The 288,358-nt window shown below is 39.2% G+C and overlaps 8 protein-coding genes and 3 long non-coding RNA genes across 18 annotated transcripts; 6 read left to right on the top strand and 5 right to left on the bottom strand.

Moving 5' to 3' along the window:
• The first annotated feature begins 3,946 nt into the window (after positions 1-3,946).
• LOC121723344 lies at positions 3,947-5,145 on the top strand. Its single transcript, XR_006034927.1, has 2 exons — positions 3,947-4,181; positions 4,982-5,145. It is a non-coding gene; the product is annotated as an uncharacterized LOC121723344 (long non-coding RNA).
• A 15,643-nt stretch (positions 5,146-20,788) lies between these two features.
• Positions 20,789-49,457, top strand: snx22 (sorting nexin 22). Of its 3 annotated transcripts, none has more exons than XM_042108904.1 (6): positions 20,789-21,036; positions 35,916-35,999; positions 37,060-37,164; positions 39,508-39,614; positions 46,192-46,259; positions 48,988-49,457. In XM_042108904.1, exons 1-6 carry the CDS (start codon positions 20,947-20,949, stop codon positions 49,128-49,130), a joined length of 597 nt encoding a protein of 198 aa, XP_041964838.1. In that variant the 5' UTR covers positions 20,789-20,946; the 3' UTR covers positions 49,131-49,457. The 3 variants fall into 3 exon arrangements, with proteins under 3 accessions (XP_041964838.1, XP_041964837.1, XP_041964839.1); XM_042108903.1 differs by having other exon boundaries at positions 20,793-21,036; positions 39,505-39,614; XM_042108905.1 differs by having other exon boundaries at positions 20,798-21,036; positions 39,505-39,599.
• LOC121723342 lies at positions 21,794-23,379 on the bottom strand. Its single transcript, XR_006034925.1, has 3 exons — positions 23,293-23,379; positions 22,127-22,240; positions 21,794-21,914 (listed from the first exon to the last, which is right to left on the bottom strand). It is a non-coding gene; the product is annotated as an uncharacterized LOC121723342 (long non-coding RNA).
• Positions 49,458-61,897: 12,440 nt separating the features above from the next.
• Positions 61,898-63,211, bottom strand: LOC121723331. 2 transcript variants are annotated; one of them, XR_006034908.1, is made up of 3 exons: positions 62,912-63,211; positions 62,594-62,716; positions 61,898-62,083 (listed from the first exon to the last, which is right to left on the bottom strand). It is a non-coding gene; the product is annotated as an uncharacterized LOC121723331 (long non-coding RNA). The 2 variants fall into 2 exon arrangements; XR_006034909.1 differs by having other exon boundaries at positions 62,594-62,707.
• Positions 63,212-77,015: 13,804 nt separating this feature from the next.
• On the bottom strand, positions 77,016-80,225 carry ppib (peptidylprolyl isomerase B (cyclophilin B)). The gene is made up of 5 exons (XM_042108898.1): positions 79,893-80,225; positions 78,666-78,779; positions 78,453-78,546; positions 77,721-77,905; positions 77,016-77,584 (listed from the first exon to the last, which is right to left on the bottom strand). The coding sequence occupies exons 1-5, from the start codon at positions 80,025-80,027 to the stop codon at positions 77,462-77,464; spliced, it is 651 nt and encodes a 216-aa protein (XP_041964832.1). The 5' UTR covers positions 80,028-80,225; the 3' UTR covers positions 77,016-77,461.
• Positions 80,226-81,574: 1,349 nt separating this feature from the next.
• pclaf (PCNA clamp associated factor) lies at positions 81,575-92,236 on the top strand. Its single transcript, XM_042108937.1, has 4 exons — positions 81,575-81,714; positions 82,390-82,473; positions 82,598-82,769; positions 92,002-92,236. Exons 1-4 carry the CDS (start codon positions 81,669-81,671, stop codon positions 92,036-92,038), a joined length of 339 nt encoding a protein of 112 aa, XP_041964871.1. The 5' UTR covers positions 81,575-81,668; the 3' UTR covers positions 92,039-92,236.
• bbs4 (Bardet-Biedl syndrome 4) lies at positions 81,595-230,022 on the top strand. 2 transcript variants are annotated; one of them, XM_042108792.1, is made up of 16 exons: positions 81,595-81,714; positions 134,406-134,451; positions 158,653-158,732; positions 162,073-162,136; positions 181,039-181,150; positions 181,766-181,838; positions 185,225-185,278; positions 185,364-185,491; positions 196,837-196,891; positions 197,191-197,259; positions 197,348-197,500; positions 197,624-197,795; positions 201,795-201,864; positions 201,958-202,102; positions 213,017-213,224; positions 229,619-230,022. In XM_042108792.1, the coding sequence occupies exons 1-16, from the start codon at positions 81,688-81,690 to the stop codon at positions 229,744-229,746; spliced, it is 1,584 nt and encodes a 527-aa protein (XP_041964726.1). In that variant the 5' UTR covers positions 81,595-81,687; the 3' UTR covers positions 229,747-230,022. The 2 variants fall into 2 exon arrangements, with proteins under 2 accessions (XP_041964726.1, XP_041964727.1); XM_042108793.1 differs by lacking the exon at positions 81,595-81,714 and adding an exon at positions 96,813-96,992.
• An 18,337-nt stretch (positions 230,023-248,359) lies between these two features.
• Positions 248,360-253,809, top strand: LOC121723270. Of its 3 annotated transcripts, XM_042108825.1 has the most exons (11): positions 248,360-248,834; positions 250,075-250,164; positions 250,285-250,334; positions 250,701-250,908; positions 251,116-251,191; positions 251,945-252,222; positions 252,319-252,351; positions 252,433-252,509; positions 252,895-252,954; positions 253,383-253,578; positions 253,712-253,809. In XM_042108825.1, exons 1-10 carry the CDS (start codon positions 248,814-248,816, stop codon positions 253,546-253,548), a joined length of 1,059 nt encoding a protein of 352 aa, XP_041964759.1. In that variant the 5' UTR covers positions 248,360-248,813; the 3' UTR covers positions 253,549-253,578; positions 253,712-253,809. The 3 variants fall into 3 exon arrangements, 2 of the variants coding, with proteins under 2 accessions (XP_041964759.1, XP_041964758.1); XR_006034902.1 differs by having other exon boundaries at positions 250,075-250,334; positions 253,448-253,578; XM_042108824.1 differs by having other exon boundaries at positions 250,075-250,334.
• On the top strand, positions 253,606-256,336 carry LOC121723307. The gene is made up of 6 exons (XM_042108901.1): positions 253,606-253,814; positions 253,984-254,149; positions 254,597-254,700; positions 254,981-255,125; positions 255,612-255,736; positions 255,878-256,336. The coding sequence occupies exons 1-5, from the start codon at positions 253,672-253,674 to the stop codon at positions 255,675-255,677; spliced, it is 624 nt and encodes a 207-aa protein (XP_041964835.1). The 5' UTR covers positions 253,606-253,671; the 3' UTR covers positions 255,678-255,736; positions 255,878-256,336.
• Positions 256,337-260,205: 3,869 nt separating this feature from the next.
• Positions 260,206-265,385, bottom strand: LOC121723296. 2 transcript variants are annotated; one of them, XM_042108881.1, is made up of 8 exons: positions 264,914-265,385; positions 263,494-263,585; positions 262,912-263,406; positions 262,790-262,835; positions 262,542-262,633; positions 261,417-261,527; positions 261,009-261,279; positions 260,206-260,786 (listed from the first exon to the last, which is right to left on the bottom strand). In XM_042108881.1, the coding sequence occupies exons 4-8, from the start codon at positions 262,826-262,828 to the stop codon at positions 260,571-260,573; spliced, it is 729 nt and encodes a 242-aa protein (XP_041964815.1). In that variant the 5' UTR covers positions 262,829-262,835; positions 262,912-263,406; positions 263,494-263,585; positions 264,914-265,385; the 3' UTR covers positions 260,206-260,570. The 2 variants fall into 2 exon arrangements, with proteins under 2 accessions (XP_041964815.1, XP_041964814.1); XM_042108880.1 differs by lacking the exon at positions 262,912-263,406 and having other exon boundaries at positions 263,475-263,585.
• A 7,574-nt stretch (positions 265,386-272,959) lies between these two features.
• On the bottom strand, positions 272,960-284,600 carry LOC121724079 (carboxypeptidase A2-like). The gene is made up of 11 exons (XM_042110424.1): positions 284,530-284,600; positions 284,303-284,384; positions 283,994-284,128; positions 283,804-283,902; positions 282,401-282,502; positions 282,210-282,311; positions 278,171-278,281; positions 273,962-274,052; positions 273,671-273,870; positions 273,434-273,518; positions 272,960-273,213 (listed from the first exon to the last, which is right to left on the bottom strand). Exons 1-11 carry the CDS (start codon positions 284,598-284,600, stop codon positions 273,026-273,028), a joined length of 1,266 nt encoding a protein of 421 aa, XP_041966358.1. The 3' UTR covers positions 272,960-273,025.
• Positions 284,601-288,358: the final 3,758 nt, after the last annotated feature.

Raw genomic sequence — 288,358 nt, 5'->3', positions numbered from 1 at the left:
TGTAACTTTCATACTTTTTAAACTATTAATTAAAAACTACTCAAAAATTCCCCATAGACTTAACATGGGCTGATGACATCACAATGGACTAATTAACTTGATTTGCACCTGTATCATCTTCCAGCTGCTCATCTACTGTAGGCCCCATCAAAGAATCAGTTCAACTGATTGCACCTGTATCAACTGCTTTCTACTGAACTAGACCAACTCTCTCTGTGTTTCTCCATTCTACAAGGATATAAGACACATTTCATCCAACTTTCTATCCATTCATCCTCTTCAAACCATTCACTCATCCACCCATTAAACTATCCATCAACATCCATTAAACAATCTGCCTATCAACATCCATTCAACTTTCTGTCTATCAACATCCATTACACTATCTACATTTAACTTTTAAACTATATACTCTGTCTCAGGCTTTAAGCATACAATATGGCTCTACTAAGACTGCCGTTAACCAATTAGAATCCTAGGCCAGGTGGCCAGGCCACCTGCACCCTATCAGTTTCTCAGGCTAACCTTTTACACTATCCACCTATTTGACTGTTCAGTCATTCCAACTATATTAAACCTCATCTACCTAGTTCAGTCATTCCAACTATATTAAACATCATCTACCTAGCAAATAATTTAACCATTTAAACTATCCACCTATTTAACTGTTCAGTCATTCCAACTATATTAAACCTCATCTACCTAGCAAATAATTTAACCTTTTAAACTATCCACCTATTTAACTGTTCAGTCATTCCAACTATATTAAACCTCATCTACCTAGTTCAGTCATACCAACTATATTAAAGAGAAACTTGGCAGGATTTCCCCCTCTGCTGGAGAAATTGTGCATTATGCTATTTTAAACTGTGGGAAAAGGTAACGATAAAGCACATGGATTTGTTTACAAGCTAGCGAACGGCTAGCATACGTTTGGCATAACTATGTGGATGTTACAAGGTAAGAAACACGATTTAAAACGAGTTTATTGTTTCTCACTTCTCTTTCCGGGACGGTAGTCTCAATGTTGCAAGGTTGGTTTTCCGCCTGGGGACGCTAGGCGCAGCGGTGAAAGTCACCATTTTCACTGGAACAGGTCATTTAACCATCCAAATGATTTCTAAACGGGTTTATTACGTTGAAATAGTTGCCAAGTTCCCCTTTAAACATCATCTACCTAGCAAATAATTTAACCTTTTAAACCATCCACCTATTTAACTGTTCAGTCATTCCAACTATATTAAACCTCGTCTACCTAGTTCAGTCATTCCAACTACATTAAACCTCATCTACCTAGTAAATAATTTAACCTTTTAAACCATCCACCTATTTAACTGTTCAGTCATTCCAACTATATTAAACCTCATCTACCTAGTTCAGTCATTCCAACTACATTAAACCTCATCTACCTAGTAAATAATTTAACCTTTTTAACTATCCACCTATTTAACTGTCCAGTCATTCCAACTATATTAAACCTCATCTACCTAGCAAATAATTAAACCTTTTAAACTATCCACCTATTTAACTGTTCAGTCATCCCAACTATATTAAACCTCATCTACCTAGTTCAGTCATTCCAACTATATTAAACCTCACCATGTTGGTTGCCAATTAGAACATCATCTGTTTTAACAATATATTTCACACCATATGTTTTGCATTTTCATGCACTAGTAATTCCCTGGAATTGGAAAGCCTCACTAAACGAATCACCGTCATTTTCTGAAGGCAGATATTCCCCTTCAGAATCAGAGTCCGCGAATAGAAGACCCAACACTTCATTTCAGGTAAACTTTTTTGATGCCATTAGACGATAATCTAATGCAAATACTCGCTGACGTTGACAATATCGCTCTGATAAAGTAGCTCACACGCACACTAGCTCCGGTATTGCACGCACTGATTCACTGCAGCTGTAGCGCGAAAGTTTTGTTTAAAGCATGACTTTTTTTCGACTCAGGGATGACGTATGACATGTCTGCCATCTAGTGGAGTGGAGGTCGAACGAAATATGACACCCTATTTGACTAAATCGGCCGTTTTATTCAGTACCGCATCTTGTCGACTAAAGTCGACTGTGGCGCCTAGAGGGTTAAGCCTTTAAACTACTGAACTTTTTAACTGTTCAGCCATTGTAACTGTTACTTGTCATCAACTATGACTCCTACCCACTGTAGCTAGTTAGTTAAGTTAGCTAAGTAACATGGTTAGCATGCTAGTTAGCATTTTTAGCAAAACTGCTAAAGATGATTAGCTAAGTTAGCTAAGTAACATGGTTAGCATAGTTAGCATGCTAGTTAGCATAACTGTTAAAAATGATTAGCTAAGTTAGCTAAGTAACATGGTTAGTATGTTAGCATGCTAGTTAGCATTTTTAGCAAAACTACTAAAAATGATTAGCTAAGTAACATGGTTAGCATAGTTAGCATGCTAGTTAGCATTGCTAACATGCTAGTTAGCGTAACTACTAAATATGAAAACATTAACTAAGTTAAGTAACTTGGTTAACATTAACATCTTTGATTACATAGTTAGCATAACTGCTAGCAAACATTAGAGCCATTCCAACTGTCAGTTATCGTCAATTATCTACCTAAATAATTTAACCATTTAAATTATCCACCTATTTAACCGTACAATCATTCCAACTATATTAAACCTTATCTACCAAGCAAATCATTTAATTATATAAACTATCCACTTATTTAACTGTTCAGTCATTCCAACTATATTAAACCTCATCTACCTAGCAACCAATATAGTTTGTTTTTACTCTGTATGATATTTTACATCATATTTTTTGCATTTTCATGCACTGTATTTCCTTCAGGAAATGCTTTTCTAGTTTGTGAATGGGTTTTCCAACTCTCGGTCAGTCAATCTTACAGTTGTAGACCTATGGAACCGTTGTTTTTTTACGTGTATCGGTAGAGTAAATACATGTGTGTTTATTAACCTTTTCCTCAGTTTATAGCTAAGCGCCACGTTCATTAGTAGCCTCTGGTTTGTGGTCAACCATTTGCGCGTAAAGCGACGAGCTATTAGGACTTATGAATGGGTTTTCCTGTGGCCATCACTCGATCGATCTTACAGTTGTAGACCTATGAAATCGTTGGGTTTTTTTTCCGTGTATCGAGAGAGGAAATACAGATCGTATTGAAAGCATTTCCCATATCGTAGCTTACTAGTTCGCTCGCAACAGCAAAAATGAAACATGGAGAGTGGATGTCTCCGCAGAGACACCACTGTTACATTAGATGCGCACTCAATCGCAATTCGACGCAAGACAAAAAGCAACGACTGGTAGAAACGAATAACGAATTGGATTAAAGCAAAACTTGGCCAAAAACATTGTGTATGCACTTGCGGTGAGCCTAGTGAATAGCGGACTATAGCCTAACCAACAAAAGTAACGGAGATTTGCACCAAATAAAGGCAGTGTTGTGGGTTGTGTTTCTACAACATGTTGGCACCAAAGTTAATTTCTGTCATAAACGGAGTAAGCTAAGTGTTTTCTCCATTGTCCACTCGATTTTCGCATAGACCTCTGTACCAGGCAGCCACAGCACCACACTTTTGGGGGGCATGCTCATGAGCCCCCATGTTCATGCCCCCAAGACTCTAGTGCTGTGGCTGCCTTGTAACCTGCATATTGTTTTTATTTTTTCCCTATTATTAACACTATGATTTTCCGAAATAGTAAAGGGGAATTCCTGCAATTTTCGCATAGACCTCTTTACCAGGCAGCTACAGCCGTTACACTTACTGCCCATGTTCATGCCCCAAGACTGTAGCGCTGTGGCTGCCTGGTAACTCGAGCTAGGTGAAACCAACTGAAACAGAGATTTATGAGAATTATGTTTTAACCAAGGACTAAAAGCGTCAGCGAATACATTTTAATCATAAACATGATAACACATGAAAACTTCCTTTTCTAGTTCGATGTATGTTATACACAGCAGTGGTCATGCTTTTCTATGTATGTCCTTGTGAAGTTTGTATGTCCTTGTCAATGATTGTCCTAACTTTGTTTGTCCTTTGTTGTTCTTTGTTGTCCGTCAGGCCTCAACGAAAAAGACCACCTTCAGCATTCACTCCGCATTAGTCTGCATTAGCACACTGCAGAGTCAGGTGTCTTGTCCTACTAACACCCCACTCGTGGCCTGCACCTTGATGTGGTGAGTGGGCTTTCAACCGTCTCGTCATCGTCTCGTCTTAGTCATGGAAAAAAAGGTCGTTGACGAACATATTTCCTCTCGTCTCGTCTGACGAAATTAACACTAGTTTTTGATAGCTGTTGAAAACTGCATGGAACTGACAGAGATGTTTTTGTTTATTAATAAATAAATAAATAAAAATAACATTATGCTGATACCTTCTGCTTTTCCCAAATACAATGTAGCCTACAGGTGTAAGTGACCTTTCATCAATTCAGTTGCAATGGATGAACTGTGATGAACTGCCCTACTTGTGATTGTTTAGAGATTTTAAAGGTTTTATAACAATACTACAACTTTGGATTTTCTACAATCTATTCACCTTTGCAGCGCCAGTAGGCTACTTTCTGTGCAGCCGCACACAGGCACGCCAAACAAGCATACACAAAAGTTTCAAGAGTGGGGGATGGAATTGATCAGTGTGATTTATTTTCTCGGAACGGATGTACAGGACTGAGCGGCGGTCATATTTTGTACCGCTATGCGGTACATCTAGTTTAAAAAGCAACTGCAGCTACATTGTGCGTCTGCCCTGATTCTGATACCATGGCGGTATTAATTAAACCGTGGTGGGCCGCCATGCTGAAATAAACGTAGAGGAAACACTGTTATGAGACCTCTTTGCACAGAGATTAATAAACTACTAAAGAGACAAAAACCTTATTTCAGACTCGGTATTTATAGACCTTTAAGCTAAAGTTCTTCCACAGTTTTTAAAACCGGTTTAAAACACTGATTGTTTGTTGGTTTTATTTTCACAGGTTGACAGGCCTCAATGGACAGTGAGACGGTGATTTACCTTTGGACTGGCACCGACCAGACATGGACACTGAAACTTAATTTCTCATGAATATCTTTACAAGATGCAACACACATTGTGGAACACTTTAGACACTAATAAACATGTCCACTGTTTTCTCTGGAATTGTTTTGTTTGTCATTTGTGGTAATGGATTTCCAAATGTATGGACAAGCTTCATTTTACTGTTTATGTGTGTAATCAGCTGATATTAGAAATTATGTATTTTAGAAATGTATATTTAATTAGAAGCAAAGGTAGCCTAGACATCATATTACAAGAGTGGCGTGTTTAAACTTAAGAAAACATTGATTTAAACTAAAGGTACTTAAAATAAGATTCACAGAGATGAATTTAATTTCCTGCCCATTTTATTCACACATGTATAGCTCGTCAATTTCTTTAGCCTGATTTGGTTTTGTCAAGGGTTGGGTTAACAACGTCAAAACAACGTCGTTTTAACCTCATGTCAGGTAGGAGGGTTGTGCCCATAAAGATTCACTGACGAATGTTGTCGGGCTGTAAGCGATAATATAATATATATATATATATATATATATATAGGTGGCAGTGAAGGATAAGAAATAGAAGAGCCGTATATTATTAACAGGCTAGAAGTTTGCAATTTAGGAGCCTACTGCAACAAATGTTTTCTTTAAATTACAAACAGTAGGTAAGACTACATGTTTTGGTGGCTAGCTGGGTAGTTCTGTATTTCAAGGTTTGACAGGCTAGAAGTTCGCAATTCAAATTTCCACTGGAGCTCCAAGCGGATTTCTACACGTAGCCTTCAACACTGTTTACAGCTCTTTGAGTCACGGTAACATGTATTTTTTGGTACATAGCTAATTTAGATACACGTGTGGGTGCTTGTGTTTCTTTAGGAATCCGCCGTCTTGGTTTGTATAGAAATGAATATTAAGTGACACACGTAAGATGTTGGAAATACATACATGCATCGATGTTTGATGGCTAGCTATTAAGTGACATAGTCTACACCAGTTTCTCAAACTATTTCAGACCAAGGACCACTTAACCAATAAAAGAAAAACTCACGGACCAGTACACCTAGCTAAAAAAAAGAGTAGACCTACTTCAACAGTACATTATACAATAGGCCTACTCACTGAACCACCTTGCTTATTGTCTCAGACTAGGACCTTACTTAATGTGTCAGACTAGGATTCATATGATTTAAACTGGCATATTTTACATAGGCAGGGTTGCAGAACTTTTTGGATTTACATACAAGTTGGTTCAATACTGCAAACAACTCATCTATATTATATTTTACCACATCTGCTCGCGGACCACTTGGGATAGCTTGCGGACCACCAGTGGTCCCCGGACCACACTTTGAGAAACACTGGTCTACACTAAGAGGTTGGAAATAAGTTCCTATAAGTAAGACAGTACATCGATGTTTGGTGGCTAGCTGGTAGTTCTGTATTTCAAGGATTGACAGGCTAGAAGTTTGCAATTTAATACTGTAACTAATGTTTTATTTGTTTATATTACAAAAACGGTAGGTAGGCCTATCGGTGTTTGGGTGATTGGGCGGCTTGCCGGCTGCGATTTTTTTTTTTTTGTAGGGTGGTAGCTGAAGACTGTCTGTGATTGGCCAATACCGCCCTACTCTGTCTGTGATTGGCTGGGATATGCATGAGAATACGCCCTACTCTGTCTGTGATTGGCTGGGGTTATGCCTGATTGACAGTTGCTGCCTCTCTGGCTAAATCGAACGAGAACGTTAAAAAATCTAAAGACAAAACTGATGGGCTTCTATCACTAGTATCAGCCAGAAATTATAAAATATCCCACCTAAATGTCTGACTATGACATGTTTTAAGCCTGCAGCAAATATACAGTCCTAAACTCCTGTTAATAAATTATGGCAGTTCAATTTTATATTACCCTGATAACCTAGTTACCTTAATGCTATCCCTGTTATCTAGCTAACACTACAGGTTGCTATGCTAGTTGTCAGTTTGGTTGTGGCTCACCTCTGGGCTCACGAAGGATCCACTAGCTAATAGCTAGCGCTACCTATCAGTAGGGAATTTATAAAAATAAGTTGGGGGGAAACCCCCCAAACCCCCTTAAATACCGTAACACTTATTCATCATGTTGACAACATAGATGGTAAACAAGCTATTTTACAGTATTTGGTTGACAACTTCAACCCTAACCCTAATCAATGCAATCCTTGTTAGCAGGTTGTTATGCTAGTTGTCAGTTAGATTCTGGCTCACGAAGTTTAGATACTACCCATAGATATATATAGAACACCTATCAGTAGGGAATTTAAAAAAATAAGTTGATATAAATCAAATTAGTTGGGGGGAAACCCCCCAAACCCCCCCTAATACAAACAACCTATTTTACAGTCTTAGGTTGACAACTTCAACTATTTTAAAATTGTTCAACGTCCACGACCAGAATGATGATTTGATTACCACCGAGTACCGAGTACCGAGTAGGGCGGGACTCTTCCCCTACCACCCTACAAAAAAAAAAGCTTGCCGGCTAGTTCAATATTTCAAAGACACTTGCGTTCCTTCCTGTACATTGGGTCCTTCGACAGAAAACAATAAACTCAGGCGAATTATCGAACAGCAAACAACATTCTGACCAATGAAATTCTGGAAGTGCAACAGCTAATAGACCAATCAGAATGTATTTTATTTATTTTGTGACGTAATCATGCAGATCTGGTAACCCGTGCAGATCAGGTACCCACACTAATATTAGATATTACATGTATTTGATGTGTTGTTCAATAATAAAAATGGATTTAGGTTTCTGTTGTAAGGTTCCTCTTCTAACTTCTATGTGTACCAAGAATTTGGCTACAACATTGTTGTACAGTGATTTATTATATTCAGTGTCAAGCTGTTAGATTGACACCACTGTGCCACCTCATCAACCTGATCCAAGTAGAGCTGTTCATTGTTGTTACTAATCAGGCCCAAGATCACTGTGTCATCTGCAAACTTGATGATGGAGGTATGACTACTGTTGGCTTTGCAGTCATGTGTGTAGATGTTGTACAGCAGTGGACTCAAAACACAGCCTTGGGGATCACCAGTGCTGATGGTTAATGAGTCAGATGTCAGACCCCCCACTCTAACCACTTGTGAACGGTTAGTGAGGAAGTCAAATATCCAGTGACACAGGGTGGTGTTCAGTCCTAAGGCCTTCATCTTTGTGACCAAGGTGAGAGGTACTATCGTGTTGAATGCTGAACTAAAGTCAATGAACAGCATCCTCACATAATTCCCATTCCCCTCCTCCAGGTGAGTTAAGGTGGTGTGCATGAGGTTTGAGATGGCATTTTCTGTAGACCTGTTGGCTCTGTAAGCAAATTGGAGGGGGTAGAAGAAGGCAGGGAGGGATGAGCAGATAATGTTTTTCACAAGCTTCTCGAAACACTTCATCACTGTAGACATCAGGGCTACTAGGCGGTAGTCATTCAGACATGATGGACTTGTTTTTCGGTACTGGAACAATAACAGACTGCTTGAGGCAAGTAGGAACTGTCTCTTGAGCCAATGATGTGTTAAAGATATAAGTGAACACAGGAGCTAACTGAGCAGCGCAGGATTTCAAAACCCTGTTAGAAATTCCATCCGGTCCAGCAGCTTTTCTACAATTTACCCTCCTAAAGGCATTGCTCACATCGACCTCAGAGACACAGAAAGGTGCATCCTCATTTGCTTCACATGCTGCAGTTAGTGCAAGATAGTCTGTGTTTTTCATGTCAAAGCGAGCATAAAAAGCATTTAGTTCATCAGGGAGGGCTTTACTCACATTCATCATAGAAGGGGACTTTCTTTCAAAGCTAGTGATGGTTCGGAGTCCTTTCCACACTTGTGCTGAATAACCCTCCAAGTATATGAATGGAAACAAATTGAATCAGTTGATTTAAGAAGAAAATACAGCAATTTATGGTGACTAATTGACAGGGAATTATACAGTATGTAAATACAAATATCAACTTCACAATATCAAACACAATGCCAACTACTCTGTGCTTTAATCACCTGCCATTCATAATCACAATTGGGCATTTTGAATTTACCGGTAATCTATCACCTAGAGACCTAGCATAATTACTCTCAGGAGCGGCAGGTGGGGCAGCGAACTACCTGAAGCATCCTCCACAAAAAATAGTTCCTCAGTAAATCATTGCTCCAAGTCTACTTTTAATAATGTGATTGTCACATTAATTATCTGTAGTTTCTGTAGGCTTTCCAACTATTTTTGGTCTATTGACATCAACTTTTGGATGCATGGTGGCGATTCTCGTTGAGTTTAATGTGTCATGCAATGTTGGGGCAGGGCACCTCGACGATCGCATTCCTCAATAATTTATCGCATAACCCTGGCGGCTTCAATAAGGATTGCAATCCGCGCTAAAAGACGCCTGTATGGTCATAAAGTAGTCTGCCCCATGGTCATATTCTAGAACTGCTCAAATTATTCCGCCAGTTATAAATTAGGCCTATCGTTTCATTTCAAGATGCAGAAATGGCGAGTATTGCACCTGTTAACCGTGTTGAGTTTCTGTTAAAAAAAAAAAACAATTTGAGAGGTTGAAATTAGAAGATTCGTTAGCTAACCCTGGTGTTCTTCCTTGGTTTAGTAGCTAGCTTCTAGTGGATTTAATAGCATCTTTTGACAGCGCAAAAACGAGAAGGCAACAGTGTTCAAAGGTATGGCATAGGCTGCTGCATTCAGAATGAGCTATATAGCCTAGTTTCTACAGCGAGTGGTCAGACAATTATCCATAACACCCAACTGTCTTGAGTTGCAGTTATAAAACCCAACTACTTAAAAATATTAGATAGTTAGCAGGCCAGACAGAACACAAAAAAAATAGTTTTGTTTACCCATAGCAACGTTGCTATGCTTCGCTGGTTTAACGTGATGAGAACGGTGCAAACTTAACTGATGGGTTACTGATCTACAATTCTGACTGTGACATGATTTAAGCATACAGCAAAGTCCTGTAAAATATATAATTTTAATGTAGCCCAAAATGATAGGCTATTAAAAAAAAGTCAGACTATCTGCCCTACCAAAATGTATGGTCACCGCACGCTACTGATTACTCTTCTAGTTGATTAATTTATGGAAACCAAAAAAATGTTTAGTTAATTCTAGTTCATTTCACTCTTAATGATGTATATTGTTTTTAATTGTTTTCTAGCATATAGCTAAATATATCTCGGTGATGGTTTAGTCTGAGTTTTTGTAAGATTTCTGATGCTGCAACAGTTGGAACTGCCACTGAGAATAAAAGTGTGTTTAAAACCAGTTGAGTTTCACATCCCCATGTCTGTTCTCTGTTTCTCTTTTCCTTGAATAATTTCTTTCAGTGTGTCAGGAAAGTCACAGCGAGAGTGAAAATGTTCCTCTTATTTGTACGTTTTGCTTCTGTAAATGCACTATTGCAGTTTGATTGGGCCTAAGATTTCCTGTTGAGTGCATCACTGCAAGATATTCATTGCAGACATGATGTGAATCAGTTGTGTTTTTGCACATACAACTGCTAATTCACCTCACTGCAAAAACTGTTTCTCTAACCAAGTGTTGTTTATCTTCTGTTAAGATCAAAAATCTAATTGGTATTGTTTTTAGTATAAAGAGACTATGTTCTTGTAAAATCTAAAAACAATACCAACTAGATTTTTTAAGATGGTTAAACAAGCAGTTTGAAGTGTTCCAAGTTTAGGGGTTCAGGAAAAGGCCAGTCATTTGTCTGCTTAGCTGATATATATTGTCTTGGTGGACTTGACTTTCAGTGTGTGGCTTATACAACAGGGAAGTGACTACCTCTACTACCAAGCTTAGCCTGACTTGGGCACAAATTGTTTATGTTGATGTTTCTTAATAGATACTTTTGTCTTCAATAAACATTATATTAGCATTAGAATTAATAGTTTAAAGTGAAGTTTAAGTAGCCTACATTAGTAATAATAACTAGAAAATGTAATTCCAAGGAGTTTACAAAAACATACAGTGTTAAAACCATAGACTATATATAGAACTGGACAGTGTGGTTGCATTCAGCAGTGTTCTATGGAATTGAAGCCGCCGAGGCAACGCCATCTTGGAAAATTTGCAACCAATTTGAAGTGCGGCTGCGCAGCAGAAGTTGAAGCATGCGCAGTGAAGAGGAGTCGTGGTCAGGCACGCCCACTCAGCGAGTTAAACACGCCCCTTGTCGATAGAAACCCGCCCCCTTGTCCTTTCCACAACACAGGTCGATAATGAGGTCGACTCGGCGCCGAAGGCTAGCTGGCTGGATGAATTTAGCGGCTGTGAGTTAGCTAAACAGCACAAACAACAGTCTTCGGTTTGTTCTTTGCTGGTAAGTGTTGTGTATCAACTGAAACGTTTTTTTGTCTATTGTTGTTCTTAAATACGTCTAAGAGAGCTTATTATGTTGATTACAGACTGTGAGAAATTAGTATGGTGAATACTAATCAGTTAACAACAGAAATACGGACAGTGAATTACATGCTAACGTTAGCAGCTACATTAACGTTACTGTAAACTGTAGGCTAAGTTAGTTATTGAGGTGAAGATTAGCAAACAGCTCCCGTAAGAGTCGATGCATGTTTAGTCGGTTTTATTAGTTTTTGCTGTTTTCAAATATCTCAATCTGAATGTATGCCATCTCAACATGGAGTAACCATTGACTGTACATGGAGATTACACAGTCAGTACAGTTTATGATGTGATAAAGCAACGTAAGTTAACGTTATATGAATGTCATATTAATGTAACTACTAGCCAGTTTGCTAACGTTGCATTTTTTCTAACGTTAACAACAAAGACACCTCCGTTAGAGCTACATCTGTGACGGTAGGTCGGTAGTTGTAGACCGCATAAGTGAATGATCGATAAATGCAACGCCTGCATTAAACACTACGCCAAGAACCAGTCACAAATTCCCAGGGATATCGGTGAATATTAAGAAAGTAACACCTCAATTTGTCATCTAACGTCCATGATCAGTCATACTGATAACGTTATTTTTCAAGCTGACGCAAGTTGATAACATTCACATATTTAAATATAGAATTTAATATTAAAATCGCATGTTTAAACGTGTAGTTAACATTAGGTAGGCAGTGACATTTATTGCACACATATATTTAATTAATTGGTATTACTAGTGGTGTTGAGTGCCTCATTATATGCTTTGTAATATTGTAAAATTGTCTGACTAACTTTATTGTAACTTTCCTTTTTGCAGATAAGGTATGGGTGATGGCTGAATGTACTGGAGGTGGCGGCAAGGAGGTCTCCATTAGTCTGCAAGGGAATGCCTACGTGAAGTGGTTTGGCTGGGGTGGTCTGAGGTGGCATGTCCTCCCCCTTTCTCCAAGTTCCCAGACATTCATCTCCCTGACACCACCCACTGTCACTGGATCAACCTGAAGCCCCTTATACATGGGACAGGGCACAGCACCACTACGAAACACATGACTTTCAATAACTTGCGTGGCACCAAGATAGGTCTGCCGCTGCTCTGAACCTTCTGTTAACTTGACATCATTCATACTTGAGGCTGTACACATCACTTTGTTTCTATTTTCTTTATTGATGCCACCCAAACTTCAACTTTCTGTATGCCCCTGAACTCACACAAATTGTAAATTGCAATGCGCCATTTAACCAGTGGTGTAGTCTAGTTAGCTGTAGTGGTGGGTATACTGTGAGCAATCCTTGCCTATTTTAAATGGGTATACTGAGATGGTGATGCTTTTTAAGTGGGTTTACTGTGTAGTCCTGTGTATCACATAGACTATACCACTGCATTTAACTGCCTTGGTATTTAACAGTAGCCTACACACAGATGTAGAAGTTAGAAGAACATTAATATCAGAATAATTATTGGTTGATACTAAATCAATTTTGAATGTTTTTATTTATTTTGTTTGAAGTATCATTCAGAATGCCGCCTGGTCTTCAATCAGCCTAAGAGGACACATGTAACTCCTCTCCTAGTTACTCTCCGTTGGCTCCCTATAGTAGCCAGAATTAAATTTAAATCTCTCACTTTGGTCTATAGGACACCGACTGGATCTGCTTCTTGTTATTTTGATTCAACGATCAAGATGTACATCCCCAACCGCCCACTGCAGTCTTCTGTTGAGCGTCTGTTATGTCGACCAGTCTTAAACGCTAGGTCAAATTCAAGACTCTTTCCCTCAGTGGTTCCATGTTGGTGGAATGAGTTGCCCAGCGCTCTTCATTCCTGTAATAGTTTTTGGTCTTTTAAGAGTGGTCTAAAGGCATATCTGTTCAACATGCACTTAGTTCATTAAGCGCTTCTTAAGTGTTATGGTTTGTATAGTACTGTGTTATTTTCATTAGGCTGTTGATTAATTTGACATAGTTTTTTTATTGATATTCTCCTTAATGTAGTGTTACCATGTTATTGTTGGCATTGTTATTTATTATTCCCCCCCCCCCCCTCATTTTCATTGTTTATTTCATTAGGCTATTGATTGATCCCTGTTAAATGTAAGTATTATATTGTTTTGTATTTGTATGTGGCTTTGGACAAAAGTGTAACCTAGCCATCATAATGTGGTATTTTCTTATGCACTTGAAGCAAAAAATAAAAATATGTTTCTTTAAATGTAGTACCACTTTAAACACATGACTCACTGAACAGCAAAGTAGCTTCCTGATTATGTGTACAATGTCTACAGAGTATCCTGATGTAGTAGGTCTATGTTCTCATATTTTTACAGCTGACATGAAGGCTGCAATATTACAATTTTGATTTATAATGGAGCACCCTCTCTGGTGAAAGACTAGTACTAGCAACCCTGTGGTAGAGTCATACGATTACAGACATATTGAGAGAGCCTATGATGAGTTGTCACAGTTTTCAATTTAGACGTATTGAAATGGGGTACGTCTACGGGAGGATTTACACATCACTGGCAAGACCTGATCAAATCATACCAATGCAAAATGTTTCTCCAGCAGTGCAATCGCAGGTAACAACGATACCTTAACTCAGCATTTTCAGATACCGCTGTTATGAGCATACTAAGCAAATTGTCCATTTGTAACTTTGAATCCCTCCTCACGTTAAGCTATGGTCCAATATGTGTTCACTAAAAAACAAGTAACGTTATTTGTCTGGCTTATTAATAAATGGTCATACCGAGGTTGTCGACCTAGCAGGCTAGGTGACGTTTATTGCCATTTGTGCAAAACTAAGCAAGAGTTAACGTTAATGAAACTTAACATCGCCTTCTCCCAGTGACTTAAGTGTATTCAAATGAAGTTGCAACGGTGGTGGCGGCAACCACTGGTTACATTAAACCATTTGAAACAAGTAGGACTGTAAATGATTGTGACTATGGCTAACGTTACTTCGGATCAATATAGCAGAGCCCTTTTACTTTACCTATCAACTGGCTAATGCTAGCATGATTTAGCATGCTATAAGCTAATATACTTAGCATCTACGAAAGAACAGCACATGTTTTCACTAAGAATCTGTCACAACTAACAACGATGTCTCTTACAAACAATCACACAATGTATGACTATCAATATGTATTTAATCAGACTGTGATAAGATATAGCCTAATGATAATAACAGCAACACTTATTTAGGTTAGATTACGTGTCGATATCAGGTGTCGTTAAAATAAGGTAGCGACAAAGCGTCGAGTCTGCTGCCAGCCAGCTGTCAATCATAGGTGTAAACACGCCCTTTTTAGATTTGTTAAAATAACATTTAAAAAAATGATTTCAGCGAGAAAAGAAAAATAGTGTGTATTGAAGCATCTTGAAAACAATTTTTTCGAATAAAAAGTTGTAGATGCAAAAATAGTTTTAGGTGAGAAAAGTGACACGGAAAGTTGGCTACTTGCCCATTGAAATACATGGAGATGGGCGGAGTTACGCTTTGTACTGCAACCAGCCACAAGGGGGCTCTGGACTAGCGCTCGCATCACTCTTAACAGACGGCACACTGTCCAGTTCTATACACGGGTTTCCCGTTTACCAACAAAACTAGATGCGCGCGCAGCCATGAGGCAGAATACGCTTGTTGGCCGTCTACAACGTTATAAACTTAACCTAAATAGTCGGCTGCTGTAAGCTACAATCGGATTTTTTTGTATACCCCTGTTGTCTCAATGATAATAACATCTCATTTCAGACTATATTTCAAAGTTTGACGTTCATTTGAATGATTAATATAACATCGTATTTTGTCATTTTTGGCGAAGACATGCATTCCGTTAGGGATATTGAACATATTTAACATTCTCTAACCATCGTGATTTCGAATTGGTGCAGTTTTCAGCACAAACACTAATTTTATTCTTTTGCATTGCTCTATGCTGTTTTATGGTGCTTTCTGCCCCTTGGTTGCGCACGCATATTTTCATGACGTTCCATAGAAATCCATGTATACAGTCTATGGTTAAAACAGATAACGTAGAGATAGTTACAATGGTTTTGCTTAGATTGACATGGTTGTTGCAATGCTAAATAAAGCTGTTTATATGATGGTTGCTAGGGTAATCATGTTGGCTGCTATGGAAACTGACATAGATGCTTTATTTCAATGGTTGCTATGTTGGTTGCTAGGTAGGTGGTGGTTTAATATTAGCCTGGGTGTTCCCATGCTGCCTTGCGTGCGATTTGATTCACGCTGCTAAGGCAGCCTGGAGACCATGGAGCAAATTTTCGCCTGAGAGGGAACCAATCACAGAACAGGGGGGAAAGCAAGACGATGATGAGCTATGCACAGACACATTTGATAGACATCCGTGGCACCCAATAAACGGATCTGGGCATTTTTTTCAAATACGAGAAAATGAACGTTTGGTTCCCAGACCACGTCTCATTGAGAAGTGGTGGCGCTAGCCAGGCTAGTTTAATATAGTTGGCTAGAGGCATAGTTGATGATAACTGACAGTTGGAATGGCTGAACAGTTAAATAGTTGGATAGTTTAAATAGTTAAATTATTTAATAGTGAATTATAGTAGTGAAGACTTTTATTTTGAAACAGTTGTGGGCAGAGGAAACAGTTGAAAAGGATCTGTAGTCTTAAGAGAGCCAGATTGTATGCTTAAAGCCTGAGACAGATTAGATAGTTTAAAAGTGTAATGTATATAGTGTAATGGATGTTGATAGGCAGATTGTTTAATGGATGTTGATAGGGAAAAAAAGCTTGGTTTTGGTAATTTCTCAAAAAGTATTACGTTTACAAAAATGAAAAATACATTGCCTAAGTGTCCTTTTTTCAAGACCTACGTTACGTTAATTTTGAACGAAGTTTCTACGTTAAACGGTTGAAGCTGAATTGGACGCAAAAATTTTGGTTAGAAGAATAATAATAAAAAGAAGAAGGCGACGACTTCGGATAACAGAATAGTGCATTTTCATGCACTGTAATAACGATGATGATACTACTACTACTACTAATAATAATAATATCAAATCTTCATAATATCAGGAAACATAAACATGTATAAACCATGAAACTAAAGAAAAATAAGTATAAGAAGCTAATGAAGAGTAATTGTCACATGTGTCATTTCGGCTGATTAAAGACAAGTAGGTAAGAACCGGAATTGTACTGCATGAGGGTAAGGTCTGATTTTCCGAATATCAAACAGTGTAAATTTACATGACATGACTGATTCCACATGCTCAGAGAAATAGTGTGCAGATCATTTCTCTAATTGTCCATCCTCCCTCCCTCCTTCCTTCCTTCCTTCTGTTCTAGCCTCTCCTAATTCATTTTGTGAAGGAAATGATGAAGGAACAATAGGAGGATGGAGGAATGGAGAGGCAGATATGAGAAATGAGATGTCATGCTCACTCACGCATCACTTTTTAGAGACGTCAATTACTGATGATGCAGCGCATCACCTCTTCGGCTAGAATAAACAGACCATTTTACACACAAATTGTACTTAAACCACAGCCTAAAAATATCATATGAACATGGAGCATTCCCACTTGTTGACCCTGATAATGAGGTAATGTTTGAATTCATACTTAAATACAATAGGTGAACAAAACAGGCAACAACTTTTTTTGCATGGTAGTTCATGATAATTCGAGCTTATATAAAGGTCTTTACTGGGTCTATCTACTCATTAATTTGCCTTATTTACCTGGCGACCATTGTAAGCCAGAACGAGGCCACACTTGCCATCATACCTCAGTCCACCAGATGGTAGTAATGCACTCTGTTTGCAACCTGCCAAAACAAAAGCTCACAGAAAAAGAAGAAGGGTTCGCTGGCCTGCCAGAGTCATAGATATTAGAAAGCTAGATAGTGCATTGTCCGTCGAGTTCTATTAGGTGGCATACATGAACACGGCCGTCATATTGCTGGGGGCAAACACCTTACTGTCTATAATAATAATATATAATAATCTTTATTTATATAGCACTTTTCAAAACAAATAATATATACTAATTCAGTAGTTCTATGGGCAAAACTTGCCGGCAATCAGAGACACCTGTCTGATTTCCAATCAGGGACACCTGTTTCTCCATTGGCCTCCAGTGATCGTTGCCCCCACAAATATGGCGGCGCTATTTATGAACGTTCTGGAGCCCAATGCGGTATCTAGCTTTCTAATATCTATGGGCAGAGTAACCACCTTCTTTTTCAGTGAGTTTTTTTTTTTTTTTTTTGCAGTTTGCAAATGGAGTGCTTTACCACCATTTGCTGGACTGTGTGAAGGCAAGTGTACAATGTAGCCTCGTTCTGGCCGCCGGGTGAATAAAGCAAATTGTTGCAAATAATCGCTACAAACTTGTTTGAAACTGAAAGTCGACTGACGTGGGAGGGAATTTTTCACCTTGGCAGCTTGGACCTCTCCCCGTTCTCCCCTCCTTTGGTTGCTATTAGACAAATGAGACATCCCTGATGACGTCGAGCTGTGAACGATTTCCGGGGCACAAGCTCGAGGACCGAGGAGACAAGCCGCATGCAAATAGAGCTTGGGATGCACCCATAGTCGATCATCAATCATGGCGTCCAAATTATGTGCAGTGGCTGGGGGTCAATGAAGATGAATCAAGATGGATGTTGATATGTTGGGGAAGAGCTGGATTAGCTGGGAGTACCAGGGCCCAGTTGTTCAAAAATCTCATGTTTTACTATCCAGGATCAGGTAATTCATCTGACTTTTATGATGATTTTTTGGAAGGAATGTGGGATTGGATCAACCTGATCTAGATTTTTTTAAAATCAGGATTATGAAATTTGGATTAGGTACCAATGCCTGTAAATGGGACAAGGCCTACATATCACTATTTAGCCTTCTGTCTATGTAAGGAACAAGTTAGAATCAGCAGCATGAGTTGAATAGAATAGAAAAGGTCTTTATTGTCATTATCACAGGTACAACGAAAGTGCTAGTGTTACTTATTTAAGAATAAATATAAACTATAGAATATAAGAACTAGATGTACCGCAGAGCGGTACAAAATATGACCGCCGCCCAGTCCAGCAATTTTTTTCCACAAAAATAAGTCACGCTTGTCAAATTGTGTTAATTTCCTACTTTGTTCCTTTTTTGTGTGTTTGTAATTGAGTGTGTGCAGAGTGTGTGGTTGTTTTTGTGTATATGTGTTTTGTGTGTGTGTGTTTTTTGTATGTAGGTGTGTTTGTATGTGTGGGTGCATGTGTGTGAGGGTGTATGTGTGTTTGTGTGCATGTGCGTGTTTGTGCGTGTCGTGTGTGTGTGTGCATGTGTAGTGTGTGTGTGATTACGTGTCTTTGTGTGTGTGGGTGCATGTGTGTGAGGGTGTTTGTGTGCATGTGCGTGTCGTGTGTGTGTGATTACGTGTCTTTGTGTGTGTGTGTTTTTATGTGTGTGTGTGTGCATGTGTGTGTGTGTCTTTATGTATGTGTACATAAATAAAGCAAATCAGGGAACCACCTACTCTTTGCGATAAGTGCCATGGGATCTTTAACAACAATGGTGAGTCAGGACCTCAATTTAACATTCATGCAAAGGAAAACATCTCCTGCAGTACAGTGTCCCTGTCACTGCAATAGGACATTGGGATTGATATTTGTTTGGTGGCTTTTGGCCACAGGAAAGAGTGCCACCTACTGGCCAACCACCAACACCACTTCCAGCAGGAACCTATACTCTTCCAAGGAGGTTTCTTATCCAAGTACTAACTAAGCCTGCTTAGCTTCAGTAATTCAACAAAGTCAGGGTATCTGCTGGTCTGGCTGCTGGCTAAAAACAAAAGGTGAAAGGCATATATGATTCTAACTGTCTCACTGAATTGCATTATGCACACTCAATTCTCACTGGTATCTGCTAGACAACAAGTATCAAAACATGATTGGTTCATAGATTTCACATGTAAAATACATTTTATACAACCCCACCCCCATCTTGCTTGTTCATAATTGTGAGAAATTCTTGAAATGTGTACGTGTTTGTGTGTGTGCGTGCATGTGTTTCTAGGTGTGCCTGTGTGTGTGCATGTGTATGCATACGTACATATGCCTACTGTGTGTGTATGTGCCATACGTATGATTACTGTAAATGTATGTGTGTGTGTGTGTGTGTGTGAATATGCACATGTGTGCATATGGAATGGGTTAACATGACCCCTGGAGGCAAACATACGCAAAAAATTGGTCATCCTAAGCCCTACGGTTCTCAAGATATTCCACCATGTTGACAGCCGCTCCACCTCATCTCTGTAGGCAGACTCCCATCCATCAATCCATCTCTGTAGGCAGACTCCCATCCCTGGGGAATAAGTAGTATAAGTACATATACTCTTTTGATCCCGTGAGGGAAATTTGGTGGAGCAGTGAGGGGTTAGGTGCCTTGCTCAAGGGCACTTCAGCCGTGCCTACTGATCGGTGTTCGAACCGGCAACCCTCCGGTTACAGGTCCGAAGTGCTAACCAGTAGGCCACGGCTGCCCCCGAATACCGGTAGCCTACTGAGGCTTGGGCCGTGGATGTGTGGTGGCCCACTCTGACCCCTCTGTCTTAAGTGTGAAATATATTTACATTTATAACATGTAATGTAAAATGTATGACAAAATATATGGTCATAAAATGTTTAGCTTGCTAAAGGGTCGAAAATGTATTTTGATCATAGTAATTCCTCTACCTTTTCCCCTATACACAACAGTACCATATTTCACTACTGTATTATGACACAGCTATAATAAATACTACTTACATTTAAATGACTGCAATGTAAAATGACAGATGCTTTCCTAGGACTATTAGGCCATATTAGGTGGCACCTAACACTAAGTGCGATTATTAGATTTATTGTCTTGTTTCTTTGACATCTTTCCTTAAGTCGTTTTTTTTCCCTGAAGGTGTTTTTGATTGTTTTAATCTGAAGACACAGAAATCAGCAATATAAAAGAGAAATAGTCACAACTCACAACATCTTTATATATATATATATATATATATATATATATATATATATATAAACTTAATGTAGATAACTATATATAGAAACTCAATGTAGATAACTCAAAATGTCCAAAGAAATCCCAAGATATCCATGTTATGTCATCCAAAATAAATACACCAAGTGCAAAGGCTAAAAAAATATTGGCTATATTTGACCGTATCCATATGTTTTATCACATGCCTGAAATCGACCCTTCGATAGCCTAAACCCTATTTTTTGGATCAAAATGAATGAATCCCATTCGTACTGTCGGGGAGGAGCCTGACACGAACCTTGTGGTGTCGGCGTGATGGGAAGGGTTAGACTTTACGAGGAAATGCTGAGATTTGATTTGGAAAGGTCCTCACAGACCGACCCAACATAAAGTTGGCCGTCAGACATAAACTAACGCTAGGCTACGCGTAACGAAAGTTAGAATCTAGTTTGAGTTCGATTTTTTGCCATGTGGGAATGGGAATACTTTTATCCGATGGTAGAGGTGTCTATTCCGTCTTTGAAGAGAGAAATGGACATGTCCGGAAAAGAAAGAAAAGTAAGTCTTGAAAATGCAGGATCGGGAAACCCCACCGATGTCTTGCCTAGGCTACTGTGTCTATCATTATTTCTAGAATTCTATTAAGTTATAGTTAACGTTACGCCCAATTCAGGTTTGTAAATCATGATCGTTAACAAAGCCTGGCAACACCTGGACATACACATTTAAAGGGCCGTGGCCTAGAACACACCTGGAACGATATAGCATAACATTAATGGCCAAAACAACAGCTCTATTTCTTCAGTTTCTTTAATATTGTTCTAGTTCAACGCATAGCCGCCACACCGCATAGGCTACTATAACGATAACAACTTTCAGAACGATTTTAACCTGTTGAGGACGGTCACAAATTATGTGATTAGAATGTTTTGCGAACCGAGAATTCCGCATTATGATGCGACAATTACCCTCAGAGATTTTCCCCATAGACTGTATAAAGAACACTGGAACTATAGATCGTTTGCGTAGAATTCTAGAAGAAACCAGGAAAATAATTCACTCCTCAAAAGGTTAAGAATGCTAAAAAAAAAAGTTGACAGCCAATCAGAATCCAACAAATGTTTAGAGATCTACATGAGGAGAACCTTTACCGTTGTTGAATCTGGCCCCTAAATTTATACAAACAGTGTATGTTATTCAATTGAATACTGGAAATTATTTACAGGTCCAAGCTCAACTCCTAGTCACAGAGCATAAATATTGTGACTTTGTGGTTTGGGCCGCCAACTTCATGTTCGTTGAGAGAATTTATCCAGATGAACCTTTCATGAAGGATAAGCTACCAAAGGCCATATAATTTTTTGAAGAAGCACTACTTCCAGAGTTGGCAGCTAAATTTTATTCAAGAGCACCAAAGCCAACTGTTAATCCCCGACCTTCAACAGAAACAAAGAAACGGAGAGTGGATTGTGAAATTGAAATATGAAACAATAAAAACAATCAATTTTCATAGAATTAAATTAAATTCATTCTTGCACTGTAACAAAGTTGTGAGTCATTCAAATGGGACAACAGAGTTGCACATATTTGTTAAAGCGCAGCACACAGTCACAATTTTATCGAGTGTTGGCAAATTTGAACTGCACACCCTGGTGAAATCAATTGGAATGGTTGAACTCATTATGGAGAACTTGTTCCTGATGTTTCCGATGACTCTCTCCACATGAATTCTTAAGTTGGCTATCCTTCTGGTTTGCTCCACCTCAATCCCAGTCAACTGTGCCTTGCCTTTTGTGAATGCTGGCATTTTAACTGTGGCACAGTATAACCCTACTGACTCGCGGATGTCAAAACCTCGGACTGCCAGAATCAAATCACCTGGCAAAAGGTTTTCTAGCAACCCACTCTGCTCAGTCAGATGCTTGTCTGAAACCCGGCCACCCCATCCATCTGAGATGAAGCTTACTGTGCCCTGTGGAGTTATTCCAATCAAATACTTTACTGTGGTGTTTATATGACGAGTATGTTTGGACTCTAGCCAGTGGATTGGTGGGTAGCTCCAAGAAAATTTCAAAACAGTCAATGATTACGATACAATTTGGGGAATGCTTCCTAAAGTCCATAGGCATTGTTTTTTTCAGTTCTTCTCTTTCAGGCCAGATAATTAAGGGTTTGAGGCAATCATACAAGATATTCAAAACATGATTAAAAAGCTAATTGTTAGGCCTAGTATGTGCAGTATAATGCCACCCCCTTGTGGTAAAAGATATTATAGCTGTGTGAAAGTTGACTACTCCCCAGTTGACAAGTGATGCTCGATCTCCCTATAATTGCTAGTGTATGCCGCTCCTCTGAATCTCAGGTATGTCTCAATGTAACACAATGATACTATGTTTTGTGATACATTAATATGTTTCTTTTTCTAGAAGTCTAATGCTAGGGTTAGTTTGTATGTGATCTCTCAATAGCTAGTAGCTATCCGCTAACGTTAGCCTTCTAGCTAGTGCTACTTAATACCCATACATAAATGTGATATAGTTTAAGTCATGCTACTCATATTATGTCAAACTTGGGCTGGTAACAGATAATAGAGAATAAGTGAGGCTAAACATTGCTTAACTCTTGTGCTCTGAGTAGCCTATCAGTTAGTGCTGGCAAGTCGTCATACGAGGTGCTTGCTAACCAAAACATGATATCTATGAGTTTTACCCCCATTCAATAATCCAACATTTCATAGACGTCTTTTGTTTATATTTATTTACCATTAATAAGCATACAATGCATCGTGTTTCTTAGCCTAACATAGCCTATTACCTGAATGGTCACTACAGACTCGTAAGTGGTCAAGGCTTTTAGTGGAGTCCTCTCTTAAGAGATCTTCTCTCCTTATTTTTCTCAACCATCACCTTGTCCGAGGTACTTCCACCATATAGGTCACTGACGAAGGTAATAACTCCATAGGGAGCCACGCCAATCAGAGCTTTAAGTGTGGTGCGTCCTTTGTAATGACTGTACAGATGACTCTGGGTGTCCAATCTTTCTGTGTTGGAGACAGCCACTTCAGTGCAGTCAAGCACAATCCAACAGTCAGGAAATGGCTGGAAGCAATCTGGCAGGGATGTTTGGTTCTTGACTCTGGAGGGGATGTTGTTTTCCATCATGCCGACATACAAAATGTCGTACAGTGCACTGCTGATGGTGGTGAAGATGTTTGTGACTGTGGCACGGCAGCAATTGAACCTTGTTGCAAGGTCTAGGATGCCACAATTCAGTCGGAGCTTCATCAAAGTCAGGAGTAGCTGATCGATAAGGGGCATAATTTGTACATTCCAATCAAAATGATACTGGAGATCAAATTTGGAGAGAAGGGCTTCCAAAAAGAGGACAGTGGCAACATCTGGCAAGCCAGTGTAGTAACTGACTTTGTCAGGGTGGGAGGAGATTTGACTGAATGAAAATGTTTGTTTTTGTTTCTCCAATTCTTGTTTCAGTTGGTCATTTTCTTTTCTCAGCATATCATTTTCAATTTCAAGCACCACAACACTTGAAGTACCAGGGGTCTGTGTAGCAACGTCAAGGTGGTTTAGGGCTGGTCCAGCTGTTCCTTCTTCCTCCACGCTCACAGGGACCATTTCTTTTTTTTGTTTGGTGGGGATATGATCGGGGAAAGCCTTTCCATCGCTCCATCAAACCGCGTTGGCCCAGCTGCTTTTCCATCAGGAAAATGCCACCCACAAACTCTGGAGTTGTAGTTCGAGGTGAACTTGTCACGCCTACAAAAATAATTTTAAACGTCAATTAACATTTTATATCTCAGGCTCCCTCCAACTTGCAGAACCAACTTATATTATCAGATGTGTTGTTTAGCTAGGTCTACTAGAGTCAAAGTCAGTCTCACTTCAAAGTCTAGTGATTTTCTATGCAGCACAGACACTGGCTGTCTTCCTTAGCATACAGTACGCAACATTACTGGTAGCAGTTCAAGAACGATAACAATAACCTTAAAAGCACTTCAAAGTGCTGACAAAACAACTTGCAATAGCTAGTTGTAGCTGCTACCTAACTGGTAACGTTAGGCGAGCTAGTATCGCCTGTTATTGTTGTTATTATTATTATTATTATTATTATTATTATTATTATTAGTTCAAGAACGATAACAATAACATTGAAAGCACTTCGAAGTGCTGACAAAACAAACAAAGCTTGCAATAGCTAGTAGTAGCACTACCTAATATTAGCTAGTAACGTTAGGCTAGCTAGTAACCGTTAGCCTGTATTATTGTTATTATTGTTCATCATTTGAGATCCAACTTACCGTATCAACTTCAGCCATCTCTTCCTCTCTTTTTCGTCGAGGGGAAATCGGTAATACGATATAGTTTTGTTGACATCGTTTCTGTTGTTACAACACGGGACACAGCACTGCACCATTTTACTGCCATTCAGGTTGACAGAACACCATAATGAATATTAGCGTTGGACACGGAAGTGGCTTTTTGGATATGATGGCGTAGCGCCTAGCCATGCCCATTGGGGCCCTGTAATCAGTCCCACTTTTCCCACAGTCCGAGGCCCTTGGATCTTGTTTACAACTCCTTTACAAATAGAGTTTCTCTCTGAAACTCAACATGGGCCTGCCTGCCTCAGATGCTTTTCAGTTGTGCTGCATTACTGTTCACTGCAAATCGAGCAAGGATGAGCACAACTAACTTTGAAAATCAAAGACCCGCAACTCCAGCCATCATAATGCGAGGAATTCCTGCACATATTTTACAGCGCTGTCTGATAACGTTAATCTAATAATGGAGCGGCGTGAATGCGGGACCGGACGGACCAACTTCTGACTTGAACCGACACAGCACCACTTTGGAGGTGCGCTCTCTCTCTCTCTCTCGCAACAGGACTCATCACCGCTGAAGTCAAATTATGCTAGGTGCTTCTACATCAACTGCTAACTGAAAGAAAAAGAAAACGAAAGTTTAGCGATCAGGAACTGTCAGGAATTTGTTCTCCATTTGAAGAATATAATCGATTACGGACGTGCACAGACAGCTACACACGGAGCGCATTGTAGGCCTAGTAGACAGGTCATCTGCTGGAAACATTAGGCCTAGTTTTTGGTCAAAGTTTTCTCCATGGATTCCTGGTCAGAACCCCTATTGGAACAGATTAAATGGGGGCATCTTGGGGCATGTTGAATTTTGTCCAAAAATCCAATATGGCCACCGTATTCCAAAAAAGCATATTTTTACACGCTTTTTGCTATGCTATGGGGACATTTCAATGCATAGCAATTCTTCAAATTCTTCATTCATTCAAAGCATAGCAATTCTTCATTTCTGTCAAATACATAATTACAGAGGTTAACTGATGATTTTAAAACCCTAAGTATTTTTCTAACAATTTTAAATCATTAAAAGAAATTATAATTTTGTCAGATATTTGTCAAATATCAGAAATCATCAAATTTCCTTCAAACATAAACCTCTTACAGATTAAATACAGTTCAAATAACTTGGGTACCTTAACTTAAACAGATTAAAAAAAATAAATAAAAAAAACTCAATATAAATTCAATAACATGGCCCCAGCCTTGGCGCAACTGGCTGGGGCACCTGCACCGTACGCCGGCGACCCGGGTTCGATTCCCGCCCCGTGGTCCTTTCTGGATCCCACCCCAACTCTCTCTCCCCACTCACTTCCTGTCACTCTTCACTATCCTGTTGCATTAAAGGCATAAAAAAGCCCCAAAAAATAAATAAATTCAATAATATCCCCAAAATGTAGGATTTTGGAGCTAAACTATCACAGGAAGGAGAGCACTGGGCTACTCATTCCACCAACGAGTTACCACTGAGGAAAAGAGTCTTGAATTTGATCTAGCGTATGGCTGGTCGACACAACAGATGCTCATCAGATGACCCCAGTGAGTGGTTGGGGATGTACAGCTGGATCATAGAATTGAGATAGCCGTAAGCAGATCCAGTAAGTGTCCTATAGGCCAAGGTCTATTATAAGGAGTCAAGGTAGAGTAGGAGAGGAGTTACATGTGTCCTCTTTGGCTGATTGAAGACCCGGTGTGCTGCAGCATTCTGAATTATTTGCAACGATCTTACTACACAATCAGGCAGGCCAGCTAACAGTGAAATACAGTAGTCCAGTTTGGATATAACCATGGCCTGCACAAGAAGTTGTGTGGAATCTTGTATCAGATAAGGTCTGATCTTCCTAATGTTGTAAAGGACAAGCCAACACGATTTTGCAATTCAGGCTACATGCTCAAAGAAATTAAGTCGGTCATCAATTATGACGCCAAAGTTACGTGCCAATCTAGTTGGGGTCAGTGAAGAGTCAAGCTGGATGTTAATCTGTTGGGAATTAGCTGTTTTAGCTGGAAACACCAAAAGCTCAGTTTTTGAGAGATGAAGTTGAAGGTGTCGGCCTGTCATCCAGACTGAAATATCAGGCATGCAGAAATCTGATGGGAAACAGTCCTCAGGTGGTAAAGACAGGTAAAGCCGTCCGCATAGCAGTGAGTCAAATCCATGGGAGTGAATGGTCTCACCCAAGGAAGTGGTGTAAATAGTGCCCTAATACTGATCCCTATGGCACACCTGTGGTGAGGTCATGATACTTTGATACAAGACACACTGAAAGAACGGCCTTTAAGGTAGGATTCAAACCAAGATCTTTCCCAGAAATTCCCTGTTCAGACAGTGTAGAAAGGAGAATGTCACGGTTTACAGTATCAAAGGCTGCAGGTAAGTAGTAGAATTAATACTGATGACTGAGCAGACTCCTGATTTGAGGTGCTGCTGTTTACGGGTTTGAGTCTGGGCGTGTGCAGGGCTGAACCACGCAGGTTAAACAGTAACAGTAAATGTAAATAGGTTACATTAGCTACTTTCAATGCTTCAGTCACAGACAGAGCAATTTCAGTAGAATGACCACTCTTGAATGACGAAGTGACAGCAAAATAATAACTTCATATAGCTCGATTTACCTCACGTTTTTGTAGCAAAGCATGTTTATAATCCAACGCTATTGTGTGTTTCTCTATGGCAAAGAATGTTCATAATCCGGTTTTGAGATCCTACCAAATTCCTGCATGGCATCCAATTCAAGGCTCCAAGAAACACCTTTTTTTTGCCTTTACTTTGTTCATGGCAATGCAGTAAAAACTTGTAGAGAATCATGAGTGCAGGCACTATAGGCACACACACGTAAACTTGGGTCAAGTCAGGTCAGATCAGTTCGTGTCACAGATATGGAGCGCAGAAAGGTCATTTTTTTTTTTTTTTCATTTTTTTGTGGGGCTTTTATGCCTTTAATTGACAGGATAGTGCAGAATGACAGGAAGTGAGTGGGAGAGAGAGTCGGGGTGGGATCCGGAAAGGACCACGGGGCGGGAATTGAACCCGGGTCGCCGGCTTACGGTGCAGGTGCCCCAGCCAGTTGCGCCACGGCTGGGGCCAGAAAGGTCATTTTTAATCACTAAATAAAAAAATGGCATTTATTTCTGTAAGGCGCACACCACATATGTCTGTAAATTGCTCAGACCAGAGAACCTTTTTTCAGTGATGTACCCCCTGTGAAATATTTTTTTCAGCCAAGTACCCCCTAACCAGAGCAAAGCATTTTTAGTTGATAAAAAAATACTTAAAACAGAGCACTGTGACATCCATGTCTAACTTATTAAACTTTGGAACCACGACTCCATCCATAAACTTCAACCGCGACTCCATCGTTTGAGTTTTGACAGTGATTGACAGGTGATGGCGGATGGCATGTGACAGGTTGGGTCGAACCATCCTGGTATGGGGGGGACTCTGGGTTTTTAGGATAATGAATTTGAATAGCCTACTGAAATATAATTTTATTAACTTATATTTTCCTGAAATATTTATTAAATAATTGTTTTTAAAGTTTTTTTGCATGGATTCTACTTTTTAAATCTATGTATATTTTAACCATAAGCTCTTTTTAGGGCATTTTCACTACCTTTATTCATAAGGATTTATTCTGGTCATTGTAAGTGCCACACACTTACTGTATATATTGTTTGTTTTTTTTCAGCAGAGTCTAGGCTATCCACATCTGCAATCATTCCATGTATTAGTACTAGCATTGATTTTATTTATAAGAATTTAAAAATTCCTATATTTTGACATGCATCTCACCACAGCAAGCTCATAGCTCTACATGCATTTCATGTGTGTGTAGGGCAGATCTGGCAATATCATTGCCATGGTGGAGGGATTCTCTGGGGCTGAGCAATTTACAGACATATGTGGTGTGGGCCTTACAGAAATAAATGCCATTTTGGTGTCTGCACTCATGATTCTCTACAACTTTTTACTGCATTGCCATGAACAAAGTAAAGGCAAAAAAAGTTTCTTTGCTGAACAAATTGGGATGCAATGTGAGCCTTGAATTGGATGCCATGCAGGAATTTGGTAGGATCTCAAAACCGGATTATGAACATTCTTTGCCATAGAGAAACACACAATAGCGTTGGATTATAAACATGCTTTGCTACAAAAACAGACAAAAACGTGAGGTAAGTCGAGCTATATGAAGTTATTATTTTGCTGTATTTTACTTTAGATCATTATTTGCCAAGGTATGCTTATGCGTTTTGGAATGCCCTGGAAACTCCCAAAAATGCATACTGACAATAAAAGTATGCATTTCTGAGGTTTCTTGTAGACTATTTGGATTGTATGTCAGGTTCTGATATAGAATGACTAAACAAAATGGAATAATTACACAAAAGTCTCCATTTTTGCATTTTCTTTGTTGGCTTCATGGGTGTGTGTAAGATGGACTATATATCTGCACAACTAATATTGGATAAAACAACACAAATATTTAATTCCTATGGATTCCTGTGAATATTTCAAGACCAGGAATGTAGTGGTAAAATAAGAGGTGGGTAAACTATGAATTCTGTGATCATGGTAAGGTGGACTGCACCATGTGGTATCAGATTTTTAGAAAAGACATTTAGAACATGTTTGATGATGGTGGAGGTTATTGTCCAATGTTTATAACAATACAAATGGCATTAAGCGGTTCATAGTGTTGGTGAGTGTACATATTGTTATTGTGGATAATACAGTGTGATTTTTAAATGTTAACAGTTGTAATTGGTGAACAGGCCTAAACTCTTTTGAGAGGTGGATAAAGTCTAATAAGAGGTGGATAAACTGCGTTTACTTGCGTTTAGCCTCCACTACATCCCTGTTCAAGACCCAATGCTGCATACTTATTGCTAAGGATATAGGCTACACTGCAGCTAGAAGTTAGGGAAGCACCAAAGGCGAGGAGAGGAGGAGGGCATTTTTGACTAAACTTAATTGAGACATACTACTACGTGCTAACGTTAACGTTACTACCATCAAGCTGCAATGATTTGCCGCGAATGAATGCCGCCCAAATGAGTTGTTGATTGGCCCACATTGGTTGATTGTGGAAATCCCAAACTAGTCCTACTGTCCTGTAGGCTATTAACGTTTTTCATGTGACGTATTCTAGGTTCTACAGCTTTGTTTACATCCACCTGGTAGGCAAGGGACAAGTTGAACCCATTGAACATCGTTGTCTGCAGCTGCCTCTCAGTAGGCTACATCTCTGTATTTGGTTCATTGATCTGTATCGATAACGTTATGGGAGAACCTGCATGTAGCCTATGGTAACTTTTTTCTCTGAAAATTGACACAAAATCAAACAATATTTGATCATTTAACTTGAACTGAACAGCGACAGGTTTTGGTAGGCAGTACAGTCAGAATCATGTAACATTAATGTCGTTAATGAATCCTGTAACATATTATAACATATAACAGCGATGACTCATTCGAAGACGATCTGCATGGATATATAACCACCCAAAAAAACTCAGAATGTGAGTGATAAAGTTCATTAATTGTATGAAACTTTTTTACTAGTTCATTGCAGCATCGGCTATATTAGGCTGTTATGCTAGCTCAGCCTTTAAATATGCTGTTATTTTAGTCATGTGGACTTGATTAAACGGGTAAAGATAATTCATAAACTGCTTATTTCTTACATGACTGAAGCAGTAGCCTAGGTTCAACAGTGGTGTTTGAGGTTGCTGTGTGCAGCTCAAAAATCAGTTTATTTTGACATACGGGAGTTAGCCTAACTGAATTGTGGGCTATAGCACATAAGCCTATTCTGTTTTCATTTATTTTGTGATTATATAATCAAATGGCACTCATGATAACTTGAAATAGAAGGACAGAAGATAGGTGGTTGATGTCCAAGCACGAATTTCACGAGACAAATTAGAACAAACTGTTCCGGTAAAAATAATCTTGCCATGTTTAAAATGCTGCACTTTTTCCCTTCATAGCCTATCTCTGGCAATTCATTTTTGGATGACTGTAGATAGTTGTATTTTAGCCTACGTCTAAATACGTGTAGACAGTAGGCTACACCATTAGGCCATCTTGAGAATAAAAGGCTTCACAGCTGCTAAAGATCATCCTCCACAACCACGAGGATAGGTAGGCTAAACGGTCGTTCGTCGCCTTTTTGCTTCTTATTGTAAAACCAACTGTTAGGGCCTACGAGTGGTCGGCATCCCGGTCAATATTTGATATTAAAATTTCAATTTTGAAGCTATTTGTAACTATGTGTAGCCTATGCAACCCGACTGTTGTAGGCTTGCCTACCACTCTCTGCAGTGCCTTGCCTACCATAGACTGTATATATAGAACTGGACAGTGTGGCTGCATTCTGCAGTGTTCTATCAAAGATTCTATAGTTAACTAAGATGAATCATAAGACGATTCACCAATGGAACGAAATGGCACTAGTTCAGGACTCCTAAATAGGCGTGTCAAAACATAAACTTTTCTCTGAATAAGCAATAATAAAATATACATATAATTTTGTATACTATTTTACAGACATTGTTTGTGTGTGATGCCAATGAAACACTCTTTCAGACACGGAATGAATAATTTCATTTTGCCCCGTTAACCCAGCTAGCTAGCCGGAAAAAGAGAGAGATCAAAATGAGGGGGAAACAGCTGCTAAACTTCTTTCCAAAGAAAGGTGAGCACAAACGTTAAAACACGAAATCCCATGGTGTTAAACTGCTTGAATATCATCGCAATCGAATTTAGACAACCCATTGAAAGAGCGGAAAATACACTTTCCTAGGTTAGCCTACACAGGTAATCTGAGGTATCTCGTGATCCACCTCTATCTCCATCTCTTTCAGAAGGACTTGGAGCCAGGCGCCAGCTTGATTCATGCCCTATATGGCAAGCCATTTTAACATTTACCCGCTAGACTGGATATGTATTGCAGATATCTGTAATTCAGTTTTGCCTAGTCAAAACGAACATTTTAGATATCCGCAATTGAATTCTTCCTATCCATAATTGTCATTTCAGATATCCACAAAGACATTCTTCCTAGGACAAATCACGCTACATTTGCCATTCATTTCTATGGTATGGCAAGCGATTTTAACATTTACCCGCTAAGATTGACTATCTGGAATTAACATTGTAGATATCAACAACGTCTTTCTGACTAGTCGCAAATACATTTTGGATAGTTGGAATTGTCATTCAAGATATCTGTAACGTAATTGTGACTAGTCGAAACGTCAGATAGAGATATCTGTAATGTAGTTTTGACTAGGCAAAACTGAATTACAGATATCCGTCATCACGTCATTGAAAACAACATTCAACTCGTCACACATCTTAAATGACAATTGCAGATATCTTTAATTCAGTTTTGACTAGGCAGAATGAAAGGTGAAGATATCTCAAACGTCATTATGACTAGTGCAAATTATTGTGCAAGACGTTGCTCTTTAGATCCGTAGCAGAGGCTATGAGCAGAGCCCGTGTACTTATTAGACATTCTCCGTAGGCTAATTTCCCCTCCCCAACATAATCGAAGAAGAAGTGGGCTTATTTCCTTATTTCTATGAATGGAAGAAGAAGAAGCAGTCATGGCTGTAATGTCTTGTTGACATCTAAAATAACTAAAACTCAGGGACACCGTGTGGTTTATTAGACTCTCACGTTATCAACTGGCTTGATCTCTGTTTCGTAGCCTACATAAATTAGTAGGCCTAGGCTACTAAATGCACCAGCACCATCTACAGGAAACTCCATTCATAATGGTGTTGGCTGTAATCGAAAAAACCAAAGCAACATTGAATCATCAATTCTTGCTGCCAGCTCCTGTCTTGCATAGGCTGCAGCATTAAAAAGACGATTAAAAACTCCTTCGCCCTCTGGCTGCTCTGACATGGTGCTAATTAGTGCTAATTACAAAGTTACCAGTTAACAGGTGCTATGTGATTTGATGATTTGAATAACAACACGCTCTGCTCCCGCCTAAAGTGGGATCCGGGCCTAATTTGCATTGCAATACAGATATCTCTAACGTCATTTCGCCTAGTCAAAACTCTAATTCAAGATACCTATAATTAGATTTTCACTAGGCAGAATCAAAGTTATAGATATCTCCAATTTCAGATATCTCTAATCAAAACTCATTCAAGATATCTATAACTTGATAATAGATATCTACAATCAAATTATGACTATCCCTAACTTCAGTTTGAGATATCTACAACGTCATTTTGACTATTCATAATTCCATTTACAGATATCTACAATGTCATTTCGCCTAGTCAAAACTTAATTCAAGATATCTGAAAAGGAACATGTAGATTATCTTGAATTGAGGTGAATTAAAGATATCTTCAACTGGAGTAATGACTAGTCAGAATCAAATTGTAGATATCTCTAACTGGAATTGCAGATATCCGTAATTCACATAGTGGATATCTGCAACTGAATATGTATATTGTATTATATATTGTAGATATCCGTAATGATAAACCCCATGAAATGAATGCCAATTGTGGCGTCATTTGTCCTAGGAAGAATGTCTTTGTGGATATCTGAAATGACAATTATGGATAGGAAGAATTCAATTGCGGATATCTAAAATGTTCGTTTTGACTAGGCAAAACTGAATTATAAATATCTGCAATACATATCCAGTCTAGCGGGTAAATGTTAAAATCGCTTGCCATACTATGGGGTTTATCATTACGGATATCTACAATTCAGTTGCAGATATCATCTATGTGAATTACGGATATCTGCAATTGAATTGTAGATATCTGTATTTCCAGTTAGAGATATCTACAATTTGATTCTGACTAGTCATAACTCCAGGTGAAGATATCTTTAATTCACCTCAATTCAAGATATCTACATGTTCCTTTTCAGATATCTTGAATTAAGTTTTGACTAGGCGAAATGACATTGTAGATATCTGTAAATGGAATTATGACTAGTCAAAATGACGTTGTAGATATCTCAAACTGGAGTTAGTGATTGTACATAATTTGATTGTAGATATCTATTATCAAGTTATAGATATCTTGAATGAGTTTTGATTAGAGATATCTGAAATTGGAGATATCTATAACTTTCATTCTGCCTAGTCAAAATGTAATTATAGATATCTTGAATTAGAGTTTTGACTAGGCGAAATGACGTTAGAGATATCTGTATTGCTATGCAAATTAGTCCCGCATCTTACTTTAGGCGGAGACAGAATGTCTAATAACGGGGTCTGCTCATAGGCTCTGCTACGGATCTAAAGAGCAACGTCTTGCACAATAATTTGCACTAGTCATAATGACGTTTGAGATATCTTCACCTTTCATTCTGCCGAGTCAAAACTGAATTAAAGATATCTGCAATTGTCATTTAAGATGTACGACGAGTTGAATGTTGTTTTCAGTGACGTGATGACAGATATCTGTAATTCAGTTTTACCTAGTCAAAACTAAATTACAGATATCTCTATCTGACGTTTCGACTAGTCACAATTACGTTACAGATATCTTGAATGACAATTCCAACTATCCAAAATATAATTGCGACTAGTCAGAAAGACGTTGTTGATATCTACAATGTTAATTCCAGATAGTCAAATAAAAGTAAATGTTAAAATCGCTTGCCATATGCCCTATGGTAGGCTACATTAGGCAAATGAAAATTGAGCGGAAGTACGTAGGAGGGCGGAGCCAGGCTAAGGCTACATGCTGATGCCACTGTAGTGGTTCCGTGCGTAATTTTTTCCCTTCCTTTAGGTTGTCGTTAGTCTTACCTTTTTTTTTTTTTTTTTACTCAGTAACGGATGGGATTTGTGATGTAGCGAAGTACAATACTTCACTCAAAATATAATGTAAAAATACACAAAAAAAACTACTCAATACAGTAATGTGAGTAAATGTAATTTGTTACTTTCCGCCTCTGTGTGTAGGTAGCCCTTACAATAGCCATGTTTACATGGACAGTTTTTTTGTCATTCCGATTAAACTATTACGATTTAAAAATGTGTGCCATCTGTTTACATGGGGTACGTTCTATTCCGATCAGGTGCTCTCAAGCGCTTTAGAATCTTTGATCGGAATAGCCGTTGTTGCCTACTCTTCCTTGAGAAGATACAGCAGTCAATCCGAATGACTATATACATGGGTGTTCATTTGGAATAGGAGCGGGCTACACCACCTCTTTCATTCCGATTAAAATTCTGATTGGATCAGGCATTTTCATTCCGATTGAGGTGTTTATATGACAAATTTTATTCCGATTGAGCCATTATTCTGTTTCTAATCGGAATAGAAGTGTCCATGGAAACGTGGCTGCTGACTAAGATGAGAGCTCTAAATTAACCCTTAGAACTCCAGCCATTTTTTGCATTACGTAAGGGTATAGAACGTATGAATGTATAGAACGCCGGTCATTATTGGGAAAATAAGTCCCGACAGGGCGAACCGACACTATGATCCGACAGAACAACATAAATCAGCCAGTTTTAAAAAAACATCAGCACTTCTACCTCCACCTCAGTGGTAGTGGGGGAGGGGCATGAGAGTTGTAAACATTCAACATTTTGGCTAAGTGCCCTCAATCTGTCAGACTTGCCAACTGCAGCTTTAATTTTAAATGTGAATAATATAATGTGAACTTTCATATAAAGGTACAGTCAGCAATTGCACATAATGTTGTGTTTGTTTATGTTCATATTTAAATTTCTTAGCAGACACTTTTGTCCAAAACAATGCATATTGTATTTTAACCAAGGACCAGTTTTCAGAGCCATGGGCTGCCTAAAGAAGCCTTTTGTTTTTTTAACAATGTACTCACAGGATGGGCAGCTATTGGATCGTGAGGAGATATATGGGCTTAAAATTGCCTATGATCGCTGACTGCACCTTTAGTATTCTAGAAGTGTTTGGAAATTGCACTGCAATGTAATTAGCTGTATTATACCCTTGCACTGAATATGCCTACATTCATATTTGAATTTATGACTTTCTGTGATTAATATCTAATTATTTTCCCATTGTGTAGCTTTACAGAGTTGAAGTCTTATTCAATGGAAGGAAACATTATGTTCTTCGGCGCCACAGTGATTTCCAGAACCTCCACAGAAAGGTGACATACTCTTGGAACAAAACCTAAATTGTAGGGGATATGTAAGAAACTATGAAGCATTCAGGCTTGCACACCAAGGTTATTAAGCACCTCAGTGCATTATTTTCTACTTTCTGAATTCTGTGTTGTACTGCCCCTTGCACTGTGGTTGGAAGCTTCCTTATGTTAATGTGCAGATATTATTGACATACAGTATGTTCCAATATAAATGAAACTAAATATAACTTTTTTCTTTATTTTTTCTTCATAAATTGACCAATCGCTAAACCCTGCTCATAAGCTAATAGCAGTTCGCCACCAGCCACACTCGGACAACCTCAACCTCAGCCAAACTCCTATTGGATCATGTGCTTTCAATGGGTGGGGCTTAGCGATCAATTTTACAATGCAGGGATTTAAATATTTGCAGTAGACTACTATTATGTCTATCTCTGACTATCTCTGTCTCTGAACAGTCTGGTGTTGCACGGTGCACCAATACTACAAAAGAATTGCGATATCCTGAAATGAAAAATGTCACAATACCCAATTTTATTAGTAGCGATACTTTTAAGAATGGCCGTGTTCTTCTGAAGTAACATGCGTGTGTGCTAGGTATGCTTAGTGCCTCCCCTAGCCTGTGCGTCTTTTCTCCTCACACACGTTATTAGCAGTCGTGCCATAAACAGCAAGGCTAGTTAAAGTGATAGTGATAAATAATAGTCAAGTTGATTTGCTCTCTCAAGTTTGTGTTGCTAACCTACCTACTGTAGGCTATGGGATTTAGGTCATTTAGGCTTACTGTTGAGTTTAATGTCAGAAATAGGCTACGCAACCTTGGCAAACTTTTACATCTGGAGAGCTCCTTGCTTACTATCCCGCTAGCTCAGGTCATGTCTGTCGTTTGTATAGTGCTCACTAAAATCATAAATGAACATTGCAAGACACTTATCTCTTTCATGATCCCAGAAAGATTTTCTTCGACGTTAGTTTTTTGAACATGCATTTTATCTAATGACACAGAAATCTATCTATCTATCAGATTTCTCCAACTCATTTTGACCTTATGTTTTTTTGGCAGCTCAAGAAAATTCTGATGATTCCTGAGTTTCCAAGCAAAAGGAATCCTCACCTCAGAACCAAGCCCTTGGATCAAAGGAGACAGGAGCTAGAAATTTACATACAGGTATGGTATACGTAGGACGTAATGTAGGAATGCAGGCACATCTATATAGTGCAACAAGTGCCGGATACTAACAAATACAATGGAAAACAGGAGAAGAGATATCCGCACACTGTCTTCTTTGCTCCCAGTATAGTTTAATGAGTACAACATTTCGACTACTCAGGTCTATGTCTGGTACATCAACCAGAGCATATGATTGGTAAGGACTAGGGTTGGGCACCGAAACACGGTTCTAATATGGCACCGGTGCCGACACAAACGGTATAACTGCATCGAATAACAACGTGGATTTCGGTGCTTAAATAGCTTTTTTTTTTTTTTTATACGAAGCATCACTGCATGTCATGCGCCATCTCTAACGTCTTGCTCTGATAGCAACACATCCAGATACAGTTAGCTAACATATGATAAACACTGGATGTATAAACCAGAGGGGTGCACCACATAGGCGAGTGGACAGTATTTGACAGCTTGCGTGAGCCCAAGTAAAGCGGTATCGCGAGCTCCTGTCAAAATCTAGCAGTGGGCCTACACACAAGCAAAAGGCTATGAAACAACATCAACAGTAGGCTAGCCTATACGTTACACAATATCCTTGCTAATGCGCTAACTGACATTTATTTGAAATGTTATCAGCAAAGTTGTAAGGTGAAAACTTTATTTCAAGGTGTGTTAAACAACATAATGGCATGATATTAATCTTTCATGTGCATGAGGCCCATAGCATCACAATGAATATGAAGATCATGTTAAAAGTTAGCTGGCAAAAACATAAATATGTAGGTTACATACCTGATGTCACTGAGCTGTCAAAGAGGCTACGAAACCATCTCCGTACGTTATCGCTAATTAAACTCAGCTGACTGGTGTTAGCGCAATGCCATAGTTGCTGTTAAAATGCCTACTAGGCTAGCGCTGGGAATCTAAACACTTCAACACCGACATGTAGCCTAACATGTTCAAAACTACTGCGTGTTATGGGTTAAGACATGACATTTCTTGAAGCATTTGGGAACACACTGAATTAACTGGAAAGTAGAGTCCCTGTTAGATTAGCTTGCTTGCAAATGCCGTTGTCCATGACCTGGCAGTTTTCTGGCAAGCGGTTTTAACATACCTTATGGCAAACCGCCTACACTGGGTAAACTTGAAAGCAGAGCTTACCATTGTGTGTGCATGCATGGCAAGCTGTTTTAACATTTAAATGTATTATTCGTAGGAGCAATGAGATATTGATAGTAAATTGAATATAACAGTTCAATTTCATGTTCAATTTTGTCTTATCAATAAAAAAAAAGCAATTCATGCTTTAGACCATTTTAATTTAAAACATTTTAAAAACAAAGTACCGGTTCAGGCACCGTTTCGGCACCGGCACAGTTTTAAAATATCGATTTAGCACCGGTATCGGATAAAACCCAAATGATACCCAACCCTAGTAAGGACATATATGTAAGGAACTGGGTGGAGCCCCTAATCAATCAATCATCCCATCAGAGCGTCACACATAAGAGATAGAAGGTTATGTGGAATTCTTGACAAGTCACACTGAGACATACAGTACAACTAGGTAAAAGACAACACATTACACACTACAAAGAGGTTTAATATCAAACTCCTCATTCAAACCAAATGGGGCCAGAGTGTTAAAGGCATATGTGCTTCGTATTGTAGAAGTAACCGCTCATGGCGCAGCTGGTTGACAAATAGAACGCAAACAGCTCGTATTTTTACCACTGACTTGACGTCACTGACAAGCTCCGAGTTTGCTAAAAGACAAATAGAACGCAGCATAATTCGCTCTCTGGGGAACGCCACTGTCAAAGAATTCACTCCTCAACAGGTTAAGAAAAAACATATTATATTGTTATATTTTTGTCTCAAGAGATTGCCGTCAGGAAGGTAAATTTTTCTATGAACAAGATTGTCTGCAATATAGTGATGTCAGAACTTTAGTGGTGTGGCACTATGATTTAGCAATTTGAAAAACAATTTCATGACCATTTCATTGTACAGATTATGAATAGCATTATCTACTATGGTGGCCCCTGTTCTTGATAGGCTAGGCACTTCCCTTTGAGCCCCTTTAAAACTTCACAACTTACTTAAGAAATTAAGGATTTTTCTAAAATGTTCCAGTATGACATAAAAAATGCTGTCACCTTTTTGGTGAATTAGCTTACACATCTTTACCGGGGGTGCCAATAGTTTTGGAGGGCTCTGTATGTAGTTGCTACTACATATGGTAGTAGTATCTTGAGGAGAAACTACTAATGTTTTAAATATTATGGACTACTCTTGGGCACAATAGCATGTTTTCTTTCCCCCCCTTCTATCCAGGAGATCTTACAACAAAATGAAGCTGTTCCCCAAGAACTTTTGGATTTCCTTCAGATCAAGCATTTCCACTTGATGAACAAAGCTGACAGCACTGAGTATGTGGATGAATGGTACACAGTTACACAAGAACACACATCAATAAATAGTGGGGTCAAGAAAGTCAAGAATTGTGATTTACAGTGGGTACTACTTCAAATTCTCCGGTTTCACGTGTGATTCTTATGTGACCTCACGCGTGAATCACACGTCTTTTATTTATATTTTCCCAGTGAAGCTGCAATGAACCAAACAACCACCAGATGGCACTTGTGAGCAGGGTTAGGAACGTCGGCTTTTGCCGCTTTGAGTCTATATGCGCCAGAATGCTACAGTATGTACCATAAATTTAGCCTACCCAACGTTTTTTTCAGTTGTTTCCACAATATTACCCTCTGATGAGCTTTCATTTCTATGGCTGATTGGCCAGGCGACAGTCCCAGATTTGCACTATAATCAAACAATCCAAAAGTGAATTACCGGTAGGCCTACATCCCGAAGCAAACAGAAAATCTTCTGTTTTTTAAAATATAGGCTAGCCTACCAATACGCTGCTCCAAACGACATGCAGTCTCACGATAGAATTTGTTATTGTTTTTGAAGGTGTCTTTGTTATTTTATGAAGAGGTATCTGGCTGTTTTGTTTGTTTTACTTTCATTAAGCTCATGAAAATTAAATTTTGACTGCTAAAAACACCATTTTACCTGAACATTGCCTACCTGCACTTCACTGCTTGACACTACCCCACATCCACATGGAGAAATGTCGCACGTTAACAATGGAGAGAACCTTCCAGAACCTTCCAATTATTTATTGTGCGAATGGGTTAGCAAAACCATAGCTTTTGGTGAACGGAGATGCAAATCATCAGCCTAATTCATTTGTTTGCGCAACAGCCCGTTCTCTAGCGAGAATGAAATAAATGTTTTAAAAACTGTGTCATCACCAGGCTATTTGCTACTATAGGCCTACAACAGTCTAATTTCGCGACCTGTTATTTCTATTTTTGGATTAGACTAGATGAGACTCACAGCAAGGATCCACTTAGTTCGTTGTTTTGAATAACCATAGCTGTCAACATTGAGCTTTGAAAATAAGGGAGATTTCCCGGGTTTCTCACGCAGAATACGGGAAAATGTCAACATTCGTCCCCCAACGTTGGAAGGGTTGCAGTATTAGTCCGTTTCATAATTGCAAGCTCGTGCATTGGTCAGCTAAACAATACAACAAAGTAGCCTACTTTATTTACGCCTAACAACAGCCTATATTAATTTGGTCAAACTTTATACAGCCCTAGCAAGGTTAAAGTTCTGTAGCCTAATCGATGGCCCTGTGCGCTGTCATTCTCTCTCCTGCGCAAACAAAATGTGTGTGTTCCAAGTAGCCTAGTGCGTAATTCTTCTTCATAAAGTTGAACAAATGCATTTGGTTATTTTAGAGAGAAAATATAAATAGCCTGTCATGCAGTTTATGTGCCACAGTGCAGAGTTGGAAAGTTATGGTAGGCCAACTTGGAGTGAATATGGGGGAATTCTTTCTCTACTCGTAGCTGAGTAGCCTGGTAGGCCGATACACACAGTGTGTGCGGCCGTACACTATGCAGGTGCCACTGAATCGTGCTCTCACGACAACCACACTGTCATCTTAAATAGTCTCACTGTCGCCTTCAAGCAAGCAAAACGATGCTTTGAAAACATCTGTTTCGTTGGAAGGGCAAGGGTGTAGCAACAGGACAACAGTACAGAGACTGACAAGTCCGATGGTAGAGCTAATGTTATGAGATTGTTAAAATACAAGGATACAAGGAAGTTTATTGTCACATGCATATAGTTACTGGAAGTAAGAAATGCAGTGAAATTATGTCTGGTGTCAGCCTATTTGTGCATTTATGGGGGGGGGGGGGGTGGTAAAAAGTGCAGTAGAAGAGGGGTTTAGTAGATTAAGTGGCAAGGGCTGCATAAGAAAGGTGGGGGAGGATTGGGATTGGGGGGGGGGGGCACCAACAAGGAGCACCCAAGAGCAACAGGGGCAAGGAAAAACTCCCTTACCAAGGAAGAAACCTTGGGCAGATCCACAGCTCAAGGGGCTAACCCAACTGCCAGGGGTCTTGGTGTGTGTGTTGGGGGGATGACAGGGGAGATGGGATAGTGGGCTGTGTATGTGGGGAGAGGGCAGTTTGCAATATGTGTGTTGGAGAAGCTTCCTCATGAGACAATGTGCTGTGTATTGGGGGGGGGGGGGGGGGAGTGTGCTGTAAGTATGTTGGGGATGTGTGTTGGCACTGGCGCCTTAATGCAGGGGCTTACCGCCTCGACCAATGAGGTTCCTCCTAATAATAATAATGATAATCAATAATAATAAACGGCGTGTCCGTATTCGCGGCGTCATTAGCCTACTCTGGAGCTAGCCTAAATAATTGAGCACATCGTACTGCATCCATGCAGAGGCCCCCTTTGTCTTCTCCAATTCTAGAGTGTAACAAAATGTAACAAAACGTAATAAATCCTAACGGGTGTAGAGGAGCTAGAGGAGAGGCTGAAACTGACTGACAAACTTATCATACAAACTCTGGAGATAACGTGGGTAGGATTGAAACGATAAACGAATGACGTGGATTTCTGTAACTGTCCATGAAAACAGAAGGCATAGCAGGTAAATATCGTAGCAAATAGCCTGGAAATGAAACGGCTTTAAAAACATGTATTTCACTTGTCTCATTGGAGTGAACGCAGAACATAGGCTGTGGCGCAAATAAATGAATTAGTGATTTGCATCTCCGTTCACCAACATCTAAGTTTGTGCTAACCCATTCGCACATATAATAGTCTATGTTATGTTTTCTCCATTGTTAACGTGAGATATGTCTCCATGTAGTGTAGTGATAATGCATAAGGTAGCCATGTTCACGTCACATGAGCCAGCTTGTTCTGTAGGCTAAAAGTAGGGGCTTAAAAAACATATAGCCCAGGGGCCTCGGGTGGTATTAAGGCGCCCCTGTGTGTTGGAGAAGCTTCCTGATGAAATAATGTGCTGTGTAGGTAGGGGAGGGGGGGGGGGGGGTGCAGTGTACTGCAAGTATGGTGAAGGGACTTACTATTTCAGAGTACTGTATGTGGGTGGATGACAAATAAGCCTGAAAAAAGGAATTTAAAAAAACTTCAAATATCATCCCTAAAAAGTGTTTATATGTGTTGCTGTATCTCTAAACTTGACTAATATACATTTTTAAAAAAAAAAAAAGAAGTGAAATATATATTTATATGTCAATTTGTCATGTTAGTGCCTAAAATTGTCATATGGTGTGACGTGAAAATAATTTGTAATAAAATGAAAATTAGATACTTTTTTCTACTTTAATTTATGTCACTGTACATTTTAATCACGTTTGCTTTGATTTGCAACATTTCCTTATGAATATTTAGAAGAAAAACCTAAAATTTAACAAGTTATTTTGTCAAGGTGGAGAATGCTCCTAAGTGTAACCAGATATTTTAGCTTAATTCTGATATTTCTTGTAAGAACTCACTCAAAATTCTTGAGGTTCTTGCAGATACCATTTCCTTTATGTGCTATTGATGTTTTAATGATTTTTCAATTATAAAGTCTTTTTTGTGACATTATTTAATGTCACACCAAATGACATGGTGTCACGCCATATGATGAACTGCACCACTCCACCATGTGTCAGAGCAAAACAGGGTTTTTAATGACAATAAAATCATTAACAATGAATTCTGAAGTCACTCTATGAATGGTGTATGCGTGTAACAGCAAAATAGATGAAAGTTTAGTATTTATTTTTTAAACTTACATGGCATGGTAACATAAAAGAAAAAAGTATGAGAAATATGAATTGTACAGATACATTTTTTTCCCAATTATCACAGATTTAACAAAAAACATATAATATATGAATTTAAAACATATTTTTACAAGAACTTTTATGTAAAAATGCAATTTGGTCATATGGTGTGACAGAAATGTCATATAGTGTGACTTGAAAAAAGCTGTCACACCATATGATGCAGCGTCACACTATATGACATTTTGACAGTTAAGCTAATTTTCTAGACAGTTAAATACAGCTAACTATTATTTAACATTTAACATGCAACTGACCACATGGCAGCAGTGCTTTTTAAGAATTCATGAAGAATATTTGTGGAAAATAGCTACTTTTTAGGCAAATGATGTCACACCATAAGACACTAAAATTTGGCCACGATTGATGATGTCCAATTCAAAGCTTTTTATATAAAAATCTAAAAAGCAGAACTCACCTCTTGACCATGCCAATTACTCCTGACATTCTATTGTTACTTCCTGATTAAGCAGGGTCCTCTTCACAATAATAATGTCCAAATGAATGCCCAGTCAAAATATACAATATAGTGTCACGCCATATGACAACCATTTTATGGACAAAATATATTTGATTATAACTTAGTTGGACAGCATGCATAAACATCAAAACTTTTTGTGGTTGTAAAAAACATCCAATTATTTTATATGCATGGTAAAACTTTAAAGTAATTATACTTTTTATTTGATATACACTCTTTTTAGGAAGTTCGCACACATGGTGGACAGTCACACCATATGACATTTTTTATGTTTGGATGATTATTTTAAGTCAAAAGTGAAATACAAATCCAATAAATTTAATATGACAGAACTTGAACCTACCAGACCTACAACATTTCCATATCAATTCTTAACAATTGCCATTTTTTATAAGTGTGTGACACATGGACAGTCTGAATTCTGCTATTTGTCATCTACCCATGTATGATGTATGTGAGTGATGACAGTGAAGATGTGTGTGTGGGCGGGAGGGGAGTGGAGCAGTGACTGTGTGTGTGTGTGTGTGTGTGTGTAGTGTGTGTGTGGGTAGGTGGGGGCAGTGTGCTGTAAGTATGTAGAGGATGTGTGTTGGAGAAGATCCTGAAGACAATGTGCTGTGTATGTGGGGGGGGGGGGGGCAGTGTGCAGCAAGTATGTAGAGGAGGCTTACTGTAGCAAGCAGTGTGCTGTATGTATGTGAGGTGATGACAGTGATGATGTAAGTGTGTGTGTTGGGAGGGGGGGGGGGGGCAGGGACTTACTATTGCAAGCAGAGTACTGTATGTAATGTATGTGAGTGATGACAGTGAAGATGTGTGTGTGGGCGGGAGGGGAGTGGAGCAGTGACTGTGTGTGTGTGTGTGTGTGGGTAGGTGGGGGCAGTGTGCTGTAAGTATGTAGAGGATGTGTTTTGGAGAAGATCCTGAAGACAATGTGCTGTGTATGTGGGGGCGGGGGGGGGCAGTGTGCAGCAAGTATGTAGAGGAGGCTTACTGTAGCAAGCAGTGTGCTGTATGTATGTGAAGTGATGACAGTGATGATGTAAGTGTGTGTGTTGGGGATGGGGGTGGGGTGGGGGGGGGGGGCAGAAAGGCTAGGCAATCAAGGACATGGGTAGATGGAGGAGAAATCAAAAATAATAAATAAAAAGTGTGCAAAAGTTGGAGAAAGTCAGATATGTGTGTGTGTGTGTGTTTTGACGTGTGATGAAAAAAGTCAGTATAGTGTGAGTTCAGAGTTCAGATGGCCTGGGGATAAAAACTTCTCCTGAGTCTCTCAGTTCTGGCTTTGTGACTACATAGGCGTCTTCTTGATTTCAGCGGTAGGAATAAATCCATTGTTAGGATGAGAAGAGTCCTTCAGAATCTTTTGGGGCGACAGAAATCAACAATCAAACAAGCCACTTTCATTTTTTGCTGTTTTCATTAATACAAAAGATGGGTGACCCCCCCTTCTAGACAAAAAAAAAGTTAGGTGACCCTCCCCTCAACAAAGAATAAAAAGACATGACCCTCCCCTATTTTCCTCCGGTGACCCCGTTTATAAATAACGAACGGTCCCTAATTATTTGTGAAATATTCCTCCTTTTGTTTTCTTTATCATTACACAACTTTTTCAGCATTTTGTTACCCCTCTCCCAACTTTTTTTTAAACATGTTGCTGGTATCAAATTCAAAATTAACATACAATTTCCATGAAATAGTCAAATTTGATATGTTGTCTGTGTCCTTTTTGCAACTAAATATGAGTTTAAGAGATTTTCAGATTATTAGATTCTGTTTTTATTCAAATTTTACACAACGTCCCAACTTTTTCTGTTTTGGGGTTGTATGAAGTCAAATGCCATGTCATGCCGGTAATAGTTTAAAAGTTTCAATAAAAGGTAGTTTCGTGCTATCCTCAGGCAAACAAAGAAACAGTGGGTATTATGATTATTATTACAGTTGTTATCATAATGTGGAACGGTTTGAGAAAGGTAAAAGGGAATGTATGATGGGAACCGTTTAGAATCAACTGAAAGACGCATGCGGCAGTCTGTATTGAACCACTCCTCAACTTATTTGATTGCATTTTATTATGTGTTATGTGCATGTCAACAAAAAATCAAGGCATTATACTTTCTTATTTTTCTAATTATCAGCGAAGCTTGCATCACCACTGATTCTAAAAATATATATTTACTGAAAGTCTAGGTAGCCTAATCTGAATTTTGCCTTAGTTATTTTTGTTTTATTCGTTTATTTGTTTTAAGTGTTATAGTGGAGAAATTGAACAAACACTGTGTAATCTTTCCTTTTTTCTCATAGCTGTCAACTGATTCAACATTGTGTGGTGACATTTGCCAAAGATCCCTTTTTTCTGGATGCATGCCAAGGTAAGCCTCCTGAATTTCCTTTGGGTCGAAACCATAATACCCTTCTGTTTGTTTCCAACTTCCTAAGCATATGAACAGTATGCATTACATTAGTTCATCATATACCTTCTGTATATACATTTTGTATAGTATGATACAATGCACAGTTCTCTTTCAGTCAAACCCTCAACCCTCAACAACCTTTAGCTTATAGCATGCCTGATGGTAGATTCACTAAACACTGTTTAACTACTTAATTTGACAAAAAATGGGCAATCACACACCCACATTACTGGCTATGACTATGGCATGTTAGTAGGCTATAAAGGCATGCATTCTCTTCTTTTTTTCACTTGCACCAGTGACTTCCACAGCAACCCATCACAATTACCTCTGCTAATTGTTTTCACTGTAGCTACAATCACCATTGGAAAATTAAGTGTCCTCAGGATAGTCCAGCTGGCTCCTGGAAAGAGTAGGTTCCAGTATTTTAGATCTATCAAGTTTGTTTGACATTGACTGAAAACATGGCTTTTAACACACATTGTCCATTGCCATGTGTATCCCAACTATTCCAATCACAGACGAGTATGAGCTTCATAGTGTGCCTTGGTACAGAGTAGAGATGCACCGATATGGAAGTTTAGGACCGTTATAACGATAACCGATATTTATCGGTTTGTTGTGGCCGATTCCAATAAGATAACCGATATTACTCTTGAAAAAAAAACTGTCAAAAATTAATTGGGGGCAACATTTAATAAGCATAATTTAGTTGCAGTAATTTTACCTCCCACAAGGACAGACATAACTCATAATAGTCCTCAATGGTACAACAGTCAACAAAATAGATATAGCCTAGGCCTATGTGTGGCTCCATTAAATGAACATGACGTCAATGAGTTGCGAGTGAGTGGCCAGCCACAGTGTGTGAATCATATGGAGTAAACACTCGATGCAGATAAACAGCTAGAAGCTGGGGGGAAAACTAGCGACCAAACCAGTTCACTAGTTCACATTCCGTAATTTGCAAACAGATATAATAGCGGTAGATGGCGGCGAACGGTAAACTTCCTGAAGGTTCTGTCTGTATAAATCGTCTTGTAAATAAGCTACCAGTGCTTTTTCAAAGTTCTCAATGTCTCGTTTTAAATGCCAGGGCCCTCGGAAGTCTACAAATGAAGTGTGGAGCTACTTTGAGCCTCGTAAATGGTGTAAAACAGTGATTTATTTGCATGGCTAGGCCGAAGCCCGAGGCAGCCCCTTTGAAAACCTGTTGGTAGCATCAGCTAACTAGCGCCAGATTTCGGAGTGCAGGGGACAAGCCGAGATGAGCTATGAGACATACGTTCACACTCGGTATCATGTTTCAACACACTTTAGGTCAATATCACACCGGAATTCTCCTTTAAGCCATGACCGAATGCGTGCAAGAGTTGTATACATAATAAACGCCCAGATTTTGGGGTTGCTCCTCTCAAAACGCGTAACTCTCTCTATGCCAATGACAGAGATTTAAGCGAAGGGGAGAATTTGTGCAGAGTGAAATGCGTGTAGTTACGCACTTTTTTTGACTTACGCACTTATACGTATATGGGAGAATTCCCCCCTAAGTCATCTAGTAGCCATGCTAAGAAAATGAATAACGTGCAGAGTGCTCCGAGTTCGAGTTTTGGTGGCGATTTGCCAACAAAACATCACTTTTGTGTTTTTTTCCCTCAATGCTTTCCTAAATATCTTACCTGCAAACTTTCCCTCAGACTGCCTTTGAGATTCATATCCAGAGAATACGGTTACTTCTCTCCTATGCGATGGAAAGTCGCATATCCATTACATCATTTTAAAATGTGTTTTTCGGAGTTAAGTTTATTACTCAGCCGTAAAGTGAGTAATGAGGTTATGACACCAGTCACACAATGTTGTATTTCTCCAAAAATAGAAAAGGTTCATATGAAGGCCTAAAACGCTTCAGATGTAACGTTATTTAATGTCAAAGTGACCCCAAAATGAATGGGGGTCAATGGAATGCTAACTCTTAAATGGTCGACTTCTAGCCTCAAAGCCGCCCATAGGGGGTAAGCTCTCCAAACGTTCGCCTACCCTCTTGCTCAAAACACGTTTCATTCTCCGTTATCAGGCTGAGAGCCTCTCTGTCTTGTCCAAAATCCCGTCCATAAAGCTACCTGGAATGTTAATGTTATGCCTACATTAAGCAAGGGAAATCGCTTAAAAGATTGTTGTTGCCATTTATTTTGCTCGGTTTATAGTTATGGCAACACTTTTCTATAACTCTGTGTACTCTTGAGTTGATATATATATATGTTTTGTTTTGTCTTATTTTGAATTCATCAATTAAGGTATTAGAAGCTTGAATGTGTAATTTTATTTATTAATTTTCCAACAAGAAATTTGTATTCAAATGTGTTATTGTTTAGAATTGTTTATTTATCATTGAAAGGCGTGCTAGGTGCAGCATTATTTAGAGTAGGTATAGAACGCAGTTATTGTTGTCACTGTCTCGGTTAAGGCAGATAGTTTTAAGAGAGGCTTTGCCTAACAAGCCAACAGCATAGCTTATTGTGAAGATTACCAGCAAAGGTATTTATTTTACTTTGGTTTTTATTTAACTTATGTTTGTGCCCTTTGGTTACTATGTAACACCTAAATGGTTACTATGTAACACCTAAAAGAGTAGGTGTTTCAAAACTTTTGACCAGTAGTGTACATGTATATGTATTTTTTTTTTCAGGTCTGCCTGATGTGGTGGTGGATGGTGTCCTTCAGGGTTTGTACCCAAAGGACAACAGAGTCATTATTGGAGCAGACACTACTTGTGACAGTTCGGCTCAGGAAGATCCTGCTCCTCTATCTCTCATCCCATCCATCACTTGAGAGAGGAGCACCTCTTGATATTCAGAAATATTCTAGTGCATAATAGGGCTTCTGTTGTAATGGTTGGTAAAATTGAAAGGTAGATCTCAATTAGTTCAAGTCATTCCAGTTCTGTTTGCAGCAGTGTTTGGAACCCTTTCACATGAGTGAGCCCAGTAAATAAGTGATAAATGATATACAGTTTCTTAAAATGTGGGGGCCATCAAGGTGCTGTTGGTGGGCTATGAGAGGTCAATTACATGTAACTTTTTTTATTTTCAATTATGAAATTTGACTTGTGAGTTATATTTTGTGCTATTAAACACCTCAAATATCTTATGCACATAAGCCCAGTGCATGCTGTCTTCAATAGTCCCCGTTCTGTTTCATTATGTAGGTCTATCAAAATTGTTCTGCGTCCACAGAGAGACGAAATTGACACATTGTGTGTCCACTACAACATAGATCCACAAATCACGTCTTCACCTATGTCTACCTTTTGTCAAGTCCTATATTAGATTATATTAGATGATTAGATTAGATTCAACTTTATTGTCATTGTGCAGAGTACAAGTACAGAGACAATGAAATGCAGTTTGTGTCTAACCAGAAGTGCAAAAAAGCAGAAAAGTGCAATGTGATATAAAAAGTAGTTGGTGCATAGACAGGACAAAAGATATAGTGCAGTGTAGACAGTAATATACAGTTGTTTTCAGAAGGTGGTTTATACATTAAATATAAGTATGTGCAGTGTATTAGCAGTAACTTTATAAGAGCAGAATAAATATGGCAAATGTAATATGAACAATGTATGAACAACATGTACAGATATGTGCAATGTAGTGGCAGTATCATTATAGTAGTAGTAAGAGCAATATAGATATGCAGTGTATTAACAAAATATATTACAGAAACTGAATAAATATGGATATTTAGTATGAACCATATAAACATATGTACAGCTATGGGCAGTGTGGTAACAGTACCATTGTAGTGCAGAAACAGTAAAATTATAATAGTATTAAGAATAAGTGTATGTGCAGGATGAAGAGCAGTAGAATATAGCTATGTATATGAATAACTACAGTATGTACATTTGTAAATAAATATACACTATGGATGGGATAGGGTAGTGCAGTTGTGGGGGGAGGCTGGGGGATGTCTGCCTCCTTGCTGTCCCTGTCAAGGCTGCCATGGCTATGGACACCTCAACAGGCACAGGCAAGGAGGCATCAGGTGGGGGCGGGGCAGGGGGGTGATGGGGGGCTTAGTTCGTTGGATGTCGCGGGATGCAGAGCTAGAGTTTGGTAGGGTGACAGCAGCAGGAAAGAAGCTTCCTTTGAACCTGGTGGTTCAGGTGTGAAAACAGTCTTTGATGAGGCCTTACGCAAATATCGCTTTCCCTGGATGGCCTCGATGGAGGGGAGTGAGGAACCGGTGATGCGCTGGGCAGTTTTCACCACACTCTGCAGTGCTTTCCGGTCATGGGCAGAGCAGTTGCCCTACCAAACTGTGACACAGTTGGTGAGGATGCTCTCAATGATGCAGCGGTAGAAGCAGGGTTCTAAATTAACACCCGCCAACCCGCCAAATGCGGGTTAAAATAAATTTTGGCGGGTGTTAATAAAAACGTACTAGCCAGTTTGTCCGGTGATGCATAAGGCATTATGTGCATGATACATAAGTCTCTGTTCTCGGTCATATATCCCCCTGGCAGTACTTCCTACATTTCATGAGTGAAACCAGCGCGAGAGACTGAAGCGAATGGAGCGTCTACCAGAAAACTCAAGGAATTAGAAGAACGAACGGAGCCAGAGCAGGGAGCATAGACTGAAAGAGGAGAGAGTTAGCCAGTAAAGTAAAAAGTACATAAAACATAAAGGGGGGGGCTGATGTCATGTAGCGGAGTCAGCAAAACCTGAAGCAGCTAGATCATTTATTTTATTGTCTATGGAGTAAGCTGAAGATGGAGAGGAACGTGAGGAGCTTGTATAGGCGAAAATTATCAGTTTTAAAAAGTTGCCTGATCAGTGATCACCACCACCACACGCATCACGCACTGGGTAGGGCACAGAGAGACAGAGGGACCAACATTTAGCCAATAAATAGTAGCTGTACTGCAAACTGTTTTTCACTCTTGTTAGAGAAAGTATACAATGTCAACATGCACCAACAGAATGCATCATAAAGATGATACTTTTCCGGTCCTCTCTAACATTGTAGGCCCTATGCTAGCCTACTCCATTTAAAGGGAAACTTGGCCGGATTTCCCCCTCTGCTGGAGAAATGATAGCTTCAGCGAAAGTTCTACTAGGAAGACTCGTAGTGTAACTTACTCCTCCCATGCTTACACGGAGCCAATCTTAGCTTTGCCTACTTTCGGGAAAGCCCTGCAATCTGATCATTCACTCATTCAATCAGCGCTATAGGAATTCAGTGGGCTCTTTAAATACGTACCACCTAACACTGCTTCTGCTTCTCAGTACGCTGACTTTGACGTCCCCTCCACCTCCCCTCCAGCCACCTCTGCCAGCAGTCCACGTCCATCGGGCACGGTCTGCCTACCACATCATCTTCCTTGAGCCACCGCCACCAGTTGGTCCCCGTCTCGTCGTGGGGGGTAGGCTCCCCGCCCCTGCCTTCATCCATCGGCAGGAGACGAGATCCGCTCATCGCTGGACGGATCCGAGACGGGGCCTACGCCAAAGACTGTTACCTGTTCAGGACTCTATCATGCTTGCATCCAAGCCGTTCCTTTACTAATTAAATTGTTAACTGATTCTATTCTGTCTACTGAGTGTTTCTGGTAGAAATTGTGCATTATGCTATTTCAAACCGTGGAAAAGGTTAACGATAAAGCACATGGATTTGTTTACAACACTGAAAAAAATGGGCTGTTAAATTAACATATGAAAATCTTGTACATCGGTTGCATCAATTAAATCATGTCCACGAAGTCCAATTAATTCATGTTAAAAGGGGCAAATTGTATTCTGTTAAATTAACATGATTTTTTCATGTGTATGTGAAGAAATTGTTTCTTATCAATCAAACATGATTTTTTTTGCATTTATCAACAATTTTTACATGTGAAACTGATGTATAATATTATTGTCCGTCAAACATGATTTTTTTCTTTTTCTTTTTTGAGCAACCGATGTACAAGATTTTTTCATGTCATATTTTAAAAACTATTGCATGTCAAATTAACATGTTATTTTAAAAAGCCTTTTCAATAACCTCAAGCAATCAACCACAACTAGAATTTGAGTACACATTTACAACATTTATTTCACATTTCCTTTAGATGTTGAACAACGCAAACGAGGGAAAAGACTTAGAAAGGCTGCAGCTTCTGTAGTTTCCCCCAAATCTGAACAAAAATACAAACAAATCATGACAGCAGCACACTGTAAAAAATAACAGCTTGATTCAACTTAACATTTAAGTTAATCTGCTGCCTCAAAATGATAAGTACAATTGACTTAGATTTGCAAATTATTTCAACTCATTGTTTAAGTTGAGTTAAGTTGATACAACTTAAATATATTTGTTGTCTTAAATTTATACAGTAGTACAATTGAATTAGATTTGTAAGTCATTTCAACTCATTGCTTTAAGTTGTGTTAAGTTGATCCAACTTAATTATATATTATATATGTTGTCTCAACTTGACAAATTAAGTGTAAAAAAAATATGACTCATGAAATGCATTGTGCTGACTAATATTAATAAGCAAACTTAACATATGCATATGTAAGTTCAATTAAGCTTTTTACATAACTTCTCAAGTTGATATTATATAAACATATGAATTCTTTTAACTTATTACTTTAGTTATAGTCAAGAATATATAAACCACTTATAAAGTAAAACCATTTATTCAGTTACACAATCATTACATATAACACAGGACAGCATACATCATATTTAAGTAAAACACATGTTTAAAAGTAACAACACATGTATAAAATGCATCTTTCTGAGCTTCTGAGTGTAAAATGCATGCTTCTGAGGTGAGGTGTAGTGTACATACACAGTGTTCCTAAGGAGCATATTTTTTTTAAACCATTAACGTGGTAATTTTTAAACAATTAACTTTCGGAGAAGCGGAGAAACACACGTTGCCCTAATGACATGCCCCAGCTGAAGCACCAACACAGGTAAGTGTGTACATGCACGTAGCAGGCCTTCACATCACACACCCTGCCTGATTCAACAGCAGGCAACGAGAGGGAGGGAGTAAGTGAGAGAGAGTGAGCGAGCGAGCGTGTGTGCATGAGTGAGAAAGAATGTGTGTGTGTGTGTGAGTGAGTGAGAGAATGTTTGAGTGAGTGAGCAAGTGTGAGTGAGTTAGTGTGAGTGAGTGAGCGAGTGTGTGTGAGTGAGTGAGCGTGCATGCATGCATGAGTGAGAGAATGTGTGAGTGTGAGATAGTGTGTGTGTGAGTGAGCGAGTGTGCGAGAGAGTTTGAGTGAGTGAGCGAGCATGGGTGCATCAGTGAGAGAGAATGTGTGTGTGAGAGTGAGTGAGTGAGAGTGTGTGTGTGCAAGCGTGCGTGTGTGAGAGAGACAAACAGAGAGAAAAGACTGGTTCAAAGGTCAGCTGGCAGTGTAGGTCCGCTCCTCTCTGCTGACCAGAAAATGCATAAATTTCACCTTGACAGCCTCTGACCTGGACACTAGTAGTAAAAACAAGTAATGCTAACAGTTTGTAACGTGTGTGTGCAGACCAACTCAACCTACCACACTAAACCAGACTAAACGTCCTCGAATGAACGAATCCTCAGATTTAGGGTTATTATGACCGCTGATGGCAGCAAGTGTGCAAACTCTAACCTTAACAATAACCCTGTACTGGGCAAGTTTACAAAACAGATAAAAGCAACCTTTCCCTCAGCGATCCTCTATAGCAAAACCAGCGTTTCCATATAAAAGAATAAAACAAAGTGTATAGCTATGGTGTACATAGCATCATTTTAAAACGAGGTGCACATACTTTATATAGTGTTCATGAGAAGCTTGTTTCTTAAACCATTAACCTCCTCTGGATGGATGTTGAGGATGACCCTCTGTATGAATTCGAAAGAATACTTCATGGCTTTCGGGTATTCTAGTTCACACAATATGACACCCATCAGCATGGCCATGGCAGATAGCACATCATCAAAATTGTGCATGACCGGTGTTTCCTCCACGACAATAGCCACGTTAAAGATGTTCAAAGGGAATCCATTCTGATGAGCACCTTCACATCCAATAAGCAGGCCGACGTCCATCCCCTGCATGGCAGCCGCCATTGTACCGTGATGTACCTTGAAAAGTTAGAACTTATTATATATACTTATTATATATACTTATAATATTATTATCTATCACAATATTATAAGACAAAATAACTCCTTTGATGAATTTGCTAGCAAAGGCCTCTCCAAAAATGATCCAACTTGTACTTGTTGATAGTAGTATTTCCAGTAGAAAATCCACTGAACATATAGTTGCACCTGAAATTACTCCCCTTCTTGAAATTTGCACACTTTAAACCAGAGAGGATTAAAGCGGAGCGAGAGGCGCAAACATTCGACAATTTCCGCGTTCGATTATTGCAAGGGGGGGGGGGGGAATCCCCCTTCATGCAGACCAGAGTAAACCTTCGCTGCACTAATGTCAATGGAGATTTGTGAAATTTTACCAATAAATTGGTCATTATGTCTTTCTGGATTTGTTGAGGTTTTTTTTGGGAAATTTTGTCATAATCTGTAAGTGTTTGGGATCATTTCAAGTCTAAAAGTGTAATTTTTTAGCGTTCGGATTTGTAATAAAATAACTTGATATCAGACCATGCTGCTGCCATTTACTTTCCGGTTGTTAGCATGCTAGTTAGCCTCTTAGCTAAGGTAACATTTTAAACGGAGAAGTGTAATTTCTTTGAAATGACAACTAGCTGAATAACATTACTGACATTAGTTAAAGTGGATAGTTTATACTCAAGTGAATTTGCAACAGTATATTAAGTTTAAGCGAAGTCCTTCAACTACTAGTCACTTGTTGGCGCATAGCTGTATTGCCATAGCTACTCCCATCCACTTGTATAGCATTTTAAGCTAGCGTTAGCTAGCTAGCTAGCTCGGTTCACATGGCTAATTAAATTGTTCATATCATGTCCTTAAGAATGATTCATTGGTATCATACATGATTATGGACAATAGTACTGTGAACACAATTATGTTTATCTGTTCTTATTGCTTATTAAGAGAGAAAGTTTATTTAGTGACGTAGGGTGACACTCCCACTTATGCAGACCGGAACTGTCCCGTTTTGCTCCCATAGTAACGAATTGCGTTGCTCTATCTTGCTAGTAATCAAGGATCTTTGTTTAAACAGTTGTTAAAGAGGTGTAACGATTTTGACCTTGACTGTAATTGTTTTTAAAAATTATATTATCTTACATCACACATCCTGATGATATTACACGGCTCTTCAGAGATGTAGTGTGGCAGTCCCAGTAGCCTATGGCTGCAGTCCTCATCCTCATGTTCGAGTCCTGTGAGACAAGAAAAGGTGCAGTGAGACAAAAATATTACAGGACACATAAGAAATAGACACATGTTCACCATCACCTCCCCTCCCCCTTACTTCTTTTTCAAGGCTGTCCAAAAAGTCGCTGATGTCATGATGAGCAGCACCCGTTCTCATTTTCTATCTACAACTGGAATTTTGTGTCGTCCTGCACGTACCTCCAATGAGATATTTCCTCTACTTTTAAAATCAGTTTCATTTCACATGGCACATATTTTGGCTAAAAAAAATAAATAAATAAAAAAAAAAAACTGCCGCTTGTGACCCCAGCAGCATACTAGGAAAAGTCTTTAACGTTAACGTTAGCAAAAAAACTGCTAGCAGCTAGCTTCTAACGTTAGCTTTATCGTGGGTTTGCCTTAGGGGTTTGCGAGGTCATCACAGTTGCTATCAGGATTCAAGTGTCACGATAAAAATAAATCTCAGATAGCAAGTTTGTCATCTGACGTCCACTTTTACACTTTCTAGGACACTTTGAATTTAACTTACCTCATGAAATTACCTCAAAAGGATTTCCAATAGCAGATTTGATGATCTAAGTTAACGTTAGCATTCTAACTGTCAACGCTAAGTTATAATTCTGTTATCAGAGCAAATAAAAGAGGTGGGGGGATAGCCACAATTTTCAAGACGTCTTTTCAGTGCAATCAGTCGTCATTCGGTGACTTTACTTCATTTGAATATCTGTGTGCATGCATTAAGTCTTCTCCTCAGATTTTATTACTGACAATTTACAGGCCTCCAAAACATTCAGCTAAAGTTTTTCTTGAAGAGCTAGGTGAACTGCTATCAGTTGTTTGCATAGAGTATGACTGTCTTATTATATCAGGGGATCTAAACTTGCATGTGGATAATCCTGAAAACAATTATGCCAAGGAATTCATTGCACTAATCGATACTTTCTCCCTAACACAGCATGTACAGGGGCCAACACACTCTCTCGGCCATACCCTCGACCTTGTTATCACAAAGGGTCTCGATGTCTCTACAGCTGTTAAAGACCTGGCCTTATCTGATCATTTTTGCGTGTTCTTTGATGTGTCTATGTCCCCACACACTCAAAACACAGCTATGATGGTAAAAAGGAGAATCATAAATGATCAGACAAGTGCTCTCTTTGAGCAAGCACTTTCACTAAAGTCAAGTCAACTGTCAGACTCTGAAGACTTATTTGATCACTTTAATGCAAAAATGGCAAACATTATGGATGACATTGCTCCATTACAATTCAAGAAAGTTAAGGACAAACAGAAAGCACCATGGAGGCAAAATCCAGCAGTTAAATTTCTAAAAAGAGAGTGTAGGAAGACTGAAAGAAAATGGCGTAAATACAAACTTCAGATCCACTATGAAATCCATAAAGAGATGCTCCGCACATATAACTCTGAAATATGCAAAGCAAGACAGTCTTTCTTTTCTAACATTATCAATAGAAGTTCAAATAACACTCGTATTCTATTTTCAACTGTTGATAAGTTAACAAATCCCCCCTCACAATTAGCGCCTGAACTTCTCTCAACTAATAAATGCAATGAGTTTTCATCTTTTTTTAAAGGTAAAATTGACAAAATCAGACTCAACATATCTGCTCAATTACAAATTCAACAACCTGAACTTCCAGCAACAAACAGAGGGAAACTAAACTTGATGTCAGAGTTCAGCTTGATAGACTACGAAACACTTGAAAAAACGGTACAGAATCTCAGCCCTTCCACATGTGTCTTAGACACTCTGCCTACCAATTTCTTCAAAACTGTTTTTCACCTCATAGCGGCAGATGTCCTTCAAATTGTAAATGTATCATTGCTGTCTGGCACTTTTCCTAAGTCACTGAAAACAGCTGTTGTAAAGCCACTTCTCAAGAAGAATAACCTGGATGCCTCCATGCTAAACAATTACAGGCCCATATCCAATCTACCTTTTATTGGCAAAATTATTGAAAAAGTAGTCTTTAATCAATTAAACACCTTCCTAACATCAAATGGGTATTTTGATTACTTTCAGTCTGGTTTTCGGGCAAATCACAGCACTGAAACAGCTCTCATTAAAGTTTCCAATGACATACGCCTCAACACAGATTCAGGTAAAACATCAGTCCTAGTGTTACTGGACCTTAGTGCAGCATTTGACACTGTTGATCACAATATTTTACTACACAGACTAGAACACTGGGTTGGATTTACAGGCATAGTTATCAGCTGGCTAAAATCATATCTACAAGAAAGGAGCTTCTTTGTTGCCATCGGAAACTGTACCTCAACACCAACGTCCTTGACCTGTGGTGTTCCCCAGGGGTCGATCTTGGGGCCACTATTATTCAACCTCTATATGCTCCCACTTGGACAAATCATTCAAAATAATTTGATTTCATATCATAGCTATGCAGATGACACACAAATTTACTTAGCTCTATCACCAAACAACTATGGTCCTCTTGAATCTATGTGTCAGTGTATAGAACAAATCAACACCTGGATGTCTCAAAATTTTCTTCAGCTGAACAAAGAAAAAACTGAAGTAATTATATTTGGTAAAAATGAGGAAAGACTTAGGGTTGCCACTCTTCTTGACACAAAAGGGTTGAAGGCAAAGGATACTGTTAAAAATCTTGGTGTATTAATTGACAGTGATCTAAATTTCAACAGCCACATGAAAGCGATAACTAAATCAGCTTTTTACCACCTCAAAAATATTGTCAAACTCAGAGGGCTGATGTCAAAACATGACTTAGAAAAACTCATTCATGCATTTATCTCCAGCAGGGTTGATTACTGCAATGGACTGTTCACAGGCCTTCCTAAAAAGACTATTAAACAGCTTCAGGTGATACAAAATGCAGCAGCTAGGACTCTAACAAAAACTAAAAGAACTGACCACATTACTCCAATTCTTAAGTCCTTGCACTGGCTTCCAGTAAGTCACAGAATTGACTTTAAAGCACTATTGCTTGTTTATAAATCAGTAAATGGAGCAGGACCTAAATACTTGTCAGACATGCTTCAGCAGTACACACCTTCTCGTCCTCTCAGGTCCCAGGTGAAAAACCTGCTAGTAAAACCTACAGTTAGAACTAAACATGGTGAAGCAGCTTTTAGCTGCTATGCGGCTCAGCTGTGGAACCAACTTTCGGATGACATTAAAAAGGCCCCAACTGTAGCCAGTTTTAAATCTAGACTTAAGACCAAACTGTTCTCAGACGCTTTCTGCTAACTGTGCCGAGTTACAAATTCTGAATCTGCCTCGATAATTATTCTACTTTGTCTTTTATTACTTTTTTTACTACTTTTGCTTTTGTTTTTGCTTACTAATTATTCTTTATTTTTAAATGATTTTACCTTGTGTTTTATGTTTTCTTTTTATTATGATCTTTACCTTTTAACTATTCTTTGACTATATTGCCCTTCTATGCTTTTATTTGTTATTATCGTTTGGTTTTGTTTATGTAAAGCACATTGAATGACCTCTGTGTATGAAATGTGCTATATAAATAAACTTGACTTGACTTGACTTGACTAGTCATTTTTATTTCCCACAAGGTCAAATGTAGATAAATCTATTATTTGCCAGACTCTTTTTAATGATTGGAGACATTTCGTTTGACTGCAAAATAGGTTGACAAGAAGGTAATTAACAGTCTAGGACTGGTAACGTTATCTTTAAACAATTTAAATATTCTGTTACACCGTTAAATAACAAGCGTCACTACCTGCATTCAACCGTTGTAACAGAGAGGGTTAAAGCGGAGCGAGAGGCACAAACGTTCGACAATTTCCGTGTTCGATTATTGCAAGGGGGAGGGGGGAAAATCCCCCTTTATGCAGACCAGAGTAAACCCTCGCTGCACTAATGTCAATGGAGACTTGTGGAATTTTACCAATAAATTGGTCATTATGTCTTTCTGTATTTGTTGAGGTTTTTTTGGAAAATTTTGTCATAATCTGTAAGTGTTTGGGATCATTTCAAACCTAAAAGTGTAATTTTTTAGTGTTCGGATTTGTAATAAAATAACTTAATAGCAGACCATGCTGCTGCCAGTTACTGTCCGGTTGTTAGCATGCTAGCTAGCCTCTTAGCTAAGGTAACATTTTAAACGGAGAAGTGTAATTTCTTTGAAATGACAACTAGCTGAATAACATTACTGACATTAGTTAAAGTGGATAGTTTATACTCAAGTGAATTTGCAACAGTATATTAAGTTTAAGCGAAGTCCTTCAACTACTAGTCACTTGTTAGCGCATAGCTGTATTGCCATAGCTACTCCCATCCACTTGTATAGCATTTTAAGCTAGCGTTAGCTAGCTAGCTAGCTCGGTTCACATGACTAATTAAATTATTCATATCATGTCCTAAAGAATAATTCATTGGTATCATACATGATTATAGACAATAATACTGTGAACACAATTATGTTTATCTGTTCTTATTGCTTATTAAGAGAAAGTTTATCTAGTGACGTAAGGTGACACTCCCACTTATGCAGACCGGAACTGTCCCGTTTTGCTCCCATAGTAACGAATTACGTTGCTCTATCTTGCTAGTAATCAAGGATCTTTCGTTGTAACCAAGGGGGCAGGCGAATTCCCGGAAGTAGAAGAATCGACGTAGGCTGGAGGGACCACCTCTCTGCTAACTCCCATAGAAGTCCATTCATTCTAGGATTTTTTTGAAATACCATAACTTCATATAACATATATCCTGTGCTGATATTGTAGCTTTTGTGTAATCAACATAAACACAACAAAGGCAAAACAGACTCCACTACCTCGTCCGTAACGTTGGTTACCCGTAAGAAGAATGGTTAGCTTGATCGGTTGGAGGGAAGCTAGCTTTGACGTAATCTCTCTTTCGCGCCGTAGGGAGATAACCGTATTGTTTGGATAAGAAGCTCAGTCCACCTTACTGTCTATGACGGTAACTCGTAAGCAAAACCTAGCATACACGACCGTATGTTAAGGTAAAGCATTACACAGAGGCAACCTAATAATAATAAAAAAGTAAACCTAATTTAAAAAAAAAAAAAAAAACGGCAGTAATTATTTCAGAGGTTTTCGATGGATTGACCGTAGGTCGGAAAAGTGGAAAGAAGATAGCTTCAAGGCTATAACTTTTTTGTTTTGTTTTAGCATGACTGTTTTTGAAGATGATCATGTATGGTAGCTTCAACATTAACACGACTTGGTGAGGATGATATTAATAATAATCCATAAATAAATGTTTAACTTTGATGGCGAAGGAAATGTGAGAAGAATTTCTGTGTATCTATCATATGAGTTACAAGATTCAGTTCTATGGCTAACGTCACGAAGTTAAGTGTGAGGCTGCGCAGTACTGGGGGGACCAACTGAAAAATCGTTCTATTTGACTCAGTGCCCTCCCATTGAAAACGACGGAGTCTGTTCGTCCATTTCTTTTACTGTCTATGGTTGTAACGTGGTGGATTTGAATTCAGCTTGAAGTCCATTGCTCTTCTCGCTCTCCGAGTATTCATCCGCCGTGTGTTGTATAGTTTGACGTTGTTAGACCTACCCTACCCCGTTGACCTTGTTGGAGATACATCACATTTTAAACGAGTACAGTACACTGTTACATATGGATTATATGTGAAATGCTATGCCAGACTGGACCATCATATTTCTGTTGTTAGTCATTTTTAATGTGGCGCCGGCGCATTAACACAGTAGAACCATTTGACAGTAAAATATCGGAATGTCACAAATTTAAGTGTAGCCTATGTCACTTAATTATTCATTTCTTTACAATAACCAAACCAGATTTTGTTCAAATCTACACACCTATGGCTACTGAAAAATGTACAGTTAATTTATTGAAGTTATTTGGAAGTGGGCCTATTAAAAAAAGATTTTTTTGTTTTAGAATTTTCAAACGAAAGAGGCGGGTGATTTTAGGATAGGACGGCCTACTAGGCCTAGGCCTACTTTAACTTGTGAATTTAAGTTTAGGGCTTTAACTTGTGAATTTAGGGCTCTCTCTAAACATATGCCTTTATTTTGAATGAACTTGAAAAACAAGTTGAAGGACTGACAAGACTGACAACTCATGATACTTAGTTGAAATACCATTACTTATGAATATACTATGAAATAGATTAAATAAATACTTTATTTTGACTTATTGATCATATAATTTTTTACAGTGCAGCTACATGAATACATTTTCCTGACCCTATAGTCAGATTATATTATATAATTGTGTGCCGTGCACTCTACTCTGGTGAACAATAAGAGCGTTCCATGTTTTAAAAGTACAGGGACAATCTGTATATGTGCAGGGGTAGTTTGTGGTGCGGCCAAAGTGGGGATGGTGGAGTTTGTAATGAGCAAGTAGATCAGACCTACTTTGAACCGCTGATTCACATCCCTTGCACTGCCACATTTACTGTGAAAGAGAACACAGAAAGGGAGGTTGATATACCAATACAGAATATGAATACAGACACACAACATTATGATCACAACACACATTTAAAAATGTATAACACTTCATGAATCAAATTTACCATGTATTGTCCTGTGTACAGCTTTACAAACTCAGCATTACTCGTCTTAAAAAAGTACAAAAGCACATTAAGTGCACCAAGATTTAAGTGCACCAAGATTTATGACCATGTAGCATTGAACAGTTATAAAAGGTTCAGTTTGATGGAGAAGAAAGAGAGGGAAGTACAACACAATAACAAAAAGAAGGAGGGAGAGAGAAAGTGGAAGAGTTAGAAAAAAAGTAAGAAACCGATGGAGAAGAAAAGAAGAGGGAAGTAGGAATACAAGATAGGATGTATAGAAAGTATGAGGGAGGGAGACAAAAGAAAGAAGGGAGTGACCTAGAGAACAGGGCTGTGTGTGTGTGTGTGTGTGTGTGTGTAAAAAATCATCAATTGCTGTAACTTACCTGGCACATGCACCAAATGTTCCAATTTCAGTAATGCTGCAGCAAGCTCCTTCTGAAGTGTATTTGGAACTGGACTGTGAGGGACCGATTGCTCTACAGGTGGTAAATCCTCTTCTACACGCTCTGCAACACCCAAATCCCAACGCCACAACAATAACCCCATTCTCGACCGTTATATTGGGCTGACGCCACAACAGTAACCCATAGCTGGTATGATTAGATGTAAGAAGTTAGTGCAACTATCTGTTTGTAAAAACGCAATAGCTTGGCAAAACATTCGGAAAAGCTACCGAAGATTAAGAATCAATTGATATTTACCTCACATTGTAGATCTTGCATGCCGCTCGTAACGTCTTCAGAGCAATTGTGTGGAAAATGGCAGTTGATTCCTCCTTCCCGCTTAGACTCAGGTCAGGTGCACGAGCTACCGGCGTGGTCACGTCACGTAGTTCTTACCATCCAACATGACAAAATTATGTGAATTTGACATTCTCAAGGAATAGCTTAGGCTCACATGATTTTTTTTAATTTCAGAAGGACCACTAATAAATCATGTGAGGTTCTTTCAATAAATTCATGCAATTTCAACAACCCCAAAGAGACCTTTTTTTCAGTGAAGCTAGCAAAACGGTTAGCATAAGTTCGGCAGACAATGTGGAATGTGAGAAGGTAAGAAACACGATTTAAAACAAGTTTCTTGTTTCTTACTTCTCTCCGGGACGGTAGTCTCAATGTTGCAAGGTTGGTTTTCCGCCTGGGGATGCTAGGGGCAGCGGGAAAAGTCACAATTTTCACCGGAACAGGTCATTTAACCCTCCAAATGATTTCTAAGCGGGTTTATTACGTTGAAATAGTTGCCAAGTTCCCCTTTAATTGAGAACGCGTCTGAGCATGCAGGAGAGGGAGAGAAAACAGTGGCAGATAGATAGATAGATAGATAGATAGATAGATAGATAGAGATCCCAAACATGAAATGAAGTGTTTGCACTTTCTGTGTATATTTTGTGGTATATTCATGCCAACAATGTTACATTAATAAAAATGTAAAAAAAATTGGCTAGTAGAAATTCTGATTGGCTAGTATCTTTGGAAAGTTACCAGCCACATTGGCTGGTGATCCAAAAAGTTAATTTAGAACCCTGGGTAGAAGTTCACCAGGATCTGAGGAGACAGATGGAACTTCTTTAGTCTCCTCAGAAAGAAGAGACGCTGGTGAGCCTTTTTGATCAGGGTAGAGGTGTTGAGGGTCCAAGAGAGGTCCTCAGAGAGATGTATTCCTGTTTCTGTTGCTAGGTCAGATAAACAGTGGCCATGCAGGGGTCCCCATAGAAAAGCTTTGAAAACCTGTAGACTTGGTGAGCATTAAAACCCGTAATTCTGATTTTTGAAAATCATGACAAATGCACAGTCAACAAATATGGGTACGGTGGAAGAAATAACCACCACATCATAGCAATAGACAGTGCTTATGATTAGCTAGCAAGTGAACATGTTAAGTGAACAAAAAAATAAAATACCTTGTGTGATGGACATTGTAAAACAATTTACCATGCTTAGATAGAAAATAGAGAAAAAAAATCAGATGACCAAGACACTCCTTAATTAAAGGAACCATGTGTAAGATTGTGGCCAAAACTGGCACTACAATCACTTTCAAATTACTGTAGAGGGATGTATCCCCTCCCCCTCCCCCTGACTCGAGGTTGCCAACCCGGATGCTGAAACACTACTGACTTTGTGATTAGTAGATAGGTGGAGGGTGGCCAAAACACAACATGACATGACAAAAAACAACATCAACATCAGTTGAGGGACATCAACATCAATCAGGCCAAAACACAACATGACATGACAAAAAAACAACATCAACATCAGTTGAGGGACATCAACATCAATCAGGCCAAAACACAACATGACATGACAAAAAACAACATCAACATCAGTTGAGGGTTGCAACTTCACTTTTTAAATGACAAATATCCTGCCCGGACTACTGTTGTCAGTGATAGTATGTATTTGAAATGAACATGATTTCTTAATGTCTAGTGACATATCAGGGCCATTTTATGATTAATTGAAATACATTTCTTACATATGGTTCCTTTAAGAGCAACAAAAACAAAAATTACATGGACCAGTTAAAAATGCCCATGTGTAGCGGCATGGGGCCTTCTTCAGCGCTTGGGCCTCTTCTCATTTGTCTTTGTCTATCCTCCCTCCCTTCCTTCCTCCGGTCCTAGCCCCTCCTCCTAATTAATGTTGTGAAGGAAACGAGGAAGGTACGATAGGAGGAAAGGAGGAGAGACAGATCTCATGCTCACTCACACATCATTTTCAAAAGACGTCAATTTCTGATGATGCGGTGATGCCTCTTATAGGCCAGAACAGAAATGTCTCGTAGTTTTTATTGGTCCTAATACACTCCTGAATCATATACTAAAAGTCTACCGCCATAGATGGAGTGGAACATATATTTTTTCGAGATTTAAAGCCAAAGTTGTGCCCAACACTAAGTAAATTGAGTAGAATAGGGGCACATTTTCAATTAATAGCTATCACTATGAAACTTCTCCCGTTGATTAGTGACATCATACCAAAGAAAAAATGTATTACAAGTCTTTGAGATTTTATGTTTATATATGCAAATTAGGCATTTATTCATGAAATGTAGCATAATTTGCATATATTGCAAATCACATAATCGGAAAATTGAATGAAGCCAGATTAAAAATGTATTGTTTCAGTATGTTGAGATAATACAGAAAGACAAAATTAAAGAAGGGACTGTGGCTATGTTTCTTTATCATCCCATACATTAGAAAATACTATTTAGAGTCAGATGTTTTGGTAGAAAATATCAGGCTATTGAAAATATATCAACATAACTCCTCCCTAATCAAACACAAAATATAGATAGGAAGAAATCTATAATGAATAGTTTATGTAGGTGTTACTGAAGTGGATATTTCTCCTCCACAGTGTGACCAAGGATGATGGCAAATCCACACTCGGCCCTGAGTTTTGTAAAAACGTCTCTGCGGTTCTTGTCATAGTTCCTTTGTTGACGAAGATGAATGGATTTTTGCTGGTCCACAATTCCATAAGAGGATGATCCTGGCAAAGGAGTTATGACCTGAAGAACGCGGTCGGAACCCACATCGCTTCCCATGTGGGCTTCAGCCGGGCTTACACCAAGAGATTCTAGGACAGCACTATTCAGAGCGAAACGGAACTCGGGAAGAAATCGGTCCCATTGGTTGTGCTGTTCACCCACATAAATGCCAGCATGGCTTTCAAAGTATGATTCACTCTCTCTGTGTAGTTGGTTTGAGGGTGGTATGCACTTGCGAACTTGGACACGACTCCCCAACTGGAACAAAGGTCTTGAAAGATAGAGGTTACAAACTGGGGCCTGCGGTCAGAAAGAATGTACTGAGGCACACCCCAGTGAGTGAAGATATCCTTACGCAGGATTGGAGTGATAACTGGGGAAGTAGCTCTCCGAAGGGGAAATAGTTCCACCCAGGAAGAGAAATAATCGACAACCACTAACAAGTGCTCACATCTGGAAGAGCTCCTAGGTAGCATCACACTTGGTTGTTGGACCATGGTCTGTTGGATCTTTCCAGCCGGCCGACTCACATCAGGCTTGTACTGTTGGCAGATTGAACATTCCTGTATGTACTGCATAGTGCCACCAACTTGGCAACAGAAAGAATGGAAATTACACTGATGTCACATGATCATACTCCTTCCTCCTAGACGGATTGTCAGATTCATGTGAAATGTGGCAAACATGAGGCCAAGATGTCGCTGATGTTAAATTGTGAAGGCATTATTGTGATGATATTCACATGTGTAATTCACATGCCTAGCATAGCGCCACCATCTGGCCAAGCAGGAAGTGTGCCTGAAATGTTCTATGCTTTGAATGTATCGTCTGAAACTTCTCAGGTTAATAGATAGTATTATTATGATGATATCCAGACACCCAATGGGCCGGTCTGGCATAGTGTGTCATTCACATGCCTAGCATGTGCTCGGGCCCGTCATGGCTGCTTGCGGCTATTTTTTATTCATTTTTTTCTGCTGTTATTTTTAACTCATTTTCATTTTCTTTCATTTTTGTTTTTATGTTCATTAGGGCCATCTGTTGTTATCTTTAAGATTTTATGTTTGTTATTTTTTTTTTTAGCCTATTATTATTATTATTATTATTTACGGTATTTATTATTATTATTATTAGAGTGCATGAAAATGCAATCTACTGTTATCCGATTTCTTCTTATTACAGTGCATGAAAATGCACTGTACTGTTCTTCCTAGGCTTCTTATTACAGTGCATGAAAATGCACTGTACTGTTCTTCCTAGGCTTCTTCTTATTAGAGTGCATGAAAATGCACTCTATTGTTATCCGAATTATTCTTAATATTATTACAGTGCATGAAAATGCACTGTACTGTTCTTCCTAGGCTTCTTCTTATTACAGTGCATGAAAATGCACTGTACTGTTATTCCAAGGCATTTTATTATTATTACAGTGCATGAAAATGCACTGTACTGTTCTTCCTAGGCTTCTTATTATAGTGCATGAAAATGCACTATACTGTTCTTCCAAAATTTCTTATTATAGTGCATGAAAATGCACTATACTGTTCTTCCAAAATTTCTTATTACAGTGCATGAAAATGCACTGTACTGTTATTCCAAGGCTTTTTACAGTGCATGAAAATGCACTGTACTGTTATTCCAAGGCATTTTATTATTATTATTACAGTGCATGAAAATGCACTGTACTGTTATTCCAAGGCTTTTTACAGTGCATGAAAATGCACTGTACTGTTCTTCCTAGGCTTCTTATTACAGTGCATGACAATGCACTGTACTGTTCTTCCTAGGCTTCTTCTTATTACAGTGCATGAAAATGCACTGTACTGTTATTCCAAGGCATTTTATTACAGTGCATGAAAATGCACTGTACTGTTCTTCCTAGGCTTCTTATTCTTATGCTTCTTCTTATTAGAGTGCATGAAAATGCACTCTACTGTTATCCGAATTCTTCTTATTACAGTGCATGAAAATGCACTGTACTGTTCTTCCAAGGCTTTTTACAGTGCATGAAAATGCACTGTACTGTTCTTCCTAGGCTTCTTCTTATTACAGTGCATGAAAATGCACTGTACTGTTATTCCAAGGCATTTTATTATTATTACAGTGCATGAAAATGCACTGTACTGTTCTTCCTAGGCTTCTTCTTATTACAGTGCATGAAAATGCACTGTACTGTTCTTCCTAGGCTTCTTATTACAGTGCATGAAAATGCACTGTACTGTTCTTCCTAGGCTTCTTCTTATTACAGTGCATGAAAATGCACTGTACTGTTCTTCCTAGGCTTCTTCTTATTCTTCTTCTTCTTCTAACGCATTTAATGCAGCTTCAACCGTTTAACGTAGAAACTTCATTCAAACTATGTTACGTAGGTCTTACTTAGGACATGGGTGCTATGTATTTTTCAGCTTTGTAACTTTTATACTTTTTAAACTATTAATTAAAAACTAATCAAAATTTCCCCATTGACTTAACATTATGATTATGACATCACAATACGGCCGTTAAGCAATTAGAATCCTATGGCAGGTGTTCGGGCCACCTGGACCAACTGCCAGTCTTAGGCTTTAAGCATACAAACTGGCCCTATTAAGACTACACATCCTGTTCAACTGCTTCCTCTGCCAAAAGCTGTTTCAAAATAAAAGTCCTCACTACAATATTTCACTGTTAAACAATTCAACCCTTTAAACTACTGAACTTTTTAACTGTTCAGCCATTGTAACTGTTACTTGTCATCAACTATGACTCCTACCCACTGTAGCTAGTTAGCTAAGTTAGCTAAGTAACATGGTTAGCATAGTTAGCATGTTAGCATGCTAGTTAGCATTTTTAGCAAAACTGCTAAAAATGATTAGCTAAGTTAGCTAAGTAACGTGGTTAGCATAGTTAGCATGCTAGCATGTTAGCATGCTAGTTAGCATTTTTAGCAAAACTGCTAAAAATGATTAGCTAAGTTAGCTAAGTAACGTCGTTAGCATAGTTAGCATGCTAATATATTAGCATGCTAGTTAGCATTTTTTGCAAAACTGCTAAAAATTATTAGCTAAGTAACGTGGTTAACATAGTTAGCATCCTAGCGTGTTAGCATGCTAGTTAGCATAGTAACTTGTTAATATTATTATCTTTGTTAACATAGTTAGCATAACTGCTAGCAAACATTAGAGCCATTCCAACTGTCAGTTATCGTCAACTATCTACCTAAATAATTTAACCATTTAAACTATCCACCTATTTAACTGTTCAGTCATTCCAACTATATTAAACCTCATCTACTTAGCAACCAATATAGTTTGTTTTTACTCTGTATGATATTTTACATCATATTTTTGCATTTTCAAGCACTGTATTTCCTTCAGGAAATGCTTTTCTAGTTCTTATTCTTCTTCTTCTTCTAACGCACTTAATGCAGCTTCAACCGTTTAACGTAGAAACTTCATTTAAACTATGTTACGTAGGTCTTACTTAGGACATGGGTGCTATGTATTTTTCAGCTTTGTAACTTTTATACTTTTTAAACTATTAATTAAAAACTAGTCAAAATTTCCCCATAGACTTAACATGGGCTGATGACATCACAATAGAGCCGTTAAGCAATTAGAATCCTATGGCAGGTGTTCGGGCCACCTGGACCAACTGCCAGTCTCAGGCTTTAAGCATACAAACTGGCCCTATTAAGACTACACATCCTGTTCAACTGCTTCCTCTGCCAAAAACTGTTTCAAAATAAAAGTCCTCACTACAATATTTCACTGTTAAACAATTCAACCCTTTAAACTACTGAACTTTTTAACTGTTCAGCCATTGTAACTGTTACTTGTCATCAACTATGATTCCTACCCACTGTAGCTAGTTAGCTAAGTTAGCTAAGTAACATGGTTAGCATAGTTAGCATGCTAGCATGTTAGCATGCTAGTTAGCATTTTTAGCAAAACTGCTTAAAATGATTAGCTAAGTTAGCTAAGTCATATGGTTAGCATAGTTAGCATGCTAGCATGTTAGCATGCTAGTTAGCATTTTTAGCAAAACTGCTTAAAATGATTAGCTAAGTCAGCTAAGTAACATGGTTAGCATATTTAGCATGCTAGTTAGCATAGTTAGCATAACTGCTAAAAATGATTAGCTAAGTCACATGGTTAGCATACTTAGCATTTTAACATTGTTAGCATGCTAGTTAGCATACTTGGTTAACATTATTATCTTTGTTAACATAGTTAGCATAACTACTAGCAAACATTAGAGCCATTCCAAGTGTCAGTTATCGTCAACTATCTACCTAAATAATTTAACCATTTAAACTATCCACTTATTTAACTGTTCAGTCATTCCAACTATATTAAACCTTATCTACCAAGCAAATCATTTAACTATATAAACTATCCACCTATTTAACTGTTCAGTCATTCCAACTATATTAAACCTCATCTACCTAGCAACCAATATAGTTTGTTTTTACTCTATATGATATTTTACATCATATTTTTTGCATTTTCATGCACTGTATTTCCTTCAGGAAATGCTTTTCTAGTTCTTCTTCTTCTTATTACAGTGCATGAAAATGCACTGTACTGTTCTTCCAAGGCATTTTATTATTCTTCTTCTTCTAACGCACTTAATGCAGCTTCAACCGTTTAACGTAGAAACTTCATTCAAACTATGTTACGTAGGTCTTACTTAGGACATGGGTGCTATGTATTTTTCATCTTTGTAACTTTTATACTTTTTAAACTATTAATTAAAAACTAATCAAAATTTCCCCATAGACTTAACATGGGCTGATGACATCACAATAGAGCCGTTAAGCAATTAGAATCCTATGGCAGGTGTTCGGGCCACCTGGACCAACTGCCAGTCTCAGGCTTTAAGCATACAAACTGGCCCTATTAAGACTACACATCCTGTTCAACTGCTTCCTCTGCCAAAAACTGTTTCAAAATAAAAGTCCTCACTATAATATTTTACTGTTAAACAATTTAACCCTTTAAACTACTGAACTTTTTAACTGTTTAGCCATTGTAACTGTTACTTGTCATCAACTATGACTCCTACCCACTGTAGCTAGTTAGCTAAGTCACATGGTTAGCATAGTTAGCATGCTAGCATGCTAGTTAGCATTTTTAGCAAAACTGCTTAAAATTATTAGCTAAGTTAGCTAAGTCACATGGTTAGCATTGTTAGCATGCTAGTTAGCATTTTTAGCAAAACTGCTAAAAATGATTAGCTAAGTCACATGGTTAGCATAGTTAGCATGCTAGCATGTTAGCATGCTAGTTAGCATTTTAAGCAAAACTGCTTAAAATGATTAGCTAAGTTAACTAAGTAACATGGTTAGCATAGTTAGCATGTTAGCATGCTAGTTAGCATTTTTAGCAAAACTGCTTAAAATGATTAGCTAAGTTAGCTAAGTCACATGGTTAGCATGCTAGTTAGCATTTTTAGCAAAACTGCTTAAAATGATGAGCTAAGTCAGCTAAGTAACATGGTTAACATACTTAGCATTTTAACATTGTTAGCATGCTAGTTAGCATAGTAACTTGGTTAACATTATTATCTTTGTTAACATAGTTAGCATAACTGCTAGCAAACATTAGAGCCATTCCAAGTGTCAGTTATCGTCAACTATCTACCTAAATAATTTAACCATTTAAAGTATCCACTTATTTAACCGTTCAATCATTCCACCTATATTAAACCTTATCTACCAAGTAAATCATTTACCTATATAAACTATCCACCTATTTAACTGTTCAGTCATTCCAACTATATTAAACCTCATCTACCTAGCAACCAATATAGTTTGTTTTTACTCTGTATGATATTTGACATCATATTGTTTGCATTTTCATGCACTGTATTTCCTTCAGGAAATGCTTTTCTAGTTATACTTCTTCTTCTAACGCGTTTAATGCAGCTTCAACCGTTTAACGTAGAAACTTCATTCAAACTTTGTTACGTAGGTCTTACTTGTGACATAGGGGCTATGTATTTTTCAACTTTGTAACTTTTATACTTTTTAAACTATTAATTCAAAACTACTCCAAATTTCCCCATTGACTTAACATTGGGCCTTTATGACATCACAGCAATTAGAATCCTATGGCAGGTGTTCAGGCCACCTGGACCAACTGCCAGTCTCAGGCTTTAAGCATACAAACTGGCCCTATTAAGACTACACATCCTGTTCAACTGCTTCCTCTGCCAAAAACTGTTTCAAAATAAAAGTCCTCACTATAATATTTTACTGTTAAAACAATTTAACCCTTTAAACTACTGAACTTTTTAACTGTTCAGCCATTGTAACTGTTACTTGTCATCAACTATGACTCCTACCCACTGTAGCTAGTTAGCATGGTTAGCATGCTAACATGTTAGCATGTTAGTTAACATTTTTAGCAAAACTGCTAAAAATGATTAGCTATGTTAGCTAAGTAATGTGGTTAGCATAGTTAGCATTTTTAGCATAACTGCTAAAAACGATTAGCTAAGTTAGCTAAGTAATGTGGTTAGCATAGTTCTCTGCTTTACATCTTTATTTTGTAGTAAAGAAGTGTATGTAGGGTTTAAAGGGTTTTCTCTTTTAAAGATTGGATGGGGGGGGGGGCATACATACCTTCGCCTTGAGCCCCCAATTTGCTAAATCCGCCACTATGCGCAAACGCTCTTGCCACCAGCCTGCAAGCTAGGCCGCTCGTTTTCATTTGTTTGTTTTCTGTTTTATTGTTTTGTTAAGTGTGTGTCGCCGTAGACATAGTGTTTAATTGTTTTGATCTATTGAACTATTGTCGGTGTCACAGACGTCCGGGAACATGACATTTTGGTTTAATACACTGCATTACCTGTTTGAAAATCATAAGCTGTGTTGTGTTTCTTTTCTTGTAAACCTTAAAATGGGAAGGGTGACGGGGTCTAAATATTGACACAGCAGTTTATCGCTGCCTGGCGCCCAACATGATCATTTTCTTTTTCTTGTCTCAGACGCCACCGTTACAACTTACAACGTTTAGAAAGTTCAACTTGTCTGTAGAGAACCTCACCACACTACCACAGAAGTGTCATTCTGTTTTGAACATTGTCTGTGGTGGTGAAAAATAGTTTGTTTTTATGTGTCTTTGCCCTGGTCACTTGCATTGTAAGACAATTTGGTGTTAAAGCAAACTGTCTTGCTTAAAAATGCACCAATGAACGTGATTATGCTCTCAGACAACTGTTTGAACCTGTTAGCTTTTGGAAAAAGACCCTATTGTTGAAATGTTTTAGCTCTGGAACATTCCAACGTGCAAGTGAAAGTTGGGCTCGCCCATAAATATTAGGCTAGCCTACTGATCAAGTGAAGATTTTGCTGTGGGGATCACAGTCTAGGAGCAGCCATTTGGATAGTCATTGTTTAAAAAAATAGTTACAAAAACGTAATACCTCGTAAAATCACGATTACTACATTTTAATACCTTTTAATGGCCTTAATTTTTGTTAAATTAATTTACTTTTTAAAACCCTGTGAACACCCTGTATATATCTTATATTATCATTTATCCGTGTGTATGCAAAAGTGATCTGGAAAAAAAAAAACTGGAGCTGTTGTTAAGCTCCTTTATTGATACTGTGTCAAATAGGCATCTATGCAACATTCAGATAATTTACATAGACCAAAGTGACCAAAACATTTTATTTTCTATATATACAGATATATGTTAAGAACATACCCCTGTAGGGATATACAGTTATTCATACCCCTGGCAAATATTGATTTAATGTTGATTTTCTCTTTAACAATATTTTTGTTCCAACTGAAAATGACCCTATCACATGCAAAAAGGTTGCAAGACAATGTGGGACAAACATGGAATCAAAAAAGAAGCGTTTATCTTTTTTACAAATGGTATGAAAAATGACATGTCCAAAATGATTCATACTCTTATTAAATAATCAATGGAAACATCTTTATCTTTGCACCTTGCTTTCAGATGATTCATATGATTTAAATAGGCATATCTTACATAGGCAGTGTTGCAGAACTGTTTGGATTTAGACTACATACAAGTTGGTTCAACATTACAAACAACTAATCTATATTATATTTTACCACGTCTGCTTGCGGACCACTAGGGATAGCTTGCGGACCACACTTTGAGAAACACTGATTTAAGGCAATAGGCCCTATTCTGAAAGGGACTGGAACTGGCAAGAATGGAGCTGCTGATAATGTGTAATCTGAGGGGAATTGTTTGCAAACAGCTTCAGGGACATGTTTTGAGCAACTCATTGTTCTATTTTGACTTGTTGAAAAAGAAGTATAATATGAATACTCATAATATGAGTATTAATGTTGGAAGTTGGACAAAAAGGCTTGGTTACAAAAATGCTTAACATTACTTCACATTTCAATAGGTTGTAGTTTCAAAACTATTAGTGATACCAGATTTGAGAAACATTCTATGACCTAAGACCTATGAACTCTTGCTCAAATTGGGTGGTTTGATATGACCCTGATATCAACAAGGGCAATGGAATGCATGTTTACAATGAGAAAATAGCTTACTTTATTTCAACTTGCTTCATCTAAAATAGTTACTCTAAAATATTTTAGCCACCATGTGGAATATGTACCCATGGTATAAATGTTGCTTTAATGGAAAATTGAATCATCTAACTCATAAATGTATGTTTTGTATGGTAAAAGCCTGTAAATACCACAGAAACTGGGCTTCATTTTACAATACAATTTAAGCTTCGCTACTGAGTAAAATGTTGTGTTTTGCAGTTTTTCTTTTTTTTTTGTAGCGGTGGTAGCATAGCGGTTAAGGAGCAGGGCTAGTATGCAGTAGCCTGAAAAGTTGTAGATTCAATACCCAGCTTCCATCATTGTGCCCTTGAGCTAGGCACTTAACCCCAAGTTGCTCCGAGACAACGTTCCATAATGTAATTGACATATGTGTCGCTTTGGATAAAAGCATCTGCTAAAATGTAAATGCTGTAGCTTTGATTAAATGTAGGCTAAGTGTCGGACGCCCTTTTTTTACAGTATGGTTTCATGTCATAGTCATGTTTCATCTAACCTAATCACAAAACTTGATAATGTTGCAGAACATACATGGTAACATTATGCTGATTGCATGGGAAAGGGAAAACCTAGGTAAAAAACAAACGACTTCATTTTACAGTGTGGTTTCTGCTACTTATTGCGTAAACTGTAAAAACATCAGCAAAAAGGTCCCAGTATTTAAGATGTTCCATGATGGAACCGCTCCTGTGGATGTTAGGGAAATGGAAGAAACACATTAGGGGGATTCGACTTGATGTAGAACCGGAATTGTGCATGTGTCATGGTTGAAAACGTATCAGAATCTCAGAAATAATCATGTTATGCAGTCAGCTTAATGTAACGGATGCCAGCTAGCTTAGCTGTGCTTGTGGAATGTTGGTAAACCTCACTCTCCGACGCCTCAAGAGTGCTGCTGGCATGCGAGCCAGTAGCCTGGGCTATTGGCTCAATTGTTAGCGCGCTCGCCTCCCGATCCGAGGTGTTGCTGTTTCGCGGGTTCGAGTCTGGGCATGTGCAGGGCTGAATCGCGCAGGTTCAACACAACGCAGGTTACATTGGTGCCGTGACCCGGATCGGGAGTGAGGTTTAGGGGGGTGAGTGTAACGGATGCCAGCTAGCTTAGCTGTGCTTGTGGAACGTTGGTAAACCTCACTCTCCGACGCCTCAAGAGTGCTGCTGGCATGCGAGCCAGTAGCCTGGGCTATTGGCTCAATTGTTAGCACGCTCGCCTCCCGATCCGAGGTGCTGCTGTTTCGCAGGTTCGAGTCCGGGCGTGTGCAGGGCTGAATCGCGCAGGTTCAACACAACGCAGGCTACATCAAGTCGAATCCCCCTATTATAAATAGGGAGGGAAAGTAATCTCATCGCCATCTAGTGGTTGCGTTCCTAGAGTTTAGCAGAGTGGATGGGATTTTTTTTTTAGAAAAAATATATCTCGGTGCACATTGGGATCTTAATTTAATGCCTTCCATATGTTAGGCACTGGGGTCACCTCTATTGCTTCAAGTGGTCATACCTTATTTTTAGGATCAGTTGTTTTGAGTTTTTGTCGTAACACAGTGATAAGGAGCTACAGCTGCATGTGACGTCACATGTTTGGGCGCTTAATCTCTAACTGATCAATACGCAATTTGCTTAACTGGCTTAACATATTTTTGTAATAATGGAACGTGATGTAAACCGCGTGGTGATAACCTTTATGTCAGGATAACTGGTGTTGTGCTTCTACTCACATGAAGAGCTAGCTGTAAGTGTTAAGTGTCAATGCTAACCAGGCTAATAAACAAACCATGCTACCGTGAGTAACGTTGAAGGGTAAAGTCACGTGACTTCTTTTGTAGTTCGTTTATGAAACAAAAGGAGCAATTTCGATTTTCTTAAATAAGGCAAAATAGGGTCCGACATTTTCAGTTAGAATATTATTACTGTATAGACACTGAAAAATATTTTTGGTGGATAACATCGCTGATTTTGGCTTCACAATATTTTTTTTAAAATAGGTCTATGGGACTTAACATTGGAGCTGCTCTTCGATAGGAACGCAACCACTTGGGGCGCTGGTTTTCACTGGTGACCAACTATTAGAACAAGTCATTTATTGGAAGGTTCCATCTTAATTTCTGGGTAACATAATTAAACCTGGGCTGTTACCAAAGGACCCTTTTCACAGCAGCCATTTTTGACATGAAATATACAGCAGGCCCAGGTGTTGCTAATGACATTAATTAAGGTTCTAATTCTGTTGCACTTAAACTGAACAGTCTCCATTAACGTATTTAGTAACACCTGTACTTACTACTAAATGTAAAAAAAATGGCTGCTGTGAAAAAGGTCTATTCATGGGTTTCATCAGGTCCCTTTCCACAGGTGTATTAATCAAGCACCATGCAGGCTGCGTTCATAATCTAAGTGTTTGATTTTATACACCTGTGGAAAGGGACCTGATGAAACCCATAAATATTACGCTTAAATAACTACAAGTGTTACTGGAATTGAATGGTTACAGCAGGTGTTTCTTAGAATGATTTGCTTACTTTCGTACAAAGTACATTACCTGCAACCACTCACAACATGTTTCTTAATGGAGTTGATAACTAATAGTGGAAGTTTTTCTTAGTATTTGCACCGTAGTTTCTCTGTATCTACCAATGTGTTACCTGTTTCAAGTCCAATTCCATTAATAATGTTTTATAATGTATTGGTAATAAATTGATGTTCAAGTGCTCCTTTCATGTGGTACTTACCTTTATGTGTGTTAAATAGTGAATAAAGCGTTACCATCTTCTTTTAATTTATTTTTTAAGGTGTCTTTCAGTTACAGGTTGAACAACAACTTCGTTCCTCTTAACATGAGCCTGTGACACATTTATTATCTTAATCACACAAACCATTCCTCAAAATATCCTTACACAATTGGCATACATTTTATGATGGTGGTATCAAAAACATGTATTAAGTAAAAACCTTTTGGACTTTGGACCAGGCTCAAATACAAACTAAACATTTCTTTTCAATGAATATGGCAAAAAAGGTCCATTCACAAACCATACAGTTGCAGAATGTGCTACTGGGTAAAGAAGTTGCCACTAGTCTGAAACTCCAGCATTTGGCCCACAAAAAGGACCATAAGACTTGTACATAATGCACATAAACACCAGTGGACCGCCCCCCTCCTCCCCCAACCTCAGGGGGAGGGGGAAATAATCATTTTCCACTTGAATTACTCTTTTGCAATAGCAAAAGGTTTTTCTACATCCACCTTGCCACATTCATGAATAGCCACATCTTTGAGGGGCTTATCCCGACCATCTGTCTTAGTTCCTTCTATCTTCCGCACCACATCCTGTTAAAAAATAAAATAAGGTTTTATACATTTAACATCATGAAAACTATTAAATGCTGTGGTGCAGGACCAAATGGATGTTCATCAAGCATTTAGGCTGATATATAGAAATATATGTGCATATACATTGACTCACCATGCCTTCAAGGATTTTGCCAAACACAACATGCTTCCCATCAAGCCATGGAGTCTGAACAGTTGTGATGAAGAACTGAGATCCATTGGTGTCCTTTCCAGCATTGGCCATGCTCAACCAACCAGGTCCATAATGCTTCAGCTTGAAGTTCTCATCTGGGAAGCGGTCCCCATAAATGCTTTTCCCTTCAAATACAAGGTTAATAAGGTTTTGTTAAATGTGTGACCCATTTCTAACAGCCATTTTATTACCATATCTCAGTTTACACATTTGAACAGGGTTCCCACGGGCAATGGAATTTCTGGAATATCATGGAATTTTGTAAAGTCTATTCCAGACCTGGAAAGTCAGGGAAATTTTATCATTTTTGGGTCATGGAAGATCAGGGAATTTTGTTAAAAATGTTAACAAAATTCAGTTTTTAAAATGTCAGTTTAAAATGTACTTATACATTAATATATTAATTCAAATATGTCTACGAAGAATTTGAATATATCTGGTTATTAGCTTTAATGCTTGCTTGAGTAGCCCAAATTCATTTATTTAAATGCCCATTTATTCATTCAAGAAGTAAAAGATACTTGAATGCTACCCGGCTGCTCTGAAATCATTGGTCGGTATATTGTACAATTAATTATATAGTAAGTCATGGAAAGGAATGGGAAGGGAATGACCTACGGAAATAAATTAAGTAGAAAAAAAAATAGTAAATCTTAAGATAAACTAGCTTACCCCCTGTGCCATCTCCTCTGGTAAAGTCTCCACCCTGAATCATGAAGTCTTTGATCACCCTATGAAATTTGCTCCCTTTGTAGCCAAATCCTTTCTGTTTGGAAAACAATTTGTATTTCATTCAGTGGGCGTTCTATTTGTCGTTAATCCAACATGTCAATTTCTCTGTAAGGCATAACATTTTGTTTCCACTTATGGTTACCGTTTACTTACCTCCCCAGTTGCCAGTGTGATGAAGTTCTCCACTGTTTTTGGCACGGTTTTCCCAAATAATCCGATTACAATTCTTCCAACATCCTCATCACCGATTCTCATGTCAAAATACACCTGGAAGGAGATACACCACACACCACACACAACTGTCGGAGTTTACATAGGCATGCAGACACCAAAGATTGTTAAGGCGGAGCAAGATACTTCGTCGTAGTTCATGTCTATGGGCGCGAAATGGGGATCGAATCCTGTCTGCATAAAGAGGCGTGTCGATGACGTATTGACGAGCGTACATTGCAACCGGCCAACAGCAGCTGCATAAATAACCGGCGCACACCTGATATAAGGTTGATTTTCTCCAGACTGGAATGCTCAAAAATGCTAAAAATGTACCTGAAATGTTCAGAAGGGTTTGAGGATCATGAAAACGTGCCCGAAATTCACATTCCTAACTCTATAGAACCAAGACCTTAGCATATGTGGTGAAATTCTGAGCTATGCCCATAGACTTCAATGGAGCAGTCGCTGCCTCTGCTCTGCATAAAGGGGGATTTTGACCCCCCCTCGTGCGATCCGGGTTCCCGGAAGTGGCTCCTGATGAAACATCTTGCTCCGCCTTAACAATCTTTGCAGACACCACTGATGCTGCTCCATAGGCCGCAAGTGAGACGTGGCTCATTTCGTTGCGACATTACATTGCGATTTACGACAGTCGTCGCGGTCTCCTATTAAAATTACCTTTGTGTTGCATGGATGTATGCTGAAGCTAAAGCAGATCATACACCGTAATACCAAACGATAAATCGGTTTCAACAAACATATTGATTACAGAAAATACAGCACACTTGAGTCCAAATTCTGCAACGTTAGTCAAAGCTGCAGCTTTGGCTAACGTTACCCATAATGTTAGAGGCCGCAGATATGTCGTTAACCGGCAGATAACTTAACTTTTAACGTTTGTCGACGTTGCATTTTCAACTTGCAAGCTATGTTAGGCCTACAAGCTACTACAAATTCCGTCATTTTAGAAACTAAGTTACAGTGGTCCCTCGACAGACCTTGGGATAAAGCAGACATACACTCCAGCTAGTTAACGTTTAGTCCATTGACATTAACGTTACCTAAATAGTTACGATTGATGAGGGCATTTTATACGAATTAGTTAGACACAATCATCCAACGGTAACTATTATAGTGAGTCGCTGACCAAATAACGTTAGCTGCTACCTTGGCGGTGACTTTGGGGCCTTTTTTCTTTTCATCCGCATCTGAACCCCCTGGGAAGAGAAGAAATACCACCGACCCAACTATGATAGTAACTGCAAGTAAAAACTTCATCCTCCTCTCACAAATTCGAACCATGAAAAAGATGGTATAAAATAGTCGTGATATATTTGTAGCTGCCTTGAGTAGGAGGGGGAACCAGAGAAAATGAAGGCTGGAGAAGAAAATCTTCACTAGGATAGGACCAGCTGTGAAACAGTGTTCACATCTAGCCAATAAGAGTATGAAACGCGTAAGAATGTGTTGATTTCACGTTTACGCAACAAGATCCAATCAGGGTGGAGCGAGACAACACTTTGGCAAAAGGAAAGCTCGAGAGACCAGAGCCCGTCTACGGAGAGCCTGGCCACTCCGTATTAAGTCCCATTGTACCGAATTTTGGTTGCAGTTCCACCAGATTTCCACTGGGGGCGATCGCCATGAGTGCAGAATGAATGGGAGTCAATGGAGCTAGACGGCTAAATTTGTCTCTTTCACCTGATTGTCGTTGACAAATCTCAGATTTGATTGTAATTTGTATAACTTCAACATGGGTTATAGGTCAAAAATTGAATGAACGAGTACTTATGTCCTTTTGATTTCTTACAGTTTGGGTCGTTGTTGCCCATAACACGCTAGCATTGTGCTAATGAGTGACATCATTGACACGTTTGAAAGGCTTTTTAGAACAATTAAGTGACTTTAAAAAATATAATATTCCACCAAGTGTATTTTCTTTGCCTCCCCTTTCGAATACAATATTCAAATTACTTGAAAAAAAAATATATCCCGAGAAAAGTGGATTTTGAGGGGTACAGCTCCATAGACCTCCATGCATTCTGCACTCGTGGACGAACGCCCTCATGTGGAACCACAGAAGGAACTGCAACCAGTTCAGAAACCGGAAGTTTTCCGAGAGTGGCAGTTCTCCCCTTATTAGACATTCTCTGGAGAGACTCAAACACGACCACTTCCGCGTTCTCTCTTTGTAAGGGGAGGAGTTTTTCCCGGGGGTAGGCACGTTCGGAAAGGTACGGGTGGGTCAGAGCCAGTAAAAGCATTGTTCAACCCAGCATGCATCGCATCAAGTCAGATCTGCGCAGATCTTCATCAAGTCTAATATGCCTAATGACTTCGACTGTTCATGGCCACGGGAAAATCTCTTTTCCCAGTGAAACCATCATCATTCACGCCACTTCATGTGGGAATAAGAGGTGGGAAACTGGGGCTAGATTTTGCTAACGGAGTTGCCCAGTTGCATCTTCACTTTTGTCGTCACGTTGTAGTTCGTTCGTAGTCACTGTGGCATTTCATGTCCCACCGTTTTAATGTGAACTTGGAAATGTGTCGTTATTGTCACCTGAAAGCTGCATCCTTTTGTCACAAGCGTCTTGCACCATATTTTTAAACAAATACAGTTGTTTATTTGAGATTAGTGAGCGTAGTTTTAACCTTTGTTGTGGCATCCATGTTGTTCACATGGCAAAGCACATCAACACTCGCGGTGGGAAAACAACGTAATCACAGGGGAGGTCCCTGATATTCCCAGGTGGCCTGAACGCACCATTAACCCCAACCCCTACTGGCTGAGCTGAGAGATGACTATGTGAAGGCGGAACACTACCCAAGTGTAAGATTTAAGCCCTGGCGGGAATCCGAAAAGTCACAGGCTGTTTTTTTCCACCAGCTTGAGCTTTAATTTGCGATTTCGTTAGAGCAGATCCCTGCATAAACTCGAATATGGTTCGTACAAAGGCTGATGGTGTACCTGGGACGTACAGAAAGGGTAAGTTAAGACTTTCCCTGTAATCGGCAAAACAATAACGTTAGCTGCTATATGTCTCGAGTTCTATCGGGTAACGTAACCAACGTGAACGTTATCGCAAAGTTGTTTGAGCCGGTTAACTTTAACGATATCTGGTCACTCCCTTAGTATTTTGGCGTATTTTGGTGGTTTCCCCCCACTAAGACTCGGTATAATGTCTGTTTAGTTTAAGCGGAGATTGCCGCTTATCATGAGACTTCAACAATTTCCTAAAACATCAACTACTATTGTCTGCTACCAGCTCTTGGTAACGTTAGCGTTCTACTGTTTATCTCCGCAGAAAGCCACATGTCTAACCTTAACTTGCTTCAGATATGTGTTATGGTCTGTTCAATGTTACGCCATTAAATTCGGAGGAAATAAGGATTTAACTACTTGTCACGGCAAACGGTGAGATGGCCTAGTTGCTGTGATGTTAAAACTGGCGCCAGTTTCGTTAGGTCCAAAACACGTAACGTAAGTTGCACAAGCTAACATTACCGTAATTTGGCGCCATGAATGGCCATTGTTTAAGTTATTACCGATATCATTTTACTTGTTATTTAAGTTAAAATTGACAAAGTTTATCTCATTTTATACGCGTTCTGCTAGAGAAATGACCCATCATTCTGTTTTTTAAAACATTTATTCGCCCAGCTGTGGCTGCATCCGCACCAAGAAAGTCGCTTGGATCCTCCAGCTCTGCAAATGCATCCTGTAATTCTCAAGCAAGTGCTTCTGGTGAGCTTCCATAATGCATGTATTACTTGTCAACTACGTAGTCAATGATTTGTAGAAAATCACAATACTATTAAAGCTACTATTACTAGTTAAAGCTGTTTTTGACGATGCCTTCTTTATTCAGCCAAAAGTAAGTATGCTGGCGGTAATCCTGTGTGCCCGAGGCCGACTCCTGCGTGGCAGAAGGGCATCGGGGATTTCTTTGGCGGACCTAGCCGAAAACCAGAGAAGGAGAACGAGCTGCCATTATCGGAGGAAGAAGCTGGTAGCAGCAGTGCATCCAAGGCTCCTAGGAGGTAATTTAAATTGATGGCAGGACAAAATGAGATATACCCAAATACTGTATAACACAACTGCAAACAGAAAGTGCAAGTCTTGTCATCTCTTTTTAGACAACTGTGCTAGCAACCTTAGCTTCTAAGTAAAATAATGCTAAAATAAATATTAATACAAATTATTTTTTTTAAAAAAGCATTAAAACAGGTATGTGTGTCACACCAAACAAAAATATTTTCCTCTCATAACTTATTTAAACCTGGCAAACTTAGGCGCCAAGGTTAAGAAAACAACACCATTGGATTTTTATGTAAACATTTCAAAAGGCTATGGCTTGAAAGTGGTCAGAGATGAAGTCCTACTGTAAATGTAAAAATCTTTGAGTATAAACAAAAGTTTATGAAGGGGGTAAATTTACCCGTCCAATTTGCCACTGGATGGCAGGCACCTCAAATTATGCACCTTTCAGTAAATACTGGATGTTGAACATATTTGAGCAGGGTTACTTTCCTTTTTGTCATATTACCCACATAACAAATTAACAGGAAAACAGTAGGCCTAAGATGTAAACCAACAATAGTAAACTATTACTATAACCACAAACCATTATTATAGGCCTACAATGAAGTAGCCTGGTCAAATCAGTTCCTATTGCGAGTGACTGTAGTTCTTCAGAGCCCTATTTTTACTACCCCTACTGTCTGTACCACATCCATTACGGACACTATCATGATTAGCACTGCCACCTCCAGCTATGTTGGGCAGAAGGTAATAAGCATTGTAAGCTTAGTGGACACTAGAGCCCTGCACGGGACTGTTTTTTTCATCTCGCTCCCGCTAAATTTCTGACTATTACCGCAAGTGTGTTACACTCCCGCCCCGGCAACGTGTGTGTTACACTCCCGCCCGCTCCCACAATGTGTATGTCCGCTCCCGCAAAGCTCTGAGAATTTATGCCCGCGCAAGAATAGAGATGCATTGATTTTGTGTCTTCTCCCGTCCCGCAGGAGAAAACACTTCATTATTAATAAAGAGATTCATGGGGATGTTTGTTTCTCCATCCTGTCGCTAGTGTTAACCTTTCCTGATTGCTTCGTTTCTGACCGTGGTCAGAAAACCAGGTGAGACTCGTTACCTCCAGGGCCGACGTTATAAAATAATGTTGGGGTAAAATCCCGTTTCTGATGAGCAAATGAATGAGCTTGGCTTTTAGCCTGAGGTTTATTTCGGACACTGCACACCTACAAGACTTAAACTTATTCCACCAACTCTGCTCCTGTCGCATATAGCCTACACGTCTGCTTCCTCTTTCTCTCTATTCCTGCTCTACCCACTTCCCACACACACACAGACAGACGGAGCCCTCTTAAAGAAGCCCTATGCTGGTCTGGTTATTCCTTCGCTGTTTCTGGGTTTTCGCTGGATTTGGGCTCGCATTTTTCACGACATAGCTCCCCCTGCAGCTTCGGTAGCAAGTGACTGCTACGCTAAACCCCCACTAGCTAGCAAGCTAGCTATCAAGAAACCAAGCTAAACACATACAGGGCTCACAATAAAACGGTCGAGCAAACACATTGTTCAAGAGACTATCAAACCACATTACAAAACGAAGTTCACCCAAGGGTAGGCTACTTACAATTTTAACAGCAACAAAGCCAAGTGGGCGTCCGTTTTGCAATCTTCTTAGAAGCTACAATCTGACTACATTTTCAAGGCGCGATTAGATACTTCCGCTGAGTCACATCCGGATTTACTCGGTCCGGGTTCAGAAAGTTGCATATTCGTTTTTTCCGTGGAGAAGCGATAGAGGGAGATGAAGCACCCAGAAAGTGTTGTAGAACCATCAGAACGACTCTCAACCTGCATAATTAACTCATTGAATGCCAAGCTGTTTTCGGAAGCTTTGTCCTAGAGTGCCAGCAATCTAGACAATTGTTGATGATTTTTGTACAGCCACAGCATATTCTATGTAATAGCTATGAACACATACAATGGCTCATTTAAAAGGTGAGACTTTAAGCTCTGTGGCTGCAAACCGTGTATTTCTACATGCCTCTGTTCCTGAGAAATCCCAAGCTAAACAGTGGCTAGTTTTCATCAAAATCACAGTTTTTTTCTAGAAATGGAGATATAACGTTTTTTTAATGAAATATAAAGTGTTGCCTGTGAACTTTCCGGGAAGTGATCAGCGAGACCTGGCGAGACTGCCATCTAGTGATAGACCCACGAAAATGGCCTGGTTTTGAGATGACGTTCATGCGTCACTGATTCGACCCAAAGCGGCAACCAAGTTATTATAAAATGTCCAGATTGTGCGTTTTCATGAGTTTTCGATCGTCATATATTTCGTTTCCATTCATCAGAGTTCCCAAAATCACATATAAGGTGTGTTAGAGTGTCTAGTTTCGTAATTAAAAAAAAAAAAAAGCTAAAAATGTAATTACGTTTTTGGCACTCAACGTATGCGAAGGAAAAACTTAAAGGAACCGTATGTAAGAAATGTATTTCAATTAATCATAAAAGGACCCTGATATGTCACTAGACATTAAGAAATCTTGTTTATTTCAAATACTTATATCACTGACAACTGTAGTCCGGCCAGGATATTGCCATTTAAAAAGTGAAGTTGCAGCCCTCAACTGATGTTGATGTTGTGTTTTGTCATGTCATGTTGTTGTGTTTTGGCCTGATGCGCCACCCTCCACCTATCTACTAATCACAAAGTCAGTAGTGTTTCGGCACCCGGGTTGGCAACCTCGAGTCAGGGGGGAGGGGGAGGGGATACACCGCTCTACAGTAATTTGAAAGTGATTGCAGTACCAGTTTTGGCCACAATCTTACATATGGTTCCTTTAATATTACGTTTTTTGGCACTCAATGAGTTAAGGTCTTTCTTGCTAAAATTGTTGCATAGGGCTTCTTTAAAGGAGCCGCAGCACAATTTTACAACACTAGGCTACATGCTGATCCCGCAGTGTTTTTTTTTTTTGTTTTTTTTAAGCCGCCCGTTCCCGCCCGCAGCAAAGTTGAAACCGCCCGGTCCCGCGAGATTTGTGTTTGGTCCCGTGGGACCCAATCCCAATGCAGCCCTCTAGTGGACACCATCGTATACACGCAAAGACGCACCTCCATTCACAGACGCACCGTGACTATCGGGGGCAGCCGTGGCCTACTGGTTAGCGCTTCTGACTTGTAACCGGAGGGTTGCCGGTTCAAACCCAAAGTGCACGGCTGAAGTGCCCTTGAGCAAGGCACCTAACCCCTCACTGCTCCCGAGCGCCACTGTTGTTGCAGGCAGCTCACTGCGCTGGGATTAGTGTGTGCTTCACCTCACCTCACTGCTCACTGTGTGCTGAGTGTGTTTCACTAATTCACGGATTAGTGACCAGAGACCAAATTTCCCTCACGGGATCAAAAGAGTATATATACTTATACTTATATACTTATCACTGTCAATAGACGATCGATCATACTCCAAAAGGCAGATATTCTCCTTCAAAATCTGAATAGGTGAATAACATAGCCTACCCAAGACTTCATCACACATTAACTTTTTTTTTTCAATATTTGGTGTAAGCCTATTTCTGCTTCAATTTGTGCAAAACGTGCACCGCTTCCGCGTCATTAGAAACAAATGCACGTCTTCCTCGCGCGTATTCCAGTATTTCCTGAAAACTTTGTGCAGTGCATTTGGGCTTGAATCGAAGCTCTGGATGTCTAGCAACTAGTGGAGGAGAGTACAAATGAGATTTGTCACTGTACTTGGATCTATCGTCTATTTTAATCAGTGTCGTTGTTCGTCGCAATTAAAAAATACCCTCAAGGGCCGAATTACATTATTATTTTGACATTAGGTCGCGGGCCAGAATTGGGCCACTTGCGGCCCGCGGGCCAGGAGTTTGAGACCCCTGCTCTAAATGGAAGTAGGGCCTATAGCCATTACTGTCCCCTCCAAGAAATTAAAGGAACGAAAGTAATCGTAAAATGCACATTATGCCCTATGCAAAAGTGCCTATCCACGTCGGTGTTCCGCAAACATCTTACAACGTCGCATGCTTCCACGAAATTAGTGGCCGACAGTGCCACAAAACCTAAGCAACTGAAGCTTGACCTAAAGGCACCACCACACGGTTTGTCTCGGACCGAACGGAACAAATTGTAGCCAGGTATGTAGTAGAGGATATGCTGCCATTACCTACGGTTGAGTCGGTCTCATTCAGGGCACTAGTTGCCAAAGTAACGGTCAGAGGAGGGGTAGCCCTACCGTGTATAATGATATTTTTGAACTATATAGACGGCCAATATACTTGAGGGGCAATAAATATCAAAAGTTCCAAAACATATATTGTGTTATTTGTATTGATCCACTATATAGGACCTAAACATAATATCTACCAGTGGCGGCCGGTGGTTAAAAAAATAACGGAGGAAGGAAGGTGCCCTTGATTGGTGTTCGTGGCAAATGTGAGGTTGTGATGGTGTTAGTGGCACATGTGAACAATAGAGTATGTTGGCCGCATGTAAGCAAGGCACTTAACCCCAAATTGCTCCAGGGACAATGGACTTTGTAATATAATTTAAATATATAAGTCACTTTGGATAATAGTGCTAAATTGATAAATGTAAATAAATGTAAATTTAGGTCTGGGAAGATATGTAGGTCTAGTTATGAAATACTGTTTTCCAAATGTGCAAAATTATGGAAAGTCTGGAGGTTTTGCTCAATGTCATACATTTGCAGAAAAGTCTATAATACTAAAAATAGACACTTGTTTTATAAAACCATGTAACTATTTACCAGTTAAAAATAGACCTTAAATGTGGTTATTTGTAGCATGCTATTGTTTTTAAAGCCAAATTGCTTTAATTTAAAGACTGGTTGTAATAGCTAAGTGGGAATTTATACTCTAAAGGCAAATGTTATTGAAGATGTCATTAAAGGAATGAATCATGGTCTGAAACAATCATTAACAATGTTACCATCCAAAGATAGTTAGAACGGTGAAAACAAGAACATATTAACAAGAAGAACGTTATTTAACAATTTTTTAGTGAACTCATTGAATGCCAAGCTGTTTTCGGAAGCTTTGTCCTAGAGTGCCAGCAATCTAGACCATTGTTGATAATTTTTGTACAGCCACAGCATATTCTGTGTTATAGCTATGAACACATACAATGGCTTGTTTAAAAGGTGAGACTTTAAGCTCTCAGTGGGTGCAAACCGTGTATTTCCACATGCCTCTGTTGAGAAATCCCAACCTAAACAGTGGCTAGTTTTCATCAAAATCGCTGTTTTTTTCTAGAAATGTTGATATATTATTGTTGTGTTGCCTGTAAACTTTCCGGGAAGCGATCAGCGAGAACTGGCGAGACTGCCACCTAGTGATAGACCCACGAAAATGGCCTGGTTTTGACCTGACGTGCATGCGTCACTGATTCGACCCAAAGCGGCAACAGAGTTATGATAAAATGTCCAGATTGTGCGTTTTCATGAGTTTTCGATCGTCATATATTTCATTTCTATTCATCACAGAGTTCCCAAAATCACATTTTAGTGTGTTGGAGTGTCTAGTTTCGTAATTTAAAAAAAAAAAAGCTAAAAACGTAATATTACCCCTTATCGTAATATTACCCCTTAAACGTAATATTACGTTTTTGGCACTCAATGAGTTAAGGCATAACTTGGATGATTATATCAACGCATAACTATCCAAAAATGTTTTATCACCAAATCCCTGAACTGTCCACGTTTTGTGACGGGCCAGCTGCAGGCTATAGCTGTGCTTACGTTACAGTACCAGTTAGCCAGAGTATTTGTCATACTATGTAGCATTCAGTAGCCTACACTAGCCTTGGACCTGTGTCTGCAATAAAGCTTATATATTTTGGAATATGAATTTTTGGAACTGGTCTTCCTGCCTTGATCCTAACCTTCGCACTGTATTTGAATGTATAAAAGATGGACATTGTCCTCTGATTCCATTGTGCTCTTTATTTCACGAGCAAAAAACAAGCTTTCCGTTCAACACAAGATTCTTAGCTGTATGACTGCAGATAACGTTCTTGCAGAGCAGCTAGCTGCTCATTGGTTCACCATTGCCGCTAAAAACAGCACCCCTTATCGCAATTGAAAATTACTGTACGGAGGAGCTTCCTCCTTTGGCCATTGAAAACGACGTGATTCACGAGACGCTGGGGTCTGAGGCGTTTATAATGGACTTCAATGAGGGGCTTGAGGAGGAAGCTCCTCCATACAGTAATTTTCAATTGCGATAGGGGGTGCTGTTGGCATTTTGACCTAGGGGAACAATTTTGTACATTCAAAGTGTTCAAATAGTAATATTAACAGTAATTTATCAGATTAGTAATTCACTTTATATATTTTTTTTATTTTTCTCTGAAATTTTAGGGAGGGTGTTCCTTCCTTTCGTCAATGAAGGAGCCTCCTCTGATATCTACATACATGACATTTGATTGGAGGCTAGTCTCACTTTGTCCCACAGCAACATTAAAATAGCTTAGATTTGTGTACATTGTTTCTGTTAATAATGTGTTGTAAGTCTCCATTTCATTATAATACTCAGATTTATCCTAAATAATTGAACATGCACATGTATTTTAAATTCCGCTAAAGAGGGGTGGAGGTGCATGGGGTCACATTTGAGCATTTAAAAATGTACTTGAAAGTAACGCAGTACTTGCTTTCTGAAGTAACTAGTTACTTTTTTAATTTGTAACTGAGTAACTTTTTTTTTGTTGTTATTTTTTGGATGAAGTAACTGTAACTAATTACTTTTTTAAAGTAACTTGTCCAGTAACTCGCCCACTGGTGTTTACTGCTTATAGCAAACCCATATTGATGAATAAATTATCAGGTTCATGGTAACAAGTTTAACTAAACAAGGAAAATCTAGAAGTTTATTTCCGCTCAGTTTTATGCCAAACATGAAAAATAGAATAGGCCTACCACATCTGTCATGACCAAAAGTAAAAGAAAACTGCGACAAGATATCCATGGTCTGTTGAGGTAACATGATTTAACCATGCCACCATGCCGCACTTGAAATTTATCGACATATTAGGTCCTTGAATTTGAGGATATTTGGCCTGAAAAGTCCTTTGAAAGGTCCTTGAATTTGAATCTTAACCAAGGTTTAGGAACCCTGAAATAAACTGTAGCCTATACCTCACCATGAGGAAGAGATTAAAGGCATCAGGCTTGACTTAAACATTACTTTCCCTAACTATCCCTAAATTAAATCTATTTGATTTAATTTTCGATTTTAAAGTCACGATTCAATTTATGATTTTTTTTTTTTATATATTATTATTAATGCATTCCTTATATGTTGTTTACTTTTTTTGGCCTTTTCGTTTTCTCTTTCGGGGGCTTTTATTTTGAAACCGCTTTTTATTTTGAAACCGTTCCAACCGCGAGGTTGTAATGTAAACAGAACAAACATTAGGCTAAACAGAGACGTGAACATAGTGAAACGAAACAGCACAGAATGATAATTTGATCGTTTCAGCACACTCCGAAGAGACTCAAGGTTAGGGTTCATGGAATATGTACTTATCAATGTGCATTTTAAGCCTTAAAGTAATTTTGGACTGTAACTAGCCTAGATCATCTTTTCACTTGCTAAGTTGAGTAGGCTAAGTTAGTGTTAATTGACGTGAATGAACTACAAAATACTTCCACACCGGTGATTTCAAAGTAGCAAGAGTGGCTGTATATTTGAATTGGCTGCAGCCTAAAATTAGAGGAGTATTGATGCCGCAGTTCAGCACGTGCGTGTGAGTTTGTGCATCTTAGCATACATGCTGGACGTGATATTGGGGCTGTGGCTGCATCGTCGATTCTGCTTTTGAGTTCAAAGTTCGAGATTGAAATGTCATTTCGATATAAAATCGAAATCGTGACACCCCTAATAATGAATTGTTGTTGTTGATTATTGTTATTTAAAAAATAAACAATGTGCAGCAACTTGTAGCAGCCTACTTAACATCTGCAGTATTAAAGTAAAGAAATGTAAATGTAGCCTAACAGATTAGTGCAAAATATTTTAAGTGCAAGTGGCATTCCACCTTTTATGAAGGGGAGCCACACTTTTTCTTTGGCATTGTTAAGCCTGGATGTTAAAATGCCTAGGGGCATATGGCTGCGTAACTAGTTAACTTAAATAAAAGGAGAGTAGTAAACACAAACAAGGAAGTAAATGATTGAGATGACCGGTTATTGATAAATCAAAATAAAAGTTCAAACAGACAATCACACCAAAAGTATGAAGACGGCTAAGCCTGAGCCAAATAGTAACAAAGAAACATACAAACACACAACCTCCCCACTGGGAGTAGTTTTGCCAAACCCGGCACACCCTGGCCACACTAGGCCAGTATTTTGCTACATCGTAGCCACTCTCCCCACTGGGAGTAATTGCCGCATTCAGCACACACTACCACTGTAGTAACCTAAAAATGAGCAGGTCAAGATCACACAGCATGACAACAGCTCAGGACAATATACAACATAAACACAATACACACAGCCATCCACGGCTCACACAACCGTAGATGCTGGCGGGCTCAAGGCTCAATCCGAGGGGCGGGATAAACGGTTGTCTTTCAAATTTTCTCTGCACGCAATAGGATAGCGCTACAACCGGCTACAATGAGTCCCATGCATTATCCCACCAGCGGAGCTAGATGTCTTGTTGATCAAACTTTTGCCAATTTAAAAAAAGCTTAACTCGAGTCACGATTCAAAGCCTGCTGTTCGCCAGCAGCAGCATCCATCATCTTTGTTTTCAAGTAGCAGGTAATTAACGCAGAAATTCACCGTCGCCGACGATGTGATTGGCCTGATAGAAGTTTCATTTTTCCAGCTCGCAAGCCAAGGGAGATTTGCTAGACTACCCTGGCTGTAGAAAATAAATCTGCTCAAATATGTTGAACATCTAGTATTTATTGAAAGATGCATAATTTTAGGTGGTTGCCATCCAGTGATGTCATGATATGCAAATTAGATGAGTACATTTACCCCCTTCATAAACTTTTTGTCTGACCACTTTTAAGCCATGGCCTTTTGAAATCATGTCAGATTCTATTTAAGAAAGTATTGTAGGTGGTTGCTATAAAATTAGAATATTATTGTGTACAACAGTGGTTCTAAAACAGCGAGGCGGGAAGAAATAGGATTAGGCCTTTGACTCAAAAAGATGAAAGTGAACATGTGGTGTTTTTCATTCCTAGAGCCAGACCACTGTCAGATGATGAAGAGGATGAATGAAGTGTGTACGCCTGTTTATTTTAAGCAATTTTAAATGACTTGGGTCGTAATGTGTTTTTTTTTTTTTTTTTTTGTATATTTTTGTACATAGCTTCTTTATCGATGAAGAGATCAATAAATGACACTTCTCTCTTTCATCTTTGTGTGAATGTACTGGTGCCTCTTTTGATACTGTATGAATAAAAGTTAACATTTCCATTTCCTTGTAGTTTATTCAGTGATTTGCAGTGATTTGGGTTCAATGCTATGTTAACTTTCAATTTCAAGATCAAATTTATTTCTATAGCACACTGTCAGACACAATGGTCACACATATTATACAAAGGACACTAAATCATTTACATTTCGTTATTTAGCTGACACTGATCCAAAACGACTTAGGGCTTCACTCCTACCTTATTTGGTCCGGACTTTCAGACTTTTCAGTTTGTTTCAAACCAGTATTGCAGGTGAGAAAGGTGCCTTGAACCACGATCTGACCAAAAGAGGTGGACTCGGTCCGGATCAAACTGAACCATGATCCAGTTTGTTTGCTGTATGAAAACACTTTTTGGATGGTTCAGACGGTCACTGAAACAATTACAGGAAGTTGAGGCGGCTAGCTACCATAGAAGGAAAAATACCGGATAATAAATGGCATACGAGTCACGGACACACAGGGAGAGGATGAGATCAGCCTATTTAATGACTATTTGATTTAGTCAGTTAGAAAAAAATCCCTAGTAATACTGACTAGTGTAGATTGATGAGAGAGAAAAATGAACTGAATCCATTTTAAGATGAGCCTGAAACATAACAAAATGTGGAAAACTTGAAAGGGTCTGAATACTTTCTGGTTATATGTAGTGTATTAACAGAATTATATAAGAACAAAATTATTCATACCCCTGGCAAATTTTGATGTAATGTTGATTTTCTCTCGACCAATATGTTTGTTCTGACTGAAAATGACACTGCCACATGCCAAAAGGTTGTAAGACAATGTGGTAGAAACGTGGAATCAAAAAAATAATCGTTTTTCTTTTTTAAAATTTTTATGAAAAATTACAATCATGGTGGAGACATGGAGAGACCATTTCAAGAGCTTGCATGGCAAATAAAGATGTTTCCATTGATTATTTAAAAAGGGTATGAATAATTTTGGACATGCCATTTTTCATAAAAATGTTAAAAGATGAAAACGCTTCTTTTTTTTTAATTCCATGTTTCTCCCACATTGTCTTACAAACTTTTGGCATGTGACTGTCATTCTCAGTCAGAACAAACATATTGATATTGAACGTTCATTGGAAGGTGCAGCAACTTCGGGTGAAATTACAACCAGAGAGTCAACGAGACGAGAGCAATGATATGATGACAGGGAAACAGACGCTTGCCAGCATCGTTCAACAAGAACATTGAACAAAGGAAAGTAGGCTACAACTTTATTTATAAGCAAAGCAGACAGTTCAAAATCGAACATACAGTACATGTTAGAAAAGCATTCGTTTAGGCTATGTAGCTTCAATGTTAATGCAGGTTGATGCAGGACTGTCGGAGTTAAAAAGAAATTCTGTCGGTCTGTCCGAGTGACATTTAAGCCTATATTATGTAGCCTAAATATATCCAAAATATAGCCATTGCCATATGGGTAAATTGTGTCTAGGCTAGGCCTACCCTATGGCTGATGACTGGTAATGGTTTACCTCACAAGTGAGGTAAGGGGGAAGAAAAAGAGATACACAGTATATATATTTTAATCAATTCAATGTATTTAGATATTTTTGAAATAGTAATAGTTGATTATAAGGGCAAAGTAAGTTGCATATAATTGTAATTGTCTGTTAATTGAAATGTGGTCTTTACAATGTGTTCTGGTAATGGTCCATTACAAGTGTTTCCTCACATTTTCTAACATTACATCAATAACAAATATAGTGGAGAGTGCATGTTGTTTTGGTAATTTGATCGTCAAATTTATAACAGACTGTTAAAGTAGGCGTAACTATTTAATCATGTGTGTTTGGATCATAAGCATATGATGACCTGTATAAATCAGATTTATTGGCCAGGTTTGCGTAAACAAACAAGGAATTTGACTCCGGTTAATCTTTGCTCTCAAAGTACAACACTCACTTAACATATAAGAATAAAAATAAAAACAGAACAGTAAGAATAGAATGAAGGGCAGTAGATTATGGCTATGTATAAGAATAAATATCTACATTTGCAAATAAATAGACACTATAGCTCCCACATAGCAAGAAGCTGGTCTGAGGGCAGATCTGGCCTTGAAAACAATCAATGTTATTTCGGGAAGTTTAAAATATGATGATGGTTGACAGTGGATCAGAAGTGGCAGTACGATATCTGGAAGCCTGATTTCACTACATGGGTTTTTTCTCACAATTTGGTCCCCCTCACTTTGAAAATATCTCCTGTGCCCCTGTGTTAATGTATTGATGAGCGTACGTAGCAACGGGCCAACAGCAGCAGAATAAATAACAGGCGCACACCTGATATAATTCCAGACTGGAATGCTCAAAAATGTACCTGAAATGGTCAGATGGGTTTGAGGGTCATGAAAACATGCCCAAAATTCACATTCCTAACTCTAGAACCTGAGCTACGGCAATGGAACTACCTCTGGACTGCATAAAGGGGGATTTTGACCCTCCCTCGTGCGATCCGGGGTTCCCAGAAGTGGCTCCTGATGAAATATCTTGCTCCGCCATATAGCCTACGATCTTTGCTACAACGATTCCCCAACTGGGCAACTCATGTAGCAAAATCTTCCCCCAGTTTCCCACCTCTTATTCCCACATGAAGTGACGTGAATGATGATGTTTTCACTGGGGAAAATGTTTTTCCCATTAGTCAGGTAGAACCCCAGGATAGGTGTGACATAAGGTACGAATGCAATTTTTTTTGCATAAATTGATAGTTTAGGGGGTGTAGACTCAGAATCTGACGGGCACCCTTGAGCATTTTATTAAAGACATAATCAGCCACGTCCCCTTTTTTGACCATCTAGATGCATATTACTGTATAAACCCATAATGTATGATATCAAATGGAAGCTCTTCTCAAACAGATATCAACAATGTCAATACAAAATGCTAAAAATGATTTCAAGTCCCTCCAGAGAACATAATATCTGTAAAGTCCGGTAAGGTCACACTGCTGAAATAGTAGGCTGAGCAACAAATTGTCTCAACCCTCAACAATTAATCAAATAGACAAAGTTACAAGGAACAAAGTAGTACTTTCTTACAGATTCTGATAGCAACTATCTACAGAACATGTTGTCAGGCTGGCCTTGTACACATCACAAACATCAAATGTCTCCAAAAAACATTCATTCAATCAGACATTTCTCCCTCGCTGTCATCAGTATCCTCCACTGAAAGTGTAGCCATCTTCAAATTTTTATTTGCACACTGTTCACCACCTTTGCAATGGCAGTAGGTGGTGCATGGTAGTCCATCTGACTGACAGGTGCAAGAGACCCTGGAGCATGCTGGAACTGCCTTGCATCCACAAGCAACAAGCTGTAGAACTGTTTTGGGTGCAATGTCGGTGTTGCCATGAAGAGGCACAGCAATTCCATCCTCTATTTTCCAGCCAAACAGGGATACATCATCAGTACACATGGGAAGTGTTTTTTTGTCAGCAGCTCTCCACAGAAGGACTTGCAGCCGTAGCTTGATGTGTTCTGCTGCACATTCTCTTGTTGGAGGAAGACTTTATTTTAGAAGGATCTCTTTTCTTGGTGAATAGCATGTATAGCATGTATCTCAAGTTACTGAGGCTTTCAACAGTCTTTCCATAGTAGAGGCAAGAAAGGAAATCCATTTCTGCCTTCATACACTCATGCTCATCAGCTTCTACATCTGTAAAATTCTTCATATCAAGATTCCTCTTGAGCATCAAATTGATTGCTGAGGTTTTTCCTTTGCCATATGGATATGACACACTGTCACAACCAGACAATGCATGAACAGCCAACAAATCACAACATTTGTCTCCTAATTTGGCAGCCGTAGTCAAATTTGTAGTTTCTCATGTCTCATTCCATCGAACTACAGATCCGCTACCCGATTCGGCAAACGTACATAGTGCGGTTATAGCCGATAGAGGGCCGCGAAGCGAATGCAGAAAGTACCGTTCACCCTGTTACGAGTTGATGAACCACTGAAACGATTTTGGAAACATTATTTTAAGGTACAAAAAACTCTTTGGTGTTGCTTTAAGGGAAATTATAGCTAACATGCTAACTAACCCGGGAAGTTGATGAACTAGGGTACATCACACTTGCCATAATAGCCTATTCATATTAAAATGAATTACTGTTGAATGATTGTATTCCTGTAGGCTATGTATTAGGCTACATGATAGTTCCATAATTTATTTAATACCAAACATGACATGATTTAGAGGCATTAAGCGGCAAAAAGGAACATAATCTGACTTTAAAGGGCACTTTGCAAAAGGTATTTTGTTCTCTGGACAAAATGTTGTTATTTCCCCCCCACCTTTTTTATGGTCAAAGCTGATTTCTGTATGAGAATAGGTGAAATGCGTTTACACAACGGAAAACGTTACTAGCATGAGTGCTGGTCAATGTGGTAGACTATTTTCTCTATAGATTACAGTTTATAAATTGCAATGACAGAAGGCGGCAATTTACCTCGGCGATTGAAAAGCGCAGAATAAATTGCACTTGGCTTGTCTGCGATTTATCGACCAATCACATTGTATTCCACACATACGTAGGCACGTAAAATCCACGTTGCTTCCGTGTTCTTGTGTGGTTATGAGGACTGCACTATACCTCCTCCAATCATCAACAGTTGCGGTGCTGGCACTTAGTTTCTTCAATAGACAGTAAAAGGTTTCTTCATGCCTCGAGGCAGAAAGGAATAAAGACGAGCCTAATCCGTTGCTAATAAATATGTCTGATAATCTGATACTGGTGAGTCCAAATTCGCATTCTGTTGATGTAGGTTTATCTAACTGTTATTTTGATGTGACGACGAGTTGTAGGCTAGCTTCTAGGTTATCAAGAGAAACCCTGTCGTTACTGAAGTTTAATGATCAGCATGACGTTACTTTATGCGTCCAACATCTAATTTAAATTAGTGTGCAAACGTAATAACATGTAACGTTAACGTGCCGCGCGGTCATTTCAATCGCCGACGTTAAACTTAGCCTACTGTGTTCATCTCAGTTAACGTTAATGTCATCACTTATGATAACCTGAAGCAACAACGTCGTGAACACGTTATTTTACTAACGGATTTATGATATAGTTTGTCTATGATTTTGTTATTGTGCGCCACTTAAAGCACTATTATTCCGTGTAAAATAACGTTACCAGTGAAAGTTCAGTTATGAGGTCTGTTTAACCTTAACAACAACACATTTCATTTAAATATGAATTTTTTTTTTTCAAGACACTCAAAGCGCTTCACGGTGAAGCAACCTCACTAGGATGAAGTTTAAGAAATATATTAGGGGAATTTCATGGGCATTTTGGTTAGAAAGTTACTGAACGCTGAACGACAAAGCTAACGTTAGCAAAGTACAGGTTTAACCCCTCACCAATGCTTCCTTTCTGTAATCCTCTTAGTCGCTAAGCAACGACCAAGCTCCCATGGAGTGGCATTTTTAGAGCCCGAGCACCGGAGGTGCAAAGCCCTAAATAAGTGCTTGCTTGCAGACAGTGGGTCGGTAGGTAGGTCGGGTCGGTAGGTAGGTCAATATTTTTTTTTTTCAAGATTCAAAGTAAAAAAAAAAGTTCAATTTTGGTCATGGTGATTACGTAGGAATGAATTTACACAAATGTGCATATCGTGACTTAACTGACTGGGTCTTCAACCCGTGCCTTCAGGCGCACCATTGCAAACCTCATTCTGATGCAGGTTATATAGACCAGCCTTTCTCAAACTTCTTTGACCTGAGGCCCGGTCATGGCAGACTTTTGGGTCATATGGCTCATCTACATGTACCCAGAAAGAAGGCTACAATAGCTCTTGGCCACGTTATATTGAAATTTGACTATACAATACTCAATGCTATACAGTGTATACAGTCTCTGCTCTGTTTCTAAGGAAGTTCCAAAAAACAACGTCGTTCTATTAAGTTTCGTTAAATAATAAATAGCCTTCCAACAGGTTGAAGCGGAGCTTTGATACCAACGTTATCGATTAGTTTCAGTTTCTCTCGCGCAGACCCTCATTGAATGAATGCTCATACCACCACTTAATTGTAGGGCTCCATGTTTAATGACATCGATAGCAGAAACGTTTGTTTTCTTTTTTCGTCGATCCGCGGTTTCTTGATCAACTGCGCAGCAAATTATCAGATGAAGCACCGGGCCTAATTTCACTCCACGACTCCGCGGACCAGCAGTCTCCATGTTGCGGACCCATATTTTGAGAAATGCTGAATAGACCACAACCAATTTCAATACTCCGACACGGTCACCGCTAGACTAGGGGGAGAAGGGATGAGAAAAGATCTGCCCACAGTTCTTCCAGAACTTCGTGCCAAGTAAAAGCGTTATCAGTTTGTGTGAATGAAAGTGAAACGAAGCGTAGGCCATAGTGTGACATGCGTAAAACCAATGGTGCAGAGATGACGCCACAGGTTTTTTTTTTAAGTGAGCCACGTTTGCATGTAGGCAATTTATATTCACAATACTTGGGCCTACTAAAAGAAATTATTATTATTTTATTGCATTTGTATTGGTTGTTTAGAGTAAAAAAAAAACAATCGGTCGGTATTAACGCAAGTTTACAACCGGCAAGTCGGTCGGACTAAAAGGGGAAAAAAATAAATATTTGGGTCGGTTCTAAATTCGGGTTACGGCAAACGAAAATATTTTTAAGGATGGCCTGAGAGGGATAAATTATTTTTATTTAATCGTAAAAGTAAATTGCATTCAATTAAATTGCAATTAAAAATCTTTCCAGTAGGCTTTAATGTCATGCAAAAAGTACAACCAAAGCTGAGCTTGATCAACGAGAATGTCTAAAGAACCAGAACTTGAGTGTAGTTTTTTGCTGGGTCCCAGGCCATGTTGGTCTGAGGGGAAATGTGAAAGCGGACAGTGCTGCTAAGCAAGCCCTCAATGAAGAAGTCACAGAATGTCAAATCCCTGCCCCAGACCTTAAACATATACTGAACTCTTACATCTCAGATAAGTGGCAATCTGAATGGGATTAATGTACCAACAACAAGCAAGGAATGTGAATTTTGGCACATTTTCATGATCCACTGGGTCGTTATGGGCCACACAAAATACGGTGTTGCTAAAATTACTCCAATTGTGGCTATTAGAGACATGCGTTCATGAGTATCCAGCTACATTCAATGAGTTAAGTAAAATACATTCACACACACAAAAAAACCATCACTAATGTTGTGGACATTCCTTTATTCTAAGATACATCAATAGGCTCTCAAAACAATCCCAAACAGACATAAGGTCTTTATAGAGCAAATCCATATAGATTATTTGTCAAATAAACCAGTAAAACAGAATTAGGAGATGGAATATATAACATTCACACTCATAGCTCATATTTTTAAAATAAATCAGTGAAAAAGTATCCTGACAAACAAGCAGCATTTTAATGCCTTAGTCATATTTCATAATTTCACATTTTTCTCTAGGTTACCTGATAGCCCAGTTTGACAGGTGCAAGACGCGTGACATTATTTATTTTTGCAGCCAATCACTGCTGTTGTTTTATTTTATTGATTTGATTTTAGTCATAGAAGCTAAATTCGAAGGCAGGCCACAGGTAAAATCCAACGAACCGCATTCACCCCGCAAGGCAATAGTTGAATAGAGCTTTTGAGGTATTGCCACTGCTCCAACACTGAAAGGCACTGTTACAATGCCTGGATCAAGCCAGGTTCAGCATAGCGCATGCCACTGTCTGCTCACGTTGTTGACCGGACCAGGGCAAGCACACTTTCGCAGTTCCCGCCGGAAATGCAGTCTAGTTGTTTCTATACACGGGTTTCCCGTTTACCAACAAAACTAGATGCGCGCGCAGCCGTGGGGCAGAAGACGCTTGGTGGCCGTCCACAACGTTATAAACTTAACCTAAATAGTCGGCTGCTGTAAGCTATATTTCAAAGTTTGCGATTCATTTGCTTTATTAATATAACATCGTATTTTGTCATTTTTGGCGAAGACATGCATTACGTTAGGGATATTGAACATATTTAACATTCTCTAACCATCGTGATTTCGAATTGGTGCAGTTTTCAGCACAAAAACTCATTTTATTTTTCTGCTCTTTTGCATTGCTCTATGCTGTTCTATGGTGCTTTCTGCCTCTTGGTTGCGCACGCATGTTTTTGTAACGTTGCATAGAAATCCATGTATAAGGATTATCAGTCCCTCCAGGATTTTACAACGATTTTTTGAGATTGTTGCGATCTAAAAAATGCCTGATTTCACGACAACTTTTCTAAAAAATTGCGATGGAAGTTGCGGTGTTTTTAGCTGTTTGTTGCGAAGAAATTGTGGGAGGAAGTTAAAATGGCAAAAATAGTTGCGATTTTTTTTTCTAAGCTATTTTTTAATTGAGGGCAATTAAGGTTAGTAAGACCAAAATCTCATTGATCATCTTAAAGCTTATTAAAAAGGATAAGCAAAGGTAAATTGCGGGTTACAGAAAATCAATTTAGGCCTACTTTATTTGTGTAAATACTTTGGGGTAATTCACAAAGCAGTATAACCTTTCATAGAACTGTCCAAAAAGTGACAAGTCAAGTCAGTTTTATTTAGTATAGCGCATTTAACATGCACAGAGTGCAACCCAAAGCGCTCCACATACAAGACATTGACACAAAACAATAGATAATAAGACAAAAAATGCCAGACGGAGTGGCGTAGTCGCCAGCGTAGCCTACCCTTGACACCATATGACAAAAACATCTAAAAAATAACAAACACAAAAGATGCTGACGGAGCGGCGTAGTCGCCAGCGTTCCCGTGACACTAAGACATACAAGACACACAACACAGCAAATTGAAAATAAATAAATAAATAAAATAATAATCATGTTAAAATGAGTCTAATTTCCAACTGGCTGAAAAAGTCCAAGGGCAATGATGACCCGCGTGAAACTGCGCACAGCCAATGCAAGACCAACAAAGTTCTTTTACTGACCAACTCAGAGAATTTACTGGCAGTCTGGAGAGCAGAGCACAGGAAGAACAACAGTCTGAAGTCATGATAGTCTTCCTGCGGATCAGCAGCTCGGTGGCTTTAGCAAGGACCGTTTGTTGCTTCATGGCTCCCGACGTCGCCATCAGAGCTCCCCACGTCAGCACTCAATCTATTCCAGACTGCAGGCACCCAGCGTCAGAGGCTATACGTTAACGTTATGGCAGCTCGCAGGTCAGCTGCAGCTCGGTGGTCGTGGCAGCTGCAGATCTCTCGCAGAGTAGGCCCATTGCCCTGAGCAATCTTTCCGTCCAGACAGAGGATGTGCAGCGTCAGATGGAAGAGGGACGGCTAGTCAAGGCAAGCTCATCAGCCCAGTCGAATAGAAACTAACATTACCGTTAATTATCAGCCAGAAAAAAGGACCACGAATAACACAAAACTATCGATAATAACGTAAATAAAGGGTGAAAACTTGACAAATAAATAGACAGCCCCCTAAAGAGATGGCATAATGTCATATGTTTCAATACATTCATATATTTTGTAATTTATATTAAGTTCATATCTTTTTAATAATTCATATTCTGTGACCTGCATAATTAGCTTACTAATAGCCAACTAAGTATCTAGTAATTTCATATTGATTTAAACTATTCGACTACACTTTTCTTTAATGTCATTACATTGGTGGTGTGTAAATCTAATTGACTGCCTGCCACTTTAAGGACGTGAGAGTAGCCTAATTACAATTCTGAGTGGATTAGAAGGCTTGCATCTCAATGTGTTCGGCTATGAGTGGAAATAACTTTTTGCATAGTGCATTACCATATGTGGATGCAATTCGGGATGTTTTCTATGTCATTAGTTAAAATAAATGTTAAAAAATAACTCGAATGAAATCATTCTTGGATCATAAAAGAGGTAAATGTCTTGCGATGTTATGCATTTCTATGAATTTAGTAGCACTACACAAACTGAGCTTACAAGCTAGCAAACATGACACGAGCTAAAAGGACATCTCCAGGTTTGCCAATGTGTTGCATAGCCTACTCAAATGTCAGTAAACCAAGTAGGCCTTAATTACTTTCATAGGTAGGTTAGCAACACCAGGTTGAGAGATGCAAGTAAGGCGCAGATCATTAACGTTAGCCTTCTATTTATTGTCATCAAAACTGCACAAAATAGGGCAGTCTCTGGTGTTTGCAGAAGTGAGTGTGGCATCTGACTCAATATTCTGCGCGAGGGACTGTTGTGGTAGGTGAAATTTCACGGGGAAACCATGATGATTGGTCAAATTTGCAAGGTCGCCCAGAATTCACGAGGATTTGCTGAATTTGCGTTAATTGTTGCGATCGCAACATCGCCAGTTCCTGAAGGGACTGGATTATAGAGCTCAACAATCCAGCCCCTCCTCCGAGAGCACTTAGTTTCCGGAAGTAAGTTTCCCATTCATTTCTTCCATCAACGTCTGGAAATATCCATAATATAAGGAGTTTTAGACCATGCCTTAGGCTAACCAGCTACAATATGACCCATAATCATGCAACATATAATTTCGAGCAAAAAACAAACAGCCTTTTCAAACTTACACATTTCAAACATTTGCAGCCTAATGATAGTTTACCATGCTTCTATTTTTAATTCCGCACAAGAAGATTACTACTGTAACTTCCTACCGTTTACAGTGAGTAAATTTAACTTTCAAGATGAGAAAAACAGTTTTTATTGGACAGCCACACATCGGTTCTGACAGCCTCGGTATCCATCTTGATTCCAGAAAGTAGTTGAGTTTCAAAGGCGCAGAAACAGTGGCATAAACATTTCCATGGCAACGGCGATCTCTAGCAATCAATGGCTCTGCTTTTACCGGCTTTTACACGTTAGGATTATGGCTAGTGTAGTACTTTTCCGCTAAATCGAAAATAATTAACTATTAACTTTTGGCGTCTATATGAGCGCGTACAATCGCTTAGTCATGTCATAGCTGGTTTTAAGTCTACCATGGACGGTTACGATTTTATTCCAATTATATTCCAATTGTCGATGGAGAAATTGTATTGTACTGTATTCTTACTTCCGTAATCGGTTGTTGGCGGGACTGTTGCGGTCTATTATAGTTGGTGGTTTCCTGCCGCACTCCTTTTTTTAGGTGGCTCCCATGTGCAAATGATATTTGGCACATCCGGTGTCAGTCATTACTCAGGGAGAAAGGTTTGACCCTGGGTGTGACCAAGGGCCTGTCTAACGCCCCCTTATGTGAGTGATCCCCTGGTTGGCATACAGTTTGAGCTACACCAGACTTGGTAGGTGTGTGTATTTCCCCAAGATTAATAACTTTCGTATGTACAATGCATTAGCCATGCCCAACAGGAAGTGAGGTATGAGTATCTTGCCACATAATCAGGAAATGTATAAAAAAAATCACCAAGCATTGTTTGACATGGCTCAAACTGGTTACGTTATTGATTATTGCGGTAATGATCATATCTGCATGCCCACAATATGTGGCATAGCGCCACCATCTGGCAACATAAAAAGTTGGCTATATCACTCCTAGACAGTTCATCAGATACGTTTCATTTTTTGGTGTGCATGCATGGGTGTCCTGATTTTATATTGTGAAGGGGGCTTTGTTATGTTGAACAATGCAGCCATGGGGAGAAGATGAACGTGGCTACCTTTGCTGTCATCCATAGAGACAGTATTCTTTTGGCCACGCCCACACCAGATGAGAAAGAAAAGTTAGTCTGTAGCCATTGATTTTGGACTGCAAGAGATGCCTGCCTCCACAATTTGTTACCTGCTAAAGAATGAAAAATGCCTGTCTTGCAAGGCTTTGAACCGGTTCACGGAACGAAAACGAAAACCAGTAACTTTTGATGTTTTGCTAGGAACAGAAACAAAACAAAACTTTACATTTTTTTATGTTCCGGAACAGAATCGTTTATCTAAAATAATGGTAACCGGTTAATACCGTTATTTTTTTCGTTCTTTGACTACATTTCTGTTCAATATGACTTTGTGAGGTTGACTTCCGGTCATTCACTCATCGGGAGAAATGTAATAGAGAAGCTTGCCGCCAGCTGTACAGGCAGAATCTTTTTTCATTTCCCTCTGGGCCCTGACAAGGTTTTGGGCATTTGTTTATAAGTTTTAATATTCACAATGGAAGCTATGCACGCCCCATTGTGGTTTTGTATTGTCTGATGACATAAGAGAAGCAAGTGCACTGGTTGGGCCCTGACCAGGTTTGATCAATTGAAGTTCTCTATGACACCTATGTAGCCTGCCCTATTTGTCATTTGCACCAATTTAGCTATGTAAGAAGTATAATGGATGTGTTCAGTTGTTTGCCAATAAACAACATGGCAGACATTTTACTTAATTCATGTAATACTGAAAAAAGGCATGTCAGAATTACAGCTATGCCGCTTACATAATGTAGCCTAGTGATTTTTATTGATGACAGGACAGAGACATACTAACAATATCATTTTAAAATCCTAATGATCAGCCTACATATTGTATGTCCCGCAGCTGACATGGAACATTATTAACCGGTTCGGGAACTTTATTTTATTGTTCTAACCGGTTCAGGAACGTCAATTTTAGGGTTGAACCAGAAATGGTAAAATACTGGGTAACACTTTATTTGAAGGGGTCTACATAAGGGTGACATGTAACCGTCATATGACATGACACATGTCATGTACATTAATGACACATTATTGATGTTTATGACTGTTGTCATAATGTGTCATTCGGTTTTTGGAATGTCAAGTTGACATTGTTTAGGTGTCATCATTATGACAACTTGACATTAGCCAAGAAAATGTAACCCATTTATAATATTGTCATGACGATTTGACATAGCCAAGAAAGAAATGCAAGGCGTTTGGCATGATATTGTCATGACAACTTGACATATAACTGTGTTTGGCCTGACTCATCTTCTAAGTTTGTAAAGTGAAGGGCCTGAACAATTGACTGTCATGACACCATTATAATTGTGTCATGAATACTTTCCTTGACCTCAACTACAGTGGTACAGTTTTGACTTGTCATTAAGCTGTCACAAAGAACTATTACACACCAAAATAGTTTCCTGACAGTGTCATGACAACTTGACATAATTGTTTAATTATTACATGAACAAGTTTATATAACTGTGTTTGGCCTGATTTATCTTCTAGGTTTGTGAAGTGATGGGCCTGAACAATTGGCTGTCATGACGCCATTATAAATTGGTCATGAATACTTTTCTTGACCTCAACTACAGTGGTACAGTTTTGACTTGTCATTAGGCTGTCACAAATAACTATTACACACCAAAATAGTTTCCTGACTGTCATGAATACTTACCTTTGACCTAAAGTACAGTGAACCATCTGAGATGTTTCCTGAACATGTCATTAAATGTCATTACACTATCATGTAGGTCCTATTTCTGTACATTTTACATTTCTGGAACATTGAGTCTAATTTCAACTATAATGACAACAAATACCATTCTCAGTCATGACTTAAGAGTTTATTTCAGCAATGCATTTTGCAAAACCATAATACATGGACATGTTACCATGCCAGCTAACCTAACTGTGCATGTGGAACATGCATTCAACTATTCACATACTAGTCTTTAAGCACCATTTCATTGCCATCATTTCTGCAGCTTTTTCAAATCATGCACGAGTCTACCCAACACACCATTACGATGACTGATTCCTAACCAGTAGTACCATTCAATCATTTTAAGGTGTGTTTTGAGGGACTGAGGGGTTCGATTCCGCCTGAGACGCCATATTTGTCTGTGTAAGGGGCACTTATTTTAATGTAGAGTGAAGTGCTGCCTTTCTAAGGAACTTTTCACAAAAGGAGTAGACAAATGAAAGTACCAAAATAGTTTAGCCAGAACATATAGCCGGCATTTATTAAACATCAAATATCAAACAGTATGACCTTGTTTCTCTTTTCTGTCCGTTTAGTTGTGAAAATCAGTATTTCTTTTAGTTTTCAACCTTTTAAACACATGTTGAGAAAAATATAAAGTAAAATGACCTCAGAGCTCTGATAAAACAACCCCAAAATAATAATAAGTCCATCTACCTGGGTAGTATGTTTTTTTTTTAAGTGGTGAGATCTCGCGCTTATCTGTAGGCTACGATGAAATGAAGAAATATTGAGTAGAAGCAGTTCATGTCGCAGGCAAGATTATCATTCGCGCCCTCTGCTCTTCTGCCTTCCGTGTCCAATGGCACACTCTCAAATCATGCATCCAAACAAAAAAACAACCTGCCTAGCAGGGCAACAATTCAATTCAATTACTCTCTCGATACATTTTAGCAGATCTGGAAATATAACTCATATTCATGAACTGTAGTAGCTTATTCTTATTTTTAATCTATACATTCATTACATAGCCTACATGAAACTTCAGCACTAGCATATCACGTTGTTAACATGGCTTCAACATAGCATGGAATAGCACTTCAAATCATTAAACTCATGTTCAACTCCGATTGGTTTTTAGCTTATGCAGTACCATCAATACATTTCCACACAATGCATTAAACAACTGAGTTACAGCAAAATAAAACTTTTACGTGCTTAACTCATTAAACACATCTATCACGCCATGTCTGCTACTAACATAAATGACGAACACCTGTAAAACACTCACCGGAGAAAACTCATACAAGTAAGTAAACTCCTTGTCGTAATTTCGACCCTTTGCTGTTATTCCTTCCTTAGAAGTAGGTTTGGTGGGAAAACCCCTTTTAACTAGCTCTTCAATGTTATTTTTAACTTTTCTTCTCAGTGTGGAAAATCTAAATATGGCTTCAGCTCACTATCGTTCTGCTGCTGTCCTTCTGCTGTTTGCGATTTCTGTCTTCTTCTCTAAGAATCAGTGACAGTGTAGCAGTTTCCCCTCTATGCAGCGCCACCACTGCCACCTACTGGACAAATACGGTGTGCAGGGAAAACATAACTAAAAGTAATCAAGAAATTATATATTAAACTAGAATAATGTAATCCTACTAGTAGGATATTTTCGAGTGGGTTACTACATGCAATGCACCTTCAATATGTTGAGTATATCTAATTTATAATGGTGTCATGACAGCCAATTGTTCAGGCTCATCACTTCATAAACCTAGAAGATAAGTCAGGCCAAACACAGTTATATGTCAAATTGTCATGACAATATCATGCCAAGGAAAGTATTCATGACACAATTATAATGGTGTCATGTCAATCAATTATTCCGGCCCACCACTTCACGAACCTAGAAGATGAGTCAGGCCAAACACAGTTATATGTCAATTTTGCATTTCTTTCTTGGCTAATGTCAAGTTGTCATGACAGAGACACCCTCAAATAATGTCATCTTGCCTAATGTCAAGTTGTTATAATGATGACACCCAAACAATGTCAACTTGACATTCCAAAAACCAAATGACACTTAATGACAACAGTCATAAACATCAATACTATGTCATTAGTGTGCGTGTTATGACATTCTTATGACGGTTACATGTCACCCTTGTATAGACCCCTTCAAATAAAGTGTTACCAAATACTGTTTCTGTTCTGAACGAACCAATTGGGAAAAAATTCTGGTTCAAAGCCCTGCTGTCTTGTGAGACTTTGTGTTAGTAACAGGTGATTGAAGACAGGTGAGGCATAGCCTAAATCAAGACTAGGTAAGTTAACTTACAGTGGATCCATAACATTAGGGCTGGGCGATAAAACGATAGCGATATATATACAACCCCAAAACAGAAAAAGTTAGGGTCAGGATGTTGTGTAAAATGCAAATAAATGCAAATAAAAACAGAATGTCATAATATACAAGTCTCGTAAACCCATATTTAGCAGCCAAAAAGACATAGACAACATATCAAATGTTGAAAATGAAAATGTGGACTATTTCATAGAAAGTATATGTTAATTTTGAATTTGATGCCAGCAACATGTTTCAAAAAAAGTTGGGACGGGAGCATGTTTACCACTGTACTGCTTCATCTCTTCATTTAACACAATTCTGTAAATGTTTAAGAACTGAGGAGACCATTTGCTACAGTTTTGACAATGAAATGTTGTCCCATTAATCCCTGATATAGGATTTCAGTTGCTCAACAGTATGGGGTTTTCTTAGTCATACTTTTTATTCCATTATGCACCTGATTTGACTGCAGACAGGCCATCTTAGCACCTGGACTCTTCCTCTATGGAGAAATACTATTTAAATATGTGCAGAATTCATTTTGGCATTGTTTTCCTGAAATATTCAAGGTCGTCCCTGGAAAAGACATTGCCTGGATGGCAGTATATGTTGCTCAAAACCTGCATACGTCATTCAGAATTGATTGTGCTTTGCCAAATGTGCAAGATGCCCATGCTGTAGGCACTAATGCTCCTCCACACCGTCATACAGTAGGTGGGAGGAGGAACAGTCACTGCATGGGGATGTTCAAACAGGCACAGTTTACACTATGGATTGAAAGTTTGATAAATACGACGGAAACTTGGGTCTGACAGCGTTCGCAAATGTCCATGGCGCTGATAACGCTACGTTCGCAAATGTACATCTGGCCCTGACTCACTGGCCCACCAGAATAGACAATCCCACCTGCTGCGCACAGAGGTTATGGGAGATAATATTAGAGTATGTTAATGTTAGAGTATTAGGTCTAACATAAAAATATTGTAAACTTAATCCCACATGGATTACATCTAGGGCTGCAGCTATCGATTCTTTTTGTAATCGATTAATCACTATATCGATCGATTAATCGGATCATTTTTTTTTGCATTTTTAAACAACCAAAACACATAATGCATAACGAAAATGACATGGCTGTAAAATTATCAAGCAATTGGCACAGAGGTATTTATTCTAACATTAGGCTACAAAACTAAGCCCGTTTATTGCAATTTACCCATTTAGTGTTTTTAAGTGCCAGTACCATCAATTAAATAATGTTCAAAATGCTCTCTGTAAAATTGCAGCCTCTTGTGCATGACTTAGCTGGGCGAACAAAGCTGTCCATATATATTAATATGTAGCCTACAACAAGTTTCATGCTGTAATCTAGACCTGACATCAACATAAATATCTGTTTTATGTAGATTTCTACACCTGCAGCATTTACCATTAGGCTACTAACAAATAATTTTACCATTAGGCTACTAAAAAATCATTTCTGGGGTGAGCCTATTTGCTATGGTAACCTAGCAACCTGTGTGTGTGTGTGTGTGCACACGTGCGGTGCGTGAGGAAAGATGAGGGTGCATGCATGTGTGTGAGGGGTTCTTTTTTAGGCATACTGTCTTGCAATTGAACGTGATTAAGTTTACTTACTTAAAAACATCAAAGCTAAACAAGCTATCACGACATCGCTACAAATACAGTATGTGATTAAAATCAGCCAACATCAATGTAGGCTATAGGCTACGTAGATAGATGATAGATGGGCTAGATAGATTGATAAATAGCCTAGCCTACTTTATTGATGCTTGGTGAAACAGCATGGAGTGGATATTTAGGTTCAGATGCTTGTTCTTTTCCTTTTTGAGTATGTAATGATCCCAAAACTTCATTTACTTCATTTAACGAGGCTTCGAGGCAGGGTTTTTGCCTCGAGTAATTTTTGTAATCGAGTTATTCGAGTAACTCGATGAATCGTTTCAGCCCTAATTACATCCAAGCAGCCATATGTCATCGTGTGACTTCTTTCCAGCGGTGATGTGACTTTGTCATTGTGTGATTTATGTCAAGCAGTCATGCGACTTTGTGTCATCATGAGACAACACATCTCGTGTGTTTAAATGAGTTATTTCCTGTTGCATTGATTACAGCTAACAATGGCATTTGGATGACACCAGAACGTCTTGCACCTCGTCATCCCGGCTAATCCCATGTTAAAATTAACCATTTTAAAAGATTGTAAACTCAAAGTTACATAAACTCACCACTCATGTATGTGTACATACATGGGAGAAATACAACATACACTCCTACACGCGAACGTATGAGAGGAACATAGCAACCAATTGAACAGCTGCGCACAGTGTAAATGAGGGGTATAGACCCTACGGAAAAATATGAACAGTCAATTACATTACGCACACCTCCGCTCTTGTATGTGAACATACAAAGGGGCAATAAACATCCACTCCTGCACACGGATGTGCGAGGGGAATATAGCAACAATCTCACCAGTTGCGCACAGCAGTTAAGGGAGATAGTAATTTAACCGAAACAAAAGGGCTTTGCATCTCCAGTGCTTGGGCCCTAACTCTGGAAAACGAAGTAAAGCGAATCTTCTCCCACCACATGTGAACACGCCGTTTAGGCCGGCAGAGCGAAAAAGACTCACTGTGCACGACACACTGAATTGGAGAACAAACTTCTACTGCATTTGAACACGCCATTTAGGCTGGGAGAACAGAAAGACTCACTGTACGCGGATGTACTGCTAGACAGGAGAAAAAAACTTCCCACTACATGTGAACACGTTGTTTAGGCCAACACGCCATTTAGGCTGAGAAAACAGAAAGACTCACTATGCGTGAATGCTCTGCCCAGCCAGACAAACACGCTTTATCCCCACTGCGCGTGAACGAGCTGTTTAGGCTAGTAAACAGAGACACCTACTATGCACGAACACACTGTTTTCTCTTCTCCTGCTGCATTTGAAAAGGCTGTTTAGGCCGCAGGACCAAAAGGCTTACCGTGCGCAAAACGGAAATGTTAAGGTTAGCAGACTAGAAATGAACACGCTGTGTAGGCCAGCAAACTGAGAGGCTTACTGTGCGCAAACACCGCTCGGACAGTGACAAACTTTACTTACTGCGCAACAAACACACTGCTTTCTTTATTCCTGCTGTATGTCGTGTATCCTGAGTTCTTTTAGGCTGCAGGACCAAAAAGGCTTACCATGCGCGGATGCATTGATTATTACCCCAACTTTCTGTGTAGGCCTACTGCCTAATAACAGAAAGAAAGACTCACTGTGCGCGAACACACTTCTTAGGCAGGGGGACAGCTTTCCTCCTACTGCCTGTGAACACGCCATTTAGGCTGGATGAGCAGAAAGACTCACTGTGCACAATGTTCTCAACGGGCCTGAAAATTACAACCTGACCCGACCCCACCCGTGGCTTTTAAAGCCGGACTCGATGTAACCCGACACATCAACATGAATTATCTCCCCAAACCCGGCCCGCGGCCCGACGTAGCCTAAAACATACGTTTTGACTGTTAAACTCTGACGTTATTTAGGTGAAGGTTCAACACATCAGCGTGACAATTTACTTAAAATAGTGATTTTCTCCTCTTCTGCGTATCGTGACGGAAGAACCATGTCAACTTTGGATGCGGTTATCTTAGTGATAATTTTTGCAATACCCCCGATATAGCCTACATATCGTTGGAAAGCTTAGTTTATGGCCGTTCATGTGAGCACAATAACTTAATTTTGTACATTTTACCTGGTAAAAGTGACTGGTTTCGCCTTGCAGGGTCACATATTTCATCAGCACCTTGCATTTTGAGCATTGCACATAACCTGTAGAATTTCCATCAGAATCCAGCACCACTCCAAAAACTTTCCAGACCTCTGATTTTCCCACTCCTGTAGTGGCGACGGTGAATTCACCTGCAGCAAGTTTACTTTTCACCAACTCCATCTTCTTCTCCAGGCTAAAGGCGTGCACGCAGCGGCGTCAGGTCTGCCCCTGTCCCTCTCCATGATGCACATTGCACGCAGCAGCCAGACTTTCTTTACGGTGAACAGCAGTGATGATTAATAAATGTTTTTTTTTTTCACTGAGCGGAAAAGATTAAGCCCGAGGTCCGACTGGACCCGAGTCATTTGCTTATATTTTCGACCCGAACCCGGCCCACACTCGTGGGTCCCGACCCGACCCGACTTTACAATGCACCGCTTAGGCTAGTTTTGTTTGTTTAATTTAAGGCCATTTCAGCAACTAAGGCTATTTAATGGCCAGACCATTGTGTGTTATAGAAGCTTAAATATGTTTTTTAAAATCTATGCTAGTAAGAAATTCTAAAACCTTTAAAGGTGGGACAATGCACCGCTTAGACTGGAGAACAATTTTTTCTCCTACTGCATCCTTAATATGCGCAAACGCATTACTCAGACAGAAAAACAAGCTTTATACCCACTGCGCACAAATGCGCTGTTTAGGCAAGCAAACCAAAAGACTCACTGTGCACGAATGCACTGCTTAGACAGGAGAACAACTTTTCTCATACTGCATGTAGTTTAGGTCAGAAGACCAGAAGGACTCATTGTGCGCGAAACGAACCGCTTGGACAACAACCTTTTTCTCCTAGACTACTACTTGTGAACACACGGTATAAGCTAGTAAATTAAAAGACTCACTGTGTGCGAACGCACTGCTTTAGCTATACAACTCCAAAAGCCCTTACGTTTTCGTAATGAATTTAGGCCGATTACCATCCCTGCACACGTGTGTGTAGTGGGAAATTCTTAACAGCACAAGACAAGTTAAGGCTTGACCACCTTACCAATTATCAGCATTTGTTTTCTAAACAACGCAATATCACTCACGCAGCTTGTACCAACAAAAAGCGCTAAGAGAAACCTAACAGGTGTCAACAATTAAACCAGCTACACTCGCTTGCATTCAACAAGCCGCCGGTAACGTTCTACAGTGAAGGCGAAATTAAACGCCTCGCTAGAACAAATGTCAAAGGGAAGACCAGTTTGGATTCTCAGGGACCCAAGGCACCTGCTAGCCTGGCTAATGCCAAACCATTGTCATTGAGATGGGGTCTGGGAACTACACATTTTTTCGTATTTGAAACGTGGTTACGAATGCCCAGAGTCGTTTATTGGGCACTATAAATGTCTATCAAATGCGTCTGTACATAGTTCATAACCGCTTCGGTGTGTCGTCATTGTCTTACTGTCCCCCCTCCGTTCTGTGATTGGTTCCTTTGTTGAGGTGAAAACGAAGTCCATGGAATCCAGGCTGCCTAGCAGCATGAATGAAATTGTGCGCGTAAGGCAGCATGGGAAAACCCAGGCTAGGCACCTGCACGATAACGTGGTGGATTACTGGCCTCTAATGAAATCATACTCACCGGTCTCAGAATTGAGGCGAGAAAGGCAAAGAGGAAGAGGCATGACCCTGAATGCATTATATTGCTGCGGGACAGCCCCCAGGTCAGTCACATGACATTGTTGACATAATGGTCTCGAGAAAAGGTAGAAGGATGGCATCATTCAAGGTGTAGACCGTGGTGACGGTCTGAGGGAGGTCGAAATAGATCTGCAGTTTTTTCAAAGTAAAGTGCAGTTATACTACAGTACAGTGCAGTACAGTAGTGTTTTCACGTCCAAAATACTGCATTTCTGTAGTGAAGTACAGTAGGCTACTATGCCGTACAATGCAGATTTTTTGTGTCCAAAAAATACTGTATTTCCTGCATAAGAATTGCAGTTTTGATACTTAGAAAACTACAGTTTTGACAGTTTTTTTTCCCCCAGACTATAATAATTATATCTGGGGTAGGCCTATTTGGTGAGGTAGCTTAACCTAACACCGGGAGTTACAGTATGTGTGTGTGAACGCACGCACGAGAGAGATGGAGAGACGAGGTGAATGTGTGTGATGAGTTTTTTTGGTGCATTGCTCACAGTGATTCTGCTGGGGGGCAGGGCTCTACAGTGCGCCCATTTCACTCGCATATGCGAGTAAAAATGATGCCGTGCGAGTGCAAAAAAATATTTAGGCGCACTGGTGCGAATGACTTCTAACCATGTCAATGTTTGTCTACAAAATACACCGCAACATCGAGAAACATTACTGGTGCAAACCATAGAATCACGTCGCGAATGCAGCATAAAAACCTCCCATCACCTCCCTACACCTCCCATCAACGTTAGCAGTTTCGCGTTGTGACTCGCTAGTAGTCGCTTCTATCAAATCCAAGAGCGCGCAGAAAAAACGGAAAGTTAGACTAGCTAGCCAAGATGCAAAGATTGAAGAAATTAGTTCTTCTATCCACCGAATTAATTGGATATAGGAGGAACAGGATGAGATTCTGAGAATGCAGTGAGAGAAGGAAAGGTAACCTAAGGGACCGTTCGTTATTTATAAACGGGGTCACCGGAGGAAAATAGGGGAGGGTCATGTCTTTTTATTCTTTGTTGAGGGGAGGGTCACCTAATTTTTTTTTGTCTAGGAGGGGGGGGGGGTCACCCATCTTTTGTATTAATGAAAACAGCAAAAAATCAAAGTGGCTTGTTTGATTGTTGATTTCTGTCGCCATATAGAATAGCTCATATAGCTCTGTCAACATTGAACAATGAAAATAAGGGAGATTTCTCACGCAAAATACGGAAAACATCCGTCCCCATTAACGTTGGAAGGGTTGGAGCAACAAAGTAGCCTACTTTATTCACGCTTAACAGCCTATATCCATTTGGTCAACTTTATCCAGCCCTAAAAAAGCTAACTTTGGTTTACTTGTAGTTTACGGTGTAGCCTAGCCTAACTTTAAACAGTGTGCATGCTTATAAAGCATACTTGTGCTTCATTCATCCACAGGCATTTCTACCAATTGACCTTGTTCCTGCCCATCTCTAGCTTTGCTGTCTCCATCCTTTCTGTTTTTGTTGTTTGCAAAAAAATATATAGTAGGCCCTATTTATTGGTAACCAGCAACAAGTGCAATTTGTTAATCGCGGTCATTCTCTCTCCTGCCAACAAAAATGTGTTACGTTCCAAGTAGCAGTGCGTAATTCTGCTTCATAAAGCAGAATACAGAATACAAATACATTGGTCATATAAATAGCCAGTTTATGGTCTACAGTGTAGGCTAGAGTTGGTAAGTTATGGTAGGCCAACTTGGAGTGAATATACAGGGGGATTTCTTTGGCTCTTAGCCTGGCAGGTGCGCACGTAGACATAGCCTACGGCCGAACACTGCAAGCGCCACGTTGTTAACTTAAATAGGCCTACTGTAGGTTAACATCACTCTGAGTTCGCATTCAAGCAAGCAAAACGATGATTTGAATACATTTGTTTCTCTGGAAGGGAAAGGGGTAACAACAGGACAACACAGAGACAGGCCAGAATGCAGGACTAATGTTATGAGAGTATTACAGTAATATGGGATATTCTACGGGAAAATATTAAAACGGCAAGACAGCGGGGAAAAGTTAAAATGATAGGCCTAAACCCGGAAAAAGTTGGCATGTTAGGTATTTATCGGTCCCTGTGATTATTTGTGAAATTGTGCAAACGGTCTTTTCAAGTCATTTGAGAAGGAAGGAGTGTAGCAAGCTCCCAAATTGACGCTCGTCTGAGAAATTGAGTTTTGGATAATGTTCAGCTTTGGGAAGCCAAAGCCTAGAGGAAGGAAGCCTAGACTAGTCCATAGCAACAAGTTCATGTGTTGAATTTGTTATTACCCAGTGTGCTTTGTTGAATGGTCTCAATGTTTTATTGTTTTATTTCATGTGAATACTTACTAGAGGAGTAAATTATTTCAAGTAGGTTAATGCAGTTGCAGGAAGTGTGCATTTAGTTTCCATGCTTATTGTGTTTCCACAACAATGTTAGTGAGTAAATCTACTGAAATGGCCACCATCTTGGTGAAGTGTGATGTGTAAGATCAGAAAGCAGTGGGTGAGTTTAGAACGATTATTTAAGTCGATGTGTTTTCATAGCGCCCTATAGCGTGGGCGGAAGGCATTAACGATTGGCCGGGGAGGGTCATGTCTTTTTTGAAAAGACTGCTGAAGGATCGTTGAAAATTTTCTTGCAGGCAGGGGAGGGTCATGCAACTTTTGATTGAAGCACTCAAAATCCCTCCAGTGACCCCGTTTATAAATAACGAACGGTCCCTAACATGCCTTTTAGCCCAGTTGACGTATTGGCTGCAATATGCAAAATATAGCTGTGGCGAACGAACCAGCACAAAAGTACCCTCCCGTAATACTCCCATTTTATTCAAAGGTAGAACGCTACTGACAACTCCAGGCTTCTACGCATGTATGTTTGTTTACACCGAATACAAGCTGAAGTGCAAAACGAAAGTAGGCCTAACGTTTGCCTACTGCCCCCATCAATGCAGATATTTCAAATAAAAACTAAAAGTATAAAACATACATTCTTGATTAGCCTATGTTGGGTTTTGTGGAAGAGAAAATGGACTGTTTTAGTAGTAGTAGTCTATTAGGCAGTATGCAGTCAGTTAGGTCACCATGGGCATATTTGGATTAGCTATAGATGGATTCACAAATAAATAAATTAGCCTATTTTACATTAACAAAATGTAGGAAAATAGAACAGACTGAAAATAAAGTAGGCACTGATCTTTAAAATCCTGTTTCCTGTAGCCTAAATGTTGTCAGTCATTCTTAATATTCGCAATTGGTGCACTGGCATGTTTAACTGTTAGCTGCAGTATAATGTTAGATTATGTGTAAGTTAAGTACAGAACTGACTGTGCTCCCAAATTTTTGTCTGTGCTCCTAAATTTTTTAACTTGGGCGCACAAGTGCTCCTGAAATTTTTTTTTTAGTGTAGAGCCCTGCCCCGGGGGGCAAGCTGTTTTGGCCTGTTCAAGCATGCGTTTACACAACTGTTGTACACTTGCCAAAAATACCTAAACCTGCTTACTATACCTTTAAAGAAACAGTACTTCTCATAACTGGGTTAAAGACGAATAGGGTGTTCCAAGCACAAAAAAATAAAATTATTAAATTGTGTATTTTTTTTATTCAATAATGTGCACAAATGTGTTACCTAGGTAAATATATATTTTTTTCCCTGAGCATTTTGATTATTTTGTGTTTTTAGTGTTGTCGACAAATAACAATGGCGCAAAAATGTCAATCAGTGCAACGACTATGAAAGAATACATACAGAAGGAACAATCTTAGCCATTTAAAATTTATGAGTTCAGTATATCTCTTACAATAGATTTTTTAAAACACAAGAAAGTGCTGTTACTCTGTTTTAAATTGTCTGCACCTTGTTTGCATTCTAATGTGTCTTGTGATTTTGTTAGTTTGTATAAAAGGTTTTGCTACGCCTTCTATTCTATTTAAAAATCAATCAAACTCCATTTTCTATAAAACAGGCATGGTTTCTCTTACATTCACATGAAAAAAGATATAATAATAATATTAATTGTAATAGTTATTTTAAGCAAAAGTTTCTGTTGTACTGTATGACGATTTTCTGTTGTACTGAATGACATCCTCCAAAGTGTCCCGTTATGTTTCTTGGTAATATTTGGATGTTTTATCTTAAACGTCTTACACTTAGCTCCTTTAAAGTAGCAGTAGTAAAATGTAACTAGAAAACGCAATTCCAGGGAATTACCAGTGCATGAAAATGCAAAACATATGGTGTGAAATATATTGTTAAAACAGATTATGTGCTAATTGGCAACCAACATGATGAGGTTTAATATAGTTCAAATGACTGAACTAGGTAGATGAGGTTTAATGTAGTTGGAATGACTGAACTAGGTAGATGAGGTTTAATATAGTTGGAATGACTGAACAGTTAAATAGGTGGATAGTTTATATAGTTAAATGATTTGCTTGGTAGATAAGGTTTAATATAGTTGGAATGATTGAACGGTTAAATAGGTGGATAATTTAAATAGTTAAATTATTTAGGTAGATAATTGACGATAACTGACAGTTGGAATGGCCCTAATGTTTGCTAGCAGTTATGCTACTATGTTATCAAAGATAATAATGTTAACCAAGTTTTTTTGCTAAAAATGCTAATTAGCATGCTAGCATGCTAACTATGGTAGCATGCTAACTATGTTACTTAGCTAACTTAGCTAATCATTTTTAATAGTTTTGCTAAAAATGCTAACTAGCTTGCTAACACGCTAGCATGCTAACTATGCTAACCACGTTACTTAGCTAACTTAGCAAATCATTTTTAACAGTTTTGCTAAAAATGCTAACTAGCATGCTAGCATGCTAACTATGCTAACCATGTTACTTAGCTAACTTAGCTAATCATTTTTAACAGTTTTGCTAAAAATGCTAACATGCTAGCATGTTAGCATGCTAACTATGCTAACCATGCTAACTAGCTACAGTGGGTAGGAGTCATAGTTGATGACAAGTAACAGTTACAATGGCTGAACAGTTAAAAAGTTCAGTAGTTTAAAGGGTTACATTGTTTAACAGTGAAATATTGTAGTGAGGACTTTTATTTTGAAACAGTTTTTGGCAGAGGAAGCAGTTGAACAGGATGTGTAGTCTTAATAGGGCCAGTTTGTATGCTTAAAGCCTGAGACTGGCAGTTGATCCAGGTGGCCCGAACACCTGCCATAGGATTCTAATTGTTTAACGGCTCTATTGTGATGTCATCAGCCCATGTTAAGTCTATGGGGAAATTTTGACTAGTTTTTAATTAATAGTTTAAAAAGTATAAAAGTTACAAAGCTGAAAAATACATAGCACCCATGTCCTAAGTAAGACCTACGTAACATAGTTTGAATGAAGTTTCTACGTTAAACGGTTGAAGCTGCATTAAACGCGTTAGAAGAAGAAGAAGAATAAGAAGAAGCCTAGGAAGAACAGTACAGTGCATTTTCATGCACTGTAATAAGAAGCCTAGGAAGAACAGTACAGTGCATTTTCATGCACTGTAACTAGAAAAGCATTTCCTGAAGGAAATACAGTGCATGAAAATGCAAAAATATGATGTAAAATATCATACAGAGTAAAAACAAACTATATTGGTTGCTAGGTAGATGAGGTTTAATATAGTTGGAATGACTGAACAGTTAAATAGGTGTATAGTTTAAATGGTTAAATTATTTAGGTAGATAGTTGACGATAACTGACAGTTGGAATGGCTCTAATGTTTGCTAGCAGTTATGCTAACTATGTTAACAAAGATAATAATGTTAACCAAGTTACTATGCTAACTAACATGCTAACAATGTTAAAATGTTAAGTATGCTAACCATGTGACTTAGCTAACTTAGCTAATCATTTTTTGCAGTTTTGCTAAAAATGCTAACTAGCATGCTAACATGCTAACTATGCTAACCATGTGACTTAGCTAACTTAGCTAATCATTTTTTGCAGTTTTGCTAAAAATGCTAACTAGCATGCTAACATGCTAACTATGCTAACCATGTTACTTAGCTAACTTAGCTAACTAGCTACAGTGGGTAGGAGTCATAGTTGATGACAAGTAACAGTTACAATGGCTGAACAGTTAAAAAGTTCAGTAGTTTAAAGGGTTAAATTGTTTAACAGTGAAATATTGTAGTGAGGACTTTTATTTTGAAACAGTTTTTGGCAGAGGAAGCAGTTGAACAGGATGTGTAGTCTTAATAGGGCCAGTTTGTATGCTTAAAGCCTGAGACTGGCAGTTGGTCCAGGTGGCCCGAACACCTGCCATAGGATTCTAATTGCTTAACGGCTCTATTGTGATGTCATCAGCCCATGTTAAGTCTATGGGGAAATTTTGAACAGTTTTTAATTAATAGTTTAAAAAGTATAAAAGTTACAAAGCTGAAAAATACATAGCACCCATGTCCTAAGTAAGACCTACGTAACATAGTTTGAATGAAGTTTCTACGTTAAACGGTTGAAGCTGCATTAAGTGCGTTAGAAGAAGAATAATAACTAGAAAAGCATTTCCTGAAGGAAATACAGTGCATGAAAATGCAAACAATATGATGTCAAATATCATACAGAGTAAAAACAAACTATATTGGTTGCTAGGTAGATGAGGTTTAATATAGTTGGAATGACTGAACAGTTAAATAGGTGGATAGTTTATATAGGTAAATGATTTACTTGGTAGATAAGGTTTAATATAGGTGGAATGATTGAACGGTTAAATAAGTGGATACTTTAAATGGTTAAATTATTTAGGTAGATAGTTGACGATAACTGACACTTGGAATGGCTCTAATGTTTGCTAGCAGTTATGCTAACTATGTTAACAAAGATAATAATGTTAACCAAGTTACTATGCTAAGTAGCATGCTAACAATGTTAAAATGCTAAGTATGTTAACCATGTTACTTAGCTGACTTAGCTCATCATTTTAAGCAGTTTTGCTAAAAATGCTAACTAGCATGCTAACCATGTGACTTAGCTAACTTAGCTAATCATTTTAAGCAGTTTTGCTAAAAATGTTAACTAGCATGCTAAAATGCTAGCATGGTAACTATGCTAACCATGTGACTTAGCTAACTTAGCTAATCATTTTTAGCAGTTTTGCTAAAAATGCTAACTAGCATGCTAACATGCTAACTATGCTAACCATGTGACTTAGCTAACTTAGATAATCATTTTTAGCAGTTTTGCTAAAAATGCTAACTAGCATGCTAACATGCTAGCATGCTAACTATGCTAACCATGTGACTTAGCTAACTTAGCTAATCATTTTAAGCAGTTTTGCTAAAAATGCTAACTAGCATGCTAACATGCTAGCATGCTAACTATGCTAACCATGTGACTTAGCTAACTTAGCTAACTAGCTACAGTGGGTAGGAGTCATAGTTGATGACAAGTAACAGTTACAATGGCTGAACAGTTAAAAAGTTCAGTAGTTTAAAGGGTTAAATTGTTTAACAGTAAAATATTATAGTGAGGACTTTTATTTTGAAACAGATTTTGGAAGAGGAAGCAGTTGAACAGGATGTGTAGTCTTAATAGGGCCAGTTTGTATGCTTAAAGCCTGAGACTGGCAGTTGGTCCAGGTGGCCCGAACACCTGCCATAGGATTCTAATTGCTTAACGGCTCTATTGTGATGTCATCAGCCCATGTTAAGTCTATGGGGAAATTTTGACTAGTTTTTAATTAATAGTTTAAAAAGTATAAAAGTTACAAAGCTGAAAAATACATAGCACCCATGTCCTAAGTAAGACCTACGTAACATAGTTTGAATGAAGTTTCTACGTTAAACGGTTGAAGCTGCATTAAACGCGTTAGAAGAAGAAGAAGAACTAGAAAACGCAATTCCAGGGAATTACCAGTGCATGAAAATGCAAAACATATGGTGTGAAATATATTGTTAAAACAGATGATGTGCTAATTGGCAACCAACATGATGAGGTTTAATATAGTTCAAATGACTGAACTAGGTAGATGAGGTTTAATATAGTTGGAATGACTGAACAGTTAAATAGGTGGATAGTTTAAAAGGTTAAATTATTTGCTAGGTAGACAAAGTTTAATATAGTTGGAATGACTGGACAGTTAAATAAGTGGATAGTTTAAATGGTTAAATTATTTGCTAGGTAGATGAGGTTTAATATAGTTGGAATGACTGAACTAGGTAGATGAGGTTTAATATAGTTGGAATGACTGAACAGTTAAATAGGTGGATAGTTTATATAGTTAAATGATTTGCTTGGTAGATAAGGTTTAATATAGTTGAAATGATTGAACGGTTAAATAGGTGGATCATTTAAATAGTTAAATTATTTAGGTAGATAATTGACGATAACTAACAGTTGGAATGGCCCTAATGTTTGCTAGTAGTTATGCTACTATGTTATCAAAGATAATAATGTTAACCAAGTTTTTTTTGCTAAAAATGCTAATTAGCATGTTAACTGCTAGCATGCTAACTATGTTACTTAGCTAACTTAGCTAATCATTTTTAACAGTTTTGCTAACTAGCATGCTAACATGCTAGCATGCTAACTATGTTAACCATGTTACTTAGCTAACTTTGCTAATCATTTTTAGCAGTTTTGCTAAAAATGCTAACTAGCATGCTTACACGTTAGCATGCTAACTATGCTAACCACGTTACTTAGCTAACTTAACTAATAATTTTTAGCAGTTTTGTTAAAAATGCTAACTAGCATGCTAACATGCTAGCATGCTAACTATGCTAACCACGTTACTTAGCTAACTTAGCTAATAATTTTTAGCAGTTTTGTTAAAAATGCTAACTAGCATGCTAGCATGCTAACTATGCTAACCACGTTACTTAGCTAACTTAGCTAATCATTTTTAGCAGTTTTGCTTAAAATGCTAACTAGCATGCTAATTATGCTAACCACGTGACTTAGCTAACTTAGCTAACTAGCTACAGTGGGTAGGAGTCATAGTTGATGACAAGTAACAGTTACAATGGCCGAACAGTTAGTAGTTTAAAGGGTTAAATTGTTTAACAGTAAAATATTATAGAGAGGACTTTTATTTTGAAACAGTTTTTGGCAGAGGAAGCAGTTGAACAGGATGTGTAGTCTTAATAGGGCCAGTTTGTATGCTTAAAGCCTGAGACTGGCAGTTGGTCCAGGTGGCCCGAACACCTGCCATAGGATTCTAATTGCTTAACGGCCGTATTGTGATGTCATAATCATAATGTTAAGTCAATGGGGAAATTTTGATAGTTTTTAATTAATAGTTTAAAAAGTATAAAAGTTACAAAGCTGAAAAATACATAGCACCCATGTCCTAAGTAAGACCTACGTAACATAGTTTGAATGAAGTTTCTACGTTAAACGGTTGAAGCTGCATTAAGTGCGTTAGAAGAAGAAGAAGAATAAGAACTAGAAAACGCAATTCCAGGGAATTACCAGTGCATGAAAATGCAAAACATATGGTGTGAAATATATTGTTAAAACAGATGATGTGCTAATTGGCAACCAACATGATGAGGTTTAATATAGTTCAAATGACTGAACTAGGTAGATGAGGTTTAATATAGTTGGAATGACTGAACTAGGTAGATGAGGTTTAATATAGTTGGAATAACTGAACAGTTAAATAGGTGGATAGTTTATATAGTTAAATGATTTGCTTGGTAGATAAGGTTTAATATAGTTGGAATGATTGAACGGTTAAATAGGTGGATAATTTAAATAGTTAAATTATTTAGGTAGATAATTGACGATAACTGGCAGTTGGAATGGCCCTAATGTTTGCTAGCAGTTATGCTACTATGTTATCAAAGATAATAATGTTAACCAAGTTTTTTTTGCTAAAAATGCTAACTAGCATGCAGCATGCTAACTATGCTAACCATGTTACTTAGCTAACTTAGCTAATCATTTTTAACAGTTTTGCCAAAAATGCTAACTAGCATGCTAACACGCTAGCATGCTAACTATGCTAACTACGTTACTTAACTAACTTAGCTAATCATTTTTAGCAGTTTTATTAAAAATGCTAACTAGCATGCTAACACACTAGCATGCTAACCACATTACTTAGCTAACTTAGCTAATCATTTTTAACAGTTTTGCTAAAAATGCTAACTAGCATGCTAACACGCTAGCATGCTAACTATGCTAACTACGTTACTTAGCTAACTTAGCTAATCATTTTTAGCAGTTTTACTAAAAATGCTAACTAGCATGCTAACACGCTAGCATACTAACCACGTTACTTAGCTAACTTTGCTAATCATTTTTAACAGTTTTGTTAAAAATGCTAACTAGCATGCTAACACACTAGCATGCTAACCACGTTACTTAGCTAACTTTGCTAATCATTTTTAACAGTTTTGCTAAAAATGTTTACTAGCATGTTAGCATGCTAACATGCTAACTATGTTAACCATGCTAACTAGCTTCAGTGGGTAGGAGTCATAGTTAATGACAAGTAACAGTTACAATGGCTGAACAGTTAAAAAGTTCAGTAGTTTAAAGGGTTATATTGTTTAACAGTGAAATATTGTAGTGAGGACTTTTATTTTGAAACAGTTTTTGGCAGAGGAAGCAGTTGAACAGGATGTGTAGTCTTAATAGGGCCAGTTTGTATGCTTAAAGCCTGAGACTGGCAGTTGATGCAGGTGGCCGGAACACCTGCCATAGGATTCTAATTGCTTAACGGCTCTATTGTGATGTCATCAGCCCATGTTAAGTCTATGGGGAAATTTTGATTAGTTTTTAATTAATAGTTTAAAAAGTATAAAAGTTACAAAGATGAAAAATACATAGCACCCATGTCCTAAGTAAGAGCTACGTAACATAGTTTGAATGAAGTTTCTACGTTAAGCAGTTGAAGCTGCATTAAGTGCGTTAGAAGAAGAATAATAATAAAATGCCTTGGAAGAACAGTACAGTGCATTTTCATGCACTGTAATAAGAACTAGAAAAGCATTTCCTGAAGGAAATACAGTGCATGAAAATGCAAAAATATGATGTAAAATATCATACAGAGTAAAAACAAACTATATTGGTTGCTAAGTAGATGAGGTTTAATATAGTTGGAATGACTGAACAGTTAAATAGGTGGATAGTTTAAATGGTTAAATTATTTTGGTAGATAGTTGACGATAACTGACAGTTGGAATGGCTCTAATGTTTGCTAGCAGTTATGTTAACTATGTTAACAAAGATAATAATGTTAACCAAGTATTCTAACTAGCATGCTAACAATGTTAAAATGCTAAGTATGCTAACCATGTGACTTAGCTAACTTAGCTAATCATTTTTAGCAGTTATGCTAACTATGCTAACTATCATGCTAACATGCTAGCATGCTAACTATGTTAACCACGTTACTTAGCTGACTTAGCTAATCATTTTTAGCAGTTTTGCTAAAAATGCTAACTAGCATGCTAACATGCTAGCGCTAGCATGCTAACTATGCTAACCACGTTACTTAGTTAACTTAGCTAATCGTTTTTAGCAGTTTTGTTAAAAATGCTAATTAGCATGCTAACATGCTAACTATGTTAACCACGTTACTTAGCTGACTTAGCTAATCATTTTTAGCAGTTTTGCTAAAAATGCTAATTAGCATGCTAACATGTTGGCATGCTAACTATGCTAACCATGCTACTTAGCTAACTAGCTACAGTGGGTAGGAGTCATAGTTGATGACAAGTAACAGTTACAATGGCTGAACAGTTAAAAAGTTCAGTAGTTTAAAGGGTTAAATTGTTTAACAGTAAAATATTATAGTGAGGACTTTTATTTTGAAACAGTTTTTGGCAGAGGAAGCAGTTGAACAGGATGTGTAGTCTTAATAGGGCCAGTTTGTATGCTTAAAGCCTGAGACTGGCAGTTGGTCCAGGTGGCCCGAACACCTGCCATAGGATTCTAATTGCTTAACGGCTCTATTGTGATGTCATCAGCCCATGTTAAGTCTATGGGGAAATTTTGAACAGTTTTTAATTAATAGTTTAAAAAGTATAAAAGTTACAAAGCTGAAAAATACATAGCACCCATGTCCTAAGTAAGACCTACGTAACATAGTTTGAATGAAGTTTCTACGTTAAACGGTTGAAGCTACATTAAGTGCGTTAGAAGAAGAATAATAATAAAATGCCTTGGAAGAACAGTACAGTGCATTTTCATGCACTGTAATAAGAAGAAGCCTAGGAAGAACAGTACAGTGCATTTTCATGCACTGTAATAAGAAGAAGCCTAGGAAGAACAGTACAGTGCATTTTCATGCACTGTAATAAGAAGAAGCCTAGGAAGAACAGTACAGTGCATTTTCATGCACTGTAATAAAATGCCTTGGAAGAACAGTACAGTGCATTTTCATGCACTGTAATAAGAAGAAGCCTAGGAAGAACAGTACAGTGCATTTTCATGCACTGTAATAAGAAGAAGAAGCCTAGGAAGAACAGTACAGTGCATTTTCATGCACTGTAAATATGCCACCCCAATGGCAAGTATGAGTTATGGTATTACTACATAATGAAAAAAAGTAAGGCAAACAGAGGTATACTTGTTCAGAAAAAGCATCATCTTTATTCTGAAGTAAAACAAGAGACAACAATATGAAAACATTGTTAACTGAACTCGTAACAACTCGTAAGGCACCAGAACACATTTAAGGAAACAGATTTCTTTAAAAATGTGGAATCAATTGAAGTATGAAGTAATTGAAGTCTCATAACATGTGAAAAATGTGGTCTAATGTGGAATCATTTCAAGTAGGTTTCAAGGTGTTAAATATGTCATGTAAAATAACTTTCAGTATTTCAAATATTTGAAAAAATTTAGTATAATGTGGAATAATTTCAAGTACGTTTCAACATGTTAATATAAAAAGAATGTGCAATAACTTTCAGTATTTCAAACATTTAAAAATATGTTCGTGTTTAACTAGTTAAAAACAGCTTTTTAATATCAAAACAGCTTTGGGCTTTAACTCTTAATTCATCAGAACAGAAATTCAGTACTGTGTAGAGCAGGGGTCCCCAACCTTTTATGTACCATGGACGGGTTTGATTCCTATTTTATTTTTCACGGACCGGGTCGGGGGTTCCATGTTCCATATGTGTTGTGCATGCATTACTTGAAAAGAACTTGCTCCAGTTATGTATGAACAGTGAAGGTAACGATCTCTTGTGAAAAACGTGAACTTGAAGAAGTGAAAATTGAACAATATGAACTATGAATATTGAACAACTTGAAGCTAAAGTGTGAACATGCTTCACAAAATATGGGAACAAAACATGGGAACTAAACGTGCATTACGAATATAATCAGTGTGAGCCCTGCTTGTTTCCCTGCAACAAGAAGCTTCCATCTGGGGGTGATGGAAGACAGTGACACCCTCAGTGTGTTTGAAATGTCCAGTCGATTGCGCAATTTGGTCTTAGTTGCAGTCATTGCCGAAAATCCGGCCTCGCATAGATACGTGGTGGGAAACGTTTTCAGCGCTTTTACGGCTATCTCGGGATATTCTGCTTTGGTTTTGATGCAAAAACCCGCCAGAGAGGTTTCCTTATACACACTCTTAAGACCACCGTCATTTGCAATTTCGATCAACTGCTCTTCCTCCTGCGCTGACAAGTTAGGACTATTCGGGATATTGACAAATGGGTTGCGGACCCACTCATTGATTTGCCGTGGATCTTTGGAGGATGGGAAGTAGTGATGGGCAAATGAAGCTTTAGTGAACCACTAAACCACAGCAGTGTGAAGCTAGCGACACTAATGAAAAAATCCAATATGGCCACCACATGTAGATTTTTCAACATAAAAGTCTTTACCCAAACCAGTATATGTAACCAAAAATATTGGTTTGTTAAGGACTTTTATGTTGAAAAATGTATGTGTGGCAGCCATCTTTTTGCTTTTCAGCTAGTGTCGCTAGGCTCACACTGCTGTGGTTCATTGGTTCACCAAAGCTTCATTTGCCCATCACTAATGGGAAGTAACGCTCAAACTCATTTGAAAGCGCAACAAGGTGATCGCGCACCAGCTGCGAGAGAAAGGGCCCTGCCTCAGTCTCTCCCAAAACCCCCACTACTGTTTGGAACATATCAAATACACTCCGGTCCGGAGTGACAGGTTGAGGTCATTAAGCAACCCGAATATGTCACACAGGTAAGCGAGTTTTGACACCCAGTCCTCATCACTAAAATGTGCAGCTAACGGTGACTTTTTTTCTGTAAGAAATCTCTGCAGCGGCTCTCGCAACTCAAACACTCTGGCCAGTGACCTGCTAAAGATGCTTGTTTTTTGTTGCTCATTCTAGCAGTTTAGCTAACTTCGTGTGACACTACCGTTCGCCAAGAACTGATCAAGTGAAGTGAGCTGACCTGAGGCTGCGCAGCGCTGAAGGCAATATGTAAAAGTGTTGAAGGCGGGACAGACAGACGTAAGAAAATAGACCTTGCAAAATGCAAACATGCGTGCAATCAAACAACTGCATATAGACCTATGCCATGTAAAAACGTGACATTATTGCGAATTACATTTAGTTTAGTTCGCATGCATTTTTTTTAAACTCATGTCGTAGGCTACGGCCCGGTTAGGAATGTCCTGCGGCCCGGTACCGGGCCGTGGCCCGGTGGTTGGGGACCGCTGGTGTAGAGCATTTCTAATGGGTGTCTAAGGTTTATAACATTTTAGTTCATGAACTGAACAAATGTTTCCCAGTCCTTTTCTAACCTTGAGGCTCTATTTGATGATGGCTCAGGTTCTGCGATAACAAATTTGACGTCTGTCTTGAAGTAGTGAATTTCATCTGGTGGACTTGAAGTTATTTCTGTTTCCCTTTTGTAGCATGCAGCTAATTTGTACCACATCTCCTACAGACAGCAGTACCTGCCCAATGAATGGCAGGTCATCGTACTGCACAATAGCAAATTTGCCATTTAAATTTTCAGCAGTTGCCAGGGCAGGGAAGAGACTGCTTCAGCTTGTGGGCTTACCTATACTTCTCTGTTAAAATTAATCTCTGTTGGTGAATCACACACACAGGTGGTATTGGTGCGGGAGCAGAAACATGATGCTTCTCGGTACCAAAATTTCCCGGGTACCTTTGTCTAATTGTGTGAAAACTTTCTAATAATGATTGACACAGCACTCAAAAAATCCTCCATAGAAATGCATGGGGCTAGTTTGTAACGCCGTTGTCCCACCCCTTCCTCGGCAAAACGTCGTCATGTGAATACATTGAGCCAAACATGTGGTGTGATGTGAATACATTGAGCCACTCATATGGTGTGTTGTGAAGACATCGTGCCAATCATGTGTTGTGAACTCGGCGCTGGAGCAAGATTGGTGTCGCGAAGCCTTGCGCACGCGCATTTCTGCCGAATAGGATGCCCGATGAGTGCCCAAAAAGCGCTGCAATATGGCCGCTGAGTGGAGGGACTTGCCTAAAAGGACTTTGCCTTTGTGGTGATCTGATGAACTTTCAGTGTGCCTTTAACAGGAGGCAACTTCTCAGGGACCGCTTCATCATACTTGGCCACATCACTGTCAGCAATCCAGAAGAATTTGATTGTAGTCAGCACATCTTTTGACCGCACCACCCACACCATCGGGTGCACCTTTGCCATGATTTTTTTCAGAAAAATTCCAGGTAACTTCCTGGAACCCAATGAGAAAGGGAACTGTGCTGATCAAATAGAAATTCTTCTTATTTCTGTATTGGGTTAAAGGCCGGTCACTCATGAAGTGTACCACAGACACCAATGGATTTCTCTTCTTCAAATCTTTCAAAACAGGTTGCAGATGGGCCCAGACTGCCCGCTCATCATGCCGCAGACTCTGAAATTGTGGCGTAGGACTGGGTCTCCTCTTTGGTATAAACCACACTTGTGTGGTGTGGATGGTGGTTTGTTGTCTGCTTCCTCCAAAATGGAACGCTTGCACTTCAGTGCTGAGTTTGCATCCATAATTTTCAGAAAAATCCATATGGACTACAGCCTCATTTTCAAACAGTGTCTCTGCACTGCGCTACTTGATGTAACCAGATGTACTGGTGTTTTGTGAGAGCATCAAGTTTTCTGTTTAGAAGTAGCAGGAGTTCAGTCCATGTTCCAGTGTGTGTTTTCTTTATGAAGTGTGTGAATTTGCTGTCCTCTTCTACAGTATTTTCTCTTTCCCACTGCTGCCACTGAATTTCTCTTCGATCTTCAGGCAGGGTCATTTCGATTTCATTATAACAGCATTTGGAGCAAAGACGGTACATGCATTGTTTTTTTTGTGTGTCACACAATTGCAGATAGCATCTCGGATGTGCTTTTTGTTTTCAAAAGGCCTTTTTGATAGAATTTATCTAGAAGAAGTGCCACATTTTCGTGGTCGATACAGATACAACGGTGCAAGATACAGCTTAGGCTACACCAAACCTAAGTATGTTTAAAGGAGCGATTTGTAGGATTGTTACCGAACGTTCTGTAGGCCAAAATCAAAATACTGGTGAACGTTCTCAAGACTACCAGATGCGAGCCTCTTCTGGGTTGCCAGATGTAATGAAGACTTAGCTAACGTTAGTTGACCTGCAGCTGCTTTAACGTTTCTCCAACCATGACCCAGCTACACATTACGGAAACAGTGAAAACAAAAAATACCTCTCTAACCAACATATTTAGCTGAAGTTAGCAATACAGATGAAGTTTAGCCTAGGCTAACTGTTGTGGAGAAATATGGCCAGCTCTGCGTCAGACTTGATATTCTTCATTTGACGAAGACGTCACCATCTCAGGAAGCTTCTCCGATGTCCACTTAATTTGTTTCTTGTTTTAATTTTGGAAATTTGCCTGCCTCTCGTAGGCGTTCATGACTACAATTGACAGCAAGTTGACAGTTGGCCTTTGCTAATTTGGCAACACAAATAGGAGGACACGCCAGCCCATTATTAATACGCTATTCTAGAATTAATCGTTCAAAACATAAACGAAAATTCCAAGAGATCCCGCCCCGTAACTCATTTTTTTTCATGGGTTATACTGGGTTTTACGGGTTATAGTAATGTTGTCAAATAAGCCATTACTTCAATTTATCGTGTTTCCTTACTCTCTGACAACATATGGTGATCATTTTTGGAATGGTTACAGTTTATTTTCCATTATTTCCTACATACTGGTCTTTTAATAAACAAAATCTTTGTGATAACTTGTTGCTCAAATACTTAATTTAACATATTGATGAATAAACCAACAGGTTAATGGTAACGAGTTTAACTTGTTTAGGAAAATCTAGAAGTTTAGTTCAGCTCAGTTTTATGCAAAACACAAACATAAAAATAGAATAGGCCTGGGGTACCAGATCTGTCATATGACCAAACATAAAAGAAAACTGCGACAAGGTATCCTTGGTCTGTTGAGGTAACATGATTTAACCATGCCCACGCTTGAAATTTATCGACACATTAGGTCCTTGAATTGAGGATATTGGGCCTGGAAAGTCCTTGAAAGGTCCTTGAATTTGATCTTAACCAAGGTGTGGGAACCCTGAACAAGTCATCTGAGCGCTGAGAGGTCGCGGTGAAGGGCTAAGGGGTCTTGGCGTGTCTGGGTCTGTTAAGATTGTAGAGGCACCCAGTGCTTGTGGTCAGCTTGTTAGTGTACATTGTAAGTGTGTAGGTCTAGTTGAGTGCCTGTCACTTTAAGACGTTCGCGAGGGAGGAACCCTTGCAGTTTTAACATAGTTTAAAGGCTACTGATATGTGTGGATGCAATTCATAATGTTTTCTATGTAGTTAGTTAAAATAAAGATTCATACGTGTTCTCCTTGGGACAAGCACTTTTGAGTCTTGTAAAACACTTTTCCATTTACATCGGGATTTTGCATTCAGTGTCAGTCAATAAAATGAATAGAGCCCTGCACGAGTAGCCTAGTCAAAATTGATAAGCAGCTGTAACTAAGCATGCTAAGCTCGACATCCAAATAGAGATACGGCTTGATTGCATATTTACTATGTTGTGATAAGACCTTAGCAGAGTTAACTTGAATGCAGCAGTTTTGAACAAATTTGCGCAGCATGGTCACGATGCTAAGCGAATTTAAAGCTGCAGTTGGCAAGTCTGACAGATTGAGGGGACTTAACCAACATTTTTAATGTTTACAACTCTCATGCCCCTCCCCCAGTACCACCGAGCACACTCTCATCGGGTTTGTGCTCGTCAGTGCGCACCAGACTGTGATTGACAGTCAGATATCACCTGCTCTGATTGGACCAGAAGAACCGGGAACTGTGGATTTTTGCAAAACAAATAACAGGCTCTAGGTTGAGGTAGGAGTGCAGATTTTTTCTAAAAAACAATCTTAATGTTGTTCTGTCAGAGCATAGTGTTGGTTTCAGTGAATATGATCAAAAAAATCTTGCCAACTGCAGCTTTAATAGCAATTTAGCCCGTCGTCTTCTATGCAATGCTTCTATGTGCCAACAATCCTTCAACAATTGTTAATGTGTTGGCTGTGGTTCTTAAACTTTTTATCTGGCGAGCCAAGTCTCGCAACCCCCTTATCTCTAACCGGCGGAATTTGGTTTTGGAATGTTGCGAGATGGGCATTGGAAGCAAAGGCTATGTCAACACTAACACCAACACCTTTTTCATGAATATGACCTAGAATAGCCAATGGACTAATTATTCAAACGTATCATTTGAAAATTCAACAGACTAGAAAGAGAAAGAAACATGCAGTTTTTTAATGTAACGAGACAACAGGGAGAGGGTCCTTCACAAGAGGTCAAGAAAAGAAGAGAGTTTGAGGTCTTCCTAAGTGAGACAGTGAAGTTGTGGACCAGATAGTAGGATAGGTCCTTAATGCTATGCAGGTCATCCTGCAAATTTATAGTCAAGTCAAGTCAATTTATTTTTATAGCACATTTAAAAGCAACAACATTGCACCAAAGTGCTTTACATAAAATAATAATAACAATAATAATAATAATAATAACAAAAACAATAACACTAATAATAATGTATACAATACAATTAATAATAGTAAAAAATGTTAATAGGCTAAGTAAGGAAGACTACAAACTTAAAAACTCAAAGATAACAACAGATGGCCCTTGTAGTAGTAGTAATAATAATAATAATAATAATAATAATAATAATAATAATAATAAATAATAATTGGGTAAGAGGTGAAGGGGTCAGGGAGTGTTAAAAGCTAGGGAGAAGAGGTAGGTCCTTAGGTTGGATTTAAAGCTACTGATAGTGGGGCAGGATTTGACATAATCAGGAAGGCTATTCCAGAGTTGGGGAGCATAGACAGAGAAAGCTCTGCCACCTTTAGATTTATAGGTCATGTATCCATGGTAACTCCTTAATGTCTTTAGTGTCTCCTTAATGTCAGCTCTGGAAAGATTTAAGAGACCACTGCACACCTTTTCTTTCTTTCTTTCTTTCTTTCTTTCTTTCTTTCTCTTTCTTTCTCTCTGTCCCTGCCCCTGCCCCTGTCAGACAAACGTACACACACAAACACAAGTATGCTATCAAGTATATGGCAGACATGGCATCTTGTGACGGTCAAGACATGGGACACTCATGTCGGCACTCATCTTCCCTCCATATCAGTGGTTATGTACCCACACATGCATACACAACATTAACATTCACTAAATGACTTTTACATCACATTATGGACTGTTACCTTATGGATGGCAGCGTTGGGAGAGCATAACTTTGTACCGATCGATGGACAGAATTAACTGCGTCGGTGTGGCGACGGCAACATGCTGTTGCGCAAGAATATAACTTCGGGCCATAGCTATGTGGCACTTTGGACGTTCGCACTCATCTAACACTATTTCCCATAATGTGGTAATGTTTCATGTAATGTATGACACAAGACAACTATCTGCTATGTTTACACATTTATTGTTAACTTAAGTTAGACGCGTAAGCTTGAGTAAAACATGAATGCTATGTAGACATAAAAGTTACCGACTGTTGTGTTGTCTCGTTCTGGCTCTGAATGTCCAGTGGCAAAGGGGGCCGACGAGACACTACGGTCGATTTATTGGTTCCGGGCGGCATTTAGCCGTGCCATTCTGTTTATTGCTGTGGGGGATGGTCGTGTCGTTCCTGATCAAACCGCCGCGATCTTTATTCTTAACACCAGCAATAGGGTGTACTATTTAGCAATTTCTTTTGATATAACTGCTAGGGCATAGGTCACATCTATATGCTTGTGATTCAGGGTCTGTCTTGTCTTCCTGTAGTAATTGATTGTTTATTGTTTCCCTGTCTATGTGAATGGTGCTGGTCGCCAGGTATATGTACCCCTCTGTTTCATTTGATGTGAGTCTTGATGTTGTTGGTGATGCGCAACGTGAGTGTTACGACCCTGTATTTGGAAAATAGTCACCTGTAAACTCTATTGGAATTTTTGAAGAGCTATTGTTAGTTTTTTTTTCCTTTATTAGTTCAGTAATTGTCCTATGGAGCCCTCTGCTTGTATTGTGTGCAAGCCCTGTCATTACATTTTTGGTCCATTCTCAATCACTGCCTCTGCTTCCTTGGCCACACCCACTTTGATTGAGGGTAACTCCGCTCGGTACCATGACACATCTAATAAACTGTTTTACAGAGTTATTGAATTACGGAGTTATTATTGTATTGTGAGGTTTTGATTTTGTTACACTTCTATCAGGTGAGGTAATGAAACTCATTTTAGTGTATAGTAGGAAGGATCATTCCATGTCAATTTGTCAAACAATGCCTCAGATTTGTCTAAAAATGCAGGGAGACTATCCCAATATCATCTTATTGTCAAAATTTACATTTACTGTCATTAGCTAAAAAAAAATCCTTTGGATATTTCACTCAAATCTGGATGGTAAGGAGAGTTTTTCATAACATCAATGAATTGCAATGGAATGACTATCACTGTTGATACTCCTAGAAATAGTTTTTTTTAGAAATGTTTTGTACCATTTAGTTTCTGTTGAGATTATTGAATTAAAGAAAGTGTGCCTTTTCTTTCTTATGCCTCTTTCTCTGATTTTAGGAGGGTCAACATTCAAATTCTGAGAAGAAACAACGATCCAATAAAGGTATTTTGTACATCTTTATTATATAAAAAACAATCTCAGGAAAAGAGAGATCACATATTTTTTATGAACATCTCGTAGTGGTCCAGGAGGAATAAATGCAACACAGACAAAAACGAATAAGGATGTTAAAATGATGTCTTTATTTCAACCAAGTTCCTGGTGCAAAACTACATACAAATAATAATAATAATAATAATAATAATAATAATAATAATAATAACTAGAAGTGCAATTCCAAGGAATTACCTGTGCATGAAAATGCAAAAGTTGTGATGTAAAATATCATGTATTCACCCCTTGCAGACACGTGACTTAAGTCACGTGACGGCTCCATGCTGGACGGCAAAAAGATGGGAGACGGACGGCAAATTACATTATGTCATAAAGATTATGATGAACTTAACACCATTACTATAACATCTTTGTAGTTCAATGTATTGCTGTTTGGGGTCTGATAGTCAAAGAAGATGCCAGTGGTGTTGTTAGATGAAATGGGTCATGATCGCAAATGTAAAGTTATTAAAACTGGTGGTAACAGCAAGGGGAGATAACGTTACGTTAGGCTACTGTAATTAACATTATGGTAAATGAACACCCATAAGTATTTCTGGACTAAAATATTGCAAAGCGATTTGGTTACTTTATTTGTCTTGCTTTTATCAGTTGTAACATAGTCAAAACGTTAAGAATGTCATATCAAAACATGAAATAATAACTAGCTGCCACACTTAGAAGCTAGCTATTCTAGCTAACGTTTATCGTAGCTCATAGTGCTAGGGCTAATGTAACTCGTCAGTTTGTACGTTGCCCAGCGAATAAACTTACTTCTTACATGTCTTAAGTTAAAGAATTGAAAGAAATAAGGAAGTAATGAAGGAAATTAAAAAAAAAACTTGAACGGTATTATCTGTTTACATTCAGATCTTGCCAAAGACTTTGCCTAAGTGCTATCTGCTGTCCTGTTCAGAGTCTATGGTTGCTATAGCAACCACTGCTGTGCTTCATACACTGAGGAGATAAGCATGCAATTGTGGTTGAAATACTCCCGAAACACAAAGAAAACAAACCAAAATATATCTATGCAAGAACACGGGATGTTGTTGTATTCCAAACAATAAGCCAACAGTCGTGGAAGGGCATTACTACGGTTAAATCTCACTATAATCTCCTAGCTGTGCGATATGTCCCATTACAACCCATTGATTTGATTCGTGTTCTTGCCGTCCACTAGGCTATTTTGCTGTGGCGCGAACAAAACGTGACGTCACTTGCAAGGGGTGAATAGTTAAAATAGATAATACAGAGGTGGTTACTACGGTGATGCTAGGATAGACATGGTGGTTGCATAGCTTAATAAAAGTTGATAGTTTAAAAGTAGACCATTTATAAGTTGAATGTAGATAGTTTAAAAGTTGTTGATAGACAGCTAGTTTAATAGATAAATAGTTTACTGATAGTTTAAGAGTAGACTGTTTAAAAGTTGAATGTAAATAGTTTAAAAGTTGTGGACAGACTGGAAGTTTAATGAATGTTGATATTCAAATAGTTTAATGGCTGTGTATAGGTAGATATTTGACGATAACTGAAAGTTGGAATGGCTCTAATGTTTGCTAGCAGTTATGCTAAGATTTTTAACTATGCTAACCATGTGACTTAGTTAACCTAGCTAATCATTTTTAGCAGTTATGCTAACTAACATGCTAACAATGCTAACATGTTAACTATGCTAACCATATTACTTAGCTAATCATTTTTAGCAGTTTTCCTAAAAATGCTAACTAGCATGCTAACAATGTTAACATGCTAACTAGCTACAGTGGGTAGGAGTCATAGTTGATGACAAGTATCAGTTACAATGGCTGAACAGTTAAAAAGTTCAGTAGTTTAAAGGGTTAAATTGTTTAACAGTGAAATATTATAGTGAGGACTTTTATTTTGAAACAGATTTTGGCAGAGGAAGCAGTTGAACAGGATGTGTAGTCTTAATAGGGCCAGTTTGTATGCTTAAAGCCTGAGACTGGCAGTTGATCCAGGTGGCCTGAACACCTGCCATAGGATTCTAATTGCTTAACGGCCGTATTGTGATGTCATAATCATAATGTTAAGTCAATGGGGAAATTTTGATAGTTTTTAATTAATAGTTTAAAAAGTATAAAAGTTACAAAGCTGAAAAATACATAGCACACATGTCCTAAGTAAGACCTACGTAACATAGTTTGAATGAAGTTTCTACGTTAAACGGTTGAAGCTGCATTAAGTGCGTTAGAAGAAGAAAAATAATAAGAACTAGAAAACGCAATTCCAGGGAATTACCAGTGCATGAAAATGCAAAACATATGGTGTGAAATATATTGTTAAAACAGATTATGTGCTAATTGGCAACCAACATGATGAGGTTTAATATAGTTCAAATGACTGAACTAGGTAGATGAGGTTTAATATAGTTGGAATGACTGAACAGTTAAATAGGTGGATAGTTTATATAGTTAAATGATTTGCTTGGTAGATAAGGTTTAATATAGTTGGAATGATTGAACGGTTAAATAGGTGGATAATTTAAATAGTTAAATTATTTAGGTAGATAATTGACGATAACTAACAGTTGGAATGGCCCTAATGTTTGCTAGCAGTTATGCTACTATGTTATCAAAGATAATAATGTTAGCCAAGTTTTTTTGCTAAAAATGTTAATTAGCATGCTAACATGTTAGCATGCTAACTATGGTAGCTTGCTAACTATGGTACTTAGCTAACTTAGCTAATCATTTTTAACAGTTTTGCTAAAAATGCTAACTAGCATGCTAACACGCTAGCATGCTAACTATGCTAACCACGTTACTTAGCTAACTTAGCTAATAATTTTTAGCAGTTTTGTTAAAAATGCTAACTAGCATGCTAACATGCTAGCATGCTAACTATGCTAACCATGTGACTTAGCTAACTTAGCTAATCATTTTAAGGAGTTTTGCTAAAAATGCTAACTAGCATGCTAGCATGCTAACTATGCCAACCACGTTACTTAGCTAACTTAGCTAATTGTTTTTAGCAGTTATGCTAACTATGCTAACTAGCATGCTAACTATGCTAACCATGTGACTTAGCTAACTTAGCTAATCATTTTAAGCAGTTTTGTTAAAAATGCTAACTAACATGCTAGCATGCTAACCATGTGACTTAGCTAACTTAGCTAATCATTTTAAGCAGTTTTGCTAAAAATGCTAACTAGCATGCTAACTATGCTAACCATGTGACTTAGCTAACTTAGCTAATCATTTTAAGGAGTTTTGCTAAAAATGCTAACTAGCATGCTAGCATGCTAACTATGCTAACCACGTTACTTAGCTAACTTAGCTAATTGTTTTTAGCAGTTATGCTAACTATGCTAACTAGCATGCTAACTATGCTAACCATGTGACTTAGCTAACTTAGCTAATCATTTTAAGCAGTTTTGTTAAAAATGCTAACTAACATGCTAGCATGCTAACCATGTGACTTAGCTAACTTAGCTAATCATTTTAAGCAGTTTTGCTAAAAATGCTAACTAGCATGCTAACTATGCTAACCATGTGACTTAGCTAACTTAGCTAACTAGCTACAGTAGGTAGGAGTCATAGTTGATGACAAGTAACAGTTACAATGGCTAAACAATTAAAAAGTTCAGTAGTTTAAAGGGTTAAATTGTTTAACAGTAAAATATTATAGTGAGGACTTTTATTTTGAAACAGTTTTTGGCAGAGGAAGCAGTTGAACAGGATGTGTAGTCTTAATAGGGCCAGTTTGTATGCTTAAAGCCTGAGACTGGCAGTTGATCCAGGTGGCCCGAACACCTGCCATAGAATTCTAATTGCTTAACGGCTCTATTGTGATGTCATCAGCCCATGTTAAGTCTATGGGGAAATTTTGACTAGTTTTTAATTAATAGTTTAAAAAGTATAAAAGTTACAAAGCTGAAAAATACATAGCACCCATGTCCTAAGTAAGACCTACGTAACATAGTTTGAATGAAGTTTCTACGTTAAACGGTTGAAGCTGCATTAAACGCGTTAGAAGAAGAAGAATAAGAAGAAGCCTAGGAAGAACAGTACAGTGCATTTTCATGCACTGTAATAAGAAGAAGCCTAGGAAGAACAGTACAGTGCATTTTCATGCACTGTAATAAGAAGCCTAGGAAGAACAGTACAGTGCATTTTCATGCACTGTAATAAGAACTAGAAAAGCATTTCCTGAAGGAAATACAGTGCATGAAAATGCAAAAATATGATGTAAAATATCATACAGAGTAAAAACAAACTATATTGGTTGCTAAGTAGATGAGGTTTAATATAGTTGGAATGACTGAACAGTTAAATAGGTGGATAGTTTAAATGGTTAAATTATTTAGGTAGATAGTTGACGATAACTGACAGTTGGAATGGCTCTAATGTTTGCTAGCAGTTATGCTAACTATATTAACAAAGATAATAATGTTAACCAAGTTACTATGCTAACTAGCATGCTAACAATGTTAAAATGCTAAGTATGCTAACCATGTGACTTAGCTAACTTAGCTAATTATTTTTAGCAGTTATGCTAACTAACATGCTAATTATGTTAACTATGCAAACCATGTTACTTAGCTGACTTAGCTAATCATTTAAGCAGTTTTGCTAAAAATGCTAACATGCTAGCATGCTAACTATGCTAACCATGTGACTTAGCTAACTTAGCTAATCATTTTAAGCAGTTTTGTTAAAAATGCTAACTAGCATGCTAACTATGTTAACCATGTGACTTAGCTAACTTAGCTAATCATTTTTAGCAGTTTTGCTAAAAATGCTAACTATGCTAACCATGTGACTTAGCTAACTTAGCTAACTATCTACAGTGGGTAGGAGTCATAGTTGATTACAAGTAACAGTTACAATGGCTGAACAGTTAAAAAGTTCAGTAGTTTAAAGGGTTAAATTGTTTAACAGTAAAATATTATAGTGAGGACTTTTATTTTGAAACAGTTTTTTGCAGAGGAAGCAGTTGAACAGGATGTGTAGTCTTAATAGGGCCAGTTTGTATGCTTAACCCTTACAAGCCCGACTGTTCTAATTTCGTTAAAATTTTAACGATGACCAATCATCTAATATCTCAGCTGTCCAATGACTGATTTTATTTCTGAAATCTTCCCCGTAATGCTGACAACATAAGCTTCAATTTGATATGATTGGTTAAGGGGTTTATGGCGCGAAATGTTTTGGATACTTGAAGATGAGTCGTGAAAAAAACTTTTCCCTTCAGTCGTACATTTTAACATGGACCGCCAGATGCCACCTGCACTTCGTTGGAGTTTACCTCGACTGGAAACCACACAGCTGGATAAACTGAGGTAATATATATTTTACATCGTTTCTAGTTATGGTTAATCTTAATTTGTAGTCATAAAATCATGTTATTTGACAGTAATATGCTTTCTCATCAGCGTCAACATTATGGCATAGCGGGGGCTAAGTGCATCTTCATGTAACTTTAGCTAGCTGCATTACTCTGAACTGCTTGCAGTATTCTCGTTTGCTTTTGATATCAGTTATTTTCATTTGACAATTTCATTTAAAAACTGTTAGTATATAACCTGTAAGTAAGTTTGTTTTCTAGTACCAATTTGCTTGTTAAGTAAGCATTATATTGGCAAGTCAGTATAGCATACCAAAGCTGAATAAATCAATGGGCGCCGCGTTTCTAAGTTGCGTTCTCTTACATGAAATAAGTTGAGCGATATTTTTACTCCTCTCAATATGTAGTTGTAGAAAACAAGATGTGAAATCACGGATTCTGTCAGAAATGTAGTGCTAATTAACGTATTGCCTCTCCTCGGGTTGTTACCTCGGGCAGTTTGTAGTGAACTGTTTTACCTTGCTAACTTCTAAATGACAAACATCAGACGTGCTTGTCTCAACATTTTCTAAGATGGCATGACTTGATATTCTACTCTTCTCAATATGTAGTTTTATAGAAAACACATATCACATATTATGTCAGAAATGTCATTATTGCATTTAAGCAGTTAGTTACTAGGTGAAATGTAATCTGTCTTTATCTTAATGCCAGCCAGGCAATCAGATTTAGGGTAGCTAAACCCATGTGTAATAAAATGACTTTTCATACTTCTAAATATTTTTGAGTTACTCAAAATGCTTCAATAGTTTAGGCTACCTCTTCTTGTGTATGTATGTGCACACACGCACACATCTGTAGTTTTGTGATTTTATTTTTTAAATTAATAAATGTATTACATTTGTATGATTTTACTGTTGTTTCAGATGGAGGATGACAAGACCTACACAGACCTCCTTGCAGGCCTGAAGAGGTAGCTGACTGCTGATGAGCTTGCGCTCACAATGTTGAAGACCATGTGAGGATGGAGGAAGAAGGTATAGATTTAGGTGGCGTGCGTAGGGTGGTGTAGACTGCCACTAAAACACTGTGAAATAGACTTGTTATGTTGATTTTTATGTTGTTGTCCCAGGCATATGTGGTTTTACCAACCGGAACAGGTGGAAGGTTGTGCTTAGTAGGCCGTCGTATGCAAACACACAGTGCAGGGGAATGGGACGAAGAGACCCCAGAAGAGTTTCACAGTATTCTGGGATTGATCATTGACATGGGACTTCACTTCCCTCCCTAATATCCATTGCTACTGGGGAACCAAGTCTCTGAAGGGATCAGGGAGCGTTGACCAAATGAGAAATACATATTGTGTACACTTTTTCTCCATTGACATTGCTGTTTCAGTAGTTTCTTATTATTTCAAGTTTGGCAATGCAGAATCTGGTGTTGAACCTAGGTTTGGTAGCTACAGCCAGAAAGACTTTGGCGAAAATCTATCACAACAGCTGGCAGGCATTTCCGTCAATTTCAGCCTTGCCTTCAGCTGCTCCAACTACTACTCTGTCGTCTTTTCATCAAGTACATATTCCTGTACAGCAGGAGCCAAAGAAAAATTGTTGGCTTTGTTATAAAAACAATACATAATAACACTAAAGTAGCTTGTATGGCCTGGAGTTTAGCGGTAGGTGACTGCTTTTTTGGTAAACAAAATTGCTGTCAGATTTGGCATTCTACAGAAGGGGATGCGTTTCGTTATGAGTCATACTGTAGGTCTTCTGTGTTTAACCTTCAGGTTCCCCACCCCACCTTTCCCTATCCTCCTCTGTGTGTGTGTGTGTGTGTGTGAGTTTGTGTGTATATGTGTGTATGTGTTTATTCTCAACAGGCTTGTTCTATGTAATCCACTTTCAAATTTTCAATCAATGTTTAGACACATTGATTTTTGAGTGATGTTGAAGTTGATTGTATTCCTAGCTTTTCATAAATAATACATTTTATAGATGTATATCATTTTCATATTACACTAATTTATATAAGGAAGTTGTATCTGTTGAATCAAATGTATTCTATGTCTCTATTCAGAATTGATCTTCAATAAATATACAGTATACTTATCCTGTATTACTGGTAAGGTACATGTTTTTCTTTTATATATCATTATTGTTGACTGTAGCATTTGCTTATATACAAATAAATGGTTTATTCTTATGGACCAAATAAATCTAAACCATTGTGTCTGACTTCATTATTAGTTTTTATGCATACTTTTATGTTTTTGGTGAGAAAGAGAATGTGAATTCTGTCAACATTCTAAATCCCGTTTCCTGCATTTTTTTTACACTTATCACTTAATTTATCATAACTTTTGAAAGGTTAGTGATATTCCAATTCAGTCTTTTTTGTTAAATAGCCCACAACTTGCTGAACATGTCATACACTCTATATTTGTCTCTATCTCGTATAGAAATATGATGAAAATTCATTTTTATGCGAATGAAATTCAATTTGAACGAATTTCGGTATACATTTGGAGAGGATTTTCAAAGACTGTTCATTACTATATCAACATTACCATATATATTTTACATCATTTGATAGAACTGACCCTTCTGATTACAATGGTATGTATATCCCATTGATGGTATGTGTTATACTCAAGAAATAAGGTTTTTTGTGTAAGGAGGTCATCCAGCACCAAAAATGGAATGTTCGGCACGGGCACGAAAGGGTTAAAGCCTGAGCCTGACAGTTGGTCCAGGTGGCCCGAACACCTGCCATAGGATTCTAATTGCTTAACGGCCGTATTGTGATGTCATAATCATAATGTTAAGTCAATGGGGAAATTTTGATTAGTTTTTAATTAATAGTTTAAAAAGTATAAAAGTTACAAAGCTGAAAAATACATAGCACCCATGTCCTAAGTAAGACCTACGTAACATAGTTTGAATGAAGTTTCCACGTTAAACGGTTGAAGCTGCATTAAGTGCGTTAGAAGAAGAAGAAGAAGAAGAAGAAGCCTAGGAAGAACAGTACAGTGCATTTTCATGCACTGTAATAAGAAGAAGCCTAGGAAGAACAGTACAGTGCATTTTCATGCACTGTAATAAGAAGCCTAGGAAGAACAGTACAGTGCATTTTCATGCACTGTAATAAGAAGAAGCATAAGAATAAGAAGCCTAGGAAGAACAGTACAGTGCATTTTCATGCACTGTAAAAAGCCTTGGAATAACAGTACAGTGCATTTTCATGCACTGTAATAAGAAGTTGTTGAAGTTGCCTAGGAAGAACAGTACAGTGTATTTTCATGCACTGTAATAAGAAGAAGTAGAAGAAGTTGCCTAGGAAGAACAGTACAGTGCATTTTCATGCACTGTAATAATAAGAAGTTGCCTAGGAAGAACAGTACAGTGCATTTTCATGCACTGTAATAAGAAGAAGTTGCCTAGGAAGAACAGTACAGTGCATTTTCATGCACTGTAATAATAATAATAAGAAGTTGCCTAGGAAGAACAGTACAGTGCACTTTCATGCACTGTAATAATAATAAGAAGAAGTTGCCTAGGAAGAACAGTACAGTGCATTTTCATGCACTATAATAAGAAGAAAAAGTTGTTGCTTAGGAAGAACAGTACAGTGCATTTTCATGCACTGTAATAAGAAGAAGTTGCCTATGAAGAACAGTACAGTGCATTTTCATGCACTGTAATAAGTTGTTGTCTAGGAAGAACTGTACAGTGCATTTTCATGCACTGTAATAAGAAGCCTAGGAAGAACAGTACAGTGCATTTTCATGCACTGTAATAATAAAAAAGGTCAAGAAGAAAAAACAGAAACCGAAACAAAAGGAGTGTAGATATGTGCCGTAACCACTAGCCTCTGACCTAGCTTCTTAGGCTGCAACACACATTGTAGCCTTGTCTGTGGTAACCTTGCTCAGCCTCCCTCTGCATTCCCTTTCCTATGGGGGTGTCCCCCTCGCTCTGGTGCACGTCTGAAAGTTAACTTGCGAGAGACACTGGGTAATATTGTCTACCTGTCATTTCCGATAGTCATTTTTAACAAACAATGTAAAAAAATGCTCCCATAACAAAGTTCTAATAAAGGTGGGACATTATGTCATCAAATGAAATGACTATCTGGTTTCCTAATGAAATGTATTTTTTATGAAATAAGGAGTGTCAGATCTTTCTTCTGTGATAACCACATTGCCACAATCTACATTGTGAGCAGTTTATGCTTTGACTATTCTTTTATGCAAGCAAAACATATTACAAGTATGATCTGTTACTTTATTTTTAGCCTTTGTAAACCATGCACTTCCTTACTTGGTGTAAACACCTTTGCTGAAATGCAAGAAACTGAAGACTGAAACTGTGGAGTTGTGGGTGATTGAGAATTAATGTTGGCTTAGAACCCTGGTTTCATATGCTCACATTTATTTTGTGTGCACTCTACGTGGTCAGTTTACAAAGCACTGACAGGGCCACAATAGACAGTATGAGCAGAAAAACATTTGTAGCAAACCAAACTGTGTCCCAGAGGATGCATCGTAGACAGGCATCTATTTCCTGATGTCTGAGCAAACCATGGCATTAGCAAATGTTAGCGTTGTGGCTAACTAAGTTAGCTCCTGTCAGTATGGTCAGAAAACATTTCACAAACAAAAATCTCACAAACAAAACATCTTTTCTACGTTCTTTCTTTGTTTATGCGTTTACATTTTAGGAAGAAGAAAAAAATGTTTCAAATTAAATAATTTGGCGGACCCCCGGTTGAAGATCACTGATATAGAGAACAAACCATTTTGTAGAAAGATGCATCATATGAGATTTGCAACGATGTGACTCAAAAAAAGTCTTTGGTAGCATTTGATATGTCACTCTGTCTGCCACTTGTTGTCTAGCTGTGTGACATTCTGAAACATTGTTAAATTCGGGACCATTGCTGCTTGTTTCAGTTTGGGACCTTGCAGTCGGCATTGTCGTTTGTTTATTCAAAGTCTCAAGTCCAAAGTAGTCTGGGCCATTCGAAGTGTCAGTTTATTGCACATCATTATTATGTCATTTTAAATAGCCACTGCTAGGGTTGGGCGATTTCCCCTAAATTGCTGTTTGACAATGTACATTAAAACATTGTGATGGACGATGATATCTAAACACTAATTAATTACCATATGTCTGTACAGAAATACATTTTTAATTTTCTACATTAAAACAAAAATATTATATAGGCTATAGCCTACGGCCTGATGAAAGTGGACAGCTAAGGGAGACATACTGACCAGGCTACCGAAGTTGTGTGGAAGATCTGCTCCAAGAAAATCGTTGTGAAAGACGGATAGACAATCAATCTGAACACTTGCGTGTGCACCAACCAGCGGAATATTACACATTGCCAGCCTTCGCTGGGCCTAGCAAAAAAGCTACTTAAGACTACTATCGTGGTCACTCCTAAAATCTTCAGTAGTAGGGCCTACGCTATATATGCAGCATCCCACGTTATCAGGCTACCATCTATGCCAGTGGTCTCAAACACGGTGCCCGCGGGACGGCTATGAGGCGCCCTCAGCGTACCTTCTAAAAATACCCAACAGGTCGCCTGCAGATCACGCTCTAAAAACACGCTCCATTGTGAAGTTTTCAATAGATTTTTAAGTCTAGACCAGAACCATTAAGAATGTATGTGTAACCGTGCTATTTACAGCACGCAGGACTTTTACCCTTGCGGCACACAAGCAATACGCATTTAAACCAAAATTTCATAAAAGTACAACATTTATTTTAGACATCAGTTTAAAAATATACACTAACATACCACTACTGCACAGGTAAAAACACACACAATATAATTGTAACTGTAATTGTCTCCAGTCCAATGGCTAGGTGGAAGTTGCGGATCTGGCGCCCCCTGGCTGACCAGCGAATAAACAGTTATAGGCTACCACAAGAATTTCCTTAAGTAGTTGTCTTTCGCACAGCACACAGTCACACGTGAAAGTTACACAGCAAGGCAAAAATGCATGAATAAGAAAGTACAAGTGTAAGCACTGCAAAAATAGGCACACGTTGAGAGATGCAATTCTATAGCTACATTAATACATTCAGTGGCAGCCTTCAAAACTATTTCTTTCTCCAGTGTGAATATTAACAGCAGATAGGCGAGCAGCCACAATAACTATCCCACCAAGCCAAGTGAAATATAGACAGGGGAAGTTTAACAGTTACATTCAATGATCATAGTTCCATAGTTCGTGAAACACAGTCAATTTCTTCACTCACGACCCAGCCCGCTCCGCGCTCCTAGTAGCCTACAATTAGAAGACGCTTGGCGGCGAAGGAAAGCAGTGGCCTGCAGTCGCACCCACAGCTCACGTCTTTGGGCAATATCCAGTGTAATTCAATGACCGCAGGGGAATCCGGAGGCGTTGATCTGAACTGGGATAAGGGAAGGGAAATCAGTTCTAAACAAATACACGTCAGTGCCCACACATTCATAGGTAGCTAGAAAGAGTTTCCACTTTCCTTAACCAAGCTGAATAGAGCGAGTTGATTTATCATAGGCCTCCCGCTGTCTGACTTCAATCGAAGTGGCTGCAACTGTGGTTGCATCATAGTGTATATCCAAACGGAGGCGGTCTGACTTCTTTTGTGATCGGGTGTCTGTCGCGGTGAAGGAGCGCCCCGGAGAGTGCTGCTTGCTGGCTTTTATTCTGTGAGTCTGCCAATCACATCGTACCGCTGGCTCATCAGTCATATTAGACGCACCTGACACACCTGTGAACAGAGGCTCGCACAGACACACATGCACACCTGATAGGCATTAACCCACCCTCACAGATTGTTCAGCAGTTAGTGTTCCCCTCCCGTTACATATGTAGCCATACATCTGTAACATTAAATTTAATGCAGCTACATTAGATTGTAGCTGCATTAAATTTTAGCCTTTGGCTCCAAATCCGTTTCCCATTCAATCTTTAAACAACAACAGAAGCGGAGCGCATACACGCTGCTCGCACGCATAGACAGTAAAGGGGGAAAACACTTGCTCGTCTGGTGTAGCCAATGGAAGCATATCTTTGCAAAAGTTCTGTGACCATTCCATGTTCGTCAAATACGGTTCTTGCATGATTGTTCAAGGACTGAAAAACAATTGCTTTAGCTCACAGGCCTTTTCTCCTCCGTAGGCGACTGCCATATAATAGCGCTGAAAATGTTGTGGCATGCATGACTGAGCAGGACTGTGCATTACCTTTTTTGTCAGATCATGGAGAGATTTCAGGTGTGCAATAACTTTAAAAGGAGTTTTCATATGTTAGGGTGGTGTGGGCGATTACTATTGAAATGTTAAAACCGAATTGTCCACTGAAATCAGAACTTAAACAACCCCTGAATTCATAATGGTGGATGGCTATAAATTGGGTACAAATTGTAACCCAAATTATTAATTGCACAAAAAGATTGTTTTATAGATTAGATTCCCCATGCAAACTTTGAAATGAACAAACTGAACAAAAATGTTGGTAGTGTTGCATAGGCTATTGATATTAAAGTTGAAAATACAGTTGCTTAATATATAAAGACTACACAATATTGATAATTTAAAAGGATAGGCTACCTTCTGATCCTATAACTAACGAAATAAATGGTTTATTTTAACACCGAGGAGAAGGACTCATTTGGCGCTCGCTGTAGCCTCGCAAAAATATTAGAGCGCTAGAATGTCCTAGTTGTAGCTTAACAATAATAATTCAATAAGACTATTTTCTGAAAACATTAGGCTACATATTTTACGTCCAATGTAGGCTATAGGCCTGTGAAACATGTAGGCTACTAAAAGACAATTACCCATTCACTTCACAGTCAGGAATTATTTGAAGAAGACGGTAGACTAATAAGTCTTTTATTTTAGAAGACAGAAGACTAATACGTGATAACTGTTTGGCTGACAGCCTTTAAAGTAGGCTCAATTTCATTTCCAGGGAAAGGTTTTTTTATGTTTTATCCTGTTACAGCAGGATTTAGTGACTGGCATGTGGAGGCGTGGCATCACAATGGTTGCTTCCCATTGTGATGTCTGTCAACCATCACAATGGACGATGATATCGTCCATCGGCACAACCCTAGCCACTGCATCCGCGGAATCATTTTATGCAAGCAAACTGCATACAGGGAATCTTTATTGCTGATGTCAGACATAATAATCATCCAAACATCTTGGATCTTGATCTGTGCTGTGCCCTGATTCAGTGCTGCCAAAACTCCGCTGACCCTCACTGTCTCTGGTCCTGAGGTGTGCTGTATGAGAGGGGGAGTGGCTACAGTAGAGCGGAGAAAGCCAACACGCTTCTTTTACCAATATATTTAACGATATCTTTTGCATTACTTATCCATAACGTCAAACTTGGCACTGCACTTACTCGTGCCCGTAGTAAGACACTTCAAGGACTTCTACAACAGGAGATGCATCAGAAAGGCCAAAAGAATCATTATGGACCCCAGCCATCCTAGTCATGGGCTGTTTCAGCTGCTACCATCTGCAAGCGATATTGAAGTATTAAGGCTCGGACCACCAGACTCCAGAACAGTTTGTTTCCACCAAGCATTTAGGCTTATGAACATGGAAACAAAGACAGCCTTTGCTTGTCAGTTTTTGCACTACAACACTTCTTTTTTTTCTCCCCCCCCCAGGAGCAACAAAAGCACAATAATTTTACTCTCTTATACCCGTATAATGAGATGTAATAAAGACAATCTTGTATAAAGAGGAAAAAACGCACGCACATCCCGATCTAATCCTGGGTGCTGGACAAAACACTTACGATGAGAGAGAGGGGAAAAAAAGTCGGCAACACCAGTATATGCTCCCAAGTTATAGTTTAATTACCGTGACGTTTCGGGCCCACTCAAGCCTGATGAAGGGCTTGAGTGGGCCCGAAACGTCACGGTAATTAAACTATAACTTGGGAGCATATACTGGTGTTGCCGACTTTTTTTCCCCTCTCTCTCATAAAGACAATCTTGAACATATTACTATAATAGTCCTATGGAATTTGTTATCATATATCGAAGAGAGAAATTGACATTTACCTCACACAATACTGAGTAATTATTAGCCCTCGAGTTTTGTCTCTTGACCTTCTGCTCCTACAGTGGGCATTACTTTGAAATGGCCACTTCATTCACGCATTACGTGACGTGAAGCTGCGTGAAACTTTAGTACCACTTTCAGCCACTGTACGTCGCTCTGTCAGTAGCCTGCCTGCCTCCCCTGCTGCCCCTTCTGAAAAAGCAGGAGGCTACCTTGAAACATAATTGTTGCCGAGAGGAATCCCAGCCTACGAATTCAATAACAAAATAAATCATGCATAATTAAAAATTACCTCGATTTAGGCTACTTGGGTATGGCCAGTGTTGTATAAAGTACTAGAAAGCGTACTAGAAAAAGACTTTGTTAGAAGTGAAAGTTACCTTTTAGAATATTACTTAAGTAAAAGTCTTAAAGTATCTGATATATACTGTACTTAAGTATCAAAAGTAATTTTCTGATATATAATGTACTTAAGTATTTTAAGTTAAAGTAAAAAGCAAGCGGTTTTATTTTAAACGTTTATTGTGAACTTTATTTTGGCTTTCTTATAGTAAAGCATAAAGTATACTCAGGGTTCCCATATCTTCTTAATCTCACTCATCAAATCAAAATCACATTCTTTTCTAAGACTTTTCAGGCACAATTCTAGTTTTAAGAACAAACTGCATATTTTTAGAGCTGACATCAAAGAAAAAATCAGAAACAGAAATGTCACGTTTGTATGAACTTCAGGTAAAAATGAAAAATAAATAACTTATTTCTTTCAAAAATATAAATGACCTGCTTGTAGGGAGAACAGTTTGGTCATGTGGTATGAGCATTTCTAGGACTTACTTACTCCCCAGGTCACTATCTCACTCTCTCACACACACACACAGGCCACCTATGTACAGCAGCTACTAATATGCCAGTCATTAGTTGAAACTGAAAAGGTGTCTGTTCATCTTCAAAAGAAGCTGGTTTTCAAAGTTGCCAGAATTCAGTGCCCGGGAGTTTCAGGCCCAAGACCGGCCCACGTTTTCCATAGTGGTGGAAATTGGATAAATGAAGCAACATTTCAGCTCTTACTATCCTGTAGTTTTTATTAGTACCATGGTTCAACAAATGTGTAAAGGTTATATAATAATTCACTTCAACTGAGAAGTTAACAAAAAATATTCCACTATTCCACAATTTAACAAAAACAGAAAGAAAGAAAGAAAGAAAGCCTTTGAAATGTAGCTTATCCCACGCTTCCACAAAGAGGCATATTGAACTAATGTTTAGGCTACATGTTTTTTGCATGGGTAGGCTATATTGTTGTTTGGTGATTTAGCCTACTCCTTTACTACACCCTCTTCTGAGCAAACAAGGCATATAGGTTTATCATGTAGGGTAATTGCTCTTTCTTACATTAAATAACTTTAATTTATCCTCTTTACTTGTCCCTGTATTCATGGCCTCCTCATCACTAATTTCGGGCTCATCATTTTCAGTGGTCGACTGGTTGATTTGCTGCTCAGTCTCTCCTGGCCTCTTTCTACCATCCATCCTTCCTGACGCTTGTGTTTACTGTAGGGCCGGCTCGGCTATCCGTATCTGAGAAAACTTTTTGGAAAATACGGGCTATATGGACCCAACCAACTCTTTTTGGGAGGGGAGAACTCCCTCACATAGGCTACAACCCATGCAGAGGCATTGTATTGGTGTCATGCACAGAATGCGGAACGTGTCCTACTTTAAGAAAAGATAGACTAACGCGACAAATGTCAATATTTTTTTCCTCGACCGGCCCAAAAGTGAAGCGGCCCACCGGGAATTCTCCCGATTGCCCACCCCGGGCCTGAATAGCCTTTCACAGGCCGCTGAGGCAGGTAGCGGAGTGTTCAGCTTCACAGAAAGCTCCCAATGTACAGAAACATTTCTTGCAAATACGGCCACGGGTGTATGATGTTATCTTCACCACTACCCTGTTTACCGAGTTCACCACTATCGTTGGGGTGGTCGTCTATGATAACGGGAGGTCCTCCAGTAGGTGCTTGTGCTTCCATGGCGGTTTCAGTTGTGCGTCCTCCTCCTTTAGCAACAAACAAGCGCTGAAAAAAGCATGCAGCGTGCGGAGCGTGGGTAATGCAATCTAGGAGCAGTGATTCGCCAAACCTCCCTTATTGCAGTCGCACACATTTCTTCTAATTTTATGTTTTAGTAACGAGTAACGAAGATGCTTAGTGGAAATATAACGGAGTAAAAGTATACATTTTATCTAGGAAATGCAGTGGAGTAAAAGTGAAAGTTGGCATAAATTTAAATAGCGAAGTAAAGTACAGATACGTGAAATTTCTATTTAAGTACAGTAACGAAGTATTTGTACTCCGTTACATTACAACACTGGGTATGGCATAAGGCTTGGCTACACAGTGGTTAACGAAAATCGAAATCTGCTTTTGATAGCCTACCGGTGCCGCTCCACAAACTCCAAAACGAAAAAATGTATTAATTTGCTGTCTACGTTATTGTCAGTGTTGGGGGTAACGCGTTACAAAGTACAATTCAAATTTCAGTAATTCGTTACAGTTACTGAATAACTGTAACGTCCATTCCTGCGTTACTCTTGATATCTCTAATATATTGACTTATTGTTTCCATAAGCATGCAGTGATTGCTTATTGAAAATATAGATTAGCCTTGACACATTATTTCATTGTAGAGATATGCGCAGGACCGAGCACGCATTCTCTCCTTGCACCGCTCTCCCTCAAACAGGTTGGCTTCAGCCCGCACCTCCCCTACGCAAATCAAAACAGTGTCTTGTGCAAGAACTGTTCATGCAGACGCAGATGCAGGTGTAGCCTACACAACTTTGTTCGAAATTGATGCATTCAAGTTAACACTAAGTTAGTGTTATAGCCTACTTATCACAACGTTGTCATTCGCAAACGCTAATTTATTCTAACGTCTCTCTACGGAACTACCTGCTTAATTTGCGGAGGACGAAGAGAAAGCACCTTTTTGATAATTGAGCCAGTAGAGAAATAAGACATATATAAGAACAAAATGCTGAATGAAGCCCAAAGCTATGAAGGCATATCTGGCAAGTTGTTATTTTATGAAGTCAAGTTTGTAATAAGGAGACATAACGCGTGAGCATGCCACACTATCCAGGGACGCGCTCACACAGCTGTGGTGAAATAAAGGCCTGCCTCGAATGCAGGCTTGCCCATGTTGGGAAATGTTTTAACGAATATTTCATAAATTCAGTACGAGAGCTGAGTTAAAGCTTTCCAAAAACTCCCACAACTATCAACCTGTGATGTCTCCGCTTTCAAGTTTTCCCCAATAAACTCAGAGAAAGTGGAAAAGCTAATTTCACTTTTAACAAATAGCAAAGCTAAAGACATATTTGGTTGGGATACAGCTTTTTTAAAACAATGCAAAACATCAATTATGATACCTCTAGCCATGATCATAAATAAATCTTTTAGTGAGAATATTTTCCCCAGCGTTCTTAAACCTGCTATTATCACCCCGGTGCACAAATCTGGGGATACTCAAGTGGTCTCAAACTACCGACCCATCAGTATTCTCCCAGCTGTGTCTAAGGTTATTGAAAAGGTAGTAGCAGAACAACTAATTCATCTGGATTCCAAGTCCTTGTTACACCCTATGCAATTCGGCTTCAGGAAAAAACACTCCACTGAAACCGCATGCTGCTACTTTCTGGAGGAAATTAAATCTAGCCTAGATCAAGGAGGAGTGGTGGGAGTAGTCTTCCTTGATCTACGTACAGCCTTTGACACAGTGAGTCATGAAGTACTGATTCATAAACTTGCAAAATATGCGATCTCCTCAAATGTCCAAAATTGGATAAAGTCCTATTTAAGTAGCTGAACTCAATGTGTGCAAGTAAACGGCACATTACCTACACCACTTGCCACTACCATGGGTTTGCAAGAGCATAGATATTATTATGGATGCTGATGACAACGTTTTGTATGTCCATGGGAGAAGTGCAACAGATGTGGCAAATAAGCTAACAAGTGTTATGAGCAGGGTTACTGACTGGTTACAGGATTCATGCCTTACATTGAATGTTGAAAAGACTGTATCTATGTTCTTTACCATTGGATCTAAACCCAAGACCTATCCCAAAATTTCAGTAAATCAACAAAACATAAAACATGTAGAGAAATTTAAATATTTGGGATTAACTCTTGATTCTAATCTTACTTTTAAAGATCATGTTAAAAAATTGTGCAATACACTGAAATTTAATTTAGCAAATTTTAAATATATAAGAATTTCTCTTAGCACTGAGGCATCTAGTACATACTTACAAGCAATGATCATCCCTCACCTTCTATACTGCATCACATCCTGGTCTTAGGCAAGTAAAACAGTGATAAAACCTTTAGAATCTTTGTACAAAAACTGCCTTAAAATCCATGACAAAAAGACACGCCATTATCATCACTGTCATATACTGGCAAAATATAGTTTATTGAGTTAATTGAAAATCTAATGAAACACTCAAATGTGTCTTTACTACATAAAATAATACACGACGTGTCTACACAACGTGTCACAAGGGGGGAGTGTAGCATCCCTCGTCGTAAAACCAAATTTGGGAGTTCCTCTTTCTCATGTGTGGCCATGAGACAGTGGAATGCCCTCCCCACAGAATACATATTATGTACAAATTCTCATAACTTCATGCTTGACTAAGAGGTGGATGTTAACCCTTAGAACCCGATTGACGCAAAGTGCGTCAAAAAACACATCCTTTCTTCTCTGTTACATTGCTCCGCGACTGTTAAAACCTTTATTTTATGACAGAGAAGAAGTGGGGCTTTCCAAAGAGACTACGCACTTGTCTGTACGATCAAGTATGAAAATTAAAAAAAATCATGAAATTAAATAAAATTGCATCATATTTAAAGTCTATACTTCTCTGTGTTCACCTGCGCACCTATTACTCTCGTTTGAATTACTCGCGAACCCGTGATCGCATAGATATGGCAAGCATATCAGATGAAAGAGGAGAAACAGGGCTATCCATTGGTACCATGGATATCAATCTTTCTGGCTTATAAAAACAGACGAAGTGACTGCAAAACATTAAAGTCATGTACACAAACCAATGCTGCACACCCATTACTCTCGGAGTAATTACTCGCGGACCCGTGATCGGATATATATGCCACACATGTTAGATGAAAGAGGAGACACAGAGCTATCATTTGATACCAAATACTTCCTTCTGGGTTATAAAACAGACGAAGTGACAGCAAAATAATAACTTCATATAGCTGGACTTACCCCACGTTTTTGTCTGTTTTTGTGGCAAAGCATGTTTATAATCCAACACTATCGTGTGTTTCTCTATGGCAAAACATGTTCATAATCCGGTTTAAAGATCCTAGCAAATTCCTGCATGGCATCCAATTCAAGGCTCACATTGCATCCCAATTTGTTCAACAAAGAAACACCTTTTTTGCCTTTACTTTGTTCATGGCAATGCAGTAAAAAGTTGAGAATCATCATGAGTGCATACACCATAGTCACACATGCTAACAGGCAAACTTGGGTCAAGTCAGCTCAGATCAGTTCGTGTCACAGATATGGAGCGCAGAATGGTCATTTTTCATCGCTAAATAAAAAATGGCATTTATTTCCGTAAATCACACACCACATATTTCTGTAAATTGCTCAGCCCCAGAGTATCTCTCCAACATGGCAATTATATTGTCCATTTCAGGACAGTCTGCCCTACACACACATGAAATGCATGTAGAGCTATGAGCTTGCTGTGGTGAGATACAGGTCAAAATATAAGAATTTTTATAATATGATTTTTATATTTTAATTCTTTAACAATCAAAATAATGCTAGTACTAATACATGAAATGATGGCAGATCTGGATAGCCTAGACTCTGCTGAAAAAAACAATATATAATATGTGTGTGTGGCACTTACAATGACCAGAATAAATCCTTATGAATAAAGGTAGTGAAAATGCCCTAAAAACAGCTTAGGGTTCTAAGGGTTAAGTAGACAAGTTTGCACACATTTTTAAGATGTTGTATGTGTGTGTGTGTGTGTGTGTGGGGGGGGGGGGGGGGGGTTGTGTGTGTGTGTGTGTGTGTGTGTGTGTGTGTGTGTGTGTGTGTGTGTGTGTGTGTGGAGCTGGATAGTACTAAACAGACTTTAGTTATATGTGTATGCTGGGGAGGGGGGTAAGAGAGTGTAAGTGGGCTCAGGGCTCGAAATTAACGATGTCCCGACGTCCCGGGGACCATAAAAAAATGCATCCGGGACACAATAGAATGCTGTCTGGGACAACTCTGGGACAGTAGAAAAAATGGCAAAGCAAATTTCAAAATAGGTACTTTTTTCCTAAACTGTTCACATGGGAATCTAAACGTATCTTTCTTGTCTGAATAAAATACAGAATCTGGTCTATACAAAATTTGACCTGGCGTGACGGGCAGCTGGCAAAAGCAGCGTTAGCCAGCTGATCTGTAAAGAAGCGGTTTTGTACACGCAGCCTTACAACACTGTTTAGGCTACTGCTCTTCAAATCACTGTAGGCTACAATGTTATTTTTGGTACAAATATAGTAAGATACCCAAATGGGCTGGGTGCTTGCGTTTCCTTAGGAATCTGCCGTATTGGTTAAATGAATATTGTGACTTATAGGCCGACACAAAAATAGGGCAAGGGCGGTAGGCCTAATGGGTCACTTTCCGATATAGAGGTTAACAAATGGCATTTGTTTTCATGACATTGTTAACATTTTTGACTGATGGTGTAGGCCTAAGGTTACACTGGTGTTCTAAAAAAAAACGAGATGACAGTCCTCTCTGACTAAAACAGTACGTGTTTTCTGTCATTGACAGACAAACGTCACCAATATCATGCTGAGCTAAATAGCCTACTGCAACTGCGATTTGACAAAACGATAGTGTTGCAAGGTAGCCTATAACAATGAAAACAGTTATTGAAGTTAGCATTTGACATTTCGCTGTGGCAGTTCTAAGGGGTGTCCAAACTGCGGCCCGCCATGCACTTTAATCCGGCCCGCCGAGCATTTATTCGTTTATCAAATTATTAAAATAGGCCGCTCTCTATTTTTTCCAGCAATAGACGACGTTGTGGTTAACTTTAGGCTACTGCAAACTGCTTTACACTCTTCTTAGAGAACGTTTACAATGTCAAAACAGCTTGTTACATCGAGATACATATTCTAACTATGTTTTGCTAATTCATTTAATTGGGAACGCATTTGAGGGTGAGAGCGTGGCAGGAGAGTAGGCTAGCCTATCTGACAGCTTTGTGGTAATTTCCCACACTAGGCTACTTATTGTTTTCACTGAGATCTGTGGCCATGACATCACACCAAACTGACATTGAAATTAAAGACACGTGAAAATAGATTATTGACGGAATGTTTTACAACCCTGTCCGTCAAAACGATGGACAATGAATGTCTAGTGCAACCTCAAAAAAGAGCCAAAAGCGCAATCTCTGAAAATGAGTGTTGTGTGAAACAGCAGATGATTAATGAAATGGTGTTTAATAAATTGTTCAGAACTGACATGGTGGACCAGAACGAGTTAATTAAGTGATGCAAGTTACTGATTATTATGCTGTTTATTATGTAGAATGGGAAAAAACAAGAACTTGAATTTGGGACACTGGTGTTTAAGTCCGGGACAGTGCCAAGTAGAATTCGGGACAGCTGCGGGACACTGAGAAAAAAAGTTAATTTCGAGCCCTGAGTGGGCTGCTGGCGTCCATGTTTTCTATTCTAAGACTGCTTGTTTGTTAAATACTATGGCCATCACATCATCTTTAGTCCTATGTAATTTATTTATGTTACTGTTATTTTATTTTATGTTTTTATACTTGCCCAGGGACTACAGGTGCAAATTAGCAATTGCTGCTATAACCTGGCCCAAGACATATTTTCCTGGATCCCAGGATAAATGTTATTTTGTGCATTGTCCCTGATTCAAATAGATAGATTTCCATTCCATTTCCATTTCCAAATAAAGGCCTGTGGTTTGCGCAGCCTACAGTAAGTAGGCTTAATAACAGACCCGCCACAATATGCGGTATGATGATTTTTTACAAGCAAGATGTTTTTGGTGCCCTACGCAGCTGAATGGTGCCCTATAACTTGACTAAAATCGGCCTATAACTTGACTAAAACCGTGAAAAACTGAGGAGGCACACCTGTTATTATCTGAGCAGTCTAATGTATGTCCTCATTTTGCGAATGCGAGGACGATATAAGCCTGTTGCATTTCGTCAGATGTCCGAGTCGCGCATAATGTTTGAAAACCACTGGCTCGTAATCACAATAATTTAACACACGACAGTTGGATACTTCATCATGTTCCCATGCCTACGTTTTGGTGAGTAGCATAGAGATCGTTAAAAAAAATAAAGTAAGCACATATGGCTCTCCGTTTGGGACATCGAAAACTTATATTTTTAATAGGGTAGACTACCGTCGGAGATGCTGACTTGCAAAGGCCTCGGGATAACATGTTATCTACACGATCATCAGTCAATGTGTTCTTCATTCTCTGATTCTAAAAATGTCATTTTTGAGTAATTAAAACTTAATATAAAGTGGTTTTGAGCCATTTTAAATCGCTGAGCTGTAGCGTCGCACGTTCATAGACTGTGCGCTCCTCCTCCGTCCACTGACAGCCAGGGTGTATACATTTCTTCTACGGCTGCAAACAGGATTCACTCGCAGTTAACCAAATATTTCTTTATTAGGACAGGGCAGGCATATTTCTGGCTATTAAATTATTTCTAAACCAGTCTGCTAAAGTCTGTAGTGAATTCTGTGTAGGGTTTTCCAGGCTCCATTTCCTGCTCACAAGAGCCATCTGGCAGTTGTTTGGGTTGTTGCAGCAATACAAATTAAAGTCGCGTGATGCCGGCCAATTTGAAGTAATGCCCACTGTATACTTTCTGCCTTTTTGAGTCACGGGGGAAATTGTGCAACTGTTTTCCGCTTTCCGGTCTTTCACTGCAGTCACGCGCGCAACAGTTCGGCATTTGAAAAAAAAAAAAAATTGTATTTTTTATTAATTATGATAAGTTTTCCTCTGTTCGCTGTACTATGTCAATGGGGATCTGCAGAATGTTGAGTAGGAACATGGCGTCCATGAAACACGTGACCACCTCGGAACCCATCGTTAACGGAATATCTCGGAACATTCGATTCCCTAGTTGTTGCAACTCTCTGTAATGCTCTGGAACTTGGTAGCCAACTATTGGGGGACAATCCAACAAAGCTAGATTGGAATTTTGTATACCTCCATGAGATACTCGAGTCCTTTGATAGATGCAAAATGAAATCATATCATTAGGTATCCAAAAGTACTGTACCTCTGTTTATTTTTACTTTTGGCTCCCATTGCCGTTCTAGTCAACTAGTGATTTTTGTTAGTAAGTACTAGTTAATACTACTGGGGGGCGGGACTGAGATACACGTAGGTCCAGCAAAGAGATACTGAGGGTGCGAGTTTGACAGCGTATTTTGCTGACAGCGCATGCGCAGCGTGGCCAAAGCTAAGTCAGATGCACGAAGTGGGCAGAGTCATACAGAAGTTAATTAATAAAATATAGACAGATCAGAATTTAACACTGGTTGCATGTGATTGGTTTATTCACTTCACCGGAGAGGTCTCGCCCATGTCAGAGTCCCCACCTTGACAGTTTTTTGAAAAATGTTTTTTTTTTTTTTTTCTCTGTTGTAGCTCCAGACCTACCAATACTGGAAAAAAGGAACTGGTTAATTCATTTATATTACATTCGCAAAGACTATGAGACCTGCAAGGTGAGTGTTCGTTCTATTTCATATTCTGATTCTGAGGCCTATCTCTTGTGTGTTGATGGGTTGTGATTGTGTATTTATTTCAACATTGTCAGAGGAAAATTCATGCTTATGACAATGCGACTCATATATTGATTAATTCTGTTAAAGAAAAGGGAAGGGGAATTTTGTGTAGGATACTTTTCCTTGTTTACTTGTTCATTGGTCTTTTCTCCTCAATCCTTTTTTCTTGTTTCCTGTTTCCTCTAAGAGCATCATAGCCTGGCGAGCCAGACCCACATTAAAATGTAGGGTCTGGGCACTCACCGTTTGCAGTGCTCAGTCCGAGGGGCGGGATAATCAGTTGTCTTTCAAATTCCCTCTGCACGCAATAGGACGCAATAGGATATTTGTTTTCAAGTAGCAGGGAATTCAAGCCAAACTGTTGCAACTCTGCCATCAATCATTATGTTAAGCCCACCAAACGACTCTGTAAACGATTTCAAAGGCCTGGTTAAGTTTCGATTTCTGGAGCTCACAAGCCAACGGAGAGTTGCTAGACTAGCCCTGGCAGCAAATGTAATTAGGGCTAGGGGCGCGTCTAGATTCCTAGGCTAAGAGCATCGTGCAAGGAGTAATAAAGTGGAGTAATGCAAAATATGACCGCCGCTCAGTCCTGTACATCTGTTCCGCGAAAATAAATCACACTAATCAATTTGTCTCCATCTTCTACTCCATCCCCCACTCTTGAAACTACATGCTTGTTTGGCATGCCTGTGTGTGTGTGTGCGGGTCACACAGAAATTAGCTTACTGATGCTGCAAAGGTGAATAGATTAGCCAAAAAAAATTGTAGCATTGTTATAAAACCTTTAAAATCTCTTAACAATCACAAGTAGGGCAGTTCATCACAGTTCATCCATTGCAACTGGACTGATGAAAGGTCATGTACACCTGTAGGTACATTGTATTTGGGAAAAGCAGAAGGTATCAGTTTTACTTTATTTATTTATTTATTTATTTATTTATTAATAAACAAAACAATCCCTGTCAGTTCCATGCAGTTTTCAACAGCTATCAAGAAGAGAGGTCATGCCATGGATTTTTGTGAATGTTTCTTCTACTACATATGCAAGATTTTAGTCATCTTTAGTTCATATGATATTCAACTTTATTGCAGTTTTACACTAGCCTGACGAGCCAGACCCACATTAAAATGTAGGGTCTGGGCATTCACCGTTGGCAGTGCTCAGTCCTAGGGGCGGGATAATCGGTTGTCTTTCAAATTCTCTCTGCACGCAATAGCACAGCGCTGACAGCGCTACGAGTCCCATGCGTTTTCCCACCAGCGGAGCTAGTTGGCTAGTTCAAACTTTTGCCAACTTAAAAAAAAAAGCTTAACGTTTCACGCTGTTCGTCAACAGCAACATCCATCTTCTTTGTTTTCAAGTAGCAGGGAATTCAAGCCAAACCGTTGCAACTCTGCCATCAATCATTATGTTAAGCCCGCCTAACGTCTTTATACACGATTTGATTGGCCTGATAGAAGTTTAATTTTTCCAGCTCACAAGCCAATGGAGAGTTGCTAGACTAGCCCTGGCAGCAAATGTAATTCGCTGCCGCTAGGGTGCATCTAGATTTCTAGGCTAGTTTTACACCTAACCAGTAGTGCAAATAACTGACATGTCCAAAAGGGCCTTCATGAAATGCGTCGCTAGACTGTTCATACACATTTTTAACGGGCCAAGTTGAGAGCTGTTGTCCGTTATTGTTCGTGCAAATATAGGCTGATTCATGTTCCCTTGCATTTTGCAACTGTGAGGTCCATGGTTAGTCTGGATTTCATAAGCTTAATCTTTTAAGAAATCGAAAAAATCGCCAGCCTAGTCCATGGTAGGCACCCGATAGAAATATTGTTTAATTTTGCGATTGAGATATCCACGCTCTGGCGTCCCCTCTGCGACGCGTTCGCCCCCCCCAGTTTCAGAGCTATTCTAAATGCAAAAATGCATAGAGGGAGTTATGACAAAACCGTGACTGTTAACAAACTAGATCCTAGAAAGCTGTTAGCTTTCCTAAGCTATATAAGGTATAAGTTAGGCCTATTACACAACATAAATTGTCACTAGGCTATGCTGGCGACTAGGGTTGGGCACCGAAACACGGTTCTAATATGGCACCGGTGGCAACACAAATGGTAGTAACTGCATCGAATAACAATGTGGATTTCGGTGCCTTGTTTCGGTGCCTAAATCGCGTTCTTTTTTTTTTGTACGAGGCATCACTGCGATACGGCAAAGCGGTACAACATATGACCACCGCTCAGTCCTGCACATTCTCTCCACAAAAATAAATCACGCTTGTCAATTTGTCTCCATCCCCTACTCTTGCAACTTTTGTGTATATAAATGAATGTGTGCATGTGTGTGTTTGCTTTTGTGTGTGTGTGTGTGTGTGTGTGTGTGTCTGTGTGTGTGTGTGTGTCTGCTTGCCTGCGTGTGTGTGTGTTTTATGTGTCTGCGTGTGTCTGTGTTCGCTTGTGAATGGGTGTGTGGGGGTAATGGTGTGTGTGCGTGTGTGTGTGTGTTTGTGCATGCATGTGTGTACGTGTTTGTGTGTGCATGTGCCTGCATGTGGGTGTGTTTGTGCATGCGTGTGTGTACGTGTTTGTGTTTATGTGTGTGTGTGTGCGTGTGCTTGTGTGCGTGCCTGTGTGAGTCTGTGCCTGTGTGTGTGCATGTGCGTGTGAGTGTACTTATGCCTACATTTCTACTGTGTGTGTGTGTGTGTGTGTGTGTGTGTGTGTGTGCATGCGTAGTGTACAGTAACTAAATGTACACATATATTCATTTATTTTATGGTCCCCCATGAACGGAATTCCACGAAACTTGGCATGCACTCAGAGGGTGTCATAATGATCCTACACTTCAAATTCCGTGCAGTTTTGAACCTCTCAGCCAAAGATACCTGCGATTACCTCATTTATGCTTTTTAATTTTTAACTAGGTGGTTAATTTTTTTTTTTTTTATTCATCCGACCATATGTTTGCCGGTAGGTAGAGGTTAATCGCCTCTCGTGTACGTCTGTACACGACAAACAACGCACAACAAAAATCAAAAAAAGAGATTTATTTCAAGACTGAATTTCTGTGAGGGGCACTGGAGATGTTATGGACTCACTGATGGGTCAAAAATGGCTTCACATGTGGTTTGAGATTTTACCATTGTTTGATCACTGTGTGGTGTGTCCTAGATTCATGATCATCTGCTTTTGCATTGTAGTCAAATAGCTTACAATAAGATCTGTAAGAGCCCAGTATCATGGAAATATTTTCAAACAATTTTAACTTTGATTATTTCCTCAGGCTATCATCAGAGAGCAGCTGCGGGAGACTCAAGGCATGTGTGAATATGCCATTTATGTTCAAGGTTTGTATTTTTTCTGCAAAGCTTAGTTTGATTTGAAGATGTTTCTAAAGAATGGTGGTTAATGGTGAATTATGGTTTCACTAGTACCAAAGTGTAGGGCTTCATGCACAGGGACATCTCAAAAAATTGAATATCGTGGAAAAGTTCAATTTTTAATTGTCGTGATTTTTCACGCGCCTGCTGTGCAAGTAAAAGTGAACCACTGGAGATGGCGTGTGTAAGCAACAAACTACGTTATTTAAAACTATGAATGAAGCGGGTCTTGCTGTCCATGAAAACAGCATAGAGACTGGCTAGTCTAATCCAAAAATGGAAATAGATAGTTAGATAGATAGATAGATAGATAGATAGATACTTTATTGATCCCCAGGGGAAATTCAAGTTCAATTCATACGCGAAATTAGACTGTTGTAGGCTATAGCCTAAGTTAAAAGTTGAATGGGCATAAGTCACGACTTATTGAAACAGAGGTAAATATCTGTAGCAAATATGGTGATGACACAGCCTTTAAACATTTAGCCTACCGGTATTTCACTCTCGCTGAAGTGAAGACAGAGCGGGCTGTTGGCGCAAACAAATTAATTAGGGTGATCTGCATCTCCATTCACCAAATGCTACGGTTTTGCTAACCCATCCACACAATAAATAATGAAAGGTTCATTGTTAACGTGCGACATTTCTCCATGTGGGGTAGTGTCGAGCAGTGAAGTGACCCAGAGTTCAAATAAATCCCAGAGTTCAGTTTCATTAAGGTTGCATTATTTACCTAATTTACATCTGCATTGAATGACTTTTTTTACTGGAAGGGACCGAAATCCTATTTTTAATCTATTTCCTAACGTTTCGGGCCTACCCGCACGCACCCTTTTCCTCTCAGGTTTAACGATTTTAAGGCTATTTCGCATAGGCTACTCAATGGTGCTATTTCACACGCATTATAGCGACCCCCACTCACCGGGGCTAGGTGGAAGGTGTTAATAGCCGATTGGCGTAGCCTACAGTGGACTAGGGCTGTCAAAATTGCTCAAAAATGACAAAAGAAGTCGAGGGGACTCCTAACTCACTAAGACCTATTCAAAAAACGCTTTTTGTGGCATTTCACGTCGCAATGTTTTGAAATCCTATGCGGCTACAGGAGTTTCCAATCTCGAGGAAACAATTTTGCATTGTAGGCATAACTAACTGATGCAATAACGCAACCAACAACAACCAAAACTAGGCTACTCATTGTCAACATGTAAATTAAATGTAACGTTATTGTGAATCAAATTAAAAATTTCTCCTCTTTGCAAACATAGGCATAGGCTATGGTGACAGATTACTACTACAGGCTACTAGGCTATTTGTTTGCCTTACTCATGATTAATTTAGGCTAGGCCTTTTTATTCAGTTATTCATCATCTTCCGTCCTTGTGTAGCGCACGCATTCTCAGACCTGTCACCTGTCACTCATCATCGTAAGGGAGGTGTTTGGAATCATTCCCGCATTACAATCATCAGCCAATCAAGGTGGTCACTTCAGTCAAGCTCGTGCATGAGTAATGACGTCATCCATAGCAACGAAGACTCTTAAATATGAGGGGACTGACATGCGATTCTCTGTGCTTAATGAAAATATACATTATTCCCAAATCACAAAATAATGGTTGAATATTACTGATGATATTTCATTGTTATTTAAGAACATGCAGTGCGCGTAGGGCACCAAAAAAATCTTGGTCGTAAAAAATCATCATACCGCATATTGTGACTAGTGTTAATTTCGTCAGACGAGACGAGAGGAAATATGTTCGTCAACGACCTTTTTTTTTTCATGACTAAGACGAGACGATGACGAGACGGCAGTAATGTCCTGAAACACTGACTAAGACTATCTTAAGATGCATTATTGTTGACGAAAAAAGACGAGACTAAAATGTTTTGCATGAAATAAAAACTAAGATAAAATCTCTCTTCATTTTCGTCTACAAAATGAGAAGACAGAATATCTAGCTGTTACGTTTTCAAAATATTCCGAATGAGTTCATACGCAACAGCTTTCCTGTAGGCTAGTCTACGTGCTGTTGCTGCAACCCTGTGGCTGCAACACAAAACTACATGGAACAAGAACACTGGAGATTTCTGCCAGAGTTAGCAAGCTAACTACCTAAGCTTTATGCCACAATGTTACATACCCAGAAGTTGAAGCTTCTCTCATACAAATAACATCCCCCAGAATGTCCATACGAAAATGTTCATCATGTAATGTCAACTATTTAACTAGTTAGACTGATGATGCAAAGTTTGCTAGCAAGTTAGCTATGGCTAAGATGAGAGTCTGTTTGGGGAATTTGTTGTGTTTGGGCGCATATCGCCATCTAGCGAGGCGGAGTAAAACATTAATACTTTGGCCTATGACAGTGTTTCTCAAACTTTTTCAGTTTCAGGACCACTTAACTAACCCTAGCTAAAAAAAAAAAAGATTATACCTACTTCAACAGTAGCCTATAATTAGTCTACACAATAGGCCTACTCACTGAACCACCTTGCTATTGTCTTTGCACTTTGCTTATTGTGTGGATTCATACTGTATGATTTAAACTGGCATATCTTACATAGACAGTGTTGCAGAACTGTTTTTACATACAAGTTGGTTCAATATTGCAAACAACTCATCTATATTATATTTTACCACGTCTGCTCGCGGACTACTTGGGATAGCTTGCGGACCACCAGTGATCCCTGTGGTCCAGTCAAATCTTTTACTGTCTATGGTCAAATCCCAGCCGAGCTATACAGTGGGCATCGCTTTCAAATGGCCACTTCAGTCGCGCATTACGAGGCGTGAAGCGGCGTGAAGCTTTAGTACCACTTTCAGCCACTGTGAGTCGCTCTGCCACTGTACATCGCTCTACCTGCCGCCCCTTCTGAAAAAGCTCGATTTACCTCGATTTAGGCTACTTGGGTATGGCTTAAGGCTTGACTACACGGTGGTAACGGAAATCGAAATTTGCTGTCTACATTATTGTCAGTGTTGGGTTAACGCAACTACGCAAATCAAAACAGTGGTGTGATAATTGAGCCAGTAGAGAAATAACTGTTCAGAATTAATCTGTAGCCTTGGGTATAGGCTTCTGCGATGTTTTTAACAGGCTACGCAATAGAGGCTTAGACAACTATGACCCACGTTTTGGTTTCGTAAATTAATTTGCCCTACTTCTTGACTGCAATGTAGTCAATTGACTGCTTGACATGTCATTTTTATTTTTCTGTACAATAAACAAATACATCTGCTTTATGCCGTAGAATTACATTCATATTTGGAACTTACATAGTCCAATGCATCGTTACACTACGTTAGTGTTTTCCAAAACCATAGTAGCAACGAACGTTCGCAACCACTATCGTAAAGTTGTGTAGTTACAACTACACCTCTCGACCTGTGGTAGAATGCTAGTAGAAGCATAGTTCCAGGGATCTTCATGTCAAAGACGTCACTGACGCCAGTTATTTGTTTGCAAATTAATAATTATGAATATATTTAGGTTTCTAATTGATATTTACACTTCTAACCACCATACATCCATATTTTAAAATGCCCAAGGCAGAAAATACATAAATTAAAAGTCAATTTGCAGCCATGTGCACGTAAGTAAAAGTCACACACCTGCAGATAATAATAAGGTGGTGCGCACTTTTTGACGGGTCAGTTGAGAATATGTAGCCTTTGATTTTCATGGGGGGGGGGGGGGGGGTTCCTTGTTAGTTTACGCAAACCAGGCCAAGAAGGATGATTCTGATTTTGATAATATGATCTGCACAAAAGATAAACTTAGGTAAACAACGATGTGAATATTGTTGTCAAAATCTTAACCCAAATTCGAACTCTTAGACAGGGGACTGAACTGCTGCGCAAGGGCGGCTGTCATCTGCCGGCCTTAACGCAACGCGCCACAGAATTATGCAGGTGCCCGTTCACGTGCTACTAAACGTCATTAACCACCTTAGTCCAGACTACTGAAGTTTGGAAACTATCATGGTCCAAACTTACAGTACTATGTAAGTACGACAGTTTTGGGAAACAGACGTAACTTACATGTTGGTTAGTTGAACGATGCATCCTGTTAGTAAAAAGCTAACCTCCGTAGTTGTACGGGAAACGCACCCCAGATCAGCTTGTAGGCCATTAGCAATCTGTTTATTTTATTTTATGAAGCCTACACAGTATATCACATGCCACATTCTCACTTTCAATAGACAGATGCAATAGCCATTGGTCAAGTATTGAGTATAAAGCAATTAAGATAGTATGAAGTACTTTTTGTATAGGGTACTATCATAAAAATTCGTTAAAACGAATAGCATTTTGCAACTTGACAAAACACTGGATTAAATATCATAGGCACAGGAGAAAACTTGTACATCCATTGGCCCGTGGGGAGATCACATGCCAGTTGCCTCTCCCTTCAGTGCTATGACTCGTTCGGCTGTGAGCTTGTTTCGCCAAAAAAAACTATTGCAGATATCAATGCGTCTTTGTTCATGGGTTTGGCCTCACAGCAGAAGCTTAGACAACTATGACCCACGTTTTGGTTTCGTAATTTGCCCTACTTATTGACTGCAATGTAGTCAATTGACTTTATTTTTCTGTACAATAAACAAATACATCTGCTTTATGCCACAGAATTACACACTTGGCCAGCCTATAGAACGGGCACATTTTGGAGAGAATAGAGAATGTATGCACGCAAGAATCTGTAGGCTATTTGTGGCTGGTTACCAGCAAACAATGTTTAATGCATTAACTCAAGACGTCAAACATTTTCTAAACAATACAAACAGAGCGCTCATGAGCGCTCGGCTACATTACAGCCACTCGGACAAAAGACATGTAAAAAATATATGTTTTGAAAACTAGCATAAAACTGGATTCGATCCCGCAAAAGCAACACACGTGTGACTCTCTCCATCCTGATTCCCTACTCTTTGAGCCAACTAATGTTACGCGAATCAATTAACTATTGTAGGCTACCATTAATTAATAACGTAGGCAACACCCAGGTAACATGTTGTCCAGGCTATCTGAAACAAGGGGTTGCCTCTCATCTACAACAACTGGTTACCTTGGGCTGCTACAGTCGTCAGTGCACTGTGCACAGTAGGCCTATGCTACTCTTTGTGGTTGATCAACTAAAAATAAAAGATGTATTTGGTGATGACGTTATTGTAGGCCTAGTAGACCTAAATTCTGAGAAATTAAATGGTACGAGAAACGATCTACATAGCGCACCAGACCGCGATGTCTTCAAGGGTTGAATTGCAAAAATCAAAGGGAGGCAACAATCATAAAGCACAGTGCGCGCGTGCGCTCTCTCCCCTGCGCATAAAGCTTTCTGCGTGTTGTAGGCTAGATTTGCGTGAGTTCTTTCTATCTGCTTTACTTTTGTGAGTTGCGACCACCTAGGCTATGTTATAGACGTTCTATGAGGTACCAGTGTTTAGCTGTGTCACAAAACAATAAGCTTTGTCAGACTACTTTTAAAATGATATTCAGGGCTATATACATTTTAAACATTTGGGGCTGAAGACCCGACAAAGCCTTGCGTTAATTCTTCAGGTGGGAAGTGTCAGGAATTTTCATACGAGAGACGCTCTCATTGGTGGTTAGTATATGAAGTAGGGAATTGAATCCAATCACATTATGAGAGATGCTGAATTTAACATAAACTGCGATGTTTGATTTTAAATTAATATAAATGTAGCCGGAACTGTAAGCTGGCACACGTGGGTGCTCGATGTTTTCAGTGGGTGCCCGAGAGACGGAGCACCCAAGGTATCTGCGCCTATGACAAGCGTATCTCGCGGTTGCATCCATTACAAACAAACATGCAATGTGAACGTCTGGGATTGGGGAGAGCACTAAATGCTCTTCTGAATAAGCACGAAGTCAAGCCTTTAAATGAAAAACACTATTTAATAATCAAAGAAATAAACGCTAATGAAGTAAACTTGTGACCATCAAAAATAGTTTATCGCCTGTAACTCCGTGATAACATGACGTAACAGAAAGGCATTTGGCTGAGCAACGAAGGTTAATATGCTCTATATTTTGTCCAAATGATGTCTGTCTATCATCGTTGCACTCGGAGAAAACCAGAATGTTTAATTTGTCCTGCGTTTCTTCTACGGTTGCAAACGGGATTCACTCGCCGTTAACCAAATATTTCTTTATTAGGGCAGGGCAGGCATATTTCTGGCTATTAAATTATTGGTAACACTTTATTTTAATGTGTCGCTGTTATAGTGTACTTACCTAATTAGGTACAGTGGTACAACCTGTGTAACAACATGTACTATCAGGTACTATCATTGTACTTGCATAATGTATTTGTGGGTACCTACATATAGTTGTTACATTGTAATACTGAGTGCTTTTACAAAACTTTGCCAATTTGCCTAAATTTTCATCAGAGGCAAAGAGCTGACCTGAGACCTGCTGGATGGGGTAAATCGGGTCATGATCGATTTGATATACAAAGCATGCTTAGCTCCAGTCAAGGCCTCATTGTCTTCAGTGTACCTGTAACAGCTGTGCTGCTACAACCTTGTTACTCTTTGATACAGTGGAATAAACTGGAACAGGTCTTGTCTTGGAACAGGTCTACTAATTCACATGTACTGTGTGGTGTAACAGCAGACACGTTTCAACACATCACTTACAGGATGCATAACATCATTGACAGGATGTATATATGTAGATGTAAGTACTTAACTGGTACACTTTATTTTAATGGGTTTATTCCACTGTACCAAAAGAGTAATACATGTGTACCAACACAGTTGATACATGTACTACAGTATGTAGGGTAATGGCAGACATGTTCCAAGACACCAATGACACAACATACATGTAATACTGTATGTAATTGTAAGTACTTAACTGGTACACTTCATTTTAATGGGTTTATGCCACTGTATCAAAGAGCAATAAGTGTGTACCAACACAGTTGATATATGTACTATGTAGTGAATTAGTAGACTATTAGTAGACTGTTCTAAGACATCGAAGACATAACATACATGTCATATGTACATGTAAGTAATTAACTGGTACACTTAATAGGTTTATTCCATTGTATCAAAGAGTAACAAGGTTGTAGCAGCACAGCTGTTACATGTACACTGAAGACAATGAGGCCTTGACTGGAGCTAAGAATGCTTTGTATATCAAATCTATCATAACCAGATTTACCCCATCCAGCAGGTCTCAGGTCAGCTCTTTGCCTCTGATGAAAATGTAGGCAAATTGGCAAAGTTTTGTAAAAGCACTCAGTATTACAATGTAACAACTATATGTAGGTACCCACAAATACATAATGCAAGTACAATGATAGTACCTGATAGTACATGTTGTTACACAGGTTGTACCACTGTACCTAATTAGGTAAGTACACTGTAACAGCGACACATTAAAATAAAGTGTTACCAAATTATTTCTAAACCAGTCTGCTAAAGTCTGTAGTGAAGTCTGTGTAGGGTTTTCCAGCTCCATTTCTTTTTACGAGACACCCTGCTCACTTGAGACCTCTGCCGGTTGTTGCAGCGTCGTTGCAGCGTCACTGGAAAAATACAAATTAAAGTCGCGTGATGCCGCGTGATCCCGCGTGGACGCGAGGGAAGCTGGCCAAGTCAAAGCACTGCCCACTGTAACATAGTGCGGTTGTAGCCGTGATACAGGAAAACTGAGCTTTCCAACGGTACTACACATGATATGTTTTGGACCACGGTCGCGGGAGTGCATTCAAGGTTAGAATGCTAACTTTTGCTGAATTTAGGAGAAATATACAGGCTCGAGTAGACACAATATAATGAAATAAACACTTACATGTGTAAATCAGACTTTTTTGTTGTAGTAGTGTGATAGAATACATGCTAAGGTAACATACTAGCTCAAAATCTCGAAATTGACCAGTGTATGAAAAAACAATGTTTTCACCTGCCGTGTCTCGCCTTAAAGGTGCCATGTGTAATGTCCGCCAAAAAATCAATTCATACTCCACATTCCATAAAAGATGGGGGCAGTATACCTCCAGAAAGTGAGTTGGTCTACCCTAGAGTAACAACCGAGAAACATGTATTGCAGTTTGGCTGGCGGTTATGTTGCCCGCATACCGCCTCCCATGGCCGAAACTGGTATTATGACACCTGTCGGGCTGTGGCTAGTAATTTAGCATGCTAATTCAGGTTGATATCTCTGCAGCACTATACCTTGTAATTTTTTTATGACATCATCGCCCTTATTTCTTCTCATTCTTTTGATGCGTGTAGCTCATTTTTTGGATATTTTTACCTCAATTCTTAAACATGGCACCTTTAAGAAGAGCTCTTTTATGAGTTAAATGGAAACAAAATTATTACTGGCCTTTATTTGTCAGAATCTGAGGCCCAGCTATAAATAGAATCCCAGCAATAATTTGAGGATTTAGTATTTGAGGATGCACGTGTGTTTCAGGCATAGTGCAAGCATTAATCTCTGACTGAAAGTGCACAGAACCTGTGCATTTGAGAGTGCTCTCTCGCCGCTTTAGACGGTAATGTTTCAAGTAGGGTTCGTGTCAGTTAATATGAGTTAACATGTTTTAAAAACATGTTCAAAGTCGCAGGACCAGCCAAACTATGAAAAAAAAGTGTGACTTATAGTCCGGAAAATACGGTACAACTTGTGATTCATGTTGGAAACGTATTCACTGTAGAGAATAACTTTCAAAGCCTAGTTAACTTGATAATTTTTTCATGCAGGCTATCATCATTAACGCGGGATAGTCTGATTGGCTAGGCCTATATAGCAGCCTATTGTAAGTGACAGGTATGTCCATCCCCTTGTCTTGGCTAGGGTATTTGTAAAAACAATGAAAGATATCAAAATTACTCTGCCTACCCTGGCACAGACGCCACCGCACGCCACTGCTGCAGGCTCGGAAAAAGAGTCTCTAAATGACTTAAACCCTACTGAAAATAAGGCAGAAAAACGACATTCCCATGCTGCTTCCTTATGTTGGAATGTGCAAATATGTACAATCCCAAATCAGAAAAAGTTGGGACGTTGTGTAAAATGTGAATAAAAAACAGAATGTAATAATCTGCAAATCTCTTAAACTCATATTTACAGTAGTTGCAAGGACACAGACAACATACCAAATATTGAAAATGACAAATATGTCATGGAAAATATGTTAATTTTGAATTTGATACCAACAACATGTTTCAAAAGTTGGGACGGGGGTAACAAAATGCTGGAAAAGTTGTGTAGATAGATAGATAGATAGATACTTTATTGATCCCCAAGGGAAATTCAAGGTTTCAGCAGCAGCATACATACAACACAAACACATTCTTTAACAGCAGAAAGAGTAATTAAAGTATATAATATAAAAACACAACTAAGCAGTAAGGACAGTAGAAGATAAAGAATATGCTAAATATACTAAAATACAAATTATACTAACACTTAATACAATATATAAAAATATACTAAAATACAAATTACAAAAATACAAATTATACTAACACTTAATCTAAATCAATTCTAAAAGTGTAATGATAAAGAAAACAAAAGGAGGAATGTTTCATAACTAATTAGGGTAACTGGCAACACGATTGGGTATGAAAAAGAGCATCCCAGAGAGGCAGGGTCTCTTAGAAGTAAAGATGTAGGGATATACATCACTCTGTGTAAACCTGTGTGGACCAATGATTAAACAATGTAATTTTAATGCTTCTTAACATTTCTTAACAAATTGTGAAGTATTTGGGGAGTTCATTATTTGCAGTACACAATATAATTAAAATATTCAGAGAATCCAGAGAATTCTTTGCAAACAAGGAATAGAGCTGGAAAACGATATTGGATAGCCGTGGTCTTTTGGACCTCAGATGGTACTACATCAATACCAGACCTGTTTCTGTCAAGAAAATCATTGTATGGGCTCAGGAAAGCCTCTGAAAACCATTGTCTATGTGCACAGATATCCAACCTATCCAACTTGTTTTAGTGTTCAGTTTAAAAGCCAACATATATGACAGTGTGGAGGTGCATTAGTGCCTACAGCATGGGCCTCTTGCACATCTGGCAAGGCACAATCAAAATGAATTCTGCAAATATGTAAACAGTATTTCTATTATAGAGGAAGAGTCCAGGTGCTAAAATGGCCTGTCTGCAGTCTAGACCTGTCAAATCAGGTGCATCATGAAATGAAAAACATGATTAAGAATACCCCATACTGTTGAGCAACTGCAATCCTATATCGGGCAGGAATGGGACAACATTTAATTCTCAAAACTCTAGCAACTAATCTCCTCCGTTCCTAAACATTTACAGAATGTTGTTAAATGAAGGGGTGAAGCAGCACAGAGGTGAACATTCCCTGTCCCAACTTTTTTGAAACATGTTGCTGGCATCAAATTCAAAATGAACATATATTTTCCCTGAAATAGTCCACGTTTTCATTTTAACATTTGATATGTTGTTTATGTCTTTTTTGCTGCTAAATATGGGTTTACGAGACTTGTACTGTATATTATCACATTATGTTTTTATTTGCATTTTACACAATGTCCCAACTTTTTCTGATTTGGGGTTGTACAAAAAATATTTCTGCCCATGGGTCAGAACCGATGAGCAAAACACCAGCCCAGGCTACACCCCCCCCCCCCCCAGGGAGCAGACTGCGCTCCACTCTGGTACGTTCATTCTCAATCAATGCAACATGTGTGGATGGATGTATTTGAAATGTAGGCGAATAACATTTTATACTAGTTTGGTATGATTGACTGTATTATTGAAGTTCCTGAGTTAAGCGTAATGTCCTCCTGTGCATCCGAGACTCCAACTCTACAGCTCCAGCTATCACCTCGGGATGGCTTCAAATTGTGCCTTCAATGTATCTGGGCCTACTGCTCATTTATTTTCCAGAGGCAGTGGTTGTCATTTGCCTATATTAATTGTGAACAATTATTGAAGTTATGACTCTGTTGCGGTAACCACATTTATTGTGCGACATGAGATTCAATTATGAATACCATGCGCAATGCAATATGTAGCCTAAGCTACCAATTCTTCTCAAGGTTTGTATGATATCACTTAAGATTACTAGCAATGTTCAAATAGACCAGGTTAACCTATTTCACTTCTGTGTCCCCGTTTCCCAAACCACATTTGCTGTATGAACTTCTGCTGACAGAACTAGGCTGCATTTCGTGTGGACATCATAATGCAGTTTAAGACTGATTTATGCTTCTTTACTTGTGAGCCTACGTCAGTCAGCACCAGTCATTCTCGCGTTCTCCTTTACAACAACACGACTCCTTTATGACAATTCCTCCAACTCTAGCATCGCCTTTTACTCATTGCCTTCATCTTTTTTCCCCTTTTCAAAAAGTGTGATTTTCATATTAAAGTCATGCGCGTTCTGTCTCCCTGTACATTGGAGACTCCTCTGCAGCTCCAGCTGAGGGACAGTGGTTGTCATTAGCCTATATTAAATGTGAACGATTATCGATGATATGATAATACTGCTATGATGATACTGCTTTTATTGCACAACTGAGAAATAGGCGATTGTAGTAGGGCGGTTAAGCGCAAAAATCGATCACTTTGCGATAAAAGCATCAAATTTGGTAGGAAGGCTCACAAAGGGGGACTGATCAGATTTAGCACCGTAGACGCTCGAAATTTGACCCCTGGGGGTCATGGCGGCCATTTTTCAAAATGGCTGCCAAATATGGATTTCGTAATGGGAAAATGGATTAAAAGCTGCCAGAAACATAAAATGCACACATAAAACATAAAACACATTTCACCATAAATACATGTAAATATGAGCACACTTTCACAAAGAAGGTCTTTAAACTTTAAAATATAAGATATGTTTTAAAATGATCTCCTGTAATACTAAATATTACTATACATGGGTTAATGAATTATCTGTAAATTCATGTTATGTGATCAAAATGAGACATCACAATGACAAGTGATTAAGAGCTGATCTTTGTTTGGTCTCTACCAAAGCAATTCATGAATGGTGATACCAAAAGGTCAATTGGTCATATCATTTCTGAGAGTCACTAATCTTTATTGACTGTTGCTGGGAGTTTTCATAGAACTTGTTCGGTAGACCTTTAATTTATTGTGACAAATGGGATCATAAATGGATTTTGTTCTAGATCTAGGTCCAGAGACCTTGCAAAGATCAAAAAAGACAGCTCAAGCTCCATAACTGTGGCCCAATACTGAAACTGTGGGACTGTAACTTTTGGCCTCTTGCACCATTCATCAAAGCTCAGCACATCACTGGAGGAATGCATATTCATGAAATTATCATATGCAGCACGTTGCAAAATGTACAATGCTACCATTGTTACTTGGTGGGCTCTCTTCGTTCGAGCAACATCGGCCACTTTTAAGAAAGAGTCAGCTGTGAGTGTTGTCTGCTTGAACAAGAGCCTCTACCCAACCACTTCCTTGTAGCCTGTCCCCTAAAGTCCTCAAGAATGCCATCTCAATGTGGAGACCCCCAAAAAGAATGACAATTTTACCATATCTATCTGGCCACTTCCACTGTATTTTCTTGGCCAAGGCAAATAGTGGCTGTTCAAAGGCAATCACAGGGGTTTGCTCTGGATGCAAATGATTAATTTTTGGTGGTATAAACTAGCCGTACAAGACCACAGAGTTAATGAAATAAATAGAATGAATTGCAACTAGTTTAGATAACCAGCCTAAATGAAATTCTGTGGAAATGTACACCTACTTTATTTCACAGAATCCTAACTATTTTACATTATATTTGCCTGTCTGAGTTATGTTTGCTCACTTGAAGTATTAGCCTACAATATTTTTACTGAGTAACAGTGAGAAACACATTCAACTGACTTTGCCTTTATCTCACTTGTAGTCAAGAGTAAAACATCCCACCAGTTCCCTAGATTTTAAAGAGAATAATATTCAACTGTGGCCACCACAAGATGAAACCTACTGACTGAATAAGGAGGAGTCACTGACAAACTACCAAGTAAAAATAATGTGTATTAGTATATGCACACAATTTAATATTAAATATTTAAATCTGCATTTAAAAAGTACATAATTTCTGATATCAAAATAACCTCTTTTCCTTTTTGTTTAAAAATGAACTGGATTTTTTAATTGTTAATTTCTGTCATCTATCCATATTTGGTGGCCATTTTCAATTTTTTAAAAAACATATCTTATATTTTAAAGTTAAAAGACCTTCTATGTAAAAGTGTGCTCATATTTACATGTATTTATGGTGAAATGTGTTATTGCATTTTATGATTCTGGCAGCTTTTAATTCATTTTCCCATTACGAAATCAATATTTGGCCAGGGGCCAAATTTTGAGCGCCTACAGTCCTAAATCTGATTAGACCCCCTTTGTGAGCCTTCATCTCAAATGTCATGCTTTTATCGCAAAGTGATCGATTCTGATGAAAATCTGCGCTTAGCCACCCCACTATTGGGCTATTATTCGGCTACAAGGTGCTGCAATCTATCCGAAACATCTACCAAGCCTTCTCTGGGTTTGTTGCTGGGTGGATATTGCAATGTTCAAATAAAGCATGTATAAGTATATATACTCTTTTGATCCTGTGAGGGAAATTTGGTCTCTGCATTTATCCCAATCCGTGAATTAGTGAAACACACTCAGCACACAGTGAACACAGTGAGGTGAAGCACACACTAATCGGGGAGCAGTGAGGGGTTATGTGCCTTGCTCAAGGGCACTTCAGCCGTGCCTACTGGTCGGGGTTCGAACCGGCAACCCTCCGGTAACAAGTCCGAAGTCCGAATGTTAACCTATTTCACTTAATTCACTTCTGTGCGCCTAATTCCCAAACCACTTTTGCTGATGCTGAATTTTGACAGAAAATTACATGTTTGTGGACATTATGCTGTTTACCTGTGAGCCTATTATGTCAGTCAGCGGCACTCTCACATCCTTTACAGCAACAGGACACACAATTCCTCCAACTCTAGCCTCGCTTTCCTTTCAAATTTGTTATAGGCCTATCACTCAATTGCTTTAGTTAATTAGCAAGTTACTACCAAAAGCAAAAAATCTGACTCTCTGGCTCGCTCAAAAATGCCTTCATGTAAGCTACTTTCTAAATATTCAACATAGTCGGGAGCAGCTGCAATTGTAACAGGACATTTTGAAAGCGACCTGCTGCGACTACTTTGATATGCAGCGTCATGAACCACACTCATAGGGCTACAAATACGGTATGTTTTGTTTAACTTCAAATAGCCTAGGCTTTGTCTGTCTACTTTTGAAATTACATGCGGGGCTGAAGCCCTGGCAAATGCGTGTGTGGTCCTACCTGAAATTATTAGCGTCTGTAGCCAGTGGCGCCTACAGGTTTATGGCTACTCAGTGTTGGGGTTGTTACTCAAAAAAGTAATGCATTAGGCCTACACATTACTCGCTACTGTAAAAAGAAATTGTAATCTCTTGCATTACTACTTTACTCTCTATGGGAAGTAACGCGTTACTGCGTTGAAATGTTTTATTTATTATCTGTAATTAATGACAGTTGTGAAACATTAGGTGGCATATTCTTGTCCAAACCAGGTTGCTCTGTAGGCCAACCAGGCATTTCTTACAGACAGCTGATCAATGCTTTGTCTTAGGCTACTGAAAGCTGCCTTCAAGTTCACGAACACGACACCTCAGTAGTGCTTTTAAAAATTGTGTGAATTGCTTTATGGGAGGGCTGCTGCCCAGCTCGCGCACCCTCCTTCACAATGTTGAATGGTGACATACACACAACTTGAAAAAAATGTAACTGCTTTGAGTGAAACTAGTCATTACTGTAGTTAGTTGTGCACTGTTTCCAGCTCAGTAGTAAGGTAACAAATAATACAGCCGTGCAGCCGTGGCCCACTAATACTAATGCAGCCGTGGCCCACTGGTTAGCACTCTGGACTTGTAGCCGGAGGGTTGCCGGTTCGAGCCCCGACCAGTGGGCCGCGGCTGAAGTGCCCTTGAGCAAGGCACCTAACCCCTCACTGCTCCCCGAGTGCCGCCGTTGTAGCAGGCAGCTCACTGCGCCGGGATTTAGTGTGTGCTTCACCTCACTGTGTGTACACTGTGTGCTGTTTGTGTTTCACTAATTCACCGATTGGGTTAAATGCAGAGACCAAATTTCCCTCACGGGATCAAAAAAGTATATATACTTATACTTAATACCGGCAACGCAGTTTAACTTAATTAAGAATGCTACCGCACATTTTCAATGGCTGATTTTCTTTTTATTCAGATGAATATTTAGTCTTTTATTTTTAGCTCTTATAAACAGCCAGATTTGTAAATAGAAAAGCAAAGAAGTATCATCTACAGTAAAGGCCTAAGCCAGGGGTGGGCAAACTTTTTGGCTCAAGGGCCACATTGGGTTTTGAAAATTGGCTTGGATGTGAACTGCCTCCCATCCTCATAGATCTTTTGCTTGATGATGTTTAAAGGTTCTCAATAGGGTTGAGGTCAGGGGAAGATGGGGACCACACTATGAGTTTCTCTCCTTATATGTCCATAGCAGCCAATGACCCCGAGGTATTCTTTGCAGCATGAGATGGTGCATTGTCATGCATAAAGATGATTTTGCTACGGAAGGCACGGTTCTTCTTTTTGTACCACGGAAGAAAGTGGTCAGTCAGAAACTCTCCATACTTTGCTGCGGTCATTTTCACACCGTCAGGGACCCTAAAGGGGCCTACCAGCTCTCTCCCCATGATTCCGGCCCAAAACACGACTCCGCCACCTCCTTGCTGACGTCTCAGCCTTGTTGGGACATGGTGGCCATTCACCAACCATCCATTACTCCATCCATCTGGACCATGTAGGGTTGCACGGCACTCATCCGTAAACAAAGCTGTTTGAAAATTAGTCTTCATGTATTCCTGACCCCACTGCAACCGTTTCTGCTTGTGAGCATTGTTTAGGGGTGGCCGAATAGTAGGTTTATGCACACTTGCCAACTTCTTGAGGTTCCTACACTTTGAGGTTTGCGGGACTCCACAGGCACCAGCGGCTTCAAATACCTGTTTGCTGCTTTGCAATGGCATTTTAGCAGCTGCTCCCTTAATCCTATGAATTTGTCTGGCAGAAACCTTCCTTATTATGTCTTTGTCTGCACAAACCCAACAAATTTCTTCACAGACCGATGATCACACATAAGTTTTCAGGAAATATCCAATGCTTTCATACTTTGTCCAAGGTAGTGCACAATTTCACGCTTTTCAGCAGCAGAGAGATCCTTTTTCTTTCCCATATTGCTTGAAACCTGTGGCATGCTTAATAATGTGGAACATCCTTCTTAAGAAGTTTTCCTTTGATTGGGCTCACCTGGCAGACTGATTATCACAGGTGTCTGAGATTGATTTCAATTATCCAAAGAGCCCTGAGACACAATACCATCCATGAGTTTAATTGAAAACAAAAAAATAAATGTTTATGACACTTAAATCCAATTTTCATAGTAATTTGAAACACGATGTATTGAAAATGATGTAAATAAAGAGTGAATACATTTAACTAGACAAATAAATACAAAAAATGAACAGTACATCTGATTAGCTTTGCTGTTTGTTGTTAAACTGAAGATCTGAGCACCAGCCAGTGGAGGACATTTATAGCCTACCTTTATAGCTATGCTAGCGGCGATCATAATAAAAGGGGAAATATCCACAGGTAGTGAATATTATATTTTATAGGTACTGTATGTAGAGATGACTACAGCAAGGTAGGATAGATTAGACATGGAGCCCTGCTCCAGAATGATCTGAGTTTTGATCCCCCTATATCCCTGATTTTCTATTGCTTTTCCTTTTAAATTGCTGTTGCTTTTAAGCTGTGATGTATAAAATACTAGAAAGCAATACTTGAGTAAAAGTACAAGTATCGTACTAGAAAAAGACTTTGGTAGAAGAGAAAGTTACCTTTTAGAATATTACTTAAGTAAAAGTCTTAAAGTATCTGATATATACTGTACTTAAATATCAAAAGTAATTTTCTGATATTTAATGTACTTAAGTATTTGAAGTAAAAGTAAAAAGTAAAAAGCAAGCGGTTTTATTTTGAACTTTTGTGAACTTTATTTTGGCTTTCTTATAGTAAAGCATAAAGCATATTCAGGGTTTCCATATCTTCTTAATCTCACTCAGGCCACACACAGGCCACCTATGTCCAGCAGCTTTTAATATGCCAGTCATAGTTGAAACTGAAAAGGTGTCTGTTCATCTTCAAAGGTTTTCAAAGTTGACAGAATTCAGTGCCCGGGAGTTTCAGGCCCAAGACTGGCCAACGTTTTCCATAGTGGAAATTGGATAAATGAAGCAACATTTCAGCTCTTACTATCCTGTAGTTTTTATTAGTACCATGGTTAAACAAATGTGTACAGTAAAGGTTATATAATCAACTGAGAAGTTAACAAAAAATATTCCACTATTCCACAAGTTAACAAAGAAAGAAAGAAAGAAAGAAAGAAAGCCTTTGAAATGTAGCCTATCCCACGCTTCCACAAAGAGACATATTGAACTAATATTTATGCTACATGTTTTTTGCATGGATAGGCTATATTGTTGTTTGGTGATTTAGCCTACTCATTTACTACACCCTCTTCTGAACAAACAAGGCATATTTATCGTGTACTGTAGGGTAATTGCTCTTTCTTACATTAAATAACTTTAATTTATCCTCTCTACTTGTCCCTGTAGTCATGGCCTCCTCATCACTAATTTCGGGCTCATCATTTTCAGAGGTTGACTGGTTGATCTGCTGCTCAGTCTCTCCTGGCCTCTTTCTACCATCCATCCTTCCTGACGCTTGTGTCTACTGTAGGGCCGGCTCGGCTATCCTCGGCTATAAAACGTTTTGGAAAAGACGGGCTATATGGACCCAACCAACTCTTTTTGGGAGGGGAGAACTCCCTCATGTAGGCTACAACCCATGCAGAGGCATTGCATTGGTGTCATGCACAGAATGCGGAACGTGTCCTACTGAAAAGATAGACTAACGTGACAAATGTCAATATTTTTTTCCCCGACCGGCCCAAAAGTGAAGCGGCCACCGGGAATTATCCGATTACCCACCCCGGGCCTGATTCAGTCTTACTCTTCTTGGACTGAAGACAAGTCCTGTGATGCTAAATAGCCTTTCACAGGCCGCTGAGGCAGGTAGCGGAGTGTTCAGCTTCACAGAAAGCTGCCAATGTACAGAAACATTTCTTGCAAATACGGCCACGGGTGTATGACGTTATCTTCACCACTACCCTGTTCACCGAGTTCACCACTATCATCAGGGTGGTCGTCTATGATAACGGGAGGTCCTCCAGTAGGTGCGTCCTCCTCCTTTAGCCACAAACAAGAGCTGAAATAGAGCGCGGAGCGTGCGTAATGCAATCTAGGAGCAGTGATTCGCCAAACCTCCCTTATTGCAGTCGCACACATTTCTTCTAATTTTATGTTTTAGTAACGAGTAACGAAGATGCTTAGTGGAAATATAACGGAGTAAAAGTATACATTTTATCTAGGAAATGTAGTGGAGTAAAAGTGAAAGTTGACATAAATTTATATAGCGAAGTAAAGTACAGATACGTGAAATTTCTACTTAAGTACAGTAACGAAGTATTTGTACTCCGTTACATTACAACACTGCTTTTAAGTACATGTTCTAATAAATAACTTTTTCATCTACTTTTTAATACCTGTGTATTTAAAATAAGTGTTTTCAGTGTTATAATACATGATTGTCAATGTAGTTTGTAGATTGTCAATGCTGTAGTTTCGGGATATCTTTTGTCTTGAATGGTCACATTGATTTCAGATGGATACTCATTACTTTGTTGCAGCTCTCATCTTGCGTATGGAAGGGAAGATTCAACACTCTCTGGAACTGTTCCAGAGCTGTGCCATCCTCAATCCCACCAGTTCTGACAACCTGAAACAAGTGGCCAGATCACTGTGAGATATTTTAAAGTAGAGTTTTGACATTTCCAAACATCTTTGAAACATTGTTGAATCTTAAGAGTGTATGATGAATGTCCTCTCACTGATTTTGATTAAACTTGGCTAATTTGAAGGGTGCACCTAAAAACGCCACGGTTATTCAAGGTAACCTTGGTTCTGAGGAAGAGCATGAGACGTGAACACTTTGGGGATGATGTGTGACTTTTGCACAACAAACTTCAACCAACTCTGACTGAATGCTCCTTACTCCCCATTCAAGGAATGGGTTGGTTAAAGTTCTCAGCACAGGCACGCATGGAATGTATTATCCCCGAAGTGTTGACATTGAGCTATTCGACCAAAAGAGAACTCAAAAAGCCAGTAGTACACAGACCCAAGTAGCTCCAATGAATAACCTATTTCAAAATAATTTATGATACAAAAAATATTTTCAGATTTCAGTGTCAAACTCCTGCTAGGTTGTTCCAAAATTCAGACTACTTTTGCTTGTTGTTTAGGTGGACCCTTCAAACCGGCTGAATTTCTTTGAAAATAGTGAGATTTGTATTGCCTGGTCCTCTCGCGGACACATGGGCTTATGACCATGAGTTGTTTCTGTCTTTTGTTAAGTTTTCTCCTTGGAAAACATAAAGCTGCAATAGAGGTTTACAATGAAGCTGCTCGGCTCAATCAGAAAGACTGGGTGAGTCTTACTCTGCAACTGCATGAGCTCACAAATTAAACATTCCTATCATACTGTACATGTTATTGCTGAATTATTGGGATCCTGCCTTAAAGATTTAAGATGCCCTGTAATGGCCACATAAATAAAGTATACATTCATTGATACTAATATGGACAAAATAAATAAATAGTTCTGATAATTGTTATTAAGAGCAACAGTTGAACAAAGAGAATATAAGGTGCTCAATAGCCCAATCCCCACTGTTGCCCCAAAGACGTGCGTATTGGGGCAAGTCGAGGCTAATCCTGTCCCAATGATTACTTCTCGGGCATAATCACACCTAGGCAGGGCTTTTTCGGGACTAGTTTCTGGCCTCACTTTTACCCTAGGGGCAACAAATGCTTAGTTGTGCTTGAGGCGGTGTCAAGGTGAAAAGTGGGACTGTCAGATAAGGGGATTCAGTGCCAAAACAAAGGCAAGGCTGTATTACTGGCAATTTTAGTGTGAGTGAGAACAGCCAAAAATAGATCATGGCAATAAGAACCAAGAAGTTTTGATTTATAACACTATCATTTTATGTGTGAAGTTCTAACCACAAAACGTGAACATGGATGTAGGGATATTGAATTAACGTTACACTTTGAAATTCAGAGTGTAGCTCTTTCCATAACTAGAGGTTACGTTAGACTTTTTTTTGGCCGGACAAAATGTCCGGTAATATTCCAGAATACTCTCATACTGAGCAGGATTACCAATTGCAACAACAAATCTTCAGTCAGGGCAGCCGTAGCCTACTGGTTAGCGTTTCGGACTTGAAACCGGAGGGTTGCCGGTTCGAACCCCGACCAGTAGGCACGGCTGAAGTGCCCTTGAGCAAGGCACCTAACCCCTCACTGCTCCCCGAGCGCCGCTGTTGTTGCAGGCAGCTCACTGCGCCGGGATTAGTGTGTGCTTCACCTCACTGTGTGTTCACTGTGTGCTGAGTGTGTTTCACTAATTCACGGATTAGGATAAATGCACGGGATCAAAAGAGTATATATACTTATACTTAAAACTAACCTGTCTCACAACTAGGGCTGTAACGTTATGCATATCGAAACCGAAATTTCGACACTCATATCCACAAACCTGTGTCGCGTGTGAGAAGGTAGAATCGCAACACACCCCTTCCAGTGTTTCCCGTATCACTTTGCAGCTTAGGTTGCCGCCTAAGAAACACACGTCTCCCGCCGGTAATAAATAAATCTTAATTTCATAGCTGATGTAGCTTTCATTGTAGAACTATGTGTGCAACTTTACCAAACAGTAGCCTATAAAAGTTCCCTAAACCCTCTCTCCTTGCAATTGTCTCTCTCTTTCTCTCTCTCTTTGGACTTTATCTTGGTGATCTAAAACGCATGGTCACTGGCGAATAGCTTAGGGGTTTGTTCAGTCTACATTGAGGGTGGTTTTGTTATCAAACGTTATCATGGGTGAGTTTAGGACGTAACATCCTTTAAACCAATGAAAATGACATCTGTAATTCCCTTTAACAGCAAACAGCGCAACTTCAAACATTGCATCTGTATTTTGATTGTCAGTGGCACATTTGAAGGAATATGCTTGCACGCGACACCATATGGACCAGATATTCCACTAAACCATGCTTTACTAAAACCTAGCAGAGTATAGCCTACACGCATCAGCACTCTTCTATTATTTGAACTCATGGCAAAGTCAAACTAAATTCACAGTGGTGCCATAGTCAACGACAAAACAGTTATACACAGTTAATTACTTTCACTATTGACTGACAATGGGTTACCATCGAAAACATAGGCTGAAAAAAACAACACTTACCCCAATAATGTTCAAATGACTGAATAAAAAAACTTAAGGACAATTATCGTGCAGAGGAGTTGCTGCTTACATCTTCTGACAGTGCATCTTCAGCTGTGCTTCATATGCACCTTTTGCTATAGACCAGGTTTTTCTTGGTCAGTGGCGAAATGCTTTTTAGATAGTATTTTTAGATAATGCGCTAGACCAGTGGTTCTTAACCTTTTTTCTGTGATGTACCCCCTGTGAAATATTTTTTCAGCCAAGTACCCCCTAACCATCGCAAAGCATTTTTAGTTGAAAAAAATACTTAAAACTGTGCCATCCGTGCCAACTGTGACATCCGTGTCTAATTTATTAAACTTTGGAACCACGACTCCATCCATAAACTTCAACCACGACTCCATCGTTTGAGTTTTGACAGTGATTGACAGGTGATGGCGGGTGGCATGTGACAGGTTGGGTCGAACCATCCTGGTATGGGGGGGACTCTGGGTTTTTAGGATAATGAAATTGAATAGCCTACTGAAATATAATTTTATTAACTTATATTTTCCTGAAATATTCATTAAATAATTGTTTTTAAAGTATTTTTGCGTGGATTCTACTTTTTAAATCTATGTATATTTTAACCATAAGCTGTTTTTAGGGCATTTTCACTACCTTTATTCATAAGGATTTATTCTGGTCATTGTAAGTGCCACACACACATATTATATATTGTTTTTTTTATGTTACCAAACATAGTGTAGAGCACCTTTACATAACCACATATCATTTAAATGAATTGGATAAAGAAAACTCAAACCACTTGAAACTATCGGTAACACTTTACTTGATGGGTGAGTTCATAACGCATTCATAGCAGCTGTCATAAACTGCACATAAAGCATTCATGACTGTGTCATGAAACATGAATCAACATTCATACCAAACCTTTTATGAATGTGGAAGACAGAACGATGAGAAACTTGTCAAAATAAAAGTCCAACAATCGCAAAGCAGCATTGCCGTTTTTCTCTCCAGCCTTTGTAAATATTTAATGAATATCTTATGAAGTCTACATCGAATGTCACTTTACTATACAAGTTGTGAAGTATTCATAATCACTGAATTTAACTGGGAGGTAAACTAGCCTACATTCAGCTGACCCGTATTTGTGTAACCTAGAACGGTTGGACATTCCCAGTAGCAAAAGATGAGAAATCATCTGCAAAGGGATCATAAAACAAATACATTTTTATGAAACAAAAAATATTTGCTTGACCATGTTCTGTCTTTTTGGCACTGGAGTAGCCCATTGACTCAGATGTGACGTGATCAGGTAAGAGGCAATGCTGCTTTGCAATTGTTGGACTTTTATTTTGACACATTTTTGTCGTTCTGTCTTCCACATTCATGAAAGGTTTGGTATGAATGTTGAGTCATGTCTCATGAAACAGTCATGAATGCTTTATGTGCAGTTTATTACAGCTGCTATGAATGTGTTATGAACTCACCCGTCAAGTAAAGTGTTACCAAACTATCATACTGTAAAAATGAACTAACATGTGTACTGTACATAACCTGAGTATCTTTATTTGCAGGAAATGAACCACAACCTGGGTGTGTGTTACATGTACACAAAAGACTTCAGAAATGTAAGTTGCAATTGATATTATTAGGGTTTGTAAATTCATGTTTCTCTGAATAGGATGCAACTAATGATTATATTTTTTCTTGCAGGCAGAAGATCAATTGAATAGAGCCCTACTATTAAATAAACATGACTTGACTTATATGATGCTTGGAAAAATCTGCTTGCTTGAGGGGGACACTGCAAAGGCCATTGAAGTGTACAAGTGCGCTGTTGAGTAAGTAGTAGTAGTAATAGTTGGAAAACTATTTAATATATTTACTATTTAATATATATCTCAAGTTCCTTGCTCAATTTGAATTGTGCACAACCCTAGTGGATAATTGATCTGAATTTCTCAAGCTTGATTGCCAGTAGGCTTAACATGACAGTTTTTTACTTGTTAAGATAAATAAGATTATACTTAAATGTCCTTTTACACAGAAATCTGTCTTGCATTACAGCTCAGCAATCAGCATAGAAAGACGTTAAAAATAACATTCAAGTTATTTGTTGTTTTGAGATGAACTAGGACTGGGCGACATGGCTGAAAACTGTATAAGGATAAAGTGTTTAATATCAGTCATTATCAATAATCATTGATATTTTTCACCTACTTGAAATAAGGACCAGAAGGTTTTTTGTTTTTCAATTTAAACACTTTTATTATAAAGTTAATCTTTTAAACATCTCAGTTATTAATCAAGGCAAACAGGGAAAAGCCTCGGCTAGGGCTGGGACAACGTGTCGGCATAATCGATGACGTCGATGCAAAAAATATGTCGACACAAAATATGCGCGTCGATTCGTCCGCCAAATGTTTTTAATTTTACACTAACCTGTGGCGGGGCGCCACGAAATCAAAACCGGCCTATTTGAATTAAAGATAGGATAAATCCTTTCATTGAGCCGCGCTTTTTATGCACGCAGCCTTTCCTTGCCCCGCCCGCTCTCTCGGATTAAATCCGCTTAGCATCGTGACCATGCTGCGCAAATTTGTTCAAAACTGCTGCATTAAAGTTAACTCTGCTAAGGTCTTATCACAACATAGTACATTGAGGAGACTAAACTAAGTTATGCAATCAAGCAGTATCTCAAAGCTAACGTTAGAATACTGTTTGGATGTCGAGTTTAGCATGCTTACTTACAGCTGCTTGTCAATTTCGTTACTCATGCAGGGCTCAATTTATTGACTCTGACACTGAATGTTTGCAAAATCCCAATGTAAATGGAAAAGTGTTTTCCAAGACTCAAAAGTGCTTGTCCCAAGGAAATGTACGAACCGTCATTTGAACTAACTATGTTAGGAATTGCATCCACACATCAGCAGCCTTTTAACTGTGTTAGTGTTACAATTGCAAGGGTTCCCTCACAAACGTCTTAAAGTGACAGGCACTCAATTAGACCTATACACTACTGAACTTTATTAAATGCTACCTCTGACTAAGAATGCATTACTTTGCACTTGTATAGTCTTTTATTTTTGAATTTTAAGAGCAATAAACATATATTGCAATGTTAAGGAATTCATGTTTTTTCATTCAGATATGTAAATCAACATGTATAAATTGCTATTAGTCAATTAATGGGGAGATAATCGATAATCGAATCGAATCGGACTGAAAAAAATAATCGTTAGATTAATCTATGCATCGAAAAAATAATTGCTAGATTAATCGTTTAAAAAATAATCGTTTATCCCAGCCCTAGCCATGGTTGCTAAGTAACCAAACTATATACAAAGCTGGCATAATATCTTTAGACTGCTGACAAACTGACTGTTTTATGCGTTCACTGAACAAAGATTGTGGAAATTAAACACCACTTTTCCATCAGAAACATTATTTGTAAAAAAAAAAAAAAAGCACACGCGCCACACACATGCAACAGCTAAAATAGAGATTCGACGAAACAGCAGAGGTCAGGAGCAATCCGATGGAAAGTTGGCATTTTCAAGGTGGAGATATAAGCACTACTTCAAATTCATTGTGGTCAAAGGCAAGAACGTGCATGTAATGTCGACATCCGTTGTAAGCATCTCACACACGCATCTAAAGCTAGTGGCCAAAAACACCGATACCCCCACCACAGATGATAGCTCGCCATCCACTAGCAAGGACTCGGAGCAAAGTCCTCCAAGCAGCAAAAGCTAGATCTTTCTGCCTCACAACAAAAACCTATGACACAGGCTGAAGTCAACCATAGTTAGGGTTTAAGTATCCTTCCAGGAGATGGCGTTGGTCATCCCATCTCAGGTGGACTACACTGAATCAGACTCTGATTAGTGGCAACCTGGCAATCCGGAACAGATAGCTACTGACGCAGCCATGCAGAACAGTGACACACTGCAAAGTCATAATATTCCCGCTTATCTCTAAATACAGTCACACACAGATATACACAGGGACAGTACAGACATCATACAGTCATTACATAGAATCATACTTTTAGTGTCAAAGTGACCCACTAATGAGAAATGCAGAACATTAAACCACATATTGGAATATTGGACATAATGTTCTATTCCACTTTCTCTCAGCCTTTATGGCTGGAATATTTCATCAAATACTGCCACTGGGAAATGCACAAAATATAAAGGATTCTACAATTGTTTCATTAAAGTTAGTCAGATCCAAATAAGCAGGTATGACTACAGTGGGCATCGCTTTCAAATGGCCACTTCATTCGCGCATTACGAGGCATGAAGCTGCATGAAGCTTTAGTACCACTTTCAGCCACTGTGCGTCGCTCTGCCACTGTACAGTACATCGCTCTGCCTGCCGCCCCTTCTGAAAAAGCAGGAGACTTGCCGAGAGTAATCCCAGCCTACGAATTCAATAACAAAATAAATCATGCATGATTAAACATTACCTCGATCTAGGCTACTTGGGTATGGCTTTAGGCTTGACTACACGGTGGTAACGAAAATCGAAATCGAAATTTGCTGTCTACATTATTGTCAGTGTTGGGGGTAACGCAACTACGCAAATCAAAACAGTGGTGTGATAATTGAGCCAGTAGAGAAATAACTGTTCAGAATTAATCTGTAGCCTTGGGTAGGCTTCTGCAGAAAACAATGTTGTTGCCGATTTAATACTATCTGGCGACGTTTTCAATAGAGGCTTAGACAACTATGACCCACGTTTTGGTTTTGTAAATTAATTTGCCCTACTTCTTGACTGCAATGTAGTCAATTGACTGCTTGACATGTAATTTTTATTTTTCTGTACAATAAACAAATACATCTGCTTTATGCCGCAGAATTACATTCATATTTGGCTGACTTCTGCAGACGCGCAAAAAAACACTGCCAGGCCATCCTTAAAAATATTTTCGTTTGCCGTAACCAAGGGCGTAGGTTTGGTCTGAGCTTTGGTGGGGACCCTAGGCTACCCACTAATCCCCCCGAGAAAAAAAAAGGAAAAGCCACTCTTTCACCAGCCACTATAGATATATACAATGATTAAAATGTGCTACTGTCCAACTACCCATGATTAAAATGTGCTACTGTCCAACTTGATCTATACTGTGTAGCACATAATCTGATTTTAATATGTATACATATGTAGGCTATATTTAACATTTATTTTCTATTTGGTCTGTTATGAAATCATGCATTGACCCATTTAAGCACAGCTCAGTTTTAAGAAACTTAAATACATGCATGCTTAGCATTTTGTGAAAAGAATCATTAAGGCTACATTGACAACTCTTAACCATGAGCTGCCTGTATATTCTCTGATTCTAATATTTACAGATATCTAGGCGATGTAAGCACAGCTCAGTTTTAAGAAATGCTTAAAGCCGAAAGACCATGTTGAATTTTTCTACAATTTATTTCAAAAACGGATTACTCTGGAACAGCTAACTATACACGGGAATGCATTACACCTTGGTCTGCTGTTTATTCTGATATATGGTTTGTCATGTGTTGCGTGAAGTGTAGGCCTACGATATTCCACCGAGACGAATAGATGTGGAGATGGGCGCAGAGAATAATTATTAAATCTCTTGAAGTTAATTTTTCTCGCGAACTGTTTATCACAGCAAATAGCGGCTATAGCACTGTTTAAAAGCTGAGAAAAGGCTCTTTCATGTGACACATGTGTGATGAGTAGCCTACTCGAGGAGTTCAACAGAGAAGAATGGGTGAATTTGGACGCACTTCATGCCTTGTAGTGAAGTGAAGCTGAAGCGCAGCGCAGGAGACTGCGGCTCACTGGTAGTTATTATAGGTAACTTCAAATCAGCGCGATTTACCCTTATAGGCTACTGCACATTACACGATCTGTACGAGATGATCCGCAGCAAAGTGAGAAATGATTTAACTCTTTGTGTAGCGCATGTGAGCGCTTTCCCCCCCCATTTCAACCTGAATATTGGTGGGGACATTTCAGTCGTAATCTGACATTGGTGTGGACACGTCCTTTGGTCCCCACGCAAATCTACGCCCCTGGCCGTAACCCCTGTCAATTTAGAACCGACCCAAATATTTATTTTTTTTCCCCCTTTTAGTCCGACCGACTTGCCGGTTGTAAACTTCGTTAAGACCGACCGATTTTTTTTACTCTAAACAACCAATACAAATAAAATACTATTTATTTTAGTAGGCCTAAGTATTGTGAATATAAATTGACAAACGTAGGCTCTCTTAAATAAAATCCTGTGGCGTCATCTCTACACCATTAGTTTACGCATGTCACACTATGGCCTATACGCTTCGTTTCATTCACACACACAAACATCTCGACTCAACGCTTATTACTTGGCACAAAGCTCTGGAAGAACTGTGCCCAGATTTTTTCCCATTCTTTCTCCCCTCTAGTCTAACGGTGACCGTGTTGAAGAATTGAAATTGGTTGTGGTCTATTCAGCATTTCTCAAAATATGGGCTTAACCCAGATTCGAACTCTTGGACAGGGGACTGATAACTGCTGTGTAACGGCGGCTGTCATCAGCCGGCCTTAACGCACTGCGCCACAGAATTGACGCCGTGGGTGAATAGGGATAAATAACAATAGAGTACACAACTGTTTCACCAGCACATTTAAATGACTTGACTAAAACCGTGTATAACTGGAGGTACACCTGTTATCTGAGCAGTCTGTATGTCCTCATTTTGCGAATGCGAGGACGATATGAGTCTGTTGCATAGATGTCTGAGTCACGCATAATGTTTGAAAACCACTGGCTCGTAATCACAATAATTTAACACACGACAGTTGGATACTTCATCATGTTCCCATGCCTACATTTTGGTGAGTAGCATAGAGATCGTTAAAACAATAAAGTATGGCTCTCCGTTTGGGACATCGAAAACGTATATTTTTAATAGGGTAGACTACCGTCGGAGATGCTGACTTGCAAAGGCCTCGGGATAACACGTTATCTCCACTATCATCAGTCAATGCCTCCTTGATCAAAGTGGGGAATGAAAGAAAAAGTTTGAGAACCACTGGCTTAACAAGTTACCTGCAGTCCAGAACACACAGAATATTGCAACAGAAAGTTGCCTTTATAATCAACTACTATTTGTTCCAACAGCATTCAAACAAAGCCTTTATAAAAGTGAAAAAAAAAATGATTCCATAAGAAGTAAAATAAAATACTGTTACTGTAGTAACTGTATCCCAAGCTTCAGCTCCCCACGTCTGTGACAGGCAGACGTGACACCACTAAATTCTCAGCTTGTTTATACCCCACACTAAACGGTAAGACCGCTAGGCCCATCACTGTGGGATGCGGTAGCCTAGCCTACTGTCTAGGATTTAAGTCAAGCAATATAACCATACAAATGTTTCAGAATGAGTAATTTTGGCTTTGTCTGAACTGGCCATTGTAGGCTACGTAAAAAAAAATAAACATGTAGGCCTATTCCCTATCCAATGATATCGGCAAATGTTTGTTTTCCAAAGTAAGCATTTCACTTCACCATGCACCTTCGACAATGAATAGCTCATTGCACTTATGTTACTGTTGAACGTAGGCCTAACTGGTATCATTACAAACATTCTGTGTCCTAAAAACTGGCATTTTATGCCATTGTGTCATGTAAGGTCGTTGCAAAATCTAGAGAAATGTGTGGTCAGCGAGGGACAATTGAGACACACATTGGATTGTGTTATTACTTGAACATTCCACACTATCCACAGCTGTGGTATCGGGGGCAGGAGGATTACTGTTAGCGCAGGCTTTATAAAATTCTTCAACAGAAGGCCTGCCTCAAATGCAGGCTTGCCCAAAATAAAGGCCTGTGGTTAGATAGATAGATAGATAGATAGATACTTTATTGATCCCCAGGGGAAATTCAAGGTTTGCGCAGCCTACAGTAAGTAGGTTAAATAACAGACCGGCCACAATGTGCGGTATGATGATTTTTTACGAGCAAGATGTTTTTGGTGCCCTGCATGTTCTTAAATAACAATGATAATCAGTAGCCTAATATTCGACCATTATTTTGTGTAAATGGGCTATGCACTGGGTTAGACACCAGGGGCCATATTCACAAAGCCTTTTATCTTACCACTAGGAGTAGGCTACTCCTAAATAGCAATAAAAGATTTTAGCTATAGGAGTTTCTCTTATTAAGTTATTCACAAAGCCTTTCAGACCTACTCTTAGTAAGGGAAAATGACAACTCCTGAACAGATTCTGGAGCAGAGCGCTCTAGAATCTTTGACTAACAGTCTAAGAGTGAATCAGTCTTCGTTGCTATGGATGACGTTATTACTCATGCACGAGCTTGCCCCCCAGTCAACGTGAATCGGGTGGTCAGTTAATAGGCCTATATCGTGAATATTTTTCTTGCCATCTAAGGCACGAGCGCAACTCTGAGGCCAAGCCTCACCAAGTAGCCCGTTTGTTTACAACTAACATTACATTTAATTAAACTGCTTATAGGCTTTGCCGAAATAGTTTTCAACATTTTGAATATTAGTGTCGGGTGAATTAGGAAATGTTCTCAAAGTAGCCTTATGGCTGAAAGCTGCTTGGGATCCCCCCCTGTCAAGCAATATAACCATACAAACGCGGGCACTCATTGTTTCAAAAGGAGTAATTTCGGCTTTGTCAGAACTGAGCTGTGGACGACATGGCACGGCATGCCCAATTGAAAATAAATGAACGCAACGGAACACAACACAGACCCCGCTTCTCTCGTGTCAGTCACTGATATGAACGAAACACAGAACCCGCTTCTCTCACGGCAGTCACTGACAGTAGCCTAGAATAAATGCAGGAGAAAAAAAACTTCCCCATGACAAAGACATCGTAAAACACTGAAAGTTAATATTTTGTCACTATAACATACATCTGTCCTTTGTCAAATGTGTTATGTTCCAAGTAGCCTAGTCCGTAATTCTGCTATTTCACAGAAAAATATAAATAGCCAGTTAGGGTCTACAGTCCAGAGTTGGTAAGTTATGGTAGGCCAACTTGGAGTGAACATACAAACAGGGGAAATTCTTTCTCTAGTAGCTGAGTCGCCTCAGGTGCGCACGTAGACATAAGGCCGAACATGCAAGCGCCAATGAATCGTGCTCTCACGACAATCACGCCGTTAAACTTAAATGGGTTAACATCACACTAAGTTCGCCTTCAAGCAAGGAAAACGATGATTTGAAGACATCTGTTTCGTTGGAAGGGCAAGGCCCGGGTAGCAACAGGGCAACACAGAGACAGGCCCGATGGCAGGGCTGTTATGAGAGTATTAAAATATGGGATATTCTACGGGAAAACATTAAAACGGCAAGACAGCGGGGGGAAGTTAAAATACGAGTTGGCATGCATTGTTTCGGTTCCCGTGCACAGGGATTATTTGTCATATTATTAATCACATATGATTATTTGTGAAATTGTGCAAACAGGCGCAACACATTTGAAAAGGAAGGACTGGTAGCATGCAAGCTCACGGGAAAGATTGATTTAAGAACGTTATCACAGTGTGTGGCTGTGGCGCAAAGCAGCGCGGGCGGAAGACAGCGACAATTGGCAGGGGAGGGTCATGTCTTTTTTAACAATTCCGTCGGAGGGTCATTGAACAATTGCTAGCAGGCAAGGGAGGGTCATGCAACTTTTGACTGAAGCACTCAAAATTCCTCCGGTGGCCCCTTCAGTAAACAACGAACAGTCCCTAGATTGCTGCTAGGCTATTATGTCTTGGTTCATGTCTGTTAACAACTCATTGCCATCAAACGCGTAGCCTATCTCGGGGTTGCATCCATTACAAAAAAACATGCAATGTGAACGTCTGGGATTGGGAAGAGCACTGAATAAGCATGAAGTCAAACCTTTAAATGAAAAACACTCTTTAATAATCAAAAAAATAAACCGCTAATGAAGTAAACTTGTGACCATCAAAAATCGTTTATCGCCTGTAACTCCTGTAAGATCCTGTAAGGACGTAACAGGAAGGCATTTGGCTGAGCAACGGAGGTTAATATGCTCTATTCCAAATGATGTCTGTCTATCATCGTTGCACTCGGAGAAAACCAGAATGTTTAATTTGCCCTGCGTTTCTTCTACTAAGTCTACTAAGACTATATTTGTTCCATCTCCCTAAGCTATCCAGAAACTGGTCTATATAGTTTCTATATCAGGTTGGGTTAACCCCATTAGTGTACCACCTTTTCAGATGATCAACCGATTTAGAGGCATCAGGATATAAATCCCATGTATATAAAAATAATAAGTTCTGAATCCAATACTCTCAAGTCCCCCTTTAAAAGACTTGAAGCCTTTGACACTAAACAATAACACAAATCTGATTGAATCAGAATGAGCCTACTAATTAACTGAGAGTAATGCAGTAATTGTGTCTCTTTACCATGTGTATAATCAGTGGTGTAGTCTACTTTTTTGGGGTGGGCATACTGTATATTTTGGCCAGTAATGGGCTCAGTGGTTACCAAACTAGGGGTCGGGACTCGACCCCTCGGGACCCCTCGGGACCAATATTAAGGGACAAAAATGTTTGTGGGGGTCGCAGATTTGCACTTACCTGCCCCTTGCAGTGTCAAGGTCCCCTCCAGCTCCCCTTGCACCTTGTTGCTGACTGCCACTACCATCTAGAGAAAACAATGAACAACTCTGTTTCATATGAGTTCAGATGCAACGAGTTCAGATGCAAAGCCCTCTAAAAGCTATGACAAAAATAGGCCAATTTTAAGTTTCATTTTTAAGCATTTTCATCTATGACAATCAAAAATGTTACTATCAAGTAGGCCTACAGCAAGTCAAGCCCAAACAAAATTAGATTAGCTGATTTTTAAATGTTGGTCAATAGAAATATAGCCTGTTTTGTAAACTCATCACATGCACTAAAGGTTTTTGCATCTGGCATTATATCGCAGTAACAGTGTGGTAGATAATGTTATTACCCATAAGTACAGATAATATATCTCTCCATCCATGCATACCATGGAGATAGCATGGTTCTGGCTAGTAAATAAAGTTCATGATAGATACTTAATCCAGACAGCCACAGTACACATCATGTAGACCGTTTACAGACAGACAAGGCGATTAGGAGTTATTCCCAAAGAAGAATCCCAGATAAACAAACGTCCAGAAATTAAAACTAAGTAGGGTAACGTGGATCAGAGTACGTTAGCTTGCTAGTATTGAGAGAAGAACGAAAGTTAGACTACAGCATGACTAGCCTGTGTTATTACCGTGTTATGTCCACAAATTAAACAACCTAGAAGGGTAACTTGGTAGCAATTAAGTCTCATAAAAAGCGTGAATGATGTTTTTGACTCTTAACTTACCTTCGGAAACGTCAGGTCGGGCAACCTTATTAAAAAAGTTCCGAAGGTCTTGCTGTCCTTTGCACCTGGCCATCCTCGTCGTCCCCAACTAAAAACCTGGAACGCTGCTGTGCTGCTGCTTTAACCTGGCAGCTCAGGGTCGGGGGGAAGGCTGATTGATGCTGGCAATATGTGATACCGGTTAAACATGGCGGTATAAGTATAAGTATATATACTCTTTTGATCCCGTGAGGGAAATTTGGTCTCTTCATTTATCCCAATCTGTGAATTAGTGAAACACACACTGCACACAGTGTACACACAGTGAGGTGAAGCACACACTAATCCCGGCGCAGTGAGCTGCCTGCATCAACAGCGGCGCTCGGGGAGCAGTGAGGGGTTAGGTGCCTTGCTCAAGGCACTTCAGCCTTGCCTACTGGTCAGGGTTCGAACCGGCAACCCTCCGGTTACAGGTCCGAAGTGCTAACCAGTAGGCCACGGCTGCCCTAATGATGACTGATGATGATGAATGATGGTGCTGATGGAACTGAATGACGGTGATCTGACATTCAGCCATTCGTCCCCATAGAAAGCAGTGCCAGTGGTCAATGCTGCATGGTTTCATATCTGGAAACACCTGACGGAGAATCCATGGGAGATACAAGGCTTCCATGAAAAGGGGCCGTTGATGAAACATGGCTGTGCTATTCTAAATATTGAAAAATGAATTTTAAGTGGGTATACTGAACATTTTAGGTGGGTATACTGCGTATACCTGCGTTCTACGTAGACTACACCACTGTGTATAATACCTTGGCAAAGCTGAATATAAAACCAAAACACATAAGAAATGTCTCAACAGTTCTCAAATAGAAGCCAATAAAGGAAATGAATCAAATTAAACAACATGGTTACATGTATAAAAGTGGCCCCGATTGTCTTTATTTCTCACAGGGTGTGAACAAAAAAGTTTACATACCACAGAGTACCAGTGATAAAAGCAATAACCAAACAGTTCAAGGGGAAAAAGAAACAATAGACAAAGGAAAAAAATAAAAAATAAGAGTCTGTAAGGCTCCCCCTTTTTGACCACTGATTGCACCTGAAACAAAACACAGAGATATACATATCTGGGCCCAAGGCCCCAGTAGTGCTTCCTAAGTTTCAGCTAACATTATTAAAAAGATTTTAATTGCAATATTGCTATGGTCAGTCACCAAATTAGTAATTAGCAATGAAATATAAATTCACATGATCATGATCTTCATGGAAACTCTTTTTTGTGTGCCTCATATCAAGAATTGTTTCTACAACAAAGCTAAATTATCTGAACCTTTTTCCACATTTTGAAGGCATGTTTTAAAGAACTTGGTTAGAACTTTATTCATATTCTGAACGCCTGAAACAAATGCAAAGTTGTGTTTTCTTTTATTGCATTGCTGTAAAATAATTGTAAACAATATGGTCTAGTATGTATGCATCATACCACATTAACAAGCTGCTTGTTAACACTTACAGGTGTTACATTAACTAACAACTAACATTATAATGTAACATTATTAGGTGTTACATTAACTAACATTAACTAACTGTTAACAAGGTGCATGTTAACAGTTAGTTAATGTTATTAAAGGATAACAACAGTTAACTAACTGTTAGTAATGAATTGTTAACTGTTTATTATGCACTGTATAATGTTATTCTAAAGCGTTACCCATATTTTTTATTGATATTGATTACATGCCTATCGAGATAAATATCGCTATCGTGTTATCACCCAGCCCTAAAATGAACACCTGTTTAATGGAAGATGGTAAAGTAATCGTTGTAATTTCAGGTCGTCTCCTGAGAATACCGATTTTTTGGCAACGCTTGGACTGCTCTACATGCAGGTAATGTTATACTGTCATTTAAAGAGCCATTTCAAAGTTTGCAACCAACTACTACTGACAGGGATAAAGGCTGGCTAAAACCTAAAAATGTGTTTCTGGCTGATACATTTTGTTACTATAGTTATGTAAAATCTCTAAAAAGTACAAGAAACACAGTATATTGTATTTATATCTCTTTAACATGCCTATGTATCGGCAATCCTATACATACAATCATATGGTGTAACAGCAGTTAATTCAATCTTTATGATAATTGTGTTGAAGTAGGCTTTTATTTGTGTCTTTTCTTCACATTGAAGAAAGGGAAATATCAGAAAGCTTTTGAATACCTTGGAAATGCTCTGACCTATGATCCCAACCATTACAAGGTAGGTGGTAGGTAAGCATTTTTCTGTATTTTCTGTGTTAAGTGTAATTAAAATTCTGACAGCTATGTTTGTGTTTATGCTTCACTAGGCTATCCTTGCAGCAGGCAGTATGATGCAGACCCATGGGGATTTTGATGTAGCCATGAATAAATATCGTATTGCAGCCTACGCTGTCCCCGAGAGCCCTCCATTGTGGAACAATATTGGCATGTGCTTCTTTGGGAAGAAGAAATATGTCGCTGTAAGTGTTTGTCATGTATCCATCTCTATCTTGAATATCTAATTATTTCCTTTCTTGTAGTTGATGATGTTCACAGTTTTTTTTTCTCTCTTGTTCATTCCACCCCGTTTCCCTCTTTTTAAGGCCATCAGTTGTCTTAAGAGGGCTAACTATCTGTCACCATTTGACTGGAAGATCTTGTACAACCTAGGGCTGCTACACCTGACCATGCAGCAATATGCCTCTGCATTTCACTTTCTCAGTGCTGCCATCAACCTCCAACCTAAGATGGGTGAACTCTACATGCTGCTGGCAGGTTAGGAGTCTCACAGAATCTCCAGTACTTACCAGTGACTTCTTTTATGGAACTTGTTCTTGTTTTACTTGTTCATTTGGATGAAATGACAAAAAAAGAAAAAGAGTATTTACTGAAAGACGCATAATTTTAATACAATTTTAAACCCTGGCAAGTAGATGGTTTAAAAGTTGAATGTAGATAGTTCAATGGATTTTGATAGACAGAAAGTTAAGTGGATGTTGATAGGCAGATTGTTTAAAGTGCCCATATTATGACTATTTTCAACAAGTTAAAATAGGTCTATGAGTTCCAGAAAACATGTTTCTGAAGTTGTTTGCTGGATATAGCTTGTAGGAAAAGATTCTTACCTACCTCTATTACACTCTTTTTCAGTCCCTTTCAAAGTGTGCTGTTTCTGCTGCTCATTACATATTAATGAGCTGCTGCTCACTTACCCACGCCCCACTCCATTAACTGTTACCGGGGTCATTCGTGCCAAATCAACAAATGCCTCCAGCCTCGCCTGACCATCTTGGCTTTGCTTCATACTTTATGTCAATAATGCTAAATATTACCCAACAACTACTGTGCAAAGGTTTAAGCTTGTATCTACATTATTTTCTGAGATATGGAGGCTTAAAAAACAGTTGAACTCGTAGGCTTGGTGCGGAGAGGTGGGGTGTTGATTATGCAACGTCTGAAACACGGCAATTCAAAATCCCCTAACATCTACTACACCTGCGTTTTACATAGTATAGTTAGGCTACAGAACTGCATCTTCTCAGATGAAGCACTGTGATATTATCTTGGTCAATAATTGCCAATTAGATTATTTAGCGTCCATGTAAACAAGTCGGTTGAAATCTTTAATCAGATTCATTTCAATCGGATTTAAATAAAAATGTCCATGCAAGTCCATGCTAGTCACGTGTTACATATTGATTCACAGGACATTCAATCCTTTTACTAACACAATGGTTATGAAGAAATGTGTATATGTAACTGACTCATGCCGAAACTAAGTACACTACCAACCTAATTCGTTTCCAATACCCCAGTGTTGAGAGGACGAATTTAGCCCCTAGCTAACACTTACCATAATCTCTATGTAAAACGGTTAGCTTGCTAGCTAGCTATCTAACAGCTGAACTTCAGTAGCCTACAACATAAGCTTAGCTATCTCACCTAGTTGTAGGAAATATGTAAGTGATGGAATTAGAATGAATCTCATGAACAAACAGATAACTCTTACACCAACCTTATTTTGTGCATTTTATTCACGTTTGTTCAACGATTTAGTAAGTATAAATCCTTTTCCCTGCCCACTTCAATGCAGCTCCATAGGTTTCCATTATATCCACGTAACGTAATTGCCCTAAAAGGAGGTGGTAGGTGGGAATATTGAAATGTTTCGGCTTGTGACGTCAAAAGCCTTGCCGATTTTGACCAGCTCACCCTGGAGGCTGAAGGCAGGATACATCCAGAAACCCTTTTTCCAAGTTTGTATGCGTGTGGAAGCACCAGAGACACACAATAACACATCAAATGCCAGAAAAAGTGATTTTTTCATAATATGGGCACTTTAATGGATGTTGATAGATAGTTTAATGGGTGGATGGTTTAATGGTGGGTGAATGGTTTTAAGAAGATGAATGGAAAGTTGGATGGAAGGTGCCTTGTAGAATGGAGAGACACCAAGAGAGTTGGCCTAGTTTAATGGATGTTGACAGTCAGAAAGTTTAATTGATGTTGATAGGCAGAATGTTTAATGGACGTTGATAGGCAGATTGTTTAATGGATGTTGATAGGCAGATAGTTTAATGGATGTTGATGGACAGAATGTTTAACCCTCTAAGCGGAAAAGTCGCAAAATTACGACAAACAGCAACACTGATTAAAACAGACGATAGATCCATGGCAAGTTTATAGTTTAAAAGTTGAATGTAGATAGTGTAATGGATGTTGATAGGATTTAATTAGCCCTTTATGATGTTATAGTGCCAATGCAAAGTCTATTGCGAAAAATAAGCTTGTTTTTTTTTGTTAATATCTAAAAAATAAAAAATACATTCTTCAACTGTCCTTTTCAAAACCTACGTTAAACTGAATGCTGAAGCTAAATTACACGCAGAAATTTGGTGGGAAGAAGGAGAAGAAGAAGACTTCGGAAAACAGACAGTGCATTTTCATGCACTGTAATTAACTGCACAGTGTGTAGGAAGCTAGTGAACATCACTTCATCGGAACTTAGATGACACTGGGGCTGCATCCCAAAGTTCTATTTGTATATGGCCTCTCTCCTCGGTCCTCCAGCTTGTGCCCCGGAAATCATTCAGAGCTCTACATCATCGAGGATGTCTCATTTATCTAATTGTAACCAGAGGAGGTGAGAACAAGGAGAGAGGAGTGAGGCGAAAGGGTCGATATGTGAGGAAACACAACAGCATCCTATGCAGAAGCGTTTTCAGTCGGAATTATGTGATCATTGATCCAAGTTCCCTCCCACGTCTATCAACTTTCAGTTTCCAACAAGTTTGTAGGGATTTATTAGCTTTTAAAGAGAGGCACACTGCTTCCCTTCTTGCTCAGAATGCTGGAAATGTTTGTGTGTAAACAAAAGGAAGGGATTTGAGATTTGTCTCAAATTGGTCTGATGATTTGAGTAGTCAGTAATTTGGGGCTGTCAAAAAAAGATAGATGGAGAAAGCTATAGAGGGCCAATCATACAAATAACAAGGCATAATTGGGGGCCAAGCAGCGAAGCTGCGAGGCAACCCATAGTGATTCTACGTATTCTTCTTCTTATTATTATAACGAAACGCTCATTTGCCATTGAACCATACAGTAAAAAGTTGAGAAATTTGGCACATTGATTCGTTACAGGCATATGTTTAATTTCACAAAGTTTAATGTCTGCACCTGGAGTGCTCTAGCGCCACCAACGTTTCAAATTTTGTATTACATCTATGCACTTACCGTACACCACATTTTGAACATTAAGGTATATTTGGAATCCTTGAACTCGACGCACCCCATGACGTCAATTTCCGCCATGTTGGATCTTCCGCCATATTGTATTTATTCAAAAACACTTAAAAGTCATCAAAGGTTATAAAGTTTGTCCGATTTTCACGAAACTTGACGCAGATGATCTTCAGAACATGACTCACAAATGCATTGCTTTTTGGAGCCATATTCAAAACCCATCGCCCGTCGTGACCAATCAAGTTTGGCGGCGAAGCCGCCAAAGAGGAAGTGAAGTGATCTCAGCAAGGCTTTCGCGTATCAACACCAAACTCAGAACAGGGTCTCAGGACCCAATTAGGAGGAGGCTCAATAACGTTGATGACTTTTGACCAATAGGTGGCGCTATAATTAGCAATATTACGTTTTGGCCTGTAACGGGTGATGTGTTTGGAATTAAAACATATTAGTGATGTCTATTAATACTTTGAGAGGTCCTTAGGCCGACACATGCCAACATGTGATGTCAACATAATTGATTCGACCGCCATATTGGATTTACCAAAAACATTTAAAAGGCATCAAAGTGGGCTCATATTTCAGCAATGCTTTCACGTATTGAGACCAAACTTAGTATATGGACTTGGGACCTCATCCTGAAGACGCTCATTATATTTAGTGACCTTTGAACACTAGGGGCGCTGTAATTATCAACACTTTCTCGTATCGACACCAAACTTGGTATGTGGACTCGTGACTACAACCTGAGGATGCACAATAAATTTGGTGATGTTTGAGGTATGCGTATGTGTGGGGGGCTATTGGGGTGTGTGGGACAGGAGGTTTATCTGTGTATATGTGTGTGGTGGGGTGGGTGGGAGGTTAATTTGGTGTGTGTATAATGTAGAAACATTGTGTTGCCATTACAAATCCTGCTCAACTGCTTGGCCCCCTCATTGCTGCTTGCAGCTATATTTCTGAATTGTTGTAGTGCAGGGACCTAACAAAAGACAATGTTATTTTTATCTATTTTTCTCTTTACTCTGTCAATAGTTGCATTGACCAATCTGGATGATGTGGAGAATGCACGACGGTCCTATGAGCAGGCTGTACTTTTGGATGGGTATGGATAGGTATAATGAGGATTTTTGGATGGGTACAGTGAGGACTTTTGGTGTAGCATAGTATTGAAAAAAATACTTTCCTCTTCCCACAGGTCCAACCCTTTAGTAAACTTGAACTTTGCAGTTCTGTTGTACAATCAAGGAGATAAGAAGGAAGCCCTGCAGCAGTACCAGGAGATGGAGGAGAAGGTCAACTCACTTATGGAAAACAAAATGAACATAGAATTTGATGCAGAGGTAAAGCTATACAAACCTAACAGTTCCTCATGAAACAAAGTATCAACAGATGTTTACCTATGTAAAAGTCTTCAAAGTATAGTTTATTTAAAGCTGCAGTTGGCAAGTCTGACAGATTGAGGGGACTTAGCCAACATTGACTGTTTACAACTCTCATGCCCCTCCCCCACTACCACCGAGCACCCTCTCATCGAGTTTGTGCTCGTCAGTGCGCACCAGACTGCACCAGACTGTGATTGACAGTCAGATCTCACACAGCCCTGCTCTGATTGGACCAGAAGAACCGGGAGCTGTGGATTTTTGCAAAACAAATAACAGGGTCTAGGTGGAGGTAGAAGTGCGTTTTTTTTTTTTTTTAAAACGGCTGATTTATGTTGTTCTGTCGGAGCATAGTGTCGATTTCAGTGAATATGATCAAAAAAATCTTGCCAACTGCAGCTTTAATGGCTTCAAGGTTTTATTGTTATGTCCTTAGAGAAATAGGTTGCAGGCATGAAAACTCTTTCGGCGAAATTCGCCGTTTTGAATCCAAAATGGGGGACGTGGGTCGCGTAGATCCGATGAGAAAATATTGTGTGTGTGTGTGTGTGGGGGGGGGGGGGGGTATGGGGTTTCAACTGAGTTTACAAATCACGCGCAGACGTGAACGCATCTTGATGCGTTGTCAGAGCCCCGTTAAAACTTGTCTGATCCAGCAACGAATAGCTGTTAGCGATATTGGACAGAAATATAGACATAACCAGTTAATTTGATGAAGAATAGGCTACGTGCAGTTTGAGCCATCTAGATCGACAAAAGGTGAAGCAAATAGGCATACTTTATCATTATAGCAAAGGCTAATATGAATAACTAAATAGTTTAATTAAATGCTCCTAAACTGGTTTTGCCGAGTTCAGAGACAAAAGCAGTGTTTGACATGGTATGCTGTCTTTTAATAAACGTTCAGTGGCCTGATCAGTAGTCTGTGTCTACAGGGTACAGTTTAACATGTAGGCCTAATGTGAACACTGTTCACACAACTTTATTGGTTGGTTAAACACACTAGTACAATGGCACAATCTGTAAGTAAAAACATTTCAAACCAATTTTACAAATTAAAGCCTAGTCTACCCTACCCAAGTTTATTTATTACCTGGTTTGGTCCAACAAATATTCAGACGTATCTTATTCAGACTTATTCTAATAGTCTAATAGTACTATGAAGTGTCCATTAGGCCTATGAAATCTTCAGAAATGTCTGATAACTTCAGGCACAAAGAAAGAAAGAAAGAAAGAAAACTCATGTAGATTACTGAGGAGGAGAGGAGGGCCAGGCTTAAGCATGTTGCCAAACAGCGCAAGCGGGCCTCCTTCATACTTTGGCCCAAGCCAAAAAGAAGAAATAAAGGTATTTTTTTTTGCTATGAAACGGCCATTTCCCTCTTCGCGCACCCTTCTCACCTTTTTCACCCCTGACCCGTTTTCATAACCTGACCAGATGAATTTCGTTCCGGTTAGCTCCGCCTAGCTTCACTCACATCCATCTGGGACCTCTTCCATTGAGAGTGATTTCTGCACCCGATTTTATGGTACAGCCAATCAGGACGCAGGGCGGGAGTTTCATAGATGTGACATAGCGTAGAAGCGACTGTTATCAGCGTCACAGGTTGGCTTCGATGTGAGTGGTTGAAGTAGCACGTCAATAGATGACGGACAAGTGGCTTATTCAATCATATGCAAGCATTTTTTGATTAGGCCCAGCCTTCTGAAGCAACACTCCAATGGATTGGTCCCAGATGGATGAGTGGAGCTAGGCGGAACGAAATTCATCTGGCAGGAGTCAGGTTACCGTTTTTATGCCTGAGGTTGAATTGTACAATGAAATGCTTAATTGAGTTAGCTTCTAGTTCTTTTTATTGGGGCAGTTTCCAACATTTATGCCATTGTGGGTTTCCCTTTCTTAGCAACCACTGCCACTAGTAAACAAAGCTATGTTAGATAATGAAAAATACGACTTAAAGCAGAGCCTTAAGGCAAAGCCGAGTCAATTTAAATGTGTAAAACAGATAGTTCTATTCTTTGATTATGATTGGCTAGGTCACGTTTACAGCCATTATAAAATACTCTGCAAACATACACCTAAACACACTTTGTTTTATGCCTAAAAGCTGTTCTAAAATCACTATAACAGCATCTTGGGGCTTATTGCTTAATTAACTGAAACACTGTTTAAACATTAACGCTTTAAACTAGGGCTGTCAAACGATAAAAAAATAACTAATGAATTTCATATTTTGAAATGAATTAATCTAGATTAATTGTGATTAAAAAGTTTCCCCCTAAAGACTAAGGGTCCGTCCCATTTCTCCCCCCTTAAAACTTGGTTTTGATTGCCCTCAACATTAAAGCCCCCTCGACAAGGGAAGTGGAGATGAAGATCTTTCGCTATGAATTGGGACACCACTATATGCAAATTAGCGTAGCGAACGTGCTCACCTATGTCACGCGCAGCGCCGACGCGTCTACCGGTAGTAGCCTGCTACTATTTTCATTCAGGAACATGCCCGTTCCAGCGGTCATCGTTGTGTGGGCTGTGCTGGTTTATCTACGTCTGGTTAATCAACAAAGATATACGTGTTCATGTGAATACCAAAACACACACCCTAAATATTGACGAAACTACCCAGATCAGATATATAACGTTATTTGATGGGCAGACTCTCAGCAAAGCACTCAGCAGATATCATGAACATCGTCAGATAGCTTCGTGAGATATTTTCTAACATTAGTGTTCAAAACTCAACAGTCCATCAGATGTGCATCAAACTAACATATTCCAACAAAGTTCGAAATTTTAATATGCTTATTTGCGAAAATACAGTATATGAAAAATGTGGCCGGCTCAGTGAGCTTGCACGGTATCCTGGGTAATTTCATCTCCCACTTTGTTATAAGCCTGCATCGGTCCTGGCTATATTTTAAGGCTTGATTTTAAGGGGAAAATAGCACTTCCCCTTGCTCCCTAAAGTAATGGGACACCCTAGCCCTACACGTGCACGCGCAAAAACGAGGGTTAGGCCAAAAATCCAGGGGTAGGGGAGGTATTGGGACGGGCCCTAAAGCTTCTTAAAGGGCATATTAAAAACAAAATATCTCAGTGCCTGCAGATGAACATCTCTGGAAAGAAGAATGGGGTGGTTCAGTTTTGTTTTCACATGGTCTCAAAAACACAAGAGGCGTGATGATCTTATTTAATAAACATTTTGATATTAAGATAGATAACTTAGAATTAGACCCTCAAGGAAGATGGATCATTGTGAAATTTGTTATTGAAGACAAAGAGATTTGTCTGATAAATCTTTATGGACCAAACGGTGACCAACCCAACTTTTTTGTAAACATCAATAATGCTATTAATGGAATTAAGTTTGTGAGTGACTATTATATAATGGTTGGAGACTATAATATAGTCCAAAACAGCAAAATAGATCGTAAAGGGACAAATACAACTAATTATCACCCACAAGCATATAAAGAGATTAGAACAATAATGGATGAGAAAGACCTGGTCGATATATGGAGGTTAAGAAACCCCAAGTTACTAAGATATACATGGAGAAGGCAAAATCAAGCAAGCCGTATAGATTACTTTCTTACTTCATTTTCACTGGTATCTAGAGTTAAACAAGTAATGATTGAGGACAAACTGAGATCTGATCATCAACTGATATCACTGCATCTTGAAATGACGGAACACCCAAGAGGCAGGGGGTACTGGAAATTCAATCAAAAACTGTTAGAGGATCTGACATTTGTTGAAAAGACATCAGAATTTATAAGAGAGTTCTTTTCATATAATGTAGGCTCAGCCAACCCACATGTAGTTTGGGAAGCCTTTAAATGTGCCTTTAGGGGGCATACAATTACAACGGCATCATACAGACAGAAACTAATCTTATTAAAAGAAAACGAGTTTGAACAACTAATACATGAGAGGACCAACATTTCATATTATAAAACGAAAGCAAAGTGGATTGAAATGGGGGAAAGATGCAATAAGTTCTTTTTGAATTTACAACAAAGAAACAGTTCCAAGAAGAATATACATAGACTTAAGATAAATGATGGGAATACACTAACTACACCAGAAGAAATAATGAATGAAATAGAAACATATTATACAGAAATGTATTCGGATAAAGATCAGGAAGAGGGTAGAGAAGATCTATTCTTCCCCTATAACCATGTGAAATTAACTGAGGATCAGAAGCAATCATGTGAGGGCCAAATAATGGAAGATGAGCTTTACTCTTCAATCATGTCTTTTAAAAAAGGGAAAACACCTGGCCTAGATGGTATCCCAATTGAAGTATATCAAGTTTTTTTCCGAACACTTAAAAAAACCTTTAATGGATTGTTTAAATTTCTCATATATGGAAGGTATACTTACAGGTACACAAAGTGAAAGCGCAATCTCCCTGTTGCTAAAACAAGAACCAAGTGGCAAATATAAGGACCCAGTGCACTTAAGGAATTGGAGGCCTCTCACACTACAGAGTTATGATTCTAAGATTTTAGCTAAATGTATAGCAACTAGGATTAAAAAGGTTTTACCACCATTAATACATCACGATCAAACAGGGTTTATAGAGGAAAGAAATATATCAAATAGTATAAGGCAGTTACTGGAAATAATTGAACATTATGTATGATGTAGAAGAAAAGGCAGGACTTCAGATTTTGAAAAAGCATTTGATAAAGTGAAGTGGGAATTTATTAATAGATGTTTAAGGTATTTCGGCTTTGGAGATTCTATAATAACATGGGTCAAAGTAATGTATAAGGGAGCTACCAGTAAAGTGATGAATAATGGATACCTTTCAAAACCTATCACTCTTGAAAGAGGAGTGAAACAAGGATGTCCCCTATCTCCGTATTTATTCATCATAGCTATTGAAATATTGGCAGAAAGAATAAGATCTAATGAAAACATCAGAGGTTTGCAATTAAATGGCATAAATTCAAAACTATTAATGTATGCAGATGATACAACCTTCATGATCAGACCAGATATAACATCCTTGCAAAACCTCATAAATTATATGGATCACTTTACAAAAATATCTAGATTAAAGCTTAATTATGGAACATGTCAAATAATGAGATTAGGTTCACTAAAATATACAAATTTCAAACTACCATGTGAAATGCCAGTGAAATGGACAGATGGAGACATTGATGTATTAGGTATCCATATACCAGAGAATATGGAAGAAATAGCCACTCTTAAGTTTAACATCAAATTAAAAAAGCTCTCAAAAATTGTACAGCCCTGGCATGGAAATAAACTGACCATCTTTGGTAAAACAACGGTTGTAAATACACTGATTGTGTCACAGTTTACTTACCTGATCCTGGCTCTACCAACACCGGCAGAAACGTTTTATAAGGAATACGAACAACAAATATTTAAATTCATATGGAATGGAAAGAAAGATCAAATCAAACGCACATATCTATATAATGACTATAATGTATGTGGTACAAAATTGCTGAACTTGAAGGCTATGAACCTATCATTAAAGGCCTCCCTCATTCCCAAATTTTATTTCAATAAGGAGTGGTTTTCTAGTAGACTCTTAGGAAAGGCTCATCCTATGTTTGAAAAAAAACTATTTCCATTTATACAAATACAACCCTCACAGTTTTTTGTAATGAAGGATATTTTTTCTGAACTGTCCTTTTTGACAGAGGCACTGCAAAGTTGGCTGCACTTTCAGTACCATCCTCCAGAAAACAATGACCAAATTTTACAACAGATGCTATGGATTAACTCTAATGTACTGAGTGGAGGTGCCACAATGTTCTTGAAGCAAATGTTTGAAAAAGGTATAATGTTTGTAAAAGATATTATAAAGGAAGAAGGGGGACTTATGTCATACTCACAAATAACACAAGTATATGGGCGAACATGTACTTTGCAACAATACAATCAATTAATTGGAGCCTTACCACAACAATGGAAAAGAAAAGTTAACGCGATTACAGGTTCATACTTAGTTTGTAGACCAGATATAAAACAGACCAGGTGGCTAAAAAAAACAAGGGTTAATAAAGAACTGTATAATTTTTATCTACAAGCTAAAAATCTGGTGGCAATACCCTATAACATTTTTGATAGTTGGGAAAGATTGCTAGACATACCAATATCATGGAAGCAAGTCTTCACAACTCTGTATGGAACAACAATAGATACAAGTGCAAGATATTTTCAATATAAATTAATCTATAAGTATTTAGCTACGAAAAAAATGTTATGGATTTGGGGGAAGGAGTTAACACCAAGTTGTCGATTCTGTAAGGGGGAGGAGGAGACAACAGATCATTTATTCTGGTATTGCTCACCAGTTGCTTTGTTTTGGATTGAAGTGGAAAGGTGGTTATTGGGTTATGATGTAATATTGCGATTGGATCTTCTCACAGTGCTTCTGGGTGATCTTTCAGCGGAAGCTCACGCTCTTCAGAACATCATTATTTTGTTAGGGAAAATCTTAATCTTCAAAACAACCGACATACATGAATTGAGTATAGGGAGACTTAAAAACCACGTTAAAGTTTACTGTGAAATTGAATGTATGATCTATGAATCCAAGGAAGTGCATTATGCAGAAAGATGGAGTAAAATAAAGGAAGTGGAAGGATGGAGCAGGTAGAAAAGAATGACTATTCCAACATGTTGCTGTATGATTCAGGAATTTGTTGTCCCTTGGAGGTTGGGAGTAGGGTGTGTGTGTGTGCGTGCGTTTGTTGTGGTGGTGGGGGGGGGGGGGGGGGATTTCTAGGTCGGTCGGAAGGATGTGGCTTGGATGGAGGGACTTTTTTTCATTCTTCATTGGTTTGTTTTTTCCCTTTTATATATTTACTAAATACTAAACCGACATCAAAAAACACATTAAAAAAACTGGATAAATAAATAAATAAACAAATGGAAAAAAATAATAATAATAATAAATAAATTAATTAAAAAATTTAAAAAAAAAAAAAAAGAAAGAAATGGAAAGAAAGGAAAAGTCCCCCAATGAGGGGGGGTGGAGGTGGGATTAAATACAAAATATCGCCAAATTAATGAGTAACCACAAAGAGTGTATATCTGTGACACAAGTAAAACACTTATATTATTTAAATGATAATAATGACAGTCATTTTGTTTTCAAATATTCATTTCTTAAGAAATACTACTAATTTGATGCTGTTTAAGTCGTTTACGAAGGGTGCACTGTCACTTTAAAAGCACTGTGTCTACACATTCTCATAATGATCTTTTATAAGCTTCATTCAAATATTGGGGAACACTTTACTTGTCAGTATTTTGTCACTCTTATGACGACACTGTTAAGTAAAGTGTAACCAAATATTGTCTGTGGCTAGTCCACAAACTCTAACATTGTTTGTGTCACATGTATAGCACAATATTAACAATGATAAACATGATATTAAGTTGGTATTAACAATTTTTATTCCTTTGGATATGTTATGATGCTAGCTAGATATTTTCTGTTTGCAATTAAAAGTGAATTATGAGCATGGTAGCCTACATGTATAGCTAAGTGGAATGCGTTTCGGCATATCATGTGCTTCATGTGAACAAATTACTGAAGACTTCAAGACTCACCAGTTCCATTACACAAGGCAAATACCACTCTTTATATTCTTGTCTATTTCCCAAATCACAAAGAGTTCAGCCTATGTCAAAGTGCCCTGGCTCTCACAGTTTATAGCTGGTCAGTAGTGGGTAACTGGATAACTCCGCAATCTCCTATAGCATCGTCTTTATTGTGTGGCTTATTGCTTTTCTAAAACGGTTACTACATATCTAGCAAGATTTCATAAAATAACGGCACAGCAAAGAGAAATATAATGATTAATTATAGGGCTTTCAAAATAGAAATAAGTTTTAGAAATAAGATTATATCACTTTTTGCAGTGCACATGTATCACATCACATGAAATAGCTTTTTCTTAGCTTTTAAACAATGTTAGCCACTAGTTGCTGTGGTACAGTAAACAGTTCGCGAGACTAGTGCAGTGCCCGTTCAAACATGCCATTCCTGTAGAAAACCCGTAGCCCAATTACATGCCCATAGGTACGCCTGCTTTAAAAATAGGATGATAGGGGAAAACATATAAGCATATTGAAGTTCTGAGTGCGTCACGACAATTTTGTCTTGACTCAAAGTATTCTCTACCGCTGTGGGCACCTCACTAGGTGTACGTTTACAAACAACAAACATTACCAAAAAATGCAATCACACCTTGTTTTATCCATAATATCTTCATGTACATTTGTTGGAGAGACCTCAACTATTGACTCAACATTAATAAAGTATTTTATTTGCAGACAAAATAATGATTGAGGGCATGTGGATACAAAAAATAACTCTCAATATCACCAGTTTTGCACTTTTTTCCATATCTAGGGCCTTATACAGTACCCTCCAGAATTATTGGCACCTCTGCTAAAATTGACTAAAAACCGGTATAAAAAGTAATCTGTTGGCATTTTATTGTAATCTCACAATGAAAACAATAAGGAAATATCCAGCCTTGAAGGGAAGCAAAGCACTATATTTTGAATTAATTTGAGCAACGTGGTTTTGTTAACAAAAATATTTATTTTTTCAAAATAAATGTACTTCTTTTCAAGGATGGATTTTCCCTCATTGTTATCATTGTGAGAGTACAATAAATCACCAGAAGATGATTTTTTATACCTGTTTCAGTCAACCTATGGAGGGTACTGTATAAAACGAATGGGCAGTACAAACTCTTAACGGTCCAGACATAATGAGAACATGTCTGTCTTCCACCCTATAAAGTTTGGGCAGGCTAGGAATATACTTTTCAAGATGTTAATGCCCAAACATGGCCTAAGATATGGCATTTCTGAGAGTGTAAAAATTATATAAAATCAAGGGTGAAAAAATGTATGAAAACATTGGAATTTAGCAAAAAATATATTTTACACGTCTTAGTTTTGGGACCTAAATATTAGGTAGACAAATTTTGCTGCACAGTCTCAGAATTTCCTCAACCACTTTCCTGAATGTTGTCTGATTTGACATAGAATGACCCTGCTGGCTTAAAGGAACACGTTATGGATGTATAGATGTTTAATTACCATCAAATTCAGAGTGGTTCATAATAACACTACATTTTTGGCAGCCAAGATTACTTTTTAGCCAGCGTGATTAAATATGAACAATTAGCATGCTACTGGAAACATGCTATGTTACCATTACTAGAAACTAATTTTGACTTAAGTGAACTGCCAACTGATTTGATATCAGATCAACATCTTCAGGCTACCAGTTAAATGTATTGCTGAATTTACTTTTAAAACACCATGGTATATAGGAAATGTGTACTAATATACTAAATATGTCTACCTTGATAAAGATGCTTTATTTGCGTGTTAGCAGCTGTTAATGCTACACTGAGCAACAAATGGCTACAGCAACCTAGACTGCATTACAGTGAATGAACTATAGTAACTTTGAGATGACCTGGCAATTTCTGTAAAAAAATTTTAACATGTTTACTGGAGATGATGTTATTACAGTGTGGAGTCGCTACATGCACCAAAGCTGAATGAACCATGATCACTATGTGACCAAGGGAGGGCGCTCAAGCCCACTATGACAGTTCTGCACCAGGGAACACAACACACCCACACAACACAACGGGACAAGAGATAAAGTTAAAATCAACAAATCTTTATTGGGGGTAAAATTTATACTAAAGGGAAGGGGGGGGTTTCAGTCGTCGTGGCTCAGGAGAGTGTAGAGACCGGGGGATAGAAGCTGGAGGGCACTGGGGCAGCGGCAGGCACGGTTCGCCCTGCGGGGGCCTCACCCGTGGCTGAACAGCGTTGGGGCAGCGGCGGGTACGGCTCGTCTAGTGGGGACCTCGTCAGCGGCTGGACAGCGTTGGGGCAAGGGCGGATACGGCTCGTCTAATGGGGACTTCGTCAGCGGCTGGACAGCGTTGGGGCAGCGGCGGGTATCTCAGCCCTCGTCGTCTCCAGTCTCCCCGGTCGTATCGTTTGTTTAATCCCTGCAGCATATATAGTGCTCCCCCTCTAAAAGCGCACCAATCATTGAAACGAATTCCTCCCGCCATCCAGCTGAGCTGCATTGGAACAATAATTCAATTAACACGGCGCAAATTGCTAGACAACAGCCTGCGCTACCATGTTTACATTTTGGGACAGTGCGCCGCTAGAGCCCGTCTACGGAGAGCCTCCCCACTCTCTATTAATCCCATACAAACCGAATTTGGCTGCAGTTCACCAGAGTTCACCTAGATGGCGATCGCGGGCGAGTCCAAAATACATGGGGTCCTATGGAGCTACATGGCTACATTTATTGTTTTCACCTATTTAACAACTGAAACCCTCAGATTTTATTTTATTTTTCGCAAAATGGATATGGATTATCAATCAAAAGTGAAATAATCCGGGAGTCATGTCCTTTCGTTTTCTTACAGGTTGGGTCGTTGTTGCCCATAACACGCTAGCATTGATGCTATGCTATGCTATGATCATGCCAATGAATGACGTCATTGACACGTTTGAAAGGCTTTTTAGAACAATTAAGTGACTTTAAAAAATATAATACTCAACCAAGTGTATTGTCTTTGTCTCCCCTTTCGACAATATTCAAATTACTTGAAAAAAATTATATCCCGAGAAAAGTGGATTTTGAGGGGTACAGCTCCATAGACCTCCATTCATTCTGGACTCGCCCGCACTACCATGTCCTTGTTGCACTATCCTTGATGGTTCTCTTTATTATTATTCACTTTGATTGCATCAGTTACATCAGTTAAATGACTAAATGTTAATTGTTAATGGCCTATTTCTGTGCTTTATGTTAGTTGATTGATATGGCTCAGAAGCTAGGATCAGCCCTCCAGTCAGGAGAAAATGTTTTATGGACCAGACCCAGCAAAGATGGAAAAGCCAGTCAACAACATACGACCCACCGAACCACCACTACTCAGCAGCGCCTGGGCACCAATCAAGCCTTGGGGCAGGCAATGTCCTCTGCAGCAGGATATAATAAGAGTATCCAACTTACTGCAGGTTTGTGTGTGCTGTGGGTAGTCCCAGTCATTTAGATTTATAAAAATGTGTAAATCATAACTTGTGGCAAACTTAAGGTACTGTACATCATGGTAAGATACTGTATAATTACAATATTACAACATATCAATAAAGCTTTTCAATTTAGAATCAGCAACATCTTGACATGATGTATACCATATTTGACATGAATCAGATGAATCGTCTAGGAGATGTACATCAAAATTGTTCATGTGCACAATCCACAAAATCCCAAATAACTCACATCCTGTTGGGTGTGGCTAATGCAATGTACAGTGGGCAGTGCTTCGACTTGGCCAGCTTCCCTCGCGGTCCGCGTGCGGGTTCACGCGGCATCACGCGACTTTAATTTGTATTTTTCCAATGACGCTGCAACGACGCTGCAACAACCGGCAGAGGTCTCAAGTGAGCAGGGTGTCTCGTAAAAAGAAATGGAGCTGGAAAACCCTACACAGACTTCACTACAGAGGTTAGCAGACTGGTTTAGAAATAATTTAATAGCCAGAAATATGCCTGCCCTGCTAGCCTGACGAGCCAGACCCACATTAAAATGTAGGGTCTGGACACTCACCGTTCGCAGTGCTCAGTCCGAGGGGCGGGATAATCAGTTGTCTTTCAAATTCCCTCTGCACGCAATAGGGCAGCGGCAGCGCTATGAGTCCCATGCGTTTCCCACCAGCGGAGCTAGTTGGCTAGTTCAAACGTTTGCCAAGTTAATAAAAGCTTAACTCGTGTCACACTGTTCACCAGCAGCAACATCCATCTTATTTGTTTTAAAGTAGCAGGGAATTCAAGCCAAACCGTTGCAACTCTGCCATCAATCATTATGTTAAGCCCACCTAACGACTCTATACACGATTTCATTGGCCTGATTAAGTTTCGATTTCTGGAGCTCACAAGCCAACGGAGAGTTGCTAGACTAGCCCTGGCAGCAAATGTAATTCGCTGCCGCTAGGGGCGCGTCTAGATTTCTAGGCTACTGCCCTGCCCTAATAAAGAAATATTTGGTTAACGGCGAGTGAATCCCGTTTGCAGCCGTAGAAGAAACGCAGGACAAATTAAACATTCTGGTTTTCTCCGAGTTACAGGCGATAAACTATTTTTGTTGGTCACAAGTTTACTTCATTAGCGTTTATTTCTTTGATTATTAAAGAGTGTCAAAGGCTTGACTTAGTGCTTATTCAGAAGAGCATTTAGTGCTCTCCCCAATCCCAGACGTTCACATTGCATGTTTGTTTGTAATGGATGCAACCGCGAGATGCGCTTGTCATAGGCGCCGATACCGTGGGTGCTCCGTCTCTCGGGCACCCACTGAAAACATCGAGCACCCACGTGTGCCAGCTTACAGTCCCGGCTAAATTTACATTCATTTAAAATCAAACATCGCAGTTTATGTTAAATTCAGCATCTCTGAATCATGTGATTGGATATGTTGCTGTCAATTCCCTACTTCATATACTAACCACCAATGAGAGCGTCTCTCGTATGAAAATTCCTGACACTTCCCACCTGAAGAATTAACGCAAGGCTTTGTCGGGTCTTCAGCCCCGAATGTTTAAAATGTATATAGCCCTGAATATCATTTTAAAAGTAGTCTGACAAAGCTTATTGTTTTGTGACACAGCTAAACACTGGTACCTCATAGAACGTCTATAACATAGCCTAAGTGGTCGCAACTCGCAAAAGTAAAGCAGATAGAAAGAACTCACGCAAATCTAGCCTACAACACGCAAACAGCTTTATGCGCAGGGGAGAGAGAGCGCGCGCGCGCACTGTGCTTTATGATTGTTGCCTTCTGATGGCATCTTGCTAATTCACTGAACTGCATTAGGTGACACAAATGGTATTGCCTTTATCTTATAACTCCTTGTCTGAGCGACTACCAGGCCTATGGTTTTTAAAAGTCAGATGTTCCCTGACAAAGACATTCGAAAATTAAGAATGTTTATTGACTTGAAAAATACACTAATTTTTGCCAACTCCCTTCATTCAACCTTTGAAGACATTGCGGTCTGGTGCGCTATGTAGATCGTTTCTCGTACCATTTAATTTCTCAGAATGTAGGTCTACTAGGCCTACAATAACGTCATCACCAAATACATCTTTTATTTTTAGTTGATCAACCACAAAGAGTAGCATAGGCCTACTGTGCACAGTGCACTGACGACTGTAGCAGCCCAAGGTAACCAGTTGTTGTAGATGAGAGGCAACCCCTTGTTTCAGATAGCCTGGACAACATGTTACCTGGGTGTTGCCTACGTTATTAATTAATGGTAGCCTACAATAGTTAATTGATTCGCGTAACATATTAGTTGGCTTAAAGAGTAGGGAATCAGGATGGAGAGAGTCACGCGTGTGTTGCTTTTGCGGGATCGAATCCAGTTTTCAAAACATTTTTACATGTCTTTTGTCCGAGTGGCTGTAATGTAGCCGAGCGCTCATGGCGTATGAAAAGCGACTTCAAACCGCCTAAAACAACTTGTTTGTGAATGTCTGACAACTGCTGCAGCGCATGCACACGCAAGGAAACCAGTAGGTGGAGAAACCAGAAGGCACACAACACCGGAACGATTTTAAGGCTATTTCGCATAGGCTACTCAATGGTGCTATTTCACACTCATTATAGCGACCCCCACTCACCGGGGTTAGGTGGAAGGTGTTAATAGACGATTGGCGTAGCCTACAGTGAACTAGGGCTGTCAAAATTGCTCAAAAATGACGTTCGAATATCCCCTCTAAAATAAACAAATGTATTAGAATATATTGGAATATCTAGGCTATATTATTTCCGCATTATGTCAGTGACGCACATCATGTAATCTGTTTTTAACTTTTTGTATGGTTATTGCTTGACAGGGGGATCCCAAGCAGCTTTCAGCCATAAGGCATTTCCTAATTCACCCGACACTGATATTCAAAATGTTGAAACTATTTCGGCATAGCCTATAAGCAGTTTAATTAAATGTAATGTTAGTTGTAAACAAACGGGCTACTTGGTGAGGCTTGGCCTCACAGATGCGCTCGTGCCTTAAATGGCAATACAAATCTTCACGATAGGCCTATTAACTGACCGCCCGATTCACGTTGGCAGGGGGGGCCATCAGACATTTGTTCCCAAGGGTCTATGAATTGTTAATCCGGCCCTGCCCCCAACGAACGCAACTTTCCACCTCTGAGACAGCTGAAAAGAAGTCTAGAGGACTCCTAACTCACTAAGACCTACTTACTGTAGGCTGCGCAAACCACAGGCCTTTTTTGGGCAAGCCTGCATTCGCGACAGGCCTTCTGTTAAAGAATTTGATATAAATCCTTCTGTTAAAGAATTTGATATCAATCCTGCGCTAACAGTAATCCCCGCTTTTTACTAACAGGATGCATCGTTCAACTAACCAACATGTAAGTTACGACTGTTTCCCAAAACTGTCATACTTACATAGTACTGTAAGTTTGGACCATGATAGTTTCCAAACTTCAGTAGTCTGGACTAAGGTGGTTAATGACGTTTAGTAGTACGTGAACGGGCACCTGCACATACTTCTGTGGCGCATTGCGTTAAGGCCGGCAGATGACAGCCGTCGTTGCACAGCAGTTACCAGTCCCCTGTCCAAGAGTTTGAATCTGGGTTAAGATTTTGACAACAATATTGACATCGTTGTTTACCTAAGTTTATCTTTTGTGCAGATCATATTATCAAAATCAGAATCAGCCTTCGTGGCTTGGTTTGCGTAAACTAACAAGGACACCCCCCCCCCCTCCATGAAAATCAAAGGCTACATATTCTCAGCTGACTCGTCAAAAAGTGCGCACCACCTTATTATTATCTGCAGGTGTGTGACTTTTACTTACGTGCACATGGCTGCAAATTGACTTTTAATTTATGTATTTTCCGCCTTGGGCATTTTAAAATATGGATGTATGGTGGTTAGAAGTGTAAATATCAATTAGAAACCTAAATATATTTATAATTATTAATTTGCAAACAAATAACTGGCGTCAGTGACGTCTTTGACATGAAGATCCCTGGAACTATGCGTCTACTAGCATTCTACCACAGGTCGAGAGGTGTAGTTGTAACTACACAACTTTACGATAGTGGTTGCGAACGTTCGTTGCTACTATGGTTTTAGGAAACACTAACGTAGTGTAACGATGCATTGGACTATGTAAGTTCCAAATATGAATGTAATTCTGCGGCATAAAGCAGATGTATTTGTTTATTGTACAGAAAAATAAAAATGACATGTCAAGCAGTCAATTGACTACATTGCAGTCAAGAAGTAGAGCAAATTAATTTACGAAACCAAAACGTGGGTCTAAGCCTCTATAGCGTAGCCTGTTAAAAACGTCGCAGAAGCCTACCTAAGGCTACAGATTAATTCGGAACAGTTATTTCTCTACTGGCTCAATTATCACACCACTGTTTTGATTTGCGTAGTTGCGTTAACCCAACACTGACAATAATGTAGACAGCAAATTTCGATTTCCGTTACCACCGTGTAGTCAAGCCTTAAGCCATACCCAAGTAGCCTAAATCGAGGTAAATCGAGCGTTTTTTAGAAGGGGCGGCAGGCAGAGCGATGTACAATGGCAGAGCGACGCACAGTGGCTGAAAGTGGTACTAAAGCTTCACGCAGCTTCACGCCTCGTATTGCGCGACTGAAGTGGCCATTTGAAAGCGATGCCCACTGTACATGAAAGTTGTTCGTCTTGGGGAGTTACATGCACCTACCAAATTTGGTGTGCACAGCTGAAAGTATGTCAACCATGAGACTAAGTGACATAAGGGGGCGCTATAGGCCTTGAGCATGTGAATCTCTCGCATATATATTTTATGCGAGGATGAGATACAGAGAGAAAGTGACAAGTGAGAATGACAGGCAAAGCATAGTGGCCTCTTTTTATGTTATTTTTTCTTCAGCCAACGGTGGGTTAAATGAAAGACTTGATGAGGTGAGTTTAACAAATTCGCAAATTCGCGTTCCCCTAGCTGCCGTTTTGCTGTGAAACTAAAAATATTCCACTGAGTGCGATTGTACAGCCACAGCATATTCTGTGTTATAGCTATGAACACATACAATGGCTCGTTTAAAAGGTGAGACTTTAAGCTCTCAGTGGGTGCAAACCGTGTATTTCTACACGCCTCTGTTCCTGAGAAATCCCAAGCTAAACAGTGGCTAGTTTTCATCGAAATCGCTTTTTTTTTTTTTATAGAAATGGAGTTTTTCATGAAATATGAAGTGTTGCCTGTAAACTTTCCGGGAAGTGATCAGCGAGACCTGGCGAGACTGCCACCTAGTGATAGACCCACGAAAATGACCTGGTTTTGACCTGACGTGCATGCTTCACTGATTAGACCGAAAGCGGCAACCGAGTTATGATAAAATGTCCAGATTGTGCGTTTTCATGAGTTTTCGATCGTCATATATTTCATTTCCATTCATCACAGAGTTCCCAAAATCACATATAAGGTGTATTAGAGTGTCTAGTTTCGTAATTAAAAAAAAAAAGCTAAAAAACGTAATATTACGTTTTTGGCACTCAACGCATGGGAAGGAAAAAGGCACTCAATGAGTTAACAACGAGTCTGAAAGTGGACCAAGGCGAAATATTTTGAGCTTCTAATTAGTGTGTTCAATTTGTTTTTTTCTTTGGAGCATATGGATCCTTCTTCTTGATTATTAGCGTGAGAACAAATAATAGGCTTACAGACGGAGATCGCGCACCTTTCACTGTAGTTGGGATAATGTAGGCCTAATCATTGCAGCCTCACAGATGGCAGAATGACACCGCGATCTGAAAGAAACTTAAGTGCACGTGCAAGTGAAATTCTTTAAAAGCAATCAGTAGTTTGCATTAGTCAGCAGGTAATAATTGAACAATGAATGTTTTTTATTTTTTTAACAAATAAACGAAACATATAGGTTATTGTGAGTAAAGGGACTACACACTGACAACAGCAGATGTCCATAAGCCTCTATCTACTGTAGCCTACATCCAGGTGAATTAGATATGTTGGCATAACATGGGCGATAGATGTATTTCTTTACAAAATAAATCTTTAATAATAATGAATTGAAAAGAGGTAATAATACCAGACATGATTGATTAGAGGCCACATATAAGAAAATGGACAACATATCCACATCAGTGCCTATCAACACAAGTGGTTTTCATAGGTCAGGATTATTAGCAGAGACTTTCTAATGAGGAGACACAGGACTCAAAAAATCCTCCATAGAAATGCATGGGGTTAGTTTGTAACGCCAATATGGCTGTTGTCTACACATATCCCACCCCTTCCTCGGCAAAACGTTGACATGTGAATACATTGAGCCAATCATGTAGTGGGATGTGAATACATTGAGCCAATTATGTGGTGTGTTGTGAACTCATTTCTGCCGGATAGGATGCCCGATGAGTGCCCAAATAACGTTGCAATATGGCCGCCGAGTGGAGGGACTTGCCTAGAAGGACTTTGTTATTAGGCTCTAAAACAGATTGTCAACAACATTATAGAGCTACTGTAAAAGATTCAGTTTGCACTTTCAGGAACACATTGGATCCCATTTAGATAGATATTCAACATTAAAGATGGGTCGCTAGCCAAAACGTGTCTTGCGAGTATGGCTATGTCTGTTTTTGGCTGCATGCATGAAGGCCGACATGAGCAATTTTCTTTTTTATCGGCTCGAGGTGCTACTAAAAAAAATTCTTCAAGGTTGGCAGGCTGAGATGTTGCAAAAGACATCGAAAGACGCAATTAATCAGAAATAAATAATGTAATCTGCAGCACTTTATTTAATAACAAGAGCAAGCAACAAGAGAGTTGAGTTCACTGCGAGGCCAAACCCAAGAGCAGAGTCGAACTGATCTCTGCAATAATCATTTTGGAGGTACAAACTCTGCCTGCTCCTGCTTCCATTTTACATTGACTTGACATTTTTTTAATTGAATTTTTGCGACGTTCTCCTGATGTGCCTTTTGCACGAAAAAGAACATAGGCTACTCACCTGTTCTGCTACTAGGCCACTGAAAGGAACAACAGAAAATCTGTTTAGGCAGTCGATATACAGTATGGTAACGAGCTGTGTGCGCCTGGAAATACGATAGAAGATATGCTTTCTGAATAGTACAAATGTTCTTCCCAATCGTTTCCATAAAATAGTCAAAGACAGAAAACTAAGTCTTATAATGACATAATGGTATAGTCTGTTTTCCATTTAGGATGCGTGAGGAATAAGGCTTTCATGGTGGACCACACACTTTTTTTGTGTCAAGAACTCTGCACATAGGCTTAGTCCATAGTCCATAGCCTAGACGGCTCTGGTCATCCCATCTTACCCTCCCCCCACTTCCTCTAGCCTACCATTCAGGCTATGAAGACCTGCTGGGAGTAAAACGACTTGTTGCCGTTTTGGGACATTACGCTACGTTAAGCTTTTTCACGTTAAGCCCCCCTCCCCCACTCCCTTCTTTCACAAGCAGTGCAGCTTTCTGAAGCTAATGTAACAACAAATACCACCAATATTGTTGTGTGGCAATAAAAGTATCCAGGGTTTGCGCAAGTATCCTAAATATATAAATAAATTAATAAAATCCTTAATGTGAAAGCGTAGCTTAATGTCCCAAAACGGCAACAAGTTGTTTTACTCCCCGTATGCGCTCATTATTAAGAAAGTTTAACATGTCCCAAAAACAGCTATCAATTAATCACCAAACGTCTTATAAACAAGTCTTGCCAGGAGCAACAACTTGCAAAAAAAAAGATAAAAAAATAGGCCTAGGCCTAATAATGGTTGGAATAGAAAGATGCAAGTTATGTTTTAAAGAAAAACAAATGCTCCCGTTACCCCGCAGAAGTTTCAAAGTAGCCTACACCCAGCCTAAGCCTACTTCAGAACACCTCATCGACTGTCTGTAGTAGGCTATAACTTCAATTCAATAAAAAGATTTCTAAAGAAAAACGTTGCATCATTAGGCTACTCCTACCTGGATTCGAACTCAGGACTGCCTGAAAGAACAGACCTGTTCGGGAAACACGCGCATTAACCCACTCGACCATCAGACAACGCTAGGTGCATCGAGTATTGGGTAGGACCAGGGTAGGAATTTCACGGCGGCCACGACGGCCATGGCCGTCGTTGCCCCTTGTGTTGGCCGTGATGCCCCTTTGAAAATCAGAGGTTTACAGGCCACTGTGGCCTTGCTGCCCCATTCTTTTCAATATTCTGGTTTGCGTCCGACTAATAGCGTATTTTATTAGCCTATGGCCAGTCAAAATAATCTTAGCATTCACAGCGCAAATTAATTTAGTCTTTTAAGCAGTGAAGAAAGTGACTGCAGGCAAGCGCACGGCAAGAAAGAAAGTGCGTCCAAATTCACCCATTCTTCTCAGTTGCACTACTCGCGAAGTAGCCTACTCAATCACACAGACATCACAAGTATCACATCACATGAAAGAGCTTTTTCTCAGCTTTTAAACGATGTTAACCGCTAATTGCTGTGGTGAACGGTTCGCGAGACAAGTAAATAATATGATTACATTTAATCATAAATTCTAGGTTCTGCGCCTATCTCCCTACCCATTCATCTCGGTGGAATACTTCACAAACCCTTCGTTCAACACATGACAAACCATATATCAAAATAAACAGCAGACCTTACCGAACACAAAGGTGTAAAGCAGTCCCCTGTACAGTTAGCCGTTCCAGAGTAATCACAATGTGTTTAAATTTTTCTACATTATTTCATAACAGGCCAAATACAAAATAAATGTTACAAATATCGCCTAGATACCGGTAAATATTAAAATCAGAGGATATACAGCTGACTTAGAGTTTGTGAAAGTAGCCTTAATCATCACAAAATGCTAAGCATGCATCTAGGCTATTTGAGTTTCTTAAAGCTGAGCTGTGCTTAAATTGTTCAATACATGATTTCATAACAGGCCAAATATAAAATAAATGTTAAATATAGCCTAGATATGTGTAAATATTACATGATCAGATGACTTACAGTTCTATGTAATATGTCATGTTTCATGTTTTTGTAAGTTTCATACAGTGATGCAGGTCTACTGCTGTGAATAGGCTAAATACAACTGTGATCATGGTTATAGCCTACAACTATATAGTTAACTTTGGCCTTAGTGCCCTGACAATGTGGCCTTTGTGCCCCCCACCAAATGTGCCCAACTGAAGGCGAAGTGGCCTTGCCCCTAAAATGGTGAAATTCCAAGCCTGGGTAGGACTGTACACTGGTTGCTGTGGCACAGCCTTGAGTGACCGAATTTGTTTTCCTTTGTCATATGAATGCTGTAATTTTGTTAACATTACTGTTAAGGAGATGCTGTATGCTGCAAAGGCTATATTTCAACCTCATTAGTGTAGTTAAAAAAATTTGACCGCGGAACGCCACAGCGGACTTATGCTGCCCCCTAGCGGCTGCAGTTGTACTTACATTTCAGGCAGCTGCGTTTTTCGTGAATGAAGTGTCCATTTTTAACTAGTACCCACTGTAACATTGTTCCATCATTTGCGCACACAGGTTTACACAGAGTGATGAATACCACTACATCTTTTCTTCTAAGAAACCCTGCCAGTTACCCTAATTAGTTGTGAAATATTCCTTCTTTTGTTTTCTTTATCATTACACAACTTTTTATATGTTTTCTGTCCTTTTTGCAACTAAATGTGAGTTTAAGAGAATTGCAGATTATTACATTCTATTTTATTCACATTTTACACAACGTCCCAACTTTTTCTGTTTTGGGGTTGTATTATAGCTATCATTCCTTATGTGAACACCCTAGAGTTTGTAGCTGTCACATACTTCTGTTTCTCTCAGTTGCTTCCTGTAGCCTGAAGTCCATACCAAAGTTTAGTTTTCAGACCCTGAAGGAATTTCTTTTCTGTTCATTGCTTTTTGTGAGAGTGTTTCTACTTAGCTCAATAAGGGAAAAAAATCAAGAGCCTATGTTGAGTACAAATATGTCTTCTGAAGGCATAAACAGAGCCCAGCCAAAAACTCCAATAAAATTTTGATCAACTTTGAGGGACAGCTATGACCATGCAGGATCATCCAGACCAAACATGACGATTTTGCTACATACTATTCCTATTTCTAAAACTGATTAGCCTGGCTAGCGCCACCACTTCTCAATGAGACGTGGTCTGGGAACCAAACGTTCATTTTCTCGTATTTGAAAAAAATGCCCAGATCCGTTTATTGGGTGCCACGGATGTCTATCAAATGCGTCTGTGCATAGCTCATCATCGTCTTGCTTTCCCCCCTGTTCTGTGATTGGTTCCCTATCTCAGGCGAAAATTTGCTCCATGGTCTCCAGGCTGCCTTAGCAGTGTGAATCAAATCGCGCGCAAGGCAGCATGGGAACACCCAGGCTAAAAACTGATAGTTCCGGTCCTTGATTGTGATTGGCTGAATCACGTTCGATGCCGTTGTAAAATCCAGCACAAACATACACCTTGACCGCATTCCGTTCTATATTACTGCGCTACCACAACTTGATACAAAAGTTAAAGTAGCTGCGTCTCGATGTTGCTTGGCAACCAGATAGAGGAAATATATTTCTTGGCGGAAGAATGATCATCTAGGAATAACTCGTTATATTTCTAGTTGCTGTACCTTTACTTTATGAAACTTTGCCAGGTATTTATAGTAACAGTTTTAGAAAAGCAATAAGCCACTCGAGTCCGTAGGTTACGCTGACTCTACAACAGCTAAGGGGGGTTTTAGGCACTCCGCTAGCGCTTAGCTGTTGTAGAATTAGCGTAACCTACGGCCTCTCGGGGCGTATTGCTTAATTATGTACCAGCACGCAAAATTTGAGCAAAATCAGCATCCCCCTCCCTCCGTAAAACTGGCTGTAACTTTTGATCTTACATAAAAGTAATTTTACAGTGTGTCTCCTGGGTAACATAGGTACATCTGGTCATTTTTTCAGAGTTTTTTGAGACCTAAGTGCGTGGGCCCTGGTTGAATTGACCTGGAATGACCCTGTAGTAAGTCATGGAAATTCAGGTTTTTTGTCAGGGAAAAGTCATGGAATTTTACATTTGACTTAGAGTGGGAACCCTGACTGTTTAACGTAGAAACTTTGTTTAAACTTTGTATAGTTATTATTGAGATATTAACAAAAAACAAGCTTATTTTTCCCCATAGACTTTGCATTAGCATAATGACATTATAAAGGGCCATTAACGACTTGCAATCTACTGCACCTGTGCTCTCTCACTGACAGCAACTTCAATGGAACCTATTCTCTGTGTCTCTCTCCATTGAACTGGATAGCTCACTTTTCTCTTCCTCACTTTCTTTCACTTCTTTTTCTTCACTTCATCCATTAAACTATCTACCTATGCACATCCATTAATTCACTATTAAATAATTTAGCTATTTAAACTACTCAATTTTTGAACTGTATTTACCGGTATTTAGCACTTTGAGTCCCTTTTCTGGTTTGTTTTGGATGAACTAGAGTGGTGGACACCGAAATTTTGACGATTGGTCCTGTCTCGACTTTCGCCTTTGACTTCTCAGAGTGGCTGCAAACAGGCATACTGTAGGCTACTCAAACATGTCCTAAAACAACCCTTAACGTTCGTTTTCAAAATCACCGAGTGGTTAGTGGTGTTCGTTGATTATTAAAAGCAAATATATCGGTGCAATGTATGATTTCCAGTCTTATTTGCTATTGTGGAACTATTCACAACCGCTCAATATTTGAACCTGAAGCATAGACGGTGGCGCAGTAATATCAACGTGCAATGAGTCTTCCAACAGAAATCAATGGGATTTTACAAAATGCCAAATAAAACACGACAGAAACTGTATTTCGCTACGCTACTTGTTTTGGAACATCCAACGAACACCACTAACCACTCGGTGAGTTGCACAGTTTTGAAAACGAATGTTAAGGGTTGTTTTAGGACATGTTTGAGTAGCCTACAGTATGCCTGCTGACAGCCACTCTGACTCTAGTCAAAGGCGATTCAAAACGAGTCAGAAAGGTCGAGACAGGACCAATCGTCAACATTTCGGTGTCCACCACTCGTTCATCCAAAACAAACCAGAAAAGGGACTCAAAGTGCTAAATACCGGAATTTTCCTTTAAGCCATTCCAACTGTCACTTGTCATCAACTATGACTCCCGCCAACTGTTTTCTCTGCCTAAAACTCTTTCAAAATAAACGTCCTCACTACAATAATTCCCTATTAAACTAGATGTACCGCATAGCGGTACAAAATATGACCGCCGCTCAGTGCTGTACATCCATTCCGCAAAAATAAATCATATTAATGAATTTGTCTCCATCTTCTACTCCATCCCCCACTCTTGAAACTTTTGTGTATGCTTGTTTGAAATGTGTGTTTGCGGGCCGCACACAAAGTAGCCTACTGGCGCTGCAAAGGTGAATAGATTTGTAGCACTTGCCAAAAAATTTGTAGCATTGTTATAAAACCTTTAAAATATATAAACAATCACAAGTAAGGCAGTTCATCACAGTCCATCCATTGCAACTGGACTGATGAAAGGTACACCTGTAGGCTACATTTGTATTTTGGGAAAAGCAGAAGGTAGCAGCATAATGTATTTATTTATTTATTATTAAACAAAACAATCCCTGTCAGTTCCATGCAGTTTTCAACAGCTATCAAGAAGAGAGGTCATGTCATGGATTTTTGTGAATGTATCTTCTTCTACATACATGCATAAGTTTAGTCATCTAGTTCATATGATATTTAGCTTTATTGTCAATGCACAAATTAAATACCAGTAGTGTAAAACAAAATGCCGTTTTACCCAGTGGTGCAAATAACTGACATGTCCAAAAGGGCCTTCATGAAATGCATTGCCAGACTGTTCATACACATTTTAACGGGCCAAGTTGAAGAGCTACTGTCCGTTATTGTTTGTGCAAATAATATGCTGATTCATGTTCCCTTGCATTTTGCAACTATGAGGTCCATGGTTAGTCTGGCTTGCGCCAGACCAAGCTCAATCTTTTAAGAAATCGAAAAGGAATCGCCGGCAGATCAGGCATCAGAGTTCACCCAGCCTAGTCCATGGTAGGCACCCGATAGAAATATTGTTTAATTTTGCGATTGAAATTTCCACGCACTGGCGCCCCCCCTGCGACGTGTTCGCCCCCGGTTTCAGAGCTATTCTAAATGCAAAAATGCATAGAGGGAGTTATGACAAAACCGTGACTGTTAACAAACTATAAGCTATATAAGGTAGGCCCTATGCTAGGCCTATTACACAACATAAATTGTCACTAGGCTATGCTGGCGACCCAAATAAAATCTCCTTTGGGAACCAAAGCGACACTTCTAAATGGAACCCAACCCACTGTACAGTAGCTCAAGGTCTGTGGCTAAAGCAGCCATAATGAAAGCGTTATCATTGTTTGGATACTTCACACACACGTGTTTTTTAATCGCATACACTACTACTACCAAGCTGGAATCAAAGCGCATCGACTCCCCTCTCACACCCTAAACACGCACTTCGAACAAACAAAAAACGTCTCAGTCTCACGGTATAGCCATAGGCAAAACTGTATTGGACCGGTGTAACGTTGGTACTAAATCATCCATCGCAAAGAATGATTTTTGTAGCACGTGCAACAAATATGTGTAGGTACAGCCCTGCCCTGGATACATCTCTCAGCATGCGCTCTAAAACATTTGGTTTAAATGGAGATGTAGATCACGGGTGCGTTAATAAATGTACATTGCGGCGAGTTGACACAAATTATTCACTTTGACGAATTTATGTAGTTTCAGTCCTAGTTACTTTACTTTGAGCCATGCTCTTCCTTACTTGAATCACTTTTGAAAATAGAGGATTGAAGTAGCCTACTGTATATGGGTGTTTGGGAATGAACGTTGACTCAGATGCTTTTTGAGACTTTGAGCTAAATGTCCCAGCCCGGTGTTTAGGATGCATCATAGACAGGTTATCTTTCAGGTAGCCTATATATTTTCCATTAGAAAACCATCACGTAGCGAACGTGTTGTGGCTAACTCACTTAGCTCCTGTTAGTAGCCTAGGTTATGGTCATAAGCAAATGAGATGACAGTCGAAAGATGCAATTAGTGCTGTTATCAATTTTCTTGGTAGCCTATAACCGCATTTATGGTTTTCTTCGCTGCTAGGCCCCCAATTACATGTCATGCAGAAATCATCCTACCCTTATTAGACGTTCTCTGCGGTAAACTACAGTCTTGTCCTTGTAGGAAGCGTAGTGTCTTTCCAACCCACTTTAGATTAACTTCCAACAAAATTACGTCTCACTGCAACGATGCGCCATCTGGTGGACAAACGACAACGTGACGCCAGTACTGGAAATGCAGCCAAATTATTATGATGAATATTTGGTTTTCTTTTAATCCTACTGAATTTGTAATTATGTATCGCCCGTTGTAATTGCCGATACTGATGGTATGTGCGTGCCTGTGTGTGTGTGTGCGTGTGTTTATGTGTGCACCACCATCTACAGGCCAATGAGTGTAAAGTCACTAAATGTACACATAACTTAATTTTTTTAGACCCCCCCATGGATGAAATTCTACGAAACTTGGCATACCCCCAGAGAATGTCAGGTTAATCATACACATAAAATTTGGTGCAGTTCTGAACATCTTAACTGAAGAGAGGGGGCGATTGAAGCAGAATGATATTGCATTTTCATTTTTTACCGGGGGGGTGCAAATCACAAATGAGTGATTATGGGCTAGGTTGATGTGGGCCCTTGAGACCAACATACTATAAACATTTCTTCATCCTCGGTGCCACGGTTCAGGTAGTTATTTAGGAAAAACTGCATTTTTGGGGTTTCGGGGGGCCCAGCGCGGGGGGGGTGAGTGGCCCCCGGGGACCAAATTAAATTTTTCCGTAAAAGTCTAGTGGGGCTACATACCCACCAAATTTCATGTGCCCCGGTGGTTCGGTGTCCCGGGTATCGTTGACCAAAAATTCAGGAAGTAGATGACAGGGAAAAAAACTTTGACAATCCCCATATGACCGCTTCGCTAGCGGCGGTCATAATAATTTAACAATTTAAACTATCCAACTGTTTAACTGGTCAGCCCTTCAAACTGTCATCAACTGTCATTGTCATCAACTATGTCTCCCGCCAACTTCCTCTGCCCACAACTGTTTCAAAATAAAAGTCCTCACTACAATAATTAACTATTAAATAATTTAACTATTTGAAACTATTCAACTATTTAACTGTTCAGCCATTCCAACTATCAGTTGTCATCAACTATGACTCCCGCCAAATGTTTCCTCTGGCCACAACTGTTTCCAAATAAAAGTTTGTTTAGCATTTTATGTTAATATATGTTTTGCATTTTCATGCACTGGTAATTCCTCGGAATTACATTTTCTAGTTTATTTCTGTATTTCCACATTGCCACATTTATGTAGGTTATTTATGTATCTCTACATAGTTTCATTCCTGTATGTATTTCCACGTTGCTTAATTTTATTATTATATTTCCGTAACTGTATTATGGAAATTAGGTAACAATTACGCAGTTGCATAAATTAATTACCAGTTTTACCAAACTGTATGGATCAGTTTATTTAATTGTACTCTCTCTGAATTTATTTCTGCATTTATTTATTTATTTATCCTAAAGTCATCTTTGGTCCTCCATCTTCTATTCAGTAATGCTGCTGTGCCAGCTGCAGCTCTCATTTGGATGTTAGCATAACTTGTAGCCACTTTGGCTGCTTAAGCCGGCAGCCGGCTTACTCGCGCTACGTAGCACCAATTTTCTTTCCACATTTTTCTCAACCGACAGTACATGACCATTTACATTGTAGATACATCAAAACTATTAATGAACACATGTGGAATTATGTACTTAACAAAAAAGTGTGAATTAACTGAAAACATGTCTTATATTCTAGTTTCTTCAAAGTTGCTTTTTTTTTTTTTTTTTTTTTAATACCATATTCAGCAAGCCATACAAATATTCATCTGTGGGCCAAATAACTTTGCATTCATTCATAGTTTTGATGCCTTCAGTGAGAATCTACAATGTAAATAGTCATGAAAATAAAGAAAACGCATTGAAATGAGAAGGTGTGTCCAAACTTTTGCCCTGTACTGTATACTACAGATGTTAATAACCAACTTTCTGTATTCATGTAAACACCATATCCTGAATATGATGAAAACCGTGATACGCCTCATAACGGAGATACTGAAGTGCATGTCATTTTAATGTCAAAATATGGAAATAAGGCTAATATATTGTTTCATTTATGATCTTTAGTAACTTGAATTGTTCATTTTCGAAATTCTTAAATGACGTGGTGTATATTAAATCTATAGGTTCATCGTCCATTCCCTTGGCACCTGATGTGGAACCCAGTCCGAACTGCACACCACCAGAATCCCCTGGGGACGAAGACACTACAGATTTTGATGAACCTAAAACTACAGACAAATCATCCCAGTGAAAAACAATGGCTGTGTAGAGTTTTGCAGGGAGATAAACCTTTGTAGAAAACAGAAGAACTTTTGGTATTCTAAACTGGGAGTAATCTTTTGGTCATTGTAGATATCTATGGTAAGACTGTATACGGTAGAAATGTATACGGCACATTAACAGTTGGTATTCATATTGCCATTGTGTTATTTTCCATATATATTTGTGTCGTTTTGTGTTGGTTATGTTTAATATTGTTAGAAGTTAAAAGTTTATTCTTTGCCTGATGTTAAATCAATATCACATCCTTTGGTGTACTGGCCTCATTGAGCATTTCAATACTTGATATGTCAATGAAATCTGGTCTTACAAATGCTATTTGATAGGCCTTCTTCTGCACCCTTCCTTCTTACTTCTTGCTAGAATGCCGGCTAGGTGTTCAATAGCTTATCCTAAATGTGTACACTGCGTTCCAAATTATTGTGCAAATTACATTTTTCTCAGATTTTCCTAAATTAGTTGATGCAAATGACAGTCAGTATAATTTTCAAGTCATCAACCGTATAATTCGAATTTTATTGCATAAACCTCCCAATAATAACAGTATTTTTTTCAAAAATAAAAAAACTCATGCACTGTTCCAAATTATTATGCACAATAGACTTTCAAGACATTTTATAGGTTGTAAAGAACTAAAAATGGTATTTTGTTGAATTTGCAGCATTAGGAGGTCGTATAAATTAAATCAAAAGTTATTTCAATCAAAAACATCTTAACAGGCCAGGTTACATGTTAACATAGGACCCCTTCATTGATATCACCTTCACAATTCTTGCATCCATTGAACTTGTGAGTTCTTGGAGAGTTTCTGCTTTAATGTCTTTGCAGGATGTCAGAATAGCCTCCCAGAGCTGCTGCTTGGATGTGAACTGCCTCCCACCCTCATAGATCTTTTGCTTGATGATGCCCCAAAGGTTCTTTCAATAGGGTTGAGGTCAGGGGAAGGTGGGGGCCACACCATGAGTTTCTCTCCTTTTATGCCCATAGCAGCCAATGACCCAGAGGTATTCTTTGCAGCATGAGATGGTGCATTGTCATGCATAAAGATGATTTTGCTACGGAAGGCATGGTTCTTCTTTTTGTACCACGGAAGAAAGTGGTCAGTCAGAAACTCTACATACTTTGCTGAGGTCATTTTCACACCGTCAGGGAGCCTAAAGGGGCCAACCAGCTCTCTCCCCATGATTCCGACCCAAAACATGACTCCGCCACCTCCTTCCTAACGTATCAGCCTTGTTGGGACATGGTGGCCATTCAATAACCATCCATTACTCCATCCATCTGGACCATCTAGGGTTGCACGGCACTCATCTGTAAACAAAATTAGTCTTCATGTATTCCTGAGCCCACTGCAACCGTTTCTGCTTGTGAGCATGTTTAGGGGTGGACGAACAGTAGGTTTATGCACACTTGCTGGTTTGCAGGACTCCAGAGGCCCCAGTGGCTTCAAATACCTGTTTGCTGCTTTGCAATGGCATTTTAGCATTTCAGCTGCTCTCTTAATCCTATGAATTTGTCTGGCAGACACCTTCCTTATTATGCCTTTGTCTGCACAAACCCGCCTGTGCTCTGAATCAGCAACACATTTCTTCACAGTATGATGATCACAGTTTTTGAGAAATATCCAGTGTTTTCATACCTTGTCCAAGGTAGTGCACAATTTCACGCTTTTCAGCAGCAGAGATCCTTTTTCTTTTTCATATTGCTTGAACCCTGTGGCATACTTAATAATGTGGAACATCCTTCTTAAGTAGTTGTCCTTTGATTAGGCTCACCTGGCAAACTAATTATCACAGGTGTCTGAGATTGATTTCAATGATCCAAAGAGCCCTGACACACAATACCATCCATGAGTTTAATTGAAAAACAAAATAAAAAAAATGTTTGACACTTAAATCCAATTTACATAATAATTTGGAACACGGTGTACACCCCTCATCAGAGCTAACAGAGTGGTATGGGATGTATTGTGTATGGGACCACTGTGAAGTCCCAGACGAGACAGATGTGGGCAAAGGGGTCAAGAACAATAGTGGATGGAAAAAATCAGATCCCAAAGACTTCTTGAGTGGATAAAAAACAAAACAACTCTTTTGCTACAATCCTAATAATGCTTTAAAGATGACTGAGAATGGAAAACTGTTTTTATCTTTGCTTTGTTGAGTAAGGAGAGTACAGTGCATAGCCACAAAGCTGCTGTGAATGGGAAACACTGTTGTTTCCTCCTTTATATTTAAATATTGGACTTTGTTTAGATTTGCACATTTTAGTGGTCATTTTCACTGTGAAGCAAATACAGACAGTGACTCAAACCATCCCTCTGATCACCACCCTCCTCCACACGTTACGTTATGACTTTGAGTTGGAGATTCAGGAATAGGTTACTGGAGCCCATTGTGAATGGTCTTTGGCTGCCAATCCGAGTAAAGCTCACTTAATTGTTCATGTCGGTGCCAGATAGCCATGAGCTAGATATCTACTAAAATGGGCCATTTCCCCCCCAGCCTATTTACAGGATTCTAACAGCATCTGAGTGTGTTTTCAACCAAAGGAGTGCTCCGGAGAAAGAAGAACCTGGGGTCTATTTATGGTTGATAACGGGTTCAAACTTTTGTTTGGGAGCAAAATTACATTTTGAGCTAGACCGTTATTTGCATTAACAAAAAATGGTTTATAGTGTGTTGCAGCGGGCACACATCATTTTACTGCAGTGAACAGAGAGGCTATAACGAGGGTTTCTGAAGGCAAAAATAGATCCCAGGTTGTTTTTACTCCGGAGCATTCCTAGCAATGAGAGGTACTTAAAGTTAAAGGGGTCATAGAATGCAAAACCGAGTGTACCTTGGCATAGTTGAATAACAGCTCGGTGGGTAAAATGGAAATACAGAGCCTCAAAATCCCATTGTCACCTCCTTCATTTGCAAATCTCACAACTTGAAACTGCTGCTCTAAAACATGCGAATCTCAACGCAGCTCCAGAACTTATGTAAATTCTGGGGGTCTACCTTATTTGGCTCTGGTCTGTATCTTTTTGCAATGCCCCAAAAATGTACATACACACCAGCCCACTTCCAGCTTCAGGCAGACATCACTTCACCAGAAGTTAAATGGCCCCCAAACTTTGGTACTAGATGGTCCAAGACGGTCGTAATTGCAGATAAACATCATTTATTTGACTTTTTAATGCTTGGATTTTGTGAATGCTAGTGAAAAATAAACACTCTACATTTAAAAGCCTTTTATTGTAATCCCCACACTCATCTGAAATGATATCAGCTAACTATATAACGTTGGCAAGCTAACTATATTTTACTTTACTGTTCTGAATGGACAAATCTCCAACCATCTCTATGACAACCTAAGACAAGCAGGGCATTCTAAATAAAAATGTTTTAGGGCCCTAAAGTCACCAGATTCTAAAAATAATTCTGTGGAAACCCAGACAGCAAACGGACTACGAAACGTATCCGCCGCGGAGGTACGGTGAACTCCAGAAATCGGATCCGAAACTGTGTCCACTTGCACACCGCTGCGTATCCGCCGCGATGCCGGTTCGCGGATCCGATCAGACACCGCGGCGGTCCCATTGCGTATCCGTACATAAATGGATACATCCGCCCCGGTTTCGCTTTGGATCCGCGAATGAGCCACAGATCCGCTCCGGGTCCGCTTTGGACCCGGTCATATGAGAGGCATCCGCCGCGGAATAATTTCGGACCCGCTAATCATCCGTCCCGGATCCGTTTAGGATCCGTTCATGAAGCAGTTCATCTGGCCCATATCCCTGGCATATTTCATGGCCAAAAACTAGCTACTACTACAGAAATATATAGCTTAACCTATCTGGCCAACACCTAGACTGCACTAGGTTTTAATGTAAAGTATTGTACCAACCAATATGACAAATAATACAAATGACTTAATACATTCAGTTCAAGACATGAAGTCAAAATCTATCATGTGAAGGACGTTGTGATTTTACAACCAAATGCCTTCATTGTGAAACAGCAAGTATGAAAATAGGGGTTTAACTAGCAGTAGGCTACATCAATTCAGCTCCGCTACACTACAATAGCCTACAAGTTCTAAATCCTTTATGCAATTGCTAACTGTCCAATTGTGGAAACTTGTCTCAATGCTCCTCACCGCACCTCAATGCTCAATGAGAGGTCATCGTAGACACTAAATACATTGAACAGGTATTAGAGGTAAAATGAAATACAACCATAAAGTGTCAAACTTTTTTTTTGATTATTTAATGAATATTAAGAACATGTTCCAAAACACAGATAACCTTCATACCAGACCACTGTTTTTCTTAGTGGGAAATAAGTAGCCTGATTTTTTTGGGTAGTTGCTGACAGTTAAGACTCCGCCTTGAGCTTTTCCTGTTTGTTGGCTGGTTGAACCACTGACTCACAGCATCTGTAATCATAGAAGCATAACAAAATGAGTTGTTATACATAACTACCTACTTTTAAACGGAATGTCTGCTAGATGAATATAAAGCTACCGCCGCCAGCAGGCTGCTATCGGCTCTGTCTAACTGTGACAAAATCTACTACCTGTAAGGCCTGGGCTACACCGAGTCCGCAAGTGAAGCACTCGGTTCGCAGAGTGTAAAAATAATTTTAGAAGACTAATCCAATGTTTTTAAACATACTGTACGCCGTCATGTCTGGTGTAACCAGTTCCATTGACTAGTGGAAGCCAATTGTTGCAACAGATGCTCTGCAAACTGAATGCTTCAGTTACGTGCGCAGTGTAGCCTTCCTGTACTGTAAGTGAGGAGTTATGGAATTGACCACATTTTGGCAAAGACCTGTTCCCTTAAAATACAAAAAAGGCATCAGAAAAGCAGTTCCCAGACACAACTACTTGTTAGTTACAAAGTCCAGCATTTGGGGGTATTAGAAATGAGGTATTTATCAAAGCTGATAAAAGCATTTTATATGTTGAGATTTACCTGCAATTCATCCTGAATCCTATCAGCAGCAGAGGTCTGTAGTTATTTCTCTTCTAAAATAAAAATATGTGCATTTCATTAGAGAGCTTTTGAAGTAGGTGGATTTTATTACAGAAGACAAGCATATTTTTGTATGTTGAGATTTACATTCAATTCATCCTGAACTGATAAAGGCAGTTACAAAAGCATGTGGTTATTTTATTATCATTATTATTTTTTAAGTGTGGACCAAAAGTCAAATAAATCAAATGTAAAACTGTATAGCTTACTTTACTTGGCTGGCAGGCCAGGATGAGAAAGGGTAGACCCCCAAACCAGACTGGAGCCACTGGTGAATGACCTGTAACACAGATGTAGAACATAAATATACATTACTTTTATCATCAGAAAGAAACTGCCAAATATTTAACATTACCAATCTTACACTCCATTAAAAAATTAGCTTTATATCGGGATCCACAGAGTGTGATTCTGATCATTTTAGCTCATAGTTCCGTTGAAAATCGTCTGGTCTGTGACAAGGCAATGATACTTGACCGGTAGAAAGACCTCCGCTCCACAATGAAGCATGTAAAGATGTGAAAAAGTAGTTATAAGAGGCAAAAGTCAAATACTGCCCCTTCTCATTAAATCTTACTCCAAGAAACATTCATCATCATTCAATGAACTTGTTGACGGCGGTATGTCTACATAAAACAAATAGCTTCGGGATTTGTGGCCTTATATTAGATAAAAGTTAGCAAAAGCCCGGTTTTGGAACCAGGAAACGTCTGCAAAAACGGACTTTTTATATCGGCTGATCAAAAATCTTTCCCTGTTTATTTTGTGCAGCCACATAGCAGAGCCCATAGTATGCCAGTTAGCCGACTTCTCGCTAACTTTTACAAAATATAAGGGCACTAATCCCGAAGCAGTTTGTTTTAAGTATAAATATTGTCAACAAAGTTCAAAAAGTCCCTTTTTGGAACCAACAAACACATCTGAGCAGGCTTGGAATTTCACCATTCTGGGGGCAAGGCCACTTGGCCTTCAGTTGGGCATATTTGGTGGGGGGCACAAAGGCCACATGTCAGGGCACCAAGGCCAAAGTTAACTATACAGTAGTAGGCTATAAAAATTATCAAAGTTTTATTTAGCCTATTCACTGCAGTAGACCTGCATCATTGTATGAAACATTACAAAAACATGAAACATGACATATTACATATAACTGTAAATCATCTGATCATCTAATAAAAACAAATATCTAGGCTATATATAAAATTTATTTTATATTTGGCCTGCTATGAAATCATGTATTGAACAATTTAAATTTAAGCACAGCTCAGCTTTAAGAAACTCAAATAGCCTAGATGCATGCTTAGCATTTTGTGATCATTAAGGCTACTTTCACAAACTCTTAGTCAGTTGTCCTCTGATTTACCAATATCTAGGCGATATTTGTAACATTTATTTTGTATTTGGCCCATTATGAAATCATGTGGAACAATTTAAACACATTGTAAAACTTAAAGCCCAAATTTGGAGACATCCATGCATGTCGAAATTTACTGCAAATTCAAAACTGGATTACTCTGGAACGTCTAACTGTACAGGGGACTGCTTTACACTTTTGTGTTCGGTAAGGTCTGCTGTTTATTCTGATATGTGGTTTGTCATGTGTTAAAAGAAGGGTTCGTGAAGTATTCTACCGAGATTAATGGGTAGGGAGATCATGGACGCAAAACCTTCAGTAGAATGTATTATTAAATTAAATTATATTATTTACTTTTCTCGCGAACCGTTCAACACAGCAATTATCGGCTAACATCGTTTAAAAGCTGAGAAAAAGCTCTTTCATGTGATACTTGTGATGTCTGTGTGATGAATAGGCTAGTTCGCGAGTAGTTCAACTGAGAAGAAAGTGCGTCCAAATTCACCCATTCTTGCGCTGTCACTTTCTCTACTGCGTAAAAGACTAAATTAATTTGCGCTGTGAATGCTAAGATTATTTTGACAGGCCACAGGCTAAATAAAAATCGCTATTAGTAGGACACAAAGCAGAATATTGAAAGAAGGGGGCACCAAGGCCACCGTGGCCTGTAAACCTATGATTTTCAAAGGGGCTTCACGGCCAACGCAAGGGGCTACGACGGCCATGGCCGTCGTGGCCGCCGTGAAATTCCTACCCTGCATCTGAGCATGCACGACTCACATCGGGCTATGACAGGGAATATCATTATAACGTTAATTAGCTTATCAGCTGCTAACGTTCAAGTTATCCAAGACAGGTAACGTTAACCAATGTAAAATCAGCCCCCTACCAGAATGAAATGATGTTTAAACACATCCAAAGTAGCCTAGGTTTTCTTTAAGACAGCGCCCGAGTCCATAATCACTAAGAAAAAAAACTAATTTTCCTGTTAACATTATCGTTAGCCAACAAGCTAACGCTAGCTCACGCAAGCCAACTTTGTTGTTCGCAGGCAAACACATGAAGTTAGCTTAGCTCATTTTAAACATAATTTTGAGTTAAGTTATGAAACGTTAACAAAGCTCAAGTTAGACAGGATTTAGCCCTGTGAAAGGTGAGCTAAATTAGCGTGCGCAACCTAGAAACTAGCTGGTGTGTAACTTGGCAGCTAATATGAGCTAGCACTAGAAGCTACAGCCATCAAGCTGGCCATTAACGTTACGGTATAGCAATTTCTAATCGGATTATATCAGCAAGCAAAGCTAGATAAGTAAGTAACTTGTGTTATGGAAGTACATTTTCACTGGATAGACTAGGTAACTTAAAAAAGAAAGCATATAGGAGCATACTTACAGTGAGCCTTCAGACGCCGCCGTCTTCCACTCCATCAGCGAGAAAACTGAGGAAAGAGCCGTTAGCAGACTTGAGAGGGCGCGTTCGATATGCGCATTCGCACGGGGTCCGCCGCGGTTTGAGGGCGCGCTGGCGGAGTCGGGATTGTGTTCTGTGCCCATAGCCAAATCGGAGGTTGACTGTCCGGTGTATCTGGCGGCTTGAGGGCGGGTCCGCCACAGACTCCTTTGCTGTGTGGGAATGTATGGATTCCACAACTGGAATCCATGCATTTCCACAGAATTATTTTTGGAATCTGATCCCTTATCATACCTGTTTATTCGTACTCGTCGCTCGACTTATCGTGACTAAATTCAAGATGGCGGCGAACGGTAAACTTCCTGAAGGTACTGTCCATAGACATAATATACATAGACGCCGCATCGACCGCTACTCCTTACTAGCGCTGACCAGATTTGGAGCCGCCATCTTGGACCGGTCATCCACTCCACTCAGTGTAATCTGTTTGGCCTGTGAGATGAGCTGTCAGCGCACTTAATTAATCATATCTCACTGAATACCGAACAGATTCTCACTCGGTTTTTTTTGCTGCAAAGGTCATACATGTAGCTATGATATAGGACACATGATTTAGCGTATTTTAATATTCATAGTGGGTTTAACAGTAATAGAATATTCTGATATATGATATAAAGTGACCTGACATCCGATATCAAAACTGGGGACATAATCCATGTTTGACAGCATAGACAAAACTAGTTTGATACAAGTTTAATGAGTTAAATATAGTTCACAGTTGACAGAAAAGTTCCATCAACAGCATTATTCACAGAACCCACACAGCAAAAGGACTCCGCGGCGGATCCGCCGCGGAGGTATGACGACTTCCGGAACGGACCCGCGAAACGGACCCGTATCGGAGTCCAGATGCTCTCAGGAACGGATCCGCTACGAAGGCGGATCACGGACCCGCCGTGGCTCCGCACTGCATCCACTCCGCATCCGCGATTAAAACCTTACCTCCGCGGCGGGTCCGTTTGGGATCCGCAAATTGATACATACATCCGCCGCGGACCCGCAACGGACTCAAAGGCTCATCTGGCCCGGGTCCGTTTTGGACCCGTTTATCTCATTTTCAAAATTCCTTCTGTTCTTGCTGTAGGATAAAACTAGGCAACTATAGGATAAAAGTAAAACTATCACTAGGCCTAGCCTAGGCTACTACAGCAATATAGGCCTACGATTAATCTGCATTGCCTCGTATTTTAACTTAACAATACTGTCAATAAACCTAACAGAAAAGGTTTAAGTCAAGACATCAATTTACTGTACAAACGTGATCACTACTCAATGGAAATATAAAATGGACATTTATGGAAAGTTACAGGTTATAAGCTATTCTGTTTTTGTTAAGTAGCCTACATTGCCTAGGCTACTTTACATTCATTTTGTGGTCAAAACCTAATTTAGTGCTTTATAGGCCTAGGTCAGTGCAGACATGAAATATTTTATCTAATAGGCTACAACTTCAATGAAATACTGCGCTATGCACAGCTAAAATATCAGAAAATGAATAACTGGTGAATGACAAGAAGTTCAATAAAAAGATTGTTTAATGCTTATTTCTCCTATTACTCCATTTGTGTGGATGGAGGCGGAACACATCTCCTCGTTGCCCGATCCACCGCCGGTTGAAACACCTGATTGCGTGTTTGGTGACCTCAGTGTCCGTGGCAGACCGTGTCACCATGTTTTTCCTCACAGCACCTGTAATCAAACAGACAGATATGTTTATGTTTATGGTATGTAGCATCCAAAGCCAAGTATGCTTACACAATACAATATATGAGATAGGTATTAAGGAGATTAAATTTAAAAAGAAACATGACTTACAAAGCTCCTCTGTTCGCTGCACGTTGAGGGCTGGTGTGGGGGTGGAGGGAGTTGAGGAGGGACTGCCGTTCCTGGCCCATAGTGAGGTGGGCGGTGTGCGAGAGGGGGAACATTTTTTTATTAAATGGTAGTATTAAATTGTAAAATTGTAAAAAATTGTATTAAATCTGTTAACCATGACTGATAATACACATGGGGCCTTTCTATTCACTAATATTTCAGAGATCAGTCCCTACCTTGAGTAACTCTCCGTATGTTAAATGCAGGTGCAGGGAGTTGAGGTGGTGAAGAGTGTTGCGGTCCTGCCCCATGGTGAGGTGCTAAGGGAGAGAAATGGTTGTGATCTGTTAACCATGGTAGGCTGAGAGCTACAGGGCCAAACAATGGCAAACAAAAACAAATCTCTGGTCATGCTGGACATGAATTTGTATGTTTCAATATTTTGGTATGCACTATCTATATCAACTCCATGAATGGATTGACATTGAAATCAATGTGTTTCAATACAATCTGATAATAATGAATTAACTTTTCAGGCAATATTGCATGAATGCAGATGTTTTAACTGACAAAATATTTGGCTGAGATTTTGAAAGTAATGGAGTGACTACTGCTGTGTTAATATAGATGGGGCCACTGTATTCAATATTATTTCAGAGATCAGTCTTTACCTTAACAGTTTTCTCCAGGTTGAGGGGTAGTGACTCGGCTGCCTGGCACTTGGCGAGATGGTGGAGCTGGAGGAATAGATACAAAGAGAGGGGAATGTCTTTAGCACTAAGAATGTTAACCATATCTCTAATATTAATATTATGATTTAGTTATTTCAATGTTAAGAGATTATTACTTACTTTGCCAGTGCAATTGGCTTGGGCTTGAGGCTTCAACTGATATACCAGGCGAGTTGGAAGGTACTTCAGAGATGCAGCCACCATTTTCTGGCTCTTCACTGTCATCAGAGTCCCCGAAACGATGGCTGTTACATAACGATATCATTATGGTTATTGCAATCCCAAAATTTCCAAATATACATATAGTACAAGCATCTCTGGTCTATTTTGGAATGCTACGGGAATGTGTTCACATTACATTTTAACAACCCAGAAAGTATCTTACTTGATCAAGCAAACCCAACAGAGGCAATCGTAACGTTAGATGCTAGAATCCAGCCGATAAAAGTTGACGCTGCAGAACAAACAAAATAGAAGATGGGGACCAAGTTCCATACAGTTAAGTTACGTTAGCATAATAAATCACAAACCGATGCCAATAGTTGTCTGAACCGACTTCAACAGTGATTAAAATGCCGAGGCTTTCATTACAAAGATGGCAGATAGACACTAAAGTTACGTATGAGACCAAACTTGGCAAAATGCAAACGTTAATGCACAGCTAGCTAGAGGCTAGGGCTAAACCATTATCAGTGAGTCAACATGCTAAAGTTGTAGGTAGCTATCATAGCAGAGTGCTTCACTGACTTCATTGACTGAAATACCAGTGTCAATATCACCTTAATCAAGGTTTGCATCGCAAACGTGATTTCAATATATGTATAGCACTAATAGACATTAGCAATAACTTATGCAATTGCGCCTAGCAGCATGCTAGCTAGCAGCTTTATGCCGCTAGCATAGTAGCACTATATGGACAACAGCGACACATTAAAACAGACAAGACCAGACTAATGTTAAATAACAATGTGTGTTTTTTAAATCACACTACCATAACATATTCTGCCGAAATTGCTATCCCATTTTAAACCAGATAGGCTACAGACTCATATGAGCATCACAGCTAACAATAACGTTAACTTTGCACAAACTGTTGCACAAAATGACAAACGTCTCTGGTTGCACTAACGTTAACGTTAGTCCTAATATCAAACAACGTCATTACAATTAATAAACATGATGATTATAAAACCACAAAGGCCAATGTTTAGCTATTGTGAATGTCGCAATATATTAATAAATATCACTTACTCGAGAGGGTTCAGCGCAACCGTGTCCCAGCAAAGAAAATATCCACTAGTATGACTCTTCTTGGCTCTTGGTGTACAGTCATGTTCAACCGTTACAGTAAATGCGCGTCCGCGCCCGCGGATCCGACATGGGTCCACTCAGGATCCGCTGTTTGACAGTAGAATTTACGGGGCCGCCTGGAGGCGGAGCTGATCCTCTGTGCGGCACCAAAACGAATGCGACAGTCACGCGGGTTTGGCGTCTTGAAGGCGGATCCGCCTAGGAGTCTACTGCTGTGTGGGAAAGGTTCTATAAACATTTAAGTGAGATCAGTGCCATTCAGACATCTGAGGGGTATTCCAAGTAGGCCTATGTGGTTTAGTGACAAACTTGGGTAAATTGACAGAATAAGTTGTAAACCTTCCAGTAGAAAAGCTGTATACAGGAAACATGGTTGTGTGTATTTTAATATTCATAGTGGGCTTAATAGTAATAGAATATTCTCATATATGATATATTATAAAGTGATGACATCCAATATAAACACTGGGAACATAACTAATCCATGTTTGACAGCATAGACAGAAACTGGTTTGATACAAGTTTTAATGGGTTAAATTGACAGAAAAAATCCATTAACATTTTCAGTTCAGTGCCATCAAAAATAAAGTTTGATGAACAGACATTGGTGTGGCATAAGTAAAGGAAATGGAGTAACTGGGTTCAATATCAACAGCATTTGTTAGACAAGTTCCATAAATATTGTAAAGTGCAAGTTTGTAGGTTTGTTTCTGATCCTTAAAAAACAGACATTGGTTTGGCATAGTAAGTGTAACTTAATCAATTCAAGACAAAAAGGTGACTTGTCACTTGTACAGTGTCAATGGGTTCATCAACAGCATCTGTTATTTACAGTTCACAGAAAGCTTTCAGCCCCAATGAAGAGATTAAATAAATAAGAATTAAGAAACATTTTAGAAACTGCTAAGATCAGCCCCGTTCATTGCAATCAGTAAAGAATCGGGGAGTGTCTTCACAGGCTCAGTGAGACAGAGGTTACTGTCATGCAGTTGGTTCTATGATTTCGATAACTGGTGCATGTAATTTTATATGTTCCCACCTTGCTAAAATTGCTTGGGTACACTTTGGCTAAGAAAAAAGTGCTTCAGACAGCAGGTGGGCAAATAAGATAGCAGTACATAGTGAAACTGGGTAAACTCCCTAAAAGAGGACCGAGTCAACCAGACGATGGGGAAATGGGACACAGAGTGGTGAATGCAGGTGATGAAGGTGGAGCTCATAAATCAAATATTCAGTCACAGTGTAGCAGATGCCCTCCAATACTGCAATGAAGAGCTGCACCTTCCTCAGTTCCAGGGATGTGAGGAGACTATTCAGTTCATTCACAGTCTCCTTGAGCAAGGCAGTTGTTCTGGGGAGATATAAAATAAATAAATGAATAAAATGAATAAAGGAATTTGAGAGGCATCTTATTCTTGTTAGGGTAAATAACATGTGAATAATACAGTGTTGGGCAAGCTACTTAGACATTGTAGTGAGCTAAACTATCAGTTACTCTGCTATGAATAAAACACTACACAATACTACCACCCAGTCAAATGTATTATTAACACAAACACAGCAGTAGGCTAGTTCTCTACATAGGAAGCTACTTTAAATTGTGCCAATTACACATGACAAGAAAAGTGTAGCTTGTGTGGCTAAGCCACTTGATAAATAAAGAAGTTAAGCTATTGAAAAGTTACTTTATTCAGAAAATAGTGAAGCTACCAACACGCTTAGGCTACAAGTAGCAGCTAGCGATTGCCCAATAATATAGGCTACAGTCTGTGCCACTTGTGTAAAATTCGCCAGCCAAATCTAGTATGATTTATTTCTACAATAGCCTTTTTGTGTCAGTTGTAATCTAAGTCAGTGTTATGGAATATGACTTATTAAGTCTCAGTTCATAGCCAGGTGAACACCGAGTAAACAGCCTAGCTAGCTGGCTACGATTCTCATACAGTAATATCAAAGATCCTTGCTCCTTCTCAACTCTCTGGTAATATTCTATTCACAAAATACAACCATTAGTACGGTAATGTTAAATCTTACTTGAGAAAAGTAAATCCCCCGAGCCCTGTTTGCGATGGTTCGTCGATTTGAGCAGGAACATGCTGCACAGTACTGGCATCTTGTGTCTTCTGCTGCAACGCAACGAGGAGTATGACCGGTCCAAGATGGCGGCCGCATTTCTCGTTTCCAGCAGCCAATGCGGCGTCTATGTATATTATGTCTATGGTACTGTCTGTATCATAGACATAATATACATAGACGCCGCATCGACCATAGACATAATATACATAGACGCCGCATTGGCTGCTGGAAACAAGAAATGCGGCCGCCATCTTGGACCGGTCATACTCCTCGTTGCGTTGCAGCAGAAGACAGAAGATGACAGCACTGTGCAGCATGTTCCTTCTCAAATCGGCGGACCATACTCGGGGGATTTACTTTTCACAAGTAAGATTTAACATAACCGTACTATTGGTTGTATTTTGTGAATAGAATATTACCAGAGAGCTGAGAAGGCGCAATCTTTGATATTACTGTATGAAAATCGTAGCCATCTAGCTAGGCTATGTTTACTCGGTGTTCACCCAGCTATGAACTGAGACTTGATAAGTCATATTCCATAACACTGACTTAGATTACAACTGACACAAGAAGGCTATTGTAGAAATAAATCATACTAGATTTGGCCGGCGAATTTTACACAAGTGGCACAGACTAGCCTATTGGGCAATCGCTAGCTGCTACTTGTAGCCTAAGTGTGTTGGTGGTAGCCTCACTATTTCCTGAATAAAGTAACTTTTCAATAGCTCAACTTCTTTATTTATCAAGTAGCTTAGCCAGACAAGCTACACTGTTCTTGTCATGTGAAATTAGCACAATTTAAAGTAGCTTCCTATGTAGTGAACTAGCCTACTGCCGTGTTTGTGTTAGGCTACTAATACATTTGACTGGGTGGTAGTTTTGTGTAGTGTTTTATTCATGGCAGAGTAACTGATAGTTTAGCTCACTAACATTTCGAAGTAGCTTGCCCAACACTGTATTATTCACATGTCATTTACCCTAACAAGAATAAGATGCCTCTCAAATTCCTTTTCATTCATTTATTTATTATTTTGTATCTCTCCAGAACAACTGCCTTGTTCAAGAAGACTGAATGAACTGAACGGTCTCCTCACACCCCTGGAACTGAGGAAGGTGCAGCTCTTCATTGCAGTACTGCAGGGCATCTGCTACACTGTGACTGAATGTTTGATTTATGAGCTCCACCTTCATCACCTGCATTCGCCACTCCCATGTGTCCCATTTTCCCATCGTCTGGTTGACTCAGTCCTCTTTTATGGAGTTTACCCAGTTTACTATGCCATCTTATTTGCCCACCTGCTGTCTGAAGCACTTTTGTTCTCAGCCAAAGTGTACCCAAGCAATTTTAGCAAGGTGGGAACATACAAAATGACATGCACCAGTTGTCGAAATCATAGAACCAACTGCATGACGGTAACTCTGTCTCACTGAGCCTGTGAAGACACTCCCCGGTTCTTTACTGATTGCAATGAACGGGTTGATTTTAGCAGTTTCTAAAATGTTTCTTAATTCCTTTTTATTTAATCTCTTCATTGGGGCTGGAACCTTTCTGTGAACTGTAAATAACAGATGCTGTTGATGAACCCATTGACACTGTACAAGTGACAAGTCACCTTTTTGTCTTGAATTGATGAACTGTTACACTTACTATGCCAAACCAATGTCTGTTTTTTAAGGATCAGAAACAAACCTACAAACTTGCACTTTACAATATTTATGGAACTTGTCTAACAAATGCTGTTGATATTGAACCCAGTTACTCCATTTCCTTTATGCCACACCAATGTCTGTTCATCACTTTATTTTTGATGGCACTGAACTGAAAATGTTAATGGATTTTTTTCTGTAAATTTAACTCATTAAAACTTGTATCAAACCAGTTTTTGTCTATGCTGTCAAAAGTGGATTAGTTATGTTCCCAGTTTTTATATTGGATGTCATCACTTTATAATATATCATATATCAGAATATTCTATTACTGTTAAGCCCACTATGAATATTAAAATACACACAACCATGTTTCCTGTATCATACAGCTTTTCTACTGGGAGGTTTACAACTTATTCTGAGTCAATTTACCCAAGTTTGTCACTAAACCACATAGGCCTACTTGGAATACCCCTCAGATGTCTGAATGGCACTGATCTCACTTAAATGTTTATAGAACCTTTCTGTGGACTGTGAATAATGCTGTTGATGGAACTTTTCTGTCAACTGTGAACTATATTTAACTCATTAAACTTGTATCAAACTAGTTTTTTCTATGCTGTCAAACATGGATTATGTTCCCAGTTTTAATATCGGACGTCAGGTCACTTTATATCATATATCAGAATATTCTATTACTGTTAAACCCACTATGAATATTAAAATACGCTAAATCATGTGTCCTGTATCATAGCTACATGTATGACCTTTGCAGCAAAAAAAACCGCGTGAGAATCTGTTCGGTATTCAGTGAGATATGATTAATTAAGTGCGCTGACAGCTCATCTCACCGGCCAAACAGATTACACTGAGTGGAGTGGATGACCGGTCCAAGATGGCGGCTCCAAATCTCGTCAGCGCTAGTAAGGAGTAGCGGTCGATGCCATAGACATAATATACATAGACGCCGCATCGACCGCTACTCCTTACTAGCGCTGACGAGATTTGGAGCCGCCATCTTGGACCGGTCATCCACAGAAAGGTTCCATAAACATTTAAGTGAGATCAGTGCCATTCAGACATCTGAGGGGTATTCCAAGTAGGCCTATGTGGTTTAGTGACAAACTTGGGTAAATTGACTCAGAATAAGTTGTAAACCTCCCAGTAGAAAAGCTGTATGATACAGGAAACATGGTTGTGTGTATTTTAATATTCATAGTGGGCTTAACAGTAATAGAATATTCTGATATATGATATATTATAAAGTGATGACATCCAATATAAAAACTGGGAACATAACTAATCCACTTTTGACAGCATAGACAAAAACTGGTTTGATACAAGTTTTAATGAGTTAAATTTACAGAAAAAAATCCATTAACATTTTCAGTTCAGTGCCATCAAAAATAAAGTGATGAACAGACATTGGTGTGGCATAAAGGAAATGGAGTAACTGGGTTCAATATCAACAGCATTTGTTAGACAAGTTCCATAAATATTGTAAAGTGCAAGTTTGTAGGTTTGTTTCTGATCCTTAAAAAACAGACATTGGTTTGGCATAGTAAGTGTAACAGTTCATCAATTCAAGACAAAAAGGTGACTTGTCACTTGTACAGTGTCAATGGGTTCATCAACAGCATCTGTTATTTACAGTTCACAGAAAGGTTCCAGCCCCAATGAAGAGATTAAATAAAAAGGAATTAAGAAACATTTTAGAAACTGCTAAGATCAACCCGTTCATTGCAATCAGTAAAGAACCGGGGAGTGTCTTCACAGGCTCAGTGAGACAGAGTTACCGTGATGAAGTTGGTTCTATGATTTCGACAACTGGTGCATGTCATTTTGTATGTTCCCACCTTGCTAAAATTGCTTGGGTACACTTTGGCTGAGAACAAAAGTGCTTCAGACAGCAGGTGGGCAAATAAGATGGCATAGTAAACTGGGTAAACTCCATAAAAGAGGACTGAGTCAACCAGACGATGGGAAAATGGGACACATGGGAGTGGCGAATGCAGGTGATGAAGGTGGAGCTCATAAATCAAACATTCAGTCACAGTGTAGCAGATGCCCTGCAGTACTGCAATGAAGAGCTGCACCTTCCTCAGTTCCAGGGGTGTGAGGAGACCGTTCAGTTCATTCAGTCTTCTTGAACAAGGCAGTTGTTCTGGAGAGATACAAAATAATAAATAAATGAATGAAAAGGAATTTGAGAGGCATCTTATTCTTGTTAGGGTAAATGACATGTGAATAATACAGTGTTGGGCAAGCTACTTCGAAATGTTAGTGAGCTAAACTATCAGTTACTCTGCCATGAATAAAACACTACACAAAACTACCACCCAGTCAAATGTATTAGTAGCCTAACACAAACACGGCAGTAGGCTAGTTCACTACATAGGAAGCTACTTTAAATTGTGCTAATTTCACATGACAAGAACAGTGTAGCTTGTCTGGCTAAGCTACTTGATAAATAAAGAAGTTGAGCTATTGAAAAGTTACTTTATTCAGGAAATAGTGAGGCTACCACCAACACACTTAGGCTACAAGTAGCAGCTAGCGATTGCCCAATAGGCTAGTCTGTGCCACTTGTGTAAAATTCGCCGGCCAAATCTAGTATGATTTATTTCTACAATAGCCTTCTTGTGTCAGTTGTAATCTAAGTCAGTGTTATGGAATATGACTTATCAAGTCTCAGTTCATAGCTGGGTGAACACCGAGTAAACATAGCCTAGCTAGATGGCTACGATTTTCATACAGTAATATCAAAGATTGCTCCTTCTCAGCTCTCTGGTAATATTCTATTCACAAAATACAACCAATAGTACGGTTATGTTAAATCTTACTTGTGAAAAGTAAATCCCCCGAGTATGGTCCGCCGATTTGAGAAGGAACATGCTGCACAGTGCTGTCATCTTCTGTCTTCTGCTGCAACGCAACGAGGAGTATGACCGGTCCAAGATGGCGGCCGCATTTCTTGTTTCCAGCAGCCAATGCGGCGTCTATGTATATTATGTCTATGGTCTGTATAAATCGTCTTATAAATAAACTACCAGTGCTTTTTCAAAGTTCTCAATGTCTCGTTTTAAATGTCAGGGCCCTCGGAAGTCTACCAATGAAGTGTGGAGCTACTTTGACCCTCGTAAATGGTGTAAAATATGGAGTGGGATAGCTGTCAAAATATTCGTGTCCATAGATTTGATACACGTGCGTATTTGTCTGTAGTTGTGCATAAAATAAATATTTGTGAATTCTCGAATGAGTCCAGTCGTGCATAAAACATATTGTGTGTATTTTATCCATCAGAATACGGATGGAAAAAAAATACGAATTCAAAATTACAAGTACGAAATCAATCTTTACAGTTAGGCTTTCTTTGGTACGAGTACGACTTCGCACAAGTGACTCAAACTGTCAAAATACGTCATCACCGCATTCACAGGCATTACTTGTTGAGAAAAGAAACATAGATCGAGATCAAGACTGCGCATGCGCTGAGGATAACCGGGCTGGGCCAGAGCAATATAAAAGCTGGGCCTGTCTTTTGCGCCAAAAGCTAGAGGGTCTGTGGAAGAGGCAAGATCGGTGACGGCCTAGGTGTATGTTGAACCATGGCGGACCAAGGAAACCAGGTAAGCTTAAACACATAACATTTCTACACTGTTTTGCTCTAACTTAACTTGTTAAACAGTGTGATGCTGATGCTGACACCGAAACGGTACTTTGGGATTAACTGTTACTGTTTTATGAAGCCCTTAAAAACGCACACAACAAGGTTGTTTGGTTGTAGCTCGCGATTAAGGTTGTCGGTAGTCAAATTTACCTTTTTATTCATGGTAGAAGTTAAAGACGACGTTTTTTTGTTTTTTGTTTTGTTTGCATTTTGCACTTGGCTGCATTAATGTTATCAGCCGACATTTGAGTCCTTTAGCAGCGTGAGGTAGCAGCTAGCTTTTGACTTAGCCTGTCTTGGTGGTGGTGGCTATGATTGTGGTGGGTAGAACCGTTTCTCCGTCTGTACTGTATGTTACTTGTGTTCTCATGGACTTGTGAAACGTCATAAAACGTTATAAAACACAGCCCAAGTACTGATTTGATTCATAAGTTTGCATTTTTGCAAAACGAGATGAGAATTGTTGTCTGTTCAATCTGAAACAACCAGAAAATACATCTGGCGATTTACGGTGTACCCATCAACCACCACCCAAATTAGCAGCCCACTACCGACGGAACTACTGTTCCGAGCCGAGGTAAGAGCATCTATTTGCAGCAGGTGTAGTCTGCTTCTGCCCTAATGCTAACCGGAGCTGCTGATGTCAAGTAGACAAGAAAGCAACTGTCTCAAACTGCAGATTCAGCAGGCTGTGTCCTCGCGTTCTTGGAAGTTTGTTCTCCTGTAGTCAACTTTTCAAGTTTGAACTCCCAAGTATACGAGTCTTCATAGCGTTCTTGGTATTGAAAAAAACGGCAAACAGAATTATATTCTGGCCTAGAGCACATTGAATATTGACTCATATCACGAAAGTTTGTCACTTTCATTTCATGCTGTACTCTGCTGATGTCTCCTTTGTTATCTAAATCTTCCAAAATAGTTCAAGTGAAGATAGCAAAGGTCTAGGCGAATTGCCTAACTCCTCAATTAGGCCTATACCCTCCTAATTTCAAGGTTTGTGTGAGCCTAATACTAGCTTAAATGGCTCCCTGCTTATATTTGTGCCTGGGGAGCAGTGAGGGGTTAGATGCCTTGCTCAAGGGCACTTCAGCCATGGTCCACTGGTCAGTTACAAGACCAACACCCTACCCAGTGGGCCATGGCTGCCCTTCTGTTAATTTTAGGGGAATAACATCATTGATATCTTGTGCTTGGTCCAGTTAAACAACATTATGACCACGGCACAAAACCTGCTCACATTACTGAGTAGAGTCAGGCAAGGTGAGGGCCAGAGCCAGCCACCTGTACAGGGCCAGAGCCAGCCACCTGTACAGGGCCAGAGCCAGCCACCTGTACAGGGCCAGAGCCAGCCACCTGTACAGGGCCAGAGCCAGCCACCTGTACAGGGCCAGAGACAGCCACCTGTACAGGGCCAGAGACAGGCTGTTCCCCGCCCTTCTGTGCAGCAGGAAATGGCCAGGTATGTGTCTTGGCTGTAGTGCTATGAAAGAATGCATACATTATAGCAGGGGTGGAAATTAAAACAAATGTAAGTAATGTTTCAAGAACACATTCATCATTTCAAACAAAAGCACTAATTTTATTTCTAGTAACAATGATTGCATGCCTTGTTAATTTGCTCATGTTTTCTATCTTCAATAATTTCATCAATGTTCATCCAGCAAAAACAAGAACTTTTCTAAGTTATCCTAAACTTTGGGCTTTAGTGTATAACTCATTTCATTGTTTTTGACTAGTAGTGCAGTGCATCACATCTCTCCTCAACCAGTCAACAAATTAAAAGTTTGTGTGTTGCCTATGAGTAAACAAACATTTGTATTTTCAGGTCTTTTCCTGGGCTCTTTAGGAAGGAGGTGAGGGGGAAAAAAAGATTCACCCCCTATGCTCGCCCACAGAAGAGCTTCACTGTGAAGTTTTTCCTAATGGATGAGCAGCACTGCAAGACTCCTACGGGGGAGGAGGAGCTCCAGCTCATGTTGGCCGGGCTGGGCAAGCGATCTCTCGCATTGACAGAAAGCACTACCCACACAGAGGTATCCCTAGTGTTTTGTTACTTTGGTTGCTACAGTACTGTTTACCTCCACCAACACTGTCACCCTACATTGCCTTGGCAGAGGCCTACTTTTCTAGTTGTCGTTGTGTTTATACTGTAATTTATGCATTGCTCAGAAATGAACAATTGTATGATGAAATGTGTAAATCTAAAAGTTGTAACCATGTGGTGAAATGTGTTATGCTAGTTGACAGACTTACTGCTTGAAGCCTACCCAAAGCTAGGCACTATATCTGGGGGCTGGATGTTGCACAAATCCACAGGTAAGGACTGCTTCCTTACACTCAGTATAACTGTGGGCTGTGGATACAAATGTGAGCTAGTTATCCTACTGTTTACTCTTACAGTACAGGCCAACATTCAGATGATCATTGCATTTTCTGTATTTAAAGGAGAAGTTTAGTGTGACTCATTCAAGAGCCCCGTTAGGTCACCAATTACTGTCAGTTGGACAGAGAACAAGAATATTTGATATAGCATTGACCAAATACTGAGCCAGCAACTAACATGAAATGAATGTGGCGTAGTAACTTTCACTCTCGTTTTGCAATGCCCCATTCAATTAACTTATCAGTTTATTTGTAAAATTTTTGGGTTCTTCTGGTTCCTCTGCTTGCCTCCCCCCGGAATTCTGAAATTCAGGTCTTCTAGCTGATGCTCCTTAGAGCTTCACATTTTGATGGTTGAATTCAAACGGCCCTGAAATCTATTTTGCTTTTCAAGGAGAAATATGGTGTGAATCTGAAACTGAATGAGGCACAGATTCACTTTTGGTTTCATTTTGTTATGCCCCAGTTGGTAAATGATAGCTGGTTTGTTACTTATCACATTCTATCACATTTTCTGTTTTCCCCAGCAGACAATAACAAACCCTGTGGCCTCAAATGACTGGATTATGATTGATTCACACCATATTTCTCCTTTAATGTTAATATACCTTCAGTGGTACCCATTGACCAAATTTGGGAATCTGGCTCAAGGGCAACAATAACAGTAGGTGTTTTACTATTTTCCAGGTGGAGGTGGGCAGCGGAAGTTGGTTGTAATACCTCCTGACTCTGAGGGATACACTGGTCAGCAAATTAAATCAGTCACTGGGAATGGAAAGTACACACTGTTTATAGCTCCCTTACAGGAGCAGATAGACAGGACACCGCTACCTCCTGATGCAAGAGAGTTTCACAATATGCCAAAGTCCCCATGTGCAAACTGCGGGGTTATGATTCCCTTACAAGCTCTGCCGAGCCACATTGAAAGCTGCAAAGACAGCATTGATCTGTGCAGTTCTTCAGAGGTTGTACATCAAGTCTCTGGCCTGTCGGGCCTTGTGCATTATTAGCTGTAATGAATATAGACCCTGTTGAATAATGTTGTGTTTTCCCATACCTAGGAAAGTTACGAGCATGACCTTAGTCCAGAAAAGGTGAGATTTCTGTTTATTTGTATACTGAAATTGTGTAATTAAATTCAACATACATTGATTTGATTTATTTTTTATCTTTAGACTGCAGAATGTCCTGTTTGTCGGAAAGACTTCAACATTAATGTCATTGAGGCCCATGCCTCAGGTTGTGGATTAAGGTACTTGCATAGAAAATAGTAGCCTGATGCATCAGCATCTTATTTCACTTTGTTCATAGTGTCTGAAATCTATCCATTTGGATTCGTTCGCTTCAGGGAGGGCTGATACTTTCTGCTTGACACCAATCGCTACTGTTTGGCATTGACATATGTTACGCACTGTAATGAATTATTTGAATTCTCTGTTCAGATTGGCCCATTTTGAGACAAAGCAAACACAGCTGATTCGCTAGTTTCCTGACTATATGATGGAAGTAAATGTAATTGACTGGAAGCACTGGGTGGCGCTAGCCTGGTTAAGAAAATGGTGAAATGTGTGAAGGTGTTAAGAGCTATTTTTTACAACTCAACTGCTTTGTTTATTTTACAACATTTGTGTTTGTAGAAGTGCAGCCCACGAAGGGAACAGGAAGACCTCAGCCCTCAGCCTTAATTCCTTTCAAAGGTAAAGCCTTTCTTCTGCTTACACTCAGACCAGAAAAGTTAACACTACAAAGAAAGTGGTTTGTCTGTTTTTGTACATTTACTTTCACATCACTCTTGTAGTGTTTGTTACACCTGGGTCCTCATTTATTTGGCTTCTGTATGCAGTCGTGGGCAAGCAGTTAGGGAGTCGGACTTGTAGCCCCAAGGTCACAGGTTCGATTCTCGACACACTGCCACCCCCATAACTGGGGTACCCTGAGCTTGGTACCGTCCATAAGCACTGCTCCCTGTGTGCTGTAATGGCTGCCCCCTGCTCACATGTGTGATGGGTTAAAAGCAGAGAAGAATTTCGTTGTGTGCACGGTGTGCTGTGGTGTGCTGCAATGACAATGGGACTTTACACTTAGACAAAAATGATGCATGCTCTTTTTTGTGTTTAATTTGAAGTTTGGAGGAGATTTTGGAGTGGGTGACTCTTCAGGTGGATGATGGCGGTACCTTTTCTATAGTAGTATCGAGAGATGACCTTTACACGCGCGCGATGATGCAGTGGCAGAGGCAAAAAAGATCCTCTCCAAAACATCGTCTCCTTTTTTGGAGAAGATGGCATTGATACGGGCGCCCTCAGCAAGGAATTTCACAGGTAACCTATTGGAAAGCACTATGTAAGAGATGATGGAACAACACAGCACTTGTTTATCACACTAACACACATTCAGCGACATGCAGCTTTAAAATGGTGCTTTTGCAGTTTTTGCAAATTCTTTGCTTTTCAGAGATGATTGCTGAAATTGAAAACAAGCTTTTTGTTGGCGGAGCTGACAAGAAGGGTAAAAATCCTCTCTACTGCCTTAGTAGCCTTGACCAGAACCACTTCAGGTAAATCGGAAATCACAAACAGAATCCTAAAAGGTCTTAAATGTATCTTACTGAAGCCAGCAAGATCCATGATGAAAAGAGAGCCTGAAATATTTGCAGAAAGGCAAAGCTATGCTGTGATGCTGTGTTTGTGTGCACTTTTTTTTTTTTTGATTTTGTGTATATGTAGGACCGCTGGAGAAATGATGGTTGCGAGTGTGGCCCAAGGTGGACCTCCCCCGAATTTCATGCGCGAATGGTGCTACAAGTACCTAACCACACAGACAGACTCTGACAGTATGCACGTTTCTGTGAGTGACGTCACAGACCCAGAGTTAGTGCAGCTCATCACGGAGGTTAGCAAGTTTCTTAAATGCGAAGGCTTTCTGCATGATCAGGTTTCTGTGTTTAATATTTTCATGATGTACTGTGATTCCTGTCTGGTGTATGGAACCATAGGGAGCATATTGTTCGGTTCTGTTTAAAACTGAGAACTGATTTCCTAGTGTATGCAGTGAGGATTAATGTATTTCCTTAATTTCCTGCGGGATTAATAAATTATCTCTATCTATTTGAAGCATCCATAATGCTAAAGGCAAAACTATCACTATTAAATGGCTAACTGGTTAAAATACAATACAAATACAAAATACAATACTTTGCTACATTTAATGTAAAAACATAACATTTCTGAGCTTGGTCATGTAAATCATGGTCCTATAATATAAATGATTAATGGAGGATGTCTATAGCGGGAAATGAAATTGGAGGTTCTCTTCAAAACAAAACTTCTGTTCTTTCAGGTCAACAGTGCAACTGATGACAGCATTCATACTCTCATCGACAGCATTGTTAACTGTGGCTTTACTGGGAAAATTTCATGTGTCAACAAAGATGCCATCGTCAGGTATTTTTTAAATTTAAAAACTGGCAAATGAAATCTTTCTCGTGGAGTCTTAAAGAAACCCATATTTTTGTCTTGGGTCTTACATTTATTTATTTATTTTAACACATGTTTTTGAAATGCTTTGCACATCTGAAACACATGCAATAATGTATCCTATTGTGTGTATCCCAATACATTGTCTTCAGCATCCTGTTATTTTTATTATTATTAATAATAATAAGAAGAAGAAGAAGAATAATCCTTTATACAATACCAATGATGGAATGTTACTTGTTTTCAGGGCTATTGTCCTCCACGCTACAACACGCGTGGTTCCAATGCTGGACCAATTGAGAAAAGGCATGGAGCTCTATAACATGAAGAAAGTGTTGCAGGCCCATGCAGACCTGTGTCAGCCTCTTTTTGTCCCAACAGAAGATGATGAGGTATTGAAAAAAAGGTTTTCCTTTTTGTGGTGTGGTGTAGGCCTGTGTTTCTAACAGTTTTCTAACACCGCAGCAAGTTAGAGGAAAATTTAAAAGCTAATAATTAATTGAATAAACTGAAGTCATTCCCATTTGTTTTACTGTAATTTTATTCCAATAAGAATCTGTTGCATATCTGAACATTACTACTGTTATTAATATTTTTTATGATCTGTATGTAAAAAAAATACAGTGGAGGACAAGGTAAACTATTTTACTAATTCACAATCTGACTACATTCGCATAGCAAGTGCATTTATTTAGAATAGTCACAGTAGCCTATTCTCAGGGAGGTCAGCGTCAATCATTTTTGCTATTGACAATGTGTTTAGAAATATGTCTTCCATGGGGGGTCTTAACTGGAATCTGCTGGTGTGTCTGCTCTGGTTTGCAAAATTGTAGGTTAACACCTTTTGCCTTTGTGTGTGTGTGTGTGGTGTGGTGTAGGTGGATGCAGCCTTTCTTCTGGAAATCTGCCGACCAGTCTACAGTGACCAAGGCTCTATAAGATAGTCGGGAGGTCGCTGTTATGAACAATCTCCAAGATTTCCTCCAAGAGATCGAGGATTGTGGTATGTTTTGAACTGCTACTATTTTAAGGAACACTTTTATGTGTTGTGTGTGGTTTTTTTTTTCTTCTTTTTTTTTATAAAAGTCAGCAATAATTGTGGTGCTTACTGGTTCAAGTTCACACTAACACACTTTTTCATTAGATGATGGCCAACTGACTGTTCCAAAAGTGATGCAGTGGCTGACAGGACAGGCACACAAGCCGGTCTTACCCAGCGAGAAGAGGGACTTCGATGTGTCTATACAATTCAAGCATGATTGTGATGGACACGCAATTTGTTTTCCGACAGTGAGTGCCTGCAGTCGCACGGTGACTCTTCCTGTATTGCACATGAGCACAATTCAGCAGTTCAGAAATATAATGGAGATGGCCTTAACCCACGGAGGCTCCTTTGACCGAGCTTGATTGTGCATGTGTGGTGAGGGGGAGGAAAGTTCACGACTATATGTAGAGCAAATCCATAATGTTCATGTTGTAACTTTTTTTCAAATGTTATGTATTTGAATTTGTTTTATGTGCGTGTTTGTTCAGATCAACTGTCACTGTTCAGCTCTACTGTGATCACTGTACAGATTCAAGTAAAGATCACTGTGAAGGCTTTCCTTTCCTTTATTTCCTTCATAGATAATAAACAAAAAAAACACCATCATTAGACATGTGGCCCAGTCTGAACAGAGCCATATCCGATTTCAGTCAGCCCTAAAAATCGGATATGAGAAGGAATCAGATTTGCCTGCAGTCTAAACACAGCCATAGAGGGAGGCAAAACATTGTTTTCACCATCCATGGTGAGTGGCAGGGTTATCCACCCTGCTATGACTCATTAGACCTACAGTTATGGGTCAACTTTGGAGTGGGATGCTACAATGGTGCTACTGTACATGAGGCCATAACTGAGAAGCCAAAACCTGACTAAGGATGGGTCAGGGTGGGCAGCATGGGGCACAGTGAGTAACCTAAATATCAACATTAACACATGGAAATATTTTTTTGACTTATAAAGAGATCAAACTCTACACCCCACCACTCATCAACTTCAAAGCAGTTGGAACTGTGGACACTGAAGTTCCTGGGCACAACAAGAAGTAGGGATCTGAAATGGGACCCAAACCACCATCATGAAACGTGCCAGGGAATGGTCAAGTGGGTTTTGTCATTTCAGCAATACACAATATACAGTGAGACGACACTACCATTGGTGCAACACTTAAACAGTCCTGTGCAGAAGGATTTGGGACAGGTCACATATACAGTATTTGGCTACATTAAAAATACTTAAGCTACATTCTAGTGCACATACATTATAAAAGATGTACATTCATTGTTTTTCTTGAGGCCGCTGAGGAAACTTAATACATCTTCCCATATTCAAACTGAGTTATATAGAGCCACTACAGAAAGCAAATTTTCCTCAGCATTTCAATCAGTTCTAATTTAGAGCACATAATTTTACAATCTGATAATGGGAACAATTGATTTATAGTTGCTGCTATTTTATGCAAAAATGCATGCACTTCTTCACATTTTCAGACCATGTGTAAGAAAGTGTCTGTTCAGGTTCACAAAAAGTCCACTAAGGATTCTGAGGGGTCCAATATATCCTATGACCTATCACCTGCAGCTGCCCGCATCAACCTTGTGTAAACTATGGACACAAATCTTCCCAAAGGGAAAAAAACACCTAACCGGGTGGGCTTCAGGACCTTTCCCCAGAATATTCCATGACAAGATGTGCTAGGAATATCAAAATTAGGACTGAGCTCCTTAAAGGTTAACAACTCACTTTCTGCACACAAAGGGCTTATTACCAGACAATAAATGTGCATTATGCCATAAAAGGTGTGCCATCTATTAGTATATCCCAGGTGTTCTTCTACCTGTCCCTTATAAGATTATATATTATTATTATCGTAATTATAGAACCCTAGGTTTACAAACTTTTCCTCAGGCAGACACCTGTAAAGGCGAAGTCCTTTAGTGTCATGGGACCAATAAGTTGCTGTTCTATTTCCCTCCATGGGACAGTAGATCCACTCTACTAACAACTTAAGAACACCTAACTGAAAGGTCAAATGATACATTTCTAAATAGGGAAGTGCTAATCCTCCATTATTGGTAGTGCATTGTAAAGTCTGTGATTTTTGGTCTAGGTTGTTTGTTCCAAGATACTGCCAAACAGAAGAGTCGAGTCTCTTCCAGTATTTTACTGATTGAGGTAGGGGAATCATTTCACTTAAGAAATTCACACAGGGCAGAATGTTTATTTTCACCACCACTATCCTGGACTACATTGAAAGTAATTGTGGTGAATAATTACTTAATATTAATCTTAGACTGGCGAACTTCAGGAAAAACTCAGGAATCAAGTTTATTCTGTTACAAGCAGAGAGGGTACAAAAAAGGTCTATGGTCTATGTAGGCCTAGCCCAGGCCTGAAAGGTCTAGGTTGGCCTGTAGCCAACTTCTCCTCTCTTCCGTTCTACATCCTTCTAGTCTTAGTCTAAGTCCCAGTCTAAGTCTCACAAACATTGCAGTTTAGTTACTTTAAATGCTTTAAACAAAGAAGAAAATGGCGCCAAAAACAAGCCCACTTGGTTGGCTCTCCACTTGGCATCAGACACACCTACTCACACCCACTTCACACCTATTCATTCTTATCAGAATAGCATGAGGAGAGGCATCATATATATCAGAAATATCACTTATAGAATGTTTCAAACATTCTCACAATCAAAGCATTACAATCCTTGTACTGAGACTATCAGAATGATACCAAACATGAATACATTTACATTTCATGACACATGGATACATTATATCAAGGTAACATCCTTTGTCCTGTGTAACTGATAGGCCTTGAACCACCACATTAGCATTTGATTGGGGGAGGGGAGGGTGTCTTTGTTTTAAACCAAGAAGGGTCACATGGCAATTCAATTATTAATAATTTTAACCGTAAAATTACTGCTATCAACATGAGACTGCTGTTCAATATCCCCCTCAAGACTCTTCTACAAGCTGACTGACCTGGGCCTGAGCAGGAGCTATGCGCAGCTCCAACTCCATCATAACATTTGTGGATGATACAGTAGTGCTAGGGTCCATCTCCAACAATAACGAGACTGGCTACAGGGAGGAGGTAGACAGGCTGGCACAATGGAGCTTGTTGTGTACGGACCTATCCCCTCTTGCCATTTACAGAGCCCCAGTAGAAAGTGTGAGCCATTCCTGACGACCTTACTTGGTCTGCTCACGTACACATACGGGCAAGAAGGCTAATCAGCAACTGTACCATCTAAGGCAGCTGAGGAAGTTTGGTGCCTTTCCAGTCATTTTAAGATTTTAAGAGTATGGCAACAGGTGACAGAAAGGCTCCTCCCACTCTGGCAACAGCCTATTTAAGCTGATGAAATCAGGCAAACGATTCAGCATGCATCATGTGTGGCACAGAAAGACAAGAGAGGTTTTTATCCACAAGCTGTTACACTCCTGATTCCTGAATCAAGACATGACATGTATCTCCCACATGAACTGCACTATGCACTCAGCACTTTATAGCCGTGATTTACTTTTAGCAGTACAAGGTCGTATTATATTTCTGGGTAGGGGTAGTATGGGGGTACATCTATAGCTGAATATTTATTTGTCTTAAACTGAAATTTTATTCCATAACGTATTTTACCAATACAATATCAGAATTATGATAGGTGATGGCCCAGTTGAGGTGAAGTCAGGATTTCATTTATCAGCTTGTTCTAAGTCCATGACTATGCACATGACAAATAAAGAAACATGAAACTTGAATGGAGCTGGCAGAATGGACCACTTGTTCAGATCCCTTTGAACAAACAGGATTTTTTGTTTAAGAACTCCACCAAAGTAATCTTACCCAGACCATGTGCCTTTACTAGGTTTCACCACATAACTTGTAAAGTTACTTCAAAAACATGATCCTCTTGGTTTTGCAAATCAGCCCACAGTTCCTTATACCCAAATCATATTGACAGTGTTGTACTGTGACTGGTTCAAAAGTTCATTAGTTAACTAATGGACTATGGTGTTTGTAGTGTCCATGAACCAGCATGGCCTTGAAAGGCTACGAAATCCTTACCCATTGCAACCAATTTCCCATATGGAAATGGAAAAAGTGGTCTCATTTGCCTTTAGATCATGTATGGTTCAAATTGTGGGAGGTAAAATTTGTCAAATTGTACTTTTCATAATTGCACAGGTTCTAAGATGACCTCTAAAGAACACCCATGGGACATTTTGCAATGTTAACGTAACATGTCATTGTTAACCAGGCATATTGAGGAGTCATTAAGAAGTGATGGGGGTGCACGAGAACCCCTCTGGGGACTAGACTAATCAGTCTTGGAATCTTGGGGGAAAGCTCAAGCTAAAGTGGCATAAAGAAGGAGAGATCAGAGTCAGACCTGGGAAGCAGACAGACAAACACACAGTTGTATGTTCCAAAACGCTTTAATTGAAAATGGCCAGTTTATGCATCAGTCCAGTTACACATTTGATGTAGAGAACAGTTAGGTATTATAGTCTTGCACAAACAACAGAAAAATACTTATGAAATGTCTTGCACAGCAAAAGTTTCAGAACAGTACATACTGTGGGCAGGCATATATATACATAGTATATATATATGTGTGTGTGTGTGTGTGTGTGTGTGTGTGTGTGTGTGTGTGTGTGTGTGTGTGTGTGTGTGTGTGTGTGTTGTTGGAAACAGAAAGAAAAAAACAAGGGCATTGCTCTTTACTCAACTGCTCAGACTGATGTCAAATTCAGCATTTAAAGGTATTTGTAGCAATTTGTCATAAGATTTACTCAACCACTGCTAATTCTGTTGTCACAATCTGCATCATTGCTATATACAGGTCCCTACCAAATGATTGGGATGCTGCAAGGGGATTAATAACAGACCTCACAGCTTCCATTGTAGCTGGAGACAGGGGGCTCTCATGTTCTGGGACATGCACGCCAAAGTCATTTCTGACCGCACCAAATGACTCCCAGTCCGTTCCAAACAACTCTGGGTTCTGTGAATAATTTTAAACAGACAACAAAATGAGTAGCAAAAACAAATTGTGATCGATGTAACAGGCAAGCAAGGGTATAACAGAGCCCATCTCAAATGTCTTATATATTTTAAATGTAGCACCACTTGAGTCCATGGTGAAACATTTTGTCTAACTACATACCGTGCATATGAATGCAAATGACAAATTCTACTTGACTAGACTGCACATGATATACTGTACCTCCAATTCTTCAGTTTCGCCATGGGACATGTTCCCCAAAACCCAGAGTTGGTTGGGGGTAAGACCACCTTCCGTCCTTAATGGGTGGTTATCCCATGCCTCCACAAACGTGTTTAGGCTGTCTGCCAAACGAGGGAGGAAGACATGATGGGCACAAAACAGATGAAGAATGTTTGACAAATCCAGCAGGCCTTCTTCCTCGAGGCTGTGAAGTACCTCGTAGTAAAGCTGGGTGACGCTAACCCAGACATCTCGCCACAACCGCTCAATTCTAAAGACAAAATGACTACAATGAATATTCCGACAAAGTTGAACATTTTTCTGTAACAGACATTTTTCTTATCTACATTTTTCACATCAATAGCTGACATCTAATGATTTCGTTACTAGAAATAACTTACTGTTTACCTTTGATTATGCACACTCTTTCCAGCTATGAAGCTACCTCTTCCCGTGCCTTTCACACTGAACATGGCTTCAGCAACCGCCACATTTTCAACCCCTTCATCACCCCTGACCCTAGACAGTTCAGGAATAAAGTTGCCATCAGAGCACTCATTCATGTATATACAGTAGATCATAAAAGTGAGTACACCCTTTGCATTTTTTCAGAATAATTTTCTCTTATATCTTTTCATGGGAGAACACTATGAAATTGTCATACAACTCAAAGGGGTCAGTGTACAGCTTGCATAACAGAAGTTTGTTGTCCCATGAAAATCTCAACATACCACCATTAATGTAGCCTGGATAGTAATCCAGACACAATAATCGTTCAGATATTAAATATGAATTTCTTTCAGATTATGGGTCTGGCACCCAGTAATAAGCGGCGAGCAGTGGCACCAAGCATGCATTTGAAACCCTCACTGAACGCAATTGGATAACTTTACGATCAATCACAACAAGGAACGATTCGAGCCAGCACTTGTGATCAGTTTAGCTCGCCTTTGGCCCGCCTATATCAGATACACCGATTTGATTGGTTACCACAAAAATTTGGGGTAATGTAACAACTAGTCGGTGCCAGAGTCTCTGCAGGCACAATTCAAAATGTGCTCTCGCGAGATCTCTAGACTTCCAGGTTACCATTAATGTTGAAACAGCTGGTAACAAAACTAAGTCCCACATCCAACAGTGAACATTTTATAATCATTGTGCCCAAATTGACAACATTTTGTGTGAGCACCATTATTATACACTGCCTTATTGTAATTCAACAGAGATGTACTTGTTTCTAACGGTGCTCACACAAAATATTTACAGCCATTTACAGTTTGGGCATAATTAGGACATTTTTGCTGTGGGGTGTACTCACTTTTGTTTCAACTTTAAAGCCCAGTATGTGGAGATATTTATAAGCTCTACTGGACTCTAAAATTGTATAAAAGAGTAATTTCTATACTGTTCTCATGAGAATTTATAACAGAATATTTGCAAAAATGAGAAGGGTGTACTCACTTTTATGATATACTGTAAATACATTCATAAATGCATTCACATATTAAAAGAATTAAGAAAAATACAAATTACCTGGAAGGCCAACCGTACTTTTCTACCGCTTTCAGAAAAAATGAAAGAGCCGTGCTTGATCGGTTATTTGTTGCTGGCTCCAGGTACATGATCTGTACAAACAGATAAACACAAATGCTTGTGATTCAGGAATTGAAAGCCAGTCTGATACATCAATATATCAATCATGAATAAATCACTTCACCACAGGCCCATCACCCAGTCCTACAAATTGTCTTACTCTGACTTGTCTCAGTACAATGACATACCTTTCTGGAGTAACCGTCAATTGCTCCAAATATGACCATGTTGTACCTGGAAAACAAACACACTGTACTTTCTGTATTCAGAGAGAATTAATTTTAAACCTCCATTAATTTCAGAAAACTACCTTATTCATTTATGATTTGTGTCCATATGGACTAGGGACAATGGATGTTGTACACAGTACGTCCTTCAGACAATGCACCCAAGCTGCATCAGTCGCTGGAAAACTCCATCCGCATCAACTCTGTGCATGGAGTCCTTCACCCGCTCCCACTGGACCCTGTGTCCTTCTGCCTGTAAGCATCCTTTAACCATTCTGTATCCTGCATTCGGCAGTCTTGACTTTATTGATAACACAGCATTATCTAGCTCGGTGTCGGTTAAACTACTGTATGAAGATCTGCTTGATAGTCCAAGGTCACGCATGCGCCTGAAGATGGTTGATTCACTGACGCCCAACAGGTGCGCTATAGATGATATTGGTAAGGACATGTCAATCAAGTGGGCCAGCATGTCTTCAGAAACTTGAAATTTGGGGCGTCCTCGTCCACTGCTTTCTTCAGTTACAAGAGCATGGGCTCCCTCTGGAGTTAGGGCCACATTGATCTTTTCCTGAAGGCTTAAAATGCATTGCAGAACATCAGTGGGTATATGAATGACAGTAGATGCAGAAGTAAAGATAAACACCTCCTGGTTGATAACATACTGGAAATAGTCCAGATCCAAATGTTGCTGATCCAGTATCTCTGTTATTCTGGTGAACAGGTGCCGAATTAACTGTGTCGTCAGCGGTGATTCCTATAAATATAGGATTGTCAGTTATACATACAGTACTTTATTTGCATGTAGCCTACTTGTAAATTCAATCTGTTGGATTGTTTGTCTTACTTTTCCTGCCCAAAAACACCCACCCACCCAAATGACAGCGCAGACACAAAAATGCGCTTCAGAAAAAAGCTGCGCTCCCTTAAACGATTTCGGGCTTTGTCATCAATGTCAGTCTGAGGGGAAATAGGCTACACATTACAACCAACAGGGGGAAACGTAGACTATCATATAATGCTTTCACACTGGACAGCACTTTGAAAGTTGCCGTCTTTTTTTGCAGTTCGGACGGTCCAAGGTTTCATACTGGAGGCGGCACAATTTTACGCCGGGAACATTTCTCCTGTACGGGTACACTTATTGCCGCCTCCACTGCAGTGTAAATCCAAGCAGGAATAGCAGCGACAACACATTATAACAATCTTTAAATCCACAAAGCTTGCAGTCATTTAACGTTGACTGTAGCGCCGAATGCAATCGGTTACCATAGGGTATCTTCCAGCGATAAAACAAAGCATAGCCTACTCATGAGCGCCTGTCCGATCAAGCTTTAACATGATCACAAACTGCTGTTAGCCACATCCAATTAAAGAAGACAGACATAGCGAACATAGTTAAACGTTAGGACAATTACCTCTATGGTCTACAATTTATCCACAGTTAGTCCGCAGTTATTTCCGTCATGCATTCTTCTCGACATGAGCTAGTGATAGAGCCTTGCCATAGCCTAACGTTATTCTTTTATCACACAGGTCTGACTAAATGCAAAGTTTTACTCCAGAAACACTCTGTTGTAGCCTGATGCAGAGCGATAGATAAAACATCTCTCTCTGTGGCTCTGGCCTGATGGACCTTGCCCAAAACTTGCGACACTAGGCTTCACCCTTACAAACTGTAATTTGCATTTTCTGTCATTCATAAGAAAAACATGGTAATTCAAATGTAACGTTATCCGCCACCACCGCCGCCACCATGACAGGCTAAATTAGCAGCTAGCTGCTAAGTCACGCTCCTAAAGGACCCAAATGTCGGCTGATAACGTTAATGTAGCCAAGAAAACAAAACAAAAACAAAAAAACGTCGTCTTTAACTTCTACCATGAATAAAAAGGTAAATTTGACTACCGACAACCTTAATCGCGAGCTACAACCAAACAACCTTGTTGTGTGCGTTTTTAAGGGCTTCATAAAACAGTAACAGTTAATCCCAAAGTACCGTTTCGGTGTCAGCATCAGCATCACACTGTTTAACAAGTTAAGTTAGAGCAAAACAGTGTAGAAATGTTATGTGTTTAAGCTTACCTGGTTTCCTTGGTCCGCCATGGTTCAACATACACCTAGGCCATCACCGATCTTGCCTCTTCCACAGACCCTCTAGCTTTTGGCGCAAAAGACAGGCCCAGCTTTTATATTGCTCTGGCCCAGCCCGGTTATCCTCAGCGCATGCGCAGTCTTGATCTCGATCTATGTTTCTTTTCTCAACAAGTAATGCCTGTGAATGCGGTGATGACGTATTTTGACAGTTGAGTCACTTGTGCGAAGTCGTACTCGTACCAAAGAAAGCCTAACTGTAAAGATTGATTTCGTACTTGTAATTTTGAATTCGTATTTTTTTTCCATCCGTATTCTGATGGATAAAATACACACAATATGTTTTATGCACGACTGGACTCATTCGAGAATTCACAAATATTTATTTTATGCACAACTACAGACAAATACGCACGTGTATCAAATCTATGGACACGAATATTTTGACAGCTATCCCACTCCATAGTATGACAGTGATTTATTTGCATGGCTAGCCCGATGCCCGAGGCACCCCCTTTGAAAACCTGTTGGTAGCATCAGCTAACTAGCGCCAGATTTCAGAGTGCAGGGGACAAGCCGAGATGAGCTAGGAGACAAAAGTTCACACTCTGCATCATGTTTCAACACACTTTAGGTCAATATCACACCGAACTTCTCCTTTAAACCTTGCGCCCAGGGGTGGGGCAATTAGCGACATAAGGTGTGGTCTGGCGTATGATCCAAAAATCACTGTCTTACACCCTCTAAAAATCATTACGCTACTGACCTGGGGCCGTATTCACAAAGCCTTTTATCTTACCACTAGGAGTACTCCTAAATCGCACTAAAATATTTTAGCTAGGAGTTTTCTCTTAAAAGTTATTCACAAAGCCTTTCAGACCTACTCTTAGTAAGGAAAAATGACAACTCCTAAACTAAGAGTGAGTCTTCGTTGCTATGGATGACGTCATTACTCATGCACAAGCTTGACTGAAGTGACCACCTTGATTGGCTGATGATTGTAACGCGGGAATGATTCCAAACACCTCCCTTCCGATGATGAGTGACAGGTGACAGGTCTGAGAATGCGTGCACTACACAAGTAGTGCGAAGGACGGAAGATGATGAATAACTGAATAAAAAGGCCTAGCCTAAATGAATAAAGAGTAAGGCAAAACAAATAGCCTAGTAGCCTAATGAAACTAGACCTATGGATTGATGCAGTATCTTTGCAACATTATTAAATTAATCTGTCACCATATGCCTACGTTTGCAAAGAGGAAAACATTTTAATTTGATTCACAATGAAACATTTCATTTAATTTACATGTTAACAATGAATAGTTTTGGTTGTTGTTGGTGGCGTTATTGCATCCCTTTTATGAATGCAAAATTGTTCCCTCGCGATTGGAAGCTCCTGTTGCCGCATAGCAGTGTTGTGCGTGAACGAGTTCAAAAGAACGCGTTCATTGAACACACTCATTTTTTCGTGAACGTTGAACTGAACGCAACACATGTTTTAATAAAGAACTTGAACGTGAATTAGTTCACATTATGTGTCATGAACGGCAGACATCGCTGTAAATGAACGTTGGAATTTGTTTTCCATTGAAAACTGAGTGACATCTGTTTTCTCTTTTGAAACGCAACGAGAGAAAGTTCCTCCCTGCTGTATTCTCGCTGGTGCCGCTTAAATCATGTATCACCAGACAGAAATGGTTTTGACATTGTGTGCGCAATGCATTGCGGGCAACGTAGTGTCCGGCTGAGAATAGTTGAATAGCATCAAAGAGTATAGAAGTAACTCTATACTCTTTGATAGCATACTGGCTTCCGCACAACGTTACCCGTGATGAATTGAGATTGGGCAACATAATTTCTATCTGAACGATTTGGATACTTATGGGCAACATTTTGAGATCATCCTAACAGAGTGCTAGCAATGAATCACATGACCATCTGTGAGCTTCTGAAATGTTCTGCTATAGGGTCGTTGCTAACTTAGTTGTCTGTTGCCCTCATTAGCTGCCCTGTGCCTCACCTGGTTGCCTGTTGCCATCAACATTCCCCAAAAAATTGCCCTGCGTATCATCAGCTTTACAGCAAGCAATCATATTTTAATTAGGGAGGAACAAAGAATTAAGCTGTAGTTGGGGGGCTTATGTGGTTCTGTGGGTTTGAAATGTTAATTTTTGGAGAGTGGTTGAACTGTCCTCTGGGGTCATTGAACATGAAGAACAATTATTTCTCCATTCTTTTCTCCTGTTTCAACCCTATTTTTCTCAAATTTCATATTTCACTGTGCCCCGTCCCGTCCTTCGGATGAGACGTTAAACCGAGGTCCTGACTCACTGTAATAATAATAATAATAATAAAGCTTTATTTGTATAGCACCTTTCATACACAGAATGCAGCTCAAAGTGCTTTACATTTGAAGCATGTAACACAATAGTAGTCAGTCAGTCATTATCAATCACTTTTCTTTGCTGTTTATGATATGCTCAGCAACATATCAAAAATATAGAAAATGACGTCATAAGACTGGCAGCCTTAACCCTCTTACCCCCCACAAGCACGCCATATGGCAACTGTGGCAAGGAAAAACTCCCATATTCCAGGAAGAAACCTTGAGCAGAACCTGACTTAATAGGGGGAGCCCATCTGCTTCTGGCTGGCTGCGCCCTCCAATAGTAGCAGATGTAGAATAATCTGAAAGTGTAGTCTACAGGATAAGATGAGTTAACTAAAAGCTTTCCTGTACAGGTATGTTTTCAGATCTTTTTTAAAAATATTTACTGAACTCGCCTGCTTGATGTACAGAGGCAGGGTGTTCCATAGTTTGGGGGCATAATGGATAAACGCAGCTTCTCCACTTTGTTTGTGGAGCACTTTGGGTACGATTAAAAGATTAGAATTGGATGATCTAAGTTTCCTTTGTGGTTGATAAGATATTAAAAGCTCAGAGATATATGAAGGTGCTATGCCATTCAGAGCTTTGTAAGTAATTAACATAACCTTAAAATCAATTCTATAGGAAATAGGGAGCCAGTGCAGTTCAGCCAACACAGGGGTGATGTGTTCTCTCTTCTTAGTCTTAGTTAAAAGTCTAGCCGCAGAGTTCTGTATGAGTGCCAATTTCTTTAGATGTTTTTTGGGAAGACCAGTGAAAAGTGCATTGCAGTAGTCTAACCTGCTAGTGATAAAGGCGTGAATTAGTTTTTCTGCATCTTGTTGAGTTAAAAAGGGCCGCACTTTGGCAATGTTTCTCAAGTGGAAATAGGCTGTCTGAGTAACTTTACTGATATGGGGCTTAAAACTTAACTCTGCATCTAAGATGACACCGAGGCTTGTTACTTTTGGTTTGACCTGGTGTGCCAAGTTCCCCAGATTACTAAGAATAATATCTCGCTTTAGTTTTGGTCCAACCAGAAGTACCTCTGTTTTGTCATCATTTAGTTTCAAAAAGTTTTTGCTCATCCACTGATTAATGGAGGTTAGGCATGCAGTGAGGGAGCAAAGGCCATCTGGGTTAGTTGGCTCAACAGAAAGATACAATTGGGTATCATCTGCGTAGCTGTGGAAGTTTACATTATGTTGACTTATGAGTTATGACTTATGACTTATGAATAGTACTGTGGTCATTAAAGATCCCATGGCACTTATCGCGTGTCCTGGCTCCAATGGCGGTGGTCTGTCCACCATCCCCCAGCCCCCACCCCCACATCACAGGCTATCGTACCCCCACCATCACTGGATATTGCACCCCTCCCCCACATGGCGATCACGAACAATGAGGTGACAACGACCTCAGTCAACAGCCATCAGACACACAGATCCCAGATGCACCCCTTCCCCTCCCCTCACACCCCCCATCATCACAACAGATCAAGTGAGAGCCCAACTAAAGACACTGCGCAGCAATAAAGTAGTGGGGCCTGACAGACTGTGTCCAAGTCTACTCAAGGCCTGTGCTGCTGAACTAGGGGAGCCACTGAAGCACATCTTCAATTTGAGCCTACGCCTTGGACAAGTTCCAACACTGTGGAAGACATCATGTCTCACCCCTGTCCCTAAGAAGCCGCACCCTAGTGAGCTTAATGACTACAGACCTGTCGCTCTTACATCACATGTGATAAAACAATGGAGCGGCTGGTCTTAGGTATGCTCAGACCCCAGGTACGCCATGCACCAGACCCGTTACAGTTTGCATACCAGGAAAAAGTGGGCGTGGACGATGCCATCACTTATCTTCTACACAGGACACATTCTTACCTAGACAAGGGGAAAAGTGCTGTGATAATCATGTTCTTTGATTTCTCAAATGCTTTTAACACCATCCAACCCCTCAGACTGGGAGACAAGCTCTTGCAGATAGGTGTGTGGACGCTCACCTGGTAACCTGGATTACAGATTACCTGACCAAGTGACCACAGTTTGTCAGACTGAAGAGAAATGTCTCTCTGACACTGTGATCAGCAGCACCGGAGCGCCACAGGGAACTGTGCTCTCTCCAGTCCTGTTCACCCTGTACACATCTGACTTCTGATACAACACCGAGTCATGCCACATGCAGAAGTTTTCTGACGATACTGCAATTGTGTGGTGTATCAGGAACGGGCAGGAGGAGGAGTACAGGAGCCTGGTGGAGGACTTTGTGCAATGGTGCAAACTCAATCATCTTCAACTCAACACTTCAAAGACCAAAGAGATGGTGGTGGATTTCCGCAGGTCTAAGCCCACTCTGCTACCAGTCCACATTGATAAGGTCAATGTGGAGGTGGTAAGCACCTACAAGTACCTGGGTCTCCACCTGGACAATAAACTGGACTGGTCAACCAACACTGATGCACTCTACAAGAAAGGGCAGAGCAGGCTGTACTTCCTGAGGAGGCAGCGGTCCTTCAATGTGTGCAGCAAGCTCCTCAGGATGTTCTACCAGTCTGTTGTTGCCAGCGTCCTCTTCTATGCAGTAGTATGCTGGGGAGGAAGCACAAGGAAAAAGGATGTGGGGCGAATTGACAGGCTGGTAAGGAAAGCTGGCTCTGTAGTGGGAGCTGAACTGGAGTGCATCACTATCTGACAAAAGGACCCTGAACAAACTGATCAACATCTTGGACAATGAGTGTCACCCACTCCACAGCACTATTGTTAAGCAGAAGAGCCTGATCAGCTGGAGACTTCGCTCACTGCCTTGCACAACAGACAGACTGAGAAAGTAATTTGTCCCCAGGGCCATTGAACTGTTCAATGCTTCACTTAAGGGAAGAGGAGAGATAGACTTCTCTGCATAGTCTGTCTGCCTCCTCACCCCCTCCATGTTTGGTACTGTCTGTCCACTAGCCACTTGTACCACTGTCTTTATGCCTCACTGTTTGCGTGCTATATTAGCACATCACATATGCATAACCCCCCCCCCCCCCCTCCATGCCACAGCCGAACTGTGGCCACACTTATACATTTTCTTAAATAGTTAAATATATAGATATATAGACTTTATTTTACTTTATTTCTGCATTGTTGCACTGTTTTTTTTCGATAATTTGATAATGGATAATTGCTGCTTTTTTACATTTTACACCCATACAGTCTGTTACAAGTTCTGAGGTTAATAAACATTGCCCTGATGTAGCCTACACACCGCGTTGTTTAGTTTTTTTAGTCAGAGCTGTACGCAGGGTTTTTTGTTGTTGTTGGTCCGTAACCTCAAATCCCCGTTTTGAGTCGCCGGATCCACCCGCCTTTGCGCTCCGGCACCTCCCACTTTACAAATTAAGCACTGAGTATAATTGTTAGTATAATTTGTATTTTAGTATATTCTACTGTCCTTATTGCTTAACTGTGTTTTTATATTATACTTTTTCTGCTGTTAGTGAATGTGTGTTTGTTGTCTGTATGCTACTAAGACCTTGAATTTCCCCTGGGGATCAATAAAGTATCTATCTATCTATCTGGCTAAATTCCCAACCTGGCTCATTCAATCTGGCCCCCTAATCATCCCCCACTGTTATTGGCTCATTCACTCTCTCACTCTCCACCTCAAGCTGGTGTGTGGTGAGCGTTCTGGCGCATAATGGCTGTCGTGCATCACCCAGGTGGGTGCTACACATTGATGGTGGTTACTAGTGAGGACCCCTAACCCCCCCCCCCCCCCCCCTCATTGTAAAGCGACCTTGGGTACCATGAAAGGCGCTATATAAGTCCAAGGTATTATTATTATTATTATTATTATTATTAATAATTAACACAATCATTTTCACCTAAATCACTGGCTATATTGAACAAAGTTCACAAAACAGTTCTTTTCAGGTATGATTGTATTCATTATTATTATACAGATGTTTCAGGATACTGAATATCCTTTTTAAAAATATATTTTGTCACATAAGGCTTAAAATGGAACACAACTATGCTAACACAATTATCAGGAAAACGCTAATGTTGATGCCAGGGGCGCTTCTAGATCATTTGGGCCCTATGATAGACAATAATTCTGGGCCTCCTGATAATATAGTGTTAGCAACACTATATTATCAGTGCTGCCCCCCCCAGCGGCGCCCCTGATTGATGCCTATGAAACCTATTATTAGTCCTATTATCCACTATCCACTATTTTAAAGCAAACCATCCTCTTCATCATCAATCCCCTCCAGATTTCCCTGGCTGACATTTCCACAAATTCTGGTCTAATGCTTGATGTTGGTCCTTCCGCTACCCAACACATAAAGGCATACAACGCTTTGTGGACATGGCGTTCAGTGTCATCAGTGTTCAATTCAAATTTCCATGTTTTTTTCATCTAAGCAGCAATGGCATCTCGCAGAATAGAAGCACTCTAAAATAACTTTTGGATGTCATCATCATCATTGTCTATGGCGGCATCACACACACTGGACAAACATACTAGATCTGGGTCATAACGTCGCTTGACGCTTTGATTATGATTATGAACGTGATTATGCTCTTGATGGCTTTTGTAGTTGGCTGTACATTGTGCACTGTTACATTCAAAGATACTGAAGTAGATGTTGTGGCCTTCTCCCGCTTTCAGGCTAGCGCAAACTAGGCTGAAGAACTCAATATCTGATGCAACTACGACAACATTATGTTCTTGCTTTTCAAATTCTTTACCCGTCATATCTCTTTTTACCACGTTGAATGTTCCCAATTCACATCGAAATACACCTCTCTTCTGACAGAAGAAACACTTATCTGTACTCGCAGTGAACAAGTCTCACTAGATGGACTTGACGCAGTTGCAAGTGTTGCTCAGGTTCATAAAATGGTCTACAGTGTTCTGAAGACACTGAGTCCTGCCTACTTCACATGCTTTCTGGTAGTGAATCTGGATGCTCACTGTTACAGGTGGATTTGTTGCAGTTCTTGTGCCAAACTGCTTTGTTTTGTTGAAAATCATCTGCACTATAATGTTGTAATTGTTGGCTGCTCTGTGGGTAATCACCATATCCATGCTCTTCGCTCTCATGGACAAGGGGGGGGGGGGGGGGGGGGGCAAATTCTCACTATATTTTCCTGAAAGCTACATATCTCTGGAGTATAAAATGGTATGATAGCAAGTTGGATCTTGTAGCTTTGTGGCTGTACAGGCCTTTTTTTTTGTTAAACCACTCATAAGAGCCCAGAAAATAATCCAAACCTTATTATTACTGAGGCATATGTGGTGTTTGATGTTGGCATGTATATTTTGAATCATTATGTGATTTTGCCCATCATTTTGGTTGATAAAATTCAAGATTATGTGTAATAATGAGCAAATCTACGTTTTCAGAGACACAACGTGTTGCAGCACTAATTGAAATGCCCACTACCTCATTAATCAATGTATTTCTACCTTCCTACCTCCCAGCAGAGACTCCTCCAAAAATTCAGGCCCGAACCGGTGTAGTGCGCGTGTTACTTTCGTGTCGCTGGTCCTTGTCGTTTTCGCGTTATTCCCGTTTAATTATGATCAACAAAATCTTGCCAACTACAGCTTTAAGCTTTAGAAACGATCCAGTGTTTTGGATTGGTATGAGTTAATAGTAAGACCAGGAGTATTGAAACATTTAACAAACTGTGTTTATTATTATTTCTTTACGGTTGTGCCTTAAAGCAACATATTGCACTTTAGTATGGATGTTCATGAGTATACATCATTAGGTGCTTCAAAGCCAACCATGTTTCAGATGCAGTTGGAATGATCTGACTTGCTGGCAACACAAAACCATAGCGACCAGTGTCACGAAGCTCAAAAGCAAATGAGTACTTGATCCCAAAATCGTAAGACCAATCAATGCTTCCACCACTTGCTTGATCTATTAAGGGAAAATAAGATATGAAGGATTACATTTAATGAAACAGCTAACAGACTATGATCTTGTACCTGAGAACTAAAATTAAATCTAGCTATTTTCTGCCTAGAATCAGTACCCAGCTTCTTCTGGGCCCTTTCAAAGTATTACAACATGATCTCGTGCATTGGTGCTTCTTTCAAATATCTGTTTTTCTGTATTGTAAAAATAATTTGGAACTTACAGATAATATTGCAAATGCTTCCCACTTTATAACTTGTCCCATACAAGGAGCTGAGGGCATTCACGGCAGCTCTACCCACGGAGTCCTACAGTAAAATAAAAAGTGATGTGATGATGTTGATAGAGATCAGTAACAATCTTCCAGTGCTGTATCATAGCTCCAGTAATTTAAAAGAGCAATTTAAAACTGTAACTGTGGATGTGAATTACTGGATTACTGGATTACTGAATTACATACCAACTCTGCCTGGTGAGGTGCATTTTTGCATGAATATCCATAAGGATACATGAGGAGCTGCGAGTAGGCATGGATGGAGATGAAGGATTTGAAGTTGCCATGAGTCTTGATTAAGTTTACTACATTTTGTACCTCCACCTCTGAATGAGCATGGGGCCCATGATAAGAGTCTGAGCAGGGGTTCTTACTGGTTCCAGGGCCTAATTTATATCCAGACAAGAGGAACAGGATTATCACACAGTTACAACAGTATATTAAATATTACTGAAAAGGACAGAGTAGATTACAAACCTCCAAAACCCGAGTCCCAGTTTCTGTTAGGATCAGTTCCACGGCACAAAGATCCAGGATTACTTGAGCGAGTCTTGCGCCACATGCGATCCTATTGAACATTCCATATAATTATTTACAACAAAAGTTCAATACAATTTTAGTGCTCAAACTGGATGACTTGGAGATCTTAAAAGGCTTATAATACCAAAGAGAGTTTGTTTGAACCCCAAAAACTAGTCCTGTGGGGACTTGGACCCAAATGTGGTAGGAAGCATTATAATATTTACCAATATAAATATTTTTAAAAATAAATTCAAATTGCCCTTATTTTTTATTGTTAAAAAGACACTATTAAACAGCATTGGTGTTGATTCTACATTAATAGTGTTTGTGTTGATTCTACATTAAATCTATGACTTTACACTGAAATATCCATTATAAAAAGCTTGCACAATAATGTGTTCAGTAACACTGAGGTAATGCAGTGCATTTAGTAAGGGTTAGTTAGCTAGTCGGTCATTGGTAAAATAAACAATAGGTTTGCTTCTGAATGGTCGGGAGTAGCTTGACAAGGCTGGCTGTTATATCATCAAGGGGTGTACTAGCTTGTAGCTCCGGGTTACTTCCTGTTGAGGTGATATTTCTGACTTGATGAACTCCCATGTTAAGGAAATTCCTTAATGCAGAAATTGCAGAGAACAATGTTCCTGTCAACAGTTCCTTCTGGGTTTTTTGAACGTAAATATATAACATTCACTGGCCCAATGGTGCGTTCTTGAACTACTGTGACGTCACTCGATATAATGTTCCATCCACAAATAAGTCACTTCATTGTTTGTTAATGTTATACTCATAAGCACAGGTGATTGTGATATTGAACAGTACTTCCCAGAGTACCTTTGAGTAAACTACATGATGTTATTCCACACTGCTTGGTTGAATTTCCCGTTGTCCTACGTAATTTAGAACGACCATTAACATTATGTTATTTGAACACCTAGACTATGAAGTAGGCCTAGATCCATTTTTTTGGCCGTATCACACTTGTATATTAAAGGAGAATTCCGGTGTGATATTGACCTAAAGTGTATCGAAACATGATACCGAGTGTGAACGTATGTCTCATAGCCCATCTCGACTTGTCCCCTGCACTCCAAAATCTGGCGCTAGTTAGCCGATGCTACCAACAACTTTTTCAGTAGTGGTGCTTCGGCATCGGGCTAGCCATGCAAATAAATCACTGTTTTACACCCATTTACGAGGCTCAATGTATCTCCACACTTCATTGGTAGACTTCCTAGGGCCCTGACATTTAAAACGAGACATTGAGAACTTTGAAAAAGCACTGGTAGTTTACTTACAAGACGATTTATACAGACAGCATCTTCACGAAGTTTAACGTTTGCAGCAATCTTGAATTTAGTCATGATAAGTCGAGCAACGAGTAAGAATGAACAGGTATGATAAGGGATCAGATTCCAAAAATAATTCAGTGGAAATGCATGGATTCCAGTTTCTTCCAGTAGCAGCAACTGGAATCCATGCATTTCCACTGAATTATTTTTGGAATCTGATCCCTTATCATAGCTGTTCATTCTTACTCGTTGCTCGACTTATCGTGACTAAATTCAAGATGGCTGCAAACGCTAAACTTCGTTAAGATACTGTCTGTATAAATCGTCTTGTAAGTAAACTACCAGTGCTTTTTCAAAGTTCTCAATGTCTCGTTTTAAATGTCAGGGCCCTAGGAAGTCTACCAATGAAGTGTGGAGATACATTGAGCCTCGTAAATGGGTGTAAAACAGTGATTTATTTGCATGGCTAGCCCGATGCCGAAGCACCACTATTGAAAAAGATGTTGGTAGCATCGGCTAACTAGCGCCAGATTTTGGAGTGCAGGGGACAAGCCGAGATGGGCTATGAGACATACGTTCACACTCGGTATCATGTTTCGATACACTTTAGGTCAATATCACACCGGAATTCTCCTTTAATTCGCCGAACTCGTTGTGAAGTTTAAATGAACTGTCACATTGCATCCGAGCTGTATAATACAGACGTTCAAAACATAGCAACATTGTAGCATATGACGGAGGTGGCTTTTAGCTAGATGGATGGCAGTAGGCAAAGTAATAGCGATGTTTCAAAGCTAAAGTTCATCAGAATCCTGGGATATGTCCGCTTGACAACGGGAGAGATGGAACTAACGACTGGTCTTTGGCCGTAGCAACCATCCATTTAGAACTAGTAACGGCAGTTTGTCCTGGAAGTTGAGAAATTAGTTGAAATGTGTCGGGAAAAAGTAGTTCTACAAACAAGACAGTTCTAGCGATTAAAATGTTTAAATTATAACAGGAAGTGAACATAAAGCAAGTACCAACAGTGGAATATGTGGGATAATGGACTCCACGGTGGTCTGTTAACAGAAATGAACGCACTTACGCTGCACGTCGGGCCTTATTAGGCTACGACCGTGCATTCATTTCTGTTATCACCCGGAGAGAAGAAATACTCTTTTCTGATTGGCTGGTGGGGTGGCTATTAATTCTGATTAACAGGACACCGTTCCATATCAATGCCAAAATATGAATGGTAACTATAACAACCATAGTAGGACTATGCTAGTTGCTAGGTTACGGGGACGCTGGCGAGACACGCCGCTCCGTCTAGCATCATGTTTTTGTTTGTTTTTATGTAATGTTCGTAATTTTATGTAATGTTCTGTTTATTTTTTTGTATTTTTTGTCTAGTTAAATGTATTCTCTCTTTATTTGCGTTATTTTTGGGTAGTTTTTGTGTTATTCTTAGTCCTTTATTTGCTGACAAGTCTGTTGATGCTGTGACGTTAAGTTAACTTAACGTTAAAGTCCATTGGGCTGAGGACCTAGCCATGGCTAACGTTGGCGTTGGCTTTTGTCCTGGGCCTCTGGTGTACTCCAGCCGTGAACGGCGCTGCGCTCGGAAAGCGATTTCTCCGCTGCCGCGACCACTGGATTGACCTGCGAGCTGCCAGCTCTGCTGCCTGGAGTCTGGATTGAGTAGGCTAACGTTAACGTTAGAAGGAAGTTTGAAGAACTCTGACGACAGCGATCTCACTGAACAACAAACGGTTGCTGTCAATGTTCACCGAGTTGCTGATCTGTAGGATCACCTACGACTTCAGACTGTTCATTGTTTCCAGTGCTCTCCGTTGCTCCGTTCCAGTGCTCTCCCCGACGTTAAATCCTCCGGGTTGGACACAGCTGTGCGCCTTCATCATTGCCCTTGGACTATTCAGCCGGTTAACTACATGCAACGAACTGGACTAAGTTAACATGAGTTTTCTTTTTAAAATGTCTTAATTATTTATTTTATTATTTGTTTTTGTTTGTTTGTTTGTTATCCATCTTGAATGTTTTACATGTTGTATGTTTCACGTGTGACGGGTACGCTGGCGATTACGCCGCTCCGTTAGGCATTTTTGTTATTTGTTTGTTTGGGTCTTGTGTGTGAAGCACTTTTGTTGCACTTTGTGCATAGAAAAAATGCTCTTCATGTTTGTCTGTAAGCACTTTGTACTCAATGCTTGAAAAGTGCTATATAAATAAATATTATTATTATATATTATTATTACGGTTGCAGGCTTCGCAACAATGGAATCAAGTGTAAACAAGCTAACTGTCCATGCTATCGCTGGCCAATGGAAGGTGTACAACAAGCTGAACTTGAGCTTCTTTTTAAACGAAACCACGTGTTTCCTTTGCTTTACAGTGGCAACCGCTGCGCGTCGGGGAGTTTTTTGCCACTCGCCCTCGTCCATTAATTCCGTATAACAGGACACCTCGGCGGCCGTTATCCCTTACTTAACAGACCACCGTGTCGTGCCACCGTGTCGTACTTAGCCTTCTGGCTAGCTACCCTATGAACATTAGCAAGGTCGCCCATTTGTTGTTTTCAAATGAACACTCTCAATATGGAAGTGTAAAGTTCCAAAGTGGGAACCTGAACTGAAGCGTTTTCTCATCTACCTCCTTCAGTCACTACAGTAAATGTGACTAGAACTGTAGCCTACTGGGTCAAGGGTCACTACGGAATGTGATTAATCAGTGTTCATTTTCTTTAATGCATTATTTATCCTATGATTAATTCATCAAAATGAATGTGTTATTTTGACAGTTAATGTACATAATATAAAGGCATGCAAAATACACTTATGAATATGTACAACTAGTCAGATACAAGACTTACATTCGTGTGAGAGTACACATAACCATCAGGATTGGTGATGATCATCAGGTAGATGTCCATTGCATTCAGGAGATTTGTCACTGTGGGATCATTATTGTAGTCTGAGGCAATCTAAAGACAAAACAAATGTATCCATACACACACACACACACTAAGAATTAAGGTTGTTCCATGCATGAAGATTGCACGAAACTGGAGAAAAAGGTAGGTTCTCGACTGTTGTAGAAAGAAATGGCTGATCTTTAATGCAATACCTACATTGCCCATTATCAGCAACTATTCATCCAATGTTCCAAAGGCACATTCTGTTTACTAATCTGATCATTTCAAAAGGCTAACTGAGAAAACATTGGAGAACCCTAAGCACATAATGCAATCTGAAAACTGCTGCCCTGATTAAAATGGAGTGGAATGGAAATTTCTAAGTGAACCCAAACTTTTGAACGATAGTGTATAATGCATTATACAAAATGACCTGAGATTTTTGGTCCATAATGATATAATCTGGTATAACCATTAGTTCTAATGCATTAAAGCAACAGTTCATAATGAATTATGACGAATGCTATAGAGTCTTATGCTTGTTTGTGAACTATACATCACATTATAAGGTGAATGTATGCATAACTCATTATAAGTGGCCTTCATGGAAATTGTTACGGAAAAATGCTTCAGTTACATTTTGTTGTTAAGCTTTGTGATAGTAATTGTGGCACAATTGTAGCCTGACATAGTCATACTCAATTCTAGCCAGAATATGAGTCTGATACTGCTCCATTGGGACTTAATTATGAGGCGTGTTTCAACCGATACGGGGGGGGGGGGGGGGGGGGGATGCCTCTGCACTCAATTGGATAGACCTAATCAATCAGAGCAACAAAATAGCTTACCGTGAGGTGTAGGGAGAAAACACACAAACCATCCTTCTCCACAAATGCCTTAACATTGTTTTCTGGTCTTTTGTAAAAGTTAGTGCCGTCAATAACTACTAGCCTACAACACTCATTAGCGAAATCTAAGAGATGCGTAGGCCTAGTAGGGTAGGCTATTAGGAAAAAACTGATAGCCTATATCCCCTCCGTTTTTAAAAATAATTCTGTTGAACACTGATATGCTACAAACATGTTAAACAGCCGGGAAAGGCTGTCGCAAATCCCTCGAACAGATGGTCAATCAGAGATTTCAAACGAACGAGGGAACATGTTGCAATGCAACAGCGCTGTTTTCCCTTGATGAAAGTGAAACCACGAGTTTTCCCACATCTCAACTTTGGCCAAAGTTTTCAGAAATAATCGTTTCCTGTGATAAAACCTCATTAAATAATATGCATTTTCCATATAGGGTCTTAAAAGCCATCCTTCTAGCCACAGCGTTTTTGTTTCAAATATAAACCTAATCTAAGCGTGCTCAGATGACGTGATAGACCAGGCGCTGTTGCTCACCTGTCCATCGTCGTAAAGCCCGATTTGATTGGTCCGCCCGATCTAGGGCGAGCATACTTCCTCCACAATGGAGCAATGCCTGACCGAACTTCCTGACCTCAAATGTTGTGGGCGGGACTAAGTTTGGAATGGCACCCAGGCTAGCACAATTGTTTAATTGGTAACACTCCAAAATAAGGTGCCATAATAAATAGCAAACTAGTAATTACCTAACCCTTTGTTAATATTTGTTAATTGTTACTAACATATCTATTTGCCACAAGTTAATAGTTTTTTCATCATCAATTAAATATTTGTTGTTTGCATAAAATCTGTATGTTAATGTTTTAGCAAATCTATTAACTAATATTGTATTAATATGTGTTAATAGTTAACTAAATGTATTTTTGGCACTAATTAACAGTTATTTCTTACATCATTTAAATGTTAAATGTTTATTTACAAACTATATGTTAATAGAAAAGTTAATGACTTATTATTATTTAACTAATTGATATTAAACTGTGCTTCTGCCTATCCCAATATGAACCACTCCCCATAGGACCCTTACAATAGATAGATAGATACTTTATTGATCCCGAAGGGGAAATTCAAGAAAAAAACACGGAGCTACCTTGACATGCCGCCACTCTTGTCGGCGCCAGAAACGCTTGCAATAAAGTTGGTTAAGCTTAATTAATATATTCGTAGTATATAGCTATAAGCGTGGGGCCCCTTATAATAAAGTTGGTTGAGCTTAATTAATATATTAGTAATATATAACTATCAGTATGGGGGACCCTTATAATAAAGTTGGTTAAGCTTAATTAATATATTAGTAATATATAACTATGAGTATGGGGGACACTTATAATAAAGTTGGTTAAGCTTTATTAATATATTAGTAATATATAACTATTAGTCAGACAGTGAAGGGACTGAGACCAAAACTGGCTTATCACATTTATTCCTTTAGGAAAAGTTAAAACAAAACATGCCTTCAGGCACTGGCATACATAAAACAGCATCTGCACAAGCAAAATAAAAAGAAGTAGTTGAATGGGCTATATTACATGCATGATTCCCATACCTATTCTTGAATTTCCCCTAGGGATCAATAAAGTATCTATCTACAGTATCTATCTATCTATCTATCATCACTGTCAGCCCTACTAGCAAGGGAGACGTGCGACATGGAATGTTCAGGTGCACAAAACGAGTTTATTAATATTCTGAGACTCACTAAACACTCAGACGTAGACCATACGGAGGTAATGCATAAACATAATGCTAAACTAAATGTACATTCATTTGCTGCTAGACTGAATTGCACTTTCCATGAGCACTAAGCTAAACTACACTGAATGCATGGAAAGTTGCTAGTGGAGTTTACAGCTAGTCACGTTAGACTTGTGTGTATGAACTCGTGGTCATAATGAAAACATTAATAAACGTTCTCTAAGTTGCTAGAATTGCTACCAAATCCTAACAATACATGTAAAGTCATATAATACAGGTGGTATATCGAAGTTTTCAACGTAAACAACATTTTACAGTTACAAAATTAAAACAAAGTGGAGAGTGCTTTATACAGTCAACCTGCCCAATGCAAAGCATACCGCTTCTGATCAGCTATGGCAACAATGCAAAGACAAAACCGTAGTACACCGTTTCTCCAAAGGGGGCTCCAAAACACCAATCTCAAAAAAGCTGCTTAATTACGGCGAAAATCACATACAAACACTAAACTATATTTCTAATTCTGTTACACCCCTCCCCTGAATTTCACCAAATTCAAGCAGCAACCAAATAGTACTTCCAAAGGCAAAGAGTACACTACTTGCAAACACTAGACAGGGTCACCAATTACAGGACAGCCAACCACAAAGGTATCCAAGAAGGATGAAGTGGAAGAAGAAGTGTGCAAACTCTCACACAACCAACCACTGGCAGTAGGGTGCCTTATACACCCCACAAGACCATAAAGCCATAAACCATAAATTCCATAAATTCTCCACAAAGCTAATCAGAAAAGCTAGATAAATAATAATATGTCATTAACTTTTATATTAGTATATAGTTTGTAAATAAACAGTTAACATTTAAATGATGTAAGAAATAATACTGTTAATTAGTGCCAAAAAGACATTTAGTTAACTATTAACAAATATTAATACAATATTAGTTAATAGATTTGTTAAAATATTAACATACAGATTTTATGCAAACAACTAATATTGAATTAATGATGAAAAAACTATTAACTTGTGCCAAATAGATATTTTAGTAACAATTAACAAATAATTACTAGTTTGCTATTTATTATGGCACCTTATTATGGAGTGTTACCGTTTAATTTTCTTGAAAATAAATATTTCTTGATGAAAGATTTCTTCTCACCGATATTTGATCTAACTAAAGGCTGAGTTTCTCATACATTTCTAGTGAGAGATTAAATTAATTACCAAAAAAGGTGAATTTTGTACAGCACTTTTTGCTCATCTTTGCCAAGGGTGCAAATATAGCCACAATATAGTATGACGGGTGCTATATAGTCATACATTTTCATTATTTGAAAAAAGAAGAAAAAAAAACAGAATCAGTTGCCCTGTATTCACCTTGTTGGCAATCCATACAGCACTGGCCTGAGACACCCACTCCCTGGAGTGGATACCAGCATCAATCCAAATGGCAGGCCTTTTAGTTCCTCCTGTGCTGAACTACATGTGGAACAGTAAAATATTATTTTCTTTTTTTTAAATTGTAGACATGTACACATGCACACAAAACATTTTAAACTTTCACATACCTTCAGGACATACATTGGACGATTCTCATAGGACAATCCAATTTGTTCTTTAGATACAACATTGGGATAATCAGCTACAAGAGTGTCCATCCAGCTGTAGATCTGCATGGAGAAATTTAATAGATCACAACAGAATACACTCACACTTCAACTGGGTACAGCAGTAATGACAGCATAGTTAGTATTTCTTAGTTGTTTAGATTTACGTTATTACATTAGCCTCGTGGACGTTGACACCAGATCCTTCTCAAGGTTCATTTGGGACTCAAGGACTTATGACTTCCAGCAGGGGCATAACTAGCAGTGAAATTAAACTTAATTGGGGCATTAAACTCTAACCAAATCATTTCAGAAGTGTAGCAACCTTGTAAACAAAGGTTTTAAATGCAGTTGTTTACTCAATTCCAAAGAAATACAAGTTCATGCCAGATTAGCGATTGTATTTGCATGCCTGTGTTTTAGAAACATTGGAAATGGGCTTCAATGGCCACTTGGTCAGACAGACCTGCAGAGCATATCTGAAATTTGCAGAGAGGTCGTTTGGGTATTCCCAGGCTATTAATACATAGTTACATTATTTAAAATCCAGTTACTGTCCCAGAAGAAACGAAACTCCAAAAAAAAAAAAGATCTCTTCTTTGCCTAACCTATTTCTCCTCAACATAGTTGAGCTCTATTTGGGCAGGTAGTGTTCCTACTGGCTACCTCACATACCATTTTAGTCCTGTTTATTTGTTGTGCAGATCTAAAATATTGGTACAACAAAACATTCTTTGGCATAATTGACATTGAACAAAAAATACTTTACAGGTATTAGGTTTGGGACCTAAAGATAGACAAACTTTGAGACAGTAGCCACGTTTACATGGGCACTTTTAATCCGATTAGAAACGGTATAACAGTTCAATCGGAATAAAAATTCTCATATGAACACCTCAATCGGAATAAAAATGCCTGATCTGAATCAGAATTTTAATCAGAATGAAAGAGGTGGTGTAGTCTGTTCCTATTCTGGTTGAACAACCATATATACGGTCAACTGGATTGCCAGCTGTATCTTCTCAAGGTAAAGTAGGCAACAACAGCTATTCCGATCAAAAATTCTAAAGCACTTGAGAGCACCTGAACGGAATAGAACATCCATGTAAACAGACTGCACAAAATTTTCAATCGGAATAGTTTAATCGGAATGACTAAACAACTGTCCATGTAAACGTGGCTAGTGAATACTGCAACCATTTTCTGTCTGATTTTACACAAAATGATCTGATTGTGGCAAATGTAAAATTTGAATGAACATAGAGGCTGATGAAAGCTGTGAAGTTTGATGAAATCTTAGTATTTGAACACCAGAGTATGTAGGTATGTATTTTGAGAGTGTACACATGCTGATTTTCACTCACTGTTTCAAGTTTGTGATAAGCACCAAAGTTGAAACTCCTCAAGTTGCGTTCCCTCCCATTGTTCTTTTCCATCTCTGCCTGCTCTTCATCTAGCATTTCCTGATAGGATAAGAAGGTCACAGCATAATGTCTATCATGTTGTATACATTTCCCTCAATGCTAAATCTATATACATGAATGTCAGACTTACTTGTAGATTGTTGATCATTACAGAAAATGGGATGTTGTTGTCCTTGAGGTAATCTTTTACAGCATTTAGACTAGCATAAGGTACATGAATGTCGACTGGCAGCTCAGAAGAGACAGGATGCAGCCAAAAGTCAAGCTGGGAGATAAAGGGATTTTGAGTCAAACCTGCTGTGGCACGTAAAGTTTAGTTCTTTAACATCTAAATGTGTTTTAGAGTGATCAATCATTTTTTTACAAAAATGTTTATCCTTAGCCAGAATGGATACTGATTCACAGGGATTTAATATCAGAATTCTTTTGGTTAACAAACCTCCCAGTCCTGTTCCTTCTCCAGTGCCTGAAGGAGTTCAATGTGCTGATCAGATTCCACATGGATTCTGAGCACTTGGTCTCTAAAGTTTGCAAATAGAAAATCCATGCATTTACAGAGCACAACTGGACTACACTCAATCTACTATAAATTTTACATTAGTTTAGTTTTTCTACTCTAAGACAGTAAGCAGTTGTTTATCATTTTCAGATGTAAACTAAACCCACCCAATGAAGACCTTGTTGCATTGACCTGTTACAACAAGCACAATGAAAATCAGACAGGTTCTCATCTTCATCTTAACTGCACACAAGACACAACTCTGTGGTGAGTAGATGTGATGGATTTTATACCGATGCAGACATATGGCGAGTTCTCACAGTGTTTATTCAGCTGGATTTACATATCAGTTTCTCTTACCTGTGTTTTGCAATATTGATATTTTAAGGACTGAACTTTTTGTTCACTTTCAGGCATATCTATCACAACTTATCAGTTCTAACATTTACTCCTAGTGTCCATTTAGGCTGTCAATTTGACATATACAGTGCTGTGCATAAGTTAAGAATCCATGCTAAAGTTGACTAAAAAAAGGAGGAATAAAAAAATAATCTTTTGGAAATTGATCTTAATTCCTTAATTTTAAAAAATGAAAATAAATCCAACCATTAAGGAAACCAATTTTCTTTGTGAATGAATCATGTATCCTGAATAAATAAATGTTATTCCTTAATATACAGGGGGCCCATGAGAGAAGACCATGTATGTGTGCTGTCTATATTTCAATCATGTGCTCTTTTGGTCTTGTTGTGAGCAAGTTATATTACATTTTTTTTCAGTCGCTAACAAGCGTTTGTCTAACCAGTTGTCACATTTTCAAAACTCTAAACACAACTAGATGTACCGCATAGCAGTACACAATATGACCGCCGCTCAGTCCTGTACATCCGTTCCGCGAAAATAAATCACACTTCAATTTGTCTCCATATTTTACTCCATCCCCCACTCTTGAAACTTTTGTGTATGCTTGTTTGGCATGCCTGAGTGTGTGTGTGCGGCTGCACAGAAAGTAGCCTACTGGTGCTGAAAAGGTGAATAGATTGTAGAATAGCCAAAGAAGATGTAGCATTGTTATAAAACCTTTAAAATCTCTAAACAATCACAAGTAAGGCAGTTCATCACAGTTCATCCATTGCAACTGGATTGATGAAAGGTCACTTACACCTGTAGGCTACATTGTATTTGGGAAAAGCAAAAGGTATCAGCATAATGTTATTTATTTATTTATTTTTTATGTATTTATAAACAAAAACATCTCTGTCAGTTCCATGCCGTTTTCAACAGCTATCAAAAACAAAGGTCATTTTTGGATGGATGGATTTTTTGTGAATGTTTGTTCTTCTACATAAGATTTTAGTCATCTTTAGTTCATGTAATACTTTATTGTCAATGCACAAATTAAGTAACAGTAGTCTGAAACTTTATTGTTAATGCACAAATTAAGTAACAGTAGTCTGAAACGAAATGCTGTTTTACATCTAACCAGTGGTGCAAATAACTGACATGTCCAAATGGGCCTTGATGAAATGCGTCGCTAGACTGTTCATACACATTTTAACGGGCCAAAGTTGAAGAGCTGTTGTCCGTTATTGTTCGTGCAAATATAGGCTGATTCATGTTCCCTTGCATTGTGTAACTGAGGTCCATGGCTAGTCTGGCTTTCATCAGACCAAGCTCAATCTTTTAAGAAATCAAAAAGTAAATAGCGGGCAGATCAGGCTGGGTTCACCCAGCCTAGTCCATAGGCACCCGATATTGTTTAATTTTCCGATTGAGATATACACGCTCTGGCTATTCTAAATGCAAAAATGCATCAGGGAGTTATGACAAAACTGTAACTAACAAACTAGATCCTAATAGAAAGCTGTTAGCTTCCCTAAGCTACAGGTAGGCTTATAAGGTAGGCCTACATGTATTTACAACATAAATTGTCAATAGGCTATGCTGGCGACACAAATAAAATCTCCTTTGTAAACCAATGGCTTATGCCTTACAGTATCAAGCGGACTTAAACTGCCATATCGTGGCGAAAAGTTATAAAATTCACGCAGCTCCATAAATCAAGGAAAGCGCGAATGAAGTAGCCACTTCTAAATGGGACCCACTACACAGTAGCTTAAGGTGTGTTGCTAAAGCAGCCATAATGAAATGAAGGTGTCATTGTTTGGATAATTCACACACACACGCTTTTTAATTTCACAGACTACAACTACCAAGCTGGAATCAAAGCACATCGATTCCCCTCTCACACCCTGCACGCACTTAAAACAAAATAAACAGGCGTCTCAGTCTCACGCATGTAGGCAAAACTGTATCAGACCGGTGTAACGTTGGTAAATTTTCCATTGCACAGAATGATTTTGTAGCACGTGCAATAAATGACAGTCGAAAGATACAATTACAGTGCTGCTATCAATTTGCTTGGTATAACCGCATTTATAGTTTTCTACAAATGCAATCAATCAAATTGGCCTCCATCACTCAACCAACGCTAACGGTAACATTACCTAGGTCCTTATTGATATTATAAGATTAACGTACCTGCAGTAAAAAAAAACAAGCATGTCCGATAAACATCCTCAGATTTATTTCGGCTTCAAGAAGAAATGGGAATTACATACCATAAAAGATTCTTCATCCTCAGTGCCACGGTTCAGGTAGTTATTTAGGAAAAACTGCTTTTTTTGCAGTTTCGCTAGCTTCGCCAGCGGCGGTTATAATTAGCACAGCATCGGTCTTTTGTGGCCATACCATTCACACATTTCATGTCGTTTCCACACAATATGCAGCCAGTGAACACATTTCCACAATGCTTACATTTTCTTAACAGACAAGCTATACCTCCCAACAAAACTATCGATTGTTTTTGTAGTATTTACGAATGTTAACACACAACATCCCACAATAGCAAACACAATATTCCAAACCTTAGATACAGTATAAAAACCTCTGTTTCTGCTACCAAATGGTTTTATCCCAGGTGCATCGCCTTGGATAATATCAGATGCGATGTTGATGAAAATGTGTGGCCTAACTCTGAAGATCACAGAGATTAGATACAGTAATTTTATGTTTTTTTTTAGTTCCCCCCCCCCCCCCTTTTTATCTGGGCTTTTTGGGGGCCAAGCAGCGAAGCTGCAAGGACCTCATTGTGTTTCTACGTTTTCCTATTATTATTGGGGGCCAAGCAGCGAAGCTGCGAGGACCTCATTGTGTTTCTACGTTTTCCTATTATTATTATTATATGCAATGGGAGTCTATGGCAGCCCATAGAACCGTATGGTAAAAACTTGGGAAATTTGGCACACTGATTGGGGACGGTCCCATGATTCATGTCACCAAGTTTCATGTCGGCAACTCGAACCCTCTAGCGCCACCAACAGGCCAAAGTTGGACGTGCGTTCATGCTCGTAACTTTTGACCTGTTGGTCCGAATTTCAAAAGTCAGGTATTGTTGGAATCCTTGGACCAAGCCGAGTTCAACGCACACTATGACGTCATTTTCCGCCATGATGGATTTTCCGCCATTTTGGATTTCATCAAAAACACTTAAAATGTATCAGGGGTCACATACTTTCTCTGATTCCCACCAAATTTGACACAGATCATCTTCAGACCAAGCCTCACAAAAGTTATCACTTTTTGTCTTCGGAAGTATTACCGTTCGCCCGTAAAAGCCAATCAAAATTTGCGGCGAAGCCGCCAAACAGGAAGTGAGCTCATATCTCAGCAACCCTTGCATGTATCAAAACCAAACTTGGTACATTGACTCATGACCCCATCAGGAGGACCCTCAAGAAATGTGGTGACCTTTGACCTCTACGGGGCGCTGTAATTCACAAACATGCCTTTTAGCCTGTAGCTGCTGCTTAAAATTAAATTGTACTAGTGGTGTCTGGTAATACTGTGAAAGGTCCTTAGGTCAACTGAGGGCAACTTTTCACATCAATATAATTTATTCGGCCGCCATATTTGATTTGATCAAAAACACCAACA

This window comes from Alosa sapidissima, chromosome 11 (assembly GCF_018492685.1).
Source record: "Alosa sapidissima isolate fAloSap1 chromosome 11, fAloSap1.pri, whole genome shotgun sequence".
NCBI lineage: Eukaryota > Metazoa > Chordata > Actinopteri > Clupeiformes > Clupeidae > Alosa > Alosa sapidissima.
Note: the sequence above shows the minus strand (reverse complement) of the source record. Positions and strands in the feature narration are given on the sequence as shown.

Excerpts from the sequence above, each read along its gene's own strand:
- snx22 (XM_042108903.1), top strand. The coding sequence starts at position 20,947 with ATGTGGGAATGGGAATACTTTTATCCGATGGTAGAGGTGTCTATTCCG. Across the intron at positions 39,615-46,191 it reads ACTGAGTATGTGGATGAATG|CTGTCAACTGATTCAACATT; the intron begins GTACACAGTTAC and ends TTTTTCTCATAG. Across the intron at positions 46,260-48,987 it reads TTTTCTGGATGCATGCCAAG|GTCTGCCTGATGTGGTGGTG; the intron begins GTAAGCCTCCTG and ends TTTTTTTTTCAG.
- ppib (XM_042108898.1), bottom strand. The coding sequence starts at position 80,027 with ATGGTTCGAATTTGTGAGAGGAGGATGAAGTTTTTACTTGCAGTTACT. Across the intron at positions 77,906-78,452 it reads CAGAGGAGATGGCACAGGGG|GGAAAAGCATTTATGGGGAC; the intron begins GTAAGCTAGTTT and ends TTGTATTTGAAG. Across the intron at positions 77,585-77,720 it reads GCAAAATCCTTGAAGGCATG|GATGTGGTGCGGAAGATAGA; the intron begins GTGAGTCAATGT and ends ATTTTTTAACAG.
- pclaf (XM_042108937.1), top strand. The coding sequence starts at position 81,669 with ATGGTTCGTACAAAGGCTGATGGTGTACCTGGGACGTACAGAAAGG. Across the intron at positions 81,715-82,389 it reads ACCTGGGACGTACAGAAAGG|CTGTGGCTGCATCCGCACCA; the intron begins GTAAGTTAAGAC and ends TTATTCGCCCAG. Across the intron at positions 82,474-82,597 it reads TTCTCAAGCAAGTGCTTCTG|CCAAAAGTAAGTATGCTGGC; the intron begins GTGAGCTTCCAT and ends TTCTTTATTCAG.
- bbs4 (XM_042108792.1), top strand. The coding sequence starts at position 81,688 with ATGGTGTACCTGGGACGTACAGAAAGG. Across the intron at positions 134,452-158,652 it reads GAAACAACGATCCAATAAAG|CTCCAGACCTACCAATACTG; the intron begins GTATTTTGTACA and ends TCTCTGTTGTAG. Across the intron at positions 201,865-201,957 it reads CAGGCTGTACTTTTGGATGG|GTCCAACCCTTTAGTAAACT; the intron begins GTATGGATAGGT and ends CTCTTCCCACAG.
- LOC121723270 (XM_042108824.1), top strand. The coding sequence starts at position 248,814 with ATGGCGGACCAAGGAAACCAG. Across the intron at positions 252,223-252,318 it reads ATCTGTGCAGTTCTTCAGAG|GAAAGTTACGAGCATGACCT; the intron begins GTTGTACATCAA and ends TCCCATACCTAG. Across the intron at positions 252,510-252,894 it reads GCCTCAGGTTGTGGATTAAG|AAGTGCAGCCCACGAAGGGA; the intron begins GTACTTGCATAG and ends TTGTGTTTGTAG.
- LOC121723307 (XM_042108901.1), top strand. The coding sequence starts at position 253,672 with ATGGTGCTTTTGCAGTTTTTGCAAATTCTTTGCTTTTCAGAGATGATT. Across the intron at positions 254,150-254,596 it reads TAGTGCAGCTCATCACGGAG|GTCAACAGTGCAACTGATGA; the intron begins GTTAGCAAGTTT and ends CTGTTCTTTCAG. Across the intron at positions 255,126-255,611 it reads TCCCAACAGAAGATGATGAG|GTGGATGCAGCCTTTCTTCT; the intron begins GTATTGAAAAAA and ends GGTGTGGTGTAG.
- LOC121723296 (XM_042108880.1), bottom strand. Across the intron at positions 262,634-262,789 it reads TTGACGGTTACTCCAGAAAG|ATCATGTACCTGGAGCCAGC; the intron begins GTATGTCATTGT and ends CTGTTTGTACAG. Across the intron at positions 260,787-261,008 it reads GCGAAACTGAAGAATTGGAG|AACCCAGAGTTGTTTGGAAC; the intron begins GTACAGTATATC and ends AATTATTCACAG.
- LOC121724079 (XM_042110424.1), bottom strand. The coding sequence starts at position 284,600 with ATGAAGATGAGAACCTGTCTGATTTTCATTGTGCTTGTTGTAACAGGT. Across the intron at positions 284,385-284,529 it reads TGCAACAAGGTCTTCATTGG|AGACCAAGTGCTCAGAATCC; the intron begins GTGGGTTTAGTT and ends TGCAAACTTTAG. Across the intron at positions 283,903-283,993 it reads TAATGATCAACAATCTACAA|GAAATGCTAGATGAAGAGCA; the intron begins GTAAGTCTGACA and ends TTATCCTATCAG.